This window comes from Colius striatus, chromosome 6 (genome assembly GCF_028858725.1).
Source record: "Colius striatus isolate bColStr4 chromosome 6, bColStr4.1.hap1, whole genome shotgun sequence".
Classification (NCBI taxonomy): Eukaryota; Metazoa; Chordata; class Aves; order Coliiformes; family Coliidae; genus Colius; species Colius striatus.
In genome coordinates this window covers 15,036,037-15,324,394 of record NC_084764.1, presented here as the reverse complement: position 1 = coordinate 15,324,394, position 288,358 = coordinate 15,036,037, and the positions used below count along the sequence as shown (strand labels likewise).

At 38.2% G+C, this 288,358-nt stretch overlaps 1 protein-coding gene and 3 long non-coding RNA genes across 16 annotated transcripts; 2 read left to right on the top strand and 2 right to left on the bottom strand.

Moving 5' to 3' along the window:
* The first annotated feature begins 59,804 nt into the window (after positions 1-59,804).
* LOC133625627 (uncharacterized) lies at positions 59,805-66,219 on the top strand. Of its 3 annotated transcripts, none has more exons than XR_009818926.1 (3): positions 59,805-60,156; positions 63,735-64,018; positions 64,452-66,219. It is a non-coding gene; the product is annotated as an uncharacterized LOC133625627 (long non-coding RNA). The 3 variants fall into 3 exon arrangements; XR_009818925.1 differs by having other exon boundaries at positions 63,732-63,988; XR_009818924.1 differs by having other exon boundaries at positions 59,806-60,156; positions 63,735-63,988.
* A 34,995-nt stretch (positions 66,220-101,214) lies between these two features.
* On the bottom strand, positions 101,215-108,120 carry LOC133625657 (uncharacterized). Its single transcript, XR_009818963.1, has 3 exons — positions 107,985-108,120; positions 104,866-104,959; positions 101,215-101,613 (listed from the first exon to the last, which is right to left on the bottom strand). It is a non-coding gene; the product is annotated as an uncharacterized LOC133625657 (long non-coding RNA).
* A 347-nt stretch (positions 108,121-108,467) lies between these two features.
* Positions 108,468-221,715, top strand: STXBP6 (syntaxin binding protein 6). 6 transcript variants are annotated; one of them, XM_061997664.1, is made up of 9 exons: positions 108,468-108,665; positions 110,702-110,731; positions 124,447-124,552; positions 145,771-145,956; positions 190,509-190,639; positions 192,383-192,548; positions 195,433-195,540; positions 207,573-207,730; positions 212,863-221,715. In XM_061997664.1, the coding sequence occupies exons 4-9, from the start codon at positions 145,803-145,805 to the stop codon at positions 212,884-212,886; spliced, it is 741 nt and encodes a 246-aa protein (XP_061853648.1). In that variant the 5' UTR covers positions 108,468-108,665; positions 110,702-110,731; positions 124,447-124,552; positions 145,771-145,802; the 3' UTR covers positions 212,887-221,715. The 6 variants fall into 6 exon arrangements, with proteins under 6 accessions (XP_061853648.1, XP_061853649.1, XP_061853650.1 ...); XM_061997665.1 differs by lacking the exon at positions 110,702-110,731; XM_061997666.1 differs by lacking the exon at positions 124,447-124,552.
* On the bottom strand, positions 218,341-239,186 carry LOC133625608 (uncharacterized). Of its 6 annotated transcripts, XR_009818877.1 has the most exons (5): positions 238,444-238,918; positions 235,701-237,838; positions 233,115-233,562; positions 222,128-222,221; positions 218,341-218,653 (listed from the first exon to the last, which is right to left on the bottom strand). It is a non-coding gene; the product is annotated as an uncharacterized LOC133625608 (long non-coding RNA). The 6 variants fall into 6 exon arrangements; XR_009818878.1 differs by lacking the exon at positions 222,128-222,221 and having other exon boundaries at positions 218,342-218,653; XR_009818876.1 differs by lacking the exon at positions 218,341-218,653 and having other exon boundaries at positions 221,502-222,221.
* Positions 239,187-288,358: the final 49,172 nt, after the last annotated feature.

Genomic DNA, 288,358 nt, shown 5'->3' with positions numbered 1-288,358 from the left:
ACACCACATCAAAGCAGGCACTAATAACCTCTGGGATATACAGTAAAAATCCTATGTCTTACATAATCTGAGTACATCATACAGAAAAGCATTATTACAGATAAGTAATAATTCTGGTTTTCATAGAAAGAAAATTATGATCTTAACAATGAAATAAATATTTTCTAAGCTCTTGATGTAAATTGCCCTCACCCCACTCTCCCCTCAAATTGTAATGTATCTACAAATGAGAATGGAATCTTACAGAGTAGATTCTCCCTCAGAAGGCTCCTGCATTAGGTGGATTTGCTGATACAGCTATACAGGTAGTGTTTTTTAATCTAGACAAAGCATTCAGCTTTAGTGTGCCTGTTGATGCACTGTATCTGGGAGAGAAGGGTGAGAATACTTAGTTTCTCTGACCTAATATAGGAAGAAACTGCCAAACACAGAAATATCTACAGAGAAAATCTCAGTTTGCTGTTTGAATGTTTTCATGATACCTGAATATTTTCGTATCTTCAGGTTTAAACGAAGTATCTTAATCTTATTACACTGCAGGTATTTTATGTCTTACAGATACAGGAGTGCATGTGAAAAAAACAATCCAATGGATTCTCCGCAATGCAGTTTTACATAAAGGCCTGTAGGAGCAGGGAGAATATTATTAAACCATAAAAACATATCAGGCTGATTTATGGTTTCTGATCAAGGTTTCTGTGAAAATTACTCTTCATCACCAGCTCAAGGTGACTGCTACCATTAATGTGTGGAAAATAAATGAGATGGAGAGACTGATTTCAGAGGAAGCAAAAGGAAGCTCTGAACCAGTTTGTATATCACAGGCTTCCCATTTTGTTTTACAGTGCATAGAAGGCTGTCATCAAAATTATTGCTTTGGGGCAGAAAAGGCGATTCTTGATAATTAGATCTTATGGCAGGCTTTCTTAGAGTTATAAGAACCATCAGGCATGATACTTTCTCTGTAGCATAGGACAGCTTCTCCTTTGTCCTGTAAAAATTTTTAGAATGTAGAAAATAAATGACATATGAACTCTAGATTAAAAATCTTTCTAGTTTTTAATCTAAGTTCAGCATAAAGTTGGGCTGTGACAGCAAAATAATTTGAGTCCTGCTTATTATTAAAAAATTAGTTTGTACACATTTTAAATTTTATATAGTGGTATTAAATGAATCTCTTATGTATTTCCTTCTTAGAGTTTAATGGGAATAATTATTAGGTATTATCCTTGCTTTTTTTGTAGGTTTCTTGGGTTTATGTATGACTGGACAAAAGCTCTAAAATATTTCTCATGAGCTGTTCCTTTTACAATACTTCTGGAAAAAAACTTTAATTCTGAAAGGACAAGAAAAAACATGCAAGAGGTTTAGAAAAACAGTGGAATCTATAACTGTGTGTGATCCTGTTACAAGGATGTAAGAAAAACTGACAAACTTAAAGGCCATTCATTGCACTGACAATATTGAGCTGGTTGAAGAGTATTTTTTGGGGGTGTAAACAGTTTTAAAAGCTGTAAACAGTTTAAAGCTAGTATCTTCAAACTGTTTGTGTCCAGAGTCACAAATCATCAAGGATGGTGACAGCAGTGATGCAATGACAAAACTTTTAAGGCTGTTGATTTTATCTATTTTAAAGCAGTACAGAAGACTTGATTTTTTTTTTTTTTAACAGCTTTTGCTTCTTAATGTTGGGAAACATGAAAAAAACTCACATCTCTTGGTTTGACTTCACAAGGATCAAGAATTTAAAAATCCAGTGATATTTAATTACCTGCTGCTCACTAACTTCTTCTGGGAAATATATATGTAGGTAATATACATAAATGTATGTACAAATTACTGTTGCAGTCACAAGGAACTCTTTAAACATTGATAGTTTCTGTCTTCTGCTATGACATGTATATTATAGTACAGAATCATTCTGTTTGGAAAAGACCTGTAAAAATCATCAAATCCAACCAACAACCTCACACTGTCAATCCCATTACTAAACTAAATTGTATCACTCAGCCCCTCATCTATGTATCTCTTAAGTACCTCCAGGGATAGTGACTCCACCTCCCTAGGCAGCCAATTCCAATTCTTAATAATCTTCTGGGTAAAGTTCTTCAGGTAGTTGTCTCCTCTCAGCCTCCTCATGTCCAGGCTAAACATCCCCAGCTAACTTAGCCACTCTTCACAAGACTTGTTCTCTAGACCTTTCAACAGCTTTGTTGCTCATCTTTGGACATGCTCCAGCACTTCAGTGTCCTTACTGTGGTTAGGGGCCCAGAAGTGAACACAGTATTTGAGATGCAGCCTCACCAGGGTCAAGAATAAGGTCACTTCCTTGTCTCTGCTAGTAACACCGTTTCTGCTACAAGTCAGGATGCCATTGGCCTTCTTGACCACCTGTGGACACTACTGGCTCCAGCCAGCTGTCAGTCAACACCCCCAAGACTTTTTCTGCAGGACAGGTTCTCAGCCACTCTGCCCCAAGCCTGTAGTGTTGCATCACGGAGTTGTAGTAGCCCAAGTGCAGGACCCAGAACTTGGCCTTGTTGAACCTCATGTGATTGACCTTGGTCTATCGATCCATCCTCTCCTGGAGCTTCTGAAGAGCCTTCCTGTTCTCAAGCAGATCGAAGCTCCTGCCCAGCTTGGTGTCATGAGTAAATTTTCTAAGGGTACACTCAGTCCCTTCACTAATACAATTTATAAAGATATTAGAACGGGCCTCAACACTAGCTCTGGTGAACAACACTGGCAACTGGATGCCAAATGGACTTAACTCCATTCACTCTTACTTTCTGGGCCCAGAAATCCAAACAGTTTTACACTCATCTCAGAGTTGGTCCATCAAAGCAATTGGCAGCCAGTGTCTCCAGGAGGATGCTGTGGGAGACTGTGTCAAAGGCCTTATTAAACTCCAGGAAGATCACATCCACTAAGTGGATCATCTCATCGTAGAAGGAGATTGGATTGGTCAATTAGGACCTGCCTTTAATAAAGCCATGGTGACTGGGCCTGAAATCTTGGTTATCCTGTAGGTGCTGCAGGGTGGTGTTTGGGATAATCTGTTCCATAACCTTTCCCAGCACTGAGGAGAGGCTGACAGGCCTGTAGTTCCTATGATCCTCTTTCAGACTTTCTTGTAGAGAGGGGTCACAATTCCCATCCTCCAGTCCTCTGGGACCTCTCCAATGAGCTGGGACTGTTGGTATAAGATTGAGAGTGGTTCGGCAAGCACTTTCACCAGCACCCTCGGTAGTATTTCACTTGGCCGTATTGACTTGTATGCATCAAGGTGGAGTAGTAGGTCACACACCATTTCCTCTTGGACTACGGGGATCTCATTCTGTCTTCCAACTCAGGTTAATGGGTGCCCAGAGAAGAGCTGGTTTTACTATTGAATACTGAGACAAAGAAGGCATTAAGTACCTCCCCCTTTTCCTCATCCTTGTTCATCAATTTTCCCCCTTCATCCATTAAAGGGTGAAGATTCCCTTTAGGCCTCCTTTTGTTGCTAATATATTTGTAGAAATTTCTCTCATTGTCTTTTACAGTAGTGGTGCATTTAAGTTCAAGTTGAGACTTGACACTTCTGATTTTCTCCCTACATGATTTCACAACACTTGTAGATCTCCTGGGTTGCCTGAATCTTCTTCCAAAGATCATAAATTTCCTTCCTCCTAGGAACAGGGATAAGCAAAGGTAGTCTACAGAGTAGGGGAGTCAACTGCAAGGACTGTATGGTGTTGGGGTCATAACTTTTGTTGTATCTAATTTTTTTTAGTTTTGACTACATTCTTCAGAGTTCTGATAAAGGTTTAATAGTGCTTGACACACTTGTTCAATGGAAAATTTTGAGGGCAAAGAAAAATAATTCTCAACCAAGTTGAGCTTCAGTTCTGCACCCAACTCAATTAATGGCTTGAGGAAATTGCTGTATTTCTCCATAGTGACTTACAGATTTAGATAGTTTTCTATGGAGGACGAGAGCAAAAGATGAATAAAATAAAAATAATTTATCATATTGCTACAAGGAGAGTGACCTTTAAGATAATATTGTAATTCTAACATATGAGGCAGATTTTGTCAGTCTGTAGGGAAGAAGACATCATCTGCACTATAGAACTGCTGCATGGGTTAATGTCCTGATTTTGCTAAGAGGTCTTGTCAGCCTGTGATGTCATGTTCTGGAGATACGTATGAGTCTGTAGAGCCAATGAGAATTTCGGAATTGATGGTTTAATCCCTGATTGATCCATGTCTGTGAAAGCCTGGTAAAGTTCCTTGATTATATGCAGCTCATGTCAGAGTTTGACAGTCCAGTACAGGAGACTGGGTGTTTAAAATGCTGCATAAAAGAAAATAACTTTAAACAATAGTGTAGTGGTTTTGCCTGGGCCAGGTTTTTGGTAACGGGGGGTTAGAGGGGTGGCTTCCTTAAACAAAGATCTGTCAGAAGATCTATTTTCTCCTGTAGCTGATAGGGCTAGGGCCAGTCAATTCTAAGATGGACCCCGCAACTGACCAAGGCTTGGCCAATTAGTGATTGAGGTAACACCTCTGTGAATAGCATATTTGAGAAGGGGAAAAAGTTGCAGCACAGTTGCTAAATGGCAACAGCTTCAAGGAGTGAGAATGAGAAAACATCTCCACAGACACCAAGGTCAATGGAGAAGGAGGGGAGGAGGATGCTTAGGCCCTGAAAGAAAGACACCTCCGTGACCTGTGGTGCAGCCCACGGTGAGGCAGCTGTGTCCCTACAGTTCATAGAGGCCACTGGGGAGCAGAGATCCACATGCAGCCTGTGGAGGACCCCACATCAGACTGGGTAGATGCCTGAAAGAGGCTGTGACTCCATGGGAAGCTCACCCTGGAGCAAGTTCCTAGCAGGACCTGGGAGTAAGAATAGATATCTTGCCCTTACACTTGAGAAGAGCTCTCCCCAGCAACTGAAAATTGATGTCTCTTTTCCAATCTCTCTCTCAATTCCATTGTCTCTAGCAACAGATCCTAGCTGTTGGTTTTCTTTAATTGCTGACTGTTGGCTCTGTTATCTCAGCATCAGAGCAGTCAGGCAGCAATCTGCTCATCATAGTTCTCCCAAAGTACTGAACTGTATCTCTATAGGCACAGTCCAGGCCCTAGTACATTGCCAGAAGCTACTGGCTTTCATTTTAGTAAGCAAGGAACCCTTCTATCATGTGGTGTGTCAGTGCGCCAGGGTTGTTCAGGTGTAAAATCCCACGCTATGGGAAGGTAGGAAACCATTCTGGGAATAAACCTAAAGCTATCCACGCACTCTGAAGCAGCCAAACCTTGCATGGCAGGGTCTGAAATGGACCCTCACCGAAAATGTATCTTCTGTCATATCAGGATGAAAATAGATTCCATAAACCTCATAATATATCAAATGTTTTAATTGGTAATATTAAAAGCTCATGTAAGGGTGGCTAAGGACCTTGGGAGCCTGTATAATAAAATCATCCACATCAATACAGGGTAGGGAGAGAGATATATTTCTCCATCTCCTCCACAAGATAGCTTCTGCAGCACAGTAAAACCATCAATAACAGTATGAAGAACATAACTGTTGTTTAAACCATCATGTTCCCAAGTTCTTTAATCTTTCCCATAAAATAGCACTACTAGCACAGGGAAGCTGTCAATGTCTGTGCAAATAACAGAGCTATTGTTGGTATTAGCGTGTTCCTAAGCTTAGCAAAACAAAAAGATAAGCAGTACAGCAACAGAACCCCATGACCTGCACAAGACCTTTGCACTTAATAACCAGTACAGTCATAGCACATTTAATGCAAAACTGCCATTGTCTCAAGTCCCATGTTGGACACAAAAAAGGACTGTGGTGAGTTGACCTTGGTCAGATGCCTATCAAGTGGCTTTGTCACCCTCTCCTTAGCAGGCCAGGGAGGAGAGAATATAAGATTAAAACCTTATGGGTTGAGATAAAGGCAGTTCAACAAAGTAACAACAAAGAGTGTGCATGTGAAAGCAAAAGGAAACAAAGATGTTTCTCTCTACTTCCCATCAGCAGCTAAGTCTAGTCGCTTCCTGGAAGCAGGGCTTCAGTACACAGAATGGTTGCTTCAGAAGAGAAATGTAAATCACAAATGATACCCCTTCTTTCTGGTGTTTATATTGCGGAGTTGACATTATAAGGAATATTGCTTTGGTCAGTTTGGGTCAGCTGTCCAGGCCATGTCTCTTCCCAGGATTCTGCCTACCCCCAGCCTACTGGTGAATATGGGGGAAGAAATGTTGAAGACACAGCCTCAACGTTTTGAAAGCAGTAGTCAAAACACTGGTGTGCTATCAACAGGTTTCTAGCTACCAATGGAAGACAAAGCACTATGAGAGCTGCTGTGGAAAATTATCACTATTTCAGTCAGTCCTAATACAAGAATCTATTCTGAACTGGGTTAAAATACAGCTTTAATTTATTATTTTAAAATTCAAATGTAGCTGAGGAAAGATGTGATACTAATAAAAGGAAAATGGAAAAGGAAAATTAACCTTTCAGTATCCTTTGTGTATTATCTGCTACTGCCACACTTGAGAAAAGAGAACTTCTCCTCCATCCCTTCTTTCCTTTTCCCTCCATCCTTCCCTCAAACATATTACCTTTTCCAAGATAGGACAGCAGGGAAATACCAGGATTATGACCAAAATGCAAATATATCGCAGTAAAAAATTAATGAAAAAGGATGATTTGTGGTTAAAATGTAATTGATTGTATCAAAATGAGCACTTTGAAGTTCATTGCCAACTGAAGATGTGAACCTAAGAGAAATCAATTAAAAAATGGTAATATTAATAATAACAACATATTGGACATTCAGGAAAAAATCAACAACTTTTAAGATGGGTTGAAAAATTTGTTTTTCCACAGCAAAACGAAGAAAATTGGAGAGGCCACAATAGCACTGTAGAAATCATAATAGCAAAGATAATACTTACTTAGGTTATTTTCTCAGTTCTAGTACAAAAGATCAGAAAAGGCATGAATTGATGTTAAAGAAAAATGAGTTTGAAAGAGACATAGGAGGGATTTTTTTTGTAGTCAGTGTTACTAATGGCCTTCCTGGCAGATTGTTTTGAAGCAGTATTAGTCAAGAAGGTGATACTGTCCTACCTGGCAGGAGTATATTAACAAGGCTCAGGCATATTTTCTCATCTTCTGATATTGTGAGGTCGGGCTAAATGTAAGAAATATTCTAGAAGCTGGATTCTCAGTAGCATTTTCTCTGTATTTACTCTAATTGTGTGTTACCAGAAATGAGTGCAAGTTAGAACTTCCTGTCTGCCAAAGGGTATTCAACTTGCATCTAAACTACCTCAAGACAGAAATTACCCTTTAGTATTTATTAAAATTACAAATTTTATATTATATTTTTATCTATACATACATACTGTTTTGATTAACATTTTTGTGGAAGACAAACGGACATTTAAAAAAATAATTTGCCTAAAATATTTAATGAATGATAACTGACAACACAATAGAGACTAATCTGTTAAATGCCTAAATACAATGAGTTTTGACTTTTGTTTTTTATCTTTTTCTCTTCACAGAGTTTTCTGCAGTAATTTGATTTCAATAGCTGCAAAATCTCTGGTCTTAATTCACGGAGGCTTGAATATTTCCTTTGTCCTTAGCCTCTGTGGAAACAGTGTAGACCTTAGTCCAGGTTTGCTGAAAAGGAAAATGCACAAGTTTAAGTAAATTTCAGGTAAATAATCATGTTTCAGCCACTTTCTCTATTTCTTCAGTAAGCTGAACATCACATGTGTGACAGATCTCGCTGACTCACATGATACTTGTAAAACCTTTACAATTATCTATTGAACTTCGCATGAAATCTATATATAAAAGTAAAGTCTCTGGGTAGCAAAAAAGTGTTTTCTTCTTACATATAAAGTTGAATTGACAAATTATAAAGGAAAATACATAGTTTAACAAGAAAGGCAGAAGACAAATTTTCTATTTCAAGGGATTTCATTAGCTGTTTCTAATGATCAGTATAAGAAAGGTGCAGATATGTGCAATACTTAAAGTATAGAGAATGTGGCAGGTAATTACTCAACTTGCCATGTTAGATAGGGCAACAGAACATTCTCCTACAAGATCAAGGCTGGTATGTACCTAAACAAAGTTATTATTGCTTTGCCCTGATAGTTTCAAGACTGGTATGTACATAAACAAAGTTATTATTGCTTAGTGCTGATAGTTTCAAGGTACCTAAACAAAATTATTATGGTGAAGCTGTTACGTTAGCTCTACACTTGAAGATTTGGACATTGTACACCACTGATAATTACAAGGCCTCAGATATGGTTGAGGAATTTTTACTCATTCAAATGGCAAAAAAATTGTTTGCTATGATTCTCAATTGTGTGCAGGGGAGTCATCAGTTACAAAACTTATTCGGTACAAAACCAAATTGTGATAAGTGTTGATGCTGCACTGAAATTTCACCCAGCCTGTTTGCAAATCATTCTAGTAGTAGATATTTCTACAGGACTCACCTAACATAATGATATCTGTTACATAAAAAGTTAAGCAGACCCATAACACTCTGGTAAAAGAAGAAATACTTCCAGTTTTCAAAAATAAACTTAAGCTCCAATTTTTATTTCAATAAATTCAGAAACTCATTCCAATTTCCTGGTCAGAAATTATTATGATGATGGCTTCATAAAGTCCTGTGAAGAATTTCACAATTCATGTCATTGAGTGCTAATTTCACTTAAAAGTGGAAAGAAAATTTTTGCTCTCCTTTATTGAATTTAATTGTAAGATTCTCCAAGTGTAATGTACAATAGATGGATGTAGATTCTTATAATCGTAGAATGATTTAGGTTGTAAGGAACCTTAAAGGTCATCTAGTCAAACCATTTGCCATGTATAGGGACATGTGTCACTAGATAAAGTTGCTCAAAGTCCCATCCAACTTGGCCTTGAACACTTTCAGGAATGGCGCAGCCACAACCTCTGTAGGCAACCCATTCCAATTCCTCACCATCCTTACAGTAAATAATTTCTTCCTTATCTCTACTTAAATATACCATCTTTCAATTTAAAACCATTACTGCTTGTTTTATTGCTACATGTTCTTGTGAAAAGTCCCTCTCTGGCTGTGTTGTAGGTCCCCTTTAGGTCCTAGAGGCTGAAATAAGTTGTCCTCGGAGCCTTCTCTTCTCCAGGTTGAACAACCCCAACTCTATCAGCCTGTACTCATCAGGAGGGTACTCCAGCCCCCTGATCATCTCCGTGGCCTTCCTCGGGACTTGCTCTAAGAGGTCCATGTCCTTACCATATAAATATTTGAACTAATGAAGATATGAATCATACACAGTGAGGCTTCTTTAGCAAAGTTATTTGTGAGGAGTTGCTAATGGGATTAATAAGCAGAGCTCTCTCAAAGAGGTCTTTTCAAGGTGACACACCTATACTAAATTGTCCCTAAGCCAAAGCTGTCAGAATCCTAGGGGTGTAATACACCCTGGGACCAGAAAACTTTTTTCTGCATTTTGCAATTCCGAGTAAAAAAAATTGTTCCTCAGAAGACTTCTATCTTTTCCTTTTCTTGCTAGGAAAAAGTTTTAGCAAAAAAGCATGGACCTATGGGTTTCAATGTGTGTTTATGTAGTAGGACTGTATTTTACTTCAAGTGCAAGACATGAAAGTGTACAGAAATCAATAATAGTTCAAATAATATTCTAGATCATTTTCTGTTAGAGTTTTTCAGTAATTGCATTTTTCCAGTTCCATGAAGAGTTTTAAAACCAGAGTGATCCAAAGGCTGTACAATTGTTTTCTATGACTATGATACAAGTTTGCAGCAGGTTGCTAAAAAGGTCCTGAACATGCTTCTGCTATGAGGAAAAAATACCTGGGTCTATCCCAGGATGAAATGAGAGGATGTCTGCACTTCAGTCTAAGGTGTCTATTTTCTCCTACTTGAGATTTGCCAATTCAAACTACAGTGAGATAGGGACTGTGATGTGGCCGCAGTCCAATGAGAAGTAGGGCACTCACCATGCTTTTGCAAACATCTAGTCTCAGATAACTAGACAACTTCTGACTACATATATATTGTTTTATGTCCATGAAATAATCAGTGGATGTTTCTCAGTTGATGCTGTAACAGTCCTGCTCCTCTGGAAAGACCTAAGCAGATTATTTATTTTGTTCCTGTACTTCAAATGGAGAGAGTACTTGGAATAAATAAAATATCTGGCTATGAGCCACATTCTCTATTAGACAGGGAGTCCATAAGCATTAATTTACACTGCAACTTAGTATGGTTAGTCTGTGCTTTCTCTGCACTATTGTTTCCTAAGTATTCCTTGATATTTAGGAAGGAAGTGAATAAATAGAGAGCAACTTTTCACTCAAGGAGTCATTAAAAAGGAATGTAATGGTTATAATGACAAAGGGAGGTTTTGTGGCAAAACAGGGGAAAAAAAAGATATTTGAACAGATTTCAGGTATTAGCCTTAAGTCACATGCAAAGAGAAAATGTAGATGATCTAGTTGATCCACTAGCTTGCTAAATAGCTGTCCTCCAACTGCCAAGAAGCTTAGTTGGGCAGAACAACATTATGGCTAAAATGGAGCTAATTTAATTATGTTCTTTGACTAGATAACTCAGGGGGCATGAATCTTAACATTAGAGTATTACAACACTTTTGAACACAGATTGAAATCACAAATGTGTTTAACTCACACAATTATAACTTCTCATATTGGAGGATGCTATTATTCCACTTAGTAACTTTTATATCTGAAAACACTACACAATATTAGGAACTCTAAGATGGTATCTTCCTATCAGATACAAATATCATCAGGCAATCTTAAAGACCACTTTCTGTTTAAAAAAAAATCAGATCTAAGAAGAGAGTCATAGACTCCTTGATCTGTTTGAACTGACAGCTGAAATTGTACCTTTTTCCTACCCTAAAAATTACTTATGACACTTGAAGACTGTTGGTTAGAAAATGTCCTATTGAGTTCAAGAGGTGTGGTGCTGTGTGGGTTTCTCTTGATTTTCTTTTGGAAAGAAGAGTGGAAGACAGGACATTTCTGAAGAGATTTGTACAATGAATTGTGTGAAACAAAATTCTCTAAGCCCTTTTTTTGCCATTATATTGATTCTTAATAATTTTTTTCTGATAGCTATCTTTAAAGCAAAAAAAAAAAGTCTTCCTTTGAAAACAGAATTGTGTTCATTTACACCCATTGTTATCCGTTAGCCTTCACAAATTTGTGTCTGAATTTTTAAATTCAACAAATGCAGATTTCCCTATAGAAAATAGGAATGGAATACCAATTGGTTTTGACATTCTTCTAAACCAATACTATTAATATCTAAACATCTCCTTCCTTTTAAACAAAATACATTCTTATCTGTCAAACATGCATTCTTACCAGAAAGGTACTATTCCTACTTCGCATTCATGACAACTGTTAAAATTTCGTCAAAAGTGACCGGGAGAAATAGTATAACAATAAAGAATAAGACACATACTATGAATTGTGATTGAATTTTTTTAAGGTGAGGTTTGAATTTTGGTTTTAGAATGTATGAAAAGCAGGAAATATAAATTTTTACAATTAACATAATTGACATCAGATAAAGATGCAGTTTCCTACATCCTCAAGGTTACCATTCTTCTTTTTTTTAATCATATAAATATGCCTTTGTATTATCTTGCCATAAAAAAGCTAATCAGAATTCTACTAAGTTGCTTACCAAAAATCTCCCAGGAGGAACTACATTTGGTCTAGAAATATATATGCATTTTCTATATTACAGAATAGCAACTGTTTAGGTGTGTATCCATATAACCTGTTTACATTACAACAGATTTGTGTTGTTTCACTCCAGATAACATCCATACAAAAAAGTCCCCCCTACTCCTTATCTCAATGCTGTTTTTAACAATCTGCCTTTCAAAAATAGTCACAAAATCAGCACCTGTCTCACAATGTATTTTTGTAAATCTCATAAAGGCAAAGTTGTTTTCAGAGATATATGTCTAAAAAAAGATCAAATTAATATATTTTTCTTCTCTTCTACTACCTAGTAGTACCTAGCATTCATTACAAAAAGGACTTTTCCTACATATACATAATTTGCTTAGCCGTTCTGATGTGAACCAAATAATCCCATCCACTTCACAGAAGCAGTTTTAGAGGGTGTGTTGCTTTATTCATTAACGTTGTGGAAAACAACTTCAACCTCAGGACTGTTGAGCTAGCACTTTCGTGAGCAGTAAATTCCGTGGGGGAGGAAAGGAGAAAAATTGTTCCTACCCTGAGGTTTGAAAATTAGTCTTCATGACAGGAAGCGTTTGCTGGGGGGTTGTGTTTAATGACAGGAAATTCTATGAGATGATAATCATCCCCTGGAACACTTTTGGAAATCTGAGGCTCTCTAGAAGGCTGTTACAAAGAATTTTTTGTTTAATCCTCCCATCCTATGACAGACATATGTTCAGTCCTTGGGAGCTCCTTGAAAAGGAAATACCTGCTGTGGAGGTAATATTTATTTTGTCTTTTTCTACCTGATATAATCATGGGAGCATGAGAAATGGAGCCCTCCCTACAGAAAATGTTATACATTTGAATCACAAAACAACATATGAGGAAAGTGTTTAGGTAGAGGCAATGAGAAGTCCATCTGTCGTTCCTACATCAATGCATAGGATTAAACCATTATGAACTCCTCCATTAAGGTGACATTTTCATTTCATACTGCTTCCAGTTTTTTTAGGGGTTTTTTTTGTTATTTTGAAATGAGCAGCAGCAGAATTTAAGCTAACACCTGTCCCAGTAATTAGCCCTTTAGAATATGTACTATGTACCATCCTCCCAGTATTACAAAAACTTGTATTCTTGAAAGGTAATAATACTGTTTTGGTCATAGTTAATAACAATCAGGAATTACATGCCTTTTTTTTGAAAAACAGTGAAATACACAGACAGATTGACATTCATACACATCTGCTTTTACTTTTTAGCAAGTGTGAATTATTCAGAGTATCACAGCATATACTAGTTAAAAATAATTAAAATGTAAGCAGTATTGGAACCATGTCTAGTATGCTTCAATAATTCTAAATATTTGAAAATAGAAAATATAAGACCTTTCTGATCCTGATATCACAATTGTTCTGCACCATCTCTGAACTTCCAATCATACAGTTTGGAATGGGTCTCAGGATATCATCAGGTTCAACAACTTGTTCAAAGCATGATCAACATTAAACATATTACCTGATGTAATACTGAAGACTGTGTGTTATTTAATGCTAAACCATATGTCACTGGGAACAAAAGAAGAGTTCAAATAGGCCTTTCAGCTGCTGTGTCATATCTAGGACTATCTGCAGATCCCAAACCCAGCAACATAAGATGTGCTGTGAAGGCAAGTGCTTAATAAATTCGGCTGGTGTTCCTACCACGAAGTGAACACCTTCAGCACCAATAACTTACTATTATTTCTATTCTTCAGCTTAATGGGGAATATCAGAGGGTTGATTTGACTGGCATATTGAAAAACTAATGGGATCATTTTATTGACTGGTATATTACACTATCTCAAATGTCATCTCAGATGAATGAACACACCTATTAACTGGTCAGACAACATGGTAGGAAGTTTAGGTTCCTAAATGTAAAACCAATAGAGCAAAGCTGAAAAGACAAGGATGTATCCCTTTTCTCGTGGCACCTACGGTGTAATCAGAATCATAGTTAATGATCTAAATCCAAAACTCTGTCTTGTTTTAAGGAATATTCACTCTTTGTTAAGCAAAGCTGTTTGGACAAAAGAGCATACTACTGATTTTTTTTTTTTTAATATATAAAAATTGGCTAACATATCACAAGCTTTTGTTGGATTGTTTTGTTTTGCTGTAGGTCAGTCAGTATTTTCTATGATACAGTGAAGATTTAACAGATTTGAGACTGTTCTCCCAGATCAGTTATGTTCATATCTATTGGTGTGAGCTAAGCCTGTCTGTTTTTTCCATATCTGTGTATTTGCTATTATTTAGAAAAACCTCAAATAAACAAAAGATAGAAGAAAAAAAATGTGAAGTACAATAGGACAACATATTTTATATATTTTTCTAGTTCATGTAAAGACTTATTTTTCAGGCTTCTTGTTGTAATTATTATAATCATCATTAATCACCAACTTTCAGATCAAATTGAAATACAGAGCAAAGAAAAGGTCAAAGCAATGGAGAATACTATGATCTTTCAGTGACAAAAACAGAGAGTGGAGAAAGATTAGTCTGCTCTTGAGATGAAGGTCATTATGGGAAAAATATCAGACAAATCAATCCATTCTTCTTGTGGTCTTAATAATAATAATATTATATGTTATTGTCGCGGAACCTCAGCTTGACTCATAAAGCACCATATGAAACAAAGTTAAGAAATACAGTTGACTTTAAAAATACTTCAAATAAGTCTTTTTTTAGACTGTTAATATTTTAAAGCATGAAAATTAGATTGGTCCAAACTGCACAACGTGAATGCTGTCTTGATTTTTATTAAATAGTCAGAAAGAAGAAGGTTCTGTAAGTTCCTTGTTCCTTGAGATTCTTCAAGAATCTATTTCCAGGTATTCAGCTGTGTAATAACATTGTAAGTAGGTCCCTAAGATTTAGTCCAGAAATTAAATCTATATGATGATATCCTAGGTAAAAATGTGCTTTACTAAAGCACAGTCTCAAGTCAAATTTACGTATTGCAGCAGAAGAGCTAAATGCTGAACAAATAAAAATCATTAGCTTATTAATTCATGCTGTGAAGTCATGATTTGACATGGAGCCCTTTCTGGTAATGAGGAAGGGGCTGTAAAGATGACTTCTGTAAGAAGTTGCTTGAAAGTCTCCCCTGCTTTGAGACAAACCCTTCCCCATCACCAGAAACGACTCTAGATATAAGATAAAAGGATACTGAGTACAACCTCAAACGATACACATTTTTTATTGAAAAAAGAAAAAAAAAAAAAACAAGTGGTAAAATTCTGTGTGGGATGCTTTATGAGCAAAATCTGTGAGCTGACCTGATAGATTTAGATATACAAGGTACAACAGTTTCAACAGATGTTAGACAAATGTAACATACTATTTATAGTCTGTCTTTACATGTAATCTATGGACTGTAGAAACATTTTGAATACCTTGTTTACTTTGGCCTTCCAAACCCAAGTAACTTCAATTATAGTGCCACAATGAGTTTTCACTTGGCTTATAAAACCCTGCATAATTGTACTATTCTTCCAATTCAGACTAATCTGTGTTAATATGCAAATCTCAAACACAATTAAAAAAATCCTTCACTTCCTGCTTTTAATGAAGTCCAACAACATGCGTTACAGCAGGAAGCAGTACCTTGCTTCAGGTAGTGGTCTGCTTTGTTTTTTTGTGTTCTTAGCTAGAGATCATATTTTCAGATTACTTTTACCTAAGATTTTATTGGTATTCCTGTAATCCTTTTAACAGGATTCAGTTTTTCAAATATGGACAAGTTGTCTTCATGTTGTAGGCATTGTGAAAGGATTGACCTTAAATTTATTCCACAGAATGAGAGATAAATTTCTAAAAGCTTGATCCAGATTACTTCTGCTCTTAGCACCAATTAGCTGTACCATCCACCTGTAGACAGTTCTGTTCTTTTGCACGATCAGTAAATGAATTTTTCAGGGACGTTGTGTCAACTGCTAGGAATAGGTACCTCCAATTTTAAGCTTATCAAGAACTTTTGCTAAGGACGAATTTCCCTCCATATTGATTTTTTAACAAAAATGAGGAATTTTTGCACCAAATTCTCTGGAGGTTTCCTTCATTTCATGTACCAATCCTCTTTATTTTTTGTCTCTCTGACAACAAAAAAACCCATACTTTTTTCGTCTTATTAAAACAGAAAAACCACACGTATTCATTGGCATGAGGAGAACAGTTTCAATAGCAATAAGGCTCAATATCCTTGGAGAGAAGGACCTTATTCAGCATTCAACAGGAACTGCCTGAATTTGTCCCATTATATAGCCTGTATGCAGTAAGCTATGGTGCCTAACAGCTACTAGTATTAGGATTAAGATGAAAATATTTAATTTTATGCCAAAGCACATGTGCCATGAATTCTGCAGTAGCTTCTATCTGCTTCCTAGGGTGCCAGCTATGGCTTAACAATGAAATAATTTAATAATGTCAGCAAAATATGGTGGTGTTTGTTTAAAATAAAAAACAGTTTCACAATAAAATTAATTTGTTGACGGTTACTTCACTATCACTGTGTCTGTTAGATACAAAGACAAAATGATTTTGTTTAATCTTGGGGTAGGGTGGAGTATTTTGGTGAGATCAGAGCAAATATACAGAATATAAACTTGTATTAGCCTTTCTGTTTAGTAAATCAATATAACAACAAGGAAGTGTGAAAAATAACCCAGATCACCTATAACAATGAGTTTGTGCTCCTATTCTCCCGTCTCACAAATAAGTGCCTTGAGTGCTTTAATGCCCAGAAGCATCTGAGACAAAAGGACAGAAATAGTTTTCAATTTGCAGAAGTATTGCTAATGATAAAAACAAGGCAAGATAAGATTTGAGGAAGCAGCTTCTCAGAATCTCTAAACTAGATAGTTCTAAAAGTCTCGGGTGACAGCTCATATATAATAAGATAAATCTTTGCTATCTCCAGTAATAAAGTGTATTTTATGCAGAATACTAATATAATTACAAAAGGATGAAGGTATATCTTAGATTTTAAAAAGGTGGCAAACAAAATCAAGTAAGAAAACATGATTATGCTAATAATGGAAACTATTCAGGAAGCTTGCTTCCCCCTATCAAGGATCTGATCAGGATCAGAAAAAGCATGGTGACAAAACCAGAATCTGATCATTATACTGAAAGAGTGAATTTGTAATACTTTTACTCGTATTTCTAATACTATTGCATTTTTGTGCACTAGTTTCCTTTCAAGCAATACACTAGCAGTAAAATAAACTGTAACAAGGGTGAAAAAAAAGCTTATAAGAGCAAGTGCTACACTGGTAAGAAAGATAATGCTACTCAGGAACATAAATTGCTCCTATTGCTTCCTGGAAGATGCAAGCATCTATGTGACCCTAGATGCCTCCTTTGTACAGATTAGGTAATGTACACTTTACAATCACTTCCTTGGTCTTGAAGATGTGAATTATTTTTCATGGCAATCCCCTGATAAAGAGATGATGATATTGCATGTGACAACAGAGTGAACTCAAGAAATTAATAACACATTGACTATATGTGAGGAAGTCATCAGCTGCTCCATTTCTGTTTTTAATTCAGCAAGACTGACAAGGACCAAATATAATTGCAAAATTAAGATGTTCAGCAGTCTGCATGGACTTAATTCCTTGTGGACAGGTTACCCATATCATATTTTTTACCCTTGCCAGTGGATTACTACTGTTCCACCAAAATGCAGGAGATTATCTCCAGGCTGTATTTAAGTAACTGATATATCTTAAGCAAAACTGCAAAGATGACATGCAAAGACAATTTAGTCCAGAGCATATGAAAATGTCATGAAGATACTTGCTTTCTTTTTGCAGTGATGAAGAACATATTATTTGTAATTTTCTTTCCACTTCTGCTTCCTCCTTTCCTCTCATCTATGAAATTAAACCAGTTACTTTCCTTTCTGTACAACCTACCAAGAGATCTCCAAGTAGTAAATATAGTATATCAGCTCAAAACTACATTATTATACCCTATATATGTTGACAACAGATACACAGAACAACTTTTATTCAGCTGTTTTCCAGTGCTCCAATTTTACTTAAAGTTTTTTTCAAAAAAAGCAGTTGCTACAGTAACTAGAATAAAAGAAGGGAGGTAATAAAGTAAATATAAATGTTAAATGGGAGAAGGAAAGATAGAAATCCTCTTGCTACTGAGGCACAGATTAAAAATTAGTGCTGCTATGCTTCAGAACAGAACAATTTGGTCGAAGTTCATTTTTATCAGAAATAAAAGCTTAGGCAATATTTTCAAACACTTAGGGTGGACTCTGGTAAAAGGGTCAATTTGTTTTGCATTTGTTTTGAAATTGTGTGGTTTCAGATCTTAGCTTGTGCTTTATTGAGATGCAATTTCAAGCATACATAAAGGCATACTGTTAAAACAGTCATAAATGCTTATTTTATTTACTGTTTTATCACCTCCCCTATAACCACTGATTTCTTTCTATTATATCTGTAGTTCCTTGCATTCAAAGTGATTCCCCAAGGACAACAATGAGAGCCAATAAATTCAAAGGTAACAGTGTGAAATTAAATATAAGTTTTACCTTTTATATGCAGCAGCAAACTATACAAAATTTATGTTTTAAGCTGTCAATTAAATAAACAGGAAGAACTTTCTCAGTGACTAAATTACATCCTAATACTATCCAATGTTTGATGACATGGCTCTAATAAGCTACAGTGGTGCAATAAGAATGACTAACAACTGATTGTGAGTTGATTACAACATAAACAATGCAGACTAAACCCCCTATATGAAGGAAATAACCAAAACAGCAATTCATAAAACTCATATGAGAAAAGAGTCATTTTAGCTTTATTTATTAACATTTCAGAAGATAAAGTAGGATTAGGATAGTTTTCGTATGTTACTTACTGTTTGCTTGTGCTCCTCTCTGCCCTTCTCCATTTCCTTTGTTCCTACAATGCATCAAATTTCTCGTGTGTGTTATTACACTATCAGGTGATTACAGATTCTTTTTTAACATGTATTTTACCACTGCAGCCACACATTCATTCAAGATTGTAGGCTTATAACAGACATTACTGTAACAGGGACCAATGAATGGCTTCTTGTTGAAAAGTGACTAATCTTGATGACATGAGGAAATCAGAAAAAGGTTCTAATTTTTAATTTAAAATTGTGACCTATTATTCAGAGACAGTTGATGTTGTCTATAAACATCAATTGTTAGAATGTCTGAAGTCTCCGAAGTTAACAAATAGTAACTTTTGGCATCAGATCCCTGAGATGATACTTCAAGATAAACTTATGTGGGAGTTGAGGATACAACTAATTTTAGAAATTTATGACATTGATGTTTGTTAAAATGAATGAAACCCTACAATATTTAATTGACTGAACTAATAATGTGGTATGAAAATCATAAGATATAGTGTACATGTCTTGCCTTAATTATAGCTATATATTCTTATTTTAATCAGCATTCTATCAACCTGAAGTAAAAAAAATTCTGTAGCACATAACTCTCTATAAGCAAAATTCTAACAAAGGAGCACATCACAATGCAGATAGAAAAGCAGACAGCACTCATGAGTAGGAGAAAAACATGTCAGAGAGATCACACCAATATGGTTAAACTTGTAGGATTTCTAAACAAAGATACATCAAACAATACAGGGATAGTCTATGCAGTAACACTGATAATATAAATGCTAGTTTCTGTTTAAAAAAAAAAGGAGAAAATTCTGTTTTAATGATTTGCTGTTTTACCAGTAGAGCTTACTTGTCATATTACACCGAAACAGTGATATCTTTTTAAAGTACTCATAATTTAAAATACTCAAACTCTTTTCAACTAAGAGTTTTTTCAGTAAATTACTGAGATTTTAATCTTTTAATGGTTAAGAAAGATTCAGCACAGCAACATAATATTTTTTTTGAATGTCACTAATGTCCTTTAAAAAATTTCAGTGCTATGAACCAATGCTATGACTTAGCTAAAACTATACTGTCCTTGACATTACCCTCACTAATTAATCTTTTTTTGTCTGTATCAGTCCATAAAACTTTTCATAGAAGTGCTGGTACCTAATTTTGAAGGATATTTTTTTATTATGAAAATTTAAAATCTTTACCTTCTTATGTGCAATGCATTATGATGCATACAGCATACACCAGACTAAATAAAAGTTATTTATAAAAAATGGGCATGATAGCCTCCCTCAACACAAATATTTAAAAAAAAAAAAAAAAAAAAAGCAAATGCAGCAAAAGCTGAGTTTAACTTCCAAATATAACTGCATGAAAATGATACAAAATAGAAGTAATATACATCATATCTGGTCCAAAAATTGATTGACCTTTGAGATTTTCTAAAGCTTTGAGTTCACTGGAGTCTCAAACCCTTTAGCAAATGACCACATCAGGCATTGTGCCAACAGGGTTTTGGTATCCCTGTCTTCTGAAAGCTATGATGAGCATTTTTGCAAAATATTTACTAGTTTAAACTCTTTCATGAGCTTCAGAGAAATAAACCCACAGCATTTCTTAAGTGTTCTCTTCCCATCTCCTTGTGGACACATTTCAAAGAATTTTTTTTTAACTTAGTTACAATTTATAGTTTGATTCAGAAGTACCGAGTGCTGTTTTGGTTAGTATTTATGGAACTTGTTTCTGGATGTCTTTCCTATTCAGTAAATCTTGATCTGAACAGTGGAAAAGAAATTGTATGCCACAACACTGTGTAATGACTGGACAAGCACTAGAGCACAGACCCTGTCCATGCTTCACAGTGAGCCACAGAGTAACTCTCAGACTTTCACAGGCTTATGCTATCATACTTTAACTAAAATAGACTTTTCCACCATATCATGGTGTACTCAGTATTTCCAGGAGGAAAGTAACATTAGATACTATTAAAACCAGATAGCTCTAAAGCCTGGAGGAAGGGAACAGAACAGGACTAAGTTGGTACCGTATTAACATTTCTCTGCATCAGTGATTGAATAAAGATTTCCTTTTGACTTTCTAGCTACAGAAGCTACATATTACTGGCTGATCCAAACCCTCAAATAATGTTTAAAAAGAAGAGGCTGTTGTGTAATTTGTAACAACAAAAATATATTCCTAATGAACTTTAAAATGAGACTTTTTACTGAAGCTGTTCTGATACAGCTTCACTAGTTCAGAAGCTCCACTAGTTCACACATCACTGCCTACTCTATATAGAATGCAAACCAGTAAAATTTCTGACTAACATCTTCTAGAAGAAGCCTGCAGTAGATGGATTTTTAAAATGAGATTGTGAAGTTGATTTTAATCTGAATATCTGAATGAAGTTATTGTTTTGTTGTGGGCTTTTAAGATACCATGCTGCACATTGTATTTGTGTCATTCTTTAATACTTAAGGGTATTAGATTTCTCCCAGATTGCTGACTTTATCCACATTCAATAATATACTGGTTTAAATCCATATAATTAATAAAATCATATAATTTCAAATACGTGTTATCACTGTTAATCCTCAGTAGAGTAACCAGGTTCTGGAACATCTTTCTAGTAGTACGAGTAGGGCAAGACACTAGCTAAAATGGAACTAAATAAAGAAAGGAATTAGATGATACGCTTGTCTGTGATAGCATGACTTGGACATGATAGCCTGAGAAATCATTTCTAGTCCTATCTGCTACAGAAAAAGAAAGATACTGATCACTTGGATTAGTGAAACAACCTTATCTTAGCAAAATCCTAAGACCTACAGTCTATCTCAAGGTCATAGCAGCTATGGTACAGGAAGATGGATAGAAAACAGTTACCTAAGCCACAGTATAGAGGAAGCTGTCCAATATTTAAACAGTACAGTATTACCCCTGTCTTTTGATGATCCCTCCCTTCTCTCCCTAAAATGATGGAGGACATGGTCAACTAAGTCAAACTGATCTTTTCTTAGTAAAATCTCAATGTGAATCTGAAAACTAACCTCAGTGTTCATACGGAAGCTTATGTCTACCCACCAGTGAGTCAAAAGACTTAACTATTATATTTATTTGACTCATGTTTCCTTCATATTGAGCTACTTAAATGCTGCAAGGGACAGAACATTTGTTTGCATAGCAGTTTAAAAATCCTACTCAGTCAGATCCATGTATCCCAATACTGTGATTTTTCCATGAGCCTGATCACCTTCTGTCAACCATTGCTCTCCCAAAATGTCTGCATTCAGATTGCTGTGCAAAGAATGGTAGAGAGGGCAACTCCATCTAGAACAGTATTCTATATTTTGAACCTGGATATCTGAATTGGCCTCCCCTCCTCTTGAACCTTCAGATGCTCTGTCTTCCACAAACTCCTGTTTACACAATTTCAGAAGCTCTCTTATAATTGCTTGCTTTACAAAAAAGTGCTTTCTTCTGTCTCTTTTGCCTGCTACTACTCTTACTGAGTGTCCCATGGGTCATGTTCTATGTGATCTGGTGAAAAGCTTCTTCATGCATTTTGTGAACCTCAATAACACCCTACCTCAACCTTCTCCTCACTAAACTGAAGATTTCCAACCTTTCAGCAAATTGCATCCAATCTTACTGATTTATTGACAAAACTTTCAGCAAATGTCATCTAGTTCTGGTGACTTATTGGCATCTAACTTGGTTATTTATTCTAAAATATACTTTCATCAATTTTTTTTCAGATCCTTCTGATATGTGACGTAAATACAAACACAAACCAGTTCATTTATCTTCTCTATCAACCCTGAGCACTCCTTTCACACTTTTGTCATCAAATAGTCCCACTGATTCCCCAGCTAGCTTTCTACTTTTTATATGAAAGGCTTTTAAGCTCAGTTTGAGCATTATTTGGTCACACTTCAAATTCTTTCTCAGCCCTTCTAATTTCCTTTCCCGTTCTCATTCAGGCAAACTTTCCATTTCTTTTTCCTGTTATGGTTTCCTTAACTTTCTTAATGCATTGTCGTTGTTGGACCTTTTTGCTTTGCTCCTGAATTATACTACCTGAGCTTTAATATATAAAAAAATATAGCAGTCCTCAATCTGTTAGTAAATTTCACACTTTTTGGAATGTTCTTTTAACTTTTTTCCCCCCTCATCTTTATATATTTCTCTCTCATGAATTTGAATATTCACATGCTAGATTTACTTGCCTAATTATTGCAGTAGCACTTATTACATCCTTCCTGTCCCTGTTGCTGTCCCCAGAAGCACGACATAGCCCAATTCCAACTTGTAGTAGTATTACTCTGAGTCAGGTGTTTATTTGTACATCTTAGCTTCCTCACAGATTTTCTCTTCTCATTATTCAAGCTATTAATCTACAAAACTTTCACTTTTATTACCTGGAACTATTAAGATTCAATTTTAGGACATGTTATCTGTGCAGATTCCTCGAGAGAAATTCTCCTATTCCTTACATGCCCAAATTCTTCCTAATTACAACATTTCTTTGTTCACACAAGGCTTTAAGTCTTTACCTGTTCTTTAGGTACTGAATAAAGATATGGTAGGATTTCAAAGAATGCCATCATTGATGTGTTAATCTTTGCTTTCCTACCTAGGAACCAGCATTTAACTGCCAAAAGTCAAGGCTCAAGAAAGCTTTTCATTTTCCACTCATATTATCTGTTAGATCTACCAGAAAAGACACCAGCTGCTGACACCAATATAGACATTAGAGTAGTATGTTTTGTGGCTCAAAACAGTTTATGTAGGAACCATGAATCAAGGAAAAGGTATGAAACACATATGTGAGTTCCAGCTGACAGATTTTCAGTTCATGTTTGACACTGACCATTAGCTCTTATTTAGGTTGGAGTGCAAGCTATTGGGTTAGATATATGCCTTGCTATTTGACTTTATATATCCTTTATTATGTAGGATGTTAGACTGACTGATCAAAAGATTACTTCCGACTTTAAGACCTACAGGTTTTGGAATTATTGCAGGTGATCGTGACATGCAGAAATTGCCATTCTAGATCACAGAAAACCAATAAATCTGAAGTTAGGAGGTCTGACGTTGTGCTACAAGTATGAAACTTTGCATAAAATCTGGATTTAAATTAGTCAAAATTAACTCTTTGTTGCCTTTCTCTATAGATGTAGATACCCTGATGGCATTTATGGTCTTTCTTCTGCATTAGCAGAATTTTCCATCAACTTCCAGTCTACCATAAGTTCCTTCAGTTATTATTTGAAGACAGTGGAGTAAATTCTGGACACAATCACATCTGACATTAACTGCATCAATATTTAGTTATATGTCTGGACTCTGTAGATTCAGCAGCTAATTTATATCATAAGGAGAAGATCTCATCCTATAAAATTAAGACTCAAGTTCTCATGAGCACAAAGAACAAATAGCTAGTAGGCTGGATCTTCCTGAAACAAAATTTCTCCAGTTTTGGTTTGTGTGTTAATTATTCAGTATTTATAAGTGGTGTTTGCTGTGACAGATGGGGAAATCCATCTGTGTCAAACTGATTTTGACACATTTTGCTTTGTGATTGCATCTCTATAATCACCTTCAGAAATCATATATTCTATTTTATTTGGTACTAGACACTGTTTTTATCTATATACATGGGTCATACAGCAGAGGTCATTTGGAATGCGATGTCTGGGTCCTTCATTTTAAATAAAGCAAAAATGTATAGTTTTATAATCACCTTTCAAGTGTCATTCATAACTTCTTCTACAAAAAGATTGGTAGTTGTTTTTGGAGTTTTTTTAGAATTTCTCTTTTATATAATTCTAACCTCTCCACCAGTCAAGATTATGATCTTTTTTTCCTTTCTACCAATAAAACATTTATAAATTACCCTATCAAATAAGAGATAAAATCCTGGTTGGTTTTAGTTACAAGTATTTATTTGCTTTTTAAAGAAGATTTTTCTATTTTTCAAGTTTTATCTGGTCAAAATATGTTCTTGGGGACACAGGCACTGCATTCAGATAATAAAATTTCCACTTCATTCCCTGTTAAACTGTCTAGGGAAACAATATATTTTTATTCTCATGTTGTTTTCAAATATTTCCACTGCTTATCTGTAAATGTGTTTCTTGTAACAACAGTAAATTTGTCTTCTTCACTGTTTGTGACTCCTTCTTATTTTTGACAGGTACACCCAACTCTTTAACACTTAAAAAAATCATTATTGTTAGTATAAAATCATTAGTATACCAACATGGTTTACCAGATTTCGTTTTATTTTCAGAGCATAATTCTACACCTATCAGGAAAAAAACATGTTGATATTTTTTATTAACTGTGAATATCTCTGGATGACATGAGAAAAATATTTATTAAAACGATCTTTATGTCTTTATGGTAATGTCCAGTTTATTTTTGACATTTCATAAAATGACTGATAAACTTTCCTTTTTTCTTATATCTTATTTTTTTCCATGCTCTGGACTTCTATTATTCAAAGAGTTCATTTTTTTCTGCCTCATATAATTTACCTTATTTCTTTCAAGAAATCTTTCTTGTTTGTACACTGAGCTCCACTTGGGGACTCAACTGTAGCCTTCACTGTTAGAACTAAACCTTCCTCATCAGAGATAGGTAACTGTCAGAGCTATGCATCAGAACCTTGCCATCCATTTTTCAGTACTACATAGTATTTTCTTTCTCCTCTAAATTTTTTATTAATCTCAGACCATGTAATTTCTTCCTCATTATATTTCCTGACATTTTTATTTATTTCAGGGCTTTTTCTTATCTTCCCCACCCCTAAACTTTGTTATAATACCAAAATTTGTTGATGAGATATACTGTGTAATTAATATGAACTACATAAACACTTTCTAGTTTGAAAATAATGAATAAACTGCAGAAATAAATATTATATTTAAAAAACAGGTACATACTGTTCCAACTTCCTAAAACAAAGTGTATATAATTGTTCTATTTTGGCTTATTTAATAAATTACTAAGAGATATTCCACATAGTTAAATCGATTTCCAGCATGGGTTTCAATTGACTCAATTTTGTCTTTCTAAGAGCTGACTATTCCGTTTAATCTATCCTTTGAGACTTTTCTGTAATAAATGGAAAGAGTCCAGTACCTCCAGGGGACAATTCATCTCAATAAATGTAAACTTCTAGGGCAAATGGTACAATTCTTTCACTGGTGGAACTTCCTGTATGCTTGTATCACTAGCATCACAAGTATCAATTGTATCACAATCAGCTTGATTTTTTTCCCAATGTTGTGGCATATTGATCTGAGACAATATGTCCAAATAGTGTGGACCAATGCTATAGTGTCACTTTTTTATTTGTTTTTCTCTTGTCTGCTGAGTCTAGATCTTGGTATTTTACAAAATTTATTCTAAGAACATACTCTTTCTCACAAGACTTCAGAGAGTTCCAGATTTTATTTATATTTTATGAGTTTCCTGAGCTTTGATTTTTTTTTTTTTTTAACAGATCAGACCCTTGATGAAATGTTCCTTTGGGTACCGCATCATCAAGTTGAAGATCACAAGCAGACTGATTTTTCAAACTTTTACTCCTAACAGTTCAGAAAACAATTTTCACTGTCCACTAAGAACAGAATCACTTGTCACTCAATTCACTCTTCTGAATTCAAGCACCTTTTTAAGGTATGTGTTATATAGTTCTAAAAATCAAGAAAACCATCCTATTATGACAATAACACAAGATTCTACTCCTCATATGGAAAATATAATACATCTAAAATACTAGAAAATAGAAATAATTAGAAAACTTTATTTGGTGGGAAAAAAAAATATGCAAGCCACAATTGTAATATGGAAACAAAGAAACTACAAGGGCACCAGAGCCAAGGCCAATTTAGTACATCACAATGACACTGGTGCAATGTTTTGGTACCCAAGGTGGTATTTGTACATCTTATAGAAAACTTATTCCTTCACACTGTGTTTTACACATTTCTACACATCTTTAAGATTGAATGTGAATCTGCTAGTAGTTTTAGCAATAGACTGTCCTCCTTAGTTTAATCCATATGCTATCAATGCAAGCCCAAATTCTTTGCTAAGCCCAAATTCTTTAAATATTGAATTTTTGGTGACTGATATATAACTTCTGATCAATTCTAAAAGTTCTCATATAATTTTTTTAAATTAGCTATTGCCTCAGTTATAAACCATTTAAACCTCACTGTATTTTGTATCCTTATAGGAAAGTAGCATTGGGTATGAAAGAATTAATTGCTCGAGCTTTTAATTTCCCTTTGTTTCCAGGAGTGTAACTCGTAACCTCTAACAGAAACTGAAAACCAGGTACTAAGAGTTAACAGTTCTAACAAGGTCTTCTAAAGTACTGAACAGTGGATTCAGAAAAATATGTTGACTAAAAAGGAGACAACTTACAAAATGTATTAATTTGAAGTTTAAGGTGCTAATGAAGTGTATCTTATTTATGCAGCTATAGCTGAATCCTGGAAGATGTGATACAAACCAGTATCTGTCACTGTCTTGTGCACAGTAACTTCTGGCAACACTCACAGAGTTACAGAATCACTGATCAGTTGCAAGTGACCTTTAGAAATCATCTTGTCCACCCCCCGGGTTGATAATATATAGAGCAGGTTGTGCATGTCTAGGTCTAATCAGGTTTTCAGTATTTCCGTAGAGGGAGACTGCACTTTATCGCTGGACAACTTGTTCCAGTGCTTGACCTCACAGACCATAAAGATTTTTCTTATATTTAAATGTGTCATGGTTCAGGGAGGAGTCATTTCTGCTTGGTAACAGAGTTGCAGTGCAGACCCATTAAAGAGTTCTCAGACTTTCCATCAGATCTTGGGTTCAGACCCACCTCCAGCCTGGCTGGGCCAATCTGGTACTTCTGCCGTCACTATTTAAAGATGGGAATTTGAAATGCTTGGGAGGAGCTGTAGGAGTGGTACAAGTTGGAGGTGACCACGCGGACCCCACAGTCAGAGAAGGAAGGAGGAGTGCTGGACCGAAGACCCCTCTGCAACCTGTGGTAAGTATGCAGACTATACCCCTGCAACCTATGGAGGGCAAAGGCAGGACTGGGAGCCATCAGCTCCGTGTGAGTGCTCCCAGATGGGCAGGAGACTGTGGGAGGAGGGGGCCATGGCGCAGGCTGTGCTGGAGAGCCTGTGGGCCGCAGAGCAGACCCACACGAGAGGCAGAAAGGAGCTGCAGCCTTTGGGATGAATGCACATTGGAGCAGCCCATGCAAGGCTGCTGGGAGTGTGAGGTACACTGCAGAGGAGCAGGGAGGATCAGCAAGGAGTCCACCTGCCCTAAGGAAAGGCAAACAGCAGAAACCATCGAGAATAGACTGACTGAAACCCCCATTCACTGCCCCCTGAGCTATTCAGCGGGGAGGAGAAAAAGACACCAGGATCAAGACTCTGGGCTCAGGAAGAGGGAAGGGGTGGGGTGAAGGTGGTCTTAAAGGGCTGGTTGTGCTTTTCATCATTGCATGTTGTTCTCTGTTTGATATGTGTTGGGGTTTTACGGTTACACTGTGGCTGGTGGTGGATTAAATTATTTTCTGTTTTCTTCCCCAAGCTGAGTAGTCTTGTCTGTTTTGTCTGGGATCCTAAGCGGCAATTAAGCCCTCCCTGCCCTTTAGGAATTCTCAAGTTTGTGGTTCTTAACTCTAATAGTAGTCTAGGCCCCTTGATGGGCCTAAACCAGGATGAAATGGAATATACTGTATTCCATTTTGTATCCACTGTCCCCTGTCCTTTCCTTGGGCAACACAGAGACAGGCTTTTACAGACATGGATAACATTTATCCCAAGCCATAATAAACAATACCATATTTACAAAAACAAAAAGACAAAGCTTTCTAAGGAGACAGAATTGTGGCCAAAGGAAGATGTATCTACAGGAAATTCAACCGAATATATGTAAAGATAAATTCTGGTGAGATGAATGGGAACTGATCTAAATAATGCTTTGATAACACTTCAGTATGTATACTCTTCTATCCTTATACCAACAGAGAGTTGTTGAGATGGATCAAATCATCACTGACTGGAAGGAAAATTCTTTTTAATACTGACAATTATTTATTAAAAAAGAAAGTCCCAAGTTCTGATACAGATAAGAAATGCTTTTCAGTTGAAAAGTTAGACAACATGATGGCTATGGTAATTTTAATTTTTCAAAGTGCAAGTGTCTCGATCCTGAAACAAGACTACATTTTGATAGTGAAAGGACAGGAACTAACTGGAAATAGAAAAAATATGTCTATTTGCATCAGTTATTTAAATGAGAGTAGCAAAGCACAAAATAAATATCACTAAGCTCCAGCATATGTCTTGCTCTGAGACTGACCTTTCCCATGGAATAAAGCTTTATAACTGCTGCTAGAGCTGAATTAGCTCTTCAAGGACCTCAGTGAACTAACAGAAAAACTATCTGAATTCATTCTTCAGTGAGTACATCCTTTGAAATTTTGCAAAACTGTAGGCACAGTTTCCCTAATGAGGAACTGATCTGTAAATCCCAACAGAATTTTACATCTACTGACAGAAGGAGAAATCAGAGAATTCTGATATATTTCTCTTAAAGATGTAAAAAGCAGTTTGTCTTGATTAATGAAGTTATTCTTTGCCTTCTGAGCAATGTCAGACATTGGAAGAATGAAGACATTTTTGTATCCTTATAGGAAAGTAGCACTGGGTATGAAAGAGTTAATTGCTCGAGCTTTTAATTTCCCTTTGTTTCCAGGAGTGTAACTCTTAACCTCTAACAGAAACTGAAAACCAGGTACTAACAGTTAACAATTCTAACAAGGTCTTCTAAAGTACTGAACAGTGGATTCAGAAAAATACGTTGACTAAAAAGGAGACAACTTACGAGTTGTCCTGCAAATGGACTCTACTTTCATCACTCTTCCATCAAGAGCATCAGAAACGTCATTTTAGCTGAGAAACCAAGACAGTGATTTGGCCAAAAGGACAGCAGAAAGTCTGGAGAGGAAAAGGCCTAAAGAACAATGCCTAGAGGACTCTCCATTTCTTTCCCCATTTGACATGAATATTTTCATCTCTTTTTCTCTTTTTTCGTAACAAAATCCTTTCTTCCTATGCTTCCTCAGTCACTGCTGCAGTTGCAAGCCTTCATATCACCATCCAACTTTTGCACATAATCTAGTAACTTATAACAATTTGTGCTTCAGACATTGCCTCCTGGTTCTCCCAAGATAGTAGGTCAGTTCCTGTTGTCGTTACCAGCAACATCACCAGGCCACCCGAGCGAATCACTCGGCTCACTGACCGCTCAAGGGACAAGAACAATGCATACTCAGTATGGATGATGCTTTGTTCCAGCTTTATTGCTTGCACCATGCACTTTTATCTGCTAAAAAAAGCACCTCTTTTTGTTCCGCCCTGTGCCTGCCTCTACAGTACTCTCCGCCTCTTGTGTCACAGCCCGAGATCTTTCTGGCGCCTACAAGTTCCTCAGCTCTTGAAGCCCTTTAAAGACACCATGCGGGAAGATCTCATGCAAGAAGGGTAGATTTTCCTTGTAGCATTTCTCAGTTCTTTGGAAAACCTGTATAAAATAATTCATGAAGCTGTACAAAGCTTAAGCTACTACTGAACATTAATACCTAAAGCCCAGAGAATTTTACAGATAATAGCAATAACTGGCAGTAACCATCAGATACAAATATCTTAAATAATGAATGTGATGAGCAAGAATGATACAAAATGAAAAGTAATGACTGAATCTGTGTACATACAAATTTCCCTTATGCTTTCTACACTTAGAAGGGGAATGTTTTGGTTTTCTTCCTTTCTCTTTCTATCCTTTCTTCTTTGATTCTTGTTATTCTTTCCTTCTTTCTTTTCTTTCTAGAGACTTCTAAAACCAGCAACATTTTATGACTGCACCTGAGCTTTGCACAGTACAATATCATAAATCAGTTTCTGTGCTCTCTCCATCATAGATAGCAGGGGATTTCATTGCACTTAGAACATGCTACAGTGATTATTATGGTGAAAGGAAAAAAGGAAAGAAAAATATTACATCCTTGACTAGAGCAGGTCTAACAATGATATCTCATCATTTATTCAATGTATTATGCAATACCTTTTAAATTATAATCTGATACATATATTTGCAATTTTTCACTGAGATCTCAATGTTTGAGAATTGAGGGAGAACTAACAATCACTTCAATTTCTGGAGAAGCTGTGGAACAAACACAGCTCAGCAAAATAATTCTGGCCCAATATTTCTGACACCTGGGAGAGAAAAAAGGAAGCAAATATGATAGTGGTAGAATTCACTGCAGGGAGCAACAGTAATGGTGATTCCTGTTCAAACCAGAGATAGGTGATCTAACGTACATTCTTTTTCCATAATACAGCCTTGGGTAAAGCCTGACTGCCAGCTGGCTGGCTTTAACACCTGAATGCCAAAAAAGTGCAATTTTAGAAGTGACATTGCTAATCTATTTGCAGAATACATCAACTGCCACTCACAACGTTTCTTGGGAGGGGGATCCACTGGAAAAAAGGAAGCTTCAGAACAGATACAAGGAGCTTTCTATTTGTTCACTGACCCCTTTTAATCTTCTCTTCTTATGTTTCAGTAGGTATTTTTCCCGCTTCTAGGTTTTACGCTATGGCAGTGGTGCTGAATAGTTATGAGGCTTTGCTTTATGCAACTTCAGGCAATGCAGTACTCCTGACAGCTGCCTAAGCTTTAAAGCATGTAATACCTAATAAATAGTTAAAAAAGACCTGATGAGGGTAAGAAGGTGAAAATACAAACAGAGCATGATCATTCATATATTTGAGGCATATGTACAGTCTGATAACTATATTTAAGCTTAATGTTGATTTTCACTTAAATTACAAAATTGATTTTAATATCTCTGCTTAATCTATTTTGTGTTCAGCTGGAAAATGTACAGTAAGTCTGTATGTTTTAGATTGAAGAATTCAAATTGAATTACTTATCTAGCAGTCCCAAAGCAAATTGTGTGTTCCAATGCTGTATAGCTCATAGTTCTAAAAACAATTATAGCACCATGCAGACCTCGACATGCATAAGTGATATTTCATGTATAGATAGGTAGAGCCTGCTGAAGTAAAAATCAAACTGCTTGAAAAGTCAGTCATTAAAAATAGATCATATTGACAGAAACACCACTTTGGAAGTTGTTCCTTTCTTTTTTCTTAAACATTTATAAACACTGATTACTTTAGACTGTACACCTTCAAAATAATGACTTGGTAAATGCTATGGAATCAAAATGCAAGTCACCACTGAAATCTCTCAAATTGAAATATTCAAAAGTATCTAATTGTTTTCATATTGGAATATAAATGCAGAGATGAATTTTGAAGCTTGAATTCAGGTGTCTTGAGAATGAAACGTATCTCTTCATAAGTAAAGAGGTTTTTAGAGAGAACTGTTATCAATTCAATAAAGAAATAATGTTTAGTCTGTATAAGACAAAATTAAAACGGATCAGATGATCACTGTATTATTTACAGAAATAAACTAAGACTTAAATTGGATTTTTTCAAGTAATATTTCCAAATAAATTTGAACTATAAACTTTCATCTCCATTCAGATATAGACTTCCTCAATCTCAAAATGGAAAAAGACCTTCTTAAGTTGTATGTGTAGATGCGGAGTTGAAGAAGAATTGTAATTTCAGATTTTTCACCTGCTGTGGCCTCTGTATGATTGTAGATCTAATTGAAGACCCCCAGATGATGCTATTATAGAAGATGAATCTTTTTCTAATTGAATAGGTCAAAGCCATATACTTCTTGCAGACACTGCAATCAAGTTTCATTCCCATCTGTTTTAACATGAAGTAATGCAGACAAGGAACAATGCAGTGTTCAGACTTCTGTGCTGCAAGCCACACTTTTCCCCTGTATCGGAATGTGGTGCTGGATTTCAGAAAAAATTTTAAAACGGATCTGAGGTTACAAAGCTAATTTCAATTGGATTAAAGGAAGATTTAAAAATTAGATCTCATGAGAAATTCTTCATCCCTGGTTGCATGAACACTTGTACAAATGCTCATCTTCACTTCTGCAAATAAACCAGGTGTAGTCAAAGAATAATTTGCAAAAACAGTATTTTAAATGTATGCACTGCAGTTGTCAGGATGGAAACATCTGTAAAATAGTTCCAAACTATTCACTTGTTACATAGTTATTATCGCAGGGAAAAAGACATACTATTCAATCAAATAGATTATTTATGAAAAATGAGATGCTGAATAGCTAAGTACTCTGCCTAGATTTATTCTATGGAATAAATCTCATCTGACTTGTTAATGTGGTTTCAGCTATGAATCTCATTAAGTTCTGACTGCTGGACAGAAGTTTTATGGCAATGACTGCCACAAGAAATATTTACAAAAAAACCAAACTAAATACTAAAATCAGAAATCCCTACCTTGAAGCAAATTTACAGCAGCTCTGTCTGTTCTTAGTAGTTATTCACAAAAGCTACTGTGAGTTTAGAGCACCTCTTTGTGGTATGTTAGTTAGATGTTCTTTATGAAAAGAAAATATAGGAAAAAGCATTTCTGATATAATTGCAGATAGCATCCTAAAAAAAAGAAAGAAAAAAATAAGAAAAAATTGCTAGAAAAACCATTGGTGTTGATTGTTAAAGAAGCAATGAATGAGCAGCAATCTGCAGAAAAAAAAGGACAACTCTACCATGTTTCCTGTGTTAGTTTTCTGCAATTTCTGTTGGCACCCTGTAGAGTGTACCCTAGCACACTAAAATTGATGAACAAGGGATCTTTAGTATCTATTGTAAGCATACAATATTTGCATTTTCATTCTGCAAATAATAATAAAAGACATTATTAGTTTAAGAATACTTACAGCTATCTAAGAATACTGTGATGAATTACAATGCTAAGATCAGGATAAAACTTTTTCTAAATATCGTTACTTTCAAAATTTGCAACTAAATATATAAGTATGGTAACATAAAAAAATTACTGAAGTTCATTTCTGTCACAGACTCAGTTCTTCACTACCTAAATTGTCTGCATCCTCTTTACTCACAGAAAAAGACAAAGGCAAGTAAGCATAGTACTGGGAAGAGGAGGGAGCACACATCTTGCTTTCTCACAGAGATCAGGAATTTCCCAGGGCCTCTCAGCTGAATCTAAGGGTTAATTTCAAGACATCGTAATTCCATAATTTATAGGGAAGTTGTTAAGCTAGAGACGTCTGTATGGAGAATACCTTAAGCAGATGTATTTAGTTATGCTGTATGAAGAAAATATATTTTTTTCTTGAAGGAGGATCAAGAAGGACAGAGCTGCTGGAGAGAGTTCAGAGCAGGGCTACAAAGATGATTAAAGGAGTGGAGCATCTCACTTATGATGAAAGGCTGAGGGAGCTTGGGCTCTTTAGCTTGGAGGAGACTTAGAGTTGATCTTATTAATGACTACAAATATGTAAAAGATGGGTGTCAGGAGGATGGAGCCAGGCTGTCCTCAATGATATCCAATGATAGGACAAGGGGCAATGAGTATAAGCTACAACACAAGAGGTTCCAAAGAAAGACAAGGAAGAATTTCTTCCCTGTGAGGGTAATGGAGCATTGGCACAGGCTGCCCAGATAGGTTGTTGAGTCTCCTTCTCTGGAGACATTCAAAACTCACCTGGATAAGTTCCTGTGTGACCTAGTCTAGGTGGTCCTGCTCTGGCAAGGGGGTTGGACTCGATGTGGTCCCTTCCAACCCTTAAGATTCTGTAATTATGTGATCGGTGTGATTAGACTTATACATCCACTGAGTGCAGGTTTTGCTATAGAGATAGTATCCAATATAAAAAACAATAAAAAATATTTTTGAACACAGAAACTCTCTGTCCTTGCTCTGGTAGTACCCAGGGGAAGGTCTTTCTTCTTCATATATGCTAGAGAATAAATCAGTCCTCAGAAGTAGGACTTTCATGTGTCATGCAATATTCCCACTGGTAATTTGCAGATATTTTAATATAAATGAGCATTTATCATTTCTAAAGCTTAAAACTCCCATAATTGTTTCCTAACCAACATTTATGCCTTTGTCAACCTGTCAAGCCAATCTGGAGAATGTTTTTCCTATTCTTACAGAGGTTACTCTTGCAAGAATTATAACACACGACAAATATGAAAAGATAAAGAGATTTTGGTTTTTACTCTAAAACTTAAGTCTGCCTTCCTGTTCTTTGAAGCATAAGCTTGTTTTGAAATTATATCCAAATACGCAGACATCTTATGTGAAAAATGTCTTACTATGCAGAGGTCTGTGAGATGACCATGGAATTCAAAAGGTATTCTATTGGGAACTTTTAAAAAGAAAAGGAGTCTTACTTCTGCTTAGTGTAGTTGTTTGAAATTGGTATGTAAACCTTTTGCTAATACTTCTAAAAGATCTTATTTAGAAACGATGTTGTGGTCATTTTATATCTTTTTAGTCTGACTAGTAAACAGAAGCTGCTGAAAGGTAGACTGCTATAGTGAGATATAAGACAGCGAGATAGATCATGAACTTTCTGTCACACAAACCAAACAATCACCTTGTTTCCTTGACTGCGTAGGTAGCTTTAGGAATCTGAAAAGTTAAGCAATTTTGTTCATTATCCCAAGGACCAGAATTTTGTGGTTGCACTTTTTCAAATACATACATAAAAACGGCTGTTTCAATAAAATATCTGAAATAATGGTAGAGAATGTGCATACTGTTAGCTTCATGTATGAAATAAAAAAAAATAATTATATATGACTTTAAGAGTGGTATATAAAAACCTGATCTGTTCAGCATTACCTTGAAATCTTCTTGAAGGCAACATTGAGTCAAATGAGACTGCACGTGTACTGTTCATAGGAAATGAGTTGGCAAAGTACACAGCATTACCGATAGGACCTATAGGAAAGGTGCAAGGAAAGTAGCACAATGGTGACTGATAGGCTACACAGGGACCTTCATACCAGTGTAGGACTCGTATACCTATGTGCTTTGTTGTAGCTTCTACATGCATTGGCATCACTGTTACTAGCAACCTGTAATTAAAAAAGAACCTGAGCAAGCTATGTGTGGGATTGTAGATAGCTCCCACAGGAGATCAGCTGCAAATGTGACACACTACTAGCTCATAGAATACATGGGGACCTATTACAATTGTAGCTGGGGGGTGCCTTCCTGCTTTCTTGTAGCTCCCACACAAAGTGGTATAACATCTAGCGACTGTCTGTATTTTTTCAATGGGAGCTGAACAGTCCAAGTGTGCGGGATTGGAGATAGCTCCCACAGGAAATCAGGTGCCAATATGACACAGTGCTGGCCGATAGACTATATGGGGACCTACTTACCACTGTATTTGGCTTCTGCCTTCCTGCTTTCTTGTAGCTCCCATACACAGTGGTATAACTTCTACCCACAGTCTGTATTTTTTTAAAGGGAGTTGAGGAGTCAAAGTGAGCTGGACTGGAGATAGCTCCCACAGGAAAGCAGATGCAAATGTGACACAGTGCTAGCCGATAGACTACATGGGGAAATACTTACCACTGTGGTTGGGGTCTGCCTTCCTGCGTTCTTGTAGCTCCCATACCCAGTGATATAACTTAACCGAAAAAAAAGGTATTTTTTCAATGGCAGTTGAGCAGTCGAAGTGAGTGCAATTGGAGCTAGCTCCCACAGGAAAGCAGCTGCAAATATGACACAGTGCTTGTTGATAGACTACAGGTGGCTGTACTTACCACTGTAGCTGGGGTCTACCTTCCTGTTTTATTGTAGCTCCCATACACAGTGGTATAACATCTACCGACAGTCTGTATTTTTTCAATGGGAGTTTAGCAGTCTAATTGTGCTGGATTAGAGATAACTCCCACAGGAGTGGTCTGCCTTCCTGCTTTCTTGTAGCTCTGATACACATTTTTAGAATTTCTACCGATTGTCTGTATTTTTTCAGTGGGAGCTGAGCAGTCCAAATGAATGGGATTGGAGATAGCTCCCATAGGAAAGCATGTGCAAATTTGACACAGTGCTGGCTGATAGACTACATGTGGCCCTACCCACTACTGTAGTGGAGGTCTGCCTTCCTGTTTTCTTTTCTTTAGTTATACCACTGAGTATCGGAGCTACTAGAAAGCAGGAAGGGAGAAGCAAAATACAGTGATAAGTAGGACCACCTGTAGCCTATCAGCCTACACTGTGTAACATTTGCACCTGTTTTCCTGTGGGAGCTATCTCCAATCCCGCACACTTGGACTGCTCAGCTCCCATTGAAAAAATACAGATAGTCGCTAGATGTTATACCACTGTGTGTGGGAGTTACAAGAAAGCAGGAAGGCACACCCCAGCTACAGTTGTAATAGTTCCCCATGTAGTCTATCAGCCAGTACTGAGTCACATATGCAGCTGTTTCCCTGTGAGAGGTATCTCCAATCCCACTCACTTGGACTGATCAGCTCCCACTGAAAAAATACAAACTGTCGGTAGACGTTTATTTATATCTCTGCGTATGGGAGCTACAAGAAAGCAGGAAGGCAGAAGCAAAATACAGTGATAAGTAGGGCCACATGTAGTCTATCAGCCAGCACTGTGTCACATTTCCACCTGCTTTCCTGTAGAAAGTATCTCCAATCACACACTCTTTGTCTCCTCAACTCCCATTGAAAAAATACAAGTTGTCGGTTAAGATACACCACTGTTTATAGGAGCTACAAGAAAGCAGGAAGGCAGAAGCAAAATACAGTGGTAAGTAGGACCCCATGTAGTCTATCAGCCAGCACTGTGTCACATTTGCAGCTGCTTTCCTGTGGGAGCTATCTCCCATCACACTCACTTGCACTGCTAAACTCCCATTGAAAAATTACAGACTGTTGATAGAAGTTATACCACTGCACATGGGAGCTACAAGAAAGCAGGAAGGCAGACCCCAAATACAGTGGTAAGTAGAGCCACATGTAGTCTATCTGCAAGCGCTGTGTCACATTTGCACATACTTTCCTGTGGGAGCTATCTCCAATCCCAGTCATTCGGACTGCTCAACTCCCATTCAAAAAATATATGTTGTCGGTTTAGTTATACTACTTCGTATGAAAGCTACAAGAAAGCAGGAAGGCAGACCCCAGCAAAAGTAGAAAGTACGTCCCCATGCAAAGTATCAGTCTGCACTGCGTCACATTTGCAGTTGATTTCCTGTGGGAGCTATCTCCAGTCACACTAGCTTAGACTGCTTAGCTCCCGTTGAAAAAAATACAGACGGCCGATAGGAGTTATACCACTGTGTATGGGAGCTACAAGAAAGCAGGAAGGCAGAAGCAAAATACAGTGGTATGTAAGGCCACATGTAGCTATCAGCCAGCACTGTGTCACATTTCCACCTGCTTTCCTGTCGGAGTTTCCTGGTTTGAGCCAGGATACAGTTAATTCCCATGAGGAACCAGGAAAGGGCACAGCCTGAACAGCTGACCCAGGCTGGCCAGCAGGTATTCGACATCATCCTAACCGTCATGCCCAGGGTACAGGTGGGGGCTGGCCGGAATAAGCTCTTCCCTGGAATAAGCGCTTCCGGGGGGCGAGGACTCTCGGTCGCCGGTCCGGAGCGGTCGCTCACGTTCGGGCCCGGGTGGTGAGCAACTGCATCACTCACCAGTTTTCTTTGTAATATGCCCTTGTCTTTGTTATAGTTGTTACTCTTCAATTTCCCCAGTAAACTGTTCTTATTTCAACTTAAGCGGGCTCTTTTACTTTTTTTTTCCTCCCTCTCCGATCCCCTCCGCATTCCGTGGAGAGGGGGAGGGGGAGGAGTCGCGGTTACTTCCCCTTTGCTCCGGCTGGGCAAAACCACGACATTTATTGGCGCCCAACGTGGTGCCCGCGAGTTTGAAATAGAACAGAGTGGGTTTAAACAAAATCCTTGTGTACACTCCTGATACTAACTGATTGCTGATCACAATGTTGGTTGATATGCTCGTATGGTGGTATTACATGTCCTCATATCTGCATCATGTATGTCTTGTGATAGTGTTTCTCGTCGGTGGAAAATGTATGAAAATTCTCATGCTACTGCACTGGATGGGATTGGCTTACGATATGATTTTGTCATGGGTTATTAAGTTGGGTTGGAATGTGTACATGGCTTTTCTGTCTCCTCCACACTTTCTCCTAGAACTTAATAATGGCACTCAATTTATGGGAAAAACTGATGTGTAATTCCTCTCACTATGTCACTTACCCTCATTTCTTCAAGATGCTTCTAATGGATTCTAAGAATAATACTTGGAATGTTCTAATTACCATGTCTGTATTATTTTCCCATGTTTCTACCTTGGCTTGGATTGTAAAATTGTTTTTTGAGAGCTGTGAGGAAAGGCATACAGAATATGGGCAGGTGTCCAGGGAGCTTTTTACCTGTAAAGATTTGGAGAACACAGGAACCCATTCCTAACTCAGCTGTGCGAGAACCAGTTGCTGTTCCAACTTCAGTAGTGGATGTTGCAGTTGCAGCTGTGAACACTCATACCCAGAGTGCTGACACCGTTGCTGTTACCACTGTGGACACTCATACCCAGACTGTGAATATCGTTGTTATGTCCACTCAGACCGCTGCTACAACTGTGGATGCTCAAACCCAGACTGTTGCTGTTACAACTGCGGCCACTCAAACTGAGACAACTGATACAATTGCTGTTGAATCAGAGTGTCAGTTTGTGCCAGTATCAGTTGCCCCTGTACAGACAAAGAAATACACAAAAAAACCAGTTTGCAGCACTAAGGATGAAGATGAACAAGGGATATCACAGAGGGAAGAAGAGTTGGAGCCAGAGATAATCAGCCGGTCCTGCGAGATGTGCGAAAAGATTACAGCTGTCACCCAGGTGAGCACATTATCACCTGGATGCTCCGATGCTGGGAAAATGGAGCCCACAGTTTGGACTTAGAGGGCACAGAAGCCAGGCAATTGGGCTCCTTGTCCCGGGACGAGGGCATTGATAAGGCTATGGGAAGACCATCACCGACCCTCAGCCTCTGGAGGCGACTTTTGTTGGGCGTGAAGGAAAGATACCCCTTCAAGGAAGATATTACAAGCCCCCCAAGTAAGTGGACCACCATGGAGAAAGGCATTCAATATTTGAGGGAGTTAGCTGTGCTGGAGATTATTTATAATGACAATGCACCCACAGACCCAGATGAAATTCAATGCACACGGATTATGTGGCAAAAGTTCCTACGAAGTGCGCCACCAAACTATGCCAGTTCATTGGCAGTTGTCTCCTGGAAAGAAGATGAGAGGCAAATGGTGGAACAACTAGCCGCTCAACTTCGGCAATACGAAGAAAATGTGTCTTCTCCCCTACAGGCTGTTGTTTCAGCTGTAGAGAAAATGTCACGGAAGTTTGATCAATTCGTGTCTCGCTCTCCACCTGCCAGTACTCCAGCTTTTAAGAATAAGCGTCCCCATGCTCAAGAGCAGGAACATAAGGAGTATACACCCCAGGATGTTTCACGGTCCCATCCACAGGACCAAGGAGAGAATATGAGCAGGTGGGATAGGCCACCTACCCCATCTACTCCAAGAGCACAGGCACAGGAGTTGCGTAAAGGAAGGGTTAAAAGAAGTAACTCTCCTTGGAGGAATGTCGCTCCAGTTTCCAGTGAGCAACCCCCTAGACAAGATAGGAGGGTTGATTTCAATTCTGACTCCCTCGAGGGGACCTCTGGTGTTTCCTGGGAAACAGTAAATGATGACTGCGATGACCAGTATTAGGGGGGCCCTGCCTCCAGCCAGGTGGAGGAAAGGGATAATCAGGTTTATTGGACTGTGTGAATTCGTTGGCCTGGCACATCAAATCCACAAGAATACAAGGCTTCGGTGGACACCGGTGCACAACGTACTCTGATGCCATCAAATTTTAAAGGGACAGAAGCCATTTGTATTTCTGGAGTGACAGGGGGACCTCAACAGCTATCTGTATTAAAAGCTGAAGTGAGTCTGACTGGCACAAGCATCCTATTGCAACAGGCCCCAAAGCTCCATGCATCTTAGGTATAGATTATCTTAAGAGAGGGTATTTTAAGGACCCAAAAGGATACAGGTGGGCCTTTGGTGTGGCTGCAGTGGAGGCAGAAGAGATTGAACAACTATCCAGCATGCCTGGCCTTTCAGAGGACCCTTCTGTTGTGGGGTTGCTGAAGGTTGAGGAGCAACAGGTACCAATTGCAACCACAACAGTGCACCGTCGGCAATACCGCACCAAGAGAGACTCTGTGATTCCCATTCATAAGTTGATTCGCCAATTGGAGAGCCAAGGGGTGATCGGCAAAACTCACTCACCCTTTAACAGCCCTATATGGCCGGTACAAAAGTCTACGGGAGAGTGGAGACTGACAGTAGACTATCGTGGCCTGAATGAAGTCACGCCACCGCTGAGCGCGGCTGTGCCAGACATGTTGGAACTCCAATACGAATTGGAGTCCAAGGCAGCCAAACGGTATGCCACCATTGATATTGCCAATGCATTCTTCTCAATCCATTTAGCAAAAGAGTGCAGGCCTCAGTTTGCTTTCACTTGGGAGAGGGGTGCAGTATACTTGGAATCGACCGCCCCAGGGGTGGAAACACAGGCCCATCATTTGCCATGGACTGATCCAGGCCACGCTGGAGGAGGGTGAGGCCCCAGAACATCTGCAATACATTGATGATATTGTGATGTGGGGTGACTCAGCCGTGGAAGTCCTTGTTAAAGGAAAGAAAATAATTCAAATTCTTCTAAAGGCTGGCTTTGCCATTAAACGCAGTAAAGTCAAAGGACCTGCACAGGAGATCCAGTTTTTAGGAGTAAAATGGCAGGATGGACGTCGTCATATTCCAATAGAGGTGATAAACAAGATTGCAGCCATGTCTCCACCAACTAACAAAAAGGAAACACAAGCTTTCCTAGGTGTTGTGGGTTTTTGGAGAATGCATATTCCCAATTACAGTATGACTGTTAGCCCCCTCTACCGTGTGACACGGAAGAAGAATGATTTTGAATGGGGTCCTGAGCAACAACAAAGTTTTGAACAAATTAAACAGGAGATTGTTCGTGTGATGGCGCTTGGGCCAGTCCGGACAGGACCAGATGTTAAAAATGTGCTCTACACCGCAGCTGGGGAGAATGGCCCTACTTGGAGTCTTTGGCAGAGAGAACCTGGGGAGGGTCGAGGCTGACCCCTCGGGTTCTGGAGTCGGGGATACAGAGGATGCGAGGCCTGATACACTCCAACCGAGAAGGAGATACTGGCAGCATATGAAGGAGTTCAAGCTGCATCAGAAGTGATTGGCACAGAAACACAACTCTTCCTAGCACCTCGACTGCCAGTGCTGGGCTGGATGTTCAAGGGGAAGGCATTCCCTACGCATCATGCAACTGATGCTACATGGAGTAAGTGGATCGCACTGATCACACAACGAGCTCGCATAGGGAAGCCTAGTCGCCCTGGGATCCTGGAGGTGATCACAAACTGCCCAGAGTGTGAAGATGGTGAAATATCACCAGAGAAGGTGACACGTGTTGACGAGGCCCCATTGTATGATGAACTGTCAGAAGATAAGAAGCGGTATGCCCTGTTTACTGATGGGTCCTGTTGCCTTGTGGGAAGGCATCGAAGATGGAAGGCAGCTGTATGGAGTCCCCTACGCAAAATTTCAGAAGCTGTAGAAGGAGAGGGTGAATCGAGCCAGTTTGCAGAGGTAAAAGCCATCCAGTTGGCTTTAGACATTGCTGAATGGGAAAAATGGCCAAGGACCTACCTCTACACCTTGCCTGTAATGGTAGTTCGGTTACATGGTAAACTATGTGTCAGCTCAATTCTACCTTCGTAGCAGCTTTCCTGTTTCAGCTACCTACAGAGTCGTGCATTTTGCCTGCTCGGCTACTGTTTCAAAGAAAACATTGTGCTCCTAAGAGACATGTGACTGCATCTCGGATCTACAAAAAAGCGCACAGGCAGACCTTGCCTACACGGGTAGATAGATCCCCGGGGAACCAGCACAGTTCTTCCTTCCTAGTGGCTTTCCTGTAGGAGCTTCATCCAGAAGTGTGTGTTTTACCTGCCTGGCGCCTGTTGAAAACTCCTGTTGGAAATATAGGCTGCTGTTGCTCAGAGATATGCCACTGCATCTGGGAGCTACAAAGAAGTGTAAAGGGAGACCTCACCTGCATGGTTAGATGTGTTCCCGGGTAGCATATCAGCCAGCACTGTGCTGCCTTCCTAGCTGATTTCCTGTTGGAGCTGTGTCATGTCTGTGAGCACCAGCCTGTATTTTCAATAGTTGCCTAGCAGGCAAAAAGTCCGCCTCAGGATATAGCTCCTAGAGGAAATTCTGGTCTGTAGTGCCATCTACTGTCCGAGTATGAACATTTTCTTCTGCCTGCATTTCTAAAAACCATTTGCTCTCCAGTGGAATCCATGACAGTATCTAAAATGACCTACATAACTGCCAGGTACATAACAGGCAAGGTCTGCCTGTGCACTTTCTTTCAGGTCCCAGAAAGAGTGTCATGTCGTTTAAGAGCAGCAGCTTACATTTTGAAGAGATGTCGAGCAGGCTGCTGTTTAGTGCTACTTTCCTAGCAGCTTTCTTGTGAGAGCTTTAGAGCAATGCCTTTTACCCTCCTGGCTACTGTTGAAAATACAGGTTGTTGCTGCTCTGTGATATGACACTGCATCTGGGAGTACAAGCAGAGCTTGCCTACACTGATATCTATTTCCCGAGTTAGCCTATAATTCATCATTGTGCTACCTTCTTAGCAGCTTTCCTCTAGGAGCTATCTCGAGAAGCGTGTATTTTAAGTACTCAGCTCCTATTTAAAATACAGGCTTCTGTTGCTTAGAGACATGCCGCAGCATCTGGGATGTACAAGAAAGCAGAAAGGCATATCTTTATTACAATGGTAGGCAGGTCCCTGTATAGTTTAAATGCCATCAGAGTTATACCTTCCTTGCAGCTTTCCTGTGAGAGCTACATCCAGAGGCATACATTTATTGAAAATTCAGTATTCTACTTTTCAGAGATATACCAATGAGTTTTTCAGCTACAAGAAAGACCACAGGCAGATGTTGTCTACACTGTTAAGTAGGACCCCAGGTAGTCTATAAACCAGCATAGTTCTACCTTCCTAAGCAGCTTTCCTGTGGAAGTTATTTCGCGTATTCACCTCCCTTTGAAAAAAACAGGCTGCTGCTTGTCAGAGACAAGCCAGCGCATTAGGGACATACAAGAAAGTGCAAAGGCAGACTTTGCCTATGCTGCTAAGTAGATTCCCGTGTAGCCTATCAACCAGCACTGTGCTATCTTCCTAGCAGCTTTCCTGTGGGAACTATCTTCAGATGTGTGCATTTTGCCTGCTCAGCTCCTATTGAAAATACAGATTGTTGTAAAAATTTTTGTTACTGTATCTGGAAGATAGTAGAAAGTAGTCAGGGAGACCTTACCTACACTAATATGTAGATTCCCAGGTAGCCTATACCCCAACACAGTTCTACCATCCTAGCAGCTTTCCTGTGAGAGGTATCTCTAGAGTCTTGCATTTTACCTCCTCAGCTACTGTTGAATATGCCACTGCATCTGGGAGCTACAATAAAGCGCACAGGCAGACCTTGCCTACACTGGTAGGTAGGGCCCTAGATAACTTACAGGCCAGCAAAATTCTACCTTCCCAGCTGCTTTCCTGTATGAACTATTTCAAAAAGTGTGCATTTTGCCTGCTCAGCTGCTTTTCAGTATACAGGTTGTTATTGAAATTTATGACACTGTGTCTGGGATCTATGAGACAGTGCACAGGTAGACTTGCATACACTGACAGGTAGGTCCCCTGGCAACCTATTAGCCAGCACTGATCTCCAGAGGTACCTATCTCCATTTTGCCTGTTCAGCTGCTTTTGAAAATACAGTTGCTGTTAAAAATTATGACACTGCATTTGGAAGCTAGAGGAAAGAGCATAGGTAGACCTTGCCTTCCCTGATAGACAGGTTCCCTTGAGGCCTATCAGCCAGCACTGTGCTACCTTCCTATCAGATTTCCTGTGGGAGCCATCTCCAGAGGCATGCATTTTGACTGCTTGGCTCCTATTGAAAATACAGTTTTCCTTTAAAAGTTATGCCACTGCATCTGGAAGTAACATGAATTTGCACAGGCAGACCTTGCCTACATTGGTAGGTAGCTACCCAGGTAGCCTCTGCTCTATTATCCTCACAGGGAAAAAAAAATCTTCCTTGCATTTCTTTGAGAACAGCCTGGCTCCATCCATCTGACACCCATCCTTTACATATTTGCAAACATTAATGATATCAACTCTCAGACTCCTCTTCTGCAAACTAAATAGCCCCAGTTCCCTCAGTCTTTTATGATAAGGAAGGTGCTAGAATCTTTTCATCATCTTTGTGGCCCTGAGCTGAACTCTCCTCAGCAGCTACCTGTCCTTCTTGAACTGAGGGGTCCAGAACTGCATTCAGTCACAATATTCAGCATCAAGAAGGCAGAGAAGAGGGGGAGGAGAACCTCTCTCAACCACTGTACACTTCTGTCCTGTCTAATACACCTCAGGATGTCATTGGCCTTCTTGGCCACGAGGGCACATTGCTGGCTCATGCTCATCCTGCTGTCCACCAAGACCCCAAGGTCTTTAACAGTCTTGGTCCCAGCACCGACCCCTGAGGGACTCCACTAGATACAGGTCTCAAACTAGACCCTCTGCCATTGATCACAGCCCTCTACCTTCTTCCCTTCAACTAATCTATCTCACTACCTGATTATCCAGCCCACACTTTCTAAGTTTTGCTGCAAAGATGCTGTGAGAAGCATTTTACTGCACTGAGCTTCTCAGTATGAAAAGATGTAGCCTGTGGAAACTGAGCTGTTAGTCTAATTTGAGAAACATCAACAGTAGCAGAAAAATAACAAGAGTTAGCTAACCCTTCAGTCAAAGGATATAAACTACAGCAGCAGCAAATGCAGTCCGTGCTGTGAGGGAAGCTTTCTTGTGCATTGTTTTCTTGACTCTTTTCTGGAACTGATTTGTTATACAGTGACTTTATTCTCTATTTGAAGAAGAAAATAAAGTCAATAGAACTGAACTAGTAGTCTAAAAATACACTATCAGGTTTCCTTTTTGAAAAAATCTAATTCCTTCTCTGAGTATTTTCTTGATTGTCTAAAAAGTATTCTTCTGATTTTTGGACCAAAATCACTCTTAATGAAGTGCCACTGCCACTAGAAAAGTGAAAGAAAGAGTAATAAATGTCACTATCCTGAGATGGTAAATCAATGGAAGTTTTTATAGTCTTTCAATTTTTCCAAGTTTCGATAGGTATCTAAGAGAAGCACAAAGAGCAACAAGGTTTAAAACAACTTAGGAAAATGCTCTATCATTTGTGAACAAAAGTAATATTAAATCAGTTACTGCTAATCTGCTTCCATTTTACTGTCTTTTGTCTATTGATTAATTGATGAATGAGGTTGGCCGTTTGATCAATTGAACTTTTTCTTTAAAAAGAACTGATAACTACAAATAGAGAGAGATTGATTTGAGATTCCAAATGAAACACATGCTTTGGAGCAGATGTGTAATCTTCACAAGAAAAGAGAAGGGCTTCTGTGAAATGTTTACAATGTCTTAGGGCACTTGGAGCTCCTGAGATCACTGTGAGATGGCAGTCAGCATCATGAAACTGTTTTTTTCCTTGTAAAAGAATTTACAGAGAAGGGGGAAAGGAGGCATTGCTTCCCTTTTATACACTTACTTGTATAAAAGACCTGTCTAGATAGTCAGAAATGTTTTTGCATCCTATCAGCTGCTGCAACCCAGCAGCTCCAGTACACATCTAAATCTCACCCAAAAGACTTCTCCAGAGTAAAAGTTTTCACCTATGTTCCTTTAGCCAAAGGATTATTTATTCCCATTAAGTATAAATATCTCAGCAGGTTAGCAAGGATTTTAAGCCTTTCATTCCTGGGGCTTTTTAAGACAATAAAAGAATCTGTTTTGGTAAACTTTTTGTTATTTTGGCAAATTGTCCTTTGTTATGAACTTGTATGATGGGTTAGAGTTTGAATTCTTTTGTAATAAAAGCAACTTGGGATTTGGGATTTTTTTAATTCAAATGGCAGCACAACCTGAACATGGAGAGAACAGATATTACGAAAGCATGGAAACTGCAGACATCTGTTTCAATTTGAACTTTGACACATACACTTATTGACCATTTCTTCTCCACAGCTAATGTTTGTAACAAACAGGACTCACAGTTTCTGATAAGGCATGTTGTATTCATGTGAGTAAAACACTAAAGGAGGTGAAAAAGTTAATATTTATTAGCTGCCTGAATGTGGGATTTTTTTCAAGACAGTATACATATTGTGTTTCTTCTACAGAATTTTGGTACTATCTTAAACATGCTTTAAGAGAAAACTTGCCTCTTTCCCATTTTCACAAGTGTCACTCTGAAATACAAGCCCAAGATTACTTAAAATCTGGTGAATTTTTATTTCCAGAATTCCCATTTCCTGCAAATTCTATGTTCTGTATTTCTATACTCTGGAAAGTATATTCTGCAAGTTATTTTCAGGTCTAAGGCTAAGAGAACTTTCTGTGCCTGTTACAAACTAATGCAGTAGAAAGATTTGTAGCTTCATATATTTTTATTATTTAAAATGTCTGTGAAACATTTCTCCTTAAAATCAACCATTCATTGTGTAAGTGTTTAAATGGTCAACTAATTTGCCTAGGTTTATCATTACTCATCAGTAAAACTCAGTAGTAAAAGCTTTGACCACCTCAGAATTCTTGATAATTGCTAGACTGAATTTCAAATAATTAACAGAATCCCTTGCTAGTTTAAGTTTTACACAGAGTTTGAAAAACGCACACTTTGTTATGTAAAAAGCAAAGGACAACTAAACCTAGGAGGGCAAGTCGGACCGTGAAGAATATGTGCGAAAGTGGTGTTTTTGCATGTGGAATTGTATTTTGGTGTAAATGGAGAAAATAATCTGGGAATAGCCAGAAGACATTTACTTTGCTGTGAGCCTCAACTCTGAGGTAGGTAGAGGCAACTTTGTCTTTCATTCTAAATTGTTTTGAAGTGAAAAGCTAAGAAACTGTTAAACCTCATTTGTGGACAACCACAAGCATGATGAGAGCCTGGATGTTTAAACAGTAAAACACTTAAGTGCCACTTCAGATACTGTTTTTCATTGGCTTAGAAACCCTAGAGACAAGTCTTCACCTCAGAGCTGTCCTCACCATGACCTGTGCTTGTCAAGTCTTCAGTCATATACGTTTAAAGACCAGATCCTTATTTGAGCCAATCAACTTAATGTCTTGGAAATAAATATGTTATTTTAATTTATGACAGAAGAAAGTACTTTTGTGGGTAAAGAGAACTTGACAAGGACATGAAAAAAGAGTACAATTTAAGGAATTGCAATGATTATAGTTGCAGATTTCTTTGCAACACTTTCTCAGGGATTTGAAAGTCATTTTTGAATATTACATTTTCGAAAATGGAGAAAAGCAATCAGTTGGAGCCACAGGATGCAACTTCATACTACTCTTTGTCAGAAAACGATAGGCTTGATCTCATCTTGCATTGAGAAGCTGCAGTGTTAGCTAAAGTCCCATGCTCAGCAGCAGTAATTGCAAGTGGCAATTGGGACAACAGATTTTTTTTGCATTTCTTGGAGATTTCTTTAAGTAGAGATTTATCTAAAAGCCATTTTTAGACATTTCCCAGGAGGACAATTATACAGGCTTCCTGATTTCCCTGTGAAAACAATATCAATAACTGCAATACGAATCTGTGTATTGCTTTCAGTATATTACTACATATGAACAATACTTTTATTGAATAATAACACGTCTCTGTTACCAAGAATAGTGACACAAAGTGGAAATGTTTTTACTTGGCAGAATAGATTTTCCACAACAAGATTTTCTTCAAAAAGGTGATGTTCCTTATACTAGATAGCTTCCAGTGCATTACTGAACCAAAGGTGCAGGAAATAAAGCATAAACCTCTCCTAAGTAAATAAGCAAGAATAATTTGTACAGATTATCTTGTTTCTTTAAGAGACTTACCCTGTAGAAAAGAATTATTTAAATTAACTTCCTTGACCTGCTTCCTAATGAGTTAATGAAACTACAGTCACGGTTCAAATCAGAGAACTACCCAACTTGGCATTGTTCTCTATGTAGAATCACGGAATCATAGAATAGTAGGGGATGAAAGGAACCTTTAGAGATCATCTAGTCCAACACCCCTGCCAAACCAGGTCCACCTAGATCAACATCTACTTCTAACACACTATAATGCAGAAATATTTTAGAAATTAAAATTTACGTGCTGGACAATAGAGAAGAATGCTTGTAAACTTTCACAGTTCATACAGAATTCTGCATTAGTCTCTCATTTTCCTAAGGTCTAAGAACCAAATAACATTTGTTGAATCTGAATGTAACTAGTGGGATAAATATTTTAGGATGAAATCTTTATCATCCTAATGCTTTCTATTACTTGGAGCACCTACTGGCCACCAGATTCTCACGCAGAAATTTCTTCACGTGTGATAACTTGTGATTGCTCTTCAGATGTAATTATGTGCATAAAATGTGATCAACATCTTTTAGGCCTTGTGTCCTGTCAGTAACTACTAATTCCTCTCATATTCAATTTCAGCATGAAGCAGTAGCTGTAAAGGTGATGGGCTAAATGAAACTGTGTCCTGAGTCTATAATCAATAGCTCGAGGTCTTCGCTGTAATGTGCTCATAAGGTAACCTAGTGCCTGGAATTGCTGTGCAAATTTTCAAGTACTACATCTGGTTTTCTTCTTTTACCCAACAGATGGTTTATTTAGACAATTGTTTTAGATAAATATTCATATTTCTCATCCTTAAGCATGAGGCTTGGATAAGAGGAATCAATAATGAAGTACACTTTCTAATACGTTGAAGAAACATTTTCCTTTATATATTGCTTTTTGTGTGTATGACTCTTGCCTTGTTTAAAAAGTACAAATAAACAGGTATTCTGTTTAATACCTTTAATCTTTAATTTCATATCATCTTTAATTTCATATAATCTTTAATTTCATATCATCTGCTTGCAGATTTGTAAGTTTGTCATTAGCAAACATTTCAATTTTAACATAAAAAGTAAGAGTAAGCTTTTAATAATAGCACATTAGTAACAGGTCTTTTTTAAAATAAACATCAAACCATCTTTTTTATCCCACTAGGTAGTGGAATCCAGAGGCAAGATGACTTGATCAATATCATACAATAGATATGCTCAGTGCTATCTTACGCAACATGCTTTGCTATGCCAAATACAAAAAAAAAGATAAATTCAATTACTTTTATTTATAGATAAATTAATTTTCTCTAGAGATGTAAATAACATTTCTCTTCTTCAACTGTCATTCGAAACCAAATGTCAGTTCTTCCCTTACTGATCATACATATATCTGCATATAACAAATTGTTTTTCAAAAATCCGTACTGAGATTTCAATAATTGATTCCAGGTATAATTTTATTTTGTTTACATGCACAAATCACACTTTAAACATATGTGATCAAGTGTCAAATAAATATCTGATATCACAAATCAGCTTCAATATTCAATGTCTGTAGAAAAATTATTTCTCAAGAGCTGTCTGTGTTCAGAAACCAAAACAGACTATAAATCCTTTTTCATTCAGCTTCATCTTCAAGCAGTTTCTTTGCAGAAATAAACATATTTCTCTAAAATAAAACATTTATTTACGTATGCAAGAAAAATGTATTAGAAGTTTGTACAAGCATATCCCATGTGAATTCTCACTGTAATATATAATCAGTATAAGCTCAATGTATAAGACTAGCTTTTCATTGTCTCTACAAAAGAAATTCTCTAAGGAAGAGTAAAAGGATGAAAAATTTACGATATTTATCTTTGAATCTTTACTTCCAGCTCTAATCACAGTTTATTAATCAACATGTTCAAGTATGACAATAAATGCACTAGGAAAAATTGTAACCAAGCTGTGCAACAAATTGGTGTTTTATTTCTAATGCTCTGATAATTTCTAATAAATTTCTAATGCTCTGTTCAAGCCTTTTGTAAAGAAATTTAATGAGTCAGACAATCTTCAAAGCAGAACTCTTAGAAAAGTTGCAAACTGTATGCTTAATTGGTTTTACCGTGCTGGGTTAACTCATGGTGGGCTTAGATCCAAACTTCTAGTTAGCTGCTCACTCGCTGCCTCTACTCAGGAGGACAGTGGAAGAAAATGGGATAAGAAAGATCATGATTTAAGATCAAGACAGGGATGTGACTTACCAATAACTGACCTGGGAAAAATTTAATTTCTTGTCTGTTAAAATAGATTCAAGTAGTGAGAAAAAAAGTATTAAACCATCACTTTTCTTTCCTCCTTTCCCATGTTCAAATTTACTCATTCACTCTGAGTATAAGGTGTGAATAATTTAAAGCAACTCCGTTCAAATAAAGAAGCCTTTTTCTGTAATGGTAATAACTCATCTTTTGTTTATTATATGTCGTCTGGTATTTTGTTCTGTGTTACATGACCTTGATCTTAGGGAATACTTCTATTTTTTTCCCTTATTCCAAGATGGTATTTTTCTGGACTTCATAGAACTTTAAGGAGTTTCCTAAATTAAACTGAACTTGGAAATTCAAGTGCATAACTGTAACTGCAGTAAATGGACACTATTTTCAACATTAAAAATAGAGTTAGTGAGAAAGCAGAACTATTAAGCTATGGACCAGATGGCACATAAAATCCCGTATTCATTGTGCTGGTGACCAGTAATTTTATAGTGCTTTCCTAGTTACAATAGTAATATGTTAGTAAAACTACAGTTTTGTGATTTATCTTGACATCTGTATTATCTAGCAGGCTTTGAGGTTTTTTAACTCTCTAGCACTTAACATCTATGCTAATATGGAACCTCATATTTTACGGTAGAAGAAGATTCTTGTTCTCGTTACTTCAGTGAAAGTCTTTAGAGTGTGACCTCATAAAAGCTAAGTAAAAAGAAACAAAATAGAACTCATCTGGAACCCAAACTGATTTGTAAGGCAATTTACTAGCTTTAGAAAGCTGTCCTGGTTTTAGCAAGGAGCAGCTTTCGCTTGGTAACAGGGGGAGCGGGTTGCAGTGAAGACCCGGTAAAGAGTTTGCGGACCCTCCCCCGGCTCCTGGGTTCACACCCAACTTCCGGCCCGGCTGGGCCAATCTGGCGCCTCTGTGATCACTGTTTGGGGAGGGGAATTTGAAGTGCTGGCAGGGGGTGTAAGAGTGATAGAAGATGAAGGCGACCACGAGGACCCTTCAGCCAGAGAAGGAGGAAGGAAGGAGAAGCAGTAGACCCGAGACCGCTCTGCAAGTTGTAGCGAGAATATAGGGGCTGTACCCCTGCAACCTATGGAGACCCATGGCAGGACGGAGAGTTACCAGCAGCTCCGTGTAAGTGAGCCCGGACGGGCGAGGGACAGTGTGGGGAGATGGCCATGGTGCAGGCTGTGCTGGAGAGCCTGCACCCCGCAGAGCAGCTCCACACGAGAGGCAGAAGGTGCTGCAGCCTTTGGAATAAATGCACGTCGGAGCAGCCCGTGTAGGGCTGCCGTGTGTGTGTGAGGTACTCCACGGGAGGACGGGTGCTGAGCCTACCTGTCCTGAGGAGGGACAAACGGCAGAAGCTATCGGGAAAAGACTGACTGAAACCCCCACTCCCTGCCCACGCAAGCCGTACGGGGGGGAGGAGGTGAAAACACCGGGATCAGGGCTCTGAGCCCGGGAAGAGGGGAGGTGTGGCAAGAAGGTGTGAGAAACGCTGATGTTGTTTTTGCAGAATTAGAAGAGAAATGGAGACAAATAATTGGGATTTTCTGATATCCGTTTCTGTATAGTATCAATCAGCGATCTGTCCTTATCTGTTTCTGTGTAGCGTAAATCAGTGAATTAACCTTGGGACTGTTATCTGTTTCTGTGTAGCAACTAACATGTGTTTGTTTGAAGTGTTAATTAGAGTTTAAATCTTAGGATTGTGGGGGAGAATCCATGATAAGATACAAAAACCAGACATTCTCTGGGGAGGATTTTAGGCGCCTCGAGAAGTTGTAAATCTTGGAGTACCTTAATCAATGGGGAAACAAGGGAGGGACCTTGCGGCCGGGATAGGGAATAAAAAGCCAAACGTTGTATCCATCGGATGTGCCCACCTAGGACACCCGCTATTGCAAGAACGCTTAATAAAGTGTTTCACTGCAGAGTCTGACCTGAGTCTTTCGCGAGAAAGCTTGTTTTGTTTCTCCTTAAAGGTGTTCTTAAAAAGGCTGGTCGGACTCTTCATTGTTGTACTACTCCGCGTTGTTTTATTTTGGAGTTTTGGGGTTTTAAGGTTATGTTTTAGTTGATGTTGCATTAAATTGTTTTCTTCCCCAAGTCGAGTAGCCTGGCCTGTTTATTCCTGAGCGGTAATTAAGCTCTCCCTGCCCTTTGGCAATTCTCAGCCTCTTCAGTACTTGAGGCTAATCATGGTCTTTTGTTCCCTGATGGGCCTAAACCACGACAAAAGCTTTGGGATTGATAATGCTAGATTCAGGCTTCCATGGTAGAATCGTTGCTTTCTGAATTTTTTTGTTTGTTTTTGTTTTTTTAAGGAGTTATGACTTTGCCTGAATTAAAACGTGTTCTGAAAATTGAAGATATTCAAGACTCTAAATGAAATAGTGGATGCTAAAAGAGTAGAAATCCAGAAGTATGAATGCAAGAAAAGATGTGCAGAGATGTTTCTCTGCAACAGTTATTCTCAGAGGAAATTCAGCAGGTAATGTTAGGCAGAAAATAAAGGTTTTTTTCAAAGAGGATAAAAGTCCTAGAAGTAGTAAGAGATTGCTACTGAAAAATAGCACAAAATACAGGTTATATATTTTCTCTGAAGTCGATTGTATTGATGTAGAGCTTTATACTAACATGTGCTAATAAACCTTATACTAACTTATCGCAATAGTATAAAGCTTATTTTTCAGACAGGACAAAATTCACACAAGCGGTAAAAGGTCACGCTTATCTCCTCACACAATACCTCCGGGGTCCTCCAACTTCCTTGAGGGCGGAAACCGGTTCTGCGAGGGGCCAAGCGATATCTGAAGATCAGGGGTGAGAAAGCCTCAGGACTTATCAGCCTTTATCTCCCAAGGCCCCAAAGACCATCACCGGCCATCACCGGGAGACATCACACAAATGAAAGGAAGAAAAGACCTAATTTACATGTGAAAATCGGGACAGGTTGTGTCTTTGTCTAGGCGGATAATGTCATCATATGATTTTGTAACTTTGTAACAAATATAAGTCAAGCAAGTTGCCGAGTCGGGTGCGCACGTTTGTGGTGGAGCGATCCCCCGTGTGCCCGGCGCCGAATAAACATACCTTCTTTATAACTCTTTGAGTTGTAGAGTTTGATTCCGCAAGTCATTTTGGCACCCCAGATGGGACGCGCTCTGCTTGGCTGCAGGAGCGACTGAGGAACGGACGTCCTAGCCGCGGCCCGAGTCTTTTTCTTCGGAGGAACTCCGCTCTCAGCCGCTCACTGCGGGAGCAGACAACGACCATCTATCCTGCGGACAAGGTATGTGAAAGAGGGAAAGGGACCACGGTCGGGGCAATCGGTAAGTCGCGCAGAGACGTCTGGCGCACGACAGAGTCCCTGTGTACGCGTAAGTTGGGAAGAATCTCGGCATTGGGGGGGGGTTACCTGGTTTTCGTAACTCAGAGGCCCCAACTGGCATTGGGGGGGGGTTACTTGGTATTCGTAACTCAGAGGCCCCAACTGGCATTGGGGGGAGGTTACTTGGTTTTCGTAACTCAGAGGCCCCAGCTGGCATTGGGGGGGGGTGACTTGGTATTCGTAACTCAGAGGCCCCAACTGGCATTGGGGGGGGGGTTACTTGGTTTTCGTAACTCAGAGGCCCCAGTCGGCATTGGGGGGGGGTTACTTGGTTTTCGTAACTCAGAGGCCCCAACTGGCATTGGGGGGGGGTTACTTGGTATTTGTAACTCAGAGGCCCCAGTCGAGATTCATATGGTTACAGGGCGAATTCGCGTGACATCTTGGTTTTAGTTTGCAGCTGCGGAAGGGATAACAACTGGTATAATAATAATAATAATAATAGTATTGTGGCGTTGGAAGTACCCGGGCTTATTTGTATTTAAGATAAACGGATATTGTAAAGTTGTGATGTGTGTGTGTGTATTTGAGTGTTAAATGAATGAGACGCAGTCTGACTGCGAAGCGAGTGTGGAGTCCTTATCCGCGGTTCCGTATCTCCGCGAGGAGACCGGCCGGAGACGGACGAAGCGTGTCAAGTAATTGTAGTGTTTGTTAACTTGTCTACATATGTTTTATGTGAACTAAGGGAGCCAAGAAATATTTTAATAGTACTGTTTTGAAAACACAAGTACAGGCCCAAATTACAGAAGAGACATTAGTGGGACAGACAGTTGATCAGCGTATACCTTTGACAGACCCAGGGTGGGATCCAAATGATCATGACAATTATCAGCAGTTGCAACAATATCAATAGTGGATAAAATATGGGTTGGAAAATTGGTCAATGTTATATGCCATAAGACAAGGCCCTTCTGAAACCCCTTCAGAATTTCTAGATAGAATAAGACTTGCTATGAATCCGCTGGTTACACTAAAGCTGGGGAAAAATGAAAAACAAGTAGAATTTCTAATAGATACAGGGGTGACATTTTCGGTCTTAAATGTTTTGGCCTTAAACTGTTACCGCAAAGTAATGATTATGTTATGGTGATGGGAGCCACTGGTCAATGTGAAAAGTCATACTTTTGAGTCCTTAAAGTACAAATTGGGGAAAGCAATTAAAATTCACAGGTTTTTGTATATGCCCAATGCCCCAAAAGCTCTTTTGGGAAGAGATTTACTGGAGCAGTTGCAAGCCACGATTAAATTTGAAAACGGTCACATTAGCTTGGAGGTGAATGGTCAAAATTATATACAAATTATGAGCCTGTTACTAACTAATATCGATACGGAAGGAAACATTAACGAAGACATCATGAACCAAGTACATCCAGGAGTATGGGCCACAGATGTACCCAGAAGGGCAAAGAATGCCCTACCAGTGGAGGTAAAACTTAAAGGACAACAGCCGGTAAGGACTAAACAGTATCCCTTGAGGAGGGAGGACAGGGAGGGGATTAAACCAATAACAGAAAATTCTTACAGTTGGGACTTTTAAGAGAGTGTGAGTCCAGCTTTAACACTCCCATATTACCAGTCTGAAAGCTGCATGGGTCTTATCAGATAGTCCAAGGTTTGCGGACAGTCAATAGAATAACTGAGGACCTCTACCCCGAGGTAGCAAACTTTTACACCCTGTTAACTATGCTAACACCTGACTTAACTTGGTTTACTGTTTTAGATTTAAAGGATGCCTTCTTTTGCCTCCCTCTCCATGAAGCCAGTGAGAAAGTATTTGCATTTGAATGGGAAAGTCCTAAAGGTGTACGTAAAACTCAGCTTAAACTCAGCTTACTTGGACGGTGCTGCCTCAAGGATTCAAAAATAGCCCCACCATATTTGGCAATCAGATAGCCAAAGATCTCGAACCATGGGAAGCCCCATCTGAAGAAGGAAAACTCCTGCAGTATGTGAACAAAAATAAAGGATGCCTGTCTCACCTGGATGCCCTTTATGTGATGATGAATCTACAATGGAATGAAGAAGCTGCATGGACCTTTGATCAGATAAAGAAGGCTCTGATGTCTGCCCCAGCCTTAGGACTTCCAGATGTGAGTAAACCATTTTTTTCTTCTCACACGAAAGCCCAGGATTTGGGCCCATATCGTTGGGCAGTTGATTATTTTTCCAAACAGCTGGATGCAACAGCAAAAGGCTGGCCTGAATGTTTGGGGCAGTTGCAGCCATTGTAATAAACATTCAAGAAGCCCAGAAATTTACTCTGGGCCGGAAGACGACAGTGTTGGTGTCTCACACAGTATCGTCAGTTTCAGAAGAGAAAAGGGGGACACTTGCTCTCTCTCTCTCCCTAAAAGATTCCTAAAATATCAAGCCATAATAGTGGAACAGGATGATGTGGAAATTGTGGTCACTAACATTATCAGTCCAGCTTCATTTCTTAGCAGAAACTCAGGAGAATCAGTGCAGCATGATTGCTTAGAGACCACCGAAGCAGTATATTCAAGTCACCTGGACCTGAAGGAGACCCCTCTGGACAATATGGAAAGCTGGTTTACAGATGGACTTGATGCCATACAACTCGCTGAGAAAGTGGCTATTATGCATGAGGGCGCACCAAAAAGTAAGCTCGGAGTTGGAAAGAGGAAATGAGCTGGCGGACAGAGAGGCAAAACAGGCTGCAAAAGGAGAGGTAAGGTTTGAGGGAGCCTTGATTCCAGATGGACAAATCTCCCTGGAAGGTAAGCCTAATTATACTAAAAAGGATAAGAAATTGATCACAGATCTAGAGGGCACATATAATGAGGAAGGATTGTGGGCTGTTACCCCACAAGGAAAATTAGTCATTCCCATTTACTTACTTACTATGGTCTTTAGTGAGCGAAGAACAAAAAGGAACACTGGGGGGGCAGAGGCTCTGCACAGGCATCTAATCGGGCAAATTATAGCCAGGAATTTATATAGTACTGTAAAACAAGTAACTTGCCAATGCGATCTTTGCCTCCAAACTAATCCAAAGAACGTTCCTAAACCAGAGATGGGTCAAATTGGCAGAGAGAAGGGACCTGTTAGTGCTGACACCTTTTCAGGTTGGCCAAAGGCATTTCCCACAAGAACAGCAAAAGCCTGAGAAGTGACAAGAGTTATGAAGTAAATTAACTTCATGGTTACCTAACTTTGCTGGGTTGAAAGAACTTTTGTGGTAATAAGTCTGATAATTGTTATCATTGTGCTATTTGTCATCTGTATCAGATGTTTCTTTTGTTGTCAGCACCGGAGATGCATGCTCTTAAGTGGAAAGAACACCAGCTAAGACAAGCCTGATTCAAATAAGTACTTTAGTAAAATCCTTAATAAGGAATCACTGTATCAATAGTAAAAGAATTTACTAATTTTATGGAAAAAGGGGGGATTGATGTAGAGCTTTATACTAACATGTGCTAATAAGCCTTATACTAACTTATCGCAATAGTATAAAGCTTATTTTTCAGACAGGACAAAATTCACACAAGCTGTAAAAGGTCACGCTTATCTCCTCACACAATACCTCCAGGGTCCTCCAACTTCCTTGAGGGCGGAAACCGGTTCTGCGAGGGGCCAAGCGATATCTGAAGATCAGGGGTGAGAAAGCCTCAGGACTTATCAGCCTTTATCTCCCAAGGCCCCAAAGACCATCACCGGCCATCACCGGGAGACATCACACAAATGAAAGGAAGAAAAGACCTAATTTACATGTGAAAATCGGGACAGGTTGTGTCTTTGTCTAGGCGGATAATCTCATCATATGATTTTGTAACTTTGTAACAAATACAAGTCAAGCAAGTTGCCGAGTCGGGTGCGCACGTTTGTGGTGGAGCGATCCCCCGTGTGCCCGGCGCTGAATAAACATACCTTCTTTATAACTCTTTGAGTTATAGAGTTTGATTCCGCAAGTCAGTATATTAAAACATATGCTATATCTTTAATATCTTTAATCAATAATGATTAATCAATTTGGTTATTTCTGTAATTTTTAAGTCCTTTGCACAAAATATCCCTGAAAATATATATGAGCATGAACCCAAAGCACTAATCGAATTTTAGATCACATTTATAAATAATCATCTAGATTGTTTAGCAAGGACTTTTAGTAAGCACAAACTGGCACAGATATTGCAAAAAGCATTCCTGGTCATCACTGAAAACATGTTCCTATCCTCATTCCTCCAGTGACATATACAAGCACAAAGGATTAGGTGTTTTTATACAGTGAACTGTGTCAGAGATCTGAGCAGATAAAAATGGAAGGGAGGAAGAAAGATAAAGGAATCATTTTCTGTCAGATCAGATCCTGCATCCAATTCGCTAATTTGACACATGAAAAATCTTCTGACATAGCTTAGCCTTGAGAGCAGGGAGCACACAGCTAAGAAGTGAGCAGAGCTTCTTCAGGTGGAAGTGGTGACCTGTAACTGCTGAAATGGCTGCTGAGAAATTCCCATCTGACAAGCACCATATTCAGATTGTGGTTGTAAAATAATTGACAGATTGAATTTTTATTAGCAGCATCTAATTGCGGCAGTATTATCTAAGCAAGTAAAACAGATAAACATCATGTAAAGGTCAGAAAGGATAAGGTACAATAAACTTATATCTATCTTACTGTTAGATACTTTTTTCTGCTATATTACATGTATCTCTCTTGCACTTTAGCCTGAATTGCACTGTTTTCCTCTATTCAATGACACTTTAGGATTTAAGATCTTCTTTTAACCTCACCTGTGTGCCGGTTACCCAGTCTGGTCAACTAAGGAAACCAGGCATCCTGTTGATGATGACATCTATCTCTTACACATAAGTTCATAATCCAATATTGTGAGTGTAAGAAACTATGAATTAGGGTATTGTTTATTAAAATTTATGTTAAGCTCAATGTAAAGGTTAAGTGACAAAAGAAAGGAAAGTGCTTATGCGAACAGCTGCAGGACATCACTCATGTGAGATAAGATAACTGCAATTGCCTTCACATACCAGACACCATTTGTGTAAACAGGAGAGATACTGCTCAAGGATGACTACAAGATGTTCTAAGGGACTGGCGAAGATAAGAAAAACAACTCTATCTAAGTGAGGGATCAATTATAAAACAAAGAAGGAAAACTTCTTACTCAGCAAGCACGGAAAGACAGAAAAAAAGACCCCTCACAGTAACTGAAGCATGCGCAGAGCAGTTCTCCTACTTTACGGCCACGGATGTAAAATGTATAAAAAGGGACTGTTTAAACTAATCAGTACGGCAGTTGGCGGAGCGCAGACTCCCCTGCCATCCAGCGCTGTCTTTGCTCTTATTCTACTTGCTACAATTAATAAAATTATAATTGGCTTATGATCCATTGTGGTCTCAATTTATGACAATCTTGGTGCCGTGACTCGGATAAGGAACGGTGAGCTTCAGTCCTCCGGGGAGGCGCCCCGCGGCAATCCGCGGCCCCGTGACTGACAGCCTACCTCAACCTTACCGACGAACCTAAATTCTAGAATAATGAGCAAAGGGGAAACCGGTAAAATCCCATAAAAATTCTGTGCACGGGAGTCCGGACGAAGACGCAGGGACGCGTAAGTATATTGCGAAAATTGGTTCGCGGGTTATCCGTTCGGGCGGGATTGGGTATCCTGGATTATAACGAATGAGAGGTTCGATACACTGAACCAAGCGAGTGTGGACCCTTAAGTACTGCGTTTCTCATCTCCCGCGAGGGACTGGGCCAGGAACAAGGGGAGTGAGTGAGTGTGTGTTTGTGGATAATCCAGAAGATGGGGGCGAAGGGCAGCAAGCCTTCAACTCCCATGGGAAGGGTACCTGCTGTACCTAAGGATACCCCTCTGGCATATATCTTAGACGGTTGGAGATATTTCCCTGGAATACTAGGGAAAGATAAGCAAAAAATTATAGAAGACTGTACTAAGATATGGGGAGGGAAGAAGATTTCAAAAAAATGATAGAATCTGAAAATGTCTTTTGGCTAGTCTGCGGGCCAGAAGAAGATTGGATAAGACAACAATTAAATCTCTGGGTTAATAATAAAAAAACCTCTTAACCCGGAAGAAAGTCAGTATGCGGAAGTGTGGCTAAACAGACCGGGGGCTAGACTTTACCCGTTGAATAAAATAAAAACCAAACAAAAGAAAAAGAAAGATGAGAGCCCTGCTGAGTGGCTGGAACGACTGAGGAAAGCCCTTCAGCTGTATTCTGGGGTAAATCCAGACGACCCTGTAGGGCAAGCACTCCTCAAAACTCAGTTTGTAGCAAAATCATGGGGGGATATCAGAAAGAAGATTGAAAAGTTAGAAGACTGGCAAGTGAGAGGGTTGGATGAATTATTGAGGGAAGCCCGGAAAGTCTATGTAAGGCGAGAGGAGGAGAGCAGCAAGCGGCAAGTGAAAATGATGGTAGCAGCGGTCAGAGAGGATCGTAAAAGACAAACTGCTGCTGGAACGAAACAAGGGAATGTATTAGTAAAGAAGGAACAGAGATGTTGTTTTTACTGGGGGGAAAAAAGGGACATATAATGAAGAATTGTAGAGAAAGGATCACGGATGAGGAAATATTGAAAATGGAATAGGGGAGTCAGGGGCTCTATATTTTGGGGGACCGGAGTCATCATGAGCCCTTGATAAAAATAAAATTAGGTCCCCATAAACAAGAGTTCACCTTTTTAGTAGACACTGGGGCTGAAAAATCGACTATTAAACAAATACCTGAGGGATGTAAAATTTCCCCCGAAAAAGTACAAGTGATTGGGGCAAAAGGAGAACCATTTAAAGTAAATAAAATAAAAAATGTATTATTTGAAACTGAAAATAAATTCGGAATGGGTGAACTCTTGCTCGTCCCTGAAGCAGAATTTAATCTGCTAGGACGAGATTTAATTGTTGAATTGCAATCAGAAATTAAAGTAAAGAATCAAGAGCTAACAGTGTCTGCTTATCCTTTGACCGTGGAGGATAAAAAACAAATCAGCCCTGATGTCTGGTACTCTCCGGACACAATTAGTAGACTGGAAATCCCACCGATTAAAGTCCAAATTTCTGAACCCCACATACCTGTGAGGGTAAAGCAATATCCCATATCCCTAGAAGGACGGAGAGGATTAAAACCAGAAATTGATCGGTTATTAGCACAAGGAATCTTAGAGCCTTGTATGTCACCCTTTAACACCCCCATTCTGCCTGTAAAAAAACAAATGGGAAATATCGGCTCGTACATGATTTAAGAGGAAAAAGAGAAATATTTGGGACATTATCTGTTTAACAGAAAAAAAATATTGGATCCAGAGCGCATGAAAGGAATTCTGGAATTACCCATGCCTGTCACTAAGAGGCAAATTCGGCAGGCATTAGGACTATTTGGATATTGTAGGCAATGGATAGAGAATTATAGCTTTAAAGTTAAATTCTTATATGAACAGCTGTCCAAAGACAAAACGCCCAAGTGGACCCCTCAGGATCAAGAGCAGTTTGCCAGCCTAAAAAGAGAGCTAAGTCAAGCACTGGTTTTAAGCTTACCAGACTTAAAGCGGCCGTTCCATTTATTTGTTAACGTACATGAAGGAACGGCATTCGGAGTATTAACTCAGGAACGGGCCGGACAAAAGAAATCGGTGGCATACTTATCAAAGCTGTTAGACCCTGTGAGCAGGGGTTGGCCGAGCTGCTTACAAATCATTGTTGCTGCTGCCTTATTACTTGAAGAAACAAATCGTATTATCTTTAATGGAGAAGTTGTCTTATATGCTCCACATAACATCAGAGGAGTGTTGCAACAAAAAGCAGAGAAATGGCTTACAGATAGCCGATTATTAAAGTATGAGGGAATACTTATAGAATCCCCTAAACTATCTTTAAAAACTATTGGGGCAGTTAATCCCGCTGAATTTTTGTACCCAGGAGAAGATAATGAACTGTTACACAATTGTTTTCAAACAATTGAACAGCAGACACGTATTAGGCCAGACTTAGAAGAAGAAGAACTATAATATGGAGAAGTATTATTTATAGATGGGTCATCACGAATAGTGGAAGGTAAACGACTGTCCGGATATGCCATCGTTAAGTTGGAAAAAGGAGAGTTTAAGATAATAGAATCAGGCCCCCTGAGTGCCAGCTGGTCGGCTCAAGCCTGTGAGCTGTATGCATTGTGGAAAGCGTTAGTGTCACTGGAGGGTGAACCCTGGCAGCACTCCACCGGCCCTCCACTAGTCCCCCCAAGCCTCGGCTGTGGTGGGGTGCTGGGAGAGCATGGAGGAGGTCAGGCCCTGCTTGTGCCCCCACCCTGCTCCTCTTCCCCCTGGAAGAAGTGTTTTTGGAGGGGGCAGCTGGATCATAGCTGTTGGCAGCAGTGGCGGTATCTGGAGCTGTACGGCCAGGTCACAGTGCAGAGCCCCTGGGTGCTGCCCTGAGGATTGTTTTGGCTGCCGTGGGGATGCCCAGGGGCAGCCCTGCCTGCCTCCCCTGGCTGCCAGCCTGGGGCTGTGCAAGGCTTCCCCTGAGCTGGTCCTGCTCGCCCTGGCACGAGGATAGGACTTGCTGTTGCTGCTGCCCACTCTCCCCCCCACCCCCAAGCAATGCCGTCCCGGCCGCACTGCAGCGGGGAAGACAGAGCACTGGGAAATGTAAAAAGGAGGAAAAAGATGGAACTATATATACAGACTCACGCTATGCGTTCGGAGTAGTACACACTTTTGGAAAAATATGGGAGGAAAGAGGATTTGTTAACTCGCAGGGAAAAGAATTGATACACCCGGAATTGATTCGGCGAGTTCTGGGGGCATTAAAAATGCCGAATAAAATAGCAGTTGTACATATAAAGGGACACCAGCGAGGTACAAGTTATCAAGTCAGGGGAAATAATGCCGCCGATACAGAAGCAAAATGGCAGGCAATTATAATACGATTTTGACTATGCACACAGCAGCCTGCGAGACCTGTCAAAAGGTTAAGCGAAATAACATGAGACAAAAACCCCTTGGGGGGCGTTCCCCAGCATACAGACCCTTCTCACACATACAAGTGGATTTTACTGAACTACCTAGGGTTGGACGTTACAAATATTTATTAGTAATGGTGGATCATTTAACACATTAATGTTTTAATTCGAGATTGTGTGATTAATGACTATGTTTCGCAATTAGCAGAACACCGTAACAAGCTTTGGGAGCAGGGACTGATTGTGCAACGACCCCCGTTGGACTTAAAAATTCATAATGTCAAACCTGGATATTGATTAAAGTGTGGAAGGAAGAAACTCTAAGACCCAGCTGGGAGGGACCTTATCTTGTTTTGCTTACAACAGAAACGGCTGTCTGGACTGCTGAGCGTGGATGGACTCATGGCAATTGCATTAAAGGCCCAATAACGAGACCCCACTGGAAAGTAATCAGTACTCCAGGTGACACCAAGATAACCCTGAAAAGATAACGTAATGATAGAGACTTTATTTGATTATTTTGCTGCGTTACCTTTTGGTATAAAGTGTATTGTCATTTATATTTGCAATAATTATTTCTTTGTTTATCTATTATATAGAAGCGTACAAAGTGTGTTGAAGGGAATTGCTAAACTCATACAACCACATCATATTGAATATAGAAAATATACTGATGTAAATAATATATATATACACTCTAGATATAAGAATTAGGTGTAATGATTTAAATTGCAATTGGTATCCATTTGCTTGTTTTAGGTGCAAGGTATGCCAGGATAAATGGTGAATGTGGATACCCTCCAATAGGAGTTTGCACACAGTGTTGGAAAACCATCCCAACGAGCCAGTCCCCTTTGTAGCTGAAATCTTGGCTATAAAGAGCAGAAAGAAAGTGCTAACTGTGTCTTGCTTTGTCCCATTAAAGCCTGTGTAAATAGGTAAAAGGCCCTGAAACAGCTGTCTCCTGAAGAATTCCCTTGCTGCCGAGAAGATGGTACACCCCTGTGGCCCGAAGCAACCGAGTCGACGGGCGAGGCAGAGGAGGAACAAACTGTGGAGAAAAGAACCAAAACAATGGGACGCAAAAGCAACCATGGTCGAACTTCCCTAGGACTGGTAAAATTATACTTAAATTGGTAAAATTGACAAATACCGTTTTTCCTGGTATACTGGTGGTTTTGCTATTGATACTAACTCAAGCAAATGGGAACCCCCATGAGTCAATGCTCTGGAAATTATATAACTTACAGGAAAGTAAGCTTATACAAAATCGAAGCAGTTCGGAAGGAAATTGGAATTTTACTGTATCTTTATTTTCGCTAATACCTTTTGAAGCAATGGGATGTCATCCGACAAACTGTTTAAATTTGGGTTACACCCAAGCGCAATGCAAGGCATGGTACATATGTCCAGCCTCAAACCCTGGAAAAAGTTATTGTAATTACCCGGGACATTATTATTGTGGTTATTGGGGTTGTGAGACAATAGCTTCAGATTGGAAAACAACAGGAGATAGATATATAGACATCACTTGGGGACCTCCTGGATGTAAGAAACCACAACACAGATATGACAAATGGGCTATCCCGACACCAGGAACTAAATGGGTTTGTTCAGACATCGGAATAACACCATGTCTGAACTTCGGAAAAAGTTAGATCAACGTAAAAAGGATCGTGAGGTGGGCAGATCATGGTATGAAAATTGGTTTTAACGTTTCACCCTGGCTAACCACTTTTTTGTCTGCTTTAGCAGGACCGCTTATTATGTTGATTCTGGGGCTTATATTTGGACCATGCATATTACGCTATATTTTACATTTTATTAAGGAGCGGTTTGACATAGCTAAACTACTCATTCTAACTACGGAGAGCTGAGACAGATTATAAAAGTATACCTACTAATGAAGATGAAGATGACGAAGACTGTTGTGAATGCGATATGCCACGTGAAAACTATGATTGTAATTGTAAGGTATTATCTTGTGAGTGTTATGATACATGTCGGGATTGTGGAAAAAGTTTGCCTGCAGTGTCGAAAATGAAAATAGCGTCTAATAATAATAGGATAAAAGAAAAAGGGGGGATTGTAAGAAACTATGAATTAGGGTATTGTTTATTAAAATCTATGTTAAGCTCAATGTAAAGGTTAAGTGACAAAAGAAAGGAAAGTGCTTATGCGAACAGCTGCAGGACATCACTCATGTGAGATAAGATAACTGCAATTGCCTTCACATACCAGACACCATTTGTGTAAACAGGAGAGATACTGCTCAAGGATGACTACAAGATGTTCTAAGGGACTGGCGAAGATAAGAAAAACAACTCTATCTAAGTGAGGGATCAATTATAAAACAAAGAAGGAAAACTTCTTACTCAGCAAGCACCGAAAGACAGAAAAAAAGACCCCTCACAGTAACTGAAGCATGCGCAGAGCAGTTCTCCTGCTTTACGGCCACGGATGTAAAATGTATAAAAAGGGACTGTTTAAACTAATCAGTACGGCAGTTGGCGGAGCGCAGACTCCCCTGCCGTCCAGCGCTGTCTTTGCTCTTATTCTACTTGCTACAATTAATAAAATTATAATTGGCTTATGATCCATTGTGGTCTCAATTTATGACAGTGAGTAATGAACTATAGTGAAATTTCTTTAACAGACTGTGTCAAATAAAAACTAATGTTTGTTTTCTAGTAGCTGCTACTGGTTTATTGAATAGGCAACTGTCTTAAGGTAATTTCTTGACTTGGTTTATTTCTTTGAGTTACAGAAGCTAGAAGAACATAACGAGGCCAACTTTCACTCCCTGTGTAGCTGCCAAATACAAGTTACTTTGTCTATCTAGGGAAAAATAGTATGTCTTTCTTGTCTTTCCCTTTTCCTTTCTGCTTTCATGATAATATTTTCTGTAGGAGATTCTTCTTCATAGCAGTGTCAGCTCCAACAGCAAAATACAATTCCTACAGCCCAATGCACAATCTAGAAAATTGTTTAACCTTCATTTTATCTTTCTGCTACATTAGTCTGGGCTAAAGCTTCCTTTATGAAGGGAAATATTTTCTCTTCAGACAGCAATTTCATATTGTCAGTTACCTTTAGTGATTAAAACTTTATATGAAAGAAATTAAACCAAGTGTGTTTTGATTTCCATGTGTCAGTAACTGACCACAATAAAATATTAAAGACATTTGCTCAAATTTTATGTAGATACACGAAGCAGAAAGATACTGTTGAAATTCACCATAGCTGGACCTTGGCCTTTATACATGGGAACAGAACTGGTAACTAGCTACCTAGTTCCATGCTAAAACTGATTTGGGATCTTTGCTTCTCTGTGTGCTGGAAAACAAGGTATAATGTGGAACTTCACAGGCCAGAAAATGGCATATGAACAATTGGTACACATCAGAGATCTCCAAATGTCATAAAATTTATTCTTGGAAAAGTGTGTGAAATATGCAATGGAGCGTGTCAGCTCTCCTCTGTAAGTCTTCTGCCCTCTGCCATTCATATGCATAGAACAACTTCATTTTTGTCACCTCTGTGGTCCCAGGTTAGAATGTGCATCTGATCTTACAGAGAAAAGGAGTGTGAGGCATTATTTTAGGCCTCCTATACTGAGATGTGGGACAGTTCAGGCTAAGCTTGTTATAGTTCATTCTGTTATACGAAGAATGCTACCATTTGCAATTTCTGGAGCTGAAGTGCTTCCTTAAGGCTGGTTTTACTACTGGTAGACTATCTGAGGCTCTTCAGGAGATTTTAAACAGGGGTTACAAATAAAAGCTTAGTTTCAGTTTCCTGCTCTTAAGAAGTCACACTATTCCACTTTTTATACAAAGATGTATTTAAAGAGTATGTTTTAACACAAATGAAACTAATTTTAAAATACTTCAAAACAGAAAACTATGTTTCTATACTGTTGGATACTTCTTTAAACTTCTTTCGAGCTGTCCTGATTTGATCTGAAGTAGTTAACTTTCTTCCTTCTAGCTGTGTTTTGGAATTAGTGTGAGAACAAAGTTGATGACACACAGATGTTTTAGTTGTTGCTAAGTAGCACTTATAGTAAGTTAAGGATTTTTCAGTTTCTCATGTTCTGCAAATGAGCAGGTACACAAGAAGCTGAGAAGGAGCATGGCCAGGGTAGCTGGCTCGAACGAGCCAAAGGTATATTCCATATCATAACAGATCATGACCAGTGTATTGGCTGGGAGGAGTTGGCCAGAAGGAGCAAATTGCTGCTCAGATTATCGGTCAGTGGGTGGTGGGCAAGTGTATTGTGCATCACTTGTCTTTTCTTGTGATTTATTTATCTCTTTTTCTTAATTTATTTGTTTTTGTTACTACTATTATTATCTATTTTATTGTTGTTATAGTTTAGTTTAGTTATTACACCGTTCTTAACCCATTAGCTGTTTTTTTTTTTTTCCTGGTTCTCCTCCCCATCCCACTAGAGTGGGAGGAGTAGGGGAGCAGCTGCATGGTACTTAAGTTGCTGGCTGAAGTTAAACTACAACACAGGCTAAAGCTAAAAATCAAAATATCTTCTAATTGAAGCAAGCACAAGACTTCCTCATACAAAACAATGACTATGCACACATTAAGAGAACACACTTGAAGCTGCAACATAGTCCTTTAAGAACAGTGTGCTTCTCTTTGTACAGCTGGTTCTCTGAAGTCTATAATACATAAGACTGAGCTTGCGTAGCACATAGCTCTGCAAGTAAAGATTGGGGGTTTTTTTTTGTCCTTTGCTTCTCTCCATTAACATGTATGAAAGGACATCTGCATCTTGTCTCCTCCTGGAGATTAACTATCCACTGCTCTTAGAGACAGTCGTAACAGCTGCAACATAGATTTTACTGGTTTGAAGCTAAACAGATAGAGAAAAAAAGTGCTGGGTAGGATGTGCTGAGCAGGACTAATTTCCAATGTAGAATAGAGAAAATTTAGTGCTTGCAATTAAAGAAAACCCAGCCAAAACAAACAGAAATATCTAGGGCTTGCAAGCAAAATTTACAATCTGTTACAGGAATGATCTTTCATATTGTGGAAAATTAAATCCCCGATTATTGTTGAGAAATTATCTTGGAAAAAAAAAATGATAACTTCATGACACTGTGTGTGATTCATGCATTTTTTTAGTTCTTCCATGTTGCAGGCATCCTGAAGTTCTCGAGTTGTAACGGGAGAGGTGGAAGGTACAGAAGAGGCGGGCACAGGGTGGAGTGAAAGGAGGTGCTTGTGTTAGCAGACAAAAGCACATGGTGTAAACAATTAGTTGGAATAAAGCATCATCCATACTGAGTATGCAGTGATCTTGTCCCACAGGCTGAGTGATCCGTGGGGTTGGCCTGGTGATGTTGTCAGTAGTGGCAACATATGACGACCCTGACGTGACTGGCAGAACGCAGGACATCTGCAACCATGGCACAGTTGGAACGGGTGATTAAGGTACTCAAGGCAGTGGTGCTTGAGGTGGGCAAGCAGATTAAACGCACGCTCACGGCCCTGTGCATCCTATGGATGCGGAGGCGGGGTGTGGTATGAGCACCCACAAAGTTATTAAATGTCCAGAACTGGACAGCGGTGGAGGAGATGTTACAGACTGCCTTAGCGGGGACCAAAGGGATCAACATCTTAAAGTGTGGGGGCAGATTAAGAGGACTCTGTCTAAGGCAGTAGAGGGAAGACAGTTTTGGTTATTGGCACAAGAAGCTATTTGGGGGGAGGGGTGGAAAGCGCAGACAGGGGAGAGAGCATGTAGTGATCAGGAAGCTCAAACGGCTGTGGAAGTGGAGAATCTGGGAGCGCAGTTGGGTCTGTCGCTATGTAGGGACGCGGCACGTGATAAACTTGACAGCGAGGAGGAGAGTGACGTGTGCAGCCCCGGAGCAGAGCCCTCACGGGAGGGCTGCTTCCCAGTCGAGCCCAGCCCATTGGGTTACCCCGGGAGGAGTTGCAGAGGATGCAGGCGGGGAATGCCGAGCGGGTGGAGTCGGGCAGGATGATCAAAGGAGAGAGTGGAGGGGCGCGACCCCGTGTTAGACTGGGCACCATCGGGCATGCGAGGGGAGACAAAAGAAAAAGAAAACGCAGGAGAGTAATACTGACTGCGCCGTCGGGGCGGGCGGTACCGAGAGAGGAGAAAAACCAACTACACCACGACTCACCAAAGATGGCGTGTGAAGGAAATGGGGCGGGAGAAATGAAGGAGTATCAGCTGCGTCACTGGCCACCAAACATGATGCTTGAAGGAGGAGGGGACAAGAGTACGGGGAGGGGGCCGGACATCGCTGGTGATGGGAGGTGGAGAGTGACAGCTTTACTTTTGCTTCGCTTTTCGCGCACGCGTCTTTGCTGCTTCTTTATTGAACCGCTTTTATCTCAAAAAAAAAAAAAAAAAAAAAAAGGTTCTCCTCTACACAAAGAATTTTTACAAAGTGAAGGAGGCGAAAAGGACCCGGCGCAGCCGAGAGCAGACGCAGAGCAAGCCCGACCCCCACTCAGACCAGCAGCAGACCCGCACGGAGTGAACCAGACCCGCCCCCCCCCGCCCCTTCCATCCGTAGCCGCCGCCGCGCAGCCACTGCCCGCCCCCGTTAAGTTTCTCCGGAGTGCCCTCACAACACAGCGCGTTGACACCACCGGCCCCAGTCCTCACGGACTGCTGAGCTCATCCTTTCCATCCTCAATCTATTGCCTCAACGAGTGTAAAAACTGTTGGCCATTATGTCACGCATTTTGCTATAAATGTGATTATGAATAGTGGTTTTCTTACAGTGGAAACTTTCTAAGGTGTTTCAGGTGTCAGGAATGGAACTTGGAAGAACAGAACATCTTGGCATTGAAAATCAGCGACACATTAAAAAAAAAAAGTGAAAAAGATTTATAAAAAGTGGTTTGTGTTTTAGACTCATTGGTGAAGGATTTTTTTTTTTTTTTATCAGGAGTAAAAAATGGATTTTGTCACACTGTTGATGCTTCAATTATTATGGTAAATTGTTTTAGGCAATTTCAACAACCCAAGCAAAACATGTGGGTTACACTGTCCAAAGTAATCAATCAGTCTACAATATGTTTATCAATGGCCACTCCAGATAATCCTTTTTCTACCTGTTTGGTGGGAGTTCCATTAGATGTGGCACAATGGCCTGTACCAAATGCATTATAAACAAATCCCTTAGTTAAGGGTAATGGCAAAGTTGACAACTGGGATTCGATCATTTCATGCTTGCCAACAATGACAACAGAACCACAGGGGTTAGAATTATTGGGATCTATAAAGATGGATTTTTGTGTTAGGTTTAATTTTAATGGCAATACCAAAAAATTTTAGACAAAATGTGGATCCCATCCAGGGCGTGTATAAGAACACAACATCTTGGTGCAATTATACTTCACCAAAAAGATCCAGGTCTAGTCTTGTGTCTATACAGTTACCAAAGGGAATTTTTCTGATTTGTGGGGACCAGGCATGGCCTGGAATACCCTCGAGATCACAAGGGGGACCATGCAATTTGGGACGACTGATGATCTTGATGCCTAATCACACAATGATTTGGAAACATCGTTGTCCAAAACGATTTGTGCATGCATTTACTAGCAAATGTGCTGACCATGTCACCCTTTGGTCTACCTCAGTAATAACAGCAACTAGTATATTTGCTCCAGGTGTAGGAGTATCTGCTTTATTAACTCAGCTACGCAAATTAGGATGCTGGCTTAGCAAACAAAGTAATCAAACCTCAATAACATTAGAAGGCTTGATTAGTGATGTAAATAGTATTAGATACGCAATCTTGCAAAATAGAGCTGCTATAGATTTTTTGCATTTAGCACAAATGTAATAATTTTATCAGCTGTGGGGTTTTTTTTCAGTATATAAAAATAAACTTAACCAGGCATGGGTTGCTCAAAAAGAAAAAGGGGGAATTGTGGAAGAATTTCTATCTGAAAGAGGTCATGGCCTGGTAACAATGAACAACCCATGCTTTGAGAAATAATGTGCGGATTGTCCTTGAACAGCTGTCAACTGTGAGAAAAGAAGAAGAAAGAATGCCTACATGATAACAAGCTCGAGCAAGGCAGAGGCTGAAGTAGCATTGATGTAGAGCTTTATACTAACATGTGCTAATAAACCTTATACTAACTTATCACAATAGTATAAAGCTTATTTTTCAGACAGGACAAAATTCACACAAGCTGTAAAAGGTCACACTTATCTCCACACACAATACCTCCAGGGTCCTCCAACTTCCTTGAGGGCAGAAACCGGTTCTGCAGGGGCCAAGTGATATCTGAAGATCAGGGGTGAGAAAGCCTCAGGACTTATCAGCCTTCATCTCCCAAGGCCCCAAAGGCCATCACCAGCCATCACCGGCCATCACTGGGAGACATCACGCAAATGAAAGGAAGAAAAGACCTAATTTACATGTGAGAATCGGGGACAGGTTGTGTCTTTGTCTAGGCGGATAATCTCATCATATGATTTTGTAACTTTGTAACAAATATAAGTCAAGCAAGTTGCCGAGTCGGGTGCACACGTTTGTGGTGGAGCGATCCCCCGTGCGCCCGGCGCCGAATAAACATACCTTCTTTATAACTCTTTGAGTTGTAGAGTTTGATTCCGCAAGTCATTTTGGCACCCCAGATGGGACGCGCTCTGCTTGGCTGCAGGAGCGACTGAGGAACGGACGTCCTAGCCGCGGCCCGAGTCTTTTTCTTTGGAGGAACTCCGCTCTCAGCCGCTCACTGCGGGAGCAGACAACGACCATCTATCCTACGGACAAGGTATGTGAAAGAGGGAAAGTCGCGCAGAGACGTCTGGCGCACGACAGAGTCCCCATGTACGCATAAGTTGGGAAGAATCTCGGCATTGGGGGGGAGTTACCTGGTTTTCGTAACTCAGAGGCCCCAGTCGGCATTGGGGGGGGGTTACTTGGTATTTGTAACTCAGAGGCCCCAGTCGGCATTGGGGGGGGGGGGTTACCTGGTTTTCGTAACTCAGAGGCCCCAACTGGCATGGGGGAGGGGGTTACTTGGTATTCATAACTCAGAGGCCCCAACTGGCATTGGGGGGAGTGTTACCTGGTTTTTCGTAACTCAGAGGCCCCAGCTGGCATTGGGGGGGGGGTGTTACCTGGTTTTTCGTAACTCAGAGGCCCCAACTGGCATTGGGGGGGGTTAATTGGTATTTGTAACTCAGAGGCCCCAGCCGACATTGGGGGGGGGTTACTTGGTATTTGTAACTCAGAGGCCCCAGCGGACATTGCGGGGGGGTTACTTGGTATTTGTAACTCAGAGGCCCCAGTCGAGATTCATATGGTTACAGGGCGAATTCGCGTGACATCTTGGTTTTAGTTTGCAGCTGCGGAAGGGATAACAACTGGTATAATAATAATAATAGTATTGTGGCATTGGAAGTACCCGGGCTTATCTGTATTTAAGATAAACGGATATTGTAAAGTTGTGATGTGTGTGTGTATTGAGTGTTAAATGAATGAGACGCAGTCTGACTGCGAAGCGAGTGTGGAGTCCTTATCCGCGGTTCCGTATCTCCGCGAGGAGACCGGCCGGAGACGGACGAAGCGTGTCAAGTAATTGTAGTGTTTGTTAACTTGTCTACATATGTTTTATGTGAACTAAGGGAGCCAAGAAATATTTTAATAGTACTGTTTTACACTATCAAGGTAAAAGATAAGGAACATGAACGAGTTTGCCGGTGGTTTCAGCTCCCCAGTGTTAATGCATTAACGAAAACTTTATAGTGCCCTGGGCGGGGTGGGGAGAGGATCCCGCCCCAAATGGGAGGATCCGGAGTATATAAATATCAGGGAATATACTTAACTTTTGTGTGTAAGTTATACAGCGGAGAAGCAAAAACTCCATCCACTGCCCCCATTAGAAATTCCCTGTTTGAAACGCCCCATTTGGAACATGCTGGGTGGGTAAAACTGAAGCGTACTTTTTGCTAGAATATATAACTAATAGCGTTGGAAGGGGTGGTGACTACGATAAGCATTGGTGCTGGTGTCCAGAGTGTGAAGAACACATAGCTGAGATTATAACCGTGTTTTGTGGTTGGGGGTTGGGATTACCTATTTTGAGAAACATTTCGGAGAAAGAGTTACAAAGAGTAATTTGAGAATATAGAAAAATAATGGGAAACTCTCAGAGTGTGAGAGCCGAGAAAAGTCCATTAGGATGCATATTGGCACATTGGAAAGATCTTGTGGGGACTAGGGGTACAGAAAGTAAAAAAACACTTATAAAATACTGCAACCAATGGTGGCCACTCTATAAACTAGATGATGGGGAGAAGTGGCCTCAAAATGGAACTCTGAATTATAACACCCTCCTACAGTTAATGTTGTTTTTAAGGAGGGAAGGAAAATGGGATGAGGCTTCTTATGTAGATATGTTTTTCACTCTGAGAAATTACCCAGAGTGGCAGCAGGATTGTGGGTTAACTCCTCCCCAAGATCCCCTGGTACCGGCCCTAGAACAAGAAAACAGGGGAAGACTAAAAAGGTGCTGTTCGTCCTGTAGTGTTGGACAACGCTGCACCAATAGAGATAAGGTGTATCAGGCAAATGATTTAGAAAGCCTAGAAGGCTATATACCTCCCTCCATGCCCCCTCCTAATGAAAGGGGGACAGAAGTAATAAAAGAGAAAATGAGAATGGAATATATGGGTCCTCAGGGGACAGTGAATATGGGCGTGCCTACTGGCAGTCAGGGCCCTCCTCCAACAATGAGTATAAATATGAATGACAGAGGAATTTTACCTGGCCCTGCAATGGGTCCTGGTCCTTCTGTGGGACCAGACAAGACTGTAAATATGGGAACACCACAGATACCAGACAAAGGAACAGTGAAAAATGGGCCACAGGGCCCTGGATTCAGCCGCATTACATCAAGGACTCGGAGTTAAGTGGGTCCAATAATTCAAGCCCCGCTGAGACAGGAGATGAGCCCAATGGGGCCCGCAAAAATAAAGGTTCCTTTTACCATTAATGACTTAGATTCCTGGAAGGAAACAGTAAGAGATTACCGGGAGGACCCTATAGGCATTGCTAAAAGGTTTGATATGATTCTTAAAACTTTAGATCCAGACTGGGGAGACATAGATGCTATGTTGGATGCACTGACCGAAACAGAAAGGCTGTTGGTATTGAAAACACAAGTACAGGCCCAAATTACGGAAGGGACATTAGTGGAACGGACAGTTGATCAGCGTATACCTTTGACAGACATCGGGAAACAAAGACCACGATTAGCCTCGAGTACCGAAGAGACTGAGAATTGCCCAAGGGCAGGGAGAGCTTAATTGCCGCTTAAGGTTCAGGACAAAACTCGGTTTGGGGAAGAAAACAGAAAATAATTTGATGCAACATCACTAAAACATACCCCCAAAACCCAAAACATAACCAAAATAAAACAACACAGAGTAATATATCAATGAAGAGTCCGACCAGCCTTTTTAAGAACACCTTCTTGCCACACCTCCCCTCTTCCCGGGCTCAGAGCCCTGATCCCGGTGTTTTTACCTCCTCCCCCCTTGAAGGGTTGGGGGGGGGGGGGAGGGAGTGGGGGTTTCAGTCAGTCTTTTCCCGATAGCTTCTGCCGGTTGTCCCTCCTCAGGACAGGTGGGCTCCGCACCCATCCTCCCTGCAAGTCCATGGGGTGACTCACAAACAAGGCTGCCCTGCACGGGCTGCTCTGACGCGCATTTATTCCAAAGGCTGCAGCTCCTCTTTGCCTCTCTTGTGGGGCTGCTCTGCGGCGTGCAGGCTCTCCAACACGGCCTGGGCCATGGCCGTCTCCCCACACAGTCCCTCGCCCATCCGGGCTCACTCACATGGAGCTGCTGGTAACTCTCAGCCCTGCCATGGGTCTTCATAGGTTTCAGGGGCACAGCTTGCGTTCTCGCTACAACTTGCAGAGGGGTCTCGGGTCTATTGCTTGTCCTTCCTTCCGCCTTCTCTGGCTGAAGGGTCCGCGTGTTTGCCTACATCTTGTATCAACCATACACACCCTGCCAGCACTTCAAATTCCCGGCCCTAAATAGTGATCGCAGAGGCGACAGATTGGTCCAGCCGGGCCGGAGGTGGGTGTGAACCCAGGAGCCGGGGGAGAGTCCGCAAACTCTTTACCGGGTCTTCACTGCAACCAGCTCGCCCTGTTACTAAACGAAAACCTGCTCCTTGCTAAACCAGAACAGTCACCAACTCGAGATTCATTGCTGAACTAGTTCGACAATGTGCACGAGCCATTTGTGCCTCCAGCAGTATAACAGACCTCATATTGTGCCTTACAAACTCATGCTGCCCCCTGCTCTATTATACACATCAACAGTCACAGCAATATTCTGGCGATTTTCGCCGAAGGTAACCAAAAGGCAGATGAAGCAGCGACGGGTGTATGGCCTATCTCTGACCAAGAGGATTTCCCAGCAGCCAGGCAGCTACATGCCTTTTTGCATTGTGGAGCATGGGCTTTACATCATCAGACCAAGATCCCTCTCCAAATGGCAAAGCAGATAGTTGCTGCTTGCCCTTAATGTGCTTTGGCACCACCATGGGAAGCCAGAGTTAATCCCTGAGGGTTGCTCCCAAATCAGATCCGGCAAACCGATGTCACAATTTATGAGCCCTTTCCTCCTAACCATCACCTCCGTGTCACCATAGACACCTGCAGTGGCTACATACTAACTACCCCCATGCATGGAGCCACAGCGAACCACGTGATTAGGCACTGGCTACAATGTATAGATGTCCTAGGATGTCCCAAACAAATCAAAACTGACAATGGGCCTTGTTATACCTCCCATGTGACACAGGAATTCTGTCAAACCTGGCAGATTAAATTAGTGCATGGTATCCCTCACAATAGCCAGGGACAGGCAATCAAATGCGCTCATGCTACTCTTACAGTACAGCTCAGCCATCTTAGGGAGGGGGGAGCATGGAATTCCCCCCTATAGGCAACACGATATTTTAATATGCTGTCTTAACCATTTTGTTTGAGGGTCAGGACCCATACAAGCGCAAGCACACTTTAGGGAGCAAGAACCAGTAGCAGTAGATAAATCGCCAGCAGTCAAATTATGGCAAATCGACACTGGGGAGTGGGAGTCAGGGTGGAAGCTTAGATGGCTGGGCTGAGGGTATCCTTGTGTAGAAAGGGAGGGAATCCAGCAGCGGGTCCCGGCAAAACAAATATGACCAGAGATATGAGTCTAACGGTCTACTGAGTCTCTTTTGCAGATTGACATGTTCTTCCAAGTGCTCGCTATGACGCAGATCCATCTGGGGTCACTCAACTATTGGCGAGATTGGGCAGTGAAGTGGAACATGATCAGCACCTGTTTATATCTTCCCGCAATCGACTCAGCTAGCACGTGTGCTGGGCAGACACGTTATGTATCAGCCTGTGCCACAGGATGCTGGAGTCATCGAGCTTAGGGAGGGGGAGCACTTCCAGAGCTTAAAAATGTTTGTATTCATTCTGAGCAATGGGTAGATGCTGGAATGGATATTGGCACTGATACTGTAACAACTAACCTGTTTATCAAGATATTTCCTATCCAGACAGGGAAGCACACCACCACTTCATTCTCCTCAAATATCATTTGACTATTTCTCACATCAAGTCACAGAATAATTTGAAAGTCATCTTCACTAGCCTCTGTCTAAATTCCCTGCTCAGAGTAGGTCTAATTTTATGAGTTCTCTCAGGCGAAGTGCAGTCAGGTCCTGAGCACCTTGAAAGCTGGGTAGTATGCAATCTCTGGGGTCAATCCATTTTACTTGGTAAAAGGTTTCTTTATAATTTAGTTTCCCATGTTCTAGTCTGTACTTTTTGCTTCTCATTCCATTGCTGCAGACCTAAAAGAGTCTGACTACATCTTTTCTCCCCAAAAGCTTTCTCTTCTCCAGGCTGAAATAACGCGGTTCTTTCTATTTCTTCCCATAGATGTTGTCCTCCAGCCACACAGCCTGTCCTGCAGGAGTCAGCCCTTTGAAAAAAAGCCTTCACAAGACATCTTTTCAGCTGTCTTGTCTAGAACTTGTTCATGTGCAAAATGGTTGATTGCATAGGAAGTAAATTTGGTATATGTGCCCTTTGTTTGTACACCCTACTCTCACAAAAATAATTATATAAACCTGGCGTTTGTTATTACGTGAGATTAACAAAAACTCATTCTACCGTCAGTTAAGCAAAAGTAAGTGAAACTGCATCATTCTCTGTGTTGCGAGTGCTATCTTGCCCCAATAATTGAGAGAGATAACGAATACATGGGACATCCACCCATGGGCCAAGAGACACACCAATATGGTGGATGCATAAAATGGCGTTTATTGCTTCAATACACAGACTTATATACTGGTGAACGATCTTCTTCCGCAATTGCGGCTTCTTCTCCATCCAATCAAATCACTGTGTTTCAGCTGTTGCCCATATTAGTACATGTTCTCTAACAATCTCACTGTTACTATACTTCCTTATCACATATCAAGCTTATTATATGCCTATTGTATTATACATACCTAGAAGGAGAGGGCTATTTCTATTATCTTTCTGTAACATCGAGAAATTGTCCAAATGCACATCTATACAATTCCCCCTCCCCATGTTATTTCTTACACACAACTATTCCCTTGCCTTTCTTGAGTATATATTAGCGTATAAGCCCTTACATTTTGCTCTACCAGGTGATCCATAATGTTTCTTAACATTTTACTTATCAAACCTATGGCTAAAGTTATAATGACTACTAAAATCACTATAATAGCAATTCCTATGCCTATCCACTCCTATATTTTATCCCAACTGGGCCAACTAAACAACCAGTTCACAATACTTCCCCAGTCACCCAACCATTTCCATACTTCTCCAAGTTTTGTCAGGTCTTGCAAAATCTTCTTTGCTTGAGCATTCTTTCCAATCAGTTGATCAAGGTTGCCTGTATCAATACAACAAAATTCTGACAAATTTCTATTATTAGTTGCCATACATCCAGTTTTCATAGCTAACATTAATAAGTCTATAGCTTTTTTATGTGCTGTCAAATATTGATGCATTATTTCAAATTTCTTATCCATATCAGCCTCTATTACGTGTGTAGCATTAGCAAGCTTAAGTGTATGACAAGCAATTTGTGCTATAGTTTCAGTTGTCTTTAACAATGCTACTCCTTGAAAAATATTTGAAATATTATGCCCCCTGTGACTGCCTCAAATACCTAATACTCTTTCAAAAGTGTCTCTTTTTCTGTGTTTTTTATTACTATTATCAATTATCACTTAATTAATGACTCCTATGTGACATATTCCATATATTCGCTCTGGGTGTACACATTTAAACACTGTGTCATTACACAGCAATACATACGGTGGCTGTAAGCACCATGAGTGTGTTAGATGTACACCTTCCAAACAAAGTTGCAACGTAACATTTTTTAAAGTATAATTTTTTAATCCAAAGTCACCTGGCTCTAATAAAGGAGACATTATATCCCATTTTTGTGGTGGGAATACCAAATGATATGCCCCTTTATCCTCTATTTTGGGCCCTTTCCATAACATAGTCATTTTTTTCATCGTATTACATACACTTCTCAATACCTTCGTTGGTTGTTCCCACCTTTGATCATTTTCCTCCCATTCTTTCAGTATTGACCAAAAAAGCTCTGCTCCACTGGGTCCCTGCTCATCCTTACACTATTTTGTTCTGTCTCCATTGCCAGGCCAAGTAATTTTCGCCCACTGCTCTGGATTCACTTCTTCCTTATGTTCCTGCAGCTGCTCTGAAATCACATCCTCCTCATGTTTCGGCATCTGGCTATAATCTTTGTCTATCATATCCTGATAATTTTCACGATACAAACCCCGAAGAGTCCGATGCAGAGTAACTCCACGCACAGTTTCTCTTACATCTAGGTCCCTTTTAAAATCCATTTTTGAATATATAATGTTGTTTATATCCTCTTGAAAACTTTTCGTTGTTATATTTTCCATATCTATAGACATGCTTCCTATAATTCCTCTCCACATAAAAATACTATTACACCCAAACTACATGTTACATGAACGCAAACCATTCTCTTAGCTATCCTACTTTTCCACTCAAGCTATATTTGCCATAAAACCTCACTTTCATTCTTCGTTTCACTTGGCACGAAGATTTGACAACTCGTCTCCTGTCAAGCTCCAGCCATAAGGATACACATATTCGTCATGTCATGGTGTGCCGTCCAGTCAAGCCAATAGTTCCTTATCAGATGTCCTCATATTTATCATCATCAAGACAACCAACACCTGCAAAACAAAACTCAATTTTCTGTTATTTTCAAATTTTTGTTAAGTTGAGGTAGCATACATTTTGCAGGGATCCACAACAATTCTTCCCCTTTTTCTACTGCTGCATATCCTCTCCCCAAATTTCTTACTTTCCAGCTTTCCTCCCAATCACTTGATCCTAGTTGCCTTATATTTACCATGGGATATTTGTTTTCTGTTACAGCCTTTTCATGTTTCCCCATAGCACTATACTCTTTTCTACCCTACAGAGGAGCAGGCAATACTGCCTTTGCAAGTTGTCTTAAATCTGCTGGGGTCATAGGCGTAGACAGTACGCAGGCAAGTATCAACTATGTTTCTTCATGAGCTATTCCATAGTCCTCGCAGGCTTTATGCAACTGCTGCACTTGCCTGCCATCTAGCGGATATCATTCATAGCCACCCCCGCTGCTGCTCTTACTGGGGAAGGCAGATGTTTCTGCTTCAAGTCTGCATCCCGACAGTATACAGTCCTTAGCTATCAACTTCCAGTCTGTACCTCGGCACAAGGGTGGTTGAGTTAAAAGGCTATGCTGCTTACCGGCTTCTAACCTAAGCCTCTTCATTTCGTTCAACAATTCCTGAAACCCATCCTCATAGTTTGTTCCACCTACTTCCTCTTTTCCACCTTTTTCCTTTTTTGGTAATGTTTCTTCTCCTGGCTTCTGACTGGGCACCTTTGGTCTCACCATAGGCACTTTTGGTTTTACCACCATCTCCTTTGCGTCCTCCCCTTTTTTCTTTTTCAGATATTCTTCTGGTTCCTCTTCAGAGGACTTCTCCGAGTCACTTGATAGAGGAGACCAACGCCCCGGCTGAGTCTTTTCTCTTTTCGTTACTTCAGGGGATAAGGACATAGATAGATGGACAGGCGGTTCTCGACATTTCAAAACCATGCCTGGCACCCAATCATGTAAAGCCTCTTTCTCTTTCCCACCTTTCTTTTTCCTCTTCCTCTCTTTTTTCTCATTCTCTCTCTCTTCTTCTAAGTTTTATACTTTCCTTCTTTTCCTCTATCAATTTTTCTGTATCATTAGCCATTTCTTTTGTTCCTAACAGTTCTTTCCAGGGGTATCCAGGTGGGTCTAGTGCAGGAGGTGCCATGGGCTCTATAGGCACAGGTACAACCGACTCCTCACTGTCAGAATAAGAGTCCTCCCCACTAAATTGATCCCCTATTAGTTGATGGTCCTGTTTGTCCTCCTATTTCTATTCCTTTTATCTCATTACATTTCTCCACCACTCTCTACAACCTTTTCTGCTGATTGCAATGTTATACCCACCCCTAACACAACACACACTGCCACCAAGTTTGCCCCTCTTCTTTCCCCTTCACATATACTTCACAAATCAGACCAAACACAACTAAATGCTCATTTTTCCCTTCCATGGATCGCATAATCTTCACCCCCACTTGCTTCCCAAGCACTTTCAGTACCTTAACTACTTGTTCCATTGTCACAACCTTTTCCACCACTCGTTCTCTCCTCCTCCTGATGAGGATTTGATCCCAGCTTATTTGGCACACTGGTCTCCTCGCTCACCAGATCATCAAGTTGGGGTCACCACTTGTTGCAGCTGTTATCTTGCCCCAATAATTGAGAGAGATAACGAGTACATGGGACATCCACCCATGGGCCAAGAGACACATTTACACCAATATGGTGGATGCATAATATGGCATTTATCGCTTCAATACACAGACTTATATACTGGTGAATGATCTTCCGCATTTGCAGCTTCTTCTCCATCCAATCAAATCATCACGTTTCAGCTATTGCCCATATTAGTACATGTTCTCTAACAATCTCACCATTACTATACTTCCTTATCACCTATCAAGCTTATTATACCTATTATACCTACTATACCTATTATGCATACCTAGAAGGAGAGGGCTATTTCTATTATCTTTCCGTAACATCCCAAAATCGTCCAAACGCCACATCCCTAATCTATACCACACTCTGAACTGATCAAAATTTATCTGATTCAAGAAAAGTAAGACCAGAATGAAAAAATTGTGCATAATTTTAAGCTGCACTGAATTATAAACAATTGTCCAACTTTTTTAATCAGAAAAAAATATGAGTGCATAGGAAAACTATTTAAAAACTGAGACTTTGAAAGTGCCTTATAGTACACTTGAAGAAGGGCGTTTCTGTGTACAGGAGGAGGAGAGAGTACTTATAAAACTTCTAAAAATTGCACAGACTACATTTAAATGTAGTCTCTTGGAAGGAAAGTATTCAGACATTCAGTTGGAAGTATCCATTGAATGGAAATATCACTAGAACTTGATTTAATCTATTAGTCTATTGTTGCTTGCCACAAGTGTTAATTGCCATGGGATCTAGGAAGATAATGGCATTTACACTGAAACTAATAGCAAATAATTTCTTAAAATCTCCTTTTTGTGAATTATTTTTTCTGTATACTAGGCTAAACACTACAGAAGAAATCTTCAGAGAACTCATAGCAAGTATCTGCAATGTACGGCTGAGTTATTACTAAATTAAAACTTAAATACTAGTAGAAGTTATCTAATAATATATTAATCCTTCTGCATGGAAGATAATATTAAAGCATGTAAAACTGAAAGGCATTTCTATTCACTGATACAGGGAGCTGACGTGATATTAGAGGATAAAATGCTTTTTTTTTAGGAGTCTTGCTAGTTTACATACTGATGATGTATACACTATTATTCACAAAGTTATAGATACCAAGAAGCAGTTTCAGACAGTAGGCAAAGCTTCAAAAATTTCAGTTCCTGACCTCTACTATATAAAAAATAATCTGAGAGAACAGGCTTCAAAATGAAACTTTATAGACAATAATTTGTGGGTATCTATAAATTAAGTAATTAATAGCATACAATCTTGTCTACAGAAACATATGTAAATGTTTTCTTCAGAAGAAAGAGAAAAATAAATTAAAATAGTTAATGAAAAAAATCTATCAGTAACGGAAAACATTACATTGATAATTTCTTTTCCCCATTTTACCTAGAATTTTTTGCTTAGGGTTTTGGTTTTGTCCATTTTCCTAAGGTGAAAAAAAATCCTTTTTTACCATATGCATGATTTTTAATACGAATTTTTATCTTTCACAAAAGCTTCCATTTCACATCCAAACCTAGGAATCTTGGCAGAACATGAAAAAGCATGACATTCCTATTGGGTTTTTTTTAAAGAAAACACTCAATATGACAGACAGGCACAGAAAATGATGGTGGATCAAATAGTGGCAGTGTTGCCCCTGCTAAGTTCAAATGCTGATGTGGCATAGAAGGACAGGGCATGGCTGTTATTTTTAAAGTTGTAGAAATTCCTTTGACATCCATGAGTGCCTATAACAAAGAAATGGAAAACCAAAATGTATGTTTATGCTTTGCTTATTACTTACTGATGAGTTAAGTAATACTCCATTGCAATTGTAGTTATGTCTCTTACTGCCTTTCTGTAAGTAAAATCACCGTTGTCCATTTTACAGAAATGCAAACGAAAGACATTAATTATGAATACTTTGTTTTTGTCACAGTCAGATAGTTGTGATATGGTCTGTTCTGTTCATTATGCCAACCAATGTACATCAAACACAGTAAAGATAATATCTCCTAATCACTTCTTATCTCATCTCTATAAACTATTTTGCTATTGCTTTCTCTAATAAACAAAAGAATAAGTTACAGTTTGCAGAAAAGAAAAACAATCCACTTTCTGCAATAACTGAATGTAATATAACTGAAAATATGTAAAATAACAGATGTCGGGCAGATTGAATTTATTTTCCCAATATGCTTTTAAATGAGTGAAGGGAAAACTGTTAATACTTGTTGTATCTCAGAATGTTGATTATATTTAAATTATTTTAATGTCTGTTTTTTAATGTTAGAGCTGCAGACTCATATGTGGGAGGCAACTGACGTTTGACAGTTTCCCAAAAGAGCCTGGCTGCTATGAGCTTGTAATTTAGTATGACAGCCACCTTTTCTTTCCTATTTAGTTTGTTTGTGATTTCAGAAATCTGATCTTTTTTCCCACAGTTAAATACTGAGTGCAGTATTTCTACTCATAGTAGTGCTCAATAGTCAGATAAATATTTCAACAACACTACATGGACAAATGAAGAAGAGCATGTTTTTTTCTGGAAGAAAGACATAGTCTCCTAAAGCAGTTTGTTGTTGCTGAAGCTGTGCAGAGGTATTTTCTTCCTGATGCAGATACAGAAGTACATGCCAGTTCATTACCTGTAAGCATCTTGAGGACATGATAAAATGAGATGCACCAATAAATCAATCTTCAGAGATTACAGTCAGGAAAAATAACACTGTTGAGAGTGATGTCCTATTATTGTGAATCTACATCCTTGAAAGCTGTGAAGTCACATATACATTAGTGCCAATGACCTTTTTTTTTTTTTCCTCTTCTGTGCTATAGTATCAATACATTTATGGAAGAATGAGCTGGACAACAGCTTTCCTTCTACATCATCCAAATTGGCAGTTTAGTTGTTTGCAGAATCCTCATTAGAAAGGGGAGTGGAGGGAAGGAACAGCTTGCTTTTTTCATATTCCAGATTGAGTTTGTAAATCTGACAGGTGGGAAAGACAAATGAGAAAATTTCCATGCTTGTGAGATGAGAAAAATCTGTCTAGAAAGTCTCAAGAAAATGAATATTGGACAAATCAATGTTGTACATTATACTTTTGTTGAATATAAGAGAATCTGAGGGGTTAATAATTAAAAAATACTTGTAACTACTACTACCCAGATAATCTGCAATTGGAAATATATCTGATGAATACATGTAAGATCCTTGCCCATTAACTGGTTTCTTTACATAAATATTTGTGTTATTAAACATTTCGTTTGAACCTCCTTTTCTTATATCTATCCTCTGTGTAGGAAATGTTTCTCTGCTACTGAAATACGAATCTTACAGATTGCTTGTTTTTAAAATTCAATCAATTAATGAGTTTTCACGCATCAAATAACTGTATAGGGGCCATACAGAACACATTTTTTTTTCCTTTGCTTCACATGGACTTTTAAAACTTCACGTAACTTTTAACATGCAGAGTTCTTTTTTGAGCTTGCAAGCATTAGACTGTAATTTTCCAGACATGGGTATGAGGCTACAATGCACAGTTGTCTAAATAGGTAGCCTTCTAGCTTCAGGTCAATACTTACCTGCCTGCTTACTTCACATTTGACTGTGCCACTTATCTGAAATGAATTAGACTTAAATAAACTCAGCAGCTAGTTTATAGAAATAATCCTTTCCATTTTGCACATTTGCAGAAATTGGAGGCAATGGAAAGGCCTGGAAAGGGTTGAAAGCTTAAAAGCTGAGCTTTATAGTACAAGCCACTTCTCTATTTCCCAAATGTATTTGAAAAGCAAAAGGCAAGGAAAGAACATGGAAGAAAACATTTCAATGTGTGATGGTGTAATATGTAAGACTGAAAACCCAATTTCCTTTAACAGTTCATGAGTAAGTATGTGGGTATATCTGATTATTTTCTGCAAATCAAAGCTAAGCAGTTGTGCAAAACTACTGGCAACAGCAGGTAGAGATGAAGCATATAGGAGTTTCAGGATCAGGTCTGTGGACCAGTTGTGGAGCTCTGAAATAAAATTTTGCTCCCTTGCTGGGTGTCATTATAGGGAAACAAACTATATCACACACCTGGTGTGTGAACTTCCAGTCCTATTTGAGAATAAATGTAGTGAAATTCCTAACCATTCTGGAGTATTTCCATTAATTTTAATGTGCTTGGTTTTAAATTTAACTTACTTTAATTTCCAAGGCAGTTCTTTGTGTTCTAATCTCTGCATTTTCTCATGTAATTATATAGACATACATATACACCATATATAGAAACATAATGCATAGCATATACAGATATTTTTACTATATGCACAAATATATATATTTGCAGATTATAGAAGGTCATAATGCATACTTAGCTGGCTTGTAAGATTTTCCAGAGCACAGGTACATAAAAAGTGCTAAATAGCTGTATGTCACTGTGTTGACCTCTGCAGTACTTTTTAGTATTTGAAGAGTCACAGTACAAGTAACTTAAAAAAATTCTTACATATCAGTTATGATTCAGACTTTGACTTCATAAGAAGTGACATTCAAAAAATATTTGTATTTGATTGAAACAAAACAGAATATGATAATATGGAAACTAAGCAAGTTAACTGTGTCTGTGAATATATGCTTTTACAGAACTATTTCAAGAAATTAAGAAAGAAAAAATACTTTATTTTACCTAACCTGCTACTTGTGTATTACACCATTAAAGTGGAATTTAAAAAAAAAAAAAAAAAAAGCTTTTCAAATGATTCATTATTTTTTCCAAGTTTTATATACCTTTAGTCTTGAAATAATTTATTAATTTTACATTTTCCTATTCTGAGTTTCACTTGACTTTTCATGCAGGAGCTGAAAACTGAAATACAAAGAATGTTACATAGGGTCAGGGCAAATGTCTGTCTAACCCTTGCAGTGGCTGATAGCACATGCATAAGGGAAGAGTGTGAGAACCAGGGCATTTATATGAGCCTTCCTCTTTTGGATTCTGGCAGATGAGTTAAGCTGGAGTTTAAAAGCAAAAATTATATGCTTAATAGTTATCAGCGGAACCATCTTCCAAAAATTATCTTATATTGCTTTTAATATATGATAAAGATTTGTGTTTATTTTTTACTTATAGCATTTTACCCTTAAGCTTTCATATTAGAGACTGAATCAACATGACTGTACTTTCCCCTAAAGAATGGCCCCAGAAGCTGTGAATCCATTAAATGATATCAAAGCATCTAGAAAAACTGATGCAAAAAAAGCTATTTCTACAGTCTGAAATGGGATTTTGGCAGGGCTTCAAAATCTGGATATAAATTTCTTCTGACCACAGAAGTCTTGCTTTTGGGTCAAAGAAGAGCATGTGCTTTCAAAGAATACAAGATTCACAATTTTGCTCCCAGCTGAATGTCAACTGATAAAGGCTGCATGCCTGCAGCCTGCATTCAGAAAGAATTCTGACTCTTTGTATTCACAGAGAAATATCAAACTCCTAGATATTCTATGGGGAAAAAAAAGTATATGCTGGGAAAATAAAGGTCCTGCCTCTGCTGCATGAAAGTATCACACTGATGCTTTTAGAAACTGTGGGAGGATATTTATGACCTTCTGTGCTGTACTGTACACTGTAAATTCTTCATTTTTCTTTGTTACAAGCTGTTATTTTTACTTTAGTTGGATTTAGAAAGAAAAACACCTTTTAAGCTGACATTTCTCACCCCACTGTCTGCAAAGTGCACAAAAGGATTGTTTACTGGTTGACTCCAAAAATTCTAATATCTCTTCACATTTTGTATCTTTATGCCTTAATCTAAGTTCTTTAGGAAACAGTCAGACTATTCTCACACAGGCCCCAGGTAGAGATTTATTAGCAAGATGCTTCTGAATTTTTCAGATAAATATACAGCTGAAATGCAAACTGCCCTCATTAGCACTTACACAAATTGCAATCTATTGCTATATAGCCACGATAAAGCATTTTTCATAAATTTAAGCTGGAATCAAATGCTGCTGCATTTGAAGCTTCTAGCATATCTTTCTCTGTTTAAAGAAGCCACCCCTGTAGTCTCCCTTGCTACTAAAAACCTGGCCCAGGCATCTTAATTTGCTCAGGAAAGTATATGTACTTGTGGTAGTTTGAGCCTGGCTGGATGCCAGGTGCCCACCACACCGCTTTACCCCCCACCTCCTCAGCAAGCCAGGGAAGGGGAGAAAATAAGATGGGAATCTCGTGGGTTGAGATAAAAGCAGTTTAATAAATAAGCAGCAAAGCCGCGCGCGCGGGAAGCAAAGCAGAAGCAGATAAGCTGTTACTCTCTACTTCCCATCAGCAGCGATGTCCGGCCACCTCCCGAGAAGCAGGGCTTCAGTACGCGTAGCGGTTGCTTTTGGAAGGCCAGAAATGAATCTCGCCTCCCCTTCCTGCTCCTTTCCCCCAGTTTTTATTACTGAGCTGACGTCATATGGTATGGAATATCTCCTTGGTCAGCCTGGGTCAGCTGTCCTGGCCATAGTCCCTCCCAAGATCATGCCCACTCACAGCTATTGGTGAAGGTGGGGGAAGGAATGCTGGAGGGACAGCCCCGATGTTGTGCAAGCGGTAGTCATAATATTGATATCAACAGTAAGCACAGCACTGCAGGAGCTGCTGTGGAAAATCACTACCGTCCCAGACCCACTACAGTCTCCACCCCTTATTCCATACCATTTATGTCATGCTCAGACAAACCATCTTAACAATCCATATACATTCTTATATACTCTCATTAACCAGTACCCCCACTCTTCAACAGACAAACATCATTCTTGTATTCCCTCTTGCATCTTGCATCAAACAAACAAACAACATTCTTATCTCTTTCATCCTCTGTAGATGTTCACTGGAGCAGGTCATAACTTCTGTCTCATCCATCAAGATGAATATCCAGGCCAGGGGAAACAGTATGTTCAGTGTTGGGCACCAGCACCGGCTTGGTTTGTCCACTTGTCCGGTTTTTCTTGCAAAGTTCATCTACAACAGATAACTCACATAACAGGTTATTTTTCCCCCAAGGTTAAGTCTCCTTGAGGTACACATCGAGTTTCCCCATCCTTTCTCATCACCCACCAAGTACAGCCAGGCCCTTGAGCAAAGACAATCCCACGAATGGGTTTGCCTTTTCCCATGGGAGGTGCAACCCATACTGCCTTCCCCAGCCATTTCCCTGGGTGCACTACGGGGACCTTATCTCCTCCCACAGTATGTAGTGGTTTTGTTTGGGCAGGACCAGGACGATTAGTTGAACCTCTGCTATTGATCAGCCAAGTGGCTTCTGCTAAATTTTTATCCCACTGCTTCCATGCCCCATTGCCCAGTGCTCTCAACATGGTCTTTAGTAACCCATTATATCTCTCAATCTTTCCAGAGGCTTGAGGGTGATAGGGGATGTGGTATATCCACTCAATGCCATGTTTCTTTGCCCAGGAGTTTATGAGATTATTTCGAAAATGAGTTCCATTATCTGATTCAATTCTTTCTGGAGTGCCGTGTCGCCACAAAACTTGCCTTTCAAGACCCAAGACAGTATTTCGGGCAGTGGCGTGGTTTACAGAGTATGTTTCCAACCAACCAGTAGTTGCTTCCACCATGGTGAGTATATACCGCTTGCCTTGATGTGTTCGTGGTAGTGGTCCAACATAGTCAATTTGCCAGGCCTCACCATACTGAAAACCCAGCCATCGGCCTCTGTTCCAGGGAGACTTGATTCGTGTGGCTCGCTTGATTGCGGCACATGTTTCACATTCATGGGTGACCTGTGTGATGGCTTCCATGGTCAAGTCCACCCCTCGATCACGAGCCCATCTATATGTTGCATCTCTTCCCAGATGTCCTGATGTTTCATGGGCCCATCGAGCTATAAATAGCTCACCTTTACGCTCCCAGTCTAGATCTACCTGAGCTAGTTCAATTTTAGCAGCTTTATCTACCTGTTGGTTATTCCATTGTTCTTCATTGGCACGGCTTTTTGGCACATGAGCATCTACATGACGTACCTTCAGAGTCATATTTTCCACCCGAGCAGCAATGTCTTGCCATAATGCAGCAGCCCAGATGGGTTTACCCTTGCGCTGCCAGTTGGTCTTCTTCCATTGCTGTAGCCATCCCCATAGAGCATTAGCCACCATCCAGGAGTCAGTGTAAAGATAGAGTACTGGCCACTTCTCTCGTTCTGCAATCTTTAGAGCTAGTTGGATAGCCTTCACTTCAGCAAACTGACTTGACTCACCTTCTCCTTCAGTGGCCTCAACAACTCGTCGTGTGGGACTCCACACAGCAGCTTTCCACTTACGATGATTTCCTACCACGCGGCAGGATCCATCAGTAAACAAAGCATAATGCCTCTCATCTTCTGACAGTTCATTATATGGTGGTGCCTCTTGGGCGCGAGCTACTTCCTCAGGCAATGCTCCAAAATCTCTGCCTTCTGGCCAGTCCATGATTTTTTCCAGGATTCCTGGGCGATTAGATTTCCCCAGCCGAGATCGTTGTGTAATCAACGCCATCCACTTACTCCATGTAGCGCTGGTTGCATGATGTATAGAAGGGGTTTTCCCTTTGAACATCCAGTGTAACACAGGCAGACGTGGTGCCAAGAGGAGATGAGCTTCTGTGCCAATGACTTCTGAAGCAGCTCGAAGTCCCTCATATGCTGCTAGTATTTCTTTTTCAGTTGGGGTGTAGTGGGCTTCCGATCCTCGATATCCTCGGCTCCAAAACCCTAATGGTCGACCTCGGGTTTCTCCAGATGTTTTCTGCCAGAGGCTCCAGGTGAGACCATGCTCTCCAGCGGCAGTGTAGAGGATATTCTGCACATCTGGTCCTGTACGGATGGGCCCAAGGGCGACTGCACGAGCTATTTCCTGTTTAATTTGTTGAAAAGCTTGTTGTTGCTCAAGGCCCCACTCAAAACAGTTCTTTTTTCTGGTTACTCTAAAGAGAGGGCTCACAAGCTGACTATAACCTGGGATATGCATCCTCCAGAATCCCACAAGGCCCAGGAAAGCTTGTGTTTCTTTCTTATTAGTCGGTTGAGACATAGTAGCTATTTTATTCACAACATCCATAGGCACATGCCGACGCCCATCTTGCCATTTTATGCCCAAAAACTGTATCTCTTGTGCAGGTCCCTTTACTTTGTTTCTTTTTATAGCAAAACCAGCTTTCAGGAGAATCTGTATTATTCTTTTCCCTTTCTCAAACACTTCTTCTGCCTTGTTGCCCCATACAATTATGTCATCAATGTACTGTAAATGTTCAGGGGCATCACCCGTTTCCAGCACAGTTTGGATTAGACCATGGCAAATAGTAGGACTATGTTTCCACCCCTGGGGCAATCGATTCCAGGTATATTGGACACCTCTCCATGTGAAGGCAAATTGTGGCCTGCACTCTGCTGCCAATGGAATTGAGAAGAATGCATTAGCGATGTCAATTGTAGCATACCACTTGGCTGCTTTTGACTCCAGTTCATACTGGAGCTCTAACATGTCTGGTACAGCAGCACTCAGTGGTGGTGTCACTTCGTTCAGGCCACGATAGTCTACTGTTAACCTCCACCCTCCATCAGATTTTTTCACAGGCCATATGGGACTATTAAATGGAGAATGAGTTTTGCTAATTACTCCTTGAGCCTCCAGTTGATGAATCAACTCACGGATGGGAGCCAGGGAATCTCGGTTCGTGCGATATTGCCTCCGGTGCACTGTCCTGGTAGCAATTGGTACCTGTTGCTCTTGAACTTGCAGCAATCCCACAACAAAAGGGTCTTCTGAGAGGCCAGGTAAATTAGAGAGTTGTTTGATTTTCTCTGCATCTACAGTGGCTATACCAAAAGCCCATCGATACCCCTTGGGGTCTTTGAAGTACCCTCTCCTGAGGTAATCTATGCCAAGAATACAAGGGGCCTCTGGACCAGTCACAATGGGGTGTTTTTTCCATTTGTCCCCTGTTAAGCTCACTTCAGCCTCTAATACAGATAATTCTTCACATCCCCCTGTCACTCCAGAGATCCAGACAGAATCTGTGCCTCTATACCTTGATGGCATCAATGTACACTGTGCCCCTGTGTCTACTAAGGCTTTATACCTTTGTGGGTTTGATGTGCCAGGCCATCGAACCCACACAGTCCAGTAGATTCGGTCATCCCTTTCCTCCTCCTGGCTGGAGGCAGGGACCCTCTATTTCTGTTCTTCATCAGAGTATTCGCTATCTGATCCTTGCAATTGCAGACCTGAAGTCTCCTCATTGGCTTCGAAGGAAGTAGTTGCAGTTCTTCTATGTCTTGGAGATTGTTGATTGTCCTCTTTTGTTTTGGCAGCCACTCTGCTGACAGCTCTCCTGGGCGGTCCTTTTCTAACAGCTGTCTTCCCCCTTAGTTCACGTACACGGGCTTCCAGCTTAAAAGTGGGTTCACCATCCCACTTCCTCATATCCTCTCCTTGGCCACGCAAAAAGAGCCAGAGTTCATTTCGCGGTGTACTCCTGCGTCTGGGACTTCCCTTTCCCCTGGTCGGGACAGTGGATGACTGAGTTCTTGAGGCAGATCTAACAATCAGGCCATCATCCCACACTGATGAGGAGGTGCAGAGGCTCTCTTCATAGTTCTGTAACCAAGAAGATACCCTCTCCACTGTTGGTATGTCCATGTCTGGATGATACACCATTGCCAGGATATTAGAATATGTAGCTGGGGCACTCTGGATCACTTTTCTCAACATGGCCCGTGTACACTGGACATCGTCTGGATCTGTGGAGGCCTCGACATTATCCAGATCACCATAGATGACTTCCAACACAGCTAATTCCCTTAGATATTGGATCCCTTCATCAGCTCTAGTCCACTTTCCTCGGGCATTTACAAGGTCTTCCTTGAATGGGTATCTTGCCCGTACACTTGAGAGGAGTCGTTTCCAGAGACTACAAACTGAGGTTTTCTTTCCAATGCCTTTATCAATTCCCCGGTCCCTAGCAAGAGATCCTAGCTGTTGGGCTTCTCTGCCTTCCAATTGTTGACTGTCAGCCCCGTTATCCCAGCATCGGAGCAGCCAGGCACCAATCCGCTCACCTGGCTGGCGACTGTAATCTTTTCGCATATCTCTAAGTTCTGTTGAGGTGAGGGACCGAGTAGTTTCCATTTCCTTTTCGATTTCTTTCACTTCTCCTGATCTCCTTACCGAAGAACCAGTTTCTTCTTCTAGCCTTTCCTCTTCCTCCTCGTCTGCCCTTACTAATCGATGATATGGACTTGACCTCCTTATCCACTGCTTCTTTTTCACTACTGGGGCAACCACTGTGGTTGTTGTTTGGTTCCCTGACTCAACCATGGTAGTCTCAGGTATAGTTTGAATTTCCACCTCGGCCATAGTTCTCTGAGAGGGCTGGACTGCGACTGACTCAACTATGTTGGTCTCAGGTATAGTTTGAATTTCCACCTCGGCCATAGTTCTCTGAGAGGGCTGGACTGCGACTGACTCAACTATGTTGGTCTCAGGTACCGTTTGAGTTTCGATTTCAATCACAGTTCTCTGAGAGGACTGGAATGCAGCTCGGTAGGCAGAGGCTAGGCCCCAGTATAGTGCCTGAACCTGATGGGCCTCATTAGGGTAGGTAAGACACCCTTCTATCAGGTAGCGTGTCAATAAAGCAGGGTTTTTTATCTGTTCAGATGTAAAATCCCAGGTTACAGGAGGTGATAACCGTCCTAGGAATTTGCCTAAATTCATCCACATACCCTGCCACCCAGGGACTGGCCGCTTCAGGGGGCATTTTAACATGTTTCCATCACAAATTTGTACTCTCTGATACCCAGATGACTCCAGATTCCACAAGATATATAATATACCAACCATGTTAATTAGTAATATTAAAACTCTCGTATAAGGGTGACTAAGGACCTGGGAAGTCTGTGTAACAGAATTGTCTAGATCAGTCCGAGCTGAGGAGAAAGAGGTGCTTTGCCCCATGGCCTCCACAAGATAGCTCCCACAGCACACTAAATTCATCAGTAACAGAATGAGACTTGCTATTATTATTTGGGCCATCATGTTCCCAGGCCCTTTCATCCTCTTCACAAAATTATATAGCCAGCTTAGCAAAGCTATTAAGGTTAAAGCACAGCCGAGAGTCAATGTTAGGAGCATCGTGTTCCCAAACATTAGAAAGTGTAAGATAAGCTGCATAACAGCAAGGCTCCGTGACCAGCACAGGAACTTTACTCTCATTGGTTTACTGTAATTGCAATGCAGTTAATGTAAATCTGCTATTATCTCGCCCCACGTTGGGCGCCAAAAGGGCTGTGGTAGTTTGAGCCTGGCTGGATGCCAGGTGCCCACCACACCACTTTACCCCCCACCTCCTCAGCAAGCCAGGGAAGGGGAGAAAATAAGATGGGAATCTCGTGGGTTGAGATAAAAGCAGTTTAATAAATAAGCAGCAAAGCCGCGCGCGCGGGAAGCAAAGCAGAAGCAGATAAGCTGTTACTCTCTACTTCCCATCAGCAGCGATGTCCGGCCACCTCCCGAGAAGCAGGGCTTCAGTACGCGTAGCGGTTGCTTTTGGAAGGCCAGAAATGAATCTCGCCTCCCCTTCCTGCTCCTTTCCCCCAGTTTTTATTACTGAGCTGACGTCATATGGTATGGAATATCTCCTTGGTCAGCCTGGGTCAGCTGTCCTGGCCATAGTCCCTCCCAAGATCATGCCCACTCACAGCTATTGGTGAAGGTGGGGGAAGGAATGCTGGAGGGACAGCCCCGATGTTGTGCAAGCGGTAGTCATAATATTGATATCAACAGTAAGCACAGCACTGCAGGAGCTGCTGTGGAAAATCACTACCGTCCCAGACCCACTACAGTACTTTATTGTAAACAGTGTGCTTTTGAAGCAATTGCATTTTATTTGCAGGTTTCTATATTTCTGAAGCTAAGCATAACACAGGTTTTAGTACTCTTGTGTGCACATTAACCAAATCATACTTTTAACAATTGAGAAAGGATTTTTCACATACAATATAATGTCAATAAGTATTTTCCCATCTGAGTAATGAAAATTGGGTTCTAATGGAAAAATTATTCTTCACATGAGAACCTGGCAATGTCATAGAATCATAGAAACATAGAATGGTAGGGGTTGGAAGGTATCTTTAGAGATAATCTACTCCAACCCTCCTGCTAAAGCAGGTTCACCTAGATCAGGTCACATAGGAACACGTCCAGGTGGGTCTTGAAGACCTCCAAGGAAGGAGACTCCACAACCCCTCTGGGCAGCGTGTTCCACTGCTCTGTCATCCTCATGGTGAAATATTTTTTTCTTATGTTTAAGTGGAACTTTTTGTGTTCCAGCTTCATCCCATTACCCCTTGTCCTACAATGGAAAAAAAGGATGTCCCAACCTCCTGACACCCACCACTTAGATATGTGAACGTGGCACCTTACTAAGCAGAAGCATAATTTTAAACATGATTTTGATATGCAACTTAAAAATAAAAATCACATTATGCAATAATATTAATTCTATGTACACATTTTCTTCCTAGCTGACTTGTCATAACACAAAGTGTAAATTCCCAACTGTTAAAAACATGACTATTTTGTTTGTATTTTAGGTATTTTTCCCCTGCAATATTACTAGAAACATAATTTTGTGAGCAACTTTCATCATTATTCAATGTTATGTTTTTCTTGAGTGGTTTTACCTACATTGAAATCTTCATACTCTCTACTCTTTTGATTTTTTAAATAATTTGTGCACACTACAAAGTGACAGTATATTTTTAAGGAAAGATACCTATTGTCCTTTGTCATTATACCTTGTGTTCAAAGTCCTGTAAATAAAGTGACATAAAAACCAACAGATTTTGTGGGCTTTATTTTTTTCTTCTTGTTTCTTCTAGTGATTATCCAAAAGCATTGGAATCATACTGTATCCAGTATCCAAAGCACAGTATCCATACCATTTATGTAATGGACTTCCATCATTTTAACTTCAGAGAACATACCTGTTCTAATACTTAGTAGCTAATACGTCAACTCAATAGATACTCCTTATTCAGCATGCCTTCAATTTCCAACAACTATCATAGTTGATCAGCTGTGGGATTTGCAAAATTTAATTGCATTCCTAGAGCTGTAGGGACATCTTCCTTTTTTTTTTTAACCTGTCCTTACATATTGAAAAAATCTCCTTACTCATTGCTGAAATCTGAACAAATATTAATTAAAAACTTCTTATTACAGGGCCAGAGGAAAATTTAGTGACTTCTCTTGACTAACATCTTGAAAATAGAAAGCCTAATAAACATTGAATGATGTTAATGTTGCTTTGCTTCAGGTTGTCAGAATGAGTCTTCTCTTCAAGTCAAGTCAAGTCAAGGGACTTAAAAGGACTGTAACAAACACCAGAACATTTTGGGTTAGGCTAGTTGTTGTCTAACTTGTTAGTTTTTGATTAAGTGATTCAGTGATTCTCCCTCTTCTAGGTGCTGACTGGTGAAGATTTGAGAACTTAAGAAGAACAGATACTATGAGCAGCATCACGTACATTAAACTGGTTATATGCATGACAGAAGAATAACTACTGGGGGAAAAATCAGAAGACGTGATCCCTTGTGTATGTGCCACTCACAGAGATGATGGGCAAGAGCTTTCAAACTAGTGGATGCCACCTCTTGAATTATTTCTTCAGATGACAGTCAGCAGTAGGCTTACTAGCTGTCAGAAATGTCACTTGTCTACTTGAGCAGCTAAAGGGTGAACTCAGCATGGATTTACATGTGTGGGCATTGACTCTTTCATCTGGAAGCTGTCTCCACTCCTAGCCACTTGACAGGACTCAGTGAATATCTTCCTCAGGGTCCAGACACTATCTGGTGTAGGTGTCTAGATGTTTATGAGACAGACATCTGGCAGTCAAACGCATTGGCTTCACTGCCAGCTCTGCTCCCTGCCTACTACTCTGTAGTTTTTGGAGAGTGGGAAAGAGTGTTCACTGTTCAGTGGCTGCAGAGCTCCATTCCCAGCACAAGGCTGCTGTCAGGTTGAAGGTCAGAAAGTCTTCTAAAAAGCACTCTGGCAATTATTGGGTTGAAAGGTAGTGGTATCTTGAGAGTGATGAGGTTCTTTATGGGGTGTTTTTTGGCCCAGGAACCAGTTGCCAAAAGCCTCAATGTGCCGTGCAGATGAGCAGACAAAAAACACAGGTAATCTGGAATAGCAGCCCACATACCCACAGAGCATGCAGATGTAAATGCCATAGTATTTGCTCTCTGTATTCACGCTTGGTCCTCTTCAAATCTGCACTACTTAGTGATCTGAAGGCATAGGAATTCCCTTTAAATTAACACGGATACATGGTGTTAGGTATAAATGGAACCCTTTTTCTCCTAAAAGCTTTTTTCTTGTTTAATTTAGCTTTTTGTTATGTTAAACACTCATTATACCTGTAATTCCCTGATTTAGAGTTCTCCTTAGTAACACCTGAGAACAAAATCACAGATAACAACGTATTTTTAAATCAAATGTGTTCTTAAAATATATACAGAAATCCAGTAAGTTTTTTATTTACTTCATTTAAACTATCTTAACTTCTTAAAAGACACAGTGTGGTTATCTGTACATCATACTATGTATTATTGTATTATTATCTCAGGGATAAGGCTTTACCATCGTTAAGTACTTGTATGTGCACTGTTGCACAGAATATTAAAGACATCCAGATAAAATATGCCTGTTGAAAAGAAAAAAATATCTTTTGGATCTGTTCTATAGGCTCTAAGCCTGCTTGGTTTGGTTTATCAATTGTGTATATGTATGAAAAATTTCAGCCAAACAAAAAAAAAAAAAAAGTTTTTCGAGTCATAGAATTTTTTTTCACTGGTACACAAGTAAAACATTTACTTTATTGAAAAGAAAATTAATACAAAATCTGGGGAAGATTACAAAATTAAAATGAAAATAACCTCATTGAAATTAGGCAGCTACCAGAACAGCTATAAGAGACATCAAAGTGCACATTTCACAGCACGGACAGCACACACCCCAGAATATTTATCATTAACATTGATTATGCAATGGAAAAACACAAGTTAGCTGAAGTAATATGCTCACTCACAGAACAATAACTTTTGAAACTAGCAACTGGATATTAACAACAATGCATAATTTCATGATTTTCTCTTCCCCAACTGTCATTTTTATTTTAGAAGTTTTTGGCCTGACTACTTTGTTCTACTTCTCCTTATAGGGAATCAAGTCTTAAGAGATGGAAGTTGCATACCAGATATTTTCTCCTTTTCTTTCCCTAAATTAAAAAAAGGTTTACCTTTAGGAACAAAATTGAGCAATTAAGATAAATACCCAGAAATTTTTTTCACTTAGACAAGATAGTGTCAATGCAAGCTGAATTTAGTACTTCTTATCTAGACACTAAAGTGCTTATAAATGAGAAAATTAATTCTGTTTGCTAGTGATATCCAGGATAAAAATAGCATGGTAGTGAAACAAAACACAGCCAATGTTCCTGATGATAGCTAAATGGCCTAGAAATGTAATAGAAATGAATTCTATGTACAATATCTTCTTCTCACATGCTCTCACTTTCTGAGTTATCCTGTACTATAACATTAGACTCAAAAGTAGACTAGTTAATAGAATGTAGTCTTTGCTTCAAGCTAGAGATATGCTACTAGATCTGGAATTGATGTTTGGGGATTTGGTCATGATTGTTTTGTTGGAAACAAACCCTGGATTTCATTCATTAACTGTATTCATCATTACTTCACGAGATTAACCACAAAAGGCAACTCTCATATTTTGAGTAACATTAGGTTAAATATGTCATAGGAAACTTTTCTGCTGAATACTGAATGTACTTTCAGAACTAAATTTAATCAAGAGATCGGTTGGTTTTCACGTTCAGTTTCCTCTTTCATAGACAGAGAAGATTTTATTCTGTGGTTATTCCCTTAGTTTGCAGAAATTAAAGCGTATATAAGAAAAATCAATCTAGAATCCATTAAAAAAAAAATCAACTATCAGAAAGAAGCATTAACAGGATAGCCTAATGAAAACAAAGAATAAGCTGCAAAGAGGATCTACTTAATTTATCCTAAGAAATGTTTACATGGAATATTAATAATGTCATGAAAGGAAGTTAGTTTGACTATTGTTACTAATTATACTGATGCCGTGAAGAAGCCAGTCAGGACTCAATAGCCAATGACACTATTAAGCAGGTATTCTTTATTGCAGTTCTGGGGAACACGGGGGAGTTCTCCACCAAATGTGCCCACCTCAGCCTTTGGATTTTCAGCTTATATTTACAAAAAACTTGAATATTCATCATATGTCCAGGAAAGGGTCCACCTATAGTCCCGTCCTGGTACACCGAAGTTACGTCTCCGTCATGTTTCTTTTGGTATCCTCTTGCTTCCTTCAATGGTCATTAGGGATTGCTGTTAGATTAAGATACAAACTTTCCTTCTGGTGTACCTTTACTCCTGGGTCCTTGGACAAGATGAAAACTGGCCTAAAACCTCTGTCATCCCAGATAACAGTTTTGTTCAGGGCTAGGCAGGCCTTGTAATTATCAGTGGTGTACAATGTCCAAATGTTCAAGCGTAGAACTAATGTAATAGCTTTGTCATAATCATTTTGTTTAGGTACATACCCGCCTTTAAACTATCAGCTCTAAGCAATCGTTATGCTACAAGAAATAGCTGTGTCTTTCTAATAGTTCTGTTTGTGAGCTTTCAATACTAGTAGTTTTCATAAAACTGTATGTGCAATTTTCCAACTAATATTGAAAGTTTTAATAAGCAAGCTTCCATAATCTAAACTTACCTATATACATATGAATCAATACAGAGATTGAAAGATTTTCAATGAATGAACTACACTTTAAAGTAACTCTTGAGTATCCAGAAGAGCAAACTTCAAGTACTTGAGAAGTTTATAATCCTTCTTGGGAAGTTAACATCACTGGCCATACGCAGGCGTATAGTGAAATTAATTTTGTTATGTGAAGGAAAAATCACTCTTTTTTAAATCCTCAAGAGCATTATTTTTCAAAGCATCTTTCCATTACTTATAGTGAAATGCTTCAAATGGTATACTGTATCCTTCCCCCCAGTGTATATTGAATACAGCCATTGAGTCAGCATTTTTAGCATTTAAAGAAATCTAATGCTGCTATCAATTGTATTCTTTGGTAAGTGATTTCAAGTCAAAAACCACAGTATCGATTAGATCCCAGTTTTGAAAAAAATAAACAAACTGAACAGCTATTGTTTTATTTTTCTGTGCATATATATGTATATACATTCATGTGTCAGTGTATGTATGCGTATATGTGCATAGTTGCTTATTTTGACAAATATGGTTTGACTAACTCCTCCAGGGAATGGTGCCATTAATCAGCTAACCATGAGTGTAAAAATTGTCATTTAATTCATTGTCAGAATACACAGAGCCATTTTACCTAACTGATGTTTAAAATGAGTGGAGAGTCTGAATGCTATTTACGGATTGGAAATTGATTTTCTAAAATACAAAATGAAACTCAAAAGTCATTAAGTACGCATCCTTGCTACTGTCCTTTGCTCTATGCAGTGAAATCTTTCTAAAGTTTGAGATGTTTATAGTTCTGGAGCTGACTGAACTCTGAGGCACTTCTCTCTGAAGTAGACACTGTGATCCCTATTGCTCCTGACAGTTTTGGCAGGCAACAGAGAGCCCATGCCATGAGTAAGTGCATAGCTTTGTGTTATTTAGGTGTCATTGCACAAGGCTGTTTTACCCGTATCACAGAAATCTCAGGGTACTTCTACTTAAGTCTTTGAATACTGTGATTACTTCAGTAAGCTTATAATGTTGAAGGGTATCTCCATAGAAACACACCTATCTATATGCATATGTAGGACATAGATATACATGTAAGCATTAAAAAAAAAGTTAATTAAATAGCCTAATAGTTTCTTTCTTAAGAACACTGATTTGATTCTTTCTGCTTCTGAAGACAAGATTTAATTTACTGTCATTGATGTGGGCAATGTATCTTGCAGCTTTCAGGTAGCAACTTGACTTCTACCTAATAATCCTCACTCTTCTAAAAAAGCACATTCTCCAATATGCATATCCTCCTATCCAAGCAACTTGTCCAGACAAATTGCACTGGCAACTAGTGAACCTCTTTTAGCATTAATGTCTTAGCAAAGCATGTGGCTGATTTTACCAGAGGCAGACTCCAATCTAGCCTTGAATTTAACACTTGTTCACTGACATAGAGAACTTTGAAACTATTTTCAATTTGGTGTGTCCTCATAAAAGGCAGACAGAGAGCCAGTGGTAGAAAAATAAAGAAAAAACATATTTTCATGTTATTATAAATTAATATTAGAAAAAAATACAACAAAAATCAAAGAGCAGAAGTGCACAATTATTTCTTGGACAGGTTTTGTATCTATCTTCTTGTGTCTTTGCAGACTGATTGCAAAAAGAAAGCTAAACATAATGATTAAAACAAGAAATATGAGTTCCAGAGAATAAGGTTTGGCAAGATCTTGAAACTTCTCTAAGATGTACATTCTTCCAGGTTTTGACTGATGCTGAATCAACTGTTTTGCAAATATAGATGTTCTGATTATTACATTTTAATTTGATAATTCCTGTTTTAAAAATATGATTTTTAAAGAAGCAATATTGGTGAGTGACAAATTTTTATAGTTCAGTACGTACTTCAAAAGCATGGCTTATTATTGTATCTTGTAGAGATTTAACTTTTTTTTTTTACAATAAAATGCCCTCTTGCAATTTTTATTATACCTTCCCACTTTGGAGATTTAGTAATACACAGTTAGAAAAGACAGCAAAATAGTAGTTCCTTAAAGAGTTTAATATGGGAGGTTACAAGAAACATAAGAAACATTCTTTGCCTTACCAGACATCTGACCAACATGAGAACAGAGAGTTTCACAGAGCCTGTCATAGTCTCAGTCCACATCTTCACATACCCCTCAGTGCCATGTCCATATAAAACCTTCTCAGGCAGATTTTGAATGTGTGTGCTGGCCTCCAGCAGAGTCTCCTCCTTGTTTTTTAGTATGACTCTTGAACCTAAAATTCATGGAATCACAGAAAAAATTAATTAGGTTGAGACCTTTAGAAGTTATTTTGTCCAAACTCAAATGCAAGGCTAACTTCAAAGACAGATTTGGCCTTTGCAACTATGGCTATTCCACTGTTCGTCTGAGTGACCTCTCCTTGTATGTAATCATTCTCATCACAAAGAATGTCTTTCCAGTTATATCTACATACAATACTATAGTTGCAGATAAATGACAGTAGTTACATTAGTAAGACCTGTTAAGAAAAGAAGCCCCTCTTTTAAAAAGGCACAAAGTCTCATGTTCCAAAACTAACAGCTGTTGTGCAATCATGGTCACATCTTAAAAAAAATACTTCTAATTTTACATTTCTTTGTTGTCTATATTATTTTGGGAATTGTAAATAGTTCTTCAAGTCTGAGACACCAGGAAGTTTGTGATCACTTTTGAAGATTAGGCTTTAGGTATTTCTAGGCTTCACTTCCTTCACTTGAAAATTTAGAATACAGTATTAGGCACGTTAATTGTAAAAAATCAGAATAATTCTATTTATTGGCTTAGAATGTTGAATTTAAACTGCTGGTATTTGCGGATTTCCACTAACAGCACTCTCCACCATCAAACGTACCTGTCACTGTTCTGGAACATTTGTTATCCACAGCTCTCTTCCAGAGCTCCACTTATATGAGCAAGACTGTTATCCTTGCAACTTTACAAAGTACAGGCTACTGCTCCATTTCTGAGTTGTAATCAGACACAAAGTATGAGATGCTTTCTTTGCAGCTACAATGGGTTATAAAATACAGTTTCAATTGTACTGCCAATGTGCTGTATGGATTTCTCTTCACAGCCTTGACTCTCTCACAAGATTAGTTTTCTTCAAACCGGTAATAAGAATGGCTAAAAAATTCTTTTTTGAAAACTGGAATTTAGACTGAGTGTGTATGCATGTATGTGTGCATTTGTAATTAGTTATGAATCCAGACAATTGCACACATCAGTGACAGAACTCAGCTAGCTTTCATAGCCAGTGGAAAGGCAAAGTAGTTTCACCTTAATTTTATCATTTGCCTATGTAAAAATAGAAGTCAGATAGAGAAGCTTTTGAAAACTTTACATCTTCATAAGCAATTGTGAAGCCAACATCATAAAATTGATAAAAATACTAAAGTTTTTCAAAAATCTATATTCAATGCTTCCTCCAGCACTAGGTATCATTAGACATCTATCTTTACGGCTTTTAAGTTATCAAGCTTTTTGAAATATAATATTTAACTTGGGAAAATACATTCCATGTATATTTTCTGTTTCAAATACAAAACCACAGGTATTTAAGGTTTACACCTTAAACAAAATTAGGATCTATAATCACTGTAATAACAAAAAATTAACTGAATGGTTTTCTGTGAGAACAAAACTTTCCAAAATCAATCAGATTTTTCTTTTTTTTCATTCACAGCTGCAAGCTGAATAGAAAAAAAGTTTGTTTCTAAGGAAGGAATATATTTGTATTTGCTAATAAGGGACATGATTTAGGGAAGAATACTACAGTGTCTATAAAACATTACACAAGTGGTTTGTACTGGCATCACAGTAAATTATCTAGTGGTGTCTGCTTTTTCTGTGCTTTACCATGAAGGGCATTTTTCAAATAATTGATATAAACTTTGTAAGCGTTCCTGACTCCAAAGCAAAAAAATCCTCAGTTGCAATTTAAAAAAAAAATAATAATTGTTCTGAAAGCATGTTTCTGACCTTTTTAAAGTCCTGGAATTTTGTACTCAGAACCATGATCTTTAACACGAATCTCCACATGGCTATGATACATATCCAGTGCCAATAAACAGAAAGGCATGCCGTGCAAATTATATCTAATTTTGTGCTGCATTCCCCACACCATGTTGTGAATCACATTAGCGTTTCTGTGGTCAAGTCATATACTCTGTTAGGCCAGGCAGCACATGATGCTACTCCCCTACAAATCATAATTACCATCTGTAGATTTTATCTGCTGTTCAAGAGAAACCCATAATTAATGATTAAGCCAAACAGATCTGATATAATGCTAGAGTCTTCCAAGTTGCATAAGCATCCACTAATCAAACCCCTTTAAAGTTCTCACTGCTGCATAAGCTGCTGTATGTATTTTCAGAAAAGTGCATCTTCTGAGAAAATTTAGAAAAATGTCACAAACATTTCCAAGACCTTGGAGTCTCACATGCACTCCCCATTGCTTTGCTGAGTGTCTGAAAGCTTTCTGATATATCATTGGTCATGGAAGACAATTCTTCATCCCATTCTCATAGGGCTATTTCTAAACTTGTACATGCATGTTCCATGACAATAAGCTCCCATACCTTCATTTTAGGAAGTTGTACAATTCTAATGTATCACGGTAATCTCGGATTTGTATTTTCCACACATAGACATATACATCTTGACGTTATCTACATTAGAATTGAATCAAGGACTATTTCTTTTGACAGTGGTTATATTCAATTAAATATTTTAATTTTCAGTTGGAGATGAGACTTGGAGAAGATCTGAGTTTGCAGATAGGGATATTACTTTTAATGAAAACAGAAATTAATAAGCATCAGGTATCAGTGAAGAAACAGGGTGAACAGCAAAAAGATATCGAAATATTATTTGACTTTTTGTGGTGCTTCATTTTTTCTGTCTTAAAGAAAGATAAAATAATCTTGTAGAACAGTATCCTCCACGTACAGAACTCAATGAAATACTTGCTTTACTTTATATGTCCTATAATCCTGCAGTGAAATATCCCATAACCAGGCTGTTCTCTGTAAAGTGGTGTTTGTTCAGTCTGACTTGCTTCGCAGTCTCAATCCTTTTGGTTGTTCTATCAGTCTCATAAAAGAAAAATAACCAAGAAGATATTTGGGGGAGTCTTTATTATGCAGGAAAGAAAGGCAGAGAAGAAATGCCTCCTTTGCTACCGGTCAAAACTTTCTGCTGCTGGAAAAAGTGCATTATTCCCACATGTTCTCTCTGTGAGTAACAAAGGAGTGGGAGCAATTTGTTAAATGACCTTATCACCAAGAAGCATGTAGCTATTAAAACAGACTTATCAATTTTGCAGTATATAGATGCATATTGATTTTCTTTCAAGCATCAGTAAATTGTACTAATTCTGTGGACCAGATTATACAGATTTTTTTTTTTGTTAAACAACAAAAGAAAATTTGACTCAGCAAGTGTGATGAGAAGTATACTTCTACACAAAACAAATTATTTGTACCTTTAAAAAAAACCACAGAAGCAATTCTGTCCATTTACTTTCTTACATATGGACGCATATTCCATCATGAGAATAGCAATATACTCGTTTCATTCTGGAGCAAAAAGAAAAAAAAAGAGTTATGATCCTTCAGATGACATATCAAGGACATGCTGTAGTTTTTCAAATACACACACTGTTCACCACAGATGACTAGTTTCCGCTTTTACCTATACTGTATGAGGTTGCACCACTCCCGCTCTCCACAGGTTGCCAGCTCTCCACAGACTCCGTCTCTTGATTCTTCAAAGGTGGCTGCCTTCTCACTAGGCCATACGACCACTGGCTGCTCTAGAAGCTGCCCAAGTCCTCTGCCTCACCCAATTACTCTTAATCACACCCTTGGACTTGTCATGTGGGGTTTTCTGATCAGAGGGCTGGAACAATTAGCAAGAGGTGACAGTGGAACACAATTTGGTATCTCATAGCCCTGCAACCTGAGAAATCCAGATGTCCAGGACACAACTCCTCTCTCCATATAGTTCATCAATATCATGCACTTTTTTATGAGTTATCATCTCTGTCTTGCACCTGTAAAGTATTTAAAGTGGTTAATGGCTTTATCCATACACTAAGCATAAGCATTAGCATTTGTCATTAGCAGCCTCATGCATTCAGTTTATGCTGCATTGCTTTGAACATTATTTCCCATATAATATTTCAGGTGTCCTGCATAGTTAGCGCTGTGATTGACTGCAGACATCCTGCTCATTAGTCCTTCATCAGGCTGACACTTCTAGGCACTGCAGGAGTTCAACTGCATAGCTATGTGGTTGGAATTCTTGCTCTCCAGGACTGTATGACATTTCTTTAGCCTAAATTCTGAGGTCATTTCTTGGAAGTAGTTGGTTATTTGAAATATAATTTTGGGTATCTGTCACAAAAATTACTTCAACAGCCTCATACCTTAGATAACTACTAATACCTCTGTTTCACCTCTATTCTGCGGGAATTGTTGGAAAGTGAACCTTCCCGAATCTGGACCTCCCTCCAAAGGATTACAGAAAATACAGGCAAGCTCAGACTTTGTTTCTTGAATCTCAACCCTGCAAATACCACAGCTCTCAGAGATGTGCTCTGGTAGAAATAGTTAAAATGACTTAAGGCAATATTGCTTCCCAGGTTTAAGCTCTGGCTCTTGGCCAGAGATTGCTGCAAGGAATGTTTAGCTTAGAGGTGAGGTTAGTTTGTACTGAGATAAAAGACTATAAATTGGGGGAGGAGAGACACAAATACATGTCCTGTTCTATTATGGAGATGGTAAGTGCTGTGAAAGAGTCTGACATACTGCCAGGGGTGTTAATCTCTCATTTATTAATTATAATTCACTAGATACTACTTGGCAGAACCCTTAGGAACTCAAATAATTTTACGTGGTTGACTGACAGATTTTTTGTGTGTTGTTTAGGGCTACTTACATGTATAAACTCATTTGCTTGCCCAGACCCATTTGGCATGAAGGGTAAAATCTACTGGACTGATTTTTGGTGTGCTAAATCTGTCTAACTAATACATTTATCCGGTCATAAAGAGGACAACAATAGCTGAGCACAAGCATGCCACTCAGCCTGACAAGCCCAAGGACACTGAAGATTTTACAAGACAGCACAAGTCATAGAAAATGACAGGCTATATGCTTAAATATAAACCAAAGTCCATCAAAAGAATTTAGCATTTCTAGTAGCAACAATCAAGTTACCAAAACTAAACACTATTAGTTCAAAAGATGACAGAAGCAAAAATGAGACACATTTGAAAGCTCTGAGTAGCTGCAAAAATAAAAGTCAGACTTCAAGTTCTACTCTTACCTGAAATATATTGCCTGCAGAGAAACCCCACCCTCAACCATAAAAAAATGAAATCCCATTAAAATATACTGAGACTAAAAGAAGAAAAAAGGGACAAAATGTTCAAGTGTCATTTTTAGCATTCTCAAATGCATATTCAGCCTTTTTTCCTTAGTTTCTAGAATCAAGCAATTAAATGAAGTTCAGTAGTAGTACTAGTCTGTAGGGTTGCAGGGAAGTTAGAAAATGACATTTTAAAAGACCTGGTATTTAGACAGCAGATAAAAATGGATCATGTATCTAGACATTTCCAAGTTTATCTTTCTAAAAAAGGTAGCAATGAACTCTTTCAAGGTCTCAACACACAGATGCATCAGAAAAAAAGTAACCTTGTTTCCAGCATTGCCTTTCAGAATTGTGGCCTGATTTTTGTTTCCTTTTCATGGCTGTGCATCTGGCCCGAAGTCTATTGATGCTGGAGATTGTGAACTCTATCAGCAATCAGACTCATGCAAAAAAAACATTTCTCTTTCAGAAATTTATTTTCAATATAGAGGGAAAATTGAAGGGCATTGGAGGTAGAAATTCCTTATATATATCAGATGGGAGAGGCAGTAGGCATTTGTTGGATGCTGTTGCCTACAACAAAAGTGGACTGGCTTGCTTCCACGATACTCATGTAAAAAATATTGAAATTAATGAGTCATTGAATGGTTTTCAGAGCATTTTAAAGAGAGATCTAGAGGCGCAGCAACACAACTAAGTGTAATGGAGAGAAAAAATGAGGTGGTAGTGAACAACTGTCACTATGTAACATCAATAACCGTTAGATTAAATGATGAGATCAAAATACATGTCAAGCAAATAACCAACTTACATTCTGATTAATGAACGGAAATGGTACTAACTACAATCCATGTTGACAAAAATGCAGTTACAAAATAAACATTGTTCAATAGAGTACAAAAATATTTTGCTATGGTAGGAATGTTTATTTTCTAACTAACCAGCTCATTGTTTTCAAGCATTACATTCCCAGTATTGCCATAGTGAACATGCAGCAATTCTAGCAATGCTAGACGGTTATCTCGCTAACACCCAAAGTAGAACAACAGAATTTGTTTCCAGCCTTACTCCCCGAGCGTGGATTAACAGCCTTCTGTTATTATTTATTTGAAGTCTGACGCTTTCACAGAACGTGATGCCTTTCTGGAAGCTCACCAAGGGCTTCGGCAGCCACTCCCACACCTGACCTCCCGAAGGCTCTCCTGTCATTCCTCAGCGCTGCTTTACCTTCGAGCCACTCAAAAAAGCCAGACCCGACTCTTTCACTGCCGACTCTCCGCGACGCGGTGTGAACGTGTTTCTGTTTCACTCAGAGCATTTAGCGCTGCCAAACTCGGGCAGAGCTACAAGGTCGGTTCGCTAGATGTCGGAAGTCTGCCCGTCTAAACTCTTCTGACCTAGGCGCCTCCGCCCGCCCAGCGCCCGCTCCGGCCGCACGGGGCTCCAGCGCGCACAGGGTTCGCTCCCACCGGGCGCTACCGCCGGGCGGCGCCGCGGCCACTCCGGCTACGCGGTGTCCTCGCGGGCGCGGAAGCCTCGGCCAGCCCGCCATCAGTCGTTTAGAGCAAAGAATTGTTCCCTCCCCTCCTGCCTCCCAAACCCGCTTCCTGCCCTCACCGCCACGCTTACTCCCTAGCCACTCGCCGCGCCCTCAGTTCGCGGGCGGCCCGGGACGGTGGCTGCGACGGCGGCGGGGGCGGAAGGCGGCCCCTGGGCGGTCCCGATTGGCGCAGCCGGCGCACGTGGGGCCGCCCTCACGCCTCGGCGCTGGCCGCGCGGCGGCTACCGCCGTGGGGCACAGCACGGCACAGCACGGCACGGCACGGCACGGCGCTCCGCGGGGGTCTCCGCGGGTCTGCGCGCACCGCCCACGCCTGCGGCGAGGAGAGGAGCCTATCCGTCGGAAAGGTAGGTGTGGGTGGTGGCAGCTTCCCCCGCTGCGGGGCGGGTGGGGACCGTGCTCGCCCCCTCCCTCGGTGGTGGCGCCGCGCCCACCCCGTTGGGGCTGCAGGCTGCCACGGCGCCCACGGAGGGAACTCTCTGAGAAAGCGGGGCAGAGAGTTAACGACTAACTCCATACCAGCGTTCCCCACCTCCACCCCGGCGCGGGGGCTTCGAGCGTGCCGGGGCGAGGTAGTTGGGTCTGCGCCCTCGAGACTAGGAGGTTGTTCCCGGGCCGCTTGGTGGGGTGGGGTGGGATGGGGCGGAGCGGGGGCGGCCGCCGCCGGAGCCCGTGCAGCTCCGCGGCTTGGGGTTGCCGCTCGCCAGCAGCTGAGGTGGGCGAGCCCTCCGTCCCTCACCGTCGGAGCGGAGCGGCGGGTGGATCTCGGTCCTGCAGTCACTCTTCGGGAGAAGGCTTTGCACCCGCACCGGGCCAAAAGCCTTCTCTAGTGCATCCCAATAGCGGTCGTTCCACCGTCCTTCCTCCTGGGGAGATTCATCGGCTGGCGAAGAGGGGCACAAAACCTGTCAGCAAACGTTAAGCGGACCTAGGCGTCTGCACAGTGTTTTAGGAGTAGCTTTGACAGTCCATTGAGACGGCCACCTCTGCTTTCCCTGCCTTTTGTTTGAACTAGCTTTGCTAATGGAAAAGTAGAACTTAGAACATCCATTTTCTTTATTCTTTTGTCTTGCCTTGATGCTCCTCAAGTCAAGTTAAAGGAAATACTTAACCTTTCAATTTTTTTTTCCATTTTATTTTGTCCTCTGAGAAATGGAGGAGTTTAGGCTTTAGGAATTACATCGCTTTGCAGATCCCTCTATCTTTCTCTAAATATAAGCTGTCTTCCAGGATCTCTTCAGCTTGGCTATTTTCTTTTTGTGAGTCAGAACTAGTGTTACTGCTTTTCATTGCTTGAAGAGACCCATGGCATCTCTCTCAAGAGTTTTTAGAGTTGTTCATGTGGTGGAGATTATCTGGTGTCTTGTCATTAAGGTTACTGAAGCAGACAGGATCGTAGTCTTTTCTACCCTGAAATACTGGAAGATGGCAATATAGTATCTTTATTTTCTTTTGGTTATGACATCAACTCAAAGCTGCAGCATCTAACTTGTAGAGGAGGTCTCTGACCTGCCATCAATTTTGAGAAGAGTGAGCAGAGAGCAGGGAAGTTATACCTTGCTGTTGATGCATTTCTATCAAGTCATAGGTTTCTTTTCCTCATGTCTAGTTTCCAAGCACCCTTTAACTCCTGATTTTTTCTGTAAGTGTAGGTAGCTACTTAATGAGGCTATAAACCCATAACAACACACTTGGAGTTTTAAGTAGTGAACACAAAATTAATAATAGAGGTAGTTTGAATGTGGATAAACATGACAGTGAGTTGCAGTTTTTTTCCCCATCCTCTGTAAAATACAACTTTTCATTATTTTGCCCCTAGGTAAAATGATCCCCTGTGGGGTTGATGATAGTCTGCTTGATAAATTACTTGAAAAAGATCTCTCTCACTGAAATGTTTTAGGGCTTTTCTGCCTGGGGGAATGCAGCTATGGTGTAGTCATGCCATACTAATTTCCCTTGTGCATACACTTAATTTTCTTTAAGAATATGCCTTAAAAATTGGATGTCACCTTTAAAGATGCACTAAGATAAATCAATGAAAATAAAAAATACTGTGCCATTTTTAAAATAGAGTGAAAGCACTATTTTGGAAGTTAGCCCAATCACCATTTTGTGATAGCTTTTCCAGGTGAAGGAATTTCCAGATGGAAAAAGGTCTGTTAATAATTGTGCTATGGAAAGTAAGGGTTATTTTAGACCTGAGTAAGAGTGTTTGCTGTGAGCTCTGAGGTTGATGTTAAAGCATTTCATTTCTCTTCAGGTTTCTGAGTGCCCCTCTAGACATGGTCTGGATCTGAACATCTAGAGTCAAGGAAGTGTAATAACATAATAATGTGTGCTCTAGGAGGCCCAGAAATAATTATTTTTTTTCTTTTTCTTCCAGATATATATTCAGATCACCTCTTGTATGCAGGTAGGATTACTAGGGAGTGAGGATAATATAAAAATAAGCTAAATACAAACCCCTCAGTATGAAGAGGTTTTTTGTCACCCACTTAATTGAGCACTTACACTGGAAGTTCACTTCTTAAGATGAATTTGTCAATAGATATTTATTATGTTTGTACAGTTGTTAGTAAATTAAAGCGTACCTTTTAGAACTTGAAATACCATTTTCTAAGAAAAAACACAGTTTTAAAGATGACTTCTGTTTTATTATGAATAAAATTCTGTGATATGCGGTTTCTGGAAAACGGTAGCTGTCAGTCTGTTTTGGGAGGAGGTGTGCTGTCTGAGAAGTCCAATTGTTCTTTCTTTCTTATTTTCTTCCCTTGCAATTTCATGTTCCTTTCCAATGTACAACATTGCCAAGGTTATACAGAAGTATTTTAGTCACAGCTCTGTAAGCTTGTGTTTGGATAGCGTGATGGTAAGACAAATTGATTCCTCCTGTTTTTAACCAAACAGGAATGCTTTAGCTCATGCGTGTACAAAGCCAAATCAAGTCCTTCAAGAGAACACTTAACTTGCTTAGTTCTCGACTGACAGTCTCTAGTGATGTTGGGGATTTTAAAAATGGATGAACTAAAAATCCCTGGCATTAATTTGTGTTGTACTCAGAAATGCTAGTGAATTCGTTAGTACACCTTTGCATGTGACTGTAGCAGGCCATGCTGTGTTGACTGTATAGAAGCATGTTTAAATTTAAATTTGGGGGTGATTATTTTTCTGTTGTTCTGGGTCAGGAGCAACTAAACTAGTTTTGGGGGTTTTTTGGTATCCTAGAAAAACATTTTAAACTTTGAAAAAAGAACAAAATAGTAAAAACAGTTCAAAACAAGAAATATGTTAGGTTTTCTTGCCTGAATGATGTCATTGAATGTTGTGACTGTGATGTCAAGGGAGGAACCCTGGTTTTAGGGTGAAGAGGAAAAGATATTGCTTATTCCTGTTAGGTTTGTGTTTTGTTTTTGTTTTTTTTTTTTTTTTTTCCAATCATCTCCTCTTAAGTAAGCTGCTATAACAGAAATGAATGTTGATTTCTTTGGAAGCAAAGGCATTTCTGAGGCTATATGTAGCAGAAATAAACTTGTGAAATGTACTCACTGGGTAACTGAGGGGAGAAAGGAGACCAGACAATTTTACAAAATCATGGTATTCACACTCTTTCAAAACTACCAGTATCTTCCCCCCATCCTGAAATATCTTTTATGTGGTAGTTCATTTTCTTTCTGCAGGATGCATTTACTAGAGGTCCAGTTGACCTTCTGAATCACAGAATCTTAAGGGTTGGAAGGGATCTCGAGAGATCATCTAGTCCAACCCCCCTGCCAGAGCAGGATCACCTAGAGTCGGTCACACAGGAACTTGCCCAGATAGGTTTTGAATGTCCCCAGAGAAGCAGAGTCCACAGCCCATCTGGGCAGCCTGTTCCAGTGCTCTGTCACCCTTACAGTGAAGTTTTTCCTTATGTTTCTTTGGAACCTCTTATATTCCAGCTTATACCCATTGCCCCTTGTCCTATCATTGGCCATCATTTAGAAGAGCCTGGCTCCGTCCTTCTGATATCCACCTTTTACATATTTGTAAACATTAATGAGATCACCCCTCAGTCTTCTCCAAGCTGAAGAGCTCCAGCTCCCTCAGCCTTTTAGCATAAGGGAGATGATCCACTCCCTTAGTCATCTGTGGCCCTGCACTGAACTTTCTCCATCAGCTCCCTGTCTGTCTTGAACTGAGGAGCCCAGAACTGGACACAATATTCCAGATGTGGTCTCATGAGAGCAGAGTAGGGGGAGAGGAGAACCTCTCTCAACCTACTAACCACAGTGCTTCTAAATACAGCCCAGGATGCCATTGGTCTTCTTGGCCACAAGGACACATTACTGGCTCATGGTCATCCTGCTGTCCACCAAGACCCCCAGGTCCCTTTCCCCTACACTACTCTTTAGTTCATTCCCCAACCTGTACATGGTACATGGAGTTATTCTTTTCCCAGATGCAAGATGCTACACTTGCCCTTGTTGAATTTCATTAGATTTCTCCCTGCCCAATCCTCCAGCCTATCTGGGTATCCTTGAATGGCAGCACAGCCTTCTGGTGTGTAAGTCACTCCCCCCAGTTTAGTATCATCAGGAAACCTGCTGAATCTGGAGCTCAAAGATGTGTGATTTTTTTATTTTTCCTTGACCTACGTTAGATCCTATTATGTGTTCCTACTTTGCCTTTCATAATTTTTCTTTGGCAGATAGTATTCCCCCCCACACCCCCTTGACTATCTTATGTGGTAAACTTCAGATGCTTTCTCTTCTTTCTTTTTGCTTAGAGATTACATGTGATTCTTATATCTGTGAGGTTTCCAAGTAGAATAAAACTCAAGTGGTGTGATGACAGCCAGATCTCTTAATAATAAGGGAAACTCACTTGCAGTAGGTATCTCTACAAAATACTTCGGGTGGAGAGAATTTGCCAAACAGATTTCTGGGTAGTTTCAGTTTTTGTTGTGTCTGCATAAAACACTTCAGTTAAACCTGTATCAGTAATACTTGTATCAGTGTACCTGTATCAGATAAACTCGTTTTGAATTATATTTTAGTATAAGAAGTTAACCTACTGCTAGTGCAGTTAAATTGAATGAAAATAAGCCTGTTTAAATTGTGAATAAAACTGTGCAGCTGTGGAAACAATTCCTTTTCCTTGAAGTATCACCATAAGGTAAAATGGGAAATGTACCTTATAAACTTTGGTGCCTGCGTGCAGTTCAACTGTGAAAAATATCTTATCAATACTTAGCATTTCTTGGTGTTTTGGCTGTACAATAAGTTTATTAGTTTTATATTTTGGTTTTGGGTGTCCTGTTCACAGGCAATTCTATATTATATATGAAGGATGGTTTGGAAAATGTTTTTTGATTGCTTTGACCAATTACTTGGTCATAGAACCAAAACGGTAGTTCTCTAAGTGTGCTTACCTTTTTTTTGGGGGATTGTACCAGTACAAAATAAGAATTTTGTATCTTGGAAAATTGTGTTTTTGAGGAGGGGAAGAGCAAACACTTAGCAGTATGCAATCTACACTTTCAAACTCCCTCTTGGTAATTAATAGAAGTTGTAGAATGTTCCCAAGGTTCTTCTTGAGTTGTTTGACTTTTTGAGCCTTTATCTAAGCATGTCAACTTTTCTCTTCATTAAAAGAAACACAATGCTCACATCCATGGTTAGTCATACATAGAGAGAAATAATATGATAAATTATTGACAGACTACTCTTACCCTGTTAGGATTTCCTGATAGTTTATTAGTTATTTGAGCTTGTATGACAGGTTCCTGACACTGTAACACTAACTGTCCAAAGGTTCTGATATGCCCAGAAGTTAGCAACCAGTCTGTTAGCACCTTTGTATATAAAGTTGTCAACTAGCTTTGTGGAGTGAGAATTTTTTCACTGGAGGATAGCAATCAACTCCTCTCTCCAACAGCATCAGTTTTATTATTTTGTAGGAGTCTCACACTGGGGCTTTATTCTATCAGGCAGTAAGTACTGGAGAAGGCCTAGATACTCAGAAGAAATGTCCTTCACTTGTGCCTGGTAATGCAAAGGGACTTGCTGCTGCCTTCCTGGTTCCTTGCTGATAAGCAGCCAGTTGCAGATGGACTTTGTACCTGTGTCCTTTGTCACTTTTCTTTACTAAATGAAAGTTACGAGATTCAGAGAGACAAAAAAGTGTCTGGTGTCTTTCCACTGGGAAAGATGTCAAAAGGAAATTGCTGCTTGTAAATTTAGATGCTCACTAGGTAAGAAGGTGCTCCTGTCAAACATAGGAAGGTTTTGTTTGTTCTTTTCCCTTTGTTTTACAGGCAGATGGCTGAGTGAAGTCAGAGAGGCATTCACAGATGGAATAGTTCTTGGTTACTGGCCCTGAAATTTTCCTAACTTACGTTTTTCAGAGCCATCTTAAATGAGGACCTTTTACGAGTCATCCTAAATTGTGCCTAAACTATTTATTTTTGTCTTGATCAGCGCAGCTGTTCAGTTTCAGCTTAAACACACTTTCAACGTGTTGTTTCAGGAACTGTTATTCTTGACTGATTTTAGGAAAAGTCCAGCTTGAGAGACTGGAATCACGTGTCAATTCATTTAAAATTTTAAAACATCAGTTTTACTGTAGCCTGTTTGCATTTGCAGCTGTACAGAAGTGAGTGTCAGAGAAGCAAAGAATGATTCAACAGCATATGAAGTGCTGGGTACTTCCACATCACTAGTAATGTAGCATGATCTGTATTTGAAAGATGCAATCAAGACTGAATATTTACTTTTTTATTAATTATCTGGGTGACAAACTAATTTGGTTACGTTATGGTAGCTGACTGAGGATGCTTTAAGGTGGATTGTTCAAATCACTTTCAGTTTACCATGGCCACAAATATGCATACAGCAATTAATGACTGAAGTGTGTTTTTTTTGAAGATTCTCAATTAAATGAACTCCTATGGAAATTAGAGAAGAGGCTGTATTTGACTTCACTGGGACTTCAACAGAGCAGCTAGGCATGCTTTGTCACGTGGAATTAATTTACTTTTCTATCTGCTATGTACTTAGGTATGTTTCAGACATTCCTTTAATATGTAACTATGAGGCTAGGTGACATAGGTTTCTCAGATGCTAAGACTATAGTTACAGCATATAACCAATTCTTGAAAAACCAAAATCTAAGATTAAGGATTTTCCTTGTGGTGATGAGTTGTATCTTACAAAGCTATTAATTAACCTTTAAACTTGGAGGTCAATTCAAATTGCATTTGTGCTTTGGTCTGGGCTTAAAACTGGAGTCTGTTATGTCAGGCCTTGCATTACCTCTTGTGAGTCAACACTGTCCACTCCAGGCACCTGATTGTCCCTTGACCTGAGGTGTCCACATTTCCTGTCTAGCCAGTGGAAGGAGTTTGAAGCCCTGAGAGCATGAATTGTGGTGTTTCACAAAATAGTAATGGTATTACTTCAGTATTAGAAAACATGAACAGAAGTAGCTTTTGTGTGAGCTGGGAATAAGACAGTACAGTTTTGTGACTGTACTGTGTTAGATGATGTGATTTTTGGCACACCACTGTCCCTGCATACCTCAACAAGGTAATATGAGTTGTGGATGGTGCTTGTCCTCCGGGGGATTAGTTGCATGGGAGTGTCTCTTGGGAAAGCCTTATGAAGGTAAGAGAATTAACAGATCTGTGAAGGTTCTCAGGATTGAGACCTGTAACTTAATTGTAATGTCTTGATGAGATCTCAAATGTCACATTTAACATCTTAAAATGAATGTGGAACTTGTGTATCTTTAAATCAAAGCCCTTAAATGACAGAAGATTAATGTGCCAGTCCTTAAAGGAGTGAGAAACCAAACTGCCTATACCCTGATTAAGAAATCTAGTAGATGTGAGCTATTTATAGGGCACCTTCAGATCCTCAGAAGAATTACTGGGAAGAAGACTAGTTTCAGCTTCTGTTCAATTACTAGTGTTTCAGTTTAGGGGGACAAGAAATATGTAGTAAAAATGTTTTAGAGTCTGGTAGCTTTTATTTTTTTTCTTTAAAAATCATACATCTTAACTTCCTAAAAAGAAAACTTTGAGGATAACCTCTGTCAGCTAAGAAATGTCTTGATTCTTCTTTTATGGAAAAGATATGTATATGTAATTTATCTGTAATATGTGTATACAGACACATATTGGACTTAGTCATTGTATAAAATGAAACTGCTTTTTTGTGGTGGTTATTCTTGTGAAAGAAATGGTAATATTTTGGAGTGGGAGAATAAGTGCTTATAATAGGCCTTGTAAATGCCTTTTTTGTGGTTCCAAATGTCGGTGGGTCCAATCCTAAGTCTAGTTACTTGCATATGAATTTTTTAATTAATTCTACGTTTCTGTAGAAATGACTACTTATACCTGAGAGTGAGCTGGTATGGGCTGAGGTAAGAATTGATTCTGTTGTCCTAAGAGTGCAGTAAATGTGCTTTTGCATTGCTGTTAGGAAAGTGTTATAACATGGTTGCAACTCTGCTTCCCTTTCACTGCCACTAGTTTATTAGGGAGCTAACTTGGGTTTCTGGATGTTTGGGTAAATGAAGTAGGGAATTCTCCAGTTGTATAGAACATTTGTTATTTCCTATTTGTCCTCTATGGAAGATTGTGAAGCAGTGTATAGCCAAGATACTGAAACAGTTTGTGATTATCTGCTTGTTTCAAACAGTAATAGCTGATGCCTTCAAATTCTTTATCTGAAACCTTGAAGTAACTTTAAATATTGACTGGTTTTGTGTGTATGTGTGAAAGCAGTCTTATTATTCATTCAAAAGCTAACTGTGAATGATTTAAGATTTGTTCTTTGTATTCCATTTAGTTACAGGGAAAAGTGCAGGAATAGGTTGTGTTTGCTGGTAACCCAGGAACCGCTTGGAGTGTAAAGCAAGGCTTCCTTAGAGGCCTGTCCTATCAGAGCAGTGATAAGACTGAGAAATTCTGTCTAGCACTGGGCTGGTGTTCAGTGGCACCTTGCGCCTCCGGTCTGGAAGTGCTTACTAGGTGCTGAGCTCTCCCATACATCCAGGAGCTGGGTGTGGTGAACCTTTGTCGCTGAACTTGGTGACCTTAAGTGAATTGTTTAAGGTCATATTATCATTTGGTAATAAAACTGATGATAATGCAGCTTTTCATTTCCATTTTTATAGATTGTCAGTGTATCAAACTTCATGTTTCAGTCTTTTAAGCAGTTCAATGAAACTTGAAGTGAACTTGATGTGCATTTCAAGTCCTTTGGTATTTGAATTTTTTACTTAGGTCATGGAGAATCTTGCCCAGTTGTTACCAGACTTTGTCCCCTTTGCAGTTTATAACAAACAGTTGCTTAGCTTTCTAGAGTAAAATAGGCAATGACCTGATCTAAGTTGACCTGCTTCTGCAGAGGGGGTTGCACTAGATGATCACTAAAGGTCCCTTCCAACCCTACCATTCTATGATTCTATGTACATGGACAACATTCTTTGTGCATCTGTTGTCTTGCTCTGTAGTCTGACATAGTTGGCATGTACCTCGTCTCTGCCCCAGAAGGAAATGAAACTTCACAGATGGAGCAGTAAAAGCCACCCATGTTGAAGGTTTAGCGTCTGGATGTTCCACAGGTACCTGTTTTGGCAGCCAGAGTTACAAGAGTGCATTTGCTCACTTTCTGCTGGTGACGAAGTAAATCCAGGGTTAGTTTTCCATATGTTCCCTCCACTATGTGGATTTATTTTATGCTCTTACAATACAGGCTTGTTGGAACTTTAAGATGTGCCCAGCTTTTATGTGAGTGCTCTTATTAATTTTTGCCTTATCATTTCAACCCCTTCCTCCCCCCAAAAAACCAAGGTGATATGAGACAGAGGTAATAATTTATGTCTATTATGGCTTTAGAAAGGAATCTCATTCTTCTGAAAGAGGAGTAAATAATTTTGATTGACAATAAGAGAGGAATCCTTTTTATTTCATTTAATGAGCTGCCCAGGGAAAGTGGGGTAGTAGGAACTGGAAAACAGGAACCCAAACTGTGATGTATTGTAATAAGCTATTCTGAATAAACTCTTCTGAAAATGGAAAAGAAATGCTATAGGACTGTGAGATAGTGGAGCAGTCTCCCTATAAACATGTCTGATGGGGAGGAAGTGACACTTTGGTACCACTGAAACAGAGAGCTGCAGTGAGTAGCCTTATTAACATTGAGGCGTGGAAGCTGTTGGAGGTGTTTATCTGATTAATGAACCAGTCGCACTGGTTCAGCTGTCCTCACTCAATGATTATTCCCATGACCTGGTCTCAGCTGTGTGTTGTTCTGTCTAATCTCACTCTTTATATTTTCTGCCTTTATAATTTTGTCTATTCTTTACTGTTTCTCATCATTTTTCATCTTGTCCTTTGTATGTGTCTTTAATCATCAGGCTGCTCTCTTTAAAACCTCATTTAGCAGTCCACTAGGACTTTTTAAGGGATTTAGTAGATGTGTGTTTTTTCTGTCCTGCCTCACCTTAAACATTAAATTCTGCATCTTTGGATCAGAAAAAAAAAAAAAAAAGGTAGAGATGAATTTCTGTCATTGAGAGGGTAGTTCCCTCCTTTTCTCATTTTCTTGTTTCCTAATCTGAACAATCAGACTCTTTGAGCATATCTTGAAAACAAGGTATCTTTTGGGAAGAGCAAGATGTGACATTTCCTTTCTAGCTTCCATTTCTCTCTACTTTCCACTTTTCCTCCCTTTCACAAAGTTTCTTCCATCATTCTTGTGAGAGTTACATACTTAAAATAAAACAATGTAGTTACTGATAATATGGGATAGAAGGTAAATTCTGTAAGTGACACTGTGGTATATTCTGGGTATTTCCAGGTACATTACTACAGTCTGACAGGAGGATGTGAAATATTTCACACACATTGAGTGAACAATAGCTGTTAGGAATAAACACTTTCAAATTATCAGAGCTGGATAACCCGTTTCAGAAAATTCTAAATCAGAAAGCTGCAAAAACTGGGGATGGAATAAGAAATTGAATCGAGGGGAGGTCCTGTAATTACATTAAATAGATAACTAAAGGTTGCTCTTTATGCTGTAGTAAAGCAGAAGAAGCCAATTTGATGCCAGTGCTGAATGGTCAGTAAAAAGAAGAAAAAGACAAATTTGGGGTGGTGTGTGGTTGTTTGCCTCACAGTAAGGTGCTGGCCAGTTTAATATATATACTTTAATACTGTGCAGCGTCTTCTGTATGTAACAAAGCTTAAAATTGGAGCAATGTATGTTTAAAGTCAAGTGAAATAGATCAATTATCTTTTAGTCTTTCATTGAAAGGAGCAATTTCTTTCAGTGTAGGGTTATCTTATGTAACAACATAGAGGACATTGAAGAGCTGTTGTCTTTGTTGACTGGTGTTTTTCCTTGTTCTTCTAAGAAGTCTAAGGACTTTACTGCTAATATCTGTTATACTTCTGAAAATTATTAAGGGCTATTTTTAGTATACATAATTTGTAAATTATTTGGACACTTATCTATATCTGATACCTCTGCTTTTTAAGAGATGAACTTGTGTCGTTGCATATTGTGGGGTTTTATTAAATGTTTTATATTAATTTGAAAAGTGAGTCTTAAATATGAGTTGTCTTAACTTCAGACATCTCTGTGAATCTGCTCTTACATAGACTATGAAGCACAATAAAATGACTGGTCTGTTTGCAGATCTTCATTGTATTACCAGTACACAGAAAAACTTAGAATGAAAGTAGTCTGGGTACTATTATGTTTTGAATTGGTAATAAAAATCCTGGCAGATGAGTTATTGATTGGTCTGCTCTGTTTATAAAATAAATACTTTTCTTAATGTCTCTGGACTGAGCTGACATTCAAGCATTTCTTGGAAGATTTTTGAAAAGTTTATTAACAATAGTAGATCCTTGCTTGATTCCAGATGGAAATCTTTCAGTTCCCTTTGAGTCTCCTACAAAATTGTTCTTTCCTACTGTAAGCACATAGTCTCTCTCAAGTATATAAATGATACAAGAATTGTCAAGCTGAGCGAGTAACTAAAAATGAATTGCAAAGAATTCAAAGTATGCATCTGGCTATTAGGGCTATATCCACACTTTTCTGATAACATCCTTGTTTGAAAAACATCTCTTGCTTTTTCACTTGCTGTGCAGATGGCCATACAAAAGATAATAGCTCTTTGAGAAGGAAGCATCACTAGGCATAGCAGCTAAAAGCACAGTATGCACTTAACTGTGTCGTAAAACCTTTCTCTTGTATATTTAGAAGCAGTTTTCAATGATGCATCTTTTCTGCTTGTAAAATTGAACTGAAAACCATTAAAGAAGTTGAGAACAACATTTGTATCATGCTGTGTGCCTACTCTCATGGCTGTTGTATAATAGATGCTGATTTTTCCAGAGTTGCCTATGTATTCTTGAAGTACTTCCTGTCTGAAATTTTCTTGGAGAGACAGAGGTTTCTCAAATAGTAATAAATCCTGTAACCCTTCAGACATTTATGCTTTGCGAATTAGATGTTTGGTTCTTCAGGCAAATAGAGTAACCTATGAGGTTTCCGATTTTCTTTTTTTGTTAAGAAAAAAAATTCTGAACTTTTTATTTTACTCAGAACATTTTGTGATATTAACTTTGAAAATTTAGTTTGACTCCTGTGGAGAACGATCATATGTGTGTATATATGCATGTATATCACATCTGTGTCATCAGACCCTTTTAAAGATAATGTTTAGTGGTTCTTTTTTTTTTGAAACTTCTTTGCCTATCTGTGTGTGTTACGATTTATTGGTGTTCTTACTGTACCTATTATGCTTGATACAATCTGTTAGTTTATATTTTGATTCAGCATCACGCCTTGAGTACATACTGTACATCTGCATTCCACATAATAAACACTCTATTTAAAAAAAAAAAAAAAGGAATATTTTGCATACTTGCCAAGGTTTAAATTGAGACATTTTTGTTTCTGTTGTGGTTTAGTTTTGGGGTATTTTTTGTTAGGGCTCAGGAATCAGTTGTGAAACAGCAGTGAAGAATGTGGGTCCTGCTTTAACGTGAGTTGTTGATGAAGATGGAAGAATTTTGTAAGCCAAGTGGGGTAGTCTGTTATGAAACTTGCTACATTCAAATATCAGAAAGTTATGTCTGCAATGGTAACATAGTAACTGAACCATACCAGAGTAAGGATGAAAATGTTGCTCGCAAAACAAATATATGCAAAACTGAACAACTCTGTTATCTTTTAGAGTACAGATTTTCTTTTTTTTTTTTTTTCAATCAGTTGAATTTCTTTGCCTTTGTCTTTTGTTTATATTGTGTTTAAAGCATTATATTAGTGACAGCATCTAACATGCAGGGCTGAGTCTTCCTTGCATAGTAGGAGAGCTACTGGAAGAGCTGCTAAATATAAATTATCTGTGAAGCTTTAACTACTAGTCCTTAAGATTTCTCTTAGAGATTTCTCCAGTCATTGAACATAATAAGCACACAAAAGTAACTTCAAAGATACTTGTGTACAGAACAGTATCCTGGCACTCCATTCAATGCATGAGACTTAGTGTTCTTCTCCCTCTCAGAGGAAGGAAATTTTCCTGTCTGGTAAGTTTGACTTTGTTTCATGCTTGTCTTCATATGAAAATTATTAGGTTTTACCTTCCTTTCCTTCTTTTCTTTCTTCCTTCTAAATTTTCCTTCTCATTATCCTGGTGTGGTAGGCACAAATGTGACTTGGACCAGCCAGCTTGAATAAAGATGGTAGGGACAAGTTAATGCAGCTGGCAAGCTACTTCCAATTATCAGAAACAGGTGCTGCAAGTTAATCAGTTGGGCCCTGGGTGATCACATGGGCAGAAGTAGGTAGCAAAGGATAGGTGGCTTTGAGTCAACTCTATTGGTTGTAATACATTGCCTGTGTACGTCTCAGCACATGCATTACCTAGATTCTCTACATCTTTGAATGAATATAGCATGCACTGCTGCAACATGGTGTCTTGTACTTGGGTTGCTTTTCTTTTATGTCTTTTTTTTTTTTTCTTCACCAAATTTCACTTGGGTACAAAGGGTTTTTTAAAAAGACTGTAGTTACAGCAGGATGCCTACTCAGATTATATCATGATTAGTGTCAAAGTTTAATATTGAAAGAAGACTTTAAAGAAAGAAAACAACTGTTAAGCTACCAGCAAAAAGGTACAAAACCTTATTGTTTAACAAGGTAGAGTTCCATGCACATAGCATTGAAGAGTACTGATCAAAAAATATTAAAAACAGTGATCAGAATAACATTTAAAGAATTCTAAGAAAAGTTTCTAGTTGATAAAGATTTGTTTAAATACAAATTTGACTTCATTGTGTATTCTCACAGAGAATTGTGTTTCTGGTGAAGACATCAGAGCTATGTATGAGGAAATACTAGGTCTGAATTGTTCTGAATTGCAGTTGTGAAAAGGCATCAGAGCAGTAAATAATTCTGTTGTGTAGCAGGAAAGACAACTAAAGAACAGTAAAAACTTGGGTTTGATCTTGAATCTGATTGTCTTGATATACATGACACTGATTTACATAGTTTATTTAACCAAGACTACTTGGTTTTACAGTAGAAGGGCAGAAACTAGTTGCACTTAAGGTGAGTGCTTCCTCAGGTGTTTGTACGTTTGGCTTGCTGGGAGCCAAATACCTTGAAGCAGTTAAGGTATTTGCAAAAGCTAGTTGCATATATTTGCATATATATTTGAATGCTCAGCAAACATTTGTCACAGGTGTCAGAGTAAACTTGTACCAGCACATTTAGTGTCTTATACTTGAAAGCATGTCTCAGTGTGAATACAGCTGTATGAGCTTGCTTCTCATCTGCTGTGAAGTAAGATCCTGAGAAGGCTGAGTCCTTCTAGTGGAAGGTGGGAAAAATCTGGTGGTATTTGAAGGACCTAGTTTTTTCTCTCCGCATGTGAAACCTAACTAGTATTTTCTTTGCAGTACAAAGGAGGAGAGAATCAGGGAGCCTTCCTGTGAGAGTTTCAGAGTCCACACTGACTAAGTGAAAAAATGCTGTAATCTGCTGGCAGAATAAGAGTATAACCAGGGAGTAGGGCTGAAATCTTAATCTGTCTGGGGTGTTGATAAATATGAGAATAAAAACCAAATCAGATAGACAAGGGAAGATAGGGAAGATGAAATTTATTAAATTTCAGCTCACTGAGGACAGCAGTAGTAATCAGAATAGCCTGATGATGTAAAGTGACCTTAAAGAGGCAGAACCGCATAAGTTTCTGAAACTCAGATGACTTGAAGAAATTATGGGCATATGTTTCACCTGGGACTTTTGTTCTTCCTTTCACTTACATCTCCTCCATTTGTATTTTCAGGTTATACTAGGATTATACCACCAATTTAAATCATGTGTGATTTCAGTGTTGTAGGTTTCCTCCTGCCTCCTCACCTTAAATAAATGTAAAGAAAATAATTACTATTTTCATTGAAAGTATGTTGTCAAGTAATAGCCATAAGGGTATTTTATTAAAACTATAGATTGCCCTCTCATCAAAATACTCTTCTTCAAACAAAATGGATTTATGATTGTTGTTTTATGATATATTAAAAAATGCAGTCTATTAGTATCTTTGAATTGGAAGAGATAGGCTCATGGATATGGTTAATTTACACATTGTTTTATTAACTGAAGTTATGTAAGAAGTGGCAGTTGGTCACTTCTCTGTTACCTCTGCTCCTGCAGATAGCACACCCAAAAAGCCAATAAATACATACTGCTGTGGATCAGAGTGGGTAATGTTCCAAGGTTCAGATTCCTGCCTTTGCTCCTAATTGCTTTTTTTCCTAATACCACCTGCATAGTGCTGCTCTACTCCCACACCCCCCCAAAATTTATGTACTTAAGAACCATACATTGAAGAATTTGATAAATGATTTAATCTTCTGTATCATCTAAGATCATTATCTCTTCTATGTATTCAGGTTGCAGAATGAAATTTGGGGATTTGAGTTGCTCAGGACATTCCTCAAAAGTATATATATAAAAAAAAAAAAAGCATGGGAGACAAGTTACAGCTTCAGTGAGTTGAAGTAAAGATGTTGAAGAGAATGCAGCTGCATGATTATTTTTCTTTTTCTTTCTTCAGGCGGGGGTGATGGTTTTTCTCATAGAAGAAGCTCTCTGAAATCTTCTGTTAATGTGTAACGCTGAGAGTACCAGGAAACGATTCTCTAAAAATGCAGTCTATTAAGGCAAGCAGATTTTTTTCATCTACAAGTCAGCAGGCATCAATCCTGTTTGGTGATTTGAGTTCATGATTGTTTAAGTTTTAAAAGAAGACCATTGATGTCATACTGAAGCTTGCATAATGCCAGTGCTCGTTGCCTAATGCAGATTATTTCTATGGGGTACTCTAAATTCTAGACTTCATTGGTAATGCAGATACTTTACATTATCTTCTGGTGGTTTGACCCTGCCCACTGTGCTGCTCTATCACCCCCTTCCTCAGCAAGCCAGGGAGGGGTGAAAAGAAGATGGAAGCCTCGTGGGTTGAGATAAAAGCAGTTTAATAAAGAAATAGTAAAGCCATGCACAGGAGAAGCAAGGCAAATACAGATATTGCTCTCTACCTCCCATCAGTAGCGATGTCCAGCTACTTCACGAGAAGCAGGGCTTCAGTACACATAACAAATATTGCTTTGGAAGGCAAAAGTGAATCTCAAATGCCTCCCCTTTCCTCCTCCTCTCCTCCAGTTTATGTTGCTGAGCTGATGTCACATGGTTTAGAATATCAAATTGGTCAGCCTGAGTCAGCTGTCCTGGCCATGGCTGCACCCACAGCTACTGGTGAAGGTGGGGGAAGGAATGCTGGAGGGACAGCCTTGATGCTTCATGAGCAGTAGCCAAAACATTGATGTGCTGTCAAGACATGTTTTTAGCTACCAACAGAAGTCACAGCACTACAAGGGCTACTGTGGAAAATCACCACCACCCCAGACCAAATACATCTGGAAACAAAAGATCCTTCATTCTGTGTTATTTTCCATGTTCTAGTTTCATCATAACTGAAGACTACCATTTGCCTGCCATTTTCCACCAGCAGCTACAGCAATTGCTAGACTTTTCCAGTTTGGCAAAACAAGCCTATGAAGGTAATCAGAAACTAGAGAAGGAGAAAGGGAATCTTTGTGGATACGGTCACTATGCACAAATAAGAATAGCTTGGAAGTCTGGTCTTTGCGTACAGGCTTTCTTTTTTTTTTCTGCTGTATCTGCTTGATTTAGTAATGCAACTAAACTGGAGTCAAACGTGTAACCCTTCTGTCATATGTGGAAAGGCTTTTCTTCTGAGAGAAGAAAAATGGAAAGAAGGAAATTACGTGGGACAGCAGATACTAATTATGAATATGGATGTCCAAATCTGGTGGGTTTTTTTAGTATGTTTTCAGTTTGTATTTTTTAATTACTTGGAAAGGAATGATGACTAGTTACTTTAGGATTAACCTTTTTATTTGTTTGTATTTTCAAACCTTTTGTATTACTAAACCACTTATTAGCCTAAAATTTTACTGTTCGTCAATGAAGTTAGTATAGTTTGCTGTTCTGGCTTCAAGGAAGAGATGTGTTCTCTGTTCGTGGATGAGCTTTTTGTTTTGCGTGATTATATAAAAGTATAACCAGATTCTTGTTTTTTCCGTACAATTTAAGGATGCTTTTAAGGAATTTCCTTTGCTGTTTCTCAATGTAGTTCACTATTCAGTAAATCGCAAGAAACTAAAGGAAGTTAAATAGACCATTACATGGTTTTGTCTCTTTTGACGGTGATTAGTAAACATGTTTCATAATCCCAGGAATTCTGCTCCTAATTTTAGGAAAATAAGGAAAACTGGTTGTTTCTGTTTGAAAACTTGCTTGCTACATGGCAGAAACTTCATAACTGAAGGAATGCACATAATTTGTGTTTGAAGAAATTAATAAGGAAAAATTAATATGAGTTGGAATCTTAGGGTTTCTTATTTGATTTCAACTGTCACTGAAAAATAATGAGGTTCATTCAATGTTTCATGTAACCGGTCTTTATGAATATGCTCTAACCATGTCTCTAGTCTTTCTCCTTTTGGATTGTTGATGGCTGTCACCATGGATTTTTAGTTAAGTGAAAATGTCAGTTTCAGTATAAGTGACAGTTTTCAAATCCAGTAAATAGACATAAATTTTGTTCAATTGCTTGTAGATTGCATTAATCCCCTTGCACTGCCTTTAATGGGTTTGTGGGAAAGGACAGCAGCTGGAAAGGAGTTGTCTTGTAACATTTTTCAGCATCACCATTTATAATTTGTACAGCATACTGTCTGCTGCTTGCTGCTAAAATGCTGAGCTATTCTAGCATATATGTATGTGACCTGTGAGTGTTGCATAGCTTTATTCTATGCATAAGCATTGCAATTACCTCATGCTTATGTGTCACAAGCACGCACGAACCCTGTGTGTGGTACAGAATGCTCATGTAGTAGAGGAATGCTTGGTGGAGTGATATAACTAAGTGTGGTACAGACAGGATGTGTATCTGTCAAATGTGAGCTGTATGTTCTGAAACTACTACAAATAAACGATCATCTTTTAAAAATTTTCTTATATCAACACATGGGCGGTAGTTTCTGGTTTTAAAAAGATTACTGGTTTTATTACTGCTCTTTAAGGTACATATTTGGCAGGATTTGTGAATTCGAACTATTATGCAGAAGCAGCTGAGACACGTGTGTATTAGTAGCAAAAGATATTAAAACAAGCCAAGGAATAGCTTGTTCTCTTTGGGTTTTTTTTAATGTCTTGTATGCATTAAGTGATGAATTTCCTTTGGTTTAGACAAATTTAGGAATGGCATTTCCTGATTTCATCTCCTGGAGGAAAAATACCTCTTGAAGGAAGTTACCTTGGTGTAGCATTAAAAACTTAGAGAAATACCAGTTGTAAAGGTGTGCCGGAGCTGTGCCCAGGCTGGACTGTACCTTTCAAAATGCTTTCCAGATCTATCATTCAAGTTGCAATATGAATTGAACTTCTTTCAGAAGGAAGACTTCTCTGCCTAGTCCTGTCTCCAGAAATAAGTTATCTGTTGTTTTTGGTGTTCTCCTACTATCAGTAATTCTTATCTAGCAGTTTATCCAGCAGTGATGGTAGTTTGTTTAAGTTTTATTGCTATTCAGCGTTTCAAATCTAAAAACATTACTGCCTTATGAAACAAAGAAGGCTGAGAAGAATCAGTTTGTATTATAAATAGTAGTGCTTGCTTACTTAATCCATCCACTAACCAAAAGTAGAGAAAATCTATGGGAAATAACAAAACCTTTGAAGTTCACCAAGGGTTATTATGAAATATTACCTCAGATTTTCTCATAATCATTCAGGGAGAAGTTGCTGTCTCTTATTGTATATACAGTCAGCATTTTGAGAGGTAGAATTCATTAAACTGCTGAAATTTGTAGTCAACCTCTTATGGATAGTTGCACATAGTTACACAGGTTTATTTCACTGTTTCACTTACACAGTAACAAAGCTTGAACTTTTTGTTTGTACACGCTTACAGGTTCAGGCATTTATTACTGTTTTAATTTCTTCAAGTTTATGGACTAGAGTCTCCCTGATATTCAGAAGACTACCTGTTGCTGATTTGTATGGCAAGGAAACCATAATTGAGCCATGGAGTGAGACCATTTTGTACATAATTCTTGTTTCTGGCCTGCTGCATTTATCTTCTCATTGGAATGGGACTGTGCCCCTAGGATGTTGATAAATATTGATAAAGAACAGTTGCAGTCCGAGCAGTTACTTTTATTATGCATGAACTATTGTGTTTAAATAAGAAGGAATTTTTATTTATGTGATGTGTTGGGTTCTAATTATTGTACTGTAGTTTAAGTGGTTATCTCATTGTCTTGACTTAGGGTGAATGAACTGGCAAGGCTTGGCAGCTGCTTTGCTTCCTATCAAATTTTAATTTCTTGACAATGTCACCAAACCAATTTTCTAATATGTTCTTATTAGACTAGAATTTCTCCTACGATCTTTCTTGCCCACTAAATCTCAGGTCAGAGTTTCTCAGAAGGAAGTGTTTCAAAGAATGTCATTAGTCACCTTGACTCTGTGCATTGAGGCTTGCCTACAGGAAGCATGGTGACTAAAGGAGATGGTGTAGCCTTTTTAGGTCAAGGTCAAGTTGGGATGCTGCGGTCATTTGCAGAAGTTTCACAGCTTTTCCTCTGAAGATCTCCATCTGCAGGTTTGAGGTCCTTGTTGCGCTTGCTAGTCATAAATAAGCACAAAGTTTTTGATTCAGTGGTGTAGCTTTCAGACATGTGCTGTCTTCTTTCCTGCTGCTGTGCTGTGCAGTCTCTTGCATAAGAGACTATTTTTGTATTCTTCGAAAAAGAATAGCTCAGGATAGCTTCTTCTACTGAACTGAAGATATTACTGGGTACAAACAATGGTCAGGTGCTTCTAACTGTTCCTTCCTTGTGCTTCTCTGCTCTCACAAGTTGGCTGTCTTTTACTGGTAGCTTCCTTGGTAGTCTCTCATGATCTGCAGTCTGTCAAATAAAAACCTTCAGAAAGCAAGTAAAAATCAATTTTGTTTGCCTGATTCCTGTTTTTCCCTTTTCCTTGTCACAATGAGACTTTGCATAACTGTGTGATAGCAAAAGGCTTGAGTCAGGGCTTTGGATCTTGCTGCTTAATACATTTACTCAAGCTATTGTTGATGTTCCTTATGCAGACAGTTGCTGGTGGTTTTGAGTCACTATTTTGCATCTCGTGCCTGCCCAGGCATCCTATGGATTTGTGGCTTCCTGTGACTGGGACACTAGGGTTGGTGGCCTTGTGGCTAGGGCCAGGGAGCAGCTCCCTGAGGATGAGGACAAGCCAAGGCCAGGCCAGGACATCAGACCATTAGCAGCACAGAGTCAGAGTCAGGACCACTGAAGGAAACCATGTAGGGGTAGGGCTGCAGGGACAGACCGAGGCCTGGCTGGGATGTGTGTATGCAGGTGGGCCTGTCTTGGTGAGACCCATGTCTGAACAGGACAAGGTTGTGGGGAGCTGGAGACCAGCCCTGCTGTGGCATCACTGGTGCAGGGGCTGATGGGGTCCTGGGGCTGATGGGGTCCTGGGCTGTGGGCAGTATGGAGGGAACCATGAGGGGAACTAGGTGAAGCAGTAATGTCTGTCAGAATTTTATCAAAAACTATACAAGGTTTTAGCTGCAAAATTAAAATACCTAATAAGTGATGTTTTTTACAGGAGAAAACATAGCAGAAGTACTGATGGTTGTCAGATATGCAGAAGGCTGGACTGAGGATAGCTTCTAGCACAGAAACATCGTGAACATATTGTCAGTTTTTTGACAACCATAAACCAAAGAGTTAAAAAAAAAAATTACTGGCTATTTCCTTGACATGTTTATTATACATTTATTTTCTATAACAGAAGGAGGTGCTGTACAGTTTTAATGTTTCTACTTGTATACCTGTGCTGCTGATACTGTCGATGCACTATTTTATTTTTTTACCAGATTGAATGTCATGGAAATAACAGCTTGTCATTGCTTGTTTGCAGATGTCTTCTTGGAGAACTGTAGTCTACATTTACATCCTAGCTGAGAAAATAGGATTACTTCCACTATTTCCTTATCTATGTCTTTTCTTTCTCCTTTATGTTAAATAAGAATTAGTATGTGAAGAACTTAGTTCATCTAATTGATATACCAAAGATCATATGGTTTACAGCACCAAGAAGTCAGAGTATTTCCACATTCATTTTACTTTGTGGCATAATAGGACCTGTTGGGTTTTTTTTCTGTACATAAATAAATTACATGAGTAGTGCTGTATATTTATCTTATTATGAGTGCTATGTAAAGCAAAAGGTTTTGTGAGAGTATTTTCTCTGACAATCTTTTGTTTCATTTGGGAGAAAAGCTGATTACATTATTTAAAGCTGAAGTAGACAAAAAGTGGGATAATTCTAATATTGTTTTTCGTAACTCTAGAAGTAGTTTAATCTCAAACTTATTGAAAAGAATGCAATGGGAATGTGACAAAAAACACTTCTCTAAACACATCAGTTTTCTGGCTATCAGACAGTGACCAGCTGATGTATATGTTGCTGTATTGAACTTGGTATGATAATTGACATCTACCTTTATGTTCTGTACTTCTATATCTTTGTCAAAGAGCCAGTGCCCTTAATATGATTGCTTTGCTGCAAAAGTAGACAATCAAGGGTGGTAATTGTAGTGGCTTTTTGGGTTTGTATTTTCTCATATCAAAATAAACATACAGTTTACTAAGGAACTAGCTACATGCATAAATCAAACAGTAGTACTAAACCCTTAAATCATCAGTTCAAGTTGCACCTCTTTTCTCAGAGTTCTTAGTCTTATTTTGATCTACATCTGTAGCTGAGTAAAGGCATACATGATTAATTGCCCTAGGGTTTTTCCAGATTGTTGATATTTCATCTGTGTGTCCTCTTGCATTTGGTATGAAAGCTGTGAGAAGGAGATTCCTTTAGCAATATTGAATAGTATCTAGGGCATTGAATGAAGACTAGAGGTCCTCTTGAATGCATGTAAAATGTAATAAATTATTTCATTTATTCTCAAATATGACCTGAGAAGTTTCTGATAGTGTGTTTGAAGCTGGTTTCCAGTTACATGGCTTTCACTAAGGTGTAGATACTTGGCTTCCATTATGTTTTGAAGTGTCAAGTTTTACTTGCCGAAATGCAAATTTACCTTAGAGTAATGTTACAAAACAAACTAGATAGGAAAGAGGAAGTATTATGTTAGAAAACAATGAGCCATATGCGAAGGAGGATATGGTGATTACAAAGGGTAGGGAAGAAGAATACAAATGTGCATCATAATCAAATTTATCTCTGTAGAACTGGTTGATACTGCGATTCTGTATTTCAGGGGTAGATGAATATAAACTCGTAGGAAGGGACAAACATCATGGGTGTTGCTTCTCTTAGTGATACCACTGATAATTTTCAAGTATGTAATGGGACTAAAAAAATAGTTAACTAACAAAACTGTCTAAATGGAAAGTTTACTGTTTCGAGGTTTGATGTCAAACTGAACAATGCAAAGCTATTTATTTCAGTTTCATAATTTGTAAATAAACTGTGTGTGGGTCTTAGTTTAATTTCGTCACAAGAAGAAGATTTTTTTTTGCTGCATAAGACCTATGGAAGTAAAAAGTAAATGTTAAAGCCTGAAACCTCAATATTTACATTTTTACAGACGATAACTGGAAAATTAAATCTTCATGGGCAAGACAATGTCTTCCTTTTGATAAATAAATTCAAGTGTCATCAGCAACTACTGCCATTTAAGTTTTTAACATGAGTATTTAGAGAAGAGCAAGTCAGGAGCATGACTGTCATGCTTTATCCTCTGTATACAAAGTGAAGCCAGATATTTTTATAAGCAAGACATGCTGAAGAAATTAATTAATCATAAATAAAACATCTGTCTCCCCAGCAATTTTTTTCTTTTGCCGGGATTGGAATGAGTCATGGGTTTGGGAACTGTGCTGGTCTCAGCACAATGAGATCACTAGGAGACTTAAGGGTTCTCACAGTGCTTTACAAACAGAAAAATTATATTGTGGAGTCAGTAGAACTTACATTCTTTTTACGCTTGCACATGACTGCCTACATCTGAGTCTTTACAGTATTAGAAGAGCAATTTCATTTTCCCATTGAATGAATTGAAGGGACTTGGGCAACGTTTTCTATGCTAGTAAAAGTAAGAATCTGAATGCAGAAAGAAGAAATGAAAAATATTGCAAGGGTGGTGAGGAACAGCATGTTGTTGCCAGTTCTAGTGGCCTAAATTTCTATGTGGGTGAATATCATCAAGGGCAGCTAGCAAAAAGTAGTAAAGACGTTTAAAATCTGATTTCCTTTCAAGCATAAACTACTTGAAGAACAGTAGTAGGTCGAAAATGACAGTTGAAAATGAAGAGATGTTTTATTAGCACAGTGGTCAGTGGCCCCATCTCTGGGTCTCTTGCATATATACCCACATTTAGATTCCTTATCTGGCAACCCCATTAAGTAGTGGAATTCTTTATTCCAGCTGTTAGTCATAGGGCCTCTCATGGTCTTACTTCCTCTTTATGGTCTGATTTTCTTTGGGAGTTTTAATTTTCAAAGTTTTTTTAATTTCCATTAATATATCTTAGAGAAATATTTCACTGCATCCTAACCATACTCTATAATATGACCTTTGTGGGGTACCTTCAGTGCCGTTGAGCGGAGGCTTGGCTTCCACTAGCACTCAGGTTTCTGCAGTAAAAGAAACAAGCAATTCAGCTCCTGAAGCTTGGGTGTATTTAGACCTTGCAGGTTTAAAAAAGAATATAATTATTACACTTTGAAAGTCAATGTTAGGCATTTTGTATGTTCAGTTCAGTGTTGGAGAGGGTACAGCTTTTCTCCAGGCATCCTTTCAGATAACTGAAACCTAAGACAAGGATGGTGCCACCTTCTTCCACAACTCCATTTGATATCTGTAACCAGAAAGGTAGAAAGTATTTCTCCTTACTGTTTGGACTGAGATCTTTTGCAGCTGGTGTGTTTTGCTCAAGTCCTTACAAGGAACCTTTTTCCCCCCTGGTTCTGAGCATGTACGATTGCAGTTGGATGGGAGAGTTGTACTTCTTCCCATCGTCTCAACCAAGGGGTCTGGTAGAAGGAGAAGAAAGTAACGACTTGGCTGGAAAGCAAGAATTAAGCAATTTTCCCTGCCACAAAAAAACCATTTTGGGGTAGAATCCATTTGAAGCCAATAGATGTGAAACGGGTTTACATTTTCACTGCGATGTCACTGAGTGAGGATAACTCTGTGAATTTCTCCACTTTGCAGCCACAAAATTGTATAATAACTATACACAAACTTACCTGAACTGTCACCAGGATTAGCTCTTTCACCTCTTGCTCACAGAATATGCTCTGGGGATCGATCAATGCTGATTACAGGAGTTGCAACATATTGTATCTGTGTCTGACAATAGTAGTTTCCTGAGTGTTCTATAGAAAAGTTTTCTCATTTTACACTGGAATTAAGAAGCACAGACCAAAGTGTATTATGCTTACCCCATGCATATCCTTGACCATATCTGCAGCATGTATTCCTCCTCTTCCTCATCTCCACTGTTTTAAAGATACAGCCTTCTTAACTGACTTTTATACCATCCTTATTTAATTTGTTGGGGCTGAGTGTCTCTGCCAGCAACATGCTTGCACACAGGCATGAAGGACAAGAAGGTGAGTAGGAAGTGCCAGGAGAGTAATCGTGCTTGACCAGTCTGCCTTCTGTGATGAAATGACTTCCTTAGTGCATGAGGGAAAAGCCGTAGAGGCTAAACAAAACAAGATCTGTCTATCCATGTACATACTCCCAGTGCAATCTTTTTATTCCTCTTCTGATGTAAACATAGCTCTTTGTGAAGTGTGGCTTTGCCTCCTGTGACCCTCCCTGTCTCATATTGGTGGGTTTTTTGGGTTTTTTTTTCTGTCTTTCATAGCTCATACTCTGTTTCTTTTTCTGGTAGGTTGTGGCTTCTCTCAGTAATCTCCCATTAGGAGATGGTGATGTTATATGGACTGAAGAATTACGTTTCACCTTTTTTGTAAGGAATGAGGAGAACTATTTTTAATCTCCTGTGGCAAAATGCTCCTTAACTGTGCCACCTGCGAAGAGCCTCTTGCATTTGGAGATGTTGTACTTGCTTAATTTTTTACCAGTATTTCAATGAATATCCTGTGTCTCCCCTTCTTCACTGGAAGCTGGGATTGCTGTCTTCAGTAAAAATCTTGACTGTACCCATACTACTGTTTTGACAAACATACATTTGATTAGTTATATTTCCGTGTGACTGTGTGCAGGATGACTGCTGGCTACTATGTGGATTTGTTCCCGTGTGACCTGATCTACGTGGGCCTGCTTTAGCAGGGGAGTTGAACTAAATGATCTTTAGAGGTCCCTTCAAACACCTACTGTTTGGTGATTCTGGGATTGTAGGTCTGTTAAGGAGGACACAGTAAGCTTTTTCTTTATTATGCACTTGATATTGTCAAAGTGCTATTTTCAATGTGAATGAACAGAAATGAGTCTTAATGTAATTGTCTCAATATTTTTTGAGTACATTGTCTATGTATAAATTCTTCTGTAATTATGTGTAAGTTACTGTAAACATGCAAACAGATCATAGAATCGTCAGGTGGTAGAAGCTGTAAATATGTATTGTGAATTTAAGCCACCTGTGTAACTTCTAAAACTTCTTTTCTAGGTCTTGTAAATGAACATGTTTGAACTAAATTGTTTTAGTAGTCTAGTGAATGGACAAGGACCATGTTCTGAAGCCATGTTTATTTACATATTGATTGTGTGAAATTAAAATAAAATATAAAGTGAAATTTGATTTGGATCTTTCATATTATTAAATTAACCTTTTAATGTAGCTGATTTTATAGGTGGATGGTTTTCAGGAGTTATGAATCTGAAGATAATGCTACTGATACCTCTTACAAATTCTTTGTTTTCTATTTTTCTTCTATATCCACAGAATATGTGAAGAAAAAGCCTACAACAAAGAGATACATTACACTGATTAATACCATGCTGATATCTAAGAGATTTTAATCTGAAATGTACTGTTTTGTCCAAATTCATAAACATGATGAAAGCTTTCACATCCTCAAGAAGTTACTACTTAGTCCCTGAAAAGAGTTTGGAGGGGCAAGTTGTAGGTTGTTTTTAAAAAAAAAAAAAAAAAAAAATTAATTCCCAACAGGCTATTACTTGACAAGACTATTTGTTCCCACTATGTCCATGTTTAATGGAAATTTTCTAGTTACTAAAATAGAATACTTCTACCACTGATCACTGATTACAGATTACTGTGAAAGCACCAAAGGAGAGGAAAAAGCCAACAGTTCCCCTTTTAGGTTTTTTTCAGTTTTCTGTGAGATTAAACAACAAGCCATTCATTTGGGGGGAAAAAAAATAAAGTCTTCAAACGTACAAGATCTGTTTGCAGTGATTGTGTGCCTTTTTGATTGTTTTCCTGAATTGTCAGGAGTGTGGAGCTAAGCCATCAAACATAATGAGTGGCTAAAAGCAATGGGTGGCATTTTTATTTGATGGTAACATGCCTTGAACAAAACACTGGAGCAGGATTATTTTTTTTTTTCCAGTTTCTTCAGTTTGCAGGACTCTACAGTTTTGCAAGCTCTATTGAGCTCACCTATTTTGCATATAACAGTTTGAGGATTTGTGGGAAGAAGAAATGTGTTCTGACTGTATTATTTGCCAAAAAGAAAACTGTATTTAATTAACTGCTAGAAAATATCAGGATGCTGCCAACCGATAGTTTACTACTTTTATGCAGAGGTTTTTTTTTTTTTCCCTTGAGTAATTTGTGTAATACTTTACAGAGGTGTTTGTCCCTTAGACGGATTCTAATATCCTCAGAACCTGATTTATTCCATTCTTAAAGGAATTATGCGTTTTGCTAGTAAGTGATGTCACTCATGCATTTTGGAGTGACTGCAAGAAAAAAATAGTACTGACCAGAGAAAGTTTCTTCTTCTTGGATGTATGAAACAGAATGCTTTAATCTGTTCATGTTTTGTCATATCCCAATGTATTACTCTACTTTTGTACTCTTCCCCAGAATTAAAGTAAAAGAAAGGAACACATTTTTTTTTCAGATGTGTGTTGCAGGTTGCAGTTCAGAAAATGGAAATTATTCAGCCTGAGAGACTTGTTCCCTCCTTCTCTTTTGAAATATTCCATTTAGTAGATGACTGTAATAAGCAGGAATTTGCAATTTGCACCAATATTAGTTATGTTAGGAGGAGGAATGGAAATGTAACAGTGTGGATTTGGAAAACACAATTTATCAGCATACTGAGGTATACTAGTTGGAGTAAGCTAGTGTCAACAGTACTACGTGCTAGTTTTTAGCTGAAACAGTCAATTCTTTTTTCATGAAGACACCTTCAACTAATACTGTAGTAGTATTATAGCTCTCTGGTAGCCTGTGCACAGAATTATGAGACCATTTAACATTTGGTTTTTCAGTGATAAGTACATGGTACTTGCAGAGTTTGTCTTTATTGAGCATCTGTGATTGTTCGTGTTAATAAAGCAAAATCAAGTTCCTGTGAGATGTCTCTCCAGAGTAGCTGCCATAACCTCACGTATTTTAGTTATGTAGGATTTACTGCAGTAATAGCATTGAATAATATTTTTGTATATTCCTATATGCAATAAGTTCTGATTTAGTGCAGGAATCACGCTGTAGGCTAACAAAGCCTAACTTCCAGTCTGCCTTTTTGCACTGCCTCTGTTTAGCCCAAGAAACAATGGAATTGCTATACCAAGAAATTTGCATCTATCTTGAGACATGTTTGCTTTAGTGAAGGAGAAGCCTCATATGAACTATGCTCTTTTACCACTTTTTGTTCAGTTTGGGTGTTTTTTGTAGGTTTTAAAAAGTTATATCTAGATTGATTCCATGTCGCAGGTTCAGTCAGCCAACTTCAATAGTTGATGGAAAATCCTGACATTTCAGGTTTTGGCTTTAAACCTCAAATTCATGATCCTTGTAAACTGACTCTGCTGGTGCCTAAGGCAGCCCTAGTCTTACCACTCTTTCCCTTCCCATGTGCTTACACACAGCTGTGTAGTGAACTGAGTCAGGGAGCTTTCTGAGTAGATGCAAAGCTAATCACTATTTAAATGAGATTAAACCTGGATTAATTTTCCATCTAGTTCACTGCACTATCACATAAGCACACTGTCATAAAGAGGAAAAGTGCAGAAGGAAATCAGTCATTTCTGCCAGCATAAATGCGTGAGTTGGGCATATATTAAATGTGAAACAATGCACACTGCTAAAAGAAACTGCATGCTCCAAACTGCAGTCCTTCAAACTAGTTCCCCTTTCTCTGTGGAATATGGGCTGCTCCTTCTCAACAAGATTTTTTCATTTAACTTTTTAATGATTTTGCTTTGCCAAAATATTGGACAAATAATGGAAAAAATGGAGAGAGAACTCAAAGAAAAAAGTCAACTTAAAAGCAAATTATTTCTGTGATAAAGTATTAGGCCATGCGAATGTGTTGGAACTGGCAGGTTATATCTCAACTTTAATGGTGCCTTTGATACTTTCTTCTCTGACATTAGTCATGAATGAAATTAAATTTACATGGAAGTAGGTTAAGACGTAGGGACACAAAAATGATTGTAGAAGTGTATTCAAAGGAGTTGATATCTCTCTAGTTCTAACTGGAAGAGTGAAGGGAGGCTCTTTTAGGTCTCAATTTTAACTGACTGAAGTGAGGGCACACTTAGTGGACATCCTGGTGGATGTCAGTGTAGGGACCTGCAAGTGTTGAAAGACAGGACTGGGATTTAATTTCACAGTATTGGAGTAATAGCCTTAAAGTATTAAGTACAAAAGTCCTCTGTTTAGTGGGAATAATTAGTTACTCAGATGTCAAATGTGTTCTTTTTTTTCTTCAGAAAAATGACAGAAGCTGTTGTCTTTTGCTGACCAGTGGAAAAAAGATCCACGTATGGCAGTAGCTGTGAAAGCAGGAGTGTTCACTTAAGGTCTGTAAAGTAGAATCATAGAAGATCTTGAGCTGGAAGGGGCCTATAAGGATCAAGCTCAACTCCCTGTTTCTCGCAGGACTAGAACATATGAAATAGAGGGTCATCCAGAGGCTCCTTGAACTATTAGCAGGCTCAGTGCTGTGACCACTTCCTTGGGAAGTCTGCTCCAGTGACCAACCAAGTAGTTCTTCCAGTTGACTGCCATAAATGAAGCTATGAGTCCAGATTGGAGGATAGCATTATTAACTTGCAAAACATTCAGCCATACGTATAAAGTACATTTTATATGCAGTATAAAGCCTCTGAAGGCTTCATTTAAAAGACAGAAAAAAGTTATTTCATTGCAAGAAAGACTCAAGTTTAATATTTAGGATATTTCGGAGCCACTACTCTATGAAATCTGCTTATGTCCAGTTTAGCTTGACTAGACAGGTGGTTTGCTTTGTAGTTGTGTGTGTGTGTATGTGTATATATGAACCAATTATCACTGAAAGCTTATTTGAAAAATTGAATTGGAAATCTGACTGCCTACAAATAACTCTGCAGAGTGATTCTATCTATTTATTTATTTATTTTCCCTTCCAGGAAATACTTTTTAAAAAGTCATGAACTCATGTTTGATAGGGATGTTATCATTTTTTTCTGGCTTGTACAGTGGCTGCCATGATTTTTCTATTTGAAATAAGACTACATCAAGCAAAGTTTAATTTACAAATAGAACAATGACAGAAGATATTGTGATCTTTTTACATTTGAGCCTTTTAAAGAGTTTTACCTCAACTGTTTTAGAGTAAGCTTGGTCTATTGGTTTAATCCTTGTTTGCAGAGCTAATTAGACTCAGCGCTATTCCTTTAGAATAGAGTTAATAAATCACTTGTAAACCAACTTTAAAAATTTTATATTCTAATACTTGTGTGTTAAGGTGTCATGGTTTGGCCCAGCTAGCACAGCAGCAGCACAACAGCCTCTTGCTCAGTGCCCCCATTCACCCCCACCCTCGTTAGGATGGCAGAGGACCCAGCAAAATGAGAGTAAAAAGATAAGCAAGATTGTTGTGGATTGAGACATGGGCAGGGAGGGCTCACTGCCAATTACGTTTCTGGGCAAAACAGACTCCAGTACTTGACTTAGAGAGAAAAGTTAGAAAGTTTATTGTACAAGAACCAGAACAGAATAAAAGCAAAAAAAAGGGAGTAGGATCATGAGAAAATTACAACCAGCACTCCCTCATCCCTCCTTTCTTCCTGGGCCCACCTCACTGCTCCTGATATCTCTACCTCCTCCCCCGTCAACGGCTTGGAGGGGCAGAGAATGGGGGATGTGGTCAGTCTCTCACAGATGCGCTCTGCCGCTTCTGTCTCCTCAGATGAGGACGACTCCTTACATTCCTCCCCTGCTCTGACAGGGGATCTCTCCACTGGGACACAGTCCTTAACGAACGTCTCTGGTATGGGTTGTTCCCAGCAGCTGCGGCCTCTCCCGATACAGGATCTCTCACACGAGATGCAGTCCTTGGTGCATATCTCTGGCGTGGGTTCTTTGCCACAGTTGCAGTTTCTGCAGATACAGGGTCCCTCCCTTGGGTCTTGGTCTCTTCTGGGCATAAGTTTAATGAGCTGCTTTGTCGCGGGTTCGTACCCACAGTTACAGCTTCTGTGATTACTGGATCCCTTCCTTGGGACACGGCCAGCTCTGGCCATAGTGATATAGGGTCCCTCCCTCAGGACATGATGTCTTCCGGCCATGTCTTTAAAGAAGGAAATCACTGCCTCTGGCTTGGGGTCTGTAGTGAATTCAGTCTCTGCCCCTGACACAGGGTCATTATCAAAATGAGTTTCTACTGCTGGTGTGGGGCCTTTAAAGAAATGCAAAGAAATTACAACTTGACCAGTCCTCTCTGTAGAATGCAGGGGAGTCTCTGCTCCAGCACACCTCCTCCTCTCTTTCCTCACTGACCTTGGAGTCTGCATGGTTGTTTCCCTCACTGTTCCTACTCCTTGTACCACCACCAGCCAGAAGAAGAAGAGGCAGAAGAAGGGAGAAACAGGAAGAACGAGGAGGAAGAAGCCTCCTCTTCCAGCTTCTTCTTAAAAAATGATCGTGGAAGGCATCTAATTGGCTCAGTCCCAGAAGTGGGTCTGACTCAGAGCTGGGGAGAGTTTTGAGCAACTACTTACTGAACTACTGAACTACAATTTTATGATATTCTAGTAAATCAACGGTGCTTTAAATATCATAGAATCATAGAATGGCAGGGGTTGAAAGGGACCTTTAGAGATCATCTAGTCCAACCCCTCTGCAGAAGCAGGTTTACCTAGATCAGGTCGCATAGGAACATGCCCAGGTGGGTCTTGAAGACCTCCGAGGAAGGAGACTCCACAACCCCTCTGGGCAGCCTGTTCCACTGCTCCTTCACCCTCACACTGAAATAGTTTTTTCTTATATTTAAGTGGAACTTTCTGTGTTCCAGCTTCATCCCATTATCCCTTGTCCTGTTGCTAGCTACTATAGAAAAAAGGGATGTCCCAACCTCCTGACACCCACCCTTTAGATATTTATAAATGTTAATAAGATCTTCCCTCAATCTCCTCTTCTCCAGACTAAACAGCCGCAGTTCCCGCAGCCTTTACTCATATGAAAGATGTTTCATTCCCCTGATCATCTTGGTGGCCCTGCACTGGACTCTCTCCAGCGCTTCCCTGCCCTTCTTGAGCTGAGGGGTCCAGAACTGGACACAGTACTCCAGGTGAGGCCTCACCAGGGCAGAGTAGAGGGGGAGAAGAACCTTCCTTGACCTGCTGGCCACACTCTTCTTGATGCACTACACTCTGTCCCCTCATCCAGGTCATTTGTGAAAATGTTGAACAAGACTGGCCGCAGAACCAATCCCTGTAGAACTCCACTTGCCACAGGCCTCCAACTCGATTCTTTGCCATTGATCACCACCCTCTGGGCTCTGTCATTCAGCCAGCTCTCGATCTACCTCACTGTCCACTCATCCATCTCACACCGCTTGAGCTTTCTGACAGGGATGTTATGGGAGACAGTGTCAAAAGCCTTGCTGAAGTCAAGGTAGATGAGATCCACTGCTCTCCCTTCATCTAGCCAGCCGGTTATGCCCTCATAGAAGACATCAGGTTGGGCAAACAGGATTTCTCCTTGGTGAAGCCACGTTGACTCCCCCTGATAACCATCTTATCCTTCATATATTCAGTGATAACATTCAGGATGAGTTGTTCCATCACTTTTCCAGGGATGGAGGTGAGGCTGACTAGCCTGTAGTTTCCTGGGTTGTCCTTCTTGCCCTTTTTGAAGACTGGTGTGACATTGGCCTTTCTCCAGTGTCACGCTTAAGGACTTATGTACTTAAGCAAGTCTTGCCTATTATTTTTTTTTTTAAGAAAACAAACAAAAAGATCACAATATCTGCGTTTGAAAAAGAAGAGCACTGCAATATTTTACTTATGCAAAATTATTTTGTATATATCCACCAGTCAATTATGGAGAAGGTTGCACGGTTGTTTTCTTTTTTAAATAAATAGGCTTTTATGATTTGTGCTGGTATCAGTTTCCACGTTAGATACAGGAATTGTATCAAGTACACTGTATTAGACTTATTGCTTAATTCTGGCATGTGAGGCTGTTGTAGTCTTGGTATTGGGAACAGAACAATCACAGCCTCTTAGGCAGTGAGTGCACACTTTATTTGGAGGTTCCAGTTACAATGTTTGTTGTCTGTGTACAACTTCTGATGGATGTGTAGGTAACTAGCTTAATCACAGAGTATAAAAGCATGGAGCAATAAACTGAAATATATTTGTTCTATGTCATATCTTCTTTGTTTCTACTGAAATGGGAGATTATTTAATCTTTGGCGATGCTGTGTTGAGCTAGATTTCACTTAGTTGGATTTATATTTGATTATGCATAAATGCATTTGCTTCAAGATAGAGAGCTATGTGTATGTACATAGAGAGGTATGTTAAAATCTAGGTTTTGCATTTATTTTGTCTTTGTATGAGGCAGTCTAGCTTCATGCTGTAAGTTGAAGTGCATGCATGAAGGAAAATTATTTGGGAAATCTTTGTATAATAGAATTTGGATAGTGTCTTTTGTTGATTTTGCTTGCCTCCTGTTCAGCAGGATGTGGCTATATACAGTGAGACCTATTGCTTGTAATATTCCTAAAGTAAATAATGAACTATTGTATGAAAGTTTTAAAGCTGTAAACCAGTAATGTTTTCTGCCATAATCAACTGTAGGTAAGGAAAATTTGTATTCTCCCTTTACTCAGGAATCCTTTACATCACTGAGTAGACCTTTGAAATACTGTTTAGTTTTGCTGTGAATGAACCTCCAAAAAGTGTTTGAGAACATCTGTTCCACAACTCAGCTGTGGAGTTAACAGTGTCAGGTACTCATTAAGCTGGAGAACTTTTTTTTTTTTTTCAATTGGATGTAACTCCATTGTGTTTTTACCTGACAGCATTTGCATCTGTTTTCCCAATAAGCTATTGAAAATTCTTTAAGCATGTGAAGGTCTGAGACTGAAGTTATTTTTGCAAAGACTATCAGTTTTTAACTCAGGAAGAGGTCTGTGTGATTAAACCCATAGTCATTGACAGTTGCTTTGAATTAAAAAAAAAAAATCAAACTAAACTAGTTATTATGTGCTAACAGCTTGTATTCTGGTATAAGATATACTGCAAATAGTTTCATACGCAGAAGAGGAGGAAACTATGGTATAATTAATACTAAAACCTTTTCTGAGTAACTAGCTAGTAAACTTATTATTTTGATTATTTTCATGTTAATATATTCCTTGTTAAAGGATAAGTAACTTACATGGTGGGAGTTAAAAAATACCATCTTTTCAAGAGCTACACTTTTTTTTTTTCCTTTGAAACTGGTCAGGATTTTTGTTTTGATGGAGCCATTTTTTAAATGCAATGGATTTTTGTAAAGGTGAATGTAAAATGACAATGCTAAAACTTGTCAAAATTTGCATAGCTCTATATCGGTTGAAGTATATAATACAGATTATATTGCTAAAGGATTCTGTTTGCATCTCGAAATAAGTAGGTGGTGAATTTGATTTGGGCTAAGTTGTGTGCTCTCATGGCTCCATGAATACAACTTGTTGGGGCCTCGGCTATAAGAAACGATATGGAGTTAGACAAAGACAGAGGAAGTTAGCAGTTCATCTTTGAATTGCCTTCAGCAGCAGAAAAAAAAAGAAAAAAGAGAAGAGAGAAGAGAAGAGAAGAGAAGAGAAGAGAAGAGAAGAGAAGAGAAGAGAAGAGAAGAGAAGAGAAGAGAAGAGAAGAGAAGAGAAGAGAAGAGAAGAGAAGAGAAGAGAAGAGAAGAGAAGAGAAGAGAAGAGAAGAGAAGAGAAGAGAAGAGGCTTATGTGACAGCAAGCTTGAGCAAGGAGGAAACCGAAACTACAGACTGTAACGGAGGCAAGGTCAAACAAGAAGACAGGATAGAGCATTCAATTAAGCATTGTGTGATCACATGTACGTGACTAACAAATTGTAATATATGTAATTAGCAATAGTATAAAGCTAAGCAAAATGTAAGGTAAGCATAACCATAGTCTAGTGTGAGAGAAATTAACTGAAAGCCAAATAGATGGGGTGATAATGTAAGGTTGGTGTTTAAGTTGTTACAAAAACGAAACTCTAAAGCTTTATGCGTAGCACGTGAACCTTAGTATTAGCTAATTATCATGAATTGTAGCACGTATACAGCATTTGGAAAAGTGTATATGTGATGATTATGTGGCAATAAAGTTGGAGTCGATGCACATCGTATTGGCATCTGATCGTTCCCATCTCGCATGATGAAGAAGAACCTCTGCAACAACTCTCACGGAATCACAGAATGGTAGGGGTTGGAAAGGACTATTAGAGATCATTCAGTTCAAGCCCACCTCCAAAGCAGGTCCACCTAGATCAGGTCACACAGGAACGCGTTTACGTGGGTTTCGAAGATCTCCAGAGAAGTCTCAAGTCTCCACACCCTCTCTGGGCAGCCTGTCATCCTCACAGTGAGATAGTTTTCCTTATGTTTAAATGGAAATTTTTGTGTTCCAGCTTCTTCCCATTACCCCTTGTCCTGTCACTAGATATAACAGGAAAAAAGTGATGCCCCAGCCTCCTGACATCCATAATTTAGATATTTATAAATATTAATGAGATCCCTCTGCAAAGTTCCTTAAATATAAGTTTTCTTAAATATAAGAAAAAAACATTTCACTGTGAGGGTGACAGAGCACTGGAACAGGCTGCCCAGGGAGGCTGTGGAGTCTCCTTCCTTGGAGGTCTTCAGGACCTGTCTGGAAGCATTCCTATGCAACCTCATCTTGGTTGACTTGCTTCTGCAGGGGGGTTGGACTAGATGATCTCTAAAGGTCCCTTCCAACCCTACCATTCTATGATTCTATGATTCTTTTTTCTTTTAAGGTAAGATAATATCATAAATAAGTGCCAACAAAATATTGAGACTGAAAGTTTCTTTGCTGATGGAGTACAGACTAAAAATGATAGATTCACGACTCTCTTTGCTTTGTAATCTAATTGGACTGGAATTTAACTGGGCTTTTTAACATTGAAACTGTGGCAAATGTCAAATGATCCCACAGGCAAAATCTGTAGCTTCAGTATATGAGACCTAAATATGATCTTACTCATACTAAGAAAGTGAAGGATATTAAAGATGTGTGGACTTGAAAGTTTTAATATTGTGGAGGTATGGAATTTAGTGTATGTTTATTAGAGCCTCATTATCTGTCAAAAATTAAAATATATGTTTTGTCAGTCTCTATCAGTAGGACTTATGTACTTAACAGATTTCGGAACTAATTAGTGTTATAACTGTGATGCTGTCTACATAGTCTGTTAACGTCTCCTTTGTAACACAGTATTCTCTCCTTTAGTTAGGCTTCTCTGTAAGCTGTGGCCAGATTGACTTTTCTTTTGCTGGACATGCCTGAATAAGCATCTTCACTCCTTCTCCTTCACAGTTTTCTGCTTTTTTTTTTTCCTCTTCAAATGTCTGTCCTGAGTTGACTGTACTGTTTTCTTATGAAGCATATTGGGGAACTGACCTGGGTCAAAATTATTTAGCAGAAAATAGGAGGTGTGGTTTTGTCTACATTAAGCACAGCGCTTTCTCTGACAGTTTCCTGTGCAGTTGCTCAGCCAGTAATTACAAAGGAGTTGAGGTGATGAGGTATTAAAGCCGCAAGAGGTACAGAAGCTGATTAATCAAGTACTGTCACCAAGAGCAGTGCTCCTGAAGGAACGGTCTTACCAAGTCTGAAGCTTTCTGTATCTTCTGTGAATGCAACTGGTCTGCCAGCACAACCACAGTTTTCCCTTCCCTATGCCTTTGTGGTGTTTTCCCTGTGTGGTAGAGATGAGTTTATCTCCAGTTACCAGAGAGGGAATTAATAAAGCTTTTATGCAGCATGAAGTTACAGGGTGTATCTCTGAGAAGATTTTGCATCATACTGAAGTGTTAATGTGCACAGCTTCTGCTCAAAATAAGTTCAGCTAGTTTAAGAGATTTTAAGAAGCATGGAGAACGACTTCAGCGAAGACTCTTAGCTGTTTTGAAAATTCTGCCTCAAAGTGCATTAAATTATCTTCTTCATTCTTTGAATTATAAACAACTTTTATTTGAATGTCAGAGCTACGAACACCTGTGTAAGTAAACTAGATCTTCATATAACTGCGTAATTTTAAATTTTTTTCATTACTATTTTATTTTTAGAGAGCAACGGTCTGTTATATCTGTGATCTACAATGAATGCCAAATCTGCAATCAGCAAAGAAATTTTTGCCCCACATGATGAAAGGATGCTGGGAGCTGTCCAAGTGAAAAGAAGAACAAAAAAAAAGATTCCTTTCCTAGCTACTGGAGGTCAGGGTGAATATTTAACATACATCTGTTTGTCAGGTAAGATTGATTTTGACATCTAGTTATGTGTCTATATCTTTGATTAACTGTTTAGATCTCCTTAGCCATAAGGAGCTGGATGACTAATATTAATAATGTAACCAGAGAATTATGGCACTTACATATTTAATCTTGAGAAACCATATGCTCAAGGCTATTAATATTTATAACAAATAATAAATTGAACAGATGGTTTCATTGTTTAAAAAAATTAGATATTCTCTTATAGGGTAGCTGCAGAGTATGAACAAATAGAATATTTGGTAAAAGCTTTTGCTTATTAAGATTAAGATCTTTCTTGGAGAGATGACCACTGCATTGTATATCATTTTAATGCCCTGATTTTTTTTTGTTTGAAGCAAATATGTTTCCTCTTCTCCTCATATTTGCTTCTGTGTTACCAGCTCATTGAGTACTTGGATATGCAACTTGCAGCCAGAATGTTTTCAGTTCACAGAACAGTGGTTCTATGTGTCAGTCACCTGACTTGAAAAGGGATAAAAATGGAAGTACTTGCATTGAAGGCAAAAAGGACATATAAAGACCATATTTTGTGAGAGGTCATGGTGAACAGGGACAAGTGATCTATTTGTTGCTAATGTGTTCAGATGAAATTAATTTGAGTTTCTCCAAGGTCAAACTAACACTCATCTGAGTCTGGATTTCAGGAACAGGGTGGGTAATAACTGTGTGATAGTTTGCTTTATATTTTATTTCCTGGTTATTGTAGTGAAATTTACCATAATTTAAGATTATGTCTGAAGGCAGTTGGAAAGCAGTTTGTGATCCTGACTTGCTGCCTATAGTTTATACCTGTTTTAAGACTTAGAATGGAATTCAGTTTTCTGGAGGTAGGCATTCAGTGCAGTTGGAGGCTTCCAGCCCTTTCTCTAGGCAGATGTCTAGAAAGGCAGAAATCCCTTAATGTCATTTCTATGTCAGTCATTTGAGTGTGTGAATATCTTTAGTATCTTAGGGTGACTGAGCCACTTGGATTTTTAGGCATAGCAGTTGCTCCCTTTGAGTGTGTACATCTTAATGAAGTACAACTCGTGGTCAGAAGAAGTGCTGCATGAATCTTAGAAGGTGGCAGTTATTTAGAAAGTGGTGTTTCATGAACTCTCAGGGGTTTTTTCTGCTGAAAACTTTTAAAACTTTCAAATGTAGGAAGTAAAACATAGTGAATCTACTACTGCTATAAACCATCATGCACCTGAACATAAAATCTACATTTATTGAATGGTATTGAATGAAAAGTTATTTGTATACCTATGTACAAATGCTTATGTTAAGGAATAAGCAGCAGAGTATATGCATACACATACTGAGGACAATGAGACAAAACAGAAGACTTCTCATTTCCAACTGAATGTTCTGCTTGTCATTGTCATACATGGAGCTTCAAGGAAGGATTTAAAAATGGATTCACCTAGGCTGTGTCCTAGACTTGTAGTTGGGACACTCTTTGAATGGAAGGATTGTGAGTTTCAAGCATCTCACATTGCAGACAAAACTGGATCTAAGTCTCCCATGTCTTAAATGTCCAAATTGCTAACCTTTTGAAGCAATGCAATTTTTCAGCTGTCAGACTGAGTCATCTTATTTTAAAGAAAAGTCCGATTCTATGGCTGTGCTGTCAGTTTTGGAACACCCAGGTGTTTGATACCCATGTTCATGAGAAAAGGTTAGAGGCATGATCTGTGCTTATTTTTTATAGGCTAACTCTATTCAGTAGATGGATATATTTTAATTGCCATTCTGAGGAACCTAAGCTCTCCTTCAGCTTCCCCACCCACATGCTGATGTGTAGCAGCCAACATGGACTTTAAGAGCCTGAATGATCTCAAATGCATCTAATGTCTTTCTGCAACAGGGTAACATTATGAGTAATGCAGAAACAGCAGATGTCCTGACTTCAGCAAAGCTTCTCAGTGATGACAAGGAGAAGCATTCAGGATCTAAATAAATTTACTGTATGGTGAGCACTGAAAAGCTCTCTGTTAGTGGGTTATTGCACGGATCTGAGACAATTTGTTTCATCTAAATTCATAGTTTATATTATGGAATATATAGTATGATTAGTAATTCCAGTAGATAATGAAGCAACTAGGGAGAGGCCTGCCTGACTGAGTTTGAGGGCAGTATCAGAGTTCAAAATAGTCTTATCAAGAAGATGATCCAATTCAGTAGGGTCAAATGTGATTAGTTATTTAGTCAGGAATAATCAATAGCACAAAACTATTGGGTAGGGAACAATTATTTTTTCCACTGTGGTTAAAGGAAATTGTAACAAAGATAAATTGTGGTTCTTGCTACTTCTGATGACTGTAAAATCACAATGGTTTTAGTTGCAGCAAGAAATTGTGTTACAAATTAAGAAAAAGTTTTGCTTTAGTAAGGGCGAGTTAATGGCAGTTTAGTTGTGTCCTCAGACTGCCTAAAACAAGCTATATCTTGGGATAACAGAATATACTTGTCGACCTTACATTTTTATGTGATTTGGTACAATGAATGGCTAGCTCTGGATTTTAGTTTATGTTTCAAGGGACACATGCTTTAATGCTGAGTATTGAAGTATCAATCTTGGAAACACCTTTATCAACCTTTGACTCTTGCTCATTTTCGGCAGTTTTGCTATGTATTAGGTAAATGTAGTGACTGAAGTACCATTTTGTTCTCAGTTTCCTTGGACTAATTCAGTTTGGCTGCTGCTAAAAAGAAATTGATGACTTACTGTGAAGAACTGATTTGTCAGTTGAAAGAAAGCACATAGAAACTGACTTGTTAAATGACTTAAAAATATTTGGGAATGCAAAACATCCTGCCTAGTTGTAGTTCCATTCAAGATAAATGAAATAGAAATATACAGAAAATGAAGTATCAACCACTATGATAGATACTCTTATATATGATAATTGTTGTGTATATGCATTTCATAGAATCGTAGAATCATAGAATGGTAGGGGTTGGAAGGGACCTTTAGAGATCATCTAGTATAACCCTCCCTGCAGAAGCAGGTTCACCTAGATCAGGTCGCATAGGAACTCGTCCAGGCGGAAGGAGACTCCACAACACCTCTGGGCAGCCTGTTCCACTGCTCCTTCACCCTCACACTGAAATAGTTTTTTCTTATATTTAAGTGGAACTTTCTGTGTTCCAGCTTCATCCCATTATCCCTTGTCCTGTTGCTAGCTACTATAGAAAAAAGGGATGTCCCAACCTCCTGACACCCACCCTTTAGATATTTATAAATGTTAATAAGATCTTCCCTCAATCTCCTCTTCTCCAGACTAAACAGCCGCAGTTCCCGCAGCCTTTACTCATATGAAAGATGTTTCATTCCCCTGATCATCTTGGTGGCCCTGCGCTGAACTCTCTCCAGCACTTCCCTGCCCTTCTTGAGCTGAGGGGTCCAGAACTGGACACAGTACTTCTAAGTACTGATACTCCTAAGTACAGATAGAGATTCTGACCAGAGAGAATGTTCTTAGGCCTCGAAGAAATGGGATCGTGAAACATTAAAAGAATCAAATATTGAACAGACCGAGATGGGAAAGTAAAGGAGACTCTTCCCTAAAGTTTGTATTTTAAGTCTGTACAGCATTTTTTAATTTCAAAATACTAAGTATTGAATTGATTAGAAGTAAATGCTTATTAATGCATCAAAAATGTGTACCTACAGCCTGTCATCTGAGATTGGAGACAGGTTAAGGTAAGAAAGCTGTAGCAAGATTACATGCCAGACTGGTGGAAACTGGTACAGCTGAGTGACCTGCAGCCTTTTAGCAGGCTGTAGTGATGGGGCTGGCCAAGCTGGACACTAAGAAGAACCAAGAGTGATCTTTTGGGAGTTATTTAGTTGAAGAGCAGCAAGAAAGGAATAGACAGATGGGAAACACAGAGGTGGGGTGGCTGTAGGCAGAACAGAGAAGATGAAAACTGGGATTTAATTTTTTTTTTTATGTCAAAAAGGATTTAATACAGACAAGAGGCGAGAAATTCAGAGCTGAAAGGAGATATTTATCACCTCCTCCACACTAGCAGACCTAGTGATAGTTGTTGGATCAGATCTACATTTTAATTTTGTCACCATTGTCTTATATAATGGAAACATAATTGTTTAAAGTAGTTCTTAGCTTTATTTAGGATTCTGAATTAAGTATAAAATACTTAAAAGGTCACTTCAAAATATAGGACACTGATGATCTCTCATTTGCTTGTGCACAGGTTCATGTATGTTATTTCTTTTGACACCCTATCATTATGGTTTTTTTTAAGTAACTTATAATATTTTAAGAGGTTTTTTTATTTTTTATAGTACATTGGAAGTTTTCCAGCTTGTATATAAGACTGTGGGGTTGACCTTTCAGTACAAAAAATCTATTGCAGTTGCAGTGAACTGAGTGAACCAGATGGTTCCTTTTGAACCTGATTTCCTATGTATCATAACACACTCAGCTTAGCTGCACTGGTCTGAAAAACAGAATTACAGAATGGTAGGGGTTGAAAGGGACCTCTAAAGGTCATCTAGTCTAACCCCGCTGCTAAAGCAGGTCCACCTAGACCAAGTCACACAGGAATACATTCAGGAGGGTTTTGAAAACCTCCAGAGGAGATTCCACAACCTCCCTGGGCAGCCTGTGCCGGGACTCTCTCACCTTACAGTAAAGAAATTTTTTCCTTAAGTTTAAGTAGAAGCTTTTGTGTTCCAGCTTTTGTTCATTACCCCTTGTCCTATCACTGGACACTACAGAAAAAAACTATTGCCCCATTCTCTTGATATGCACTTTTTAAATGAGATCCCCCCTCAATCTCCTACAGGGTGAAGATGCCCAGATCCCACAGCCTTTCCTCATAAATAGATGTTCCAATCCCCTCATCATCTTGGTGGCCCTGTGCTGGACTCTCTCTAGAAGTTGCTTGTCTGTCTTGAGCTGGGAAGCCCCAAACTGGATACAGTACTCCTCATGAGGTCTCACCAGGGCAGAGCAGAGAGGGAGAAGAACCTCCCTTGACTGGCTGGCCACATTCTTGATGCATCTCAATCTGCCATTGGCCTTCTTGGCCATGAGGGCACATTGGTGGCTCATGGTTAGTTTATTATCAACCATGACTCCCAGGTCTCTCTCCACAGAGCTGCTCTCCAGCAGGTCATTCCCCAGCCTGTAATGGTGCATGGAGTTGATCCTCCCCAGCTGCAGGACTCTACACTTGTCCTTGTTGAACCTCATGAGGTTCCTCTCTGCCTAACTCTCAAGCTGGTCGAGATCCCACTGAATGGCAGCACAGCCTTCTGGGGAATCAGCCAGTCCTTCCAGTTTGGTATCATCAGCAAACCTGCATCCCTGCATCCAGGTCATTGATGAAGATGTTGAACAAAACTGGCCCCAGAACCGATCCCTGTGGAACTCCACTGGCCACAGGCCTCCAGCTTGACTCGGTTCTGTTGATCACCACCCTCTGGGCTCTGTCATTCAGCCAGTTCTCAATCCATCTTGCTGTCCATTCATCTAAGCCACGCTGTCTGAGCTTTCTGACAGGGATGTTATGGGAGACAGTGTCAAAAGCCTTGCTGAAGTCAAGGTAGACGACTTCCATTGCTCTTCCCTCATATATACAGCCAGTTATGCCCTCATAGAAGGCTATTAGGTTAGTCAAGCAGGATTTCCCCTTGGTGAATCCATGTTGAATCCCCCTGATAGCCATCTTTTCCTTCATGTGTTTTGAGGTGACATCCAGGATGAGTTGTTCCATCACTTTTCCAGGGATGGAGGTGAGGCTGAGTGAGGTGAGATCTGTAGTTTCTCAGGTCATCCTTCTTGCCCTGTTTGAAGACTGGAGGGACATTGGTTTTCCTCCAGTCCTCAGGCACCTCATTTGTTCTCCTTAATATTTCAAAAATGATGGAGAGTGGCTTAGCAATAATAGCATCGGCCAACTCCCTCAGCACTCATGGCTGTATCTTGTCAGGTCCCATAGATTTATGGGTTTTAAGCTTACTCAACAGGTCTCTAACCTCATCCACCAAGGGAAGTCTTCCCTTCTCCAGATTATTCTACTATCCTCCAGGCATTGGGCTTCTCAAGGGCTGGCCTTGGCAATGAAGACTGAGGCAAAGAAAGCATTCAGTAGTTCAGCCTTCTCTGTACCCTCTGTCACCGGGGCACCCTCCGTGTTCATCAGTTAGTTCACATTCTCTCTCATCTTCCTTTTGCTGCTTATATATTTGGAAAACCCTTCATATTTCAAAAAGACTTTGGCCTTCCTGTTTTTGTCCCTGCATACTCTGGCAATGTTCATATACTCTTCCCAAGCAATCAGACCCTTTTTCTACCTTATATATATTTCTTTCTTTGCCTTGAGTAGTTCCTGTAGTTATTTTGTAATCCATGGAAGCCTCTTGCCTCCTTTTCCCTCTTTTCTACTTGTTGGGGACAGAGGTATCTTGGGCTTGGAGAAGAAGTGGTGCTTGAAGATCGACCAGCTTTTTTGGGCACTCCTACTGTCTATAATGCTACCCCATGAGGTTCTTCTTGGGATTTGACTGTAAAGCTAAAGTTGTTTAATACTGTGAGTGGAACTTTTCTCCCCTAAAGTTATGACTTTAATCATGTTTTTTCTTTACATCTCAAAATTGAATTCACATATTGTTAGTTCAGGGTTTGTTTGTTTGTTTTTTTTCTGGATGAGTTTTATGTAGAAGTACAATCTATCAATTGTGCTAGAAAAGCCAAAAGGAAATGCAAAGAAGTAGTAAGTAATATACAAAAATAAAATGTACATGCAGTGGGGAGAGTGTGTTGAGTTTTTCTTCCTCCTTTAAATGTTAACCTTATTGACTATGTCACAGACTTTTCAAAAGACAAGCAGTAAATAGCTTAGAAAGCTGTTTGACTTTACAATATTAAGTTTTGGGTTTTTTTTATTTTTTAACTTCTTAGTATGCAGAGAGACAGAGGCTTGACTTACTAGCTTAAACAGTTCTTGACTATCCTTTTTTGTGCTCTTAGAGTACACTTACTTAGATGTCTAACCACAGCACTCAGTTACACTTCCAATATAAACTTTTGTATTGTGTTTTTCTCTTGGAATATTCTGTCATGGAATGGAGTATTACCCAGGAATGACTTCTGTCTATTGCACCTTTGAAGGTCACTTGACATATCTGCCAGAAATGGGCCACAATTTCACAGGAGGTTCAAAGTCCAGTGAAGTGCAGTAGAGTTTTCAGCATGGTAGTAGGACTGAAAACTGGAAAGTAGTGAGAAGGAACTTCGTATCAGAAGAATTTAGTTTTCTCCTAATTTGTTGTTATTTTCTGGTTGAGTTTTGCTACTGTACTGCAGTGACAATCTCTCATATTAGTTCATATATTTTCTTGTTGAAGAAAACATGTTATTTTCATGAGCTTATAGTGCAGAGGGTTCTCATGGTTCCTTCTCAGGACACGAGAAACCAAAGTAAATTTAATTTTCCACTGACTTTCCAGGAGAGTGCTGTAATTGCCTCCTCATAGGGTGTATCGAGGTATGACTGCATATTGGGGCAGGGGGAGAGTAGGGGGAGAGGGGCATGTCACCTCTGCTTAAATATTGTATTAGGAGTGAGAACAATACTTCCATGTTCATGTTAGACATAGAGCACTTTGAGTCTGACACACTTAGATGTCAGACTCTACATTGAATGTTTAATTATTTATGCAAAGTAGAACATGGCTGACATAAGACATGCATGCCAAATCGTGTCTTCTGCAACCAAAGAAGTCTTCTGTAAGGTCTGACTTGGACAACCATATGAAAGCAACCACAAGCCAGTAGCAGTGCATTTCCTAGCCTCACAAACCTAGATTGGCACAACAGGCTAAACATCAGAGCATAGATTGGTATATTCAGTTAGGGATCAGAGAGAATATTTCTGCTACCTGTGAACGCATGGGCTGCCTGTTGCAGCTGGTGGCTTTAACATAAAGGCTTATATTCTGTCACTCAGAAGACAGATGTTAAGTATTCCGATGTCTTGGATAAGTTTCTTGAATACTAACCATTGGTATAAAAAGTGTGCCTGCTTATCACCAATTCTCTGCCTTTGAATTTTATCTGAAAATACCTAATAATTTTCTGATTGATAGTGAAGAAAATATTCCAGAATTCAATGGACAGGACTCTGCAATGCAGAAAATGTAGAAAATGTGCTATTCCTTCTTTATTGGCTTCCTTAGCCAATACTGTGTAAGTATAGACACATCAGAGACTTTCTTCAATTTACTACTGATCGCTCTAAAATATTCTCATTGTGCAGAGTTAGTGGCTACTTTTGCTTCCATTACTTGAAGATCTAACTTACACAGATTTGGTGCAAATTTTGCACTTCTCTTGACTAAGTCAAAGTAATACAATTTGCAAGTGTGGGCACAGTTAAACTGATGTAATGTTCTGTGGTTTTCACACACATGTAGTCAGGTTCCAGTTTAATGGCAACTTCTTTGATCTGAAGTAGACTTGGGTTTACTTCTAGATAGATTTTTGTTTTGGTTTTAATACGTTATTACCTTATATTTTTCCAAAGTAGCTTCAGCACAGAGGAAAAAAAAATCAGTAATATTACCATTTTCAAGATGCTGATACCCCTCCATTCTACTGTGAGATGCCTTTTGATATGCTTAAATATAAGTGTGGTGACATATACCTGTGTAAAATCATTCTAAATCCTTTTATTTTTTCAGTCTTCTGAACAAAAAATACTGAATAAAAATAATAGCTAATTAGTTAATTGTTTTACCACAAACAATAAGTAAATAGAAATGTGTTGTCAGACTTTGTATGGTTTTTCATATATGCAGTATCTTGTTTCTGCATTTCCTTTTTTTGTTTATATTGTCAGATGAGTGCACTTTCTTCATAATCATTCATAATTGGCACTTGTAGAACGATTTTGAATATGCAATTTTAGTCCTAGCCATGGTTCAATCTTGAAAAATCAGTTTTCCTCAACTCGGGGAATACTTTATTCACTGAAGAAGGGAACCAGCTGAAATACTTAAGCTCTTCAGTGATATTTAAAGGGCATGTGCGAGTATTCTTTAAAGTGAATCAGGAGGCTGTGTCAAACATTAAAAGAGGTCAAGAACTGTGTTCTTTTCAGTACGTTTTTGCCTTGAAACTTCAAATGTTTGGAAAGCGGGATAGACTCATTCCATTTTCTTCTTTGCTTGGACTATTACTTCAGGAAAAAAATATTTATTTACTTTTATTTATTCTACTTCTGAATGAGACAATGCCTTCTTGGAATTGTCTACATGGCAGATTACTCAATTTTCTTTACCACCAAGTGTGTTTTAGAACTTTGCTCATATTTGTTGCTTAACAAAGTTATTTCCAGTGATGATATCAAATTCTGAAATTTCACTAAATGCTATGCAAAAAGAAACCCGATGCTTACTGGTTGTAAGGATTACTATAAAGGCAATTTTTGCACAAGGTGAGTTCCAATTGGAAAACATATTTACATTGTCAAATACACAAGGATGGATATGGCCTTTCATGGATGAATACATTTTTTTCCCGTATTAATGTTGCTTCAGAAATCAGTCTGTTACTGGAATTAAAACCCTTTCTAGAAGCGATAGAGCTGAAGTAAGTAGGTCTCTTCAGCATTTCAACCTCTTCTTTACTAGGGTTTCCTCTAACCTTGAGAAACCATCATAGGACTTTGGAAGAGTTCTCTTATGTTTACGTTGCTTTTACTTGTTCTTTTGAGATACCTGCTTAAGATGATCAAAAGCTTTTTGTTGAAACTTTTAAAGTTACTTAAATTCTGTTAAATTATTTTAAAAGTAAGGAAATAGAAGTTTGCCCAGTCCACTCTACCATGAGCATCTAACCATGCATATGTGTTGAGCTGGGTTTGGGTCTTAGCTGGGCTTTTTGTGTTTTGTTTTAAAGAACAATAACAACCTAAGTTTTCTATTGTGTTTTGTGATAGAAAATGCAAATCCTTTATTTCATAAGCCAGAATAGGGGAAAAAAATCAAACGTCTCTACCTTCCACTTGTTCCAAAGGTAATGTTTGTGACCATCACTGTCTCATCTTAGTAATGACATCTTTGTGATGGTGAAGGTTTAATCATTCAGGTACCTGTAGGTCAAATGAATGTCTAGCTTTTCCTGCTGTGTGCACAGTGGCCTGTGTTCCCTGCTCTGAACTGATCATTAGGTTGAGTAAAGAAGAGCACTGATGTTTTTTTAATTGTCGCTTAATATGGTTACATTTATGTAGTGTACTGTGTGAGTCTAAATAAGCATGCTTTAAATGTGTATGCACGTATGAAGTCTCCATCTACTCTGAAGCTGCTAGCCTCAGAAACTGTGGAAGCAGTTGTTTCCATTAATGCTGGTTGGCTATATAGCTGGATGTGTTCAGATATACCTCATGTTGTGGCTTGGAAGACTGGCAGCACAGACACTGGTAATGTTTGTCTTGAAAATGGCTTCCCTGTTGCATTGCAATTCAGTGAATTTTCCTGGATGTTAGTATTTTGGCTGCAGTGCTCATATTGAATTGTCAAAATATAATTGCCTTCATCTACTTACAGTAAGTGATTGTGATACTGAATACAGGTCTTCAGCAGCCCTCTTTTTCTCTCATTGTCAGAACATGTTCTATCTTTGTTAGGTGTTTGTGATGTTTCAATGCCAAAAATAGTTTTAGAAGTGCCAAATTTCATTTTATAAGAGGAATCTAAAATTATGAAGTCATGTTAAAGGTCTTCGAGAAACTTTACCAGTGATCAAATCGCAGAATTGAAAAGCTGATGCCTTTTGGGTGGGAGCCGGATTAACCTTCTGTTATTCACTATTGATTTTATGTATTTATTGAAATAGAAAAGGGAAAATTATGAACTTCTTCAGCAGGTAGGCTACATTTATTTGATCGTATTCAGAATAATTCCCTTTATATATAGATGTTCTGAGCACTCCTGGTTCCTTTTTTCACAAGAATTTTGCATAGGAGGGAATCTTATTATTGCAAAGCTACAGAATTGCTATTTGAAATAATCTAGTCTAAGATTAGTGTGTTGGCTTTTTTTTTTCCCCTTAAACTGGAGAAAGAATGTATGTGTGCTGCCATGCATCCTCCCAATACCCTACTTGATCTAATTTGCATGCAGGAAATATTTTCTAAATTTCAAGCTGAAGGTGTAAAGTTTTATGTCTGCTGTTCAGCAATTCTTTTTTCTTTTTTTTTTCCAGAATGGAATTGTAAAAGATCGATAAAGCTTAACAGTTAACTATTGTGCATCACTTCCAGTTTTATAAAATCAAGTATCAATCCAGGGAACTTGTGTTACTAATATTGCCTTCAATTTTATTTAGAATTGAGCTTCCAGAATTTATTTTCCACCTTGAGCACCCATGGACTCCTTGAAATGATGTCCAAAATGCCAAATGACCTTACCAGGGGGAGGGGAGGGTGGGGAAACCCTCAAAGGAAAAAACATAAGCAAAGGAAAAAGTGAGGAAAGGTAAGATGGGAAAAGTGAGGCATCATACCTGTCTCTTTAGTCCAATGTAATTTTGCAGTAATTAAACGGGACAGGTTTAATAAATATGAAGCCTGTATTGATCCAATAAGTTTTTATGCATAAAGCAAGTTGGTTGCAAAACTGTGTGTTGTGAGTTGTACTCTGTTGTGTTCCGTATTCTGGAAGCTGTATGTCGCCCCATTCATCAAAAAGGAGGCTTGATCAAGCTATTCTTAACTGGAATTTGTAGCCTTTTCTATGAAGGCATAAAAAAATTACTGTGTGGGCTTACACAAAGTAGTTAGGTTGCAGACTCCCTTTCTTCCCCTCTATGTTCAGAAGAGAGTGTTGGCTCTATTGCACTTTACCCATGAAAGCTTCCCTAATCGAAACTTTCGCTCTGAGTACGGGACGGCGATCACCCCAAGGAAAACGAGAGACCGACTTGCTGCAAAAACATGAGGCGAGCTTAATTGTGGAGCTCCGGGTCGTCTCATACCTTACGCAGGAGGTAGAGGAGGCGGCCCTGAGGCCCCGGCGGGAGGATTTATATAGTGTGGGGAAGGAGAGTGGAAAATCCCAACACACCTGCACAACAATAGTGTGGGGAAGGAGAGTGGAAAATCCCAGCACACCTGCACAACAGCCCATCCGATACAAACCCCAAACATACCCGAACATGCCCAGACATGCCCAAACGAGCCAAACAAGCCCAAACAAGCCCCAACCCAGGTCACCCTGATAGCGTAAGGGGGGGGGGGGGGTGTAATGTCCTTGGTTTATCCTGCGGTTTCTGATGCCATTTCGGTTCGTATTTTTCTTTCACCCATTCATTGATATTGCTTGTGCTGGTTATGTTCTTATTTCTCTAGAGCTGGCAGTAGTTTCCTTCAGTGAATACAGCATATCTCACTGCAGCATTTTGCCCAGAACACTGCAGATGCTTGCATCAAGTCTAATGCCAGGTTAAAATGTTTGAATGATGTGCTGTCTTTGAAAGCAGTTTATCCGAGTGGGTCTTGGTGCTGTCTTATGTGTGTTAAAAATGCAGAGCTAGAAGGACGGACATGCTAATCAATATTGCATGGTATCTATTCCTTCAAGTTGAAGTACAGCAGCTATGAATGTAAGACCTGCGTAAGTATCCGCTAAATCCTAGCTTTGGTGTTGATGGATCCCGAAATCGCCAAAGAATTTATCTACACAGGAATGCAGATAAGCGGGTACTTCCTCATTATGCAGGGCTGGGAGTTCTGCAGTGTTGTTAGTTCTCAGGGGTTTTATACACCTCAAACAAAAGAATCACATTTGCCAACAAAAGCATGCATAAAATATCCATCTATCAATTTTGCTCTTTACCTTGATTGGTTCCTAGGCTATCAGAAACTTTCCAAAATCACAGTGATTGGTCAAAAAAAAAAAAAAGATATCAGTCCCTTTGTTTTTGTAATAACTAAGGTAACAGCTAAAGTAACGTAACAAATACATTTACCAGGGTCTCATGGCTAAGGTAACAGGTCCCTGTCAGGTGTGGTATGTAACTCTTGCAGTTTGATCCTTATGTGATTCAAATGAATACTTACTTAATTAATAGGTATTTGAGTTATTTGCAAGTGCTTAGCTAATTAATTGAACTATTACTAGGTGGTTAACAAGTGCTTAACAAGTGTTTGACTACTTATTGTAATGATAAGTTGTTAACTAAAATAATTGTATATCTGCAACAGTGGTGGAACCATTCTTAATGTACTGTATCAGCTAAAAGTGATATGTTTTGAGTTATGATTCATTTTGAACAGTTTTCTTAATCTGCATGGGTGCTGGAGAGTGATATTGAAAATACCCTGTTTTACTACATTACAGATTGTTGAACTTAAGTTATACTAGGCAGAAAACATCCCCTTCCTGTTGCACTTCATAAGGTGTTTCTGTCAATTTCTATGTATCTGTGCTTGTGAGGAAAACCAGTTCTCTTTCTGCCTGAGCAGAGGTTGGTGTATTAGACTCTCTTATTAGATAAACATGAGTTTAAAATCTTATCCTTTTATAGTAATCCAAGTTGTAGGAGTCAAATCCTGTAAGTTTTCATCATACTTCTGAAGACTATGCTCTCAATTTTCAGTGCAGAGCAGCACGTAAGAAGTACTTCAAGGAATTGCTAAGCTGATTAGAATATTACGTCAAGCTTCTCTATCATTAAGAAGGCTTTATTGTTGCCTTGACAAAGAAAAAGATAATAATACAGTCCTGATCTCTAAATACTTTCTGACTTTATTCTGTAAATAATCTTTTTAAAGCAAGTTAAATAGGAAAAGATCAGAACTGATGCCTGCTATTCTGCTTTGATTTGTCTCTATTCCCCAGTTTATCCAAACTGCTACCACAAGACTCAAAATACCAATCAAGTAGCATAGCTCCTATAAAGTACAGTGGGAGTTCTGTACAGTTCTCCCTCACTGGTATACTATCGGAACATTTCAGACTGTAGCAATAAAAACAAACTCATGGCCTTGTGTATATGCCACCACAAACAATCATTCTCCATTTACAGCAGGCAGTGTTTTTCCTCCAGCCTACTTACATTAAGATTTGCACATGGTTTTTGTAGTCTGATTATGTGTATCCTAACAAGAAGGAGAAAATAACATATGAAGGGTGGGGAGACTAAGAGAATATAAACTATGCAGTTTTGTTGCCCTTGTATTAGGGAGGAGCCTACATTTGTCCAAGTTAAAACAATCTCTAGTAACTTTTTAGCTGGAACAACTTCATAGAGAAAGTGTGGCACACCCTGTCAGCTGCTCTTTTGCTGTGTTCATTGGAGCGTGCAGTAACTGTCAGTTGCCTCCAGGAATGATGAAGTTAAAACCATACTGCAGCTCAAAGCCTCTAATGTTAGTGGTTTTAGGAAAACTTGCTTTAGGTGAAATTTTTAGGGGATGGGACTGAGATAGCTTTATAAAATTATGATATTGTAGAACATAGGCATCAACCAGTGAAGTTTCTTAGACAAACTAGATAGCTAATAGAAAATTGCTTTAAGCATCTAATTGTCCTTCACTATTGTCTCCTCAGACGTCTTCAGAGGACAGGCTCAGCTGGAAGGGAAGCTGCAACATAAACTTCTTGCTGGATGAAATAACTAGTAAATGCTTTTCATGGATAATATGATATCAGCCCCTGCTGTGTTAGTTTTCCTAATTCACTGCCTCTTGTCACTCTTTGTGGAACACAGTAGTAATGACAAGAACAGTTTTCTGTGACTGAATCAATGACTTTGAAGAGAACAGAATTGTTAATCTTCTAGCAAAATAAATGTTCATAAAAGCATTTAAAACATTTACACAAAGTGCCTTTTCTGAGTGAGATGAGATTGGAAGCTTGAATAAACAAAAGCTTTTAACCTCCAATCATTATGCTTATTCACCTGTATTAATGACAGATTCCTAAAGAAGTCTTGACTGTTCAGGTGTCTGGGAATATGGAAAGTTGTCTAAAATAATACCTGGTAAGATTTTTGGCAGCTGAAATTCATTAAAAAAAACAGCAAGAGCTAGATAGGTAACTTTAAAAAAAAAAGTTACAATAATAATAATAATAATAATATGCATTCTATTCTATTTGGGTATTGATGTCACAGTTTCTTTTAAAAATAACTTTAGTTTAGCTCATGTAAACTTACCATAAAATAAACACAAGCCCTTCTTCAGCTATACAATCCAAGGCAATGTGGTTGTTTACCCAGTGTTCATTCTGTAATGAAAGGTAATTGGGAAGCAAAAGAACAAAAATTGTCCTCAGCTATGGAGAACAAATTCAGAAAGACTTGGAGAGATGCTCTGAAATTTATCAGGAATTGGAAAAAGGGATGGTTTGTTCCATGGCATTTGAAAAATTCTAGAAAGATAGAGCAGACTGAGTTGAACTCATAAAGTCATGAAGTATTCATGTAAGACAGTGGTTTCACTTAGACAGTCTGCTGGAATTACTTCGTGGAATTATTGCCAAGAAATGTATTAACCATTTCTTGAGATAGATATCATAGTCTCAAAGACTTGAGTAATCAGAGGTGTACTATTGCTTTTGCTAGATCAAAATTTAATGAAGTGGAGAAAAACCTCATAAAAGTTACTTGTGACTTTGAACAGTTCTGGTTTTCCTATTGTAAGCACTTTCTCATAACCTGTAATTTCAGACTGTTTCATTTCAACGTTGGCCACTTTCTTAATGGATTTCATAAAGACTGTTCTCATTTCACTGCTCATTATGAACCTGTTGAAACATATATTCTTTCCATTTGCTTTTTAAAAAACAAAACTGATTTTTACGGAATCTACTTTGTTTCATGACGTTTTTCCCCTTTTTTGCAAATCTAAAATGCCTTGACAGGCTGTAAAAAACGCCCTTAAAATGCTCTTACTTAAAAAAACAAACCTGTTGTCCCATTGTGGAGAGTTTCTTTTAGTGTTTATGTGGAACCTTTACTTTGGCAGGGTTGCTATTTATTACTTCTACTTTTAAAATATTCCCTTGTTTTATGGTTGATTAATTGGATTCATTCTGAAGCCATTGATACTGCTTCTTGCCATGTCAAATGTTTTCTGTCAACTAATTGTCTCTGTCTTAGGCTTAAGCACCTTCTTGGAGAAATTTCAGTCACTAAACTTCCTTCACTTCAAGTTAATTCTGGTTTTAATTTTACTCACTTCCTTCCTGAATGTGAATATTCACTCGTAACAGGCCATTGTCGACTTGATGCTATTTCTGATTAACTCAATTTCCAGCTGTCCAGTTCTGTGCAATAATCTACCCTTTAAAAAAAAAAAAATCCAACAGAACAGACAGACAAATAGATAAAACATAACAGTATTCTTCCTTTGACAGCCAATGCTTATGCCAAGCTCTTCCATTCCTAATTCAGACTAGCAATGTTCTATTTGTCTGTTCACTTCATACTATTATCCTATCCTCTCTTACCTTTGTGCTTTTTTTAAAAAAAGTGGTCCAGTCTTTTGACTTTTCCATCTTACAGTCATGCTCCTTAATTGTCAATACCTCATATGCTCTATGACTGTTTTTTTGGTCACTTTGCTAGTGAGTGTCTATTAGGGGTTCAAATGGTATAATTCAGACAGTTTGTGTAATATTTGATTAAAGCATGTGCTTGTCAGCTGTGTACAGGGAGTCACATAGCAGAAGAGCAGAGAAATTGCTCCTGAAAAATGGTTTGGCCACAGAGCCTGGTTCTAAAATCATTTGGAAGATTAAGAAGTGCACAGAATAGAAAAGAAACAATGAGTATTAGAACAACCATGTAGATCTATATTTTTGACTGTGAATGAGTGGTCATTAGGACATGTTTGTGAGATCGTATCATTGGAAACAGCTGCATTGCATTCTCTTGTGTTTGGGATTCAGCCGTAAACTTCTGCTGTGGCTAGTTGTGCTAAGGTTTCTTCTTCATGTTAAAAAATATTGCTCTTTCCCTCTGGAGAGCTCTTTGTCTTTACTGTTGCTCATGCTTCATTCTCTTTTCCATACTAATCATAACAGAAGGAGAATTTACAGCTTTCCCCCGTTTTACAGTGTTATCCGTAAATACTATCGTGTATCCACATATTGAGGCCTCAGTGCGTAACACTGGAGAGAGGAATACAAATTAATCTGTCTTTCAACATATCACTTGTCATATATTTTAAAATTAGCTTTAGACCTTGTTCATCTTTTTTTTGTAAGTTGTCTCAGCATTTCTTACAAAAGAGTGCAGATAAAAATTGAGCAATGTGGTGACTTATTTTTATCTTTTTCATAAAATACTTTATCTGTGATAGTGTGATGTTAATAACACAGTTTGTCAAACATCTGTATGTATATAGAAAATAGAATAAAAGAAATGCAAATTCTTTGAGCTTTAAAGTGCTCCCTAAGCAGACAGTTTTTCTTAAATCATAAAAGAAATGCATCAGTTTGAGGGCTGATTTTAAAATATTTTTTTCTAAGTATTTTTTTTTAAAGGGTGGATTTTGTTTCATTTTGAGAATAATACAATTCTCAAGATTTGGATGGAACTGTTATTCAATAAATTCTGGAAACTTAATATATGCACATGCAACTTTGTTATATATCCTGCTTGACAGCACCTCCATCTGTGATAACCATAGTAATATGTGGGCTCATAAGATTAAATCATTCATCAGCAAGGTCTTTTATGTAATATGTAACCTCAGTCTACAGATTAGTGTTTATCGTAATACAATAATGAAATTTAATGATTTCCTGTTCATACATTGCTGTATTTTTAAACTCTGTAGGGTCATCCACATGATAATCACTCTTGGTTGTGTCTCATCTGTATTATGTATTCCACAGAATCTCTTCTGATAACATTTGTGTAAGCTTTCAAGATGCAACTGCTTCTTATGTTATTAAATCCTTTCCATTATGTATTCTTTCTAGAAGGATAACTACAAATAGGTTAAATAACAATACCAAGAGGACCACAATTTATGTCGTAGTGTGCAGTATGCTATGTTCAGTTTTGAAGTTTGTGATAAATGAAGTATCCCTGAACAGGATTCCGGTTGAATTTTGGAATTTATTGGATGAATAAGAGCAAGCAAACAGCGCTGGGAGCCTCTGCTCTATCAGGAAGCACACCCGTCACATCCCGAGTTCCCATTAAGTAGGATAGGCCTTATACCTATTCATGACTTTTCCTCTGAAGGGGCTGAAAAATGTTAATAATTTCTGGGAAGGGGTCCTCTCCTTCTCGCGTATGCTTTATTCCATCTTGGGGGTGTCCCCCAGGTGACCTCCGTGTGTATATCTCTGCAAAACTGGTTCAAGCTAATCTCACCAAAACATCTGCCAAGCTGCCATTACAAGAAGCAGACACACCCTCCTTATCAAAACCTGGTTCAAGCTAGTCTTCCAAGACACCTGTCAAGCTGCTGTTATGAAAAGCAAGAACAAGTTACACAAGAACAAATAAAGCTACCAAAAATGATCATCCATATTCATTGATCCACATTGACACAAATCAAGGGAACACATTTCACAAGTTCAATGTCATTCAATCTAACTGATTAGTATACTGATACATACGCAGAAAGAGGCCCTTGGAGTGATATTAATATGAGGAAAATGTTGGTAGGTGCAGTATAAAATTCTGATTTCAAAGTGAACTATTAAAAAAAAATCTAAATATCTTCAGTGCTGGGTAATAGGTTTTTTTGTTCTTGGAAAATCCTATACAGATTAGAGCTACACTCTGCCAAACCCTATCTACCTTTCTGAAAGTTGTTCGGCAAAAAAAAATGGTCTGCACTGCACATGTGGAAGGCTATGGAATTCCAGGATCTGAAATAGATAGTGAAATGGTTGATTTTTCTCCAGAAGCTACAAGCATGGTTCTGAGGCAGTAAAACTTGGCCAGCAATCATGTTGTTCTTACTCCATGTACTTGAACTAGCTGATGTCATTCCAGGCCATGGGCTTTTGAATCAATGTGTATTTTCCCCATTGAGATAAGTATATGCAATTCTATTAGCTCTTTTTTCTCCTCAGTGAAAGGGTACTTGAGTGACATTTTTGTGATATTGAGGAGGACTTCAAGCAATCTTAAGCAGAATTCCTATGTTTCTACATAGGATTTCCAGATAAATATGCAACTCTGGAAGTGTGTTAGATGAACTGCAAGGGCACGATTGGTGTACGCACACAGTCCAGGTGTTTCTCAGTTTCTTAGTATGCTGTTCAGTCTTGCAGTCTCTCTTGAGCAACAAGTTTTGTGGGAAACCTCATGCAGTTATTCAAAGTCTTCAGTTTATGGTTTTAGAAGACTTTCAGATTGAAGGAGAAGAGGATGTATCTGAGGAGACCTAAATATAGGGAAGATCTGTTTTGTTTTGTTTGTTTTTTAATGTGAAACTGGAAGCTGAACTTAAATGCTTGGAGAACTTCAAGTACCCAGTTTTTTAATTTTTGTTTCAAATACCTTTTAGATTTCAGTTCGGATTCGAACTTATAACACTATTCCAAAATTTAAATTTATTTACTCAACAAGACTCTATTATGTAAAATAAAGGTTTATTGATCTGTAAAAGTATGTTTTTTATGACTTCTGCAGAAAAATAGTGATTTGTTTGTTTTCTTTTTTCCTTCTCTGTAATGAAAGTTCTTCAGGAACACTTGTGTCTAACGTTTGTCGTTTCAAAGGAATTAAATAAATACTATTCATGACTTTCCGAGAATGAAAAGGTATGGAAATGTGTTCTGCCTCCTTGGGTAGAGGAGGACAAAGATAGAAGCCAGCTATAAGATGTACCATGCTTGACTTGCTTTGAATTATCTCTGTCTCCTCAAAATGTGTGCTGATCTGAAAGAAACAAAACATTTCAATGATTCAATGGTTAGGGGTTCTTTGAAAAAAAAAATTGATTCCTAGTGTTAGAGAACTAACCACTATTTGTAAACCAGAATAATAAAATGAGTCTTGATACAGTGTATAGTTCTTCCAGACTGAGCAAATGAAAGCAGTTATTTCTTACCAAAGCAGGACAAGTTTTGACACTGCATGGTTGAAATCGTCTTCAATTTATGCAGTTAAACAAAAAATACTGGCCTTAGGCCATGTGTATAAGACAGTGGCTTGCACCTGTTTTCCTCCTTAAACGTCAGGGAGACACATGGAGTTCTGATATAGTTATCTCTTCATGGCTGGGGATGGATCACCGTGATATAACACGGAAGAGAACTGTTAAAGGAAAATAGATTGTGCCAAAGCTTCTTGTCATAGTCTGCTTTTATCTTGATTTAAGAAGGTTGTCATACCTTTGTCACAGGGCTCTGATTGGAGAAAGATGTGTTACAAATCTGAACTCTGCAGATAGCAGTGGCATGTAATACAAATCTGCGGTTCAGTTAAGCATCCAGAAACAGTGATATATGGGCTGCAATCCTGAGTTTCCCAGCCCTTTTTCCTGAAACTCTGTAGACCTGAGCCCAGTAAATAACCTTTGATTTTAAATGAAAGATACCTTCATTTTTTTTATACCAGTATGCTTTAGATATTTGCAATGTTCTCTTTGCACTGCTTAGCATCTTGCTTTAGCCATTTTGAGTCCTTAAAGACTTCACAGAGGGTAGCTGAGAAATAATTCTTACAGTATTTTTTGGTTTATTTTGTTTTCCATCAAAATCAGCTAAGCATTTGGTAACTTGCAAAGAGGTTTCGTTTTTTGGTTTGTTTGGTTTGGTTTGGTTTTTTTTTTTTTGATAAATCAACAGATTTGGATTCTATTCTGTAGTGTATTTTGACTGAATAACTTGGTCAGTGCTTGTCTGTAAGAGCTGGTTTGTCTATGATGGGTTAGTTAGCAGCAACAATATTCAGAAGGATCCATCTAGCTACAACTTCTCTGATACTGGCTAATAACAAGTACTTGGAGAGTGAAGATAAGGAAAGGATGAACACATGTCAGTGTACTCACTAATTTATTTTCTGTTTACTTCCTAAATCTTAAAGTCACTGACCTTGATACTAGATCTTTCTACTTTTTTTTTTTATGATCCTTTTTTGCAAGCTTATCTAACCAATGTTTAAACTCATCTAGGTTTTCTAGTGTTTTGTGACCACAGTTACATGCTCTGATTTTTGAATTGCGATTGTTTCCTTTTTTTACTTACTTTTATGCCTTGTAGTTGCTGTGAGACATTGTGAAGAAAAGCTGAATAGTTACTCAGAATTCCTCATCTTTATGCCATTCTTGAAGTTAGGAAATAGAGCGTACTCCTGCCTTGCCTTCATTCTTCCCAATGTTTAGCTCTCCTTTTCTGGGTTGAAACATGGTGGTTTTGTTATTGCAAAATTTCCCTATACAATCCTTGATCATTCTTGTTATGTTCTGTATTGCTTCTAGCTTTACTTTATCTTGTATGAGATTGAAGTATTATCTATTTTGGCTTCTAAACTTGAACTTTTTGAGAGGATTTACATTGTTTCATTGTTGTTTATGATAATTCCTTCTCTAGAGAAGACTCAGCAGTATAGCTAATGTCCAAGCATCTCTGCATCAGAAAAAGATATTATACTAGACTATTAGTTAAGACAAGAGGATTTTTTATCTAGATGAGACTGGTCTTAATACAGTGGCACTTCAGCATTAAAAACTGTAGAAATAGATTTTCATGGAAAATGTTTTCTACTTGTAGTGTTTACATTTGTTTACCAGGTGTCTTATTATGGTGTTCTTCAGGATATTTTTTTAAAATACACGTATTCTCAATACAAATAAGGAACAACCAGCTGGAACCCCTAGTGATACTGAAATTGATTCTCTTCCTGCTCTGACAGTACTTTGTTGTTGTCATCTTGTTTATTACATCTTCACAACATTTGATCTTAAGTCCTCAGTATAGACAGTCATCAAAGTATTTGTATTTTTTTGAATCAACTGATGAGTGTATTTAAAGGTCATGTATTGAGGCTGGACTGGGATTTATACCCTCTTTACAGCCTAATGACCAACTGGACAGACTGCATAATATACCAGTCAGTGGTTAGGGACTTAATGTCTTTTTTTCTTCAGTAAGTGATAAAATTATCAGTAAATCTTTTGGTAAGTCACTTTTGCTTTTAATAGAGGAATAGTAATATACCAAAAGCTTACAGTTTTGAGAACACCATATTGTTTAATGGAATTATAAAACCTTTATTCAATAAAATGAATGCATCAGAGGGGTCATTTTGGTAATGTAAACCACTTGAAATCACTGTGCAAAGCTGCTGAAGCTTGAGTTTAGTGACAAAATCTGCAACTTTTAAGTAAGATTATTTTCTTTAGGAGATGTTGACCCTTGTTTTTTGGTCAGCTTTCATTGTATGATTTCTGAATGTTGTATGAGAAATGTAGCTATCATAAGTCTGTAAGTATACCATTTTCTTTCTTAATGCTTTTTAAATTAGTAACTCAATAGCTGTAGGTTATGTTTTTAATTTTGTGATTTAAGTACTTGGTTCATCTGGGTATCACATGGCAAATATAATTTCAATGGATGTAGTGCAGTAACTTTTTTTTTGGTATAAGGTTAAGATCTGTATCATTATTTGAGTTACTAGGAAATCTTTCCTAATCTTTAATAAAAATGTGTAGTGTTACTAATAGGTGAAGGAAGTAATAACTATTTACTTTTCTATTATTGGAAAGGCTATTTTTACACTGTTGTAAGAACCTAAAGAACTCGGAGAGAGAATAATTAACTTTATAGATTTGTACATTTGCAAGTGTCTCATGTACAGAGATTCTTAACAATGCAGAATGCAGTAAAATCTGTAAGTATTTTCTAAAATATGTTCTAAATTTACGTAGTATAAGCAGAAATACTTCAGGGAATATCTTGGTGCTTTTGATATAACTTCTGATCAGTGTTCAGAATTTACTTGCTGAATAGGAGCACATGTTGTGGTGATACTGATTTGCTTTACAAATACATCACTTGGAAGAGTCCTACTTTTTTGGTTTGTCTACAGTTACTAATAATTTAGTGAATGCAACTGCATTTTTTTTAATTAACTTTATATTGCACATTTTTAATTTTAAAAAGGCAAGCTATTGTCTCTGAGGAGAACCTGGCTATGCTACTACTATAAGAATTTAGTAAATTTGACTTCCAGCAAGCTCTGAAAGAATTTTATTTCATGTAGGGTAAAGGCTTAAGGAAACTGAAAAGGCTATGGAGTTATTACTGCCACTACTGTAGTTTTAGTTCAAGGCCTCTCTGTTCTTATCTTAAATAACAAATTTCAATGTAGTTTCATGCCCTCGAGAAACACATCAATATATTCAAACTAAGACATTTACAGTAAGGACAGCAGATATATTTTCTTATTTGCTGCATCATTTAACTGGTTTTATAAATGAATATTTATGGATGACTCTTAACAGGGTAATTACAGGATAGCCTTCATAGACTAGGCAACAGACAAGCCAACACAAGTAGTTTTTTTTTGGCTCTAAACTATGCAGTGGAAAGAAGCTATTAACAGCCAATTTACAAGCAATGAGGCTTAAAATAATAGAATATATTAATAGTATGTATTAGAGAAAATCAAGCAAATGCTCTACTATACATGTAATATCAGATTAGACATAGGGGTTTGCCTTTCAGAATGGAAATTATCTATTTTAGGGGTATGCAAAGCAGAGAAAAATAAACTGAAAAAAAAATGATAACCAAGAGAAAAAGGTTAAAAAGGCAAACACAACCACAAAAATGCATGTAATTTGCATAGTAATAAATTTCATACAAAAGAAAAAGTAGGACTTGGTTAGTTAGTTGAAAATTAGTTGATTAGTTGAAATTTCAATTGTTAGTCCAGTACTTTCAGATTTTTCTGTTTCTTGATACGAATTTAAATTGGAATTTGAATAAGTGGAGGAGTGGGTAATTTGAAAGAAATATTCTGGTTTTTTTTTTTTTCTTAATCCCTTCACTTTGAAGTACTTGCAAACCGTTTTGTAAAAATTAGTCAGCGCACTAAAAATTACTAACATAAATGTTAAAATAGAATTTGATCAGAAGAAAATACTGGCACCAAGTAAGAGGGCAGTTAAGCTGAATAATATAATTATTTCTGGGTAATAGGTATGTAATTTTAATGTGTTTTAGAGTCCATTCGGGCTTTCACTATAAGCTAGTGTAATCATTACTTAAATTGAAACTTGCAAATCAAATTCATTTGCTAATCTGCTCAGTGCTAGGCCCTTAGACACTACATTTGGCATCATATATCCAGTCTGTGTTAGGATCTGAACCTTGAATAATAGTAGAATATCAATGAGGGCAAAAATTAGGTATGATATAGACCTGCCATCAAAAGACAGGATATCTACAGCTCACTGTTTTGCATTACAACAGTCAAATGTTGTATTGATGTTTGTCATGAAATTTATAAATCCTCAAGTAAATCTAATATCACTCAGTTATCCCGTGGGAACATAGTCATGTGGAAGTGTAAGACAGCTTTTCATCCTTGCAGGCAGATAGGGTAATTTGCAATGGAGAGGTGGACAGCAAGGTGAGGAGCTGAGAGGACTGCAGGGCTCAAAGTTGTGATTCTGTGTCTCCTCGGTGACCAGCTCTGCATGGTGCAGAGGCTGATCTGGGAGCCAATCTTAGTTCATGTCCTTGTCTATAACCAGGACAATGGGATGTGCTGTGCCTCCCTCAGGATTTGCAAGTGATATCAAATTGGAAGGGAGGGAGATAGGACTTGTAATAAGCTGACTCTAGATGGGGGAATGGGATGACAGGAACTTTGTGACAATAAATACAAAATCCTGCAGCTGGGCTGGAGTAATCCAGTGCTTGAGCTGGGGACTGACCAGTTTAGTTGGGAGCAACCTCCTGGGAAAACGGGCTGGCCAGGGGTCAGTGGACTGCCCTTGCGGCAGTGAAGACAGACTGCATTAGGAAGTATGTGGCCTGCAGATCAGTAGGAGTCATTATTCTCTGCTGGGCATATGGAACTGCACATGGAAACCTGTTTTTAGACTCCTAGGTAAGGCACATACTGTTATGTTTCAGAGGCTAGCACAAGTCAACTAAAGTGCTTGGGAAACTGACATAAGACAGGAGAGGCTGAGGAAACTGGTTTTGTTTAGAAAAGATCAAAAGGGAGGACAAGGCCAGAGGGGAACTAATTGCAGCCATCCAACCTCTAAATGTTTCACGGTTGTAGAAAAGGTGGAAGTAGATTCTTCTTAGATGTGTACATTAGAAAACTAGCCAGCTTGGGGAAATCCTAATCAGTTAAAGGAAAATAAAAGAAAAAAGTAATACTACTATGGGAAACTGAAGATATGCACTTAGTTTTCTGGTTTTGCCATTAAGCAGCCTCACTGAATATTGCTGTTCACACTGCATTGACTGGGTATTTGACTAGAGGACCTTGAGAGCGGTGTTTCAATTATGTGCTCATACATTTCAGAATCGGGCAGCAGTGGAGAAACTCCAGAGTGTTTAGACAAAGTAATTGCAGTCCCTCATGAAATCGTAAGTGTTTTGAGAATCTGATTTTAGAGATATCTGTTAGTTCTTAATTAACTTTGCTTATTTAATGACAACTACATTACATAAGAACTGGGATGTTGTTAAATACAAGACATTTTGTGAAAGAGGGAAGCTTCTATCAAGATAAAAGCAAACTGATTTTTATCCTTGCTCCTGACTGAAGTATCACAGCTTGGTCAGAAGTTTGTTGATTATCTTTTCTAAAATTTAGCAGTGAACCATGGCAACACTGTAACAATATCATGCTGTGAAGGAAATTGCATTTGATTTTAACTTCCCAGGTTAATCTCCCTCATGAGGAAATTCACAGTAAAGTCTTATTTATTAAAGTTGATATTTGAATCTTACTTCATTTTTCAGTTATGGCTGTTAAGTATTCATTCTCATAACTGTTGGTTGGATGTGGTTTTATTTGACGTGTACACACCTTAGTGTAGAATAGGCAGACTTAATGAGTGTTTTCCTTTAGGTTAAATCTTGGGAACAGTTTTCTCATGACTTCTGTATCAAGTGTGCTGAGACTTCTCACTAGGTTACTGTAGACACAAGAAGTAGTCTGAATTTGAGACTCCTGTTTTAAAGAAGTTAGAATAATGACTTTCATCTGGTCTTGTTTGATTTTCCTAATACCTGTCTGGAAGAAACCAAATGCATGTTTCCAGAGAGTTTGTTGTAAATATATAGTATGGCATAAGTTATCCATACTGCTACCACCAATGACATGCAAAGGACTGAAAAAATAGGTCACGAGAAAATAAAATGTCAAGATAAGAAAGCTACACTGTAAGATTTCAGTTTGCAGGTTGTGCATCACTGTACAGATGGTTGAGTTTGGAGAACACGACTTCAAATATATATATATGCTTTTAGAAAATCTGCTGGAATTTGTTGTGTTTTTTCACATCTTAAGACTCTTGGCAGGACTAAATTTGCCTGATTGTATCATGGTCTGCACCTAGTTTTTTACCACATGGAAGCTAATACTCAGAAGAATTAAGTTCAGGGAGATGTAATTAGAAGATAATCTGTTTTAAAATAAGTCACTCTAATTGCATCGTGGGATGAATACATAGGGACAACAGTAGGAAGAAATCTTCAAGGTGTCACAGTGGTGTGTCTATCAGATCTTTTTATCTTCAGTCACTGATTTTGGGTAAAGAGACACTGGAGAGTTTTTGCAGCATTTCTCCATACCCAGCTTTTTCTTAACTATTTTTCCTCCTCCAGTTTAAAGCGATCCTATTTCTTGGTTTGGGGAATTATTTGTCCTCTGGATAATACCGTGGCTGAGTGCTTTTTTGCACTATTGTGGCTTTGTCTGTTTTCTCCCCTGATATGTGACTGTTTGTGGGAATAACTCATTTTTTAAATTTGATTGCAGTATTACTAATTTCTTCTGCATGACCACCCACCAGGACAGCAGGTAGCTCCATTCCGTTAAAGCTCTTGTACCAACAATCACAGAATGTCTGTAAGCTAAGGGGACATATCTGCTGACACAAATTAAAACTATTGAGTGTCCTAGTTTTCTAACTTTTGCTAGGTAGTGAAGTTATTTAAATGTTTAAGATTCTTGATTTCTGATCTATTCTTCCTTCATGTTTCATGCTTGTTCTTTATCTTTGTGTTATTCTCCCTTCACACTCTTTCAAACTGTTGTATTTATCTGCTTCAAAATATCTTTAGTTTTAACATCTGAAGGTAGAGGAAATCAGGATCTGAGGAACAGTTTTATTTTTTTTGCTTCCACCTAGTTTCAGTTTTGCTGTGAATGTAAATACATCACTCATACAGAATTTTAAAAAGAATGTAATTTTGTTTCACATTCAAAGACTAGTGTTAGTGTAGCATGTCTTGGAACACTACAAACGTTGCTTTAAATAAAATACTCTATCCTATATATGTGTTTCCTTTATCCTTTGTGTACCCTCCATTCACTTACAATAGTGCTTTTAGCAGACATGGATTTATTTCTGGTATGACTTTTGTGAAATGTTTTGGGTTGTGTTGTTCTGTTGTTTTGTTTTGCAAAGCAGATGCATAAGCTAGATACCAAAACCGTTCAATGTGTTCTGTACTGTTCTGAGGCAGAGTTTTTGTCTTTTTGCGGCTTTCCATGAACTGTGCCACAGCAGACCAAGTTTAGATTATACAGTATTCAAGTGCTTATCTACTGATCTGTTTCAAACCAGATATTCAAAACAGGTATGCATTCTCTGTTCATAGAGCTTAACTGAGAGGACCTGAGTCATTAGCTCAGTTGGCCTTGTGTAGAGATGATGAATAACCCTTCAAAAGACTGACTCAGTTTGTAAAACACAGATGTTCAAGTCTTCTTTTGCAGCTCTTGAGATGCACACTTCTAACTGTCTCCTGATTCCATCATTCAACCTCCTTAAGAAAAAATGTCTTTCATTTTAGTTTATGTACTGGAAGTCTTGTAAATAGTGGCGAATTCCTCCTCTGTGAAGCAGGAGGAGAACTTTTGTGGTTGCATCTTATTGGAAGAGGGAGAGAGTCAATATTTCTAATCTTTCAGAAAAAGAAATTACTTAAGTAAAATATACTAGACAGAATTTGATAGTTGAAAGATGTGAGTGCTGTAGCACCTGATGCCTCCTATTTATCTTAAACTGAATGGTGATCACTAATGTGTAATATAAAATCAGCTTTTTTGGAAGATCTGCCTTTGTTTTTTAAGCAGTTCTTTTGGTTTCTAATTACTTGAAACATCAGTGAGATTTTTTTGGGGAGTCCGTGTTTTGTTGGTTTTTTTTTAATCTCATTGGGGCTTTTGGACTTTTTGAGTATTAATATTTTGGTAGCGGGAAATTGGAATGTACATCTGCAGTAACTTCTATAGATAGCATTAACAGATGATGGACAAAATTAGTGCAGTCTGTACAGACATGTTAAATAACACTTCAGTCTTGACTTGGGACCCAAATTGAAACTTTAATATGTTTCCAAACTGAAATATCTTTTCTCTTTTGGCTTCACGTTTCAACTATGACTTCAGGTCTGGCTTCTTAATGTATTACTTAATGTATCAAAAATTATTCATGGTCTTGAGATCTGTTAGCTTTCTCCTGCTTTGTATGCGTTTTGGTGGAATCAGAGCTTAAAAAGCTTTAGTGAGTGTCTGTTAATCTGAAAAGTACTTTCATTATAAGGCAAGCTAAATGGGAGAAAATAGTCATGGGTTGTTGTTTGGTTACTTCTTTTTGTCTGGGTTTTTTGGTGGGGGTTTTTTTTGGGTTTTGTGTGTTTTGTTTTGGGGATGGGTGTGAGTTTTTTTGGACCAAGTATGAAGGAGAGCAATGTAGTGACAGTAGTATTTAAAATAACGAAAGTATAAGAAACTTCCTTTAATCTGTTTAGGTGGTCTTAGTACTTTTGCTTGTGGGCTATTTCCTGTGTTCTGTTTTTATTTGGAAACAGTTTTCTTCTCAGGCAGGTCAAACATAGACATATACCAACTGAACTGTTGGCAAACAACCTGTTGAGGATCAAACAGTGAATCCTGTTGGATGTAGAATGTGAAAATATTCCTGTGAAAGATGTTTATATGACATGGGTTTTAAGAAACCTGTTTGATAACATGTAAAGGAAATGATAATGTGTACTAAAGACGGTGCTTGTGACTATTGCAATTACTGGAAACAGGCTTTTTCAGTTGTAACTAGTAACACTTCTCTAAGGTGGCAATGATTTTCTATTGGGGGATTGATGTGGTATATTAACAGTTGCTTTTCATTGGCTTTATGAAATGGAATGAAAAGGATGTTGTACCTCATAGTAGCGCAGTACAATGTGTACAATATGGTAGGAAAATAAGGTCAGTTGCAATGGCCTCATGCTTTAAAGATCTATAAAGTGAAAAAAAAATAATATTGAGTTGCTCATTTTTTGTGCTTCAATATAATCTACTGAGGAAAATGCCTTTTGTAACTCTGATAGTATAAGGTTATTTTTCAGAGGACCTTTTTTTTACAAAGGAAAAGTTACTCTTAAGTACTAAAGTGTTACTGCAAATGGAAAATTAATGCTACTTTAGCATAATAAATCATTAAAAGATTTTCAAGATACAATTTTTTTTTAAAGTGTATAAGTTATTTCAGCTCTTTTTTTTTTGAGACTTTTCCATGTCTGTAGGGTGTCTGTTTTTCTCATTAGACACAAGTCATCAATTGCATCTTAAACCTCTTTCCAAGTTTTTCTTTAGTTTGAAGTTTCATTTGTTAAGTAATAGCCAGAGCACATTAAGGTTAAGGCTTCATAGCTTCACAACGGAGAGATTAATTCTGAAGCAAAATTCCATTTAATTGAGTTGTGACTAGAGAATATAGTCTTCCGTGTTGCTGGTGAGAAAATTTGTGGCTTATAAGGGCCACCTGGCATATATTGCTGTAAGAAGTATGCCAAGGAATTAGCAGTAATTAATCCTGCAACATAAGGAATTATACTTTTTAAGATTTACAAATCAATAGGTTTCCTTTAAATGGAGGAGAATGCCAACTAAAAGAAAAGCTAGTGAGAAAGCAAAGCTGGTGTCATGCACTTCAGATGTTTAGTCTTAGCTTTGTACACATACCCACATGCAAATGTAATGCAGAAATTAGTTCAGTTAGATACACTTAAATGTTGCATGATAAAGAATATGGTAAATTTTGTCTTTTTCATTGTGTTTTTTTCTGCCTGGAAATTACCTTTTTCAATAAGCCCTTTAGGAAACAGAAATATCAGATTGACAGAAGACCAGTTTGATCACCTGCTATTCATTATGCTACACCATATTAAATAGGTTTAAATCTACTAGGTTAAATCTACACCTAATTACATTAAGCCTAGTAGATCTAATGAACCTGCTGAAAGTCTTTGAAGTCAGTAAAATGCTTGATGAAGAGAACTACAAACAAGTTATCGGAGATTTCTTATAACACCTATGGACACATAACACATATGGCACAAATATGGAGAGCTCAAAAATACATATTGTGACTATCTTGCCGAGAGCTCACAGAAGAAAGCTGCAGAAAGCCTTGCAGCCAACACAGTAGCTTTTGGCTTTTCTGACTACACAGTGAATGCTTCCATATAATTTACTTCACTGAGCTGTCTTTTGTCTTTAATCTTAGATATTCAGCTTTGGTCAATTGGGCAGTCTGACAATGTATCTTTTCAAAATACTTAGCTGTTTAACTATTTGACCATAAATCATTTCCCATTGTGACTTTAGAAAGTTGGCCTTTTCTGTGAAGTTTTACGTAAACTTAAAGGTGTTCCTCACCTTACACTAATGCCGGTTATATAGTCTGTGTTTTGGGATAGCAAAGCTTTTAGGGAAGTTCTTCAGCTGTCTCCTAATTGTGTATTAAAGTGAGACCTTCCTGTATACAATTCTCTCCTACAATTCTCAACGTGTTCCCTGATGGACCTTTCTTTTGTGGAGTATCTTTTAAAATTACTGTTCAAGGAGGTATATGTCATTCCTTGGTTGCTATAGCCTCATTTAAAGAGAGTGATTAAGTTAGAGAAATATAAATTGTTGGAAGTTGTTTTCTAACTGTTTGCATGCTTTCCTTTCTCTTCTACTGTTAAACCTGTTGTCTCTACAACAATTTTTTACCAGTTTTTGGGCTGTTTTCTTCTTTAAAGGCTAAAGAAGTTCCATGGTTAGAAAAGGTAGACTTATCCATGGTAAAGACAGACAACTGACACTTTGGAAAGTTTTCCCAAACACATTTCCAGTCCTGGTATTGCATGATTATGCAATGGCACTTAAGAGGAGCTTTATTTTAATAAAACTATTTCTGTTAAAAGAAGCACATTTTGCAAGGATGCTCCGAGACTGTGCTTTGCAAGAGGACATTGACAGTACTAATGGCACCTCAATTGTATTTACTTTTTAGTGTCTGGTCCTTTACAGTGAAATCTTTTATGTTAATAAAAGGAGCTGTATACAGTATTTCATATGTCAAGCAACCTAAAATACTACATAGAGTAACTGAATGTTGTCTGCACATAGCACATTTAAATAAAATCTAGTCCACTGCAGGTTTGACATTTGTAATATGGGATAATAAAAAAAATTCTTGCACTTCTAACATGTTTTTACAGAGTCTAATGAGGAATATATCCCTACTGTGGATATATTTGATCTGTGAACATACCTAGGACCCAAGTATTAAGAAAAATGAATATCTGTATACAACATGGGTAAAATCTGTGAAGCTGAGAACATACATTTGTGTCTGTTTATATCTTGAGTATTTATGTTTCTTTAAACAGTTGAAGTATATTCCCAGATATCTTTCTGCATTGACTTTGTTTTTCTGAGGACACTGATCCAATTAATCAGCATTGACATTTGCTGTGTTCCATTTTTCTTTTTTTTTTTATTAAAGAAGCCTTTCAAATGGTCCTACTGAAATGCATTCAGTGGTAATGGTGATGTGCTGTAGTCTTGGAGTTCTAAAAATTATTTCTTAGAATGTGAAGTACATTTGAGCTTTAATTTCAATTATTTTATTAAAAAAACTCTTCAAATTAGTCTTGAATATTTATTTAATATAAATTATCTGTGTATTAACAAGTAGAGTTCCAGAGTTTGTTTGTGTTTTTTTTTTATTTACAACCTTTTAGTGGGACAATGGAAGATATGTATGTCATCTGATTGACTGACCTACTCTTATAGGTTATGATGATTTCTTTCCCAAAAAAATCTCACCACGCCAATTCATGTGCCATCAGTGAGATCAAGTATGGTGTTGATTATTTTGGAATGTGCAACAAGGGAGACTGGGAGAGGGGAATGGAGTTAGACATATTTTTTTCTATTTTGCTGTCTAAAAGAGAAAGGGAACCAAAATATAAATGTTTATTAAATAGTCTACCACATTTTTCTTATTATTTATTGTTCTGTATTTTTAGAGTTGTAAGCAGTTATAACAAACACTGAACTCTCATTATTCTGGTGCTGTCTGTGGCTATTTGCTCTCAGTTTGATGTGTCCACCTGTGAGTAAGTGTTGGTATAGTAAAAGTCGCAAAGAACACATATGCTTTAGTTTCTAGACACTTTAATTACCTTAGTCTTGTTCAAAAAGTGAAATGAGCTCTGTGGGTAGCTGCAATAAATCAATAGCTGAAAGCTGTTAAAAAAGCCATCATTTTACAAATTTAAAATGGAGCAGGAGGATGAAGTGTAGTTGAAAAGAATGGAAGGTAAATATACCACCTAAGTGTTGCATCCCAGTTCAGCAAGATACTTGTTTCTGCAAAATGATGTTTTGGGTTTTTTTAGCACTTTTTAAGTTAGCCTTCTTAGCGTCTCAATTTCACTTGGTTTTCAAATCACTCTTCACATGCTTAAAGATTTCAAAATTTTAAATATTACTCAAATTTTACCTTCCATCTTAATGGTCTCAAAGTGCTTTGCAAACAAAATTTGCATACAAATAAGTGGAGATGACTTCTGACCCTGAAATGCTGTTGTTGAACAGCATGTGGAGGTGGTAAAGAACATCTTGGCAGGAGACCATGCTTCGCCTCTTCAGATAAAACTGTGGGGAATATCTGTGAAGGTTAAAGACAGTCTCTGTTTATTTTATGGTTTATATCAAGAGTACTTGTTTGATGCTAATGGAGGCTTAAGCATTGAATTAAATGCGCAAGAGTGAGCATTAAAAACCTTTGGTTGCAGACGTACAGAGAACTGATTTCCAGAAACATGATGAGCACTGTATAAGAATGCTGTCTGCTGAACTATCCGTAGAATACTGCATAGAGTTCTGTCATACAGAGTGTTGTCATTTTACCTTCCCTGATAGTGTTTAATATGTAAACTTGTGAATACTTGTCTCTAAAGTTAATTTGTTGCATTCACAATTTTTTAGAGCAGCTAAAAAAGGCACGGGGGGGTGAGTAGAGTAAAGGTTGCATTTGAAAACTCTTCAGTTTTTTAAATATCTGTTGACAATTTTTTTTTTTTTAAATTCTGGGCTATAACAGATACATAGGATAGAGACGGGACCTGCTGATGTGTAAAATACCCTTTGTATTTGTGTAAGACACATAACATGGGCATTCTCCTAGGTTTAATAATAGTAGTACTGTTAGTCTGATTTTTATGAACTTAAGTTCAGAATATTCAGAATATACATCATTAGAGATTTTTTTTTTCTTTTTTTTTTATCTCAAACCAAGTGCTACCTGAAGTCTGTGTAGTGCTTGCTGTATTTCATTTCAATTGTCTGCAGAAAATAATTCAGACAACAGAAAAATCAGCATGTGAAAACATCCCTTCATGGTAGTTACTGCACTTCCAGTGATAAGATGCAAGAAAGTCTGGATCTGTGGCTGCTGCTGAGTAAATGTGCTGTTGATCATATACTGTGGGTAGGGTTCTTTGATCAGTTGAGCTGCTGTTTTTTGTTGATATGGAACAAATGGGATTTAAATCTGACTTCAATTAAAATAACGAGTGATGATAACATTGGATTGCAGCTCTTGGCCTCTTGTTTTTTCCTGCTTGGCTTCTACTTCAGTCACCCCCTGTACTTCCCCATAGATTTGTTTCTGGAGTTTTGGTTTGGTTTGTGTATGTGTTTTGCTTTTGAATTTCTTCATAATCAGACTTGGATATTACCATGTCACATGTGAATGTGAAGGTCTCTGTAGAATTCTATCCATCTGAAAGTTTGTGTCATGGGAATATAGAAGAATTTGCCCACTGTTGTTCTGACTTAGGCTATTGTATAGCAAAAGTTAGGGATTTTGTATCTGCTGTATGAAACTTATTTTCTTTAGTAGTAGTCTCATGTACTGTCTTTTAGGTCATTGATTATTCAATACCAAATCAAGAAAACAGCACAATTTTGTAAGTAATTTTAGAAGCTTCAGTAAACATTTTACCCTGTTACAATAGGTTCCTCTTCTTAGACTGCAGCATCCTAAAAGTCATTGGCCAATTTGTTCTGGAACCTGAAACCTGTCAAGTTATCTAAGCAAACTTATAAATCGAGAACTATTTTTGAATACTATACTTTTTGTATGAGTTAGTGAGTAACAAACTCAAATTTTCCAGAGCCTCTTCCTGCCCCTCAGGACACTTGCTGTGAAGTTCAAACATTGTTTTGAGGCTGGTGAGGTAATTCCTAGTGTACTCTCTGCATGCGGATGTACATCTGTTAACTTGTATGGGAATCAGGCCAAATTCCACTTACTAAGTTTAGAAGTACTTTCATGGTATTGACTTGAACTGGTTCTCCGTAGTTGCGGATGCTGAAGTGACCAGAATGCGATAAAAGGAATATCTCAAGCCATCCACACAGATACTCTCTGTGGTCTGTACCTTGAGCCTTGATTTCTAAACAAGATTGAAGTGGGATATTCTGAAGTGTGCGTAAGTACTTACAGGGCTATTTAAAGTATCCTGTTCAACAGTGTCTGTGTAGGATACTGCCTTCCTTTTAAGGAAAAGAATGCACAGAAGATTAAAGCAGTAGATGATCCAGACTAATAGAAAGGCCATGTGCTACAGTGGGCTGAACTTCTCAGTCAATAAATGTGCTCCAGTTAAGAGGTAAGGCTCTGCCATGCCAGGCCATGGTGAACTACTAATGTAAAATACTGTAGACCAGAATCAGAAGGAGTTCTGTGCTGGTTGAGAGATCCCTGATGAAGACTTTGATCCCTGAGTTTTGAGGAAGTCACTCCTCTTTCCTGAAACCTGGCTTGAAATACCTGTTATCTTCCTTTGCAGTTACAGTGTCTTGATATCTGTCAGGGCATCATCCAGGACTCTCAACTAGGTTTTCACTAAAAACATGTATGTAACTTAAATGCGGCTGAGTGTATGCAGGAAAAAGGAAGTGGGAAAAGTTTGAAAGTTGGCTGCTTTGGAACATAGAGCAGTAAAAGACAATTCCAACAAAACCTGGAAGTTCAGTCATCACTATGGAAGTGAATATGTGTTTTAATAAGATTTCCCTTTCCAAATATTTGCAGTTAAGCAGAAGCTTTGTCTCTGACTGTAAAATGATGTTGGCCATTCTTTCCACTGTTAACTGTGTCTATGAAACTGTGCCATAAGAATGAAAAATGAGTCTATTAAGAAGTGAAGCTGTAAGGAATGTAATGTGTAGGGTATGATGAGGTCTGAAGGTCTTAGAATAGACATAAAAACTATTTTTAAGTAAATATATTTACATGATTTGGGGAAAAGTAAATATAATAGAGAAGTAGGTGCAAAACTGAAAGGCAAGTCACTCTGGCTATAAGCAGCAGCTTGTTGTTAATACAGTAGTATGTTTGAAAAGTATATGATCTCTCACTTCAGGCTTATAGCATTTTATGCTGTCTTACACGTGGGAAAAAAATATTTTTTCACTGCAATCCAAAGCAACTTATTTATTTTCTTTATTTTTTAATTGAAAGGCAACAGAAAAACATTTTTTGTAGTCTTTCATCTTGGAAATATACCACATACCTTAATCTGAATTTCCAGAGCAACTGATTTTTTTTAGTATTTGATTTTGTATTTACTATTCAATAAATACATTAGATAAAGATAACTTGTATGAAGAAAGAAAAAAAACCCCACCACGTTACTTAAACTGTATTTTGAACAATATGTGAATAAAGCTTAATTAGGAAATATCTTAAACATTTTTCTTTGGAAAGCAATGAGTGAGGCTGGCAAGTTGTTACAGACGGTGGGTGATGCAGTAGATGCTGATTTAAGCAGATAGATGACGTAGATTATTATTTGAGCTATTGGAAAAGGCTGTGAGGAAAAACAGTATGTGGTTTAGACTTAACCTGTAGTTTGCCTCCGTTGTATCTGAAAACTTCTTTTCATCACAGAATCACAGAATATTTTCCAATTTTATATGAAAACAATGTGCTGTGCCTAAAGAAACAGAAGGATTTTTTTTTTTTTTAACTGCTCCGCATTCAGGACCACTGACATCTTCTTATCCTATTTGGCAAGTGGAGAAGATGGGAAATGTGCAGCTTCTTTCTGCTTTCCTTAGATACTAGATGGTGAGAATGCAGCATTGTCAAATTGTTAACGGATCCGCAGACTCAAAAAGGACTGCAGATAAGCAGGCACTTCTTTATTATGCAGCGCTGGGGCGGGGAGGGGGGGGTGGGCGGGGATAGCTTCGTTGTTAGTTACCATTTTCAGGGTTTTTATACAGCTCAAACAAAGGAATCACATTTGCCAACACAACATACATAAAATGTCCATCTGCCAATTTAGCCCTTCACCTTGATTGGTTCCCAACAAACACAAAATTTCCAAAATCACAGTGATGGGTCAAAAAAGATACCAGTCCCTTTTTTTTAGTAACAACCGAGGTAACAGCTAAGGTAACCTAACAAATACCTTTACCAGGGTCTCCTAGCTAAGGTAATCGGTCCCTATCAGGTGTGGTATGTAACGCTTGCAGTTTGATTCTTATGTGATTGAAATGAATACTTACTTAATCAATACGTGTTGAGTTATTTGCAAGTGCTTAGCTAATTGATTGAACTATTACTAGGTGATTAACAAGTGCTTAACAAGTGCTTGACTACTTATTGTGATGATATGTTGTTACCTAAAATAGTTGTGTATCTGCAACAAAATGAAGGAACCGGGAAATCTGGGCAAAAATTGGAAATGCAATTCTGAGAGGTCAATACTAAGAGATGCTTTGAGAGCGCAGTGCTAATTAAGAGCCCAGACTTACTTTACCAGCTCCAGGATGAATTTTAGGGGAAAAAAATATATAGATTTGCAAGAAAAATGTGTGTTTGCAGTAGTAAGAAGCTAGCCTCACTGAATAAACTAATAGTAATAAAAATAGCTTAAACTGGGGCAGGTGTAACCATGCTGGTCAAGGCTTGCTAGGTGTATTATAGATAGCTGAGATCTAAGATCCATGGCAGGTATGGAGGTTGCAGAGACATCATTGGACAACCACAGTGGGAAGTTCTACAATTAGTTTAGACTCCACACTAAATCTTTGTTTAATTGAAACTTCTCTCAAAAAACCATTAAATACTACAAGTTTTGTGTTTAAACTCCAGCTCAGAGTTGCTAGACAGCAAAGCTCATAACCATCACGTGAAGCAGCCTAGAAAATAGTTTTCCTGAAAACCACACAGTATACAAAGATAATTTCATCAATTTAGTCCTGATTCTTTAATACCTAAATAAGTCAGAATGTACCCATTTGCAGCATCTTACTTAATCCTCAAGTTCATTTTATTCTTGGAAAGTTGTTTTTGGAACTTCTGGTTGTTGCTTAGCAGTACCATACTTTGCTAATAGGACTATGTAGTCTGAAGATCAATTGCAGTGCAGCAATAACACAAGCTTCCACTATCATAAGACTTGAGGTATGTGTTATTTAGTGTCCTTTCCCCTGCCTCGTCCCTGTTTCCTCACTCTATGAAGAAAACAGGGAGAGTAAAATTTTGAAATGTGAATGATTTGTGACTGTTGTGACAGAAGGAAAAGCTCATCCTGTTATAGAAATAGAGAAATTTTTTTTACCTCTGCTTTGGAATGATGTTGGGGAGATTAACATAAGAGAATCAGTCCTTGGAGATACCTTATTGATGTCTTTGAGCCTTTGTACTTTGACATTTGCAAGAAAGAAATCATTGAATCATTGAGTCATTGAATGGTAGAGTTTGGAAGGGACCTTTAGAGATCATCTAGTCCAACCCCCCTGCAGGAGCAGGTCCATCTAGATCAGGTCACATAGGAAGATGTCCAGGCAAGTTTTGATCTGTCTTGGGTTTCCTCAGATTTCTGAGGTGTTTCCACAAGTTACTCGTATTTGTCCTGTGGATATAAAGACTTGAACTATGTTGCAGAATTGAGCAGCGATTGGAAAAAAAAAAGTCACTATTTTTTTTCTGTGGTCAGAAACTGCAGATTGTTGGCATAACTGGTAGTCATAGCTTAACTAGGATTGTACATGACTCTCAGAATTTTAGTCCATTCTACAAGTTTAAGAAATAGATGTTTCTTTGGTGGCTAGGAGTGAAGTCAATTGCAGAACGAGAATTAGATATAATTGCACAAACAGAAGAACTGCAAAGCGTAGAGGACTAATTTCTGTCACAGTCTGTTCATAACCTACTTATGAACATAACCCTAAGAACTGTTATGAAATAAAATGCATTTGTACCACAAATACTAATACATAATTTTATTTATTTCCTAATAAAACCTGTAATGGATGTTAAATAATGTTTTCAATTAAAATGTGCTGCAGCTTTTAAATTTGCTCTTTTTATTCTGACTGAATCAAAGCTGGTTTTAGACTTAGTCTTGCTGTGCAAATAAAAGTTTTGCTTTAGGACAACATTTCTGCAAGAAGGTAGGAATGATTAAATTCTGAAAATAGTGACCATGAAGTCACATTACACTGCCGTAGTATAGAGTTCAATTTTTTCTTCATCAGAAAGATCTTTTAAAAGTCTGTCTTGAGTGCATTCTAAAAATGATGGTTTTTCCATCATTAATTATTAAAAGCCGGTTTGATTTTTTTGTGAATTGAGAGATGAGTATCCACTGTACAGGATTTGACAAATGGTCTACCAGGTCTAACATTGATGAATAGTTTTGGATTGAACTGTACAGACAGACAATGCCTTCAGTAGACTTCTTCAGGTCTTCTCATGAGTGAATCTTGATCTGTCAGTTTCCCAAACAATTTCATAGATGAAAGTAATTTTTTGAGTGATCTTAATTAATTTGCAGTATTTAATTTCTTTTCCTTCAAGAGCTAATGACAAAAAAGCAGTAGAAGTTAAGGCTGTTTAACTTATTAATCTGTGCAGTGCTGAGATAAAATTTCATGTTATAATGTGAACAGTTACAGCAGTTTCTCCCTGCTTCAAGATTTGAACTTTTTAATTTTTCCTTTTAATAGTTATTTCAATCATTCAGCACTTTAGAAATGTAGTGCAATATGACAAAAATTTTTGTGAGACAATCAAGCCATTTGTTCTAAGATTCCTTGGGTTTGAGTTATTTCATAAACAGCTGCAAATTTAAAGAATATCCAAAACACAGATATCCAGGGTCAAGACTTTAAGGACAGATATTACTTTTAGGTCTCAGATATTACCCATTTAAAATCTGATAAAACTCTATAGTGTGATGATTTAGATCTTTCAGACTGTTTCTTAAGGCCAGGTATTTGCAGATAGGTGTTTAAGCAATTAACCATTTTACATTATCTTTTGCATTCAAGTAAAGATACTTCAGAAGACTGAAAAAAGAAATATAGATTCTGGACTGGAGATGAGACAAAGCTGGACTGTGACTTCAGTTTCCATTAGCTTTCTGTGTGAAGAGCTATATTGATTTGCTGCTTAAGATGCTAGACGTACATGGGGTACTGGATTCTAGCAGAGGTCTGGAATTCAAGTACATTTGTTTCCTTCTGTTCCAAATAAATAAGAACACTGATTTCTGTGGCAATGTGAAAAGCATTCTCTAAACCTAATTCTGATCTGACTATTTCTGCCTTGTATTCTCTGATCTGCTTTTGAAAGTGTTTCACTTAACTGTGTGCTTCTCAAGCTTTGACAACCTCTTTGAAATTTAATACTGTAACTTATTTTTGTTTACAATGCAAAAGGATTAATAACATGTTAAATCCTAGAAGAAATAGTGTTGTTTCTGACTCAGCAACTTTTGGTTGTATGTTAATCTAGTGTTTGTAAAAAAAACAAAGCAAGAAACAACCTCACAATGTCTTCCATCGTAAATTGCTGTAGCTGACTTTCTAACTTTACTAATAACTGTATATTCTGTTAAAAAATAAATGTCAAGTTTCTGAGGAGCTTATAAATTTGCATTTGTGATGTGGGAATACTGTATGGACCTAGTATGTATTGATGTGTTCCAAATAAATGTGCTTTGTCCACAGTACTGCAGCTTCATATTTTGATGGCACAGTGTTAAGTTCTGCTATACATATATTTTTTAAGTGCAAAGCAAGCAAAAAACCCCTAAAATTAAAGCATAGCTTTAATAAACCTAAAATTGAAGAATAGCTTAAAAATCATGCTTTATTTTATTAATAATGATTGTGAGAGATTTTAGTCACCTGAATGCCTTGTCAGGGAGGGAATGTGGTTAGAAGCATGTAATTGCTTCCAATTAAGATTTCTACATGTTTGCAAGGAAACAGTGGTTTGTGTGGAAGTGCTCTAATTTGGAAAGCAACATAGTGAGTAGCTAGTGAGGATGGTTTTCCCAGCTGCCAAAGGGTTTTGCAGAGTTATGATGATTGCCATAGTGCTGTTAAGCTGTTGTGGACTAAATGAAGGTTTTAAAGCACATGTGGTGGGTTTCTAGGTAGCTGGTTTTTTGAATGTTCTAAATATGCTACCTTTTTCCTAAAATACTATGACACAAAATATGAAATGTAACTAGATCTGTTTGGCTGTGCACAATGATTACAAGTGTGAGACCTAAAAGGAGAGCTGCTTATTTTCCAAGAGATCACATAAACTAACTTGAGACTGAATTTCTACCTGAGACAACCAAGATACTCAAGACACTTACAAGCACTTCTGTAGAAGAGCAGCCCACCTTGTCTCTCTGAGTTACTGTGCATTGAATGATACAGAAACAGTCATCTAATCAAGATATTTTTATATTTGATCAATAATGGGCATTATTAAGAGCAGATGAAGATTAGGCACTTAATGTGATCTTCGTTTGCTGAAGTACAGAGCACCACTGGCTTCAGATGAAGACAAAGCTGTTGTTCATTGGTTATTAAAATTGCTAGACAGAGAAGATAGGAGAATTGTATTTTTGATATTTCAAATCAGCCAAATAACTTATGCAAATATTGAGATTAGACACTTAGACTATCATATTTGTGAAATTTTGAATGATCCCTGTTTTCAAGAACAGTAGAATGTGCATCATGTAGAAGCCTTCAGAATGGCTCATTCAGCACTAGACTTTTCCTATTTTGGCATGGAAAGGGAACAATCAACAGACCCGGTAAAACTAGAGCCTATGTATATACTATGTAAGTGTAGATAGGATGCCTGTCACCTCTGCTTTCTTGATATTGTTAGACTTAGGTGCATAGGCCATTGGGCTATCACTTAATCTTTAATGCTTATCTCACTTCTCAGTAATAACTAGTCTTTACATTTCAGTAATTGTTCTGATATAACTTTGCTGCTATCTTTTTGATACTACATTGATTTTTTCTGTTCTGTACTATTTGATATGCAACTCTGAATTGCTTTCTACAGCAATTTGGTTTTCAGTGCTTCAACTGCTGATGGAAGAGACTTATGCTAATCTGTTTATTCCATTCTTATCAATAGTCTGGTCAATATATTGAGTCCAACTATGCTTTATATTTCAAATTGATTTCTTCAAAACAATTGTGTCACATGAAAGGTTAGTATCTGGGGTTTTTTTCACCTACTAAAATTTCATTGAAATTAATCTTTCTTGTTATTAAATTAATTTCTCAAAAGGTACTTGGACTTCCACATGCAGACACACACAGAGCTAAAAAGATGTAAATCGAAGATATCAAAGAGAACTTTTCATTTTAATCTGCATTTGCTAGTCTATTCCAAAGTACCTTTAACATGAAGATAGTGATCTATGCATTGACAAGTTTTTATCTCAAGAATCAATATTAACTTTTTAACTTTACATATAATGAGGTATTACACCAGTGGATTTTTTTAGTGTATAATTGTGACCCTGAGGGCAGCAGTGCATGCATCTTCAGAGTAGGAAGCCTATTAGTTTTCTTATTATTTGGGTAAAGAGGGGTGCACAAAAACAAGCAATCTTACTATTCAAGTCTTGATTATTTTGAAAACGTTCTTTTGCTGCCAGCATCATGAGGAACCTCATGAGGTTCAACCAGGACAAGTGCAGAGTCCTGCATCTGGGAAGGAACAACCCCATGCACCAGTACAGGCTAGGGGTCGAACTGCTGAAAAGCAGCTCTGCAGAGAGAGATCTGGGAGTCCTGATTGATAATAAGCTAAACATGAGCCAGCAATGTGCCTTTGTGGACAAGAAGGCTAATGGCATCCCGGGATGCATCAAGAAGAGTGTGGCCAGCAGGTCAAGGGAGGTTCTCCTCTCCCTCTACTCTGCCCTGGTGAGGCCTCATCTGGAGTACTGTGTCCAGTTCTGGACTACCCAGCTCAAGAGGGACAGAGAACTTCTGGAATGAGTCCAGCGCAGGGCCACCAAGATGATCAGGGGAATGAAACATCTTTCATACTAGGAAAGGCTGCAGGAACTGGGGCTGTTTAGTCTAGAAAAGAGGAGACTGAGGGGAGATCCTGTTAACATTTAAAAATATCTAAATGGTGGATGTCAGGAGGTTGGGACATCCCTTTCCCTAGTAGCTAGCAACAGGACAGGGGGTAATGGGATGAAGCTGGAACACCAAAAGTTCCACTTAAATATAAGAAAAAATTATTTCACCGTGAGGGTGATGGAGCATTGGAACAGGCTGCCCAGAGGGGTTGTGGAGTCTTCTTCCTTGGAAGACATGTTCCTGTGTGAGCTGATATAGGTGAACCTGCTTCTGCAGAGGGGTTGGACTAGATGATCTCTAAAGGTCCCTTCCAACCCCTACTATTCTATGATTCTATGATTTAAACGTGGAGAAAAGTGGCTTTTGTAATAATACTGGTTTTGAAGGACCATATAGATAAGACGATTTTTTTTTTAAATAAAGAGCGTAAGGGAGAAAAGGAGACTCCAACTTCAGTAGATTGTTCAGTATCACGATTCTACGAATTATTTCTTCCCAGAAAGGGGAAAGATGTTTGGAAATTACTTAACATACAGCAACAGACAAATAATGTGTAAATAAAATATAGACTATAACTGTAGAAAGTGCCTAAAATTGCTTATAGAATTTCTGTGGAGGTTAAAAGTTATACTGATGAAGAGAAAAATTTTTTGTTTAAAAAGTCTGATACAGGAAGCCAATTTCCCTGATGCTGAAAAGTTAGCTTCAGTATTTAAATGCTCTTTGAAAACCTGATGCTGTGTTGAGGGGACAATAATTGGAGTATTTACTATTGTTTCTTTGTGTGAGGTTGGTGTTTTTTTCAAAAGCAGAGCTGTATTTCCTGACTGACTTTGTGGTTTTCAACGTATAGTTTGTTGACATCAAGTAAGATTGTTCTTATTTATGGTCTTTGGTTTTAGTATCCACTATTTTGGGGGGCAGTTGAGTGACATTGAGTTCCTTGATTCTCTTAACTATTTTTCAGGCTTTTGATTGATTTGATGGATATATTTTCTTAGTGTATTGTACCTATTGACTGGAAATTGGGAATTGAATGTGATAGATGTTGGTGTTACACAAACATGACCTATGTGTGACTTGTTGTGAAAAGACAGGAGAAACTTTTTTAAATCAGTCACCAACATGGAAGTCTGTATAAAGTAACCATTTTTTTAAAAATAGGTACATACAGGGACTTATATGGAGATATCTTTTTTTGTCTGTTTTCTCTTGTCTAAAATAAGAAGAAATGAGTAAGAGGCTGGGTATGAGAAACCTCGGCAAATGAATCTGGGGAAGAGAACAGTAATGTGATTGTAAGAATGCAGGTGGGAAGACCTTTGGTTTAGTTCTGGGTTTTTTTAGGATGTTTGTAACTTAAGTGATAATGGCTAAAATATATTCAATTTTGAGTAGTGTAATGCTTGTTTGGCATTGTACATCATTATAGCAATAAGGAATGTGCTTTTCAATATGTTATCCAGGAAAACAAATGTGTTCTACCATCAGTATCAGTAACATGTATTTACTTTTTGCAACATTATGGAAAATACAGCAGGAAACAAGCTACTGATACAGTAAACTAAATGGCATGTTACTGAAACATAAAGCCCATTTCATTTTTGTCTTTTTAATGTTCAGTGACAAACAAGAAACCAGCTCAAGCATCTATTACGAAGGTGAAGCAATTTGAAGGGTCCGCATCATTTGTCAGGAGAACGCAATGGATGCTCGAGCAGCTTCGCCAGGTCAATGGTATAGATCCTAATCGGGTGAGTTTCAACACTTCTGGAAAATGAAAATATTAGTCTTTTATAATGGATTTGTGAATCAGGGATTCTTTCACTATTCAAAAGACATCTGGAAAGATAAGATGCAGGTTTAAGTGCAATTTCTTAGAAAGGAAATAATGAAATACATTTTTAGTGGGAAACATGGAATGAGGCCAAAGCTCATAGTCTTATGGGCTTTTTTTTCTTCCTGTCCGTTCCTGCTTTTCTTCCTATTCTCTTATTTGTAAAGAGACAAACAAGGTTATTATTTATCTTGTCTTTGGCTATAAGCCTCTTGGGGTTCATTTTGGCATGCAACTCATTGTAAGCTAGAGCAGTAAGTAGAAGCAAGGACAGAAAAGGTTGCTGAGGTTCAAGTTTGTGAAATACTGTGAACCTTGCAATTTTTCTAGGACAGTCCTCTCCTTAGATCCTTCAGCATTTCTTAACTTTTTCTGCAAAAGGTAGTGGTGTGGTTTAGTTGCCAATAGCATGGGAATATTGATTAAAAAAAAAAAAACAAACTAAAAATAAAATGAAAGAAACAAACATCACCATCACCCCTAATAGTTCTGGAGTTACTCCTGTAATGTGGAATATACAGTCTGACTTGGGCTTATTCAAGACAAAGTTGTACTGGTATGTAATGAACTTAACAATACAAGCCTTCAGTAATAAACCAGCAGAATGAGATGTTAGGAATGTGGCTCATACTGTGTGAACACAAAGTGACTTACTCTGTTCCTAGTACTGCAAAATACGTTTGTGACTCCCTTGGTTTGTTCAAAGTTGTGCTCTGATTGGCCATTTAAGCATCTTAACATTAGTGCACCAAATTTTTTTATTACCCAGTAGAGCTATAAAAAAAGAAGCCCTTTGGGTTTGCCCCATGAAATACAGGAGATGGAATTATCATTTCTTTGGGTAAAGGGATGAATGACAATGAGTACAACGACAAATAGATAAGGGATATGAGCGTTGTGCTTTTTAGCAGCATCTGCTATGGAGCTGTGTAAATAGCAGATACTTAGGATGCTTTCAGATTGAGGGTCTTATCAAGTTCTTAAGCTTTCAAACTTGTCTTCCTCTGAATTCTTAGTGTCATTGATTCAAAAAAAGCAGTTACTAGATTGAATTGTGTTTAGCAAATATGACAAAATACATAGCAATAGTTCTTGCATAAAATCCATTTATTTTAGTGATTGATGTATGGTATTGAGGTGGGCTTTGATTTGTTCTCGGTGCGTTCTTTTATTCATGATATGCTGAGACCTAGGCAACATTTTATAATAATACATTAAATACAATAAATAAGACTTGCCAATTGCTTACCTGTTTTGGTTGAACACTGAGAGCAGAATCTTCTAGATTATACTGTAAAAGTAGATTTTATGTTAAGAGGCACAAACCCTTGTGTAACAACATAGAAGACCCAAATAACGATGTATCTGTAGGTAGCAAGATTTCAACTTCTAGGTTTTTGGTCTAAAGTACTTTTGTTTTCAGGTACTTTTGTTAAAGCTGAATATTCTGCATTAAAAATACCTGCAAGAAAAAAATTCCTCTCTGTTGTGTTTTTGCATCCAAAAATATGTGAAGGAGAAGTAATCCCAGGATGGTCTTGAGTTACATGACTTTTTTGCTTTGTCCAATGTAATATCTTTTAAAAAATAATAGCTCTTTTATCTTTCTCCAGATCATTTATAAAATTGGAATAATAGTAGCATGTGTTTTTTCTTCTAGGATTCCCCAGAATTTGATTTACTATTTGAAAATGCTTTTGACCAGTGGGTAGCAAGTACAGCTTCAGAAAAATACACATTCTTTCAGGTTCTACACAACACTTGTCAGCGCTACCTTACAGACAAGAAGCCAGAATTTATCAATTGCCAATCTAAAATTATGGGAGGTAAGTCATTCAAACCTGGAGTACTTTGTGCAGTTGAAATGAAATGATTTGCACATGAGTTAATTCTGTGTTTGAATGAGCTTGCATAGTATTTACAGCTTGAAGTCACTGAATACACCGTCTTCACAGTAGTAAATTTCTGGGCTTCAGCGTTTTTCCATGAAGCACCACTTCAAGCTGTTCCACTATCTTCACTAGTCTTCATTTCTAGAGGCAGCATTCCCTACTCGTCTTGAGAGGTCGTTCTCCTCTCTTTTTAGCAACATTGGTTGTGATTTGTCTCTACTTTTGTTCATCCAGAAACATTTCTGTGTGGCCTGAAATATTTCATGCTAAAAACCTGTTCTGCATTGCCGTTTTCTCCCAAATCTGAAAAAGTGACTGTTGCTAATATTCCCATGTTTCCTTTTTTTTAATTCAATCTTGACTCAAATCAGTTAGTTTAGAGTTTTGTTATGTTTTGTAATTCACATTGTAAGGTAGATTTTCAGAATTAGATTAGAAAATATCTGGTTAGGTAAAAAAAGGCTAATTAATATATGATCAATGGTATTTAACATCCACTTCCTGAGAAACAAAAATTATTTTTGGGTGAGGATTTTCATGTATTTCAACAAGTATTCTTTGGGAAAATAAACTATTTCCTAGACTGAAATTTCTGAAAATAGTCCTCTTTATGTCTGTTCAGAAAAGAGCACTTAAACTCTTTCACTTCCTATGTTCTGTTCTTCACAGACAGAATGAAAAGTTGTTTTTCATAATGAGTCTGCAAACTGAGGAAGGGAAGTGCAAGCTGACTTGATGTTTTTTGTTACTGTTTCTGCTTCCAATAGACATCAGTTGCAAATATGGAGAGCCTTACGTAGTTCTTTCTGGTAAATCTTCTCTCTCATAATAGTCTACAGAAATATATACTGTATTTGCTAGAACTATAGTTTGTGCCACCTTTATGTTCCTTTTTTTTTTTTAACTATGATTTTGTCTTCCATACCTTTTTTTCGAAAACACTGAAGGTAAACTTGAGGAAGGGAGATATCATCTCCAGTTCGGTGCTTACATTTTAACTACTGATACTGAGATTACCACTGAATTTGAGGTCATAAGTCAGAGCTGTTCTGTCATTCATCTGTCTCTTTCAGTGTCTTCACAAACTGAGAAAAAAGGCACAACATTTCTTGTAAACTTTCTTTTTTGCTTTTTCCTTTTTCACATTTTTCCTTTGTTTTCTTTAATGTGGTGGGGAGGAGAGAGGAGCAGTTTCTGCACTTATGAGAAAAGATACCTGCTATAATTTTTCCATTTCACATGGAAGCTATCTTATATTGAGCCTTTGTTTGTCATCTCTTCGCTAATGATACTCATTTCCATCCTTCCTGCTAAGTCAATATTAATAAGCCACCTCACATTTCGGCGTCTTAAATTATTCTCATAAGACTGACCTGTCCAAAATTGAGTTCCTGATTCAGCTGGCTCGAGTATTAACCTAAACAAGCCTCATCACAGTGAGAAAAACTTGAACTGAGGTTCATAAACTTCTACTTGACTTTTTAACACACACTAGGCACTACTCTGTCCCATGAAGCATACCCACATTTTCTCTATTACAACTTTTTAGCTAAAATGAGTTTTTTCAGCCATCCTCCAATACTAGGTGATGACTGTTTCTGTACTCATTGCTTGTCATGTGTGTACACACATTATAAAGGCTATGGATGTGGTACAGGACCAGGGTCTAATAAATCTCCTGATGGATACAGTGTTTCTGTTGTTCTTCACACTGTCAACTTTTTCCTTGTATTGGGTTACAGACTCCCTGTGGATAAGTTAAAATTTTATAGAAACTATAACTGTAAACCAAGTAATAGTTGGCCGTAAATTGAAGTGACTTTGTGTGTCAGCCTCACTGAGTAATGGGAAGCCTACCAAAAATTTCAAAGGGAACAAAACCTAATCCTCATTAGCAACCAGTATCAATAATTATAGAAGACAATACAGTCATATTATTGGACAGTCATATTATTGGAAATTTTGTAATTAATAACGTCTGTTTAAACATCTGCTATTCTTTTCAATATGCAGATTGATATTCTTAATACAATGCTACCTTTTCTACAGAAATACTCTATCTGTACTATTGTTACAAGCTTTAATTGGTATGTTCATACATACAGATAAGTTCTTACTCTGTTCAAAAACAATTGTTCTCGCTGTTCCAGATTTATTGTCCTAGCATTATACCATGCTGGTTTTTCTTAAAAACAGCGATAATACTTGAAAAGATTAAATTAGCATTTCAAACTTTTTTTTTTAGTTATTGGAATGTATTTTTTTTCTGCTCTTCTAGTATACGTGGGAAGGTGTTTCACTAATCTTTCTGTTATGTTCAAAACCTATAATGGAACCATACTTCCTCCACTGATTAAAAATAAGTAAATAACTGTCACAGCAGCTTTGAAATATCTCCCAATTAAAGTCAAGTCTCCCGAGTAATATGTAGTTCAGTTACTGATCTGTTACTGTGAGACAGTGGAGTAATTCAGTTTGCAGAAGCAGTACCATTCATTGACTTCATAAGCTGTTGTGCAAGTTGGTAGATTGCAGGATCTGACACTGGAGAAGGTACTTGTAGTTCTGCTAGTCCTCATTTGAAGCCCAGGGTGAGCCAACTGTGTATCAAAACCTATTGTCATGGTTTGACATGGAGCTGTTTCTGGTAATGGGAAAGGGGCTGTAAAGATGACTCCTGTAAGAAGTTGCTTGAAACTCCCCAGCTCTGAGCCAGACCTATTTCTAGGGCTGAGCCAATTAGGCACCTCCATGATCACTTTTTAAAAAGATTCTTTTTGTTCTGTCCTCTTTCTTTTCTGGCTGGTGGTGGTGCAAGGATTTGGGAAACAGAGAGAATGGACCATGTGGACTCCGAGGTCAATGAGGGAAGAGAGGAGGAGATGTGCTGGAGCAGAGACTCTACTGCATCCTGCAGAGAGGACTGGTGAAGCTGAGATTTGTTTGCACTTAGTTAAAGACCCTGTGCCAGGGGCAGTGACTATGGCCAGAGGAGGCTGTTTCCCATGGGAGGGACCCCAAGTTGAAGCAGGGGAAGAATGCAAGGAGTCATCCTCCTCTGAGAAGAGACAAGTGGCAGAGACCATCTGTGAGAGACTGACCACATCCCCCATTCCCTACCCCCCTGAGCTGTTAATAGGGGAGGAGATAGAGATATTGGGAACAGTAAGCTCAGCCCAGGAAGAAAGGAGGGATAGGGGAGGGAGATCTTAAAATGCTGGTTGTAATTTTCTCATTGGTTTCTTGTTCTGTTCTGTTTCTTGTAGGTAGTAGAATAAGCTTTCCTTACTTTCCTGTCTAAGTCGAGTACTGGAGTCTGTTTTGCCCGGAACCGTAATTGGTAGCAAGCCCTCTCTGCCCTTGTCTCAATCCACAACAACCTTGGTTATCTTTTTTCCGCTCATTGTGATGGGTCCTCTGCCACCCTAACAAGGGTAGGGGTGGATGGGGGGCACCAAGGGAGAGATTGTCATGGTGCTTCATTGCTGACTGGGCAAAACCACAACACCTATTTAGTTTGAAACCTGCCACATCAGTTTCTTTTGGAAAATACAGTGAAATCTGTTGTCAGTCTCAAAGTCTTCATGACTGAACAAGTAAGGTCTGACTGTAGCTGAGCAAACCAAAGAACATATTTCTGAGGATATAGCTTGAAATTAATGAAATTCTGTGCAGAATTTCCAACTTCAGGGGTTTTCTTGCCATTGTTTTGTTGGGGTACTTTGCTAATTATAATTCAAATAATTCTTAAACCTTAATGTGGTCAGGTTTTGGATGAGGCATGTCACTTTGTCCCCTCTACCAAGGTAAATGTTTTAAGTAATACTCTTCTGAACTTTCTGGGGGATGTGAAAAGTAACATTCTTTTTGAATGGTTGACTAACCATTTAACTTCTAATACCCTACAGTATTTTTTTAAGTAATTATTAGAATATATATGTATATGCCTACAAGCCCATTATGTATGCAATGACATAGCTATGCACATCATAGATGTAGCGTGTATCTTGTAGCTAATGCAAATTTTCAAACACAGAAGAAAAATTATAGCAAAGAATATTTCCTCCCAAGTGTAACTGAAGATAAAAGAACCTGAATGACTTGTTTACAGGCTTACTTATCTTATTAAGCCTTCCTTCCTTCCTAAAGGATAGGAATTAAGAAAGTGAAATTCATGCTACTACTGTTTCTGCAGGAAGTGTTCTGGAGCTTAGCCATAAGTAAATATGGGTGTTACCGTGGAACTGCAAATGCTTTTCATTGCCTTCCTCCTTTTACCTCCTCCCACACACACTTCCCTTTGTGAGATAGAGCCCTGTCTCTGGTTCTTCTTCTCCAGAGCCATTTTTTGCTTTATTTTCATTTGAGAATCATGTAAGGATATAATCTGTAGAGTTAAACTAGACTGTTTTCTGTAACTTGAATAATTACATTGATAGTGAGAAATGAATAAAGGTGTGGATATTAATTCTGAGAGCAAAGAACAGATTTAGAAAGATTATTGAAAGATTCCTCCCAATAGTCTATTGTACTAAATGTTTTGAGTTTGTTTAGAATATAGAAGAGACCTCTCCATAGCTTACATGCATTCTGGATGTTATTTTGGAGAGGAAAAGGAAGGCAGGCATTTGAGGTAGATAGAGGGTGTTTTGGCTGAGGTAAGAAATATTTTCCACTTCTATATCTTTCTAATATATGAATACTGATACTGGAATATGTCTAATTTGGAGTATCTTTGTGTTATGTTAATTATTATTTAGTGACTGAGTTAATCAGACTGTATTATTTTTACATTAGTAAGGTTAAAAAGTTGGAGATGAGTGATGTGTAGAAGTTTTGTTGTCTGCAGGTTGTGTTGGTTAGAACAACTTAATTCTTGACATAATGTTAGGCTAACACTGAGGATGAACTTAACTTGTTTCTGGATAGAACCTTGTGATACAGCATTTGAAGCTCTTCTGGGCCTATAAGAATAAGCAGTTGCTGCCATCTTTAGACGATACCAGAAATGCATTATCCTTGGAAAGGAGGAAGACCTCAGTTTGAATGAAAATTATGATCTTTTATTTTTATGATTGATCTTTGTCGTACCTATATCTTTGGTTTTAACTTTCATTCTGCTGAATTAATTAATTAATTAATTCCTCAAAGCCCAAAGTTTTTGCATCTATAACCTTTCCTCTAGGACAACGGACAGGAGTTGTTAATGGATCATTCTCTTTTTCCTCCAAGAATATATTACCAGTGTGAGAATTGTAATGCGTACTTTTTTCATAAGTTGTTGACTCAGCTTACTACATTTGAGACGTGGTAAGCATATAGTGGTGGTTACCATACTGTGCAAGATTAATGACTAACTAAAGGACATGAGTAAAAACTTGCACTTAGGAATTAGAATGGGAAGAAAGACGATTGCTCCTTTCACTCCTGTCAGATACCTGGTAGATGTTAGTTTCAGTTCTTCTGTGGTAGCCATTGAAAAAGGCTTGTAATTGAACATATTGTTCTTAAACTTTCGCTTGTAAATTAATTGTGACACAAATGAATTTGAGAAATAAAAGGAACAGACTATCTACTTCATAGGAAATTATTTGCCTTTGATTAAAGTATCTCTTGCAAATGTATACCAAATAGTTGTTTGCTTTAGAGCAAATGAAGGCCATGATCAGTCTAGAGATAGTAATAATATATATATTTTCCGCTGCCAAAGACCATTTCAGGTGGTTGCTTTTATGCCCTGCATATTCATGTGAAGATTAATTCTGCTTTGCCATTTTCTTATTTAACTGGATGGATTTTAGTTACCTTAAGTATAAAAGCACATGTTGAGAATTGATAAGAATAGCTGAGTATATTGCATGTAATCAGAGCTCCAAATTAACTTTCTAAAATGGGAATCTTGAGGCAGGGGAAAAAAAGGTACATTATGTCTCTGTAAAATCTATAGAGATATATGAAATGAGAAGGGACTTTTATCATTATAAAGGTGGATTCCTTTTTGATCTATATAACTCAGGCAAGATAATAATAGAAAGCATTAAACAATGCATTTTCTTGCCTTTTCTGAAGAATCAAGGTCTAGGTGAGGTGAGGCATTATCTTCAAGATGCACAATATTACTCTGTTATAGAAAGGGGATATTCTCCTTTTATGAATGTGTGTTAAAACGTATCATGCAAACTAAATAATGGTTTCTCTGAGACCAATCAGTTTCTTCAATAGACTGGTTCCCATGCTGATTGCTGATAACATCTCTCTATCTTTCAGGTACAGATGGGTTAAGGATCTACTTTTCTCTTATGCATCATAAAAGGCCTAAAGCAATGTCACCAGATTTCATGGGCTGCAAGATCCTTTGATACAATTTATGATCACAAGAAGCAAAAATTAAAAATTAGTCTGAGAGGAGCTGTGGTGCTTCCTGCAAAGTGTTGCTTCTTCAGTTTTTTATGTGCATAAGCAAGTAATGCTTCCAGGTCTAGAGCACTCAAGAGCCGCTGCCTTTCTGCTCTCTCTGCACCTTTAGGCCCCAATAACAACATTATACAGATCACTAATTGAATTTGATAAGGGAGGAGGGGAATTTAACTTCAGTAGTTTATAATTCACTACAGCAAATTCCAAATAAAAATGTATCATTTGCTTAGCAAATTGGATTACATATTGATTGATTTGAGAATCTGCACATTCCTTTCCTCTGGATAGACAACTTCAGATAATAAAGCAAAAAAATATTATAAAAGAAAAGACTGTATTAGAAATTACCTTGTTAAGCCACTTGTTCAAGTAATTGAAAATATATTAGCAGTATGTTTCTGTGTGTTTTTACATAGTGAAATTAAACTGAAGAAATTCACTGAATTAAGCTTGGTTTGTTTTGTTTCAAACTGAAATTAGCCTAAATGTACATATATGTTTTGCTGATACTAGAAATTAATAATAACTTAGTATTTCTTGTTAAACTCACTCCAAATGCATATTTTCCCTATTTTGTCTGGCAGTATTTGCTCCAATTACTTAGCAAGTCTGCAAATACTGTTGGATAATGAAAAGCTTTGAGATTGCCCTTAATAGAGACTTCAAAAAAGCTATTTAATAAAATAATAAAATGTGCAAACTTTTCTATTTTCTCTTCATGTTTATTTGAATGAGAAAAATCTGTAGGCTTAAGTGCTGGGATCTGTTCTGCAGAGCTATGGATATATATATCTATATAGCTACAGATATATCTATTTATATGCACTCCAAAAATGGGAGGATCCTTGTATACCTTAGAAAAGAAGCAACACAACAAGCATGTGATTCTTCTGCTCATGGTGAAAACTGTTGCCATGCAAAATTTGAAATTACTGGCCCTTAGAGTTGAATCTTGGGAATAATGCAAGTGCTTTCTTACTAAAAACAGCTCAGAACATCAGCTGACCCATACCTGTATTTGGTGGTGTTTATCTCACTTATTATAGACACTCTTTCTGGAGAAGATGCTTGTGAAAAGCTGTTGAAAATCTTCCATTGAGGAGCTGAGGAGCCTGTCTCTCTCGCTTAGTAGATGAGAAATCCTGAAATCCTGCACACTCTTCATAGAGGAACAAAACCCCCACCCAAAGCCCCAGACCGAAACAAGGTGGTTAACAGGAATAGTCACGTGTTTGGTAAAACTAAAAAAATATAGAAATGGTATTTCCAGACTCTAGGAAAGAGATGTTGTCACATTTCTATGCATTTTTCTTCATTGACTCAGTGCAGGTGGATGACATAAGTTTATAGCTAAGTGGGTACAGTTCAGAGAATTTTGTTTTTCAGTCATGGAACAAACTTCTGTGGAGATCTTGTAGTAGTTATCTCCAGAAGAATTTGAATTTTGCAGGTTGCAAGGTGATTTATTCATAGGAGTGATTTTTTTTTTCCAATACATCCAGTACAAGTGTTGCTATTCTTTCAGTGACACTAATAAAAGGTAAGGTATTGTCAGTCATACCAGAAACCACCTACACGTGCTCAAGAAATACACTGATGAAATTCAGTAGACTGCTGACACATGGGTTTCTGTGTTGCTCATAGATCAGAGTGGATTTTTAAAAATTATTTTACTGACATTCTATTGGAAAAGATTATCCAAAAGTAGTTCCCCAAGCAAGTCCCAAAAGAGCAGCTTCAGCAAGTTGCCGCTTTATAGAACAACGCAGCAGATCTTAACTGGAGAGAACCCAGTACCGGATTAGCTGGAAAGGGAAACAGTTACTCTCATTATTCTTTCTTCTCTGCTGAAACAATGTGAACGAATAGATACCAGTCTCTGGAAACAAATCCTAAAATTTTCAGGAGTATAGAAAATACAGAATATTTGCATTCTGCAGTTTCCTGTTGACATTGACAGAAAGTCATCAATCTCCTCAACACACCTTAAGACTTCAGAAGATGCTTAGATATACAAAGCTGTCCTCATACCCTGCTTCCCATTAGTTCAGCAGAAGGTTTGTAATCTTGTAAAGCAACGACAGAGTTAATTCAGTGTTGAAAGCTTTTAAAAGTCTTACCCTGGAAAGCTAGCACTGGGGTTAAAGTCTTTGAATCACACTACCAAAAAAGGGAAACTATTTCCAGTGTGACGTTGCAGGATACATGTGTTTCTTGAAAAAGTTACCTGAACTTAAGCCAACTTAATCTCCTTGTGAATAAAATAAAAATTGACTGAAAAATCTTGAAGTAAGAAAGTGTACATTTTAAGTTGTTAATCAGACCCCTTGGTGTCTGAAGGGAGACCACTTGAAAAGATAGTTTTATTTCTTGTCCCTGCAAATTCTAGCTCAGATTCTCATCTATTCATCTCTTCAATGTTAATGCCAGTCTTTGTTTTCCTTTTTAAATGCAGTCTCTTTGCTCTATGCAGCAATAGAAAAAAAAACAAACCAAAGCTGTTCCACATCCTGTGTATATTCATTGTTTTTAATTACTGATGTGAAAAATGTGACAACATTGCTATACAAGAGACCATGCTGCTCTTTGATTGGTATTTCTCATATTGACTCATCATATGTGAGTCACTGTGTGTAGGTTCTTGGGTCCTTCCCTACTTACAGAGTTTGATACTAGTTGTATTTTAGTTGAATAAAATGTTAGGGCAATTTTTTATCTCAGTACTTCCTGCATGTGCAGCTTCTGCTGTTGATCCTCAGGTTACTCAGGGCAACCTTCAATTTCAGCTTTCACCAACCTTTCAGTTGTTTGTTTGCTGTTTCTAAGGAAAGGAGTATTATCTGTAAAATTAGTCTGAATTAGTGTCCTATTCTTCATTTTCCTTATGAAACTAATTGCAAAATAAACCCTCAGATTAATGTTTGAGTTTTATTTTTTAACCTGGCAAGATTTTTGAAGTAGACCCACTTTTCAGATTAATGACAAAAATTTCACTAGTCTTGTATGTATGTAAGAACAGGAGACTTCGTTATAACAGCAGGTTGGCAGTAGTGCACAGTTCAGCTTCACATGTTGAGCTAGATTCATACTTTTACCAGCATAATTAATTTAAAAGTGTTATATATCTGTTGTTAATTCTGGGAAATGTTGTTAATTCTGACAATATTTGGAGCAGTTTAGAAAACTGGCAGCACCAGCATGCCTCTGTCTGCATCACCTTTCTGGCTCTCACAATGCCTTTGTATATATCTAGAAAACAAATTGCTAGGTAACAAGTTCCCTGTAAGGTAGATAAAGTTTCAAAGCCTGTGGAAGCTACCAAGGAAATACTGTATTGCTAAAAACTGATATTTTGCTAGTCCTTTTGCAGAAAAGTTTAACGGATAGGACAGAATTTCTCTTTATTTGGACATACACATATTTTAATGTGTACCAGTTCATACTGATAACATCATACTGATTGTTATAGATTGCTGTGACAAAGTTCAAGCCAATTTAGATGAGTCATTAAAGCAATTTATTAAGCAAGCAGCAAATAAGCAAAACAGCACTGGGCGGATGGGAGACTCTGCTCCACCAGTGGCGCGCAACATTCCTCTATACCAGAGTCCTTTTATACAGTCCTTTTTTGGCCAGATGCATCACTTCCTGGAGTACTCTGCACATGTGCTGGTTCTGTTGCTAGGGAGTCCTTCTCTGCCTCCTGGTGGTTTCAGTGGTCATGGGGATGAAGTGAGCACTCTTCCTCTAGTGGCCTGTTCGTGACCCTTCTTCTTGGAGTCCGTTGGCTCATGCGCAATCAGATGCATCTTATGTCTTAAGCAAGCTGCACTTGTTTTAAGGTTCTGCAAGACTTATCTTTCACAATGGTCTTTATGGTCCCTTGCTCAACCTGTCTTTTATGATTTTATTAACGAACATGACCTCTCCCATTACAATCCCTCCTTTTTCTTTTTCTCATTTTGTTCTTCAGATCTTCTTATAACATCTTTAGCCATTTCTAAAATAGATGTTTCACTTATTTCATCTTCTCCGTTGGCTAACTGCTCGTATTGCTTCCTAACCAGCATTAAGTAGGCTGCTTCTAGCCTGTTTTTTACAGTCTCAATTACCTTATTGAATACACAAGGCCCAATCATCAGCGCTAATACGAGTAGAATGACGGGCCCAGCTATAGCTGACAATAACGTCGTGAGCCAAGGGGAATAGTTGAACCATGACTCATGCCAAACTTGTTGCTGTTCCCTTTCTCGTTTTCGTTTCTCCAAGCCCTCCCGTAATTTTGTCATCGTGTCTCTCACTATACCGGTATGATCTGCATAAAAACAGCATTCTTCCCCTAGGGCTGCACACAGTTCCCTTTGTTGTAAAAACAGCAGATCCAACCCCCAGCGATTTTGTAAAGCTGTCTCTGAGAGTGATCTCAAAGACTTCTCTAAGGCTGAAATGGATTGTTCTATTTTCATCAAGTCCTCATCTACAGCTGCCTGTAAAGCTTGGAATTTCTGGCTCTGCTGCACTAGAGATGTAATCCCGGTCCCTGCTCCCGCTGCCCCAATTGCCATCAAGGTAGCTATAGGTAGAGCTGTGAAAGGCTCCTGCTTATGCCAGAGCGCCCCAGTATTCCAATGATTACAGACAAACTCTTCAGGGTGATATAAAATCCGTGGAACAATGGTTACCTGAATACAATATTCACTGCTGGGTTGTGAGTCTCTTCATCTGCATGTACTAGGATAGTTAACCTGCCCATCAGCCAGATAACAACATACCATCCCCAGATAATGGGTGGGGCCTTTATCGAATAAAATGGTACTTTCCTTCTTAGTTTTTCACCCCACATTCTTTTAGATGCAACGCTTTTGCCCTTCTTAGAGGTAGCCTTGGGAATCTTAGGATTTCCAATATGAGACTTTGAGAGACTCTATACCCTACTCCTATTACACCTCTGCCTCCTTCACCTACTCTGTTGCTTAGAGCAGTGAGGTTTATGATCTTCTTGGCAGCAGTCATAATCTTCAGGGGTATTCTCTGTCTCCTTGTAGGCCTCTTTCTTTTTGTCTTTTCCTCCAACACCCACAGGGTGCATGAAACACTGGCTTTCACATCCGGGTCTCGATTCTACGGGCCTTCTGCGTATAAAGCACCCTTTTATAAACTTAAATTACAACCCCCACTCGACTCAGATTGTTTTATACTTCTGAGGTATTTCTATTCCACTATCTGTTACTTTAAAATAGGTATTACAGCCCCACCAATTATCTTACACCTTTCTGACGATCACAATTTAAAAATTAAACTCTAATATGTTACAAAAAGGAAATTACTCTGCTCCTCAGTCAGCATGTTTCTTTTTACGCAGCTTAAGCTTCAGTTCTCCTGGGACCTCCACAGCTTTAAAGTGTGTACTACTGCAAAGGCATATTTCAAGTTGGTATTAATTGTCCTTTTTTTTCCCTTTTAATAATTTCAAAGCTCGGAGGAGTGCATACAACTCACATGCTTGAGCCGACCGAGTTTTGTCTAAGGGGCCAGACTCAATAACTTTAAGAGTTTTTCCATTTATGATAGCATATCCTGATCTTCGTTTTCCATCTACCACTTGAGAAGACCCATCAACAAACTTCTCTCCCTCCAACAACTCTTCCTCATCTAGATCCACTCATATTTTGGTTTGATGTTCTATACATTTAATACAATCATGAGTCAGGGTATCATTTGGCTCCCCATATAAGAACTGAGACAGATTCTGCAGACTGGTGGTTTCTATTTCTAATTTCGGAGAGTGGATTAATATACCTTCATATTTTAAGAGCCTAGCATCAGTTATCCATTTTTCAGCCTTTTGTTGTAATACCCCCCAAATGTTATGGGGAGAAAACACCTTTAACTCCCCTCCGAAGGTAACAAATAAAAAGGTTTTCTAACATCAGGCAGGCTAAGCACAGGAGCATTAATCAAATCCATTTTTAAATTCTCAAAGTCTCTTTCATCTTCTTCGATCCATTTAACTAATCCATCTCGAGTTAGTTTCTGGTATGAAAATTTTACCTTCTTACTAATCCCAACAGGCCTAAAAGCTGTTTAACTTGTCTCTTACTCCTTGGAGCTTGTAGGGACAGTATCCCATTTACTCGATCTGGATCAAGTTTCTTACTTCCCTTTGTCCCAAATATTTTCCCATTCAAAAGCAAAAAAATCCCTGCACTCCTCTTTCAGGGGACATGACCAAAAGGCATCCTTAAGGTCTGTCACACTATACCACTGGTACTCTGGGCTCAATTGACTCAATAAGGTGTGGGGGTTAGCTACCACAGAGAACCTAGTAATAGTTCTCTTGTTTATCTCCCGGAGGTCATGTACTAATCTATAAGGCCCATCAGATTTCATTACTAGTAATATGGGAGTATTGTAAGGGGACATACCCTTAATAATATCTAAGGGCTCAAGTAGTCCTTTAGATAGTCATATTCACTCTCCTCTGGGGTGACAGTCTTCTTGTCATTCACCCACAAATTGAGGTCTGCACATAACCAGTCCTCAAAGTACCCAAAAATGGGCCAAATAATATGGGGGTTACCTAATGATTTCCCCCTCCAGACTTCCATGCAATAATGTACTGTTTTTTCCTTACTTTTTTTTCTTCTACGGGGAGAATCATTAGAAAATTTTATCATAGTCCCCAGGGAACTTTCTGGGGGAATGGCTGGTAGCCTATCCTTATGGCCACCCATGGAATCAGACGGCTCACTTTTCTTCTGTCCCATCTTCTAGAGTGCCCTTGACTCGCTGTAGCAGTCGTTCCCCTCGGTCGTGACCCACGTCCTCGTGGATAATGGGAACTGCACTACTAGAGTGTCCACACTTGCTTGGTCTTCTTGAGACCTCTCAGTCATTCACACACTAGGATACCCACACCGACCAAACGAATCAATGCAAATACTTACTCACTCCAGAGTCTTTGCTCGGATTTTTGTGCACAAAAATTATGGGGTTACTGCAGGTTTATTTGCTTAATTGCCGAATTTGGAGTGGGTTCTGAATCGCAGGTTTTGGTAAAGGAACTTCCCACACCAGGGCCATCCGCAGATGGGGCGCCCCCCCCAGATGGGGTGCTGCCCCAGTTCAGGGGGTCCTGTACCAAATTTACCTGGATCCAAGTCAGGGCACCAAATTTGTTATAGATTGCTGTGACAAAGTTCACAAGCCAATTTAGATGAGTCATTAAAGCAATTTATTAAGCAAGCAGCAAATAAGCAAAACAGCACTGGGCGGATGGGAGACTGCTCCACCAATGGCGCGCAACATCCCCCTATACCAGAGTCCTTTTATACAGTCCTTTTTTGGCCAGGTGCATCACTTCCTGGAGTACTCTGCACATGTGCTGGTTCTGTTGCTAGGTGGTACTTCTCTGCCTCCTGGTGGTTTCAGTGGTCATGGGGATGAAGTGAGCACTCTTCCTCTAGTGGCCTGTTCGTGACCCTTCTTCTTGGAGTCCGTTGGCTCATGCACAACCAGATGCATCTTATGTCTTAAGCAAGCTGCACTTGTTTTAAGGTTCTGCAAGACTTATCTTTCACAATGGTCTTTATGGTCCCTTGCTCAACCTGTCTTTTATGATTTGATTAACGAACATGACCTTTCCCATTACACTGATAACATGTGTCTTTCTCTGAGGGGTTTTCAGTTTGTAATGTAAGTCATATTATAAACAGTTATCCACAGATCATTCCAGAATGGATAATCCCTTCTGTTGAGAAGCATTATAGAAAGGATTACTGAAAAGAGTGAGCATTTAAAAGGCATAAACATAGAGGAGAAATTAATTTCTCTTGATGACTTGAAGAAACTACTACATTGTGTGCCAAAGAAGAAACAGAGAAACTGATAAATCAGTTTGGATAGTGAAGCTAAAGGCTTAGAAGATATTCAACCTTGCTGGGACTTCAAATACTGAGGTTTAAACAGAGGATACTGTCACATGAAACATGGCCAATGCTCCATGTGGAGAAGACTTAAAGATAGTTAGGTCAGAGCAACACTAAAAAACTTTAGTAGTTTTAGGTGCACTTGTAAATGAAATACTATAGTAATTATACTGTGGGAAAACATGGTGAATTAGTATCTGTATCTTGCAGCATCAATCATTTCTTCTCTGGGAAAATAGTGTACTTTACAAAACAACTTAATCTATATTAATGTGAGAGTGAAGAAGCTGTGTGCTGTTGTAAACAGTTTCATTGATTTAGTAGGGTAGCTTCCTGAAATTATGTATGAGCATAAGGCTTGGGAAAGAATACATAGCTGAGTTACATCCACTTCCTTATATTCACCAAGTATTATGTTGCAATATGGTACTTGTTTATAATTTACTAATAATATGAGTGAGAAAACAATAACTTATGCCATTATCCAAAATGCAACTGGATGATAAGCTAGCAGGTAACACATGAGCTCTAGAACATCATAAATTAAAAGAATTGTGGTTTTTATATCTATGTATATATTTGAGTGTTCTAATAGTTTCTTTTGACATTGCAGGAAACAGCATACTCCATTCAGCAGCAGACAGTGTGACAAGTGCAGTACAGAAGGCAAGTCAAGCTTTGAATGAGCGGGGTGAAAGGCTCAGCCGAGCAGAAGAAAAGACAGAGGAGCTGAAAAACAGTGCTCAGCAGTTTGCAGAAACTGCACACAAGGTAATATTTTGGTGGGGCAGGATTCTGAGTCGATCAGATTCATACATTCCTTTATTGAGAGGGCAGGAAGCTGTAGAAAAATTTACAGTAAGTCACTGTTTACAGACAGCTTGCTGTTTTTGTTGACACTGTTCCTCACTTGGCAGTTTCCCGGGTTATAACTTCTGCACATAGATCTGAGGTTTACTGTGTTGCCATGTGAATTGAAGCTTACCTATCATCACCTTCCTGAAGCATATTCCAAATCTCTCTCTCCACTACTGTTTGGGACAATTCCTCATACTTTGTGCAGCAGTATAGGGAAATTGTTGTTAATTCCCTTTGATAAGCAGTCACGGGTCTGTGACTGCTTGCTTCTGGAAAGGTATCTTTCTATGTCTGGAAAGGTTATTTATTAATATTTTGAAAAATTGTTCAGCCTCAGGAATGTATGGACGTTCTCTGTTCTTGGTAGAAGATGTTGATAGTACTATGCCTCTTGCTTCTGTATGTGCATAATGGTGCTGAGCTTCCACCTCTGTGACAGAAATTCTAGGTGCCCACAGCATTTTCTTGGACTGTGTAACACATCCACAGCACATGAGCAACCGTTTTAAGCATGTAACTTTGATAGGTTTGCTGCTTGGGATGTGTATTAGGCTTTGACATGCTTATATCCAACAATGCCTGGCTACTGCATTAGCACTAGAAATCCTTGATTAATATCTTGCAGTTCTGTACAAGCCTCTGTATTTCATAGTCTTGAAAATATCCCAAACCAATTTATTTTAAAATCTCCCAAGATAATGCTCTACTTTGTGGTCCATTTAGATGAGCATGGTTCAGCTTAGTGGCACAAACATGTTACGAGCCTGCTCTTGGATACTTCTTCTACCCAACAGCACCTTCTGCCCCCTGTTCTGCCCATGATGATAATAAATATATGCCAGCTCAGAAAACCAACCTTGTTAGGGGAACTACCATTGCTTCTAGGATAGGAGGCAACAGGTTTGCTGCTTTAGAGTAAAGCATAGAGTGCTGCTTGCTTAGAAGTTCAAAAAGAAAAAAGCCTCTGATAGTTAGGCTGCTGTGTCTCTTAATTAAGATTTGAATAGGTTTCATTAATGTGTGTTGCCCTTTCATCTTCCACATGTGCAGAACAGCAGTTCCACAGATGAAAATATGTTGTGAACAGAAACAAATCCTTTCAAGCAGATTCTATTAGGAAAATCTTATTTTTAAAACAATCTCAGGTGCCGCGAAGTTTTCAGCTCTTGGCCTGAAAAAACCAGACTTGAAGTCTGAAAACCAGGCTCGAAGCCTGAAACCAGGCTCGAAGCCTGAAAAATGAACCAGACTCGAAGTCTGCAAACCAGGCTCGAAGCCTGAAACCAGGCTTAAAGCCTGAAAAATGAACCAGACTCTAAGTCTGAAAAACCCAGGCTCGAAGCCTGAAACCAGGCTTGAAGCCTGAAAAACCCAGGCTCGAAACCTGAAAAACCAGCTCCAAGCCTACTTCATGCGGTGATCAACCCAGGGTCCGATTCTCAGCTGGGTGGGAAGAAATCAGTCCTACTCAATGTGAGTGATAGCAGAAATCTTCTTTATTGAGAGCAGGCTCTAACTTATATACCCAGCAGCTTCAAAGCTAGCTCAGCAACAGCAGCTAATAGATTACATTCTTATGTTCATCCTACTTGTGGTTTCTGCGATAAGCAAGTTCCCTCACATTTTCCCATCTTGTTTTTCTCCAAAGTTGTTTTCTACCTTGAGCTGTTAGCTCGTTAACTGAAAACAGCCCGACCTTGAAGGAGCAGAAAGCGGCCTGCTGTCTGCGCTGACTACGTGACAGCAACTGCTTTAACCATGTCTCTGACTCTGGTCTAGATTGTGCATTAAATTCATATAACTAGAACTCAGACTGCCTTGCCCCATCAGGCCTAACATTATACCCCGGGATCCATGTCCATTCTCCCTCATTTTTTCTCCACACTCAGGATCAAAGCATGCAGTATTGTAATAAAATTTTACAAAATCCTGTTGTAATCATTCAAAATAAAAATTGGGAGGAAACATAGCAGGAATGGTGAAGAAGCTAAAAACATCTACTATACAAAAATTCTTTCACTCAAATAAAAAATATAGGGAATTTTTCAGTCAGGATTGTGTACATACACATGTCTCTGGCAGAAAGTGAGAACAGTTTCTGCAAGAAATGTCTGAGTGATGCAGAATATGATACTCTGCATTTGGACTGTGTGTTGAGATGAGAACTGAAATGCTTCTGCCGGTCCAGTTCTACAGATTGCCATTCTTACTTAAATGATCGTGAGGGGCCATGTGCTATTGAAGCTATCACAATTACCAGTTGCCTAAAATAGGAGTGTTACAGTCTTTTAGTCTTCTTAGTAACAAGAAAAGAGCATCTTTGTGTTTGAAAAAAAAATATAGTTTAGTTCTTAGAGGACCATAAATGAATACTTATCATCTTAGTGATCATATGGACAAAGTGGGGTTTCAATGTTTTTTTCTTGCAAATTTTTCAGTATTGGTGCCCCAAGTCTAAGATTGTATCTTAGCAGTGCAGTAGGCCTGCAATTCCTTTGTGTGTTATCTCACAGAAATGCAGCCACCCAGGAATGTATTAGGTATGGGAGACTTACTTTGTGGTGATGTGCTTTGGCTTGCAAAAGGGTTTTGGTGGTGAATTTAGAAATAAGTACAATCTTGTTTATTGTTAATATTCCTTTGGCAGGAAGAAGGGCACTGCTGCTATTCAGACTTTAGATGTTGTTCTTACAGGAAAAGCATCCCATATTATTCTAGTGAAACCAGAAATGCAAGGTCCAGCTGAGTGTTACTTTAAATGGCAAAACTGTAACTTTCTGGCAAAACAGTGACAATAGACAGAAAGGAGCAAACCCATGCACCAGTACAGGCTGGGGACTGACCTGCTGGAGAGCAGCTCTACAGAGTGAGACCTGGGAGTCCTGGTTGATAATAAAATAAACATGAGCCAGCAATGTGCCCTCGTGGCCAATAAGGGCAATGGCATCCTGGGATGCATCAAGAAGAGTGTGGCCAGCAGGTCGAAGGAGGTTCTGCTCCCCCTCTCCTCTGGCCTAGTGAAGCCTCATCTAGAGTATTGTGTCCAGTTGTGGACTACCCAGCTCAAGAGGGAGAGGGAACTGCTGGAGAGAGGCCAGTGCAGGGCCACCAAGATGATCAGGGGACTAGAGCATCTTTCTTATGAGGAAAGGTTGCAGGAACTGGGGCTGTTTAGTCTAGAAAAGAGGAGATTGAGGGGGAATGTTATTAATATTTACAAGTATCTAAATAGTGGATGTCAGGAGGTTGGGACATCCCTTTTTTCTGTTATATCTGGTGACAGTACAAGGGGTAATGGGAAGCAGCTGGAACATAAAAAGTTCCATTTAAACATAAGAAAAAACTATTTTACTGTGAGGATGAGAGAGCCCTGGCACAGGCTGCCCAGGGAGGGTGTGGAGTCTCCTTCTCTGAAGGTCTTCAAAACCCGCCTGGATGCATTCCGGTGTGACCTGATCTCGGTGGACCTGCTTTGATGGGGAGTTGGACTAGATGATATCTAAAGTCCTTTCTAACCCCTACGATTCTGTGATTCTATGAATTTTCACTGTCTCTCTTGAGCTGGGGAGCCCAGAACTGGATGCAGTACTCCAATCACTTAATTTTAAATTAGTAGTGTTTGTGAACACTTTGTGCAGCAAAGCAGAGTTCCCATTTTGGTTGGAATATAGTTGTCTTCAGTAAAACAGTAGAAGTACTTTGAATTATTGTCAGTCCATACTGAAGTTCACCACTGAAGTGTCATGACTAGACAGATTTCTTTTAGAACTTAATTTGTGTGTCTGGACATGACTCCAGCTTTGTTAGGTTATTTTAAGATATAAAACACGTAATGGAGACAGTGGAAGATGCATGATATAGGAATACTCTTTCTAGTATCTTTAAAAAACACCTTAGTCACCTGTAAAAAAAACCCAAAAGAGAGTGTTTCTGTTTTGGCTGTCAGAGTTTGAATAAAAACATATATCTATATTTAGTTTTGTAAAGACTAGAACTTAGGGTATCTATCTTCCTTATGATACCTTCAGTTTCTTTGTTTGCCTCTGAAAATTCCTTCCACTTGCTCATGACAGCACAAGAGCTCATAGTTATGGATTCTGTATAATAAAAACTTACTGTCAGAGTTGCCTGCTAAAGACACATATTTATGTAAAAAAAAAGTCATCATTTGAGGGAAGTAATAAAATTGTTGAAGTCTTTTCATGGTACAAAGCGTTTCTAGTATATACTGGATATATACTGCAGATATACATCTGCAAGTAAGAGACTTTTTTTAAATGGCATATTTATGACCAGGTCTTTGAGTATCAAACACTTATGTCAATTAAACTTGAGTCATTTATTGGTCAGCATTTCACTAGTAGCAAATGAGGACTGCCCCTATGCATTCTGGTTTCTAAGTAACTTCCTAATGGGTTCACTCATCTCAGCTTTGTACAGCCTGCAGTTATCTACAGATACTTTTTTTTATACATAGCATAAAACTTAAGTTCTCTGCTTAGTTTTTCAAAGCCAGTTTGTCTACACCTTTTACACAGGATTTAACTCATTTTAACTCTGTTATTCCCCCTCTTGTTCTCGGTTTTAATTCAATTTTTTAATTATTTGAAATGAAAATAGTAATCACAGAGGTAGAAAGGTTATCTGCCCTTAATTTTTCATTGTTGTGAAGTGGCAGAGCTGCTTGTCTAGGATTTCTGATTATATTTAACAATACAAATCATTAGGTCTAAATGATCTAATGTGTTTGTTTATAGCATCTTGCTCTAGCCCTCCTCACAGATAGTGAAATAATAGAACATCGGGAAACAAAGTTATGAAAGCAGGTAAGTCCTGTCTTGTCAGAATAGGAAAGGGAGACTTTGCGTATCAGTCACAGCAAAGGGAAGGATTCTGCATGTCTGTGTGCAAAGAAGTTACAGGTTTCAAGCATCTTCTGGAGGATTCAGTTTACAAACTCTTCTGATCTAGACAAGCTATGTTAGCTTGACATAGCAATTGCTGCCTGTGAGATCTCTTGAATTCTTTTTTTGTTTGTTTTTCAGCTTGCCATGAAGCACAAATGCTGAGATACTGCCCAAAGCTGAAGTCTTCCCAAGAGAAACTGGAAAGGTTACGTTCAGCAGTTCTTACAGGAGATGCAGAATTCTGTGTGCTTTTTTCTTCCAGTTCAGCAGAGATGCATTCTTTCAGTTTTTTGCAGGGAAAGTGTTGCATTTCTACTGTTTTTGAACTTACTTTTATTTATCTTTTGTAATATTGCTACACAATCCTGCAGTACTTTGTACCTGTATTTTAGTTGTTACAGGAGTGAAAGCAAACTGGATAACTGGACCAAATAACAAACTGATCAGGATTAAAATAGTAATACTCTTCCCATTTGTACAGAAAATTATTTAACTGGTCGTGGATGTATATGTGGAAATAAAACTCAAAGAAAGGTATCTTTTTCTTCATTTTATGTAGCATCAGCAGAATGTGAATGTTGGAATTGAACACCTGGGATTATTAAATGTTGTGGAGATTAGACTGTTTAGTCCTGGGAAACAGAAAAGCTCGTTTCTTCTACTCTGTGTAGGAAGTTTTACATTTGCCATCACCAGCATTCAGAAATGCATATCAGAATTTCACTGGGGAACCAGTGATGCATTTGAATATTTCTATTTTCCCTTCTGGATTGATTGTATGAATACTATAATGAAATCTACAGAATGTGTGCTTGAGGCTTCAAAATTAAGGAAAAAAAAGTAATTTTACATCTATACACACATAGCTGTGCCTCAAACACAGTCTAGAATTTAGCAATCTGGTATAAAATAACATTTCATTTTTTTTATTATGATTCTGTGGCTGAAGGTCTATGTAAATGAGGATGCAAAGGCCTGGGAAAGTGAGAATGAACCATTTTCCAAGTCATCTGTTCTTCATAAATTGTATAGTAAGAATTTTTTGGGTACACTTTTACATTAGCTAGTTGTCTTGTTTTTAAAACATGAAAAGCATGTCTTGGTTCATTAGAATCATAACTTCTAGTTTGGATCTCAGTTTTCAATATACATCCTCACTGGAAGGGTGACTCTGCTTCATTCTGTATTCACTATATGTAATATGTGCACTGTATTCTCTTAGAAAAGTAAGTAGGTTACTCCTTTGCTTCACAACTGTATATTAACATTTTTTTAAGATGTTCCAATATGCTTCTAGAATGAAGAAAAAAAGAAAAAAAAGATACTGCACTGTTTTTTTTTCTAAACCTGTAAGCTAGAAACAGGAATATTGTAGCAGAAGTTTCTTCTGAAGATACCTGCTCTTAATTTCTATCCTCATCTTACTGGAGAGCCAGAAAGCTGGCATTATATGAATATACTGCAGCTTTTACTTTCAATGGAGAATATGATTTTTCCATTATTAATGACACTTTAAACACTCTAAAATACTCAGAGCAGCACTTCTAAGAGAGATAAAAGCTTCTGTAGTAACTGAGAATATTTTAGTTACTGGTTGAAGTAACTGAAAATCTCTTGGAAATGTCTACTTTGTAGAAAGATACTTGGCTTTAGGAGAACTTTCTCATTTGAGCTAAGAACACTATCTAGTTAACTGATTGCATTAAAACTTTCTATCTGTGGGGGTTTTCCTGTAATTTAAACTGTTTTGTACAAAGCTTTTTATTTAATTTCACACTGGGAATTGAGAGGAGGTAAATTTATCATCTGTATAGTACTATACAATCATTTAGATCTGTTTAGCATCAGCACTGTCAATTGAAAAGGAATTTGTCCACATCTGTTATAAGTCAAAAGAGGCTTATTAACGACATGTTCGGAACAACCATTTGAGCTACGTACAATTAATGCTTGCTCAGTAAACATCAGGAGCTATCCAAGCACTATTGTAATGACTATGGGTAGTTCTGCAAATTAACCAGGATAACAGTCCTTCATTTGAAGTTAAATGTCTCCTAAAGACAAAACATTAGGCTATTCTTTTAAAAATAGCTGCATTATAAATTAGTTGAGGTACATATTTACTACATAGATATCTTCCGTTGATATCTTCTGTTTCCACTCTATTTAAACTATATTCTGCTGTTAACCTCACAAGTCTTTCTCCTGAGAGAAAGAAGGAATTGGTTTTGAACTACTGCCATCTAGCTGGTCTTTTGAGCTTGTCAATAATTTAGAAGAAACATCTAAACCACAGATGAGATCAACCTGAAAAGAATTAGTTGTCTGAACTCAGATAAGAAGGCATTGGTTTTCAGATGTTTACATGAATATCATCTGAACAAGACAAGATCACTGCTAAGTTCCAGACCTGTTGTGAGTTGAACTGTTAGTCCCACTGACAGTTTTTCAGCCTTTTTTATTTTTTTATATCCTCCAATAAGTATATCATGTTATGTATCATAACTTGGGACTTTTATCCATCACAAGCCATTTACAATGGGAATTCTGAGAAACCTAGTGTTATTGAATGAAGGAGAAGCTGTTTGTCCGTGTGTTTACTTTGTTCTCACTGTTCATTAAACTACAAGATTTGGTAGTTCTTGAAAAAAAATAAATCAGAGGCGTATAAATATCTATCCAAAGGTAAATCCTACAGAATTGCTATTTCTTTCTGGAACTTAGCTTGTGGTGTATACAACCTGAAAGTGTTAGGTAGCCATATACATAAAACATACATTCAGATTAATGTTTCATATGAAAGAATGTATTTGTAAATTGTAACATCATTAATAGTTACTTTATCTTTTTACAGTTCTGCAAAGAATAAAAATAATGTATTGTTAGACTTGACTACTGTACTGCAATCTGTCTTAAAAGACTACTTTTGTGTCTAGTAAAAGTTGTACATTACGTGAAATATTAACACAAAGTGATCTTAAAAGTAGGTGGGTTTTACTATGATATGCCAGAATTGTAAAACTTGCTGGTATCTATTGTAACCAATTTCTTGAAAGTTCTCAAAGATGTAGAAATTATTTTTTGCCATTCTGGGGGAAAAAAAAAAAAAGGGACCTGCTCTCTTGAGTCATTACTGGCAACCCTGATCTTGTCATTAAATAATTAACTGTGATCAAAGCAAAACTGTCCTTGTATTATGTATTATTGAAGTTATCTATTCAGGATATGAATTATTTTTAAGTAACATTTTTATCTTTCACTCTATAAAACTGAATAAAAAATAGCTTCTGCAGTAAGTATGAAATCTTTCAAGAGAAAAAGTACTGTAATTAAAAAATAAGTAATGGGAACTGTGTTCTTGCAGGTTCCAGACAGTGGTTAACACAAGTTTAAGTTTACATCTTTACTTAAAGGCTGTACAGGTTAAAAAAGAACGTCTGTGTTAATTTATTCTCAATCTGCTGTAAAGTGCTTATTTTCAAATTGTTTTATTTTGGATATCTAATTTTATTGATACATTTTTGTCGAAGTGAAAGCAATTTTATTGCCATATGGGAGTATAAGCATAAAGGTAGAATTCTTGTTCACACAAAGTAGCATTCCCATATGTTCAAATGAGGGCTACCTGCAGAAGATGAGTGTGTTGCAGAATATGGTTGCTGTCATGCTCCTCAAGGCACAATATTTGACTGACAAAAATCAAATAAATATCTTTGCAGTGTTGCTAATTAATATTTTATTAGCTCTGCAGAAATTCCTTGTCCTGTAGTGATATTGAGTGACAGCTTCTAGTATCTGCTGCCTTTAAATCTGGAATTTTTCAGTTTTGAGACTTGTAAAAATATTAGTACTGAAATGACACAAAGCCTCTATCTCAGTTTTCTTAATTTACTGCATAGTTTCTATCTGAAAAGCATCACAGTGGGATTAGTGGCTGACAGCTCATTCTATAAATTGCAATGACTACTCAAACCACTTTAGTGTAACAAATTTCCAGTCAAATTCCTTTATTGGCAAATGCTAATTCCCGTCTTACTGGAAGTTTTGTTAAAATCTGTCATAATTTTGACATCCAAGGATTGTAAAGCAACAGAGTAGCATTTGGCCAGGCACTGAGTGATTCCCCAAGTCAGGCTGCAAGTGCAGCTACTTTTGTCAGGGGAATCTAGAAATATCACCCAAAAAAATAGTTTCAGGATTTTTCTTGCTAGTAAAGTCAGTGTCTAACAATGATGGAAAAGCTGTGGGAATGGTAGCAGTAAGGTATTTTATGTTTGTAAATTGAAAAGAATGAAGAGCTGTATAGAATTGCTAGAGAGTACAGAGCATAGGGTTTCTAGGAGGTGATGATGTTGTTTTGCATAAGCCAAAATATAGGCTTGTTTGTATAATCATAGACTGCCTAGATATTTTTTATGAGATTTTTATGAGTTCCAGCACAGTGTATTGAATGGGATGTACAGAAACCAGCATACTGTCCAGGAAATCTTAAAAAAAAAAAAAAAAGAGAGAGAGAAAAGAAAAAAAATATGCATGTACACTGAAGATTTTATGATGGCTAGAACATATGTAAGGTATTAGAAACACTTACTGGAGCAAGTTAGCAAAATCACATTTGTATGTGAAAATACTTTATTTGCCAGACTTACCCTGGGGATAACTACTTTAACATAAAAATATAACGATATGTTCAAATGAAAGAGAAGAACATCTTCCAGTAAGAAGATACAAGTCCAGTAGCTTTCAACCCTTATCAACTATAGCTGAACGCTAGAAAAATGTTATAGGCACATCACTACAAGCAATTCAGATACCAGGGTTTAAAGAGTTCCTCAGTTCCATTCTGACAACTAACTGCTTTATTGGCAAAGCCAGGAGACAAACTAACTTGAAGTACTTTTGTGGATACCTAGCCTTTGTGTTTCAAGCAAGTGTGATTTATTTCACAAATAGGAATTCTAATAGAATCTACACGGCTTGACCTGCAAGTTAAGCTTGCTTGACATAGTATGGCAGAAGTCACATAGCCATAACTTAATGGTTGTCATTTTAGTTTTTGCAATTACACTGGTTTGCATTATCATTCTTTTTCTCCCTTTTCTGAACTTCCGCCCAATAAAGCATTTCCATTCTCTGTAAGTGCAGATAAGAGATTTAGTTAGTTGTCATATATATTTTTTCTAGACGTTAGTACCACAAATGTAATCAAGGTAAATGCTTAGCTGGTTTTGCTGCAGTAAACGGAGTTCTTCATGGAAGCTCCGTTTTTCTATGGATTTTTGAAGAGTCTCTCAGAAAGGCTTTGAAGAATGACATAAATGTTCTGTGCAGGAAGTTTGCTGAGCTGAAAAAAAAAAACCTAAAAAATGTATAATCAACAATTCTTGTTAATTCTATTACATTAATTACTATAAACAAAAATGATGATGTGTGTTCTTTCTTATCTGTTGTGTATGGAATGGTATCTTAGAGGAGATTCAGAAAAATTTCAATCTCTCAGTTTGAAAAGGTAGAGCATATTCCCATAGTGACTTTTAATGTCTTCCATAAACTCTTGTGTACAGGAAAAAAATTAATTCTTCAGTTATTGGTATTGAAAATATGTGCAACTGTAACTTGTGAGAGTGTGGAAGGGGTGTTTTAGAAGTTTCTAATCTATCAGAGTTTAAAATTAATTTTAGCCGTTAGAATACACTTCTTTCATGTGAGCTGATAGTTAAAATTGACTTACAATCAGCGATAAGCTTGGCCCCTTCTGGATCTGACGCTTTAGTTTCTAAAGTGGAACATTAGCTTGGATGTGTGCTTTTTGTTAGCTATGGACTTTTTCTTCTCCTCCTTTGCTTACCTTTGCTTTCTTCCCAAAGAATGAAATGTGGACTATGTAGAATGGTAGTGAGTCACACACTTTGAAGCTCTTTTGAGATAACTAGGGAAAAGAGAAGGTGGGATGTGTAGCTCAGTGCATTTTCCTTTAGTCTTGACAGCCCAAATAGATTAAGACTCCCCCACCTGACACAATAAATCAAATCATTTAAAACTCCTTTGAAAAGACTGGAAAGTTAATATTCTTTGTCTCAATGTATGAATTTCATGACGTAATTACTTCTGTGAGCACCATAAAATGATTTAGCAACTGTAGGAAAAAAATGCTAGAAGGAATAAAAGTATAGTTCTTTCTAGTCTAGCATTAGGCGAGGGATTACCACAGAGTATTTGCTGTAAGAGGAAAAAGAGACTTCCCAAGCTTTCTGGAGCATCTAAGGAAGAGACATGAAAAAATGTACTGTCTTACTTGTAATGGTAGTTAAAGCTAGAATTCCAATGTCAACATCAGGAGAATTAAAAATTAATTTTGTTGATTCTGTAACTTTAAAGTTAAGTAGACAAGACAGTGCATGCACTGGATTAATGTCATGATCATTAATCCTTGCAGTCACCAGAGTCAGTTTCATTTTACGATAAATTACATCTTTATTGATTTGCAAACAAAACAATGTTTTGATGACACAGGCAGGAGGGAGCCTCTGTTTTGAGGTTTAGTTTAGTTTTGGTTTAGAGAGGTTTTTATCTGTGTTTCCCTGGTTGTGTATTTGCAGTTTTCTATGAAAGTAACAGCTGATTTTTATGCCAACACTTGTCTCCCAAGCACCGTCCCTGGGGTCCAGAATCAACTGGATTTGTGCAAGTCTCATTCACACCCAGATAATACTTGTTTGTGTCTTTGTATGGAAAGTAAACCAATTCACAGAAGCACAAAGTGAATATGTAGAAATTCTATTACACATGCAACACTCATGTACAAATCCTCCATTTTCTAAGGAGTTCTGTATCCCATATCGCAGATTATTTGTATCTCAGTAAGATAAAAGATGAAGTCACCTGCAGAAAGCAACTGTCAAAAAAGAAAATATCTTCTTGGAAAATTATTTCTGAAGCAATAGGATAGTTGTCTACTAGATAATAAATCCTTTCATGAGCTTAACTATTAGTTCAGAATCCACTGTTTTCTGAAGAAATACATAAAGAATGAGCTGGTATTAGAAAACTTATTTTCTCCCTAGTTGGAACTCAGTGGTGAGGTCAGGCTGAATGGTTGGATTTTTTTCCCTTCTACAGTTTTCCAACCATATCACTCTAGTTTTTTTTAAAAAAAAAAAAAAATCTGGAAATCACTTTTAGTTCTAAATATCACTAATTAAGTTGTTGACAGTAAGTCAAAGAAATGATGACTTGAAGAAGAGAGAATAATTCACTGCCAAATAATTCTTGTTCCTGCACAATACCAATTACATCCGGAGCTGCAGAGTAGAGGTCATGATCTATAGTCTTTGAAATTTGTTAACAATATCATAATTAGACTGAACTTCTTCACAGTGCTTTTCTGTCCCAAATTAAAGCACAACTATTGACTCTGAAGGAGAGGCATCCTAACCAATCATCCAAGTGAAAAAGCAAAATAATAGTGCTGTAGTTTCCTTTTTCAAAAATCAGTGTATATGTGAATTTATACATATAGTTCCTATAGCATTAGTCACTTGAAGCAATTAAAATTGATAAACAGCTACACTGTGCCAGCAGTATGCTCTTGTGGCCAAGAAGGCCAATGGCATCCTGGGGTGTTTTAGAAGGGCTGAGGGCAGTAGGTCAAGAGAGATTCTCCTCCCCCTCTACTCTGCCTTCATGAGACAGCATCTGGAATATTGTGTCTAGTTCTGGGCCCCTCAGTTCAAGAAGGACAGGGAGCTGCTGGAGAGAGTTCAGCGCAGGGCCACCAAGATGATGAAAGGAGTGGAACATCTGCCTTATGATGAAAGGCTGAGGGAGCTGGGGCTCTTTAGCTTGGAGAAGAGGAGACTGAATGGTGTTCTTATTAATGTTTATAAATATGTAAAGGATGGGTGTCAGGAGGATGGAGCCAGGCTCTTCTAAATGATGGCCAATGATAGGACAAAGGCCAGTAAGTACAAGATGGAACATAAGATGTTCAGAAGAAACATAAGGAAGAATTTCTTCACTGTTTAGGTGAAGAAATTGTACTGAGTACTGGAACAGGCTGCCCAGATGGGTTGTGGAGTCTGCTTCTCTGAAGACATTGAAAACCCACCTGGATGAGTTCCTATGTAACCTACTCTAAATTGCCCTGCTGTGGCAGGGCGGTTGGACTAGATGACCTTTTGAAGTCCCTTCTGACCCCTAAGAATCTGGCATTCTGTGACCTTCAACTAAGAAGCCAATCCAAACTGCTGTGTGATGTGTGTTCTTTAATTACCCAAGTCATCATGTTGATATTTACTCTACCTTTAGAAATACAGATATATGGCATTTATGTAAGTTTCTATGGATACCTGCTATGCAAATTTACCCAGAAAGGTATTAATAATGCCTGGTCAACTTCCCATGAGAGAAAAAAAAAAGAAGAAAACCCCTCAAAACCTGAATTTTGGAATTTTTTATTTTAGTTTCTTTTGAAAAATGCAGCTCTAGAAATTTTATAGGAATACAATGCAAAGGATCAAAAAAATTATAATGAACTTGATTTTCACTTCTGGCAAACAGGGCACCTGGCTTACAGAAAGTGGTAAAGAGAAGAATAGATTGAGTGTTTTTTCTTGGAGAAATGTTCAAATCTAAAAATAATCTAAGGTTCAAAACCACAAATATTAAGATTGTATTTGGGAGTGAAACAAGTTTAAAAAATGCCAATAAAGTATATTGACCTGTTCCAGGAAACAAAAATACTGGGCAGAACTTGAATAATATAATAGAACAAACACTTAAGGCACTGTAGTATTTATTGAGTTCAATGATATCTGAATATCTCATAAAAGAAAATAAGCAGAGTTGTCAGCCAGCTCTCATATGCAAAGAAAATGCAGTCATTAAGAAAGAGCAATAACAGTCTAATGTTGTTTAGTTACCTGCACCCTGTAAATACGTTGAAAATGTCTTTGATTTATATGTTGGATTGAGGGAGTTGCTGGACATCTTGCCATTAAAGTTTGTTTTGAATAAAACAAAACTGATCTTTGTGTTTTAAAAAACTGCCTCAGGTATTTGACCAGCAAAAAAAGATATGGCTAGGAATCACAGTAGCTAAAGCCTCACTATGACAACAAATTGAAAATAAAAAACATTTAGCATATTTCTTAACATTCAAACACAAATGGGCTTTTTTTTTTTTTTTTTTACACAAAACAACACATTTTTTCAAATAGTTACCATTTCATCAAATTAATTCTATTTGGCCAATTTTGGACATGATTTGCTTGTTCCTTTTTTTTTTTTTTTTAATATCTTAGTTGACTAACTTCCTCTGGCAGTAATTCAATTTTTCTGAGACAGATTCTTACACTCAAATGCATGCAACATTCAAACTATAAATGCTGGAGTATGCATCTACCTTATCCTTGTTCCATCTTATTATGTTAATTCAGTTTTGTTATCCTTCTCTTTGTACTCTCCTCTTCATCATTTCTCTTTCACTGCAAAAGAAACTGTAGAGTTTCTGTGATTTTTTTTTCCTTTTTTTGCCCTTCCAGGCCAAAAATAGCATTCACACAGTCCCAAACCCTTTTTACTACTTTTGTTATAGAAAAGTATCAGTTTTCAATATTGCTTGCATTCCCCTTGGCTCTTGCACACTGAGAGATCTGACATGAGTGAAGAGCACTAAAAGGCAACAAAATTGATCTGCAAAGTCTGAACACATTTAAGTCCTTTAGTGTAGTAAGGAAAGACAGAGAATACATAATGATGACTTTCAAGTCTATAAAATGATAATATAAAGAATAAAGGATTAAAGTGTTTCATAACAGTTTAAGAGGCAATGGTATTACAATCGCAGGAAAGCAGATAGAAATTACGCAATAGAACATATTTCTTAATCATATAAATATTATTATCTCTGAGATTTCTGGAGACTAGAAATGATGAGGATATGATTTATCTTCTCCTGGGGCAGATAGCCTCAATATCCTTTTCATCTATATCATTAATATCTCTGTGGCTTCCGATCTTTTTTCTATTAGCTGTTAAATAGATTCAATCAAACTGAATTTCACATCATCATTATCATTGTACTTCTCCCAAAATGTACTCATTACATCATGAATTAAATTCGAGTGTAAGTGACATTTCCTTGAGCACTGCTTTTAAGTGTCAGTTCAGTACATGGCACATTGGAAAAATCTGTTGGGGTTACTCTGAGATACATGTCTTTGCACAGAAATTCTAAAGGTTCTAGGAAATTAAGAGAAATTAAAAGTATAAAAATCAAATATGAGGGGGGGAAAAAAGTGAAATTGACTGGCTTGTCACACTCCTGAATAACCTTGTCACTGAATATTGTAAGCAGGGTCTGAAGTTCACAGTTGCCTTTAATCAAAACTGACCTGTTAAGATCTTTGTGAATACAACTGAACAGCTACATTGCAAAAGTACAGGACCAACAGCATCACATAGCCACCCAGAAACCAAAACCTCCATGGATGACACTTCATGCCTAACAGTATTGGTATGTTATTTTTCTCTGTTTTCTTTTCTTATTTTGTTCACACTTGCTATTAAGTATGAATGTAAAAACTTCAGATGTAAAAATTCCCAGAAATTAATTGTTAGACTGCTTTTTTCGACACTACCTGTAGAAGGGTTTGATAAATTAATATTTTGGATTATATCTCAAAACATCAAGAGCAAAAGACGAAGATCAGAGTGAAACTCATACATTTATATTAAATAGCTGTAATCATGTAAAGAGGAATATATTCCATGGCTCTAGGACTCTGATTTGAATTAGGTGTTTCACACGTCATTTGTGTGAATCCATGTCTGATGTTATCTAGTGGCCTGAAAGTAGTGAGCAAGCTATTTTGGTCCGTAAGTTTTTCTGATGTAAATTTTTGCAGAAGTCAGTGATAGTAAGGAATATCTCAGCACCTGATCTAGATGTTGTCCCACACAGACATATGGTATCAATATAAGGTGACATTGCCTCAAGTAACTTAGGTAAGGTGAAGGACTTGATAACATTGACATACCTTCAGGAATTGAGGCACAGGACACATTAGAAAATCTTCTATTGGTATTGCTTATTATGTATCTACTCCTTAGTCAAAGATACTTTCTTTTTTATGAATATCTCATACCCTACGATCAATCCTAGTCAATTTTTAAAGTGAAAATACAAAAGAAGCTGCCAGTTTTACAGGCATTTGAGGTTTTTATATGATAGTTTCTGTGAAGGCTATTAAACAAAATTGCTGTTTATACTCTAATCAATACTAGAATTTTTTTTTTAGATGTGGTTCAGATCTCTTAAATGACATATATAATTTTTAATGAATAATTGTTGAAAGTTTCAATTCAGTCCTACAGTCTTGTACATTTCTTTCCGACAGCTTTAGATCAAGTTGATCATTGAATCTATACCTCCAGTTATACTTCTGTTTAAAACAGATTAACCCTGCAATGAAATATGCAGTTCTTAACCAGTGATCAAATACACCATATCTTTAACCCCTGTGAATGGAAGTAAGGGCAGTTGTTAGTAAATGTTAAAAGATTAAATTCAAAGCATTTATTCAATTACTATTAGCTTTATTTCAAAAAAACAAAAGTGTTCAGAAATTAGTGATTTGATGACTGTGATTTTTTTTTCACTTTCTGAGTGAAACACAATTGCCTGATAAAATATGGCATTAAACAGGTATACTTCTGTTTAAATATTTGAACTCTGCTTTTATTTTCTGCATTTTCCTTAGCTATATTTTAACGTAAGAATTACTCTATTATATTTTACAGTTTAAAATAGAAGGTCATGCTTGGTAAAGTTCTACTGTCCATTAAAATAACTCCTACAGTTTTGAAAATGATTGGAACAATAGGTATATTGCTGAAATCTCTTTTGCTTTTTTCTGTCAAAAAGTATCAAAGAGAAACAGGAAGAAAAAATAAAAAGTGTCCTTTTTACCAGTGAGGTTCAAATACAACAGGGTAATACTTTAAAGCTATTTTTGGAAATATGCTTAAGGGGTTATATTTCTGTTTCTACAGCTCTGTAGCTGATAGAGGGTGATTATTGTCAAATAATACTTATAAAGCTCAAGGATTCTGGATTTTTACTTGCCAGTGATATAACCCACTGTTTTCAGAAAGCAGATCCTATTTTTTAGGAGAAGTGTTAATTCAAATCTGAAGGTTTAAATTATCTCCATGTTTATAGGAGTAAGCCCACCATTTTTCATTAACTATGTTCATCATTAAAACCACATCCATATCATCTCAGTGAATTTGAATGTGCAGAAGAAAACTCTACAGTTGTGTACTATACAAAATTGCAATTTGTATGTTATAGAACATGGAACAAATTCTGATGGAAATGAAAAAATAATGAAAAAATAGATCTCATCAATATATGTTTCAGATGTTAAGCATAAACAATAAAACAATTTCTCTTGCTTGCTTTTTGTTTTTTTGCCAATTACTTAGCTCCATTGTAGTCATAGATGTTAATGGTGAGATATGTAGCATTTAGGGAGGAGGTTGAAGCTAGATTCTTTTGTTCATTTAGGATCCTAGTGGGTGTTTTTTAAAAGCATAATTATCATCTTCAACTGGCTTCATCATAATCCACAGTCATATTCTTTATGATAAAATATCTTTGCAATTTTAACTGCATGTGATCACCTACCTTAAACTGTTTAACAGTTAAGAAAAGCATGTTTCCTAAGGAAAGCTGAAAGCCTTTCATAACCACAGTTGTTACATAGTCTTGAAACTAGTAACACTATTACAAAAACTAATGACACTTTTATTTTTTTTCCCAAAAATAATAGACTTCTGCGACATGTTGTAAGGGGAATTTGTGTTGTCAGACCTGGACAGCACAGCTGGATTCTGAAAAGCACTTGTATACATGTGCAGCTCCTGTGACAATAAGTATTAACATTGTTATGTATTTGGCTCATTTTGGTTTTATAAGTAATTCCAGAATTTCTCACAATGGCCAAAGTTAAAGAAAATCATATTCAAAATAATTATTTTTTAAAATGTATTTTGACATATGAGTACATTGTTTTGACTTGATATTCTGAAATCATTGAATTGCTTGGTTTTTAGTCTGTTTTAAACAGACCACATTATAAAACAAAAGGTAGAGTTTGACTTGCACTGAAGATGGTGGGAAATCTATTTGAGATTTTTGTGTTCTGCTTTAGGGCTATAGTTCAGAAACTTTTAGATATTGCTCTATATTTTAATAATCCAAAGACAATGAGAAAGCAAAAGGCTAGCTGAATAGAGCTATTAATCTTTTTCTGTATAAAGAAATAGTCAACTTCTAACTGTACTTTTTATTACAAAATACAGTCGTAAGTACTGAACATTCTGGAATAAAGTCTGCTTTGATATCCTTCTAATAGCTGTTGAAATTGAAAATTTTCTTATGCCAGCACCCCACAGCCCAGCTGGTGCAAACAACAGATGCTTCCTATTTTCTTAAATTTTTTCCAGCCTCTGGATTATTTGCTATGCAGACGCTGCTGTCCTAGAAGGGTTCATGGATTTCTTGTAAAGACTGGATATGCTTACATTAATTTTCTCCATGCCATTTTTGGTGAATTAAGCCCGACACAACTGTGAGTGTTCCCTTTTGATCAAGCACTCCAGACAAGGACTACAGTTCATTTAGTACCTCTCAAGTAACCATGTCAATGTGCATTATAGAGCATGATGTCTGAGCAGCTGTTGCTTCTGTCTGCACTAAGCAGGCACATTTGCAAATTCATGAGTTCTTTTTGAAATTCATGAGCCATTTTCTGCTCAGTTTTTCATTTTGTTTTCTACAGTAGAATATTCAGAAGATGTAATTGTCTTTTTTTTTTCTTCTGAAAGCATATTGCATCTTTTAAAATGTAAAGAAAAAAAAGGCAAGAATGAAAATAAAATATGTATATAAATACAAGGTAAATAAAAGCATATGTGAATTGCTCCTTAGCTTCCTCCTTAGCTATTATTCTTTCTTCATTCAATACATTTCCAGATGAAGTCATGAGGCATATGTAATTTCCATTCATTTTATCAGCTTGTAATTACCTGATTTTGTTTGTTTGTTCGTTTTGTAATAGCAAATTATCCTGTTTGGTGATGTGTTCCAGTGACAAAATATTTTTCTGTGCTCATATAATGGACACAGAAGTTACACCTGACTGGTATATGATGATGAATAAAGGCATGCCTTTTTCTTCAGTCCCACTCCAGTGAATGAACATCTATGATATGAAGGTATCAGCACTGATGAAAAGTCAGAACAATGAAAATCTATCATGATTTCAGATTCTGATTCTCTAATCTCAGATATCTGAATAAAAAAATAAGAATCTAGGATTCTTCTTTGAAATATAATCCTAAGTCCAAATAAATGGAAAAGTGAAAGCATACGTCTCTTTCTCTGAACCTCATTTGGTAAATAAGTTCTTTGATTTCTGCTGCAATGTATGTTGACTGATTGTCTGTAACAATGTATTAGAAATGATGTCTTAATGTCTTATTAGAAATGATATCTTATGTCTTATTAGAAATGATGTGTCTTATGGGTTTCTGGGTCATGGTACTTCCCTCGCTTCTCTTAATATCTCTCACCTTTGGAAATTAGAGCAATGATTTAGGGTGGGAAGGCACCAGCTTTTTTTTTTTTTTTTTTAAAAAGTAGTCTTTTCAGATGTTCCCAAACTGAGTTGATTTGTAGATCTATCTTCAGACATTGAGTTGTTTGCAGACTTCTAAAATCATGCAGTTATACAGTTGTATTTTCTGTGTCAGTCTTTCCTTTATGTGAAGACAGTAAAGCTTACCTTTAAGAAGAGAGGTGAGACTGAGAAAATCTATCTATCCATCTATATCTATATCTAAACAGAAGCTGGATTAGTTTTTCCTACAAAACAGTGTTCTGATTTAGGACTGGTAGGATTGCCTTTTTGTATTATGCAGAACAAGATGCACAAAAGCAAAAATGTATTTGTACAGTAGGTGAGGCTACAAGGAAGTTTTGCTTCAAGAAAACAAATGTGTTATTCGTCACTATTTTATCACTTTGCTGCTGCTTAAAATGAGATTATCACTTATCTTAAACAATTAGCAAGACCCCAAAAGCCTTCAAACCAATGAAAAGTCTACAAGTTGAATTTTAAAAAAAACCTGTAGAACTCAATTAGAACGGTAAAAGGAAACCTGTATAAAAAGAAGCCTTCCAGTTTTGGAAGGGCAGACAAAGATATTATGAAGATATTATGATATTGATTATGAAGATATTATGAAATAGTACTGTGGACAGATGAGGCCTTTCTTCCTGATTAATAGATCTTTCTAAACTTGATCTCTTATGAAAATTATTTTCTTATCACTAAAAAGCAATGCATTGTCTCCACAGAAAAAACAATACAAATAAAATTAATTTTATTCAAAAAATTAGCCACATAGCAGTGAGTCAATCCCTGGATGCCAGCTACCCACCAAAGCCATTCTACCCCTCACTCTCCTCAGCTGGACAGAGAAAATATAACAAAAGGTTCATGGGTCAAGATAAGGACAGGGAGATCACTCAGAAATTACTGTCACAAGCAAAAAAGACTCAATTTTGGGAAAAGTAATTTCATTTATTACTGATCAGAACAAAGAAGTGCAATGAGAAATAAAAACTAAATTTAAAACTAAATACAAGGTAAATAAAAGCATATGTGAATTGCTCCTTAGCTTCCTCCTTAGCTATTATTCTTTCTTCATTCAATGCATTTCCAGGTGAAGTCATGAGGCACATGTAATTTCCATTCATTTTATCAGCTTTCAATTACTTGATTTTGTTTGTTTGTTTGTTTTTTAATAGCAAATTATCCTGTTTGCTGATGTGTTCCAGTGACAAAGTATTTTCTGTGCTCATACAATAGACACAGAAATTGCACCTGACTGGTATATGATGATGAATAAAGGCATGCCTTTTTGTTCAGTCCCCCTCCAGTGACTGAACACCTCTTCTGATGAATCTCCTCTGTTTTTCATGCTTCCTTGAGTCACGAGAAGGTAAATAGACAGCAACAATCAAGAAGATAGTTAGTTGTACCCTTCTAGCTACAGGACTGAATTTTATGTGGACCTTTTGTGAACACCACCAAAATACATTTTATCCTACGCGTATCCACTGTTACACACATCGTTAGGAAACCAAGTCAGAAAAGCAATTTTGCCTCTTACTTATGCCAAGCAATGTAGATGACACAATACTCTAAGGGCTGGACAGAATTCTTAACTTTTTAATTTTTGACTCAGTGCAAAACCCTCCTCGGTAATTTGATGATTTTCTAAAAAAGACAGAATCACATATTTGTGAAAATGAGTACTAATGTTAATAAACTGCACTAATCTTTTATACAATGCTGCAATAGGCATTTGTATCAGGGTACCAATACCTGTTCCTATTCTTCTGTATGTCAATCCCTCCATAGCTACCCACCCTCATAACAGTCTGAAAAACAAATTTTGCAACTCTACCCAAGAAAAACACCCTGCCTAGAAGACGGAACAATAGAGCCACAATGGCTGGAACATCCCAAGTGTATTCCAAATTGTCAAAAGCTATTGCAGTTAACCCGAATGAGTAAGGGAGGATGGAAAAAACCACGTCCCTCCGTTTTTGCAATGAACTGAGTGTCATTATTGTCACTAAATTCTGAGAGGGAATGTCCAAGTTGCAGAAATGACAACCAAGTCATGTCCAAGTACTGGCCTAGCTCCATACCCAGTGATACAACCATACCATAAGCCAATAGCAACCAGTATATCAGAATGAGTGCTTTTGTCCCTTTTCCAAAGGCCATAAACACTATCACAGAGAATACATTGAGAAATTATTGGCCAACACCATTTAAGCATATAAATCAACATTGTGGCCAGCAGCTTTTTAATATCAGAAATGTACACAAGAAAAATTGTTTCAGCCCACTCTGTCTTATTTCAACCCTGCGGGCCCCACGTTGGGCACCAAATAATGTTGTGGTATTGTCCAGCGGAGGACAAAGAGCCACGAGAGTGCTCGCTCACTCCTCCCCCTCCCAGTGGAGCAAGGAGGGAAACCAGAGATAAAGGGGAAAAACCCGCATAGGTTGAAATAAGAATGGTTGTTCTATTAAGAACAACAATAAGAAGAAACAAGTTCAGGGAAAAAAAAAAAAACTGTTTTAACAGTAAATGAGGGGATATACAAAAGGAATGGTGCGTGCCACAGTTGCTCAGCACCCGGGACCCAACACAACTGCTCCCGACTGGCAGCTGAGCTCGCGGTTCCGCAGCGCTGCCCCCAACTCGCTCCCTGCCTATATGTACTGGGCATGATGTCAATATGGTATGGAATACCTGTTGGCCAGCCTGGGTCAGCTGCCCATGCTGTGCCCCTTCCTACTTCCTCATCAAAGTTAACCCTATCCTAGCCCAAACCAGGACAACTCCTTTTGCTACAACGTAACATCTACATAGCAAAGTACACCGATGTTCCTTCTCATGTCTCCATAGAAGCTGAGGCCAGTGACTGCGATACTATAGGACAATATAGAAGTGTATTAAAACAGCTGTGAGAGAAAGCCTATATAGTGTCTTTCCAAACTGTCTGGCTCACACTAATATTATTATTGTGTACACTAAATTTACATCTGACTTAAAAATAGAGGAATAGGTATGCAAAATGAACAGGCAACCAGTGCTTTATTTTAGAAAATCTTTAAAAGAGAAAACATTACAGAACTGTAGAGCATTGACATGCAAAGAAAAAAAGAGGACAAAAAGTATCCTATGAAATATCACTAATTTACTTTCAAAGTACCTTCTTCCCCAGGCTTTTCCCTTCAGAGCACATGGAATCCTAAGAAAAATAGTGTTCTTACTGTTGTGCAAGACAGTCATTGTTTTGTAGTCTTCAGTTCATTTTTTCCCTTAGTGAGAGAATATTGTCCCTAGATTTTCAGCAGAGAGAAGGGCAAGGAGGACGGAAAAGGAAAAACAAAGTGTGAACATGTTCTGCTATGTCTCAGCCGTTTGAATATATAATCCTTCTTTCAAAAACAGACCAGAGACAGTACAGCCACAAGACATCCTCAGCAAGTGTAGAGGTTTTGCCTGGGCCAGGTTTTTGGTGGCGGGGGGGCTACAGTGGTGGCTTCTTTAAACAAAGAAGATCTGCCAGAAGTTTCCACTGTAGCTGATAGGGCTAAGACGGGTCCCTCAGCTGACCAAGACCTGGCCAATTAGTGACTGAGGTAACGCTTCTGTGAGTAACAAATACAAGACGGGGAAGAAGTTGCTGCACAGTTGCTAAACTGCAGCAGCAACAGGGAGTTAGAATGCGAAAACCCTGGGAAAAAGCCCTGGAAGAAAGACTCCGCTGTGATCTGTGGCGAGGACCAAGGTGAGACAGCTGTGCCCCTGCTGTCCATGGAGGTCACCAGGAAGCAGAGATCCACTCACAGCCCATGGAGGACCCCATGCTGGAGCAGGAGGATGCCTGAAGGAGGCTGGGACACCGTGGGAAACCCACGTTGGAGCAAGTTACTGGCAGGACCTGGGAGACCTTGGGGAGAGAAGAGCCCACATGCTGGAGCAGTTTGTGAGGAACTGTATCCCATGGGAAGGACCCACACTGGAAAAGTTCATGATGGACTGTCTCCCACGGGGAGGGACCTCACAGTGTAGCAGTGGGAAGTGTAAGAAGGCCTCCCCCTGAGAAGAAGCAGCGGCAAAGTCCATCTGTAATGAACTGTCCACAACCCCCATCCCCTGTGCTGCTGGTGGGGAAGGAAGGAGAGTCCCAGGAAGAGGAAGGGGTGGGGAGATGTGTTTTAAGATTTAGTTTTATTTCTCATCTCCCTGTTCTTATTGTTCCTTTAATAAATCAAAGCTTTTTCTTCCCAAGTTGAGTCTGTTTTGCCTGTGACACCAATTGCTGAGTGATCTCACTGTCTTTATCTCAACACAAAAACTATTCATTATATTTGTCTCTCCCACATCAAGTTTAGGAGGGGGAGTGATATTACAGCTTGGTGGGCACCTGGCACCCAGCCAGGGCTAAACCACCACAGTAAGGATATCCTGTGCAATGCTAGTTTGAAAATACATCTCAAATCATATTTGAAAATATGTTCTACCGCAAGACCAATCATTAGCATTACAATCTTCTTTCCATGTATACTTTCCCGGGAAAACATCCTCCATGCTGTTATTTTGCTAGAGACAGTCACCTAAATTAATATTGTTTATTTGATATCTTAGCATCTTGCAAAATAGAAAGAGCAAACCATACAGCAAAAAGATATGCTTAAAATGAGAATTAGCTCACATCATGAAGCTGAAAAGCTATTCTTTCATTCCCAGGGGCGAGGAAATTTCTAGCCTGAGCTGAAAAAACATTTAAACTACATGAATGAGATCAGTTTCTGAATGCTTAGAAATACAACTCAAATCAGCTGAAACACAAGTCAAGTATTGCTGAGACATTTTAAATTAAACTTAGCATTTTCATTTCTATGTGCTTCAAATTAATTACTTGCATGCTCTTGATTTACAAACATTTTCAAACTTGAGTCTGTGAATTTTTTTTTTTTTCTGGGATATTTGTTTGCCCAAGAGGTAATTATAATTTGTGTTCTAATCACATTATCTGCCATACAATATATAAACTGTCAACTTCTTCATATCATACTTCCACTGTAGAATCCTCTGGGAAGTCTGTGCTTGGGGTACTCTAAGTAATTTAAATCACAGTTTTTCTGTGCTTCATTTCTTTGTCATCAGAGAAATAGCTTTGAATTCTGTCTTAGGTTAATTTCTGGTGTATGAGACCAGAATGTTTCTGACAAAGCTGAAAATAGGATCACTTCTAAGTTTCCAAGATTCTCAAGCTGAGAGAAGGTTTAGCAGCATTTATATTAGATCCACCTGTCACAATTTCTAATTGAGACAAAACTATATTATCCTGTCACGTGGTCATTGTTCAAAAATATATAGTACAAACTTTAAATTTTGTACATGTTAGTGACAAATGCTATAATGATATAACTGTAATGGTAAATTTCAGTCAGCCAGAAGGCATGACAATGTTATAACGCTATGATTGAATAAAAGCTTGAGCACATATTACTAAAATATTGATTCCTAAAATTGCCAGGGGAATTTTCTTCTTTTTACACACATGCCTTATAAAGCACCTTCTGTTAAGATAAATGAACTATCTTAATTTTTGTGAACTTTTAAAATCTTTTCAAAAACATTTGAAATATCTGTTAATTGTTTAAGTAATATTGGAAAATACATGTTTTCAATATCATACATTCTTGCAAGACTAAAAATCTTACCTTTAATATTTCAGAAATGCTGACATCCTCCTACTGCCTAGCTCCTAGGTTCCACTTACAGTCCTCCTCCTCTGTATCGATAGCCCTAAGGCATTAAGACCAGATAGTCACAAAATCTTGAACAGTGTGGAGGTGGCAGGATCTTTGAGGTGGTGTTTATCCCAGCAGTCCACCTTTGAGATGTTTCGCTTGGTGTCAGGTTAAGGAAACACAGCTCTGTAGAACAGTTCTGTTTTGTGGAAGTTCCTGATGGACTTGCAATGAAACTTTCCGTTACCATTATTTCTTTTGGATGAGGAAACAGTTTCCAAGCTAGCTGTAGCTCAAACAGGGCACTCCTACCAATTGTAGTAGATCGTCTCCTTGGGTAACCAAAGCAGCTCTTGAACCTTAGATTTGACTTTAGAGTCGTGATTTCTCATTGCCTGACCTAGTTCTTGGAAGAAAACTGTGAAAAAAAAGAAAAGGAAGAAAAGTCTTATTTCTTTGCAGTCAGTCATGTCACTGCAGTTGCTATGATCTGAATTTTCTGTGTCACCCCTTGATTTTGTCTTGGTCTCAGTCCAAAGATTAAATAGAGCACCCTGAAAGGATTTTAATACATGCATGAATATACACACAAAAATCTTAGTAGTATTTCCTTTTCAAAAATCTCATCTGTTTATACACAATTTTATGTCTTGAGTCAACTTCTCCAATATTCTGGACATTTTCAGATGCATTTCAGTGCATCTGTAGGGATTGCCTTGCCTTGCCCTGTGAACAAAGGAAAAAACAACAGCTAAAGAGATGCAGAATATTCCGTTTCACTCCCTAAACTGTACGGGTCCTGGTGAACTTCACTAGAGCTGAAGTTGGGGCAGGACTAGTAGGAAAGTTCTATAAAGTTGATTTACATTCAAGTGCCATCCATTTGCAAAGCAAGACAAGGTTGTTGGATGTTTGCATTACATAATTGCTGGGGTTTGTGTATTCAGAATTGACAAACAGAAAGTGCCTCAAACACATGGCACTGGGCAGTTCACTAACGCGGAGTTTAACAAAAAGCTCCTTTAGCCTGCCTAACTACCTTGACAAGTGTTTCCTCTATAGCCAGCAATTCATGAAAACTGCGAGGACTGACTGAATATTATTTTTTCAGTCATATTTACAGAGTAATGGAAATCTCTCGGCTCTGGACATAATTCTTCAAAGCTGCTTTAACATGAGATAGTGTAAGAGACTAATTTTTTTGTTCCTCAAAAAGTGAGGTTTAACATAGGCACACGTGTAGCAAATTATGGAAACTGACTGGGCAAGAGATTAACTTCTATTACCAACACAAGTCAAGGCCATGGTCACTTCTGATTCTCCTTCTTACCTTAATGTTTGAAGGTTTTTCACTTTAATTTTTGGTTTAGTCTGTACCTCATCCACAGGACTAGCTCTTTACCACATACATACTATACTAGATTTTTATACCATATTATATTTACTGTCAAATGCATTGAAATAGAAAAGTTGTTAATCAAAAAGCCCATAAAAGAAAATTAAAACTTCAATTACTTTTTGCAGTGAAAGAGTAAGAAGCGTGAAAAAAAGTTTTAAAATAACTTTATACTAGTTGTTTTTCTTTACATCAAAATATTTTGCAAAAGAAAAAAATCATGCGTTTTTCAAACTTTTCCTTTTTTTTTTTTTTTTTTTAAATAGGACAGTTGTTATAAAGTCCCCCAAATATCATTCAGACACAAGGTGTTCCAGATTTTGCAACTTCTTCTGATACAGTATTGTCTCATTGATAAAAAATTTGCCATCTTAGATGACATCTTGCACCTTTGGAACTGTGAGTTGGTAAGGATATCTCTTTTGGGTGTTACCTTTTTGGAGGTTTTCTGTCATTGAGGTACATGTGAAATTTTCTCATGTTTCTCTGTCAATGATATTTCAAAACCATGCCCCTTTTCTTTTTTTTTAATATTTTGCAGCTATACTTACTTGCTGCTGCAGAGAACTGGGCAATTCCTGTATTTTTTTTCTACAACTTTGATGTTTCTTATATTTATTAAATTCACATCTCGCTTTAAATGAAACTGAAAAATTTAGTGTAAGACTAAAGACAATCAAGTATGGTGATGCAAAACAAAAAATCAGGACATGTAGTGAAACTCATCATGTTACTTTTTATCCTATAACCCTTTAAACCATTCTGGCTTTTGTTCTCATTGTACCCTGATACAAATGCCTATTGCAGCATTGTATATAAGGTTAGTGCAGTTTATTAACATTAGTACTCATTTTCACAAATATGTGATTCTGTCTTTTTTAGAAAATCATCAAATTACCGAGGAGGGTTTTGCACTGAGTCAAAAATTAAAAAGTTAAGAATTCTGTCCAGCCCTTAGAGTATTGTGTCATCTACATTGCTTGGCATAAGTAAGAGGCAAAATTGCTTTTCTGACTTGGTTTCCTAACGATGTGTGTAACAGTGGATACGCGTAGGATAAAATGTATTTTGGTGGTGTTCACAAAAGGTCCACATAAAATTCAGTCCTGTAGCTAGAAGGGTACAACTAACTATCTTCTTGATTGTTGCTGTCTATTTACCTTCTCGTGACTCAAGGAAGCATGAAAAACAGAGGAGATTCATCAGAAGAGGTGTTCAGTCACTGGAGGGGGACTGAACAAAAAGGCATGCCTTTATTCATCATCATATACCAGTCAGGTGCAATTTCTGTGTCTATTGTATGAGCACAGAAAATACTTTGTCACTGGAACACATCAGCAAACAGGATAATTTGCTATTAAAAAACAAACAAACAAACAAAATCAAGTAATTGAAAGCTGATAAAATGAATGGAAATTACATGTGCCTCATGACTTCACCTGGAAATGCATTGAATGAAGAAAGAATAATAGCTAAGGAGGAAGCTAAGGAGCAATTCACATATGCTTTTATTTACCTTGTATTTAGTTTTAAATTTAGTTTTTATTTCTCATTGCACTTCTTTGTTCTGATCAGTAATAAATGAAATTACTTTTCCCAAAATTGAGTCTTTTTTGCTTGTGACAGTAATTTCTGAGTGATCTCCCTGTCCTTATCTTGACCCATGAACCTTTTGTTATATTTTCTCTGTCCAGCTGAGGAGAGTGAGGGGTAGAATGGCTTTGGTGGGTAGCTGGCATCCAGGGATTGACTCACTGCTATGTGGCTAATTTTTTGAATAAAATTAATTTTATTTGTATTGTTTTTTCTGTGGAGACAATGCATTGCTTTTTAGTGATAAGAAAATAATTTTCATAAGAGATCAAGTTTAGAAAGATCTATTAATCAGGAAGAAAGGCCTCATCTGTCCACAGTACTATTTCATAATATCTTCATAATCAATATCATAATATCTTCATAATATCTTTGTCTGCCCTTCCAAAACTGGAAGGCTTCTTTTTATACAGGTTTCCTTTTACCGTTCTAATTGAGTTCTACAGGTTTTTTTTAAAATTCAACTTGTAGACTTTTCATTGGTTTGAAGGCTTTTGGGGTCTTGCTAATTGTTTAAGATAAGTGATAATCTCATTTTAAGCAGCAGCAAAGTGATAAAATAGTGACGAATAACACATTTGTTTTCTTGAAGCAAAACTTCCTTGTAGCCTCACCTACTGTACAAATACATTTTTGCTTTTGTGCATCTTGTTCTGCATAATACAAAAAGGCAATCCTACCAGTCCTAAATCAGAACACTGTTTTGTAGGAAAAACTAATCCAGCTTCTGTTTAGATATAGATATAGATGGATAGATAGATTTTCTCAGTCTCACCTCTCTTCTTAAAGGTAAGCTTTACTGTCTTCACATAAAGGAAAGACTGACACAGAAAATACAACTGTATAACTGCATGATTTTAGAAGTCTGCAAACAACTCAATGTCTGAAGATAGATCTACAAATCAACTCAGTTTGGGAACATCTGAAAAGACTACTTTTTAAAAAAAAAAAAAAAAAGCTGGTGCCTTCCCACCCTAAATCATTGCTCTAATTTCCAAAGGTGAGAGATATTAAGAGAAGCGAGGGAAGTACCATGACCCAGAAACCCATAAGACACATCATTTCTAATAAGACATAAGATATCATTTCTAATAAGACATTAAGACATCATTTCTAATACATTGTTACAGACAATCAGTCAACATACATTGCAGCAGAAATCAAAGAACTTATTTACCAAATGAGGTTCAGAGAAAGAGACGTATGCTTTCACTTTTCCATTTATTTGGACTTAGGATTATATTTCAAAGAAGAATCCTAGATTCTTATTTTTTTATTCAGATATCTGAGATTAGAGAATCAGAATCTGAAATCATGATAGATTTTCATTGTTCTGACTTTTCATCAGTGCTGATACCTACATATCTGTTTTGATTTAAAACATCAAGGTTTAGTTAATCAGGAATTCTATGCCTAAATAACTCATCAAACACTCCTAAAAACAATGTAATTATATATAGTCAAAGATTGTTGCCGCTACCGGTAACATCACCAGGCCACTCGAACGGATCGCTCAGCCCACCCCCGCTGAGGGGACAAGATCACTTAACGGGTGCGGGAAGTGGCTGCAGATGGAAGGGGCAGGGGGGCTCACTCCGTGCCGGGCATGGTGAAGGCGGTGGCGTCGGCTGCTGCTGGTCTCGGCAGGGGTCGGGCTCGCTCTGTGTCAGCTCTCGGCTGCGCCGGGTCCTTTTCGACTCCTTGACTTTGTAAAAACAATTGTATAGAGGAAAACTTTTTTTGTTTGTTTGTTTTTTTGGTGTTTTTTTTTGTTTTTTAACTAAAAGCAGTTTAATAAAGAAGCAGCAAAGCTGCGTGCGTGAGAAGCAAAGCAAAAGCAAACAAAGCTGTCACTCTCCACCTCCAATCAGCAGCGCTGTCCGGCCACCTCCCCAAACTCTGTCCCGTCCGCCTCCAGGTGTCATCTTTGGTGGCCAGTAAGGCAGCTGATACTCCTCATTTCTCCCGCCCCATTTCCTTCAAGCGCCATCTTTGGCGAGTTGTGGTGCAGCTGTTTTTTCCCATTTTTCCCTCCCCCACTATATACAGGCGCCATCTTTGGTAAGTCGTGGCGCAGCTGATTTTTCTCCTTTTTCGGCGCTGCCCACCCCGGCGCCTGCGGCGCAGTCGGTATTACTCTCTGCTGCATTTTCTTTTTGGCTCCCCTCGTGTGCCCGATGGTGCCCAGTCTAACACGGGGTCGCGCCCCCACACTCTCTCCTGATCATCCTGCCCCGTACCCCTGTCCAACTCCGCCCGCTCACCATTCCCCGTCCCCATCCTCAGGAACTCATCCCAGGGGTAACTCACCGGGCGGGGCTCAACTGGGAAGCAGCTGTCCCGCGGGGGGCTCTGCTCCGGGGCCGTATCCCTCACTCTCCTCGCTGTTAAATTTATCACATTCCGCATTCGTACACAGCAACGGACCTGTCTGTGCCTCCAGATTCTCCATTTCCATGCTCATGGGAGCCTCCTGATCACTACAAACTCTCTCCTCTGTCTGCGCTTTCTGCCCCTCCCCCCGGATAGCTGCCTGCGCCGGCAACCAAAACTGTTTCTCCTCTGATGCCGTAGACAGAATCCTCTTAATCTCCCCCCATGCTTTAAGATACTGACCCATCCCCTTGGTCCCTGCTAAGGCAGCCTGTAACATCTCCTCCTTCACTGCCGTCCAATTCTGGACGTTTAATAACTTTGTGGGTGCCTGTACCACATGCCGCCTCCGCATCCACAGGATGCACGTGGTTGTGCGATTAATCCACTCATACATCTCAAGCACCACCGCCTTGAGTACCTTAATCACCTGTTCCAACTGTACTATGGCCGCGGATGTCCTGCATTCCGCCAATCACGTCGGAGTCACCATATGTTGCCGCTGCAGGCAGCATCACCAGGCCGCCCCCGCTGAGGGGACAACATCACTACATACACAGTATCGATAATGCTTTATTCCCACTCCCACTAATTGTTTACACCATGTGCTTTTATCTGCTAACACAAGCACCTCCTTTCACTCCACCCCATGCCTGCCTCTTCTGTACCCTCCACCTCTCGCGTTACAACCTGAGATCTTCCAGACACCTACAACAAAGGATGCTCTCAAAATCTGACTAATTTTTTATGAGACCACTAGATGGTGCCACATGTATTGGTATATGCCTCAGAAAAGAAAGTTCTGGGGAAAAGTCAGCCAACAAATTAAACAATCGAGACGTAATACTGCTCATGAAATAGCAAGAATGGCTTTAGATATTATTTTCTTTCTCTATCCTGCCATTTCTCTCTACTATTTCAACTTATATTCTTCTTTCTTCTGTGTGTTGGGTAGTAGTATGAACTTCAGAGGGATCATCACAGCAATGTCAGTTCAGTTTAGCATATGAGTTTAGCTATCTGTTTCTGACTGTAAATTTTTCAGAGCTAATTTCTCTAATACCTTCAGATATTTTGAGAAAGGAACAAGAGTGTAGATTTACTTAATGCATATCATTACTGCATAGTTAGCATAGCTTATCTACAATCATTTTCCTGGTCAAGTCAGCCAGCATTGGCTCCTGCACAGCACTCAAGTGTGTAAGACAGCAAGTCACTTGGAGGTCGTATTTCCTTGGGTTTTGCACCAGAGTAAGATGAACTATAAGTTGTGTGGTCAGTGCTTATATGAAAATAAGTCTGATGTGTTTGTTTCCTGGCCTCATAGATAATTGAGGGGAACGTACAGAAGAGCTATGGCATTTGAATGACACAATATGTGCCCATATTATGCAGCAATCATTCTAAAAGGTAGTGAGTTGTATTAAGTTGTCATATATGTTCCTTTTGGATCCATCAGTTTGAACTCATTACTGAAGTGATCATAATTACATTTAAAGATAGGGGTTAGATTTGGGTATGACAAGACGATGCACAGCTCATTTTCGCCATCTAAGACGGAGATGGGATTTGCACATGGTGACAATACTTAAGGTATATTTAGAGTAAATTCTGCAATGAAGATAAATTTCTAGCTCTTTTGTTCACTTTTGAAGTTAACATTTCATTGCTTACTGTTAGGTCTGTGAGACCTTCTGGAATGTGACATGCAATATTGGCTTGAGACTACTTCAGAAGTTATATGTTTTTATTTCTGATTTACTTTTCATTTTGTAAGTTCTGCTTATATTTTCCTATGCAAACTCTATTTCTGTAGGCTTACTTTGGATAAAGAATGACCTGGGAAGTGGGTGACACTATAAAGAGAGGAAAGCAAAAGTGATCAATCAGGTAAATTACCGAATATTGAAAAGGCCAAAGTAATAACGTGTATCACTATAATTCATAGAGGCATTAAAGTCATGCAGGTTCAGTTTTTGATCAAGATTTACTGGAGACAAAGCTCAACCAGAACTTGATTATTTTTTCATGAGAGATGTGGTAGAGAAGATAATAAAGTAGTATAAATTTACTGTATTCTACAAGACTTAATGAAATCAGGCTGTTCACTTACTGTGCTCCATCAGACCTGGTCAAGGCTGATAGTTAATGGAAGACTTTCTCTGTGCTGTAGGGAAGTGGTGAAATGTTTCATCTAGTACCATAATTTCTAGCACCATCCCAGTACATACTTGCAAGATGTTGTTGTAATCAGTGCTTTTTGTTGGATTATTTTTTAGGATTAAATCCAGATACATTTTCTGCCAAGATCTCAGCAATCCCCAACTTTAGCAGTTACATGTAATTTGTATATGAATTCACTTAGGCAAATCAAAGTCATGAAACAGAATTCCGTTTCACTTAGTGATGTTCAAATAGGTGGCACAAGGCAGGCCTTGGTTGGAAGGCCTTAGTGTTTAATTTAAGATGGCCAACTCTTTCCTTCTGGTAGGAACAGTAGAGCTTTCCTGTGGAAAATGGGCCACACCATCAGACCAGATATACCTAGATGCAAATTTAGATTATTGTGCCTCAGAGGTGAAGCAGCGTAGTAAAAAATGAAGTGACAGGATGTGTGTAGGAGATAATGCACTCATAGTCCTCATCTAGATGAAATGCAAGGAAGCTGCACCTTTGCCAGTGAATTGTAGTGTTGTAGACGTAGAAGTCACACCAGGAATCCTGTTTCTGTTTTCTGCTATATCTATGTGATTGGATATTTTCATTAACTATAACCAACAAGAAGTTGGAGCTTAAAAGTATACACAAACAAGATGTATTTGCTGAAGCAGAGAAAAATTTGTCAGCTTAAAGCTGTGAAGAATTGTATCAATAATAATTCAGAGACTGAAGTAATCAAAGGCAAAACTGAAAAGATTCTACATACAGAAACTAGAGAACCAGAGCATTAAAAACCTGTCATCAGGAAGATTTATTCCTCCTCTTTAACTCCTGCTGTGTCATTTATGCCAGTGAAGCATTCGTCACACTCCCCAAACCTTGGGGTAACTACTGGTGCAAATACATTTGCCCAAACATTTTGAAACTTCTTCTTTCCAAAACAATCTTTTATTTTATTTAATATCTGATCAGGAATGTGAGCTAAATGGACAAATGTCAGTCAGTTAGAAAGGACCTTCACCATTTGGTGCCTAACTGCCGTTGACTCATTAGCAGTGCTACTTAGTAAGTCTTAAGAGTACAAAGAGGGCATTCTTCTGCTACATATATGAAAAATATTTGTATATGTTTATACTTCCAAAATTTGGGGAAACACAGAAAAGAAGTACCAGTTCTTTTACTAATAACACAAAAACCAGATTTGGGTTTGGTAGCAGACTCTCTACAACCCTTCTTAGACAGGAAGACTGTAGCTGCTCCCCTCAGCCTTTTCCTTGGACCTCAAGAAATCCAGATCCTTCAGTTCTTTGTCAAAGAGCATGCCTTGCAGCTTCTCTTATAATCTTGGTGGCCTTCCAGAAGTCTTCCTCCATCTTACTTGTATGTCTCTATTCTGAGGGCTCAGCCTGGAGTGGGCACACCAGAAGTAGCCTTCTGGGTACCAAGCAAGCAAGGAGCAGCCATATCCTTGGGCTTGTTGGCTGCGGTCCACCTCTGTGTGTCACGCAGTTAGCCAGGTTGCCACAAGAGTGCACTGCTGACTTGCATTCAACAAAAGCCAGCAAAATGACCCATTGAGGTAGCTTTGGTTTGATCAGCGGTGCACTTTAAAAGAAGTAGAAAAGTTTCCAGGGAAATGCTTGTATTTTGGCCAGAATTTTCCTCACTACATCTTCTGATGCAGCTGTGCGTCAAAAGAGGTATTGGCTATCCCTTTGCATGTCCGTGACTATTTAGACTCTATGCACAAAACTGGAGCTGTAAATCAAGCTTGATAAGTAGTCTGCAGGAGAGAGCTCCTGGAGCATAAACAATTTAGTTTTGGCAAGCCAAAAATATTTTTAGGAGTCGAGGTTTTTAAAGTGGTTTTAGGGTGGTCTGGAGATTTCCTGGTTTTTTGCATTTTCTTTTTTTTTTTTTGCATGTAGGGAGAGAAAGTTGATTTTTTTCACTGGCCTTAGAACATACTGTAGCTTAATATACACTGGTATCTTAATATTAGGCCAAAGTCCAAGAGGAGCATCCTGTAGCCTAGGCCTGAGGTGGCTCTGTTGGCTAGAAAACAGAAAGTTCCCTGTTTTCTTGAGGCCTTATATTTGTGGTCTCACAAAGTGAGGTTTTTTTGCAAGTCACCACCTTTTTAGAAAGTCAGCCCTAAAGAGAGACAGAAAACTAATCTGAACTGATTTTCACTTGACCAGAGGTTATAAGGATGATAAAAATAGCTATTAAATTCAAAAGCTATGAATCCAGAAAGCAAAAATCTACTTTAAACTCCCAGTCTACTGAAGTGTTCCAAATACTTCAATTTGCTACAAGCTATTCTCATTACAAACTGGCTGGTAGTTGCAGGATACTGTCTCGTGGGAGGTGACCTCTGAGAGGGGGTTAAAATTGTAAGCCTGGATAGGGCATCAAGATTCAGCCATGTGTGACATACTGAAAAAGGTCTGCACAAACAAAACCTCTTACCCAAACAAAACATGCAACTCATTTTCCTACATTTACTGCCAGTCATGACTCTGACTTTTTCCTCCTTTTTTTTTTTTTTCCCCTGAGAGTTCAAGCACGTTTCACAAATTTTCATCCTACTGGCAATAATGTGCCAGCTTTTTTTAGGATAAACACATTATTTTGATTAGACTGTTACCATTCTAAAAATGTAACTTTCTCCTGAGGCATGATGCAGTCTTGTTTATTTCAAGTGTTAAAAATGCCTGAACAGCCTTTGGCTTCTTCAAAGTCCTTGCTTTGTGGCATCTTACTGAGCTTCACAAGAAAATTTGAAGTCAAGGAAATGCATCTCATGCTGCCATGTTCACACTTGTTACTTCTCTCCTGAGCTGTCTGTTCTACATCCAGTCTTAGGTGTTTTCCATGAGCTAACAAGAAAATATACTTTTTTTTAACCTGTCATATAAAGCTATTCAACTCCTAGATTCTTCTAGGTGCTTTGTCAAATAACTACTTGTTTGTGCATTTTATTCCTGATCCTTATTATACAATCACCAAGCTCATTTTGAACACCCCTTATTTACCTTTTCCAATGAAGAACACCTTCCTAGTCATGTCTTTCCAACATCACTCATGTATGATCTCTTATATACAACATAGCCTTTTTTAATCTGGAATTTTTCCTTCTCTTGTAGCTTTATTATCCAAACAAAACAGTTCTGTGTCAGAGATTTCTCCTCAATTATTGTCAATGAGAAGCATATCCAAACATTTGCAATAGGTGCTCAAAGAAAACTTTAAAACATAGAAGCCTAAAGGGACAAGATGCTGAGGATGACAAGAAAGACAAAGATCCAAGAAGCAAAGTCTGACACCATCAATGAGTAGCTCAGCAGTCAAGCAGTGTAAGTCTGTTCAAGAACAGATATTCTTCCTCTTGTTGGTATTTTGGGGGTGTCTAGAATTTATGGGATCTTTCATTGAGTGTATCTCTACTGCTGATATTATAAAGGCATAAGTAGCAGTTTTAGAATTTTGAAGAAAAACAAACAGTAGCAGAAATATTCAGGATATGCATTCAGCAAAAGTTTATTAGGAATGGGAGAAAGATTGTGGGGGTAAGCAGGTTTGGGATTACTGTGGTTAAGCAGGATAAAGACAGCGGAGTAAATTAAATGAATATCTGAGATGATGACAGACTGCACAAAACACAGAGTAAGAGTAGCAGTGTCACAAAAGTCAAGAATATATATAATTTGAATGGGCTTTGGAAGGCCGTTGCTGGGTGCCACATCACTTTAGTCATGTGCACACAGTGTCATACAACCATCATAATGCAGCACCAACTTTCTGAGACTTATTTTGATAGCAGATGTCAGTGCATCAACTTGCATGAGTGAAGATCTTCATTCATAATCAAACTGCAATCATATTGCACCACACTATTGAATTTAAATTGATGTAAATCAAATAAACACTTCTGGATACTATATTACTATATTGCATATTCTTCACACACTTTGATTCCTTAATGTTGAGAGATCTGCTGCTTTTTTTATCTGTAATTTTATTATCATACAGCATATCACAACTACATGATAGTACTGCAGAGGGCACTAGGAGTGCATATGAAGAGCTGTTGAGCAAAACCACAATTTCAGCTGCATGAAATTAGGATAGCAGATGTTCGCAAGTGTGTATTAATTCATTCATTCATTAGTGTCAGACCTATCTGGTCTATTGATGCTGATGGCCTGGTGATGCAATCACGCCTGAACAAATAACCTTAGACATAAGGGAAATATAAATAAGATTCAACAAATCAAGTAGTTCAAGGTTCTCTAGTATATTTTAAACTTATTAAAGAGAATATGTTGGGGGAAGATGAGCAGGGAAACCATTTAAAGGATGGTTAAACAGTTCATTTTATATCTTTGTGCTTTTTCTCTGAGGCATGTTAGGTTTTAGATGCCATCATTTGTGTGAACTCATACCAAATCATTATTTTAGTTTTCACATGATGGATGAACTTTTAAAAACTTCACTTGTGATTTAAATGGATATACTAAACCATAGAATATACTTAATGCATTCATTCAAAATATTCAAAAAGATTTGTTTCTATTTCCAGATCTCTTTCTGAATAGTATTTTGACTTCATGCAAGTGACTACTTAGTTCCTGTATGGATGTAAATTGTGTGTGATTGCCAGTAAAATGATTTATAACTATTGGATCGAATGCCTTTTATTAGTGTTAACAATTTTAGGAGAATATTATGGCATTTATTGAAATTTTTGCTATTAGGCTGATTTCTGTTCTGTGCTGCTGTCTTCATTGAAAGTACTCAGATACTAGAAACAGTAGGTGACATTTAAACAAAATATCTATGTGATTTGATATGTTAAAATCCTGCAGGTCTGTTCTAAACTACTAAACTTAAACATACATATAAGATTGTTTACTCACTGACTGTCCCATGTTGCTTTTAACAGATTATTCTAAAACTATTTAAAAATTTGTTAGCTTGAATGAAAATTAACCAACACTAAACAAGACCATATTAATTTTTTTACAATTCTACCATTCAGATATTTGAAATGATCTTTTCACAAACATTAAATCTGTATAAATCGGCATAGTCAAATAGGAGAGTGGGCACAGCTGTTCATTCCTTTTTCTGTGCCTCTCCATCCCATCTTATCTCCCTTCTCCACCCTTATGTCTATGTCATATTTCTAAGACCATAAATTTAAAATTGACTGTGGGGGAACTGACCTAATTCTGCATAAAACATAGATAATTGAATGGTCATTGCAGTAAAAGTAATATAAATAAGTATGAAAAGCAGTCAGTGACATTTCTGGGCAACTGCTTAGGCTCAAAGCATTTGTGAAACTCCTTGTTTTGCACTGCCTTAGGCATTGCTACCCAGGGTGGCTGTAGCTTAAGGTTTAGGAATAACACAGATGATGTATTAGATACCTTCTTACCAAGGTATCACATCAATCAGCATTTTATATGTGCAGACTGTAAGACTATTATAACACTCTTGATTTTCTAAAAAACTTTGTCAGGAAATATTTCCTTTTGATATAGAAAAAGGACATGTGCAACAGAATTTTTTTAATGAAACATACACAAATCACTTTGAAGATATAATTTTACATTAATTTTTTAACAGTAGGTGAACAAATCAAGTTAGAATTATACATGATTGAAATAATTTCATTATTTACTTCACTGGCAGTAGTGTGAGCATCAACATCTTGGAAAAAGAAATGCAAAGTTAAATTGAATTCAGTACAAAATATTACTTGCTTAAGGCCCAATAGACTGTAAAGTAGAAGAAAATTATGCAAAGAGACATCCTGAATCACTGTGTTTTTTGTTAGAACTCCTTATAAGTTTCTTGTACTTTTACTTTGGCAACCCTTGTGCTGTTTATTTTTTTTTAAATAGATTAAGTATGAGTCATATTGTTCTAACACAACATCAATCAATATCTCTTTCTGGGCTAAGATGTTGATCTTGCAGAACATAAATGGAATCTAGCTGGAAAGAAACAGTGAGTAACTTAATCTAATAAATATCGTTTCTAAGTACTGATGCACTGGTTCTGCACTGTTATTGATCTGTATATTGACACTGATTCATGGTAATTATTGACATGTTTTTTTTGTTGCTGTAAGGCCGCAAAGGCTGCATACTGAATTCTTAAAAACAGGCTGTGTACCTATTCAGTCTAATTGAGATTTTGGTGAAGGCTACAGTGCTGAATAGGTCTCCAGATCTGTATGCTTAGAATCAATATGAATATTTTTTTTTGTCTTTTTTAAAAAAGAGACAGAAATAAATGCCAATATGTTGAAAAGAAAAACCTTACTTGTAACTGAAATAAATCAATTTATCCTTTTGGGACACCTAAAGGCAGTAGTTCATACTATGGACTAATGGGCTGCAAAATTTCAGTGTAATGACATAATTTTGTTTCTGGTACATTGACAGAATTTTTCTATTTTGGGGAAGGCTGTAGGGGTAGCCATAGCATAAAAGTAAGGTCAACTCCAGTCAGATAATTTTTAGTAACTGGAAGCTTGTGATGGTTGCCTGGTAACTGTGGCAAATATAAACTAGCATTTCCAGGTGACCTGGGAGACTTACAGCTTTTTCAGTATATTGAGAAAATTGCTTTTAAAGGAGTCTAGCAGTCAGAAAAGTAAATTAATCATGGTTAACTTGGCCGATGGTAAAGGCAGAGACTAGCTGTTCAGGGTTCTCCATGTTTCCAATGAGTATTTTTATTATCTAAGTCTTGAAATCAAGAGACAGGCTTGACTCCGCTGCATTTGGATAAACTAACAATATATGTGGGCTCAAAACATATCTCTAGCATCATTCCCTAAGCATTTCCCTCAGCCTGCAGAGAATAATCAACAGGTTCTGTGTGGGACCCACTCTCTCATTTACACAATTTGTTATGCAACAGTGGGAAATTATTACAAAAAGCAAAGCCTTTTCTTCAGATGAAAGGTAATTATAAGAAAGTTATTTAAATTTTAAAATTGCTCTGCTTTGCTGGATCATTCCCATTCTCTGGGACATTTCTCAACACTTTCCATTGTTTCATTAAAGAAGTAATTCAGGTATTGATAAACCTTGTTTATTGTACTAAGGCACAGCTAATGCTACTTTCTCTTCTGGGATCCTTTTATTCATCTGAAGAACCACTCCTTCCTATTATGATATACTGATGGATGTTCTTGTTGCTGTCTATTGGGATTTGACCCAGCTAGCACAGCAGTACCAGGACAGTCTCTTGCTCAGTGCCCCCATCCACCCCCCACCCTCGTTAGGATGATGGAGATCCCAGTGTAATGGGAGTAAAAAGATAAGCAAGGTTGTTGTGGATTAAGGGGAGAGAGGGCTCGCTGCCAATTACAGTTCCAGGCAAAATAGACTCCAGTACTCAGAGAGGAAAGTAAGAAAGTTTATTCTACAAGAAACAGAATGGAATAAAAGCAACAAAGGGAGTAGGATGATGAGAAAATAACAACCAGCACTTTAAGATCTCCCTCCCCTATCTCTTCTTTCTTCCCAGGACCAGCTCACTGCTCCTGATATCTCTGCTTCCTCCCACCTCAACAGCTTGGAGGGGTAGGGAATGGGGAATGTGGTCATTCTCTCACAGATGGCCTCTGCCGCTTCTCAGATGTGGATGACTCCTAGCATTCTTCCCCTGATGGAATATGGGGTCCCTCCACAGGACACAGTCCTTTATGAACTTCTCTGGTGTGGGTTGTTCCCAGTAGCTGCAGCTTCTGCCTGTACAGAATCCCTTACATGGGATGTAGTCCTTGGTGAATATCTCTGACATGGATTCTTTGCCACGGTTGCAGTTTCTGCAGTTATAGGGTCCCTCCCTCAGGACATGGCTTCTTCTGGGCATAAGTTTAATGAGCTGCTTTGTTGTGGGTTCCTTCCCACAGTTACAACTGTGAATATTGGGTCCCTTCCTTGGGACACAGCCTGCTCCAGCCATAGTGATAAAGGGTCACTCCCTTGGGACATGGCCTCTTCTGGCCATAGTTTTAATGAAAAAAATCACTCCCCCGGCTTGGGGTCTGTAGTTCATCACTGACCTTGGAGTCTACATGGTTGTTTCTCTCTCTTCCTACTCCTTGCACCACAAACAGGTAGAAGAAGAAGAAAGGACAGAAGAAGGAAGAAACAGGAAGAAGAGGAAGAAACCTCCTCTTACAGCTTCTTCGTAAAAAGTGATCATGGAGACGTCTAATTGGCTCAGTCTCAGAAGTGGGTCTGGCTCAGAGCTAGGGAGAGTTGTGAGCAACTTCTTACAGGAGCCATCTTTAGAGCTCCTTCCCCCTTACCAAAAAAGGCTGTCATGTCAAACCATGACATTGTCTCAGTTTTTCTAATATGTTCAGAATGGCCATAAATTAGTAATTGATATGAATTTAATCATTTCATTACTGATTCCCATAAATATTGTCATTCTTCTGTGAAGGATAAGTAATCCAGGTAGAAAGTAACCGCATCCATCTTCAACAGGATATAGTGGGCTATTGCTAGCTTGCTTTATGGTCGGTGAAAAAATTATCTCTGCTACATTTTACTTACTTTAGATACTTATGTTACAAGGAGTGTCCCATTTGATTGGTTTGGATGACCTATTTTCAGAAAACTACAGCTATGCATAATCTGTTCTATGCTTGATGTTGCAAGTCACAGTGTCATGTCAGCCTTATCAACACTATAACCTTTTGGCTAAGATGAATTGCTTATTTCCACAGAGCACCTGGTAACAGTTTCACAGATAATACAGAAATAGGTCCATGGAACAGGTTCCGTTTAATATCTGCTTTGTTTCTTTTCTCTTCCACCTGTTGTTCAGTATCTCAACCCTGGATTTCTTACATATACATTCCTTTCTTTCCTGGATATGATATTCTGGAAAATATTCCTCCTAGTCTTGTTTTCTGATAATAAGATGTAGCATTGAGAAAGGTGGTGTTTTGCCATTCCATAGTTCTAGCAGATATTTTAGAGTTCTTCTGAACCATTCCTCTTAGGTAACTCTGCTAGACAATTTCTCAGGTATAATATATTTTTTTAATAGGACTCCAAACTCTTAGATTCTTAAATGCTTATAAATGCATGGTTTAAATACCATATACTCATTCTTAAAGTCAGTCTGGCTTTGTTGCATCTATTTCTTTAGGAAATTAGTAAAAAACTCTTGTGTTTTTTTTTCTCCTATTTTGACAATTCCTGACAGGTCTTTTGTTATTCTGTTTGACTATTGCAGTTTGTTCCCTGTAACATGCTCCACAGTTTGGTTGCAGTATTGCAAGTTTTATAGTAACATTTTGCATAACATTTTCTAGAAACACTTGATCAAATATTGATTACTCAATACAAATGGGATTTTCATTATACATCCCTTGCTGCAGTCTCAATGCTGAATATTTAACATAAAATCAGTTTCCACAAAATAGTTTACCTTCAGCATAAGTGAGTTCATAGATTTTGTTGTGGTTATTCTTTCTGTTTAATCAATGTGTGCAGAACAAGTGACATTTCAAAACCAATAAACAAGCAAGTAGTCACTACACTAGATTGTTATTTCTTATAGATGGTTTTCCTTCAGAAATTACATACTATGTCTTTTATCATTTCTTACCCTTTTTACTTTACCAGTTACATCATAAAAGTTGACAATCTTTTTACAGTTCATTGGTGGAGTGTTAGGTAAAGTAGTATCTACTCAAAGACCTGGATGCTCTTTCACTTGTCAGTGTATGTACTTTTCTACAGGAGAAACATTTAGGATTTCCACAAGGATTTTCATTCATTCATCCCTCATTTTGTGCTGGAAATTGTCCATGTACATACATCTTGTTCTGAATATAGCTTGTGTTAAATGTGTTGCACTAAGCCATCATCTATTTTGAAGATAAGATATTTGGACAGCTGCTAACAGTCACAGTACTTTGTATTATGGAATGTTAATTCTTTTTAGTGCCAGTAGTTGCTATTGTTGAATAACTAATGCATAAAAAGAAAAGTCAAGATTAGAGTTGTACATAGCACATTCAACGCTTGGCAAGCATTTTTTGCCAGTCATGTCTGTGTTGAACAAATAGACAATAGTGTATTCTTAGTCACCAGACTGTTGACAGAATTAGAGTTGTATATGCTTACACAAACATGCTTCCCTAAAAATATGTTTGCTGTAAGCCTTTACACAACAATGCTGAGAAGCATGGATGAATTTGGGGATCCATCTGGAGGTGAAACAGGTAGTAAACAGATAACATAAAGAGCAAGGTATGAATAGCTCTCATTCAAAACTGTAGTTTACAATGTAAGTAGCAATAGATTCACATATAGCCTTCATCACATTACTGAAAATGAAGAACAAACTCAGATTATTTAGGAAAAAGAATCTTTATTATACATACTGCTGACAAAACACATTATTTAAGATACACTTCTGTGCGCTTTATCTAAGCTACATTTAGACTCCAATGTAGAACTAAACTTTCATTCCTAACCTGTAGTCTAAAATTTGGCAAATTTTGCAGTTAATTCAGTGCTTTATGATCCTTTATTCTCCTTTACACAGGAGTGCTTTACCCTCCTGCAGTCCCTGTGTTAGAGAAAAGTGAGACAAGTTAGATCATGTGCACAAACTCCCCTTCTCTTGGGCTATGTATCTTCTTCTCTGCCTTCTATATTGGACATCAGGGAGTCAGCATGAAGCAGAGGTGCCATATTGGGAAAAAATTGGTTCTCAGTACCGATCTTACAGGGTAATGTAAGAGGGTGAATGTAAGGGTGAGATCAGAACATCTTAGATTTTTGGTTAATCTACACAGCGTCAATGAAACAACTGGAAGTTGTTAAGTCAGTGATCTTAAAGATCTTTTCCAACCAGAATAATTCCATGATATATACGAGAATAAATTGTAGCATATGATGTTTAGCACTTAAATGGGAAGTTCATGGGGAGACATCTCAAACACAATTGCATCCAATGTCCATTTTATTTCTCTAATTCTTTAGCGTTAAGTATTAAGCATTAAGCTTTCTCTTAGCTCAATAATGTCTCATAATTAATTACTTTTCTTACAACAGTCTGCTTAAAGAACCAAGAAATATTTTTTTCTTCCCATTAACTTCTAGCTATACGTAGGCCATGTTTTTTTTTTAAATATCAGATACTAACATATTTACTCATATATTGTGCTGTAGGAAAATATTAAGTAGAAGATGCATTTAGGATTCTAAATATGTCAGAAATTATCTGTATATGATTTACACTGCAGCATTTGAGGGAAAAATCTCCCAAAAATAGAAGAAAATTATGCAGAAGAAATTTTAGGTCCTGTAATGTACTTTAGTACAGAAAAAGTACAGAAATGTTTCAGTAGAGAAAAGTTAAAAATAGACTATTTTAAGAAAAAGAAATGGAGAATGTAAAAAAAAAATCCTTCTTCTTTCACTGAGTTATTCATGTAAAGAATATACAAATGGTGAAGGTATTAAACATTACAAGAGTAAGGGGGGAAAAAGATGTTGTGGTTTAGGCCCATCAGGGAACAAAAAGCTTCAAGTACCAAAGACCAGAGGATTGCCAAAGGGCAGGGAGGGCTTAATTGCCACTGTGGGACCAGACAAGAGTGTAAATATGGGAACACCACAGATACCAGACAAAGGAACAGTGAAAAATGGGCCACAGGGCCCTGGATTCAGCCCCATTACATCAAGGACTCGGAGTTAAGTGGGTCCAATAATTCAAGCCCCGCTGAGACAGGAGATGAGCCCAATGGGGCCCGCAAAAATAAAGGTTCCTTTTACCATTAATGACTTAGATTCCTGGAAGGAAACAGTAAGAGATTACCGGGAGGACCCTATAGGCATTGCTAAAAGGTTTGATATGATTCTTAAAACTTTAGATCCAGACTGGGGAGACATAGATGCTATGTTGGATGCACTGACCGAAACAGAAAGGCTGTTGGTATTGAAAACACAAGTACAGGCCCAAATTACGGAAGGGACATTAGTGGAACGGACAGTTGATCAGCGTATACCTTTGACAGACACAGGGTGGGATCCAAATGATCATGACGATTATCAGCAGTTGCAACAATATCAACAGTGGATAAAATATGGGTTGGAAAATTGGTCAATGTTATATGCCATAAGACAAGGCCCTTCTGAAACCCCTTCAGAATTTCTAGATAGAATAAGACTTGCTATGCGTAAATATACTCCTGGACCCGTCGGCCGAAGTAGGCCAGCAACAGCTAATATCCTTGTTCATAGGCCAGTCATGTGATGATATCCAAAGAAAACTGCAAAATTTAAGAGGGGCAGATGCGCGGGATATAGAAAGGTTAATCGAAGAAGCATGGAAGGTCTTTGGGAGTAGGGAAGGTGACAAGGACAGGAGAACGGAACAAAGAATAATAGCAACTGTGGCAGCTCTGGAACAGAGACCACAAAGAAGAGAGCCACTGAGACTGGATAGGGATCAGTGTGCGTACTGTAAAAAAAGGGACACTGGAAAAAAGAATGCCCTAAGGGGTTCAAGGGGAGCTACGACGGACGAAGTGGGAGACCTGCGATAGCCCACTTAAAGGAGGACGATTGACGGGGACCTGGGGAGTCTACCCTAGCAAATCCGCTGGTTACACTAAAGCTGGGGAAAAATGAAAAACAAGTAGAATTTCTAATAGATACAGGGGCGACATTTTCGGTCTTAAATGTTTCGGCCTTAAACTGTTACCGCAAAGTAATGATTATGTTATGGTGATGGGAGCCACTGGTCAATGTGAAAAGTCATACTTTTGAGTCCTTAAAGTACAAATTGGGGAAAGCAAGTAAAAATCACAGGTTTTTTTGTATATGCCCAATGCCCCAAAAGCTCTTTTGAGATTTGCTGGAGCAGTTGCAAGCCACGATTAGATTTGAAAATGGTCACATTAGCTTGGAGGTGAATGGTCAAAATTATATACAAATTATGAGCCTGTTACTAACTAATATCGATACAGAAGGAAACATTAACGAAGACATCGTGAACCAAGTACATCCAGGAGTATGGGCCACAGATGTACCCAGAAGGGCAAAGAATGCCCTACCAGTGGAGGTAAAACTTAAAGGACAACAGCCGGTAAGGACTAAACAGTATCCCTTGAGGAGGGAGGACAGGGAGGGGATTAAACCAATAATAGAAAAATTCTTAGAGTTAGGACTTTTAAGAGAGTGTGAGTCCAGCTTTAACACTCCCATATTACCAGTCCGCAAGCTGCATGGGTCTTATCAGATAGTTCAAGGTTTGCGGACAGTCAATAGAATAACTGAGGACCTCTACCCCGTGGTAGCAAATTTTTACACACTGTTAACTGTGCTAGCACCTGACTTAACTTGGTTTACTGTTTTAGATTTAAAGGATGCCTTCTTTTGCCTCTCTCTCCATGAAGCCAGACAGAAAGTATTTTCATTTGAATGGGAAAGTCCTAAAAGTGCAAGTAAAACTCAGCTTACTTGGACAGTGCTGCCTCAAGGATTCAAAATAGCCCCACCATATTTGGCAACCAGCTAGCCAAAGATCTCGAATCATGTGAAGCCCCACCTGAAGAAGGAAAACTCCTGCAGTATGTGGATGATATATTGATCTCGACCAAAACAAAGGATGCCTGTCTAACCTGGACGCCCTTTATGTGATGATGAATCTACAATGGAATAAAGAAGCTGCATGGACCTTTGATCAGATAAAGAAGGCTCTGATGTCTGCCCCAGCCTTAGGACTTCCAGATAAACTCAGGAGAACCAGTGCAGCATGATTGCTTAGAGACCACCGAAGCAGTATATTCAAGTCACCTGGACCTGAAGGAGACCCCTCTGGACAATACGGAAAGCTGGTTTACAGATGGACTTGATGCCATACAACTCCCTGAGAAAGTGGCTATTATGCATGAGGGCGCACCAAAAAGTAAGCTCGGAGTTGGAAAGAGGAAATGAGCTGGCGGACAGAGAGGCAAAACAGGCTGCAAAAGGAGAGGTAAGGTTTGAGGGAGCCTTGATTCCAGATGGACAAATCTCCCTGGACGGTAAGCCTAATTATACTAAAAAGGATAAGAAATTGATCACAGATCTAGAGGGCACATATAATGAGGAAGGATTGTGGGCTGTTACCCCACAAGGAAAATTAGTATGGTCTTTAGTGAGCGAAGAACAAAAAGGAACCCTGGGGGGGCAGAGGCTCTGCACAGGCATCTAATCAGGCAAATTATAGCCAGGAATTTATATAGTACTGTAAAACAAGTAACTTGCCAATGCGATCTTTGCCTCCAAAGATGCTCCAGTCGTCACCGCCCCCCCCCCCCCCCCCCGATCATCTTGGTTGCCCTTGGACTCTCTCCAGCAGTTCCCTGTCCCTCTTGAGCTGGGGAGCCCAGAACTAGACACAGTACTCCAGATGAGGCCTCACCAGAGTATAGGGGGAGCAGAACCTCTTCTTGATGCATTCCAGGATGCCATTGGCCTTTTGGCCACGAGGGCATATTGCTGTCTCATGGTTAGTTTATTATCAACCATGACTCCCAGGTCTCTCTCCACAGAGCTGCTCTCCAGCAGGTCATTCCCCAGCCTGTACTGGTGCATGGAGTTGATCCTCCCCAGCTGCAGGACTCTGCATTTGTCCTTGTTGAACCTCATGAGGTTCCTCTCTGCCCAACTCTCAAGCCAGTCGAGATCCCACTGAATGGCAGCACAGCCTTCTGGGGAATCAGCCAGTCCTTCCAGTTTGGTATCATCAGCAAACTTGCTGAGGGTATACTCTGTCCCTGCATCCAGGTCATTGATGAAGATGTTGAACAAAACTGGCCCCAGAACTGATCCCTGTGGAACTCCACTGGCCACAGGCCTCCAACTCTGTTGTGTGCCATTGATCACTTCCCTCAGGGTTCTGTCATTCAGTCAGCTCTTGATCCACCTCACTGTCCACTCATCCACACTACACTGCCTGAGCTTTCCGATGAGATTGTTATGGGAGACAGTGTCAAAAGCCTTGCTGAAGTCAAGGTAGATGACATTCACTGCTCTCCCCTCATCTAGCCAGCCAGTTATGCCCTCATAGAAGGCTATCAGATTGGTCAAACAGGGTTTTTCTTGGTGAATCCGTGTTGACTCCCCCTGATAGCCATCTTTGCCTTCATATGTTTATTAGCAACATTCAGGATGAGTTGTTCCATCACCTTTCTAGGGATGGAGGTGAGACGGACTGTCCTATAGTTTCCTGGATTGTCCTTCCTGCCCTTTTTGAAGCCTGGAGTGACATTGACCTTTCTCCAGTTCTCAGGCATCTTGCCTGTCCCTCATGAATGTTCAAAAACTACAGAGACTGGTTTAACAACATCAGACAGTTCCCTCAGCACTCTTGGATGCATCCTGTAAGGTCCAATTGACTTATGAGTGTTGAGCTAGGCCAACAAGTCTTTAACCTCTTCCTTATCCACCAAGGTCTCTGTTGTCCAGACCATCCTACTATCCTTGATGGACTGGGCTTCCCGAGGGCCAGTCTTGGCTGTAAAAAAACAGTTACACTTAATATTTCTACATATTCATCATATTCATTCAAAAGAAGCCCAAGCACAAACCACACAGAACTGGTGTTTTGGTACTTGTACCTGGAATTCAGCTACACTGCTCATGAGAAAATACCTCTTGTTCTTTCTCATGGAGAAACTGTCATTCAAAATTCTCTTTCACAGATAATCTCTCAGTCTGTCACACAGTTGATATCTGCCTCTAAGAAGACAGATCTTTTCTAGTAGCTTGATAATAAAAAAAAATTACATTTTCTTGCTAGGCCTCATAAAGTGATGTAATTTTCCAGCGGAGGACCTGTATTTTACTCAATCTAATGTTCACTGGTACAGTTTGATCAAGAAATTATTGACTTTTAGCTCTTTGTCTGTAAGCCTCTGTACACAGACTATGGCTTCTCCAAAGTAATTGTTCAAATAATTTGCCAAATATTTTGTGGTTTTATATATTTTCTCTCAGTGGATAAATAAAATGGTATTGTTTCCAGTATCAGTTTCCTTCACCGTCTGAAAAATAGCTCTTGTAAGACAAGATAAATAGGTTAAAACAATCATGTCAAATAGTAACTTTGAATGACCTCTCACAAACATTTCTTTTTGAGTTAAGGGACAAATTGAGCAACAGAATGAGGCATTAACCTCAGTTTTGCTATGAAAAATACCTATTTTAAAAGCAGCATACTCTATAAATAGTGTGCTTACTTAAACCAGCTGACCTAACCTTATTTAACATAATCTTAGATATAAACTCAGTCACTTTTTGTTAACTTCAGACCTCTGGCTATTCTCTCAGATTGTCTCATGACTCTGAGAGCCTCAAGCCAGAGCCATGTAACTGACAAACATTGCAAGCACTGAATGTTAAAGGATGCCTTTCATCTACATACAGAGGTGAGCACCAAGGATGATGCAGATTAAGGCTGAAAATATATATCTTGAGTAGTAATTTGTAATACAGGCAAACTCTGTTGCACTGAGGATACAGGTATTCCTGTGCCAAGGTTTTATGAAGGCTTTGAAGGAGAAAGTTAATTTTCTGAATGCTTTTGAAAGCAAGTGTTATCAGGATGCACCAATAGACTTTTGTCTTTCTAGTTTAGGAAACATACTGTGCTTTTCACCCAAGATCACCTTGCAGTTCTCACACTCATCCCTTTGTGACATGCAGCTGAAACCAGCCCTGGAGCTATTATGCAATGCTAATACCTTTTTTGTTTATAGTGGAAATCAGCTATTTTCTGTGCAGCCTGAATGTCACCATTCTGAACAAAATTGCATAGATGTTTTCTCCTGTTTGTTCTAATACCCTTACAAATCTGGTTTCACAGAAACTCAAAAAGAAGGAGTTATCCTAATTAGTGCTGTTGATTTTTAAGAAACTGATTAATAATTTGTTCTGTTATGTTTGAGGTCATAGCTTCTGTACCTGGAAATAATGTAAGAAACAAAACAAATTTTCTCACAAAAGACTCAGGTCAGACTCTGCAGTGAAGCAGTTACCAGCCACTGTAGAGAAAACAGGAGGTACTTTGATGTCTTTGCTCTGCAGAGCAGAGAATAACAGTGAGAGAGGCTCACAGCTCTCATATCCCCATGCAGTCTTTTCTTTGTATAGGGCAGTCATACATCTCGTTCCCTGTGGTTCATCCTAATGGAAAGGGAATCACTTGTGCAGTAGGTCTTCTGGAGGCACATGCATAGCAATTACTATGATTCAGGCTTTATACTGTATATTTAAACCCATTCAAAACAGGCATTTGCATCTCCATATCCTGCTTCAGTCTCAAATGTTTGCGTTTACTTACTTCAGTTACAGTTACAATCTTTGGGTCATTTGGTGGGTCCCATGGTTTTATTTTAGGTAATTTAGTAGGAGTTTCTATCCTTTGGCTCAGTCCGCTCTTTGATTTCCACACTACAATCCTGAATCTGCCAATGGGATCTGTTCCGCTTATATCTGCTCCAAGTCCACAGGTTCTATTAACTAGCCAATCAGCTTCCTTGTCAGTGAACATTATGGGATTACATTCTAAATTGTTACAGTTAGGCTTTACTGTCCCTTTAATCATAGTAATTCTGTTTTTCAGAGGTTTTCCTTTTAAACGAATACTACTTAGTCCCACTCCAGTGGTCATGAAAAATCCTCTGGGTTTCCAACAAACAATAGCTCATAATTACAACGATCCCCCTCATTTTCAACAATTAATGACATTTCTGCTACTACCACCTCATCAGTTAGTAATACTAATGAGTGTCCTTGTTTCCGTTAGATTCTTACTGCTTCTTTAGTTTAAGACACAAGGGTTTTGTAGTCTGACATACATGCCACTGTCCGTCTTCGAGTGGAGAGTTCATTAGTTCTCTGAGTCTGATGTAACGAGTCCAGTCCTTTTTTAGCCGTTCTTACTACTGTCTCAGCGGTCAGTAACACCTGGAACAGGCCTTCCCATTCATGTTGCAGTTAGTTTCTTTTCCTCAGGACCCTTTTTTTTTTTTTTTCCTTACAAATCACACATCATTCACAAATCTGTTTGGTCACTGTATACATTCCTACACATACATATTTTCTTAAAACTAAATCACATATTGCTTGCATTCCCCAGTGACTTCCTTTATGTAAAATAGCCATTATTTCCCTCATAGCTTGTTCATTTAACATTTCTTTTCTGTCTGGGTGAATCCACCTCCCTTCTGTCTCAATGTCTTCCAACTCTCTTAATGTTTCTTTCTTTTTCTGTAAACACAGGAGTTGCCTTTGGTGTAGGTACCTGAGGGTGAGATTATACATACTCACAATCTCATGGCTTAATGTTGCCTTTTTTGCTGCTTCATCAGCCAATCTGTTTCCCCTAGCCCTAAAATAATTCCGTTTTTGATGCCCATTCACATGGACCACCACAATCTAATTTGGAAGTGATAAATTCTTTAATACCTGTTTAATTACTTCTCCATGTACTAATACTCTTCCCTTGCTATTGAGTAAACCTCTTCTCATTCCTTTCAAAAAATTTATACCACTTCAAAGGCATACCTTGAATCAACATAAAATGTTCATCTTTTCCTTCTCACAGTTGTAAGGTTCTGTTTAAAGCATATAATTTGCATGTCTGGGCTGACCAGGTATTTGGTAATCACCCCGCTTCTTTTGTTTCTTGACTCATTCCTTCAATAATTGCATAGACACTATGCCTTTTGCCTTGAATTACTCTCAAGACCTGTATATAAAGGTATTTCTTTCAATTCAAGCCACACTGATACTCTATTATATCTTAACAAAGTTTTCACATTTCATGACTCCCTTCCATAGAGGAGTGGATGGATTAAGGCATGAGCTGGTAGTCAAGATTAAAGTTGATGTTTTTCTAAAAGTTGGGTTTTTTTAACATTGTCTTTTATATCAATATTCTAGAATGGGTTAGCTACCTTTCAGCTTTTTGAGTTAAAATAGTTTTCACTTATTGGGAGGTATTTACTACTAATATCATTCTGAACTTTAGTTTTCTGCTTTCCTCTACTAAGATGGCAGTGGCAGCTTTTGCCTGTACACATTCTGGCCATCCCCTCAATATGGGATCCAGAACTTCGGATATATATATATATATATATAAAAAAATATGCTATTGATTGGCATTCACATCCATTCATCAATAATTCATCAATGTACTGGAGTAAAATAACATCAGAAGAAGGACTATCAGATGTAATTTGTTCTTATATTCTTTCTTAATCTTAATAACATCATTTTAAATATAAGGAAAGAAAATCTCTCTCCTAAGAGTGTTATTTGTTGATTTGTTAACTTTGCCCCACAGGGTATAATGTTTAATGAGGTTCTGGCAGCTACGGTGCCAACCTAGAGGACCACCTCTTCTTTCTGGGATCCCACTTTTAGATTTATCAAGGGCTTCCAATGGGACTTCTAATTACAAAACTCCAGATCTCCTCATTCTGTATCTTCAAAAGCTAGTAATGACACCATCTTTTCTTTTTCCTTTGACTTGGGGCATTCTCTCTCAAAGTGCCCTGTTTCCCCACACTTAAAACATTCCGCTGGGGAGGAAACAATCTATATTGCCTGCCCAGGCTGTCCCTTACCTTCCCACAACACTTCTTCCCGTGATTCCTTTGGTGCCTCTTTCTTTGTTCCATTCAATACACTCTTATCTTCCTTCGCATTCCAATCACACACATCAAATTTCCAACCATTATCCGACAAACTATCCATTCGCTCAACTTCCATAATCCCAGTCTAAAGTCATTCTGAGGCTAAATTAAAATTTCATCCCACATTCCTGTGAATTATCTTTTCTTTCTCTTCAAATAAAATGTTTCACATACATTTTAACATCAACTATACATTATATCCTGAACATCAAAAAAAAACCCCCAATAACACACATTGACTTCCTCACACATATATACCATATTAAGGGGTTAAAACCTTCCACAAAAACTCACTAATTGATTGCAAAACATTTTACACAAACATACTCTTCGTACATACAGTGCAGAGACTGGCTCTGCAGGCACCTTTAGTTAAGAGCACACAGAATTGCTGCAGCTTAAATTTTTTCTTTTTCCTCTAATGTTTATAGTAAACAACCTGAACTGCAGCCTTTTTGGCTACAGTCTGATAAGTGTTTACCTTATCAGCAAATGATTTGTTTTGATATTGCGATATTACAATTTGACTTTACAAATCACATTGTCATTCTATACGAGTGTTTTAATAACACCTTCTCCTTTTGTTGGAGCTGGTTTCACTATGCTGTTAACAAAATCAATTCTTGTCTTCCCCAGCCCACAAGTTCCTTTTCTTTTTCAATAGACATTTTTTAATTTTTTTTTTCCGCATTCAGGAATGTTAAGTTGAACTAATATGTTTAGTTTATAAAACAATCCTCTCTGTGACACTGCATTTATTTTGTCAAATGACATGGACAATGAGAAAGACACAGACACCAACAAAAAGACCAGTCCCACTTTACTGTCTACGTCAAAATGTCACAGAAAACAAGACAATGCATTCAGCCACCACAAAAAGCCCACTACACTCTGGATAACAACAACAACAACAACAAAACCAAAACAAAATGACACACATAGTCATTTAAATATTATGCCAATTTTCAGGTGAGCTCACTCGATGTCAATAATTGCATGCTTGGAGGTAACAAAATCTAAGGTCTACAAACACACATGCTGCCAAAATTTATTTCCTCATCTCTTTAGACCACATAAAACAACAGTACTGTATCCTGAGTACCCGACATGTCTTCTCAGCTTCCAACATCCTCCCAACGGATTATCTGGAAGAATGTTCCTGGGACCCTTTTCCTCGTCCCTTTTATTTTCCTCAGGCCTGGCACTTCTATTTCCCATTCTGACTTCCTGAGACTTTTACTGTCACTCTGTGCTTTCACTTTGTCCTTCTCCTGCTGTTTTCCTCACGGAACAACAGAACCATGGATTCGGACTCTGCACTCACTTCATACCTGTTGTACATCTCAAGCACACACAAGCGCACAGAAAGTCTCTCAGGTAATAAGTCAATTAATAGTCAATTTTCTTACCTTGGATACCCAACCACCAAAGTAACACTTAATAGTCAATTTTCTTAACTTGGACCATGCACAGAGTTTCCTGGTCGATATGATCGTGCCTACTATTCTTATCCTTCCCCGCTGTGGTTCACTGAATCTGTCTTCAAAACTTGGTCTCAGGATCCAGTCAGTCTCCTATGGAACCCCTGCCGATGATCCACAAGACCATTGAAATCAACATGCCGTGTCTTCCTGTCCTTCAGCAACAGAGGTCCCCCAAGAAGACGACTTAGGATCCTGGACGAACCCCCATCTGTAAGAAACAAAACAAGTTTTCTCTTGAAAGACTCAGGTCAGACTCTGCAGTGAAGCACTTTTATTAAGGGTTCTTGCAAGAGCTGGTGTCCTAGCTAGTAGACACACCTGATAGATACAATATTCGTCTTTCTATTCCCTATCCCGGCTGCAAGGTCCCTCCCTTGTTTCCCCATTGATTCGGTACTCCAAGATGTAAAATTTCCCTAGGTGCCTACAGTCCCCTCAGGGGATGTCTGGTTCTTGTATCTTATCACCCATTCCCCCACAGTCTTAAGATTTAAGACTGTAGTTAACACTACAAAGAAACAGATAATGGTAAAAATTCTTTGTCTTAATTTTTTTTTCTCTATTCCTGCAAAAACAACATCAGTATTTCTTACGATAACAATAAGAATGATATCTAGTCCATTTTATGTGAGTATTTGTTGAATGACTGGCAACAAAGTAGTTCTTCTAGAAACCTTTAAAATTTTAAGATGATGCCAGAAAGACTGAAGCCTATGGTTAAGAAAAAGCTAAAACTAGAATTTACAGATTTTTGCTCCTACTGAAAACTGAGGGGACTTTTACCCTCCACTGCAGCAGAAAGGAAGGTAGACCAGCAACAAAAAGCTTTTGAAAATCTGGATCATACATTTCAGGGAAACCTACAAGGAAGGTCAAAAGAACAACACTCTGCATGAATAAGCAGATGAATTATTTGCCTTAAAACAGAAAAAAGCTATTCCAAAAACATTAATCATCAATGTTGCCTTTCTAAGAGCTGCTGCAGTGGTACTACTGAACATTTTTCAGTGGCAACTGTCTGCACTGCAACAGGCCAGGGAGAAAGAATTATTGCAATGGGCTTTTAGTTTCAATAAGGAGTAAGATTGCTAAGAACATGCTGGGAAGAAGAAACATGCCTGATGTTGTGTTGTTTCATGCTAAAATACTTCTTCTGTGGTGTTTTTCCCCAAGCAGAAATTGTTACTGGGCTCCATCTGCTGTGTAAGTGGCATGTGTGAATAACACATTAACAATTTACTTTGCCTTCAGAGGTCTTGGGCACTCTAGCAATAGAATGAAAGATTTTATTTTCTGTATTGTCATTCATTAGTCCTGGTTTCTGACTGACAAAAACACAGAATCTAGATACTTTTTGGTCACTTAAACTTACTTTAATTCTTCAGACTTTCAAGAAGTGAGAGATAATGTCAAAGAATAAAGAAAAAAAAAAAGCTGAGCCGTGCCGAGCCCACAAGATGTTAAAACATGGGCTTCCATCTGCTTTTAATCATCTAGAGTTAAACTAAAGAGCAGGAGTGGTATGGGATTTGTTAATTCTGGAATATTGTACAGATTAATTTTTATTGCTAGTGAATTCTTTACTGTGTTATTTATAGAAGCTCTTTGGTCAACATTAACCTGTTCAACAGCTTAGCAATTGCTGAAGGCTGTTTATAAAAAATGCTAAATTTCCTGTTAAGTTGGAACAACATAACAACAATTAATTATTACAGTAACAGGTTTATTGTTTTGTTGCTAGTAGATAAATAACCTGTAATGTATTAGTTGCTGCCCTAGATATATGCCTATAGTTCTCTGTTAAATCAGAACATGCAAGGAAAGGAATAAGAGAACAGGGATATTGAGCAGTATTTATGGTTATATGAATACTGTGCAATCCTTAAGTAGGTAGTAAAATGTTATTCAGGTTAACGTGTTTTTACAAATTGATCTCACTTGCACATACTTAAAAAATATTAAATTATTTAAGAAAATTGAGTCAGTGATAATTTTTCTGTAAACCTTCTTTTAGATTTGATCATTCATTAAAATTAATTGAAGGTCTTCTATCACATCAAAATGAAATTGGATCATTAGATGTGAACAAAGAACTTACTCTTCAGTCAAAAGACTTTAATGAAGTGGGTTTAATGTAGGATATCTCCACCTTCATGTATTTTATGCCTCACATTTCCTTCAACAATGAAATCTCTAAAGAGCCTTACACATTGGGAAAGGTAGAGTGAATCCTGTTCATGCAAGCCTAATAGAGATCAGAGATAACAACAGGAAGCTGAATCTAGAAACTGCAAGTAAGAGACTGTTGGGTTGATTTCTTTAAATAAACAATAAGGAAGACAACTGGTGTAACTGAGTTTAGAGAGAGATTACTGAGGAGAAAGTGTTTTACACAAAATGGTCACAAATATTACCTTCTGAGGAAGAAAATAAATCAAAGTTTTTTATCTCAGGTGCTTTATAATCATTGCAATCAAGGTCCCAGAATTCTGAATATCTAACATATTTATATTATTTCTAAAAGGAAGAGAAATATTGTCAGTTATTGTTTCTCTAGGTTTCTAAAATCTGCTTTTATACCTAGCCAGAAAATACCAGCAGTTCATGGCAGGGGCTGGGGGGGTAAGGGTGCATGTCAGGGAAAAGTCGGTGGCCCATTCCCACTAGCGGAGAGGAAAGAAAAGCCAGTTGTAATGTTCAGATGTTTTTTGAGATTTGTGAGTCATTTATAAATGAAATAATTATACTATTATCTGTAGGGAAATGAAATGGGGAAAAAAAGCTTTCCACTTTACAGTGGCATGTTGGTTATATGACAAGATGTGGAGTCAGCTCATGTCCTGGTGGTACAACAGAAAGAACATAGGAAAATTGGTAAGGACTGCCATTAAATTTCTATCACTCATGAATCCTATTAGAAAACTAATTTAGCATTATGAAATGCAAGAAGTGTAATTTTTTGCTCTGGAGGAAAAGAAAAATCTTGACTATTTTTTAATAAAGGTTGTCTCTTTTATTTTTATAATCATTTCATAATATGCCATCTTTCACTGTAAAACTTGTAGTCAGAAACTGTTTATAAATGGGTAGGTTGATGCTTTTTTGTTACAGTTCTTACACAGATTAGAGTAGTGGAAACCTAAAGGGATTGTGACGGAGAGATACAGACCAATCTTTTTACTGAGGAGAGATGGCAGCTTTGTCTTGTCTTTTCTTGCATGGGCCATATGGAGGTGTTGCTAGGCTCTCTGTAGGAGGCACACATCCTCGTCCATCCATGTCTCCACCAACATGGACCGAGCCATAGCAGCTCTTCTGATGAGAAAGATAGCTGGCCAAGTAGAATCATCCTCTGGGCTACATCCAGCTCACAGGATACTGGACACCATCCTGGCCAGAGGTGCTTATGGCTGCATTAGTTTGAGCTCTAAGGATACCAGGAACCTTGGCTGAGCCCATGAACTTGCATTTTACTGAATAATGTTCTGGTGCTGCTACTGGATATATTACTATCTATTTAGTAGTATTAGATTTTTTAGAGATTGTAGCTGTACTTCTGGAAATATTTCGATTAGAATTAATTTGTATAATTACTAGACAACTCCAATTTACTGATGAATGTTCTTTCAGGACTAAAATTTAATAAACAAGTTCTCAAAAGGAAAATAGTTTAGTCAAAGAAAAAGAAAGATGCTTTTGGGTAGTATTTTCTGTTGTCTTTGCTTGCTTTGCAGAATAATACTGAAGGTATTTAGCAAATAAGTGTGGAGTTCAAGTCAATCCTTGTGTGCAGGCAGTATATAGGAGAAAGCACAAAAAAGAAGGTACTATATTTTATATAGGTACCAGGTTACTATTAGTTTACTACATGCCTTTAAAGGACAGGATGGAGACAGCAGACATGCAGGAACTAAACTAATGGTAACAAGATCTCCCATTTGTGATCTATTTCAGGCTATATAGACAACACCTACTTAAGGTATCTAAGTTTAAATACCTTAGTTCTGAGCACCTCATTAGTTATGGAGGAGATTCAGAGCAGTTAATTCCTTGTATTTCTGTACAGTAAATGTAATGGTTGCATACGATTACCTCAGCATAGTCACAAGCTAGAAAGGAACATGAGCAATTAATGAAATCTCAATGTCTCACTTGTATTAGCATATGCTTTCTTTAGGTCCAAGACTTTGGAAATAGCTATCCTCCCCCAATAGAAGATTAGCTCCCTGCCTTTCCCACATAGCTTCACAACAGAATTTAGATAGCACTTTAGCTCTCTAAATTTAGACTGCCACTTCAGTTCCTTAAATCCAGCTGTGAGACCCTCAGAAAGCCCTGCTTAGCTGCTACTTAACCTGAAAGACACTGAAATTATCTCAGCACTGAAATACTCCATGAATTAATTCTTCTAGGTGCCCATATCTCTGATGTTGGACAGTGACATCCTGTGTATATCCTGAAGATGTCAAGCAGCTGCAAATGTGAGCTTCTAGACATCCTTACAGGCCAACAATCAAATCAGATTTCAAACTCCTATCGCTAGCAGAAGAGATGTTATTTCTGGATAATTCACTTCAAGATCATTTTTTTGGGGGAGGTGGGAGATCTGCTTTCAAATTCCTCTTCCAAATCAGACACACAAGGTAGGTAAGAACCTGGATCTTTTCACTGGGATGTAGTATAAAGAAGAAACATAATTTCTGCCTGTTTTCTTAGAGAAAGGCCATTAAAAGCTAAGATGATAAATCTAAACCCAAATTTCTCCATATTGGAGAAATTAACTTCCTTATGATTATCTTAGCAATATTGGTTTTCATCAGCCTTTCCTTTTCTTCTTCTTCATTGGTCTTTCTTACACTCAGGTTTGAGTGAGTTTTTATTCCCCTGGTGCCTGTGATGGGTTCTATTCCTAGGACTCTGATGCTTTCCATGTGGAAGAAATTCCTAAATCTAAACTAAACAGTTCACTAGAGAACAAGTACCTACCAAGGAGCATTAATAAAACTGATCCCACTCGGAAGTTTAAGTTCTTGCTGCTTAACATCCCGTGTGTCTGAACCCTCAATTCATTACTGCCTGCTTTCAGTTTAATATTACTGTCTCACTGCAATAAATCCGGTCCCTGTAACAGATAAGGTTTTTTCCTCTCCAATTTTAATTCAATACCAAGTTTGTGCTGCTTTAACTGATACAGAATCAGATGTGGTTCAGGATCACAGTTCTTTGAGACTTGTCTTAAAGAGAAGCTGAGCCAGTGCAGAATTGGCCTCAGCTATAAGCTATGTCAGAAACCTTTCAACATCCCACTCACACCTGCAGCACTTAAGAAGTTACAGTCATAAGAGGATGGAGACAACTACTAGAGGATGAAAGGAATTTGTTAGAAGTGATCATAAACAGTGAATTTAAAAACATTCCACTGGGCTTAACATGCCATACAGAAAATGGATTTAGCCTGGAAAATCAGTTTTTGTCAGGATTGTCTGGGCAATTGGCATCCAGAGTAGAGTCTGCTATATAACCCCTGTAAAAATATCAAATCAAGGATTAGCCTTGTTTGAAATTTCAACTTGTTAATGATCTAAAAACATTACTTCAGAAAACTTTAAAGCATCTGAAAATAGAAAAGAAAGAAATTAATAGAACTTTATTTATTAACCTTAGAGGTGTTATGAGAATCTGCAGATTTTCTATTTTTAAAAGAATTTCAGAGAAAAAGTTACGTTTTTTATTTCTGTAGTTGCAAGGGTAAAATCACAGCCAAGAAAAAAAATCATTCTTATTGCAGACTTTCCAGTTGTGCCCTTACAGTGGATGAATATGAAGTCGAGCATGAAAAACTGAAAGCCAAATAAGAAATTTGCATAACATTGTCTGTAACAGCAAATGATGAAGGTATTTTCAAGTGTAATTATTGCAAGCCAATTTGGTTAAATAATAGTTTGAGGGAATAAAAAGGAAAATATTATTTTAGAATGACTTTTGGATTTAGCATTTTGCAATATTCAAAGCATGCTGGAATCCTATTTAAACTCTAATATGTCCTCATAATAAAAATAATAGCTAGACTTCTCTCACTGTACCTCTAATGTTTTAATGTTTATAATATCTTAAATATATTATTTTTAGGAATTTGTATGCCTAGTTGCAGACCAGGAATTAGATCGTATTCTGATATTTTCTTTTTTTTAAATATATCTACCGACTGCTTGGTATACATAAACTGAACTATTGCTCTTGCTGCAGAATTTGAGTTTTGTTTTCATCTAGGGCTTGACAGATCCTTTTTTGTTGATTTCTTCCTGAAGAAGCCAAAACTATCTACATATTTCCATATTGTGTCATGAGAGAGACTTGCAGCTGAAGACCAGATTGATAAACAACGTAGCAAACTTTAGTGCAATGCAGTAACTGAGTTAATCAAGATAGTGTACAGGTCTGACCTATTATCCTGGATGCACAACCAAAGTACCACAGTTGCATTGTTTGCAAATGTTAACTAATTAATAATTTGCAAATGTTAACTAATGATAGCTCTCCATTACTTATAGTTGTGCATTCTACTGAAGGACCATATCAACAAGCCTGAAGCCAGCTCAGAGATCTTTGGCCTGAAACCATGTATTGCTCCAGTTTGCCCTAGTCAGAACATGATAGGTTTTGTGAGCACCTAGGAGTTAATCTTGTGAAGCGCTTTAATTTTCTTGGAGAAATTAGAGCTATAGGAAAAATCTGTAGTGTATATTACTACTGCTAACTAAACTGATGCTTTAATTTTCTGTATTTTCCTTATATAATTTCAACGACATGCTACAAGACCTTTGCTTACAACATAAACTGGTCTGCTGAACAATAGGATAATTTTAAGCAGAAGGTGACTTCACTTGATCTGGAAAAAATATAATGTTCACAGAAATAATATGAATGCGTTAATATTTCATCTGGGGTTTATTCCTGTTCTATTTCAGTTTCATAACAAGACATTACTAGGTTCAAAAGGATAAGAAAAAGACTAGTATAAGCAGTGACGGTCTATTAAAAACCTTGAAGGCAAGCAAAAGATTCCTATAGGGAATTTACAAGTCCTCATTACAAAATTATACTAGCCTTGTGGGGAGTGTCCTATGCATTATTCTGTATTTTATGCTTAGGAAAGAAAAGTCCTCCAGTAAGTGGTTTCTATTATATAAGTGAAACTTCAATGACACGTGCTGACCATAATTCCAATATCTTGAGTTGTGAACACATACTATGAAGCTGTCATTTGAAGAAGTTAATTTTTCACTATAAATATCACCAAACACAGCTGTGAATCTAGAGAAGAAGAAAAAGCAATTGAAAAAAAATGCCAGAGAAATGTTCCAAAGATGGAATTACTTTGTCCAGTTTATATTACCTAGACTTGAGATAGGTTTGAGGTCTCTCAATAATAAGTGGCTGTTATTCAGTCCTCAGCAGAATCTAGTTTAATATCTGGTACACTATGACACTACAGAACATTACATGTTCTGTATGCTGCTGGAAATGAGAGGGAATCCAAATCTTGACCCTGGGGTGTTCCCAGGGAACTGCATCACTGTGCCTGAGTTCTGTTGGCATCAGTCAGCATGCTGCAGGAGGAACTGTCTACAACCTTGACATCCCATGTCAAAGGACAACAGATAACAGCAGCCACTTCCAGAGTAAAATAGGACTGCTCTGCAAAAAAAAAAAAAAAAAAAGAATCAGAGTGGGAGTAGGGCAAATGTATTTGAAAATCTGTATTTCACAAACCACATGTAGTGACTTCTTTTTCCTTAAAATTTAGCTGCTCTCAGTTCCACCTCTTCTATTTTTCTTCTAATTTTTCTCAGGTTTTGACCCTCTGGAAAACATCAGTAAATTTGCAGTTGACATTTTGTTGACAATATCATTAGCCTAGAATGTGTTATTTAGAATAATTGCATATGGTAAGTATGGAGAGGCCTCTCTGTCTTTTCTAGTGTCTCTATTATAGCGTTGCCCCGTGTTTAATACAGTTGTTAGATCCTAGAGAAAAGTTATTATGAATTCATTCATTGTTTAATGTATCAGTATATTTCTAAGAAAACATCTGTGTCCTCTTATGTAAGTATAAGACTATCAGAGCAATAATTTGTCCAAAGTCCAATTGTCTGCTGTTTTTATTCTTAGCTTTTTTTCCTATCACGCACTTTTCGACTTATAAGAAGCAAAATAAGTGGGCATATAAAATTATATGTCTTCTCTTCTATTGTGAATAACAAAATATATTTGAATCTTGGAGCAAATACAGTACTAAGAGCAGTGTATTTACATATTAAAGCAAAGCTTAATTAAAAATGTACAGAGAAAGATGGGAAGACTTATTTTTTTAAATTGTGCTCTAACATGGAGGAATATGGGTAACAATAAAACAGAAAACAAATGCCCTTGTGAAAAGAAAATATCTTTAATGTTGAAAGAAGAAGAGAAAACTATATTTTTACTATAACCAAAACTACCCATATTTTCTTGGAATCTAAAAACGGGGATAGTGCTGGTTGATACTGGAATGATAGTATATCATGTTGGTATTAAGAACATTCTGGCTAAGATAATATAGACAGAATTTTGTGAGTACAACTGAGATTTGGCTGGTTTTGTCTAAGATTTACAAGCCCTACTGAAGAAATGGTTCTCCATAGCCACAGTCTATGGCTAAAACCATTTTATCAGGCTCGCTGTTTGCTATATATCATTTAAGCCAGTGATAAATGACAGTCTATATAAGATACTTCACAGGAAATGCAGAAGGACCACATATTGTTGCATCACTTGCTTTCCTGGAGAACAGCAATTACTAAACTAGAAATACTGTTGCCGCTACCTGCACGGATCACTCAGCCCACCCCCGCTGAGGGGACAAGATCAATGCACACTCAGTATGGATGATGTTTTATTCCCACTAATTGTTTACACCACGCACTTTTATCTGTTAACACAAGCATGTACTTTCACTCCACCCCATGCCCATCTCTTCTCTACCCTCCACCTCTCGCGTTACAACCCGAGATCTTCCGGGTGCCTACAACATCTCCCCCTCCCTAAGCTCGATGACTCCAGCATCCTGTGGCATGGGCTGATACATAACGTGTCTGCCCAGCACACGTGCTAGCTGAGCCAATTGCGGGAAGATATAAACAGGTGCTGATTGTGTTCCACTTCACTGCCCAATCTCACCAATAGTTGAGTGACTCCAGCTGGATCTGTGTCATGACGAGCACCCTGAAGAACACGTCAACTTACAAAAGAGACTCGGTAGACCGTTAGACTCGTATTTCTGGTCATATTCTTTTTGCCGGGACCCACTGCTGGGTTCCCTCCTTTTCTACACAAGCATACCCTTGGCCCAGGCATCTAAGCTTCCACCCTGATTCCCACTCCCCAGTGTTGATTTGCCGCAATTTGACTGCTGGTAACTTATCTACTGCTACCAGTTCTTGCTCCCTAAAGTGTTGTCGTGGTTTAGGCCCATCAGGGAACAAAGACCACGATTAGCCTCGAGTACCGAAGTGGCTGAGAATTGCTCAAGGGCAAGGAGGGCTTAATTGCCGCTTAAGGTTCAGGACAAAACAGACCAGGCCACTTGGTTTGGGGAAGAAAATAGAAAAATAATTTAATGCAACATCAACTAAAACATACCCCCCAAAACCCAAAACATAACCAAAATGAAACCACACAGAGTAATACATCAATGAAGAGTCCAACCAGCCTTTTTAAGAACACCTTGCCACACCTCCCCTCTTCCCGGGCTCAGAGCCCTGATCCCAGTGTTTTTACCCTGTCCCCCCTTGAACGGTTCGGGGGGGCAGGGAGTGGGGGTTTCAGTTAGTCTGTTCCCAATAGCTTCTGCCGTTTGTCCCTCCTCAGGACGGGTGAACTCCACACCAGTCCTCCCTGCAAGTCCGTGGGGTAACTCACACGCACGGCAGACCTGCATGGGCTGCTCCGACATGCACTTATTCCAAAGGCTGCAGCTCCTCTTTGCCTCTCGTGTGGGGCTGCTCTGCGGCGTGCAGGCTCTCCAGCACGGCCTGGGCCATGGCCGTCTCCCCACACTGTCCCTCCCCCGTCCGGGCTCACTCAGATGGAGCTGCTGGTAACTCTCGGTCCTGCCATGGATCTCCATAGGTTGCAGGGGCACAGCTTGCATTCTCACCACGGCTTGCAGAGGAGTATCTGGTCTATTGCTTCTCCTTCCTTCCTCCTTCTCTGGGTGAAGGGTCCGCGTGGTCGCCTCCATCTTGTATCACTCTTACACCTCCTGCCTCACATTTCAAATTCCCGTCCCTAAATAGTGATCACAGAGGCGCCAGATTGGCCCAGCTGGGCCAGAGGTGGGTGTGAACCCAGGAGCCGGGGGAGAGTCCGCAAACTCTTTACCGGGTCTTCACTGCAACCTGCTCCCCCTGTTACTAAACCAAAAGCTGCTCCTTGCTAAACCAGAACAAGTGTGCTTGTTTGGGTCCGCAAACAAAATGGTTAAGGATGTACAGACAGTGCATTCAAATATCGTGTTGTCTACCGGGGGGAGTTCTATATCCCATGCTCTCCCCCTCCCTAAAATGGCTGAGCTGTACTTTAAGAGTAGCGTGAGTGCATTCAATGATTGCCTGTCCGTGGCTATTGTGAGGGATACCATGCACCAATTTAATCTGCCAGGTTTGACAGAATTCCTGTGTCACATGGGAGGTGTAACAAAGCCCATTGTCAGTTTTGATTTGTTCAGGACATCCTAGGATGGCTATACATTGTAGCCAGTGCCTAATTCCATGGTGCGCTGTGGCTCGCTCGGTGCATGGGGGTAGCTAATATGTAGCCACTGCAGGTGTCAATTGTGACATGGAGGTGATAGTTGGGGCAAAAGGGCTCATAAATTGTGACATCTGTTTGCCAGATCTGATTTGGGAGCCACACTCCAGAATGCAAAAAAGGCATGTAGCTGTCTGGCCACTGGGAAATCCTCTTGGGCAGAGATAGGTCATACATACGTCTCTGCTTCGTCTGCCTTTTGGTTACCTTTGGTGAGAGCCCCCAGAATATTGGTGTGACTCGATGTGTATAATAGAGCAGGGGGCAGCATGAGTTTGTAATGCATTCAATATGAGGTCTGCTATACTGGTGGAGGCAAAAATGGCTCGTGCATGTTGTCGAACTAGTTCAGCGATGAATCTCGAGTCAGTGACGAAATTGAGCGGTGTTGAATGCCATGTCTCCAGGGCAAGGGTGACAGCCTTGGCCTCTAGATATTGCACCGATTTTGTGTTGTCAGTATGCAAGATTTTCTCCCGTCTCCCAGTTTCCACACCACTGCCGCTGTGTTGGTCTTTGATGAAGCATCTTTACAGTGTCTTTACAGTCCCATGCAGCTCCTTCAAAACCTCTGTTTCTAGGGGAGCCCATTCATATCTGCCCTCATCAGTCATTGAATCATAGAATCATAGAATCATGGAATCATAGAATGTTAGAATGCTAGGAGTTGGAAGGGACCCCAGAGATCACCCAGTTCAACCCACCCCCCCCACCCCCGCAGCAGCAGGTTCACCCAGTCCAGGTCACATAGGAACATGTCCAAGCAGATCCCGATGATCTCCAAGGGAGGAGGCTCCACAACCCCCCTCCAGGCAGCCTGCTCCACTTCTCCATCACCCTCACAGTAAAATAGTTTGCTTTTTTGTGTTTGGTTGGTGTTTGTTTGTTTGTTTGTTTTAAGTGGAACCCTCTGTGTTCCACCTTCATCCCACCACCCCTGTCCTGTTGCTAGCTACAATAGAAAAAAGATGTCCCAACCTCCTGACACCCACCATTTAGATATTTGTAAATGTTAATCAGATCTCCTCTCAGTCTGCTCTTCTCTAGACTAAACAGCTCCAGGTCCCGCAGCCTTTCCTTGTATCTAAGAGGCAATTTTTTTTTTTTTTTTGAGATAAAGGCAATTTAATAAAGAAGCAGCAAAGCATGAGAAGCGAAGCAAAAGCAAATAAAGCTGACCACCTCCCCATACTCTCTCCCCTCCTCCTCCAGGTGTCATCTTTGGTGACCAGTGGCGCAGCCTGTACTCCTCATTTCTCCCACCCCACTTCCGTCAGGCGCCATCTTTGGTGACTCATGATGCAGATGATATGCCTCTCAGCACCACCTGCCGCAGTGCTGTCGGTATTACTCTCTCCTGCGTTTTCTTTGTCTACCCTGTGTGCCCAATGGTACCCAGTCTAACACGGGGTCACGCCCCCCCCCACTCTCCCCTGATCATCCTGCGCCATACTCCTGCCCAACTCCACCCGCATTCCCTGTCCCCATCCTTGGCAACTCATCCCAGGTGTCAGCTTGACAGCGAGGAAGAGAGTGAGGGGTGCAGCCCCAGAGCAGAGCCCCCCTGAGGGAGAGCTGCTTCCCAGTTAAGCCCTGCCCACCAGGCTACACCTAGCAACAGAGCCCTCTGCACCCCCAGACTCTCCACTTCGACACTCATTTGAGCCTCTTGATGGCTACAAGCTCTCTCCTCTGTCTGTGCTTTCCGCCCCTCCCCCCAGATAGCTTCCTGCACCAACAACCAAAACCCTTTCTCCTCTCCTGCCTTAGACAGAGTTCTCTTAATCTCCCCCCACACTTTAAAATGCTGATCCATCCCCTTGGTCCCCTCTAAGGCAGCCTGTAACATCTCTTCTTCTACCACCGTCCATATCTGGACACTTAATAACTCTGTGGGTGCCCGTACCACACCCTGCCTCTGCAACCATAGGATGCACGCTGCCGTGGGTGCACATTGAACCCGCTCGCCCACCTCAAGCACCACTGCCTTGAGTACCTTAATCAGCTGTTCCAACTGTGCCGTGGCCGCACATGTCCTGTGTTCTGTCGATCACGTTGGGGTCACCATATGTTGCCGCTACCGGCAACATCACCAGGCTGCCCACACGGATCACTCAGCCCACCCCCGCTGAGGGGACAAGATCACTGCATACTCAGTATGGATCATGCTTTTTAGATTGAAATGGAAATTAACTTATCAGATTGAGAGGAATGTGTTAGATTATAAATTTGAGTCACATGTAACAATTCAAGCTTTCTTAGTTGTAATCCTCCATCCGGAGCTGCACTGATTATTTACCTTTGATGTTCGAATTAGAATAAAAGTTCAAATTATAGGAAAAGACTAATTTATACTGTTGCAAATTGCCCCCTTAACCTCTTATCCCTAAGATCTATCAGCCTACTCCATACTGATTTGTTGTAAGGAGAGTAGTGCAATTTGAATCATTGCCCAAATAAAAGGTGAAACAGTGAATCTTCTAATCTCACCAGTACCATTCCTGAGGAACTGCAGTGTGAAATTTATCACAAACTCATTGTCTGCCAACACTAAGAATGTTGGAAACTTTTGTGGTAATCCAAAATTTCAGGTGAATTAAGGGCAGCCCTTGGATGTGATCTAGTATACTGACCGAAGACTATAGCATCATTTTTATTTAAATTTTGAGAGTGATTAATACATACAAAGGAAGTTTACAAATGCTATGCGCATTTGTAGATTAAACAAAGGCTCATTAACTCATGAGACAGTTCACTTTTATTTTTAGTATGACTGGTGTGATACCTCTTCTTTCAGCATTTTCATTTTGCATTTCCTTAAGTCCTGACATGAAAGTTAACATTAATCTGCCAACTCATTCTGATTGGATTGCTTTGGAAGTCACTCCAAAGTCACAATGGCTAAATGGGATGAAGCTGTAAGACAGAAATGCATTGCAGTTAATACCTCTGCAGTACTGAAGCTAAGCCAGGGCCAGCCCTAATTCCTGAAAGAAAACAAATCCACAATAATCCACCCTTTAATACTGAACAGAGTGGCACAGTGCCAAAAATATAAAACATGTATTTCTTACTAAAACACTATATCTTATTCCACTATGGTTTCTCTTGATCTCTTGATCTTTTATTCATGTAGTTTGAGGTCAGTGAGCAGCCTACATGCAAAGGTGTTATCAGTACTGACACTTACAGCATTCCAATGTTCTTCTGAAGAGAACTTGGGGAGAGAATGGTTGCTGAAAAGAATAATTTTGCTTTCTGTTGCAACAATTAGAAGACAAAAATTCAGATACTTCACAATCGTACAGACACTCCCACCCAGAAATCTGAGAATATTTTCAGTCATTTGTCCAGCTGGCTGAGACTACAACTTGTGGGGTTTTTTTTCACAATCCGTGTCAGATTTTGGTTCTGCAAAAATAAGGTTGATTCCATTCCTGTCTAATTAGTCTTAGTTTGGAGATTTTGATTAGAGGCATGCTGATTTCAGCCCAAATCTAGACTGTTATTTAGAATCTATTTTCCCTAAAGTGCTTTTGTGATGATAACTTACTTTGACAAAAAGAATCAGTTTAGACATTTCCGTCTTCTTCCAAAAATGTGTCCTCATGCAGAAATAAGCCTTAATGTCTTATTAACATGAAACATTCCTCCAAACCAGATAAGAACGTTGGGATGAGTTAAATTGCTAGCAAGTATTTCTAGAGGTCGAGCTTAATTTAGAACCTCTTTGGATTCCTTTGTGATAGCCTTTTTGTACTGCAAGTTTCATACATTATTAAAATATATTTTTAACTGTTGTGTAAATCAAACTATGAAAGAAATTTGGTTCATCACCTGGCCAGAAAACAGAGAACAAAGCAGCAAAGTGCCACTGGTTTCAGGATTGTCAGGCCTGACTGTGTATGAAAGTCTGATAACTACTCTGAGACCTTGAAGTTGCATATCTCTGCCAAAAGTGGAAATATTTCAAGCAAAAGGTGCTTAAAGAAATATTAAAAACAATTCCATTTTCAAGCATTATATATACATCCCATATTTGTGCATTCTTCATTATGAATGCAATTTGAATCTATTTTTTCCATTACTTTTGTTAAAATTGTCAGACTGTCATTTTTTCATCTTTGCAGCAAAAAAAATCTTCATGCCTTAAGGAAATTGTTGCTTTGTAAAGGAAGAAGAGTACTTACTGCAAACATTTCAAAAAACCAGAGGAGTAGAGGAGACAAAACATCTTGCTTCCACCCTTTGATATGACTTCTCAAATGCGAGAGCAGAATGCTCTATGGACAAAAATGAGCTTTCCCCTCTCGTCACACTTTAAATGCAACCACAAACCACACTCCATAGCCTGTCAGATCTGTGTTCAATGCTACATGATGAAATGCTGTAACTTTGACAAGCAGTACAACTTCATGCACAGCCCTGTGTTTGAAACAAGCCTAATCAGCTGCAGCTCTGTCGTAGGCACTGACATATAATGAATGTACGTGAGAGAATATTCATGTCTATCATTAACATTAATTTTTAAAAGTTGAAAAACCTACTTACCTCCAGCAAATGCTGCAAACAATTGACTCACAAGTGAAGTATAAAAAAATGTTTGCAGGACATAGCCCATGCAACATACTGCTCCAGTGTTACTGAATATTCATAGCCCGCCGCCTCTGGTAGCTGTATATGTCAGGTTCATGACAGGCTCATGCTTCAGTAGCCCAGAGCCTAGATCTGGCATGTGTTTTGGAATTGGAGTATTTGCAGATTAGTGAATACCAGCCAGATATGATGTGGCAACTTGAAAATACAAAGTGTCTGCACTGACATTCTGAGTATTACCACAAAATAAGAAAAAATATAAAGGTTGGGAGGAGATGAGCCCAATGAATGAAATGTACTGCCAAGTGTAAAGCAATTTAGGCAACTACAGGGTCAGCCTCTATCCTCTGTTAAGCTTCTGTTGTAGTCAGATTTTTGAAGGAAAGACTACAGACAAGGAGAATGGGATGAAACTGGGTTTAGCAAGGATAGAGCTTAGCAGGCTAAGCTGCTAAATGGTTGACCATTATCAAAGCAAATGTGGTAGAAGGTGGGAGCATCCTGTTTCCACCACGCTGATTTGTCTTGGTTCATCAATTATGAACATCAATTCATAAATCAAGCTACAGATTAAATATTTATGTTTTGAGCATTTGTTCTGAGAGATTAAATAAATGAAACAGATATCCTGCTTCTCATCATTCTGTTCTTGAAATATTTGCCCAGACAAAGCTATCTTGATCACTCAGATATTGCTATCTAAATCCAGGGTTACAGTAACTTTTACCTGTCGTGATAACTGATGGCTTTGCTTTATGGGAAATGGTAATTGCATATAGAAACTCTGTAATCTTACATTACAATTGTTCAAAAAAATCCAGCTATTGGAGTCATTAGCAAATATTACAAATGGTGTTACTTTCTTATTGTACTGTGAAAACACCTCCATTTATACTTGTAGGAAAATACTGAAGTTGAAGAAACAGAAATGTCATTAAATGCATGAAGGGTTGACTTCCATTATTTTGATCTGAATCCCAAACAATAACAAAGTGCAGTATTTTGCAGCTCTGACATAGCACCAGCAATTGAAATTCAAGTTCTGAAAACCCAACACAATTCTGGAGAGTTTTCTATCTCTGTAGTAAGGTCAAGAGGTTTAAATGAAGATAGAATCCTAGCTTGACCCTTCACCCTTTCCCTTAGCAGATTCTACTCATTCTATTTCAATCTACCATTGAAGGATTCTTCCATCAGATTTCAGATATCTGAAGATGGCACATAAATCTGTGTGAGTTCAAATAAAATTCAACTCCAACATGTAATGTACCAATTGCTTACAGACAAAAATAATATCTGAGCTGTTATTAAAGTTAGTGAAAAGCATTAAAGACTATCCCCTGAGATTTGTCAGTTGTGGGGTTATTGTGGGGTTAACAGGAGAAGATTTAAAATCTCTGCTGATTCTGCCTAGCAAAGGATTACAATATGGTCTTTTCCCAGAAATACTGCAAATTGTTCATGTTCTTTTGGCTTTTCTAGGTCACATTTGAGGATTCCTAAACCTGCTGTTTCTTACAGGATATTAAATTTTGTTAAATTATGGCTTCATCAAGGGCTTTGGAGATATTCTTAGCAAGAGAAATAAAAAGAGGTTATTAAAAGGGCAACTAGCATATGGTTTGGCAGCATTACATGTAAAGCATAAATATTGTCTTCTTTCACCATCACTTCTCACTGTTCATGTTCCTCTAACCTAAATATGTCTGATATTTGGTACTGATTGATTTAATGGAAAAGAAAGGGGAAAAGAGCAGTACTTTAAAAAAAAAAATCTCTTCAAAATAAAGAGATGTTATTGCCCCAAAAAAATGTAGACCTCTTGAGCAGATTTTCTTTATAAAAACAAATGTATTGCAATTATTCACTAAATTACTTCTACATATAGCTGGAATGGTCTTTAAATTGCTCCTATATTTTATATAGTATATCTAAACCAGTATGATAATAATATAGCTTCAATTAAAAGAAAAAGAAAATTAAAAGAAAAGATCTAGAAAACATTAGAAGAAACATGCTTCTGAATCAAACAATGCTAGGTGGTGCTAGTTATAGGGAAATTGAGAAAAAATGTTAACATTCACCAAGTATGGTCAGGTAGTTTGGGAAATAACCTGAAGCATACCACTTTATTTTCCTTTCACTCTTTTCTGATGAACAAGAAACGGAGAAAAAAAGCTACAAGGTGGGTATTGCATGGTAACTGCCTAGAGGTTTTGGGGTATTATTATAGATTGCCTGATTTTCACTTAAAATCACATTTCTATTGCTAAACAGACCTGAAATTGTTCTACAAGCATCTGAAATGTTTCCAATAATTCAAATTCCTCTTGGTGCTTTGAACAAAAGAACACCATCAGTCTGAGTCCCTGTTGCCTTCAGTGACATTAACTGTGTATAAGATACATCCAAATTACAATAGACTTTTCCAGTTGTTCAGAAAACTGTATAAGAGCACGGCAAGAGACAATCTCTGTGATGGTAATTTCCCTAGCACCTCCTGTGGTCATTATTCAGATGTAGGTAAGTAACTGAAGAGAAATTGCTACATAAGATGGTTCAAAACTGCATAGCCCCAAGAGAAGGACTTTAATAAGATTGATAATAACTGGGAAATTAGTAGAAAGAGAAGGATTCCAGTACTATCTGGCAGATTTTTTTTCATGGTGAAATTTCAGACTCTATTGTTTCAGAAGATGTAGGATTAGCTATGGTAAAAATAAAATAAAAACCCTATGTCAAAATTTTATCTGCCACTTTAATGGTATACATTAATTTTAATTCTTTTTTCATGTAAACTGATGGATGCATACAATTAAATAAGATGATAATCAGATAAGTCAGAACTGGCTTGCAGTACAAAATAGGAATTTGATGCAAATGACTAGAAAATGCATCTGACCAATTGTTTGCTAGCAAAGACTAGTCTGCCTAAGTTTTGGATGACCACTTTTGCAAAGATACTGGGTGTTATTTTGTGACAACAAGGGTATATTCGAGTTCCTCTTGCTAAACTCAAATTTAATTTTATTTTCTGTCACTAATATTCACTATAAATTTTCATAAAGAACAATGAGCCTAAACAAAGACTTTTAATATCATTTATCATAAAGAGAGAAAACAGTCATTACACTCTTGTGCCTTCAAATCTGAAAATAATGCATGTTTTCTGTGCTACAGAAGTTTATGTTATAAATTCATGTCTTTTCAATGACAGAAAAAAATAGAGGAAACAGGAGGACCAATAGCAAAACAAAAGGAAAAGACAAAGCTGAGAAAATTAACTGCTTCAAATGTTGGTTTTGTTGTTAAGAGTTGTTCTAAAAGGCCTATTAGATATTTGTTAATAAGTGATCCCTTAATGTTCACAATATTCTCTGTGCAAAAAAGTTACATCATTCAACTTTCTATAAGAAAGGGGAACAAAATACTCCACATTCCTAAATTTCCTAATGACAAAATCCTTTGGAGGAAAAAAGACAAAAACCCAAGTTTCCTCATATACTCTAATGATATTTTAAAAAGGAATCTCCCATAACTCCTGGCACTTTTTGTCTTCAGATTTTTTTTTTTTTTATGAACAAGAAACACAATAAGCATTACATGATGATAAACCTAGATTCCTCATGCCTTAAATTCCCAGATAAATTTTGCTGCAGCATCAGAATATGCCAACTAGCTTTATTGGAAACGGCATCCTGGTATCTTGTGCAGCTGTCTAACCTCAGAGAAGGCCAAGATTTTCAGGAGTGACTAATGATTATGTTGTCCAAATGAAACCTCTATGTGTGTCTGACAGTTCTTAGAGGCATGTCTTAAGAATCAACATCTAAATGAGTGAGCTATTAGGCAAGGATAAAGCAAGTAAGTATTGCCTATATGTTTTTATAGCCTTTGTCCTACTTATTCTGTGAGGAGCATTTGTCAAGTTCTTCAGTCAGATATTACTCTTCTTGTGACACAAAACTATTTGAAAATGCAATGTGGAGTTTCATATCTTCAAAAAGACTCCACACAGGCAGTTTTATGAATTCAGCTTATGGGAAGAAGCAAGATTACTTACTTCAAGTGAAAAGGTTTAAAAATGTATCTCCTTTCTTTCTCTGACAGTATGATACCGTAGGAAAATATTGAACAGATGAAGTAAGTGATTGGATGAAAAAATCAGCTCAGAACTGCTAGTTATATGTCTAATTTCCACTCTAAAAATAACCCTGAAAAATAAAATTTTCTAAGATTCTCTGGGAACCTGAAATTTCTTTTAAAAAATAGTATTACATTGTGCTATGCATTCCACAGACTATTTGCACAGAGTCTTTTGTAAAATGTGGCAACTTCAGCACAAGCATGGAGTCACTTGTCACTCACTCTTTCCAAGCCAATCTAACAAACAACACATATCAAATGATCATTTTGTGTAATGAGAAAAAAAAAATGTGTAGTCCTAAGCATTGTAACTCAGATATTTAGAAAAAGGCTTTTTGAGAAAAAAAATAACCACAAAACCCCAATAACTGTATGAGTTATAACGTGAAATTTTTCTGTGCAAAGTCAGTATACCAGGTACAGAAGAAAAAACTTGTAGGAAAGGCACAGGCTTTCATACAGCCTCACACAGAGGCTACCGTTTCAACTCACAGAAGACCATTTAATTTCAGAATATAAAATTTGATGTATTAAAGAATTAGGAATGGATTCAGGAATGAGGTAGCGCCACACTTTTCCTACAGAACTAGACTAGGAAATTTTAAGACAAAATAGCATATTAGGTACTTTTCACACCCAGTTGTTCAGCAATTGTGGGAAAATTCCTAATATTTAACAGCCTTTAGCCTGTTTGTAAGAAGACCATAGCACTTACAAACTAAGTATTTTAACTTAATAGTAACTCCAGGGTAGCAAGCCAGCAATCACAAATGTTTCTGCTCAGCAAGAATGTGTATATAATATTTAGATATGCCTAACCTTTTGAGCAAGTACATACTTCTGTAGGATGTAATATACTAAAATACTGATGTATTTTCCAAAGTAGATCTGGTAAAGAACTTTCAGATTATTAATCAGCATAGATCCTGGAAGTAAATGCATGGAGCTATTGCACTATTAAGGCATATGATCTTCACCAGCTTATTTGGAAAAATGAGCACAATCTCAGTTTTAAAAAAAGAGTTTTAGAAAGCTGAAAATAATACAAGAAAGTTAAACATGGAAAGAAAGCCACTTGTGTTAGTATTTGTAACAGTAGTCACCATTCTGCACCTCAATTGGTGAGGTTGAAGGAAAGAAATACAGCTAGAGATCACTTGGCGTCAAAGTGGGTGAGGTGTTCAAAAGTAACCTGTCTTTATAGGAAAGAAAGAAGAAAGTACCTGTCACAGCATTGTGGAGGAAGAGTCTAAAACTCATTGATGGTCCTTTGCCACTCCGAGTAGTAAGCAGCAGCCCCCAAAGTGTGTGGGAGGCCTTAGGAAATATTTAGTGAATACTTAAGGAATTTACTGACCTTCAGATTGAAGAGAATCCTATGGAAGGGCAAGATGAAGATGTCAGCATCGTTGCAACTCTTTATTGTGCTATAACAGCTGTTCCTATCAAAATGAAACCATTTCCATTCCTCTTATTCCCACTTTGAGACTGAGCCTAATCCTGTGAGCTGGCCAAAATAAATAGTGCATTGATCAGGAAGATTTTAACATAGCACTTTTAGTAGAGGGTAGTTGGGTGCATTACATTGCTTGAAATGTCCACAAAAGTAATTTCTCTCTCTTAATTTACTGTAATGATCTAATTATCTCACTAAGAATTTTTTGTGAAGAAAATTTTGCCTTACACTATAAAATCACCATAAAAAATGACATCATCTTGGAGCATTACACTATATATTTTGCAAAAAATTCTCTACCAGTATAAATAAAGGCTTTAAACACGTCACTCCTTATTACTATCACAGCATTAGAAACCAGAGACAAAAGGGAGGAGGGCAAAATTGTTGTAGCTTTATTTAGAAACAAAGTATGCAGAGAAAAAATATCTCACTAGTTACAAGGCACATGACGATGTCACATTGCACAAAGATTTTGGTGCAAGGAGTGTAGTACTCTGTATCTGTTAATTTTTATACACTTAACACTAACTGGAGCAGAAGGAAAATACTATATGTTCCTTTACTGCCACTGTTTATATCTAAATATAGGCATCCTATGGAGCCTGTAGGTAAATTCTTGGTTTTTAAGGGATCGTTCATTACTCAGTCAAGTCAGCCCAGGAAGATAAGGCCATCATACACTGTTGAGATGCCTGATAGTTGCTCAGGAGTGTTTAGAAAAATCTGATATGTGTTCATTCACAAGATAAGTTTTCTTCTTCAATATGTTCCCAGACAAATCACTGCCTGCATCAGAGCTATATGACAAACAACTACCTAACAGAATGGTACCTGTATGCACACCATGTCCTCACACATCCTTCTTTCCTTTAAAATGAAATTTGAATGTTCAGAGAGAAAAAGAGAAGCAGTTCAACTTTTTCTACAGTCTGGATGGCTGAGGACCAGACTTGCACAAGTAGCCAGTAAGTTCTGCCATGTAAGTGCAGCTAAACAGTGGCATAGGAGTCTAAATGTACTTAATTACTTTGTACATAATAGTGTGCAATATTATGTGGCACAATTATTTAGTGGAGAGGATACATTACTGATTTCAATTATAAACACTTTCTGGCATATCATGATGCTGACAAGATGGGCAATTCTGTATCCAGATTGTATATATAGACCCTTTTTACTCAAAAGGCTAACAGTTTTCTCATAAGAATGTTACCAATTTCAGAAGTTTTGTGTTTTATTTTTTTCACCTTGCCAGATTCATATCAGTATTATTTTTAATAGAAATTTTGAAATAACTTAATAAAACTTAATTTGACACTGACATATTTAGCAAGCATTAGAACAAAAGAATTAACACTTTCAGATACTGATATTTAAATTATCAGTGCTTAAAAAAAATATTTATTCTGACAACTCTTAAAAAAGTCTGAAGGTAGCTGCTGCTACCAGGTACCAGAAAGCAGGATGGTATCCAATATATGCATATACCAAAAACATGCAAGCCCAGGTCTTCTGTCTGTTTCAACTGTTTTGAAACAAGGGTATGAAGAGATAAACAGACTGAGTATAATCTACTTCACCACTTGCCATTCATGACTAATAAATATTCCTTAAAAATCATGAAGGATGGTGGACAAAAAACATAACACACAGTTTTTACTCTGCTTTCTCTGATTTGTCAAGATTCTCCAATTAGCCAAGATTCAGTCTTGCATTTGAAAGCATACAATACAGCTTCTGCACCTAGCATCTTTAAAACCATCAGAACTCCATTTGGGTGCAGTTATTAGCTCCTGGATAATATTGCTTGCAGGTTCTTCAAACCTTCAAAAAAAAATTGATGCAATGTTCTGTTCTTGAGTAGTATCTAAAAGCATCTGAAAGTACCTGCTGAACTTTGAGGTTAGATGCTGTAAAAAGGCGTATAGTATCAACATTTTGGAGACTAGATCATTCAAAAATTGTATCGTCCTGAAAGAAAGATGTGTCAAGGAGGAGAGATCTCTTAGTTTTTGTGACATATTTATTATATGGGTCTCAGAAGACCATGGTGAATGTAGCTGCACGATGAAACCTAGTTGTGTGTCAGGGAGATCAAGACACTGTAAAGTGAAACGCAAGGTAGAACGCTATAAAGTTCAGAAGCGAGCATTTCTATAGCTGTCATGTTATTTCAAAGAATTTGTGGGTTTTATGCATTCAATAGATTGTACACAAAGAAACCACGTCTTACCTTGGGACCAACTGCAAAAACACCTCTATAAATATTTAATATTACATGAATGCTATTGACATTTTTAAGAATTTGACAAATATATATGTTTGCTTTCCCATTTCTACATCAGAAACTGGACACAAAAGTTGACTAGCAAACCTTCTGACAACAGTTCATAGACTGCACATCCCAGGATAGAAATGTCCTCAGTAACAAAAGTTTCCTAGTTCTCAAAAGAACTATATAAGTTACAAATTTCTCATTCAATGGTGCCTGCAAGGACTGAAATGTTCAGACTCAGTTTTTCCTAGATGCATACACTCCTGTGTGAGTCATGATGAGCTCAGCCATTTATGCAATGCAGAGGGGGAGTGCTTATGTTATACGCCACAAATGCATTACATCCTCATGACTTGTGAAAGGACAGAATGTGGCATCTGAAACTTCTCATAGCTAAAAGTTGACCACCGTGCAAACTACTTTTGCACTCAGTTATACACTCAGTTTCTTCATATGTGCTGAAGAGATACCCTAGTACTGAGGATGTGGATTGCCATTATAGTAATTTTGGAGATATTTTTAATGCTAGTTGTTTTGGGGAAGCTGCTGGGGAAAAAGTTGCCCAACTCCTTTTAGTATTTGAAGTGCTGCGTTAGATCAATCTTTGCTGATGATTGGAGAGGCCCATATGCAACTTTAGTGAGTTCTACAAGTTCAGTAAAGGCATTGCTGTTTTAGGGCTGATTAGTGTCTCTTAATCTACTGATTTGGAGAGATGAAAGAATGATAATATGGTAAAAGGTCAGCTATAAGAGTGAGAAGAATTGGCTTATTTTTATTTCTTCATATTAGTTTAAATTTCACTTTTCCAGTTATACAAAGAAAGAAGTGGTTTTAATTTACATACTCCCAAGAGTTACAGCAATTTTTTTCTTAAAAGATTGTGTTTTGGTCTTTGAATAAACAGAGCTTTAACAATAATTTAACAAGTTATTCTCATTATAAATTAGTACTATTCAGACAATCCCTATTCATTCTCAGATTTTGCAAAGTTTTTTTCTCTGCTTTTTAAGGTGGCAGTGTAACAATAATCTGAACTTGATCTATTCTTTAATCTCTCCTAGCGGAGAAAATTCAAGCAAAAACCATGGCACTTGGGATTCTTGTAAAGTGGGGTTTATAACTGTATCCTGCTAAATACTTTTTGCATGTGTAAGTTACACAAGGGCTGAGAATATTGGGTTGTATAAAAATATTGAGACATGTAAACTTCATATGTCCAGGCTAAAACAACTATCTGCAGTTCATGGAGAGAGAAAGTATCCTCCAATGAGCCATTTGTTAAACTTTGAAAAGTTTGTATTAAAAGATTTACAGAATTGATTGTCTTCCCATTTCTCTTCATCAAAGGGAAAATTAGTTTAGAAAGTACATTGAATTTTTGCAGATGAAATTGTTTGCTATAGGAAAAGGTCAAATCCATATTTGGGTTTTCTGCAATCTTGTAAGATCAAACTTTCTGAGGTTTCTATCATCTTTAAATCTTTCATTATTATTCTCCCTGTAATACTATTTTGGTCAGCTTGTCCAAGGTTTCTTCAAGTTGGCTGTGAGTTCTTGGCTGTAAATGTATACAGCTAGAAAGTAGGTCCCATATGGATCTGGACACTACCCAATACTGAAATCAGAAGAGTTACTTCTAACCTGGGAACTCAAATCCACCCCATACTCAGAAAACTGAAAGAACTCAAAAGTTCTTTTTTGGCTGAGCTCTACTAACCATCAAAGGTCTAACTGTAACATACATGACAAGACGAAAATGTGAATAGTCAGAATTCCACTTTGTAAGGCCAGGAATAGTTTTGTGTTGTTAGCAGATCTGGCACTAAACACAGTGCACAATGCTGTAAATATCACAGCATGGTACTATCTGCATCTTAAAAAAGACTACACTGGGACAATAATGAGGTGGTCTGTACTATATACAGCTTAAGTATCAAAAGCAAGAGGATTGCTATCATGTTCATAAATTATGTGTTGTGAAAAGAATGCAAGATATTTTTATCGCTGTCTGGTTCCCCTGTTTTTCTTTAGGCATCTTTCCTTAGGCAGCCTTCCAAATGCAAGGCAAACATACAAGCAAAATAAAAAAATAAAATAATCAGATTAGCATTTCACATACAAAATCTAGGAATTTTAAAGGATCAGGTTAGAAATAGGAGGTTTGCATGGCTTGCAGTTTGAAAGGTCAGAGAGCAGATAAGACCTGACAGCTAATCTCCAGTGGGCACTGAGAATGTTCCAAATCTGCTTTCTAATGCTTTACTTTTTAAAGGCATATAAAGTATTCAATAATTATGGTAAATTTTGAGAACTTGAAACTTTTTATTTATTTTCTTTTTTTTTTTTCTTTCATGACCCTTCATTCAGAATCAAGCTGTTCTAATACATACATTTTGCAGGCACATGGATTGAAACAGTTCCACAAAGTTCTCCAAAACAAAATAAGTATTGGTGAAACTGCAGACACTATTGACCATGATGGAAGCCCATTGATATTGGCCAGATTATTGTCAACAGAATTAGATCTAGGCAAAACTTTTAAATGCAGAATCCATAATTTCTTCAAGCACACATTTACTGGGAAGTATGCTTTGGTGTTCCTGACCTGTTTTAGGTTCTGCTCATGAGTCCTTCTAGACCACTGCAACTCCTAGAACTCCAGTGAAAAATCTTTCTGATTCACTTTATGCCTGAAGTGATAGGACTGAGAGGAACCATTGTGATGCGTTGATATGGGAACACCACAAGTATTGCCAGTACTAAAACTAGAATAGATGGGAATTACTAAAGCCAACTGATTCAGTGTAAGAATTCATCTTGATTGCATCTATGGACACTAGCACGTGTTCTTTTTGCATGGTTTTCAAGATTCGTGTGAGCGACAGTATCGCAACCTCATTTATCCTTAGGCTGTACTGCTGTGACTAAAGACAGGATTTTCACTAATAATATTCAGCAACATTGAGATTATTTTTTTTTTCCCTGGAGCAATAGTTTTGGAAAGAAGCTGGAATACAAAAAGTTCAATTTAAACATACAGAAAAGCAATGTTACTGTGAGGGTGAGGGAGCCCTAGCACAGACTGCCCAGGGAAGTTGTGGAGTCTCCTCTGGAGGTTTTCAAAA

Coding starts and splice junctions, on each gene's coding strand:
- STXBP6 (XM_061997665.1), top strand. CDS start 145,803: ATGAATGCCAAATCTGCAATCAGCAAAGAAATTTTTGCCCCACATGAT. Junction 145,957..190,508: donor AACATACATCTGTTTGTCAG/GTAAGATTGATT, acceptor TTTAATGTTCAG/TGACAAACAAGAAACCAGCT. Junction 190,640..192,382: donor ATGGTATAGATCCTAATCGG/GTGAGTTTCAAC, acceptor TTTTTCTTCTAG/GATTCCCCAGAATTTGATTT.